The sequence below is a fragment of the Bombina bombina genome, chromosome 5, assembly GCF_027579735.1.
Source record: "Bombina bombina isolate aBomBom1 chromosome 5, aBomBom1.pri, whole genome shotgun sequence".
Classification (NCBI taxonomy): domain Eukaryota; kingdom Metazoa; phylum Chordata; class Amphibia; order Anura; family Bombinatoridae; genus Bombina; species Bombina bombina.
Genome location: NC_069503.1, coordinates 625,910,436 through 626,198,793, shown reverse-complemented (window position 1 = coordinate 626,198,793; position 288,358 = coordinate 625,910,436). Strand labels below are relative to the sequence as shown.

The 288,358-nt window shown below is 37.8% G+C and overlaps 1 pseudogene; it reads left to right on the top strand.

Moving 5' to 3' along the window:
* The first annotated feature begins 77,083 nt into the window (after window positions 1–77,083).
* Window positions 77,084–80,187, top strand: LOC128659455 (serum paraoxonase/arylesterase 2-like; annotated as a pseudogene).
* The last annotated feature ends 208,171 nt before the right edge of the window (window positions 80,188–288,358 follow it).

Genomic DNA, 288,358 nt, shown 5'->3' with positions numbered 1-288,358 from the left:
TTGTATTACGGGCTAGGGGATTACGAAAAGTTGATGTCACTATACTAGTATCCATAGCCTCTAATTTCAAGTCCAGAAAGTCAATACTGTTTTTATCAGACTGAAACATAAAAGCCAAATTAAAGGTATTATCATTCATAAACTCAATAAATTCCTCGACTGTATATAATGTGTCTTACTGCCAAATGATAATAATGTTGTCTATAAAGCGACCATATAAAATTATATTATGTCTAAAGGGGAATGTTTCTGAAAAGATGCGGGTATATTCAAGCCAACCCATATAAATGTTGGCATAGGCGGGGGCAAATTTTGCCCCCATTGCCGTACCGCATCTCTGCAGAAAGTATTATCCCTGGTACATCAAAAAATTATGGTTAAGCAGGAATTCGGTGACCTGGACCACACATAATATAAACTCATCACTATAATTTGAATGTCTGTGAAGCATATAGTTAATTGCTTCCAGGCCTTTTTTTATGTGGGATGTTAGAATAAAGTGATGATACATTAACAGTAATCCATTTGTAGGAAGGTTTCCAAATCATATCTGTTAGTTGTACATTCAGGTGAGCACTGTCCCTAATGTAGCCAGGTAGTGCTAACATAATGGGTTGTAGTATGTGGTCAAGCCAGCCTCCCAGTCTCTCTCATAGTGAGCCATTAACAGCTACTATTTGTCTTCCCGGCAGATTTAGGAGGCTTTTGTGAATTTTCAGCACTATGCAAAAGTATGGGGCGGTCAGCTCATCTACAATCAAAAAGTCTGCCACTTCTTTGTTCATAAAATTATACTCAACTGCATTGTCCAACAGGTGTGACAATTTGTTCTTGCAGGAGAGGGTAGGATTGAATGTAAGTTTAGTATATAAAGCGGTGTCTTTAAGTTGTGTTTCTACTTCAGGTGCATAATCAACTCTATTCAATAATACCACTGCTCCTCCCTTGTCAGCTTGAGTTATGACAATGTCCTCATTCCGCTGTAACTTTTTGAGGGCATATCTTTGTTTTCTAGTCAAATTATTTTTTATAGTTTTTGAATCTTTAGATAAAATGTTTTTGTGTAAGTTCGATAATTCTTTCTCTACTACTCTTTGGTATAGATCTAATAAGTGATGTCTTGAGTGAATCGGATAAAACTGAAAAGTGTTTTTAAAAGTTGGTGCAATTATCTCTTAAAGAAGCAGTATCCCTGACTGTCTCAGATTCCAACATGATAAGATTAGTGAGATCAAACAGATCTGTATACTTTAAGCCAACCGATGTGGGGGCAAACCTGGGTGCCCCAACATTGGTGGGTTCAGTATCTGGTAGGTGAAAAAAGTGTTTTTGTTAGAACAATTTTGCAAACAAATTTATTTGTATCTATAAGTGTGTTTATTAAATCATAATTGTGAGTAGGTGCATATAACAAACCTTTAAGTAAATCAGTTTCAAAATCAGTAAGTCTATATCTAGCGAGATTAATTACCCCTATTTCTTTGTGATTTTTCTAACCCTGCTGGGGTAACGAAAGGTTATTTCACCTTTTTTGGGGGTACTGGTCTGTTGAGGTTGTTTAACAAGGGTTTTCACATTCTTCCTATTTGTGTTTGGATCTATGTTAGTATTAGGTTCTGAAGTAGTTGGTACTGGTTCATCATCAGTAGTTTGAAGATTAGCTTTATCATGATTATCTGTCTCTATGCTCGAGAATGTAACCCGTCTAGGGGTATTACTTTTACTATTACCTTTCTTGTAATTTTTAGACTTATTGGCCTCTAGTTATCAAGCCGTCAACCTCAAATACGCTGGAATTCTGCAGTGTATTTGTGGCGAGGCTGATTCGCCTTAGTTATCAAGCCCTGCTGCCCGGCAAAAGTAGAATATCGTGATGTAAGCTTCAATCCGCCAGACACAGTCCGACACAGATCAATTCTTACGTCACTCCAGATGTCCCGAATGCAAGTTCGGCACAATCTGACTACTTTTGCTAGTTATCAAATGACTAGCAGGTATGCTCTGCACTTTTCCGGCCCAGCGTACCTGGTTTTCAATCCGCCGCCCTGGAGGCGGCGGATACCATAGGAATCAATGGGAGTCTGACAATAGCGAAAGTTCATGTTTGCTGCTGCCCGACATCCCATTGATTCCTATGGGAAATGTCTGCACCTAACACCCTAACATGTACTCCGAGTCTAAACACCCCTAATCTGTCCCCCCCTACACCGCCGCAACTAAATAAATGTATTACCCCCTAAACCGCCGCTCCCGGAGCCCACCGCCACTCTAATAAACTGATTAACCCTTAAACCGCCGCTCCCGGACCCCGTCGCCACTCTAATAAATATGTTAACCCCTAAACCGCTGCTCCTGGACCCCGCCGCCACTCTAATAAATATCTTAACCCCTAAACCGCCGCTCCCGCACCCCGCCGCCACTCTAATAAATATGTTAACCCCTAAACCGCCGCTCCCGGACCCCGCCGCCACTCTAATAAATATGTTAACCGCTAAACCGCCGCTCCCGGACCCGGCCGCCACTATAATAAATATGTTAAGCCCTAAACCGCCGCTCCCGGACCCCGCCGCAACTATAATAAAATTATTAACCCCTAAACCTAAGTCTAACCCTAACCCTAACACCCACCTAACTTAAATATTAATTAAATACATCTAAATAAATATTATTCTTATTAACTAAATTAATCCTATTTAAAACTAAATACTTACCTATAAAATAAACCCTAATATAGCTACAATATAACTAATAATTATATTGTAACTATTTTAGGATTTATTTTTATTTTACAGGCAAATTTCAATTTATTTTAACTAGGTACAGTAGCTATTAAATAGTTATTAACTATTTAATAGCTACATAGTTAAAATAAAGACAAATTTACCTGTAAAATAAATCCTAACCTAAGTTACAATTACACCTAACACTACACTATCATTAACTAAATTATTCCTATTTAAAACTAAATATTTACTGTAAAATAAACCCTAACGGCTAGATTTGGAGTTTGGCGGTAGATGGGCTGCTAACGCTACGCGTGGTTTATGTCTAACGCACTGCATTGTTTGACTCCGGTATTTAGAGTTCAAAAAAGACCATCTAACAATGCTCCTAACGCGTGTATTTCTCACGCGGAATCCTGCCCGCGTTAGACAGTCTCCCATAGAGATCAATGGAAAAGCAAAAAAAACCACTTTTTTCACCTAACACTCGATCTCGCGAGAAATACGCACAGCTCGGTCATATGACGCATACCACATCAGGCACAACAATAACACGCAGCAAATGTCACAACAACAATCACTCAACAAAGCACAGAAGCATTACACATTCACAAGCGGGGGGAATTTTAATAAAATTAAATACAGGGAATACGCATATACTTTCAGATGCGGAAATACGCAAAATAACAACAAGGAAAAAAATAATAATACATACACTAGCAAAATAATCGCATTCAATATCACTATATATTAGGACAAACATACATATACAACACTTCACTAATACCACACCATCACAAATTCACATTTAAACATAATACTATTGGACAATGTTAGAGAAAACGACCACTATGACATCATCGCATTCTACACATTCCACAAATACTAACTCCAAATGAGCATGCGCAAATTCACACACCTAATACACATTGCACAAACAATAAGTAAGAATAAAGAACACCTGAACACAATTTACAACGCAAACCGGTACATCATTAAACATTTACACAGGGTATATAAGCACCACACAAGCATGGCTTCTTTCACTGTGTTGCTGGTGGGTTTTTGGAGATTGGAGCTTAGAGATTTGGTGCATTATTGTGAGTTAGTGTTAGTGTGAGAGAGTCAGTTGTTAGTGTTATTGTGAGTGAGTTAGTGGGAGTGGGAGTTAGTGGGAGTAGGAGAGAGTCAGTTAGTGGGAGCGTGAGTGAGTTAGTGGTAGTGGGAGTTGTTAGTGAGTGGTAGTGTGATAGAGTCAGTTAGTGGGAGCGTGAGTTAGTGGTAGTGAGAGTTATTGAGAGTTAGTGGGAGTTATTGAGAGTTAGTGGTAGTGTGAGTTAGTGAGAATTAGTAGTAGTGTGAGTTAGTGAGAATTAGTAGTAGTGTGAGTTAGCGAGCGAGTGATTTTTCTCTACACTTAACACATTTACACGCAAACACATTCAATACATACATACACTTATCAATAACACTACATACACTCCATACCCCATACCCCCTCATACTACACTCCATACCCCATTCCCTGTAGTCCCATTCCCTTTCATCCCATTTACTCTTATCCCATACCCCATCCCATACCCATCCCCTAGTTACATTTAGTTTACATATCCTCCTTTTAGTCTTCTTCTTCTTTTTGTTTATTTAAATACTCCTTACCCTCTTTGTTTTTTTAGATCCCTCTCACACTTTCACCACTTATTTTGTCTTTTTAGTTCTTTATTTTGACCCCCTTTCATTTCATCACACTCACTTTTTGTTTGATTATTTGGGGTTTAGTTTAGGGAACAGATGGAGGGCAGGCAGGGGAGAGGTAGAGGGGGGAGGAGAGGGAGGGGGAGAGGAACAGGGCAAGAAGGGGGGCAGGAAGGGGGGCAGGAAGCGGGGGTGGAAGCGGTGGGTGGACCCAGCCACTTGGTTCAAGATGAACAAGTGGCTGGGCCCAGTGGCGGACAGAGTAGGGCTTCACAGTCCGGGAAACAGAGGGCATCGTCACAGGGGAAGGCCAAGGCGACTAGGGAGGCGAGGTTTTCGATGGAGGAGAAGGAGGCCCTCGTTGAGGCCTATATGGCCAGGTATAGGAGGCTGCAGCATCAGAAGACCACCCCGACTGAGAAGAGGAGGCTTTGGCATGAGATAAGGAATGCAGTCAATGCAGTGGGTGGACGGAATAGAGATATGGACTCTATAAAACATCGATACCGGGACTGCAAGATGGATCTCAAGAAAAAGTTAAGCCTGGAGGCCCGACATTCCGCAGGAACCAGTGGCGGCCCTGCACTGGAAATCGAGTACTGCCGATGGGAGGAAATGTTGCATCCCAGCATCTCCGAGGTGGATATAGTCGGTATCGGAGGAATTGATACCGGGAACCTGACATTCTCATCTGACAGTAAGCTCATTTAAGAATAAATTCACATACAAATGTATTTCAAGGGACACTATACGCAAACCTTTACTTTCATGATTAAGGTAGAGAATACAATTTGACAAAACATTCAAATTTACTTATTACCTAATTTGATTCATTCTTTAGATATACTTTAATGAAGAAATAGCCATGCACACGGTTAACCAATCACAGGAGGCAGCTATATTCAGCTAACAATCAGCAGCTTCTAAGCATATCTAGATATGCTTTTCAGCAAAGAATATCCAGAGAATGAAGCTAATTAGATAAGAAAAGTACATTAGAAAGTTGATTATAATTGTATGCTTCTAAATCATGAAAGATAAAACATTTGGTTTCATGTCCCTTTAAGGATCAGATTAATGCTATAACGTTGTTTACACGCATTCACAATTACTTTGCGGTTACATCAGTATCTAGGCTATAGGTTAGGTGTGCATTTAAACAGAATGAAAACATTCAGATAGACCAGAGATATCACAAACACGGTTTAGAAAATGCGGAAATCGTATTGATTGTTAGATTTCAAAGTGGATTCATGAGGCTGCATTTGTAATTGTATCGTAAGCTAAGTCATTTAAAGCTTTATTTGGAAATATGCTAATATATACATTTATTTCTTTTTCAAATATACAGAGTCTGGGGAGGAGGCAGCACAGCAAATACGGGCTCCTCCTGTTCCCCGGGATGAGAGTGGTGGGGATGAATCTCCACCTCGGAGGGAAGATGCCCCCCGTGACGAAGAGGCCACGGAAGCAGAGGAAGAGGCCCCGGAACCAGAGGAAGAGGCCGCGGAACCAGAGGCCCCTCAAGGACCCGCACCCCGCCGTGCACGGGCACCCCGCCGTGCACGGGCACCCCGCCAAGCACAACAAAAGGAATTAGTGGAGGTGCGGGTTCTACTAGACTACATAGACCAGATGCGTAACTCCCGGATACAAAATATAGAAGGCCGAACTCGAATTCTTGAAGGACAAAACAAAATAATTGAAGGCCAAAACCAAATAATAAACATACTTACTAGAACAGAAGAAGGGCAAAACAGAACCTTTGATCTACACCAAGAGATGTTAAATATTTTCCGGGAGGCGCATGCTGGTCTGCCTGCTGGTCCGCCTCCTCCTGGTCCGCCTCCTGCTGCTGGGCCTCCTGCTGCTGGGCCTCCTGCTGCCGGGCCTCCTGCTGCCGGGCCTCCTGCTGCCGGGCCATCTTCTCCTGCCGGGCCATCTTCTCCTGCCGGGCCATCTCCTCCTGCCGAGCCATCTCCTCCTCCTCACCTTGGTCGTCCCAGTACTCTTCCTTTCACTCTTCCCACAACGTATCCAATGAGAACTCGTCGGAGTCGGCAGTTGACCCTCCCAGAGCCTCAGCCCCGTGGGAAGAGGGGAAGGAAGAGGAAGTAAATATTTGTTTTCATGTTTAATGTTATTTTTATTTAATGCAGAGTGTGAGTTATAAGTTTGTGAAAACCACATCATCACATACCTATCCTTGTTCATGATATTGATTGGTTTCTGTGATGTGATGTCCAAACTGTTTCCCGAATCGCAAACAAAATTAACATTACAATTATCCATGATGGCATATTACTGTTTGAATGCCAATAACACAGCTTAAAGAAACAGTCAGAAAATTATTGATGACAAAGAAAACACTGTATTACGCATTATCAAGTTGGAAACAACAAAACATGGAGAAATACGTGTGACTTATGTGCTTACCCTTGTATCTATGACTATGAAAAATTACCACTTATTTGTTGTTCTGACATAACAACATTTTAGACATCAATGATCAATACATGGTAAATAATATGCTGTATGAGCACAAGGTTTTATATATACAAATGCTATCCAAATGCCCTCTAGTGGTCAAATTGCATAATGATTACATGCACTCTTCAAGCTCTAAGAAATGAGCACACAAACCTCATAGGTTTAGCTAGCAAATTAAAATAAACACAGACAAATGATTAATTGGTGAGAAACCTTTGATATCATTGATATTACAAAATTGACTTTTATAATAATGCAAAACAATATTTGTTTTCTAAACTGTCCCTTTAACAAAATTACATATGCTAACATATATTTGAAGATTGTTGGTATATCTACATGTACTAGTTCAAACAATAAATATTGAAATCAGATTTATATTGACGTGTTAAATAAAGTCTATTTTCTTAAAGAGACATTATTGTGTTAATTTATTTTTATAAAGACATTTGTTTTAACAATGAATATGGTTTAAAGTCCTTTTAGGAGTGGGGGGTGAAAATATGCTAACAATAATATATTTGGAGATTAACCAATGTGGAACTCATACATGATACAAAAATAAACATTTGCATTAAAGGGACAGTATACTATATTTTTAATATAACTGTATGTAATAGACACTACTAGAAACAACAAGATTAACATATACTGATATCAATATTACAAAGCTTTAAACACTTTCAAAGAAAATCGGGTTAGCTCTATTGAAAATATAGATGAACCCCCATTACAACCGTAAAACAAGACAATACACCATCATACACAAAACAGGAGAAAGCTGGAGATGGTACTCACATGAAACTTAGAGGCTTGGCGAGGAGTCTGAAAATTATTTACATTTTATTTGAACAGAAGAAAAATGAAACGTGTATTTGTTAAACAATGGACTATCTAACTAGAGACAAAATTAAAAATTTTGATTTATAATGTGAGTGTCTAATGAACCTTTAATAAAATATACGACGAAATTACATTTAGAAGAAGTCGGCATCATATATTTAGCATATGATAAAGATAAATGCATATTGATTACTTTATTCTAACACAATAGCGCATATTTATGAATTAGATATCTTTAACATTAAACACAACAGTCATTTTTCAGAAAAAGGAACATATTGTTGACAAACATATTAAACAACATGGACTATAGAGATTTGCACTTGCCTCGAAATATCATATGCATGAAAACATTTTGCTTTCGTTCGTTTATTCAACCAGACATCCAGCAAAAGAGAATGTGGTGGTCTTTATCAGCTATGGGTCAACAATGTAACATGATGCAAAAAATCCATATTCGCAAGGTTTTTAAAATTGGCTTCATTCACAAACGTGTTTAACGTGCACAAACAAATATTGCGGGACTACGTAATACAATCAGACGTTTTTTTACCTTTGCATGTGACGTCTTAATTAACATGGCGCTTCCTTGATCACGTAAGAACGCCATCCAATAAAAGGTACATTCTTGATCACGTAAGAACGCAAACAAAAAAAGGCGCATCCTTGATCGCGTCAAAACGCCATCCAATAAAAGGCACATTCTTGATCACGTTAGAACGCAAACCAAAAAAAGGCGCATCCTTGATCACGTCAAAACGCCATCCAATAAAAGGCACATTCTTGATCCCGTAAGAACGTCAGTCAATACAAGGAATCATTGGACAGCCTGGCAGGTGACATCTTAAGCAACATGGCGCATCCGAGATCGCTGAAAAACCGCAGCCAATACAAGGACTCAGTTGACAGCTTGGCATATCACTAAGAAACTTATTTATATTTTAGTAACTAGTATGTGTCTAGATTGCTATCTAGGAATGTCACGAAATCGTGAATCATCTTTTCGGACTTGACTGTCCCTTGAACTATAGCTATGGTGTATATCTTTAACATTTAAAAGATACACATGAGAAATACATATGCCATTGATGTTTTAAGATATGTTTAGATTGTTTTGGAATAACAATAATGACACATGTATTGATCAAACGTGTCATTTATTCAAGTTGAAATATGGTCAGCCTACCTATAGCCATATATGGGAGGAGAAGTATTTTTTTAACATATTTGGTAAAAAATATTCCTCATCTAAAATATGCGCATTACCCACAGAGATTGATTTGGTTACACTTTTACAATAAGATAGAATTGAAAATGAAATACATGTGCTGTCAACATTACAATAAGATTGTTTATTAATACGATTATATGTCCTTGTTCATGTAAAAAGGACAAAAACGCTTTAGAAATGGAAATACATTCATTAACAATTGTGCTCACCATCACTTAAAGGGACATGATTTTTTTTTTTAAAAAAGAGGATACACAGAGACAATACTATTTCAATAAAATGAACACTTTACAGGGATTATATAATTGTATCAATCCTCAGATCATTTGTTAAAGGTGCATCAATTCATGCAGAGTTTCTAAATACACACATGGATGTGAAAATTGAAATATACATATATACACAAATAACAATCTATCTATACATATATAAAAGAATTACTATGCTAATCATAATCATGCAATGATAAAGCTTTGAGAAAAATATATAAAGACAAATAATAAAATTACATTGGAGATGTTAATCTTAAAGTCATTTACAATTGTATTACATATATGATTCTGGAAAAAACATTATTTTTGGTAGGTCCCTTTAAGGATCAACCAGATAAACTAGAGCTTTCAATCAATAAAATGAATAAGGAGGACAAAGAATCGTGCAATGACATGTCTTTTATTAGTATGTCAGAAAACATCAACAATGTTTATAAATAATCTTTAAAAATAAGGAATATTTGAGCCATATGACAAGGTAACAGAGTGCATCACAGTCCATGAAGAGAGTTGCCAAGGGCCAGCATAGCCCCATTGGAGCCATATGACAAGGTAACAGAGTGCATCACAGTCCATGAAGAGAGTTGCCAAGGGCCACCATAGCCCCATTGGAGCCATATGACAAGGTAACAGAGTGCATCACAGTCCATGAAGAGAGTTGCCAAGGGCCAGCATAGCCCCATTGGAGCCATATGACAAGGTAACAGAGTGCATCACAGTCCATGAAGAGAGTTGCCAAGGGCCACCATAGCCCAATTGTAGATATATGACAAGGTAACAGAGTGCATCACAGTCCATGAAGAGAGTTGCCAAGGGCCAGCATAGCCCCATTGGAGCCATATGACAAGGTAACAGAGTGCATCACAGTCCATGAAGAGAGTTGCCAAGGGCCAGCATAGCCCCATTGGAGCCATATGACAAGGTAACAGAGTGCATCACAGTCCATGAAGAGAGTTGCCAAGGGCCAGCATAGCCCCATTGGAGCCATATGACAAGGTAACAGAGTGCATCACAGTCCATGAAGAGAGTTGCCAAGGGCCAGCATAGCCCCATTGGAGCCATATGAAAAGGTAACAGAGTGCATCACAGTCCATGAAGAGAGTTGCCAAGGGCCAGCATAGCCCCATTGGAGCCATATGACAAGGTAACAGAGTGCATCACAGTCCATGAAGAGAGTTGCCAAGGGCCACCATAGCCCCATTGTAGATATATGACAAGGTAACAGAGTGCATCACAGTCCATGAAGAGAGTTGCCAAGGGTCACCATAGCCCCATTGGAGCCATATGACAAGGTAAAAGAGTGCAACAGGCACAACAATAAACTGAAAAAAAGGCCAAATGGCAACAATAACAAAAACATTGACATGTGGACAGAGGATTCTTATCTGCGCCCTTGGAGCATCTCAAGATCCTCCACTTACTGGTCATCCTCTTCATCGTCCTGTGCATGTCCAGCTCCAGATTCAGGCCTTGAATTTAATTGCATGATTTGACGCAGAGTCAAATGCTGAACCCGGAGCTGGGACTGCATGGTGTCGTTCATCCCTCTCAGGACAGCTGCGTTCCTCAACACGGCCTGCTCTACTCGTGCTATACCTTCTAGCATGAGCCATGCTGAGTCACAGCCTAAAATAAAGAATAAATAAAATATTAAGGATAAATACACAACAGAAGAAAAAATAAGCAACGATACATTGTCATCATAAAGACAAATCATTCTTTACATCAATTTGTTGAAATTGATTCTTTACACATTAAATATGTTATTCAGACAGACCAAAATCATTAAAGGGACAGTTTACTCAAACATGTTGTCCCCTTTAATTGCTTTTCGATGATCCACTTATACAGCTTGAGTGTATAAAATCTTGTTAAAGGATTTACATTGTACTTACATTAGCAATTTAAATATTTTAATTATACTGTGGTAGGCACACCTATCCTTAAACATTTTGGCGTTGAGGACAAGCTGTGTAAACATAGCAACCTGAAGAAATTACATTCCCACTGGGTTAGACAAGAGATAATGTATCAACATTTGTACATAAATTGTTGGATCCAAGTAGTAGTGATTGGTATATGTAGTGATATCAAATTAAAGGGACACTGAACCTAAATATTTAATTGACTGATTCAGATAGAGCATGACATTACAAATAAGAAAACATTAAACATATTCTTTAAATGTTAGAATTCTCTAGCTAGATTTTGAATGCAAGAATGTAGGTTTTTAGGGCAGGCCATATTTGTTTATCAACTTTGGTTGTCCCTGCTGGTTGATGGATACATTCATCCAACAATAAAGAAATGATGTCCACAATTATTTTCTATTTAAAATTAATTCTAGGCATTTCTTTGTTTCAATAAAGATAGCAAGAGAATGAAGAATAATTCATAAGAGTAGTAAATTATAAATTTGATTAACATTGCATGCTCTATTTGAATCACAATAGAAACAATTTGCCTTCAGTGTACCTTTAAGTATCTTATAATGTGGATTTTGAATGATACTTACAGCTGTGCCTGGGAAGGACAATCCGACACCCAGGACAATGAAGGTTGAGACAGGGGGGAGGGATGGGATTGGGTTGGGGAGGGATGGGATTGGGTTGGGGAGGGATGAGCTGCTGCTCCGGGGTAGGCCGTACAGCTGGGGAGTGGTGAGTTGGGGTCTGGGCAGCTGGGGTAGCTGTACGGGCCATAATACGGGGAGAGCAGCAAAGGGGGGGGAAGGGGCGTTTTTTGGGAGGGACAGGGAAGGGGCATTTTTTGGGAGGGACAGGAAAGGACAAATGGGAAGGGCGGGCAGGGGTCTGGGCCTGGGCAGGGGTCTGGGCCTGGGCAGGAGTCTGGGCCTGGGCATCGGTCTGGGCCTGGGCAGGGGTCTGGGCCTGGGCAGGGGTCTGGGCCTGGGCAGGGGTCTGTGACTGGCCAGGGGACTGGGCAGGGGTGGAAAACAGATGACCAGAGGTGGAGGATCCATCTGAAATAAATAATACAAATATATTAGCATCTCATACATCATGAAATCAAATCAACGCATTTCAAATTGATTATGTTTTCAATATACTTAGAAGTGTGTTTGAATTTCTAAACAATTATGAAATGAGGATATGGTATGCATATAGGCACTCAGATGAATATCAATGACTGTCTGTACAATTATAACATTATTATTGTGGTTTGGCCTGGAATATGCATGTGATGGCATGAATTATAAATAAAATAAAAAAATAAACATCCAAGCATATTTTCATGCTGCCTGATATAGAAAGGGGGCAGTAGTGTATTTGAACAGATAAATAATATTCCTTTTTAAAGTGCAAAAGCTGTAGACTTTGAATGTCTTCAATAAAATGATTTCCAATAAAGCAACATGTTGGAAACATGATAGATATATTTCACATACCATCAGACTTCAAGGCATCCTCTTCCTCCTCCATCACACATGTTAAATCAATCTCTGTAAAACATAACATGTTGTGTACACGTTAAGATCAGATATTATAACATATGTTACTGTTGATCAAAGACACACATCAATGTTGCATTAAAGATATACACACCCAGAAGCGAGGTTTCTCACAATCCACCTAAAAGATCAGGGTCTGACCTACAGATGGGGATTTCCTTTCAGCATCAAAGTCATGAAAGACAACAGAATATATACGTATAGGACCCCAGATGATTTGGAACAGTTCTGTAAATCGTTGGACATCCCTCCTCCTTCGCTCCCCGCATTAGAACCCCCCAAAAACTCTACTCAAAGAAAAGATTCCACACAACCACAACCTCAAAGACATCACTGGCAGAAAATTTCTAAGAAGAGACCAAGAGAAACATTAACAGCACAGACTGCTTCAAATGATGAGCCGGAAATTGACTAATAGCAGAGAATATGAGTTCAAGGAACTTTGAAACCATTAACAACGTATCCCAGTATAAATGAGATATAACTGTATATGTCATGTCAGTTCCCAGAATAATCCCTATGCTTAATGTTCATAGCTAACAATGTTGTTGTTTTTTACAGCTAACGAGATATAAGTGTATATGACATGCCAGATTCCAGAGTAACTCCTCTGCTTAATGTTCATAATTAATAATGTGGACTTATAGTTAATGTTTTATGGTATTCCACTGCAGGACACTTGCTACTATTTCAAAAGTAAGAGGGCACCCCTAGGGTTGCCATCCAACCTAATTGGTTGAGTTATTTCCCCAACGACTCCCTCCTTCAGGACAGAGTCTAGTTATGGGATTATAAATCCCTGGTTTTGTATTGTTGTTTGGTTATTTGTTTTTTTTTTTTTTTTTGTGTTGATGTTAACCAAGTCTCTCATGCTTTTTTCTACTTTCCAATGCTCGAGGACCTACTGCACAGCGACTGGCATACTCACCAAATTGACAGCAGACATTCCTCTTTGGTATGAAGACGAACTCCACAGGGTAAGCAAAAGACACACATGCAAGGACCGCCTCACTGAGAACTGGGATAAAAATCAGCGCACACATAACTCTATAGAGTAATGGGGGCTACACACAGGGACATCTCCTTAATATCACAAAATTGTAAGGGTCTCAATTCCCCCACAAAACGATCTATAGCTCTTAACTGGTTCAAGAGAGAGGGAGCGAACATAGTATTTGTCCAGGAGACACACTTTCTCAAAGACAAAGAACCCACCTTTAAATCCAAAGAGTTCCCAACCTTCTTCCTTCACTCACACGATAAAAAGACGAATGGAGTGGGAATACTATTTAACAGAAATACTCCCTTTCAACTAACAGACAAATACACAGATAAGGAGGGCAGGTACATCATCCTAGTTGGAACCTTGTTCAATAATTGGGTTACCCTGGCCAACATTTATTCTCCTAATACGGGACAGGCACAATTCATTAAAAGAGTGGGAAATAAAATACTTGAAGTACAGAAAGGGATATTAATATTGGGAGGAGATCTTAATGTCGCATTATCACCTGCGGTTGATTGTTCTCAAGGTTCTAGCTCCACTACTAAAAGTGCTAGACACTCCATTAATAACGCTTTAAAACAACTTACACTGATTGACATATGGCGCTTCCTACACCCAACCACTCGCAACTACTCATTCTACTCCAACCCGGCAAAATCATACTCCAGAATTGATTATTGGTTCATAGAACATAAAAGCTTATCATTGATTAGGGATGCGAATATACAGACAATAGCCTGGTCCGATCATGCATCTATATCTGTGAGCCTGGAATGGCCATCTGCCCCAGTTCTACCCTACTTATGGAGACTAGATGAAACGCGTCTCATAGATCCCATCACTCATACACAAGTACTAAATGACATCACTGAATATTTCAGGACAAATTTAAACACTTCTAGTGGGATACCCTCGGTATGGTTGGCTCACAAAGCCTACATGAGAGGACAGTTTATAAGAGACAAAATCAATCATAGACGCAAGACAAACGCATATTATACACAACTGCTACAAAACCTCCAAACAATGGAAATAGCCCACAAAAATAACCCATCAGAGAGGGAATCTCTTATAGAGCTAAACAAGGCGAGAGACCTTCTAAAGGAATACTTACATAAAGAAGCGTGTAGAAAAGCGCTATACCTACAAAAACTATACTATCAGGGAGGGAATAAGGCAGGTACACTACTGGCCAGGGCCCTACGACGCAAATCCCTCCACAACCACATTTTTAATATAACAGATAACAAAGGAGCAGAAGTCGTAGAATCTGCATTAATAGCACAATCTTTTAAAGATTATTACAAAGACTTATACAACCTCCCTAAGCCCTCCATGACATCACAGAATAGTACATTAGATCAATACCTCCAGGAATCCGATCTGACTCAAATACAACCAGACGATAGAGAAGTCTTAGAAGGCCAAATCACCCTAAAAGAAATTTTTGAAGCGATAGATAGCCTACCATCCAATAAAAGCCCAGGACTGGATGGGTTTTCTAATAAATACTATAAACAATTTAGAGATCAATTAGCACCACACTTACTAGCCCTTTTTAAACAAATTGACGAATCTGGACAGCTCCCTAAAGAATGCATTGAAGCCCACATTACCGTCATACCTAAACCAGGCAAATCCCCTAAACTTACAAGTAATTATAGACCCATATCATTATTAAATACGGACCTAAAAATTTATACAAAAAGTCTAGCCAATCGTTTAAACAAAATTTTGCCCCAAATAATTCACACAGACCAGTTTGGTTTTGTCCCGGGAAGGGAGGCGAGGGACAACACTATTAGGGTACTCCAACTAATAGAATACGCTAAAACAACCAATACTGAAATGATTATAATTTCAACTGACGCGGAAAAGGCGTTTGATCGCCTAAACTGGAACTTTCTATTCGCCACGCTGGGTAAGATAGGGGTAGGAGAAAAGATGATTCGTAGGATAAAATGTTTATACCAATCCCCCACAGCAAAGGTACGTGTTAATGGTCTGGTTTCAGATCCATTTGAAATAAGTAATGGAACGAGACAAGGCTGCCCCCTATCTCCAATTTTGTTTATAATCAGTATGGAGGTACTAGCTCAGAGAGTCAGAAATAATCCGCTAATATCGGGAATTAAAATAGGTCCCTTAGACTTTAAAATATCGATGTATGCAGATGATGTCCTTTTCACTTTATCCTCCCCAGAACCCTCCACTTCCGCAGTATTGCAAGAATTAAAAAGATTTGGGGAATTTTCTAACTTTTCAGTAAATGAACAGAAATCTGAAATACTAAATATCTTCCTTCCTAAAATTAAGTTTAAATCCCTGCTAGAACACTGCCCATTTAAACATCAACCGAAAGCCATTAAATATTTAGGGATCTACTTAACCCAGAACCCTAAATCCCTTCTACAATTGAACTTTAAAAATCTTATCAACTCAATTTCACACGACCTACATACCTGGAAAGATCGCCCATTCTCATGGTGGGGACGAATTCAAATTTTGAAGATGAACATATTACCTAGAATACTTTATGCTATTCAAGCAATGCCTATAGCCTTACCACGCCACAAACCCAAAAAATCATGAATCAGTTTGTGTGGGGGAAAATAAAGCCCAGAATTAAAAAACTAACAATGTACAGAGCCGTGAGGGAGGGAGGGTTGGGATTGCCAAACATTGAAACATATTATCAAGCTACGAGCCTTCAAAGAATAATAGACTGGCACAGAAACAAAGATAGGAAGGTGTGGATCCCAATGGACTCCCACATCTTGCATACACCCAACCCGGGGCCTTGTGTTGGATAGAAAAACAGAATAGACCACCATGGCTAAAATACTATTCCCTACTTTCACATGTCTTCGATACATGGGATGGTATTATCAAAAAATACCCAGGCATCTCCACAATGATCTCCACTATGCTCCCCATTTCTCCAAACGCAGAATTGAAGGGAGGAATCAGATTTGACAAAACAAATTCAAACATGTGGGAGATGGGTTACACAACTTCACTTAGCACATTGGTTAGAGATGGGAAACTTAAACAAAGGCAGGAATTATCTGACATACTAGGTGGCGTTTTTACAAATTGGTTAAAATATAACCAAATACATCACCTCATACAAACACACCCACAGAAACAACTGCTGACCAGGCATCTAACTCCATTTGAAATGACCTGTTCAGTTGACCTCCCTGCACATCACACTTTATCACTAGCTAGGAAACTCCTGACCCAAGCCCAAAAAGGGGGACTACCTGACTATGTTGACCGTTGGCACAAAGACCTAGGTAGGGAACTAACAGAGACGGAGTGGGATCACATTTTTCAGGGTATCAGAAAGTCATCTTTCTCCACAAAATACTTGGAAACTAACTTTAAACTGTTAACAAGATGGTACCTCACCCCCTCAAGACTGAAGAGCATATTTCCCTCCTCATCTGAACTCTGTTGGAGAGGGTGCGGGTTGAAGGGAACCCTTCTCCACATCTGGTGGGAATGCCCAAAAATCAAGCCCTTCTGGGAAAAGATCCAGGAGCAGGTTAGAAACACACTGAACACAGACAGTCATTTTACCCTAGAACCAGAAGTAGCACTATTGAACCTCCCCACAAAATGTAAGTGTAGATTAAGAAGCAGACTAATCCAGCTGTCATTAAACACAGCCAGACTATTAATAGCCCGGGGGTGGAAAACTCAAACATGCCCATCATTTGGGGAGTGGTCGGCTCTCATGAAAGACACCCTGTCTATGGAAGAATATGGATACTTTAAATCTAACAAAATAGCTTTCTTCCATGACCTAAAATTTATATGGGACGAATTACAACATAAGATGCCTCTTAACACTAGGAAGTGTTCACAAGATACAAGTGTGACATGAAAAAGTATATTTGACTTATGACAGATTGAAACCACATAACAGAACTGACCTCTCCCACTTTTCCACGACCCGGAGGCTAGAGAGATAGGCAAACCGGTCTGGGGGATTTGACAGGGACTGGCTGTGCAGGGGGCCCTCGTAGTACGACATGGAACACGCACAAGAGAGACTTGGTAAGTTATACAGTTTGGTTATTGTTTTGTTTTTCTTAAAATCAATCCAAGAAGTGCATTAGTTGATTATGAAGCTATAAGTAATGTATATGAACTGCATTTATCAAGGTGAACTGCTTTTTTCATACGAGCGAACTGATGTACTATACTATATATAAAATTCAATAAAGACAATTAAATATAAAAAAAGATATACACACCCAAAGTTATGATTTACATCATTTTGATGGAGCATACAAATGACATTAGATTTGTTATTCTCAATGATTCAGATTTTCGATGTTAGTACATAGAACATTTAAGATTTCTCATGTATCACTTGATGACTGTTGTCAAAAATGAACATGGAAACAAACATATGCTATACATCTTCTGAATAACAAAGGAGTAGACTAAGAAAGTTTTAATTATGAATCTTTCAATATTCCAAGAAAATTAATATATAATCAGAGGAGTAAATTATATGTTTGTTTCAAATGTTATGCTTCATGAGAATCATGCTCATAATATTGATTACCAATACACCTTCAATGACATATAAATGAGTCAATGGACTTACCAGAAGACCGCAAAGGCGGCTCTGTGTCAGTGCTGGATTCCTCGGGGCTCCCCACACCAACTCTCTCTATGAATGATATAGATATATATTAGTGAACACATTTGGGATAGCACTAAATCACATCTGTAGCGATTTTTAAGAATAATCAACTTGAAAATGTGAAGAATAGAGCAGTCATTAGCCAAAAAAATGCTTGATTGAATCAAGGGGATTCTGTTAAAAATGATGTATTGAACATATGTTTAATTTCTGACTATATTAGACATCAAACTCATCTCATACGATGCTATTGCATATCTAAATATACCCATTGATCAATGTTCTTAAAAGAATACACACAAACCACATTTTGAATAACAGCTGTTGACAAATATAAACAAAGACATGTGGCACATCGAGCCATTTGTGCAATGTACAGTAATCTTGTTTAGGACACAACACATATTTATCACAATACAAAACCAAATTGATTAGTACAAATAAGTAATCATGGTGCTGTTAGAGTATGCTGATATCTATAAAGTAACTCCAACAGTGAATATGTGAATTATATATCAATATTGTCTAATCCAAAGAATGTAAAGATGAATGAATCTATTGTTTATTAAAGGGACACTGACAAGATTTATTTCAATCATTGATTTCACTGTTCAAACTGTTCCAAATGATTTAACATTGACTCCTATTATAATTGGAATGTTGCTACATTTTAATCTTAAAGGCAGATAAGCAATATTGGATTCAATAAATATTGTTTGTTGAAGGTATCCACCAATCATCAATCAAAACCCAGGTTGGTCAACCAAAATTGAGCTGCAGATAAACGTACATTCTTGATTTTAAAATACATTTAGCAATAGAATATTTCACATATGATTATAGTATTATATTTAAATGTTGATTAATATTGCATGCTCTATCTGAATGACAACATTAATAATTTTAGCTCAGTATCCCTATAATATAAAATTATATTGATTTTACAATGTTGGTGTTAATGAATTCTCTACTCCATATGTTGATGTAATGAATGGGATTGAGCATGCAATTCCAATCTAATATGTTATTTCAGGATATCCTAAGAATTATTTAATTTTCATCTATTAAAGGGACATGAAGCTCTAAATGTGTAATTGTATACTTTTTTAAACTATGTACTACTGTTATCTGAACACATGATTTTAACTTTTGTAAAAATGCCAATTTATGCATAAAAAAACAGCCGGATAATACCAGTAATGCATTGTTTAACCTAAACCAAAATCCATTTATTTTTTTAAGAACTAAAACAATAGACTGAACCAATGTAGCTCATAAAATGTTTAAACAAAACAATAAAATCACGTTTAAAAATCATTCTATGTAAAATTTAGTTGGCATGTCCCTTAAATGACGTGATCAATTTCAAAAATGGAATCTATATTTTTAAAATCTAAACATATGCAAAATTGTGTGTATTTTTTAAAAATGTATACAAATAAGATTAAGCAATACACAAGGGAAGAATATAAATTGGACATTCAAAGAATCTTACATTAAAATTAAGACATCCAGAATAGATGGGATATCTTAAATTCCAAACAAAATCAGAGTAGTCTTACAATGTAATCCTATTTTTTGGTTTTATTTATTCTTATTTGCAAAAAGTTTTAAAATCCATTTTGAAGATACATATAAATATTGAACAATGTGGATTTAGTATGTAATGTTCTGTCCATGTTTCTAAGACAAATGTCAATTAAAATGAGACATACAATACTGTGACAAGCCCTGCCTTGAGGATCCAGCACCAACATCCAGATCTGTAATATATTAAATGAGGATTGGATATCATTAATACAAATCATGCCATGTTTAAAATCTTTACATTATTAGCAAATCAATTAAAAACTATTAATCCATTGGTAGTCCCATGAGTTAATTGTTTCCTCAATTCAATTCATGATAAATATATCCTGTACTCTTATTTTCAATCAGTTGTGTTGTTTACTGTAGCTTAAATTATTTTTTTGTGTTATTTCATTCTCATCAATTGATGGGCATATGTTATAATTTTTTTGGATTCTTCTTTTTTCTTTTTTTATTATGTATAATATTGAAAATAAGAATACTGTATTCTTCACATATATAATAATTCACATTTCATTTTGACCAACATGTGTAAAGCAATGCCACTTACAGCAAACCCATGTTAACGTGTATGCGCAATTCCATTTTCGCGATCATTGCGCAATGATTCCAAGCGGAATTACGCATCCGTCATTTGACCAACATGTATAAAGCAATGCCACTTACAGCAAACCCATGTTAACGTGTATGCGCAATTCCATTTTCGCTCTGTGACGCATATTCTGTAGAGCGCAAGAAACATCATTCCTATTTCATGTGTCACTAATCTAAAATCAGATATCTAAACATCATATGTAGTGTATGTTGTGAGATCTGTATAGGTTTAGTATCTGACTATATACACATTTTTTAAAAATAAATCAAATATTAAGATATTATATGAAGTTGGATAGTTACCTGGTTCAGATTCTCCATCATCTCCTCCCAGGCCACCGGACGGAGAAGCAGCTGCCCTGGCCCCCGCGTCAGGACTTTCAGATCCCGCAGCTGGGAGGGAAGAAGAGGAGGCCGAGGATGGCGAGGATCTAAATCTTTTGGGGACCCGGAGATTGAGGAGCTCGCATAAAGTCACCTCATAAGGGAGTAGGTATAGTTTCCGCGGGGCCTTTCTTTGGCCCCCTCTTTTACGGGCTTGTACCCAGTCCCTTATGAGGTTGACTTTTTTTGTTAAGCGCAACCTCATATCTTCGAATCTCCTCATGATTTGATCCTGGCTCCTCTGGACGTCACACACCAATTTAACCGCATTGGTGATAGACTCCCAGAGGGCCTTCTTAACAGGCGCATCTGTCGACCTCCTCTTGTTCCCAAACAGCTGGGAATAAAAGTCCTTGACGGCGTGGACCAGTGCAGCGCTCTCCTGCTTGGTGAACCTGGGAGGTTTCATGCCTGCTGGGTTGTATAATAATAATAATAATATATATTGCCTGCAGGCATTAGAGAACTGACAAAGATGGCAACGTGTAATGGACTTTTATATGGTGAAGTAAACATGAGATGCACCATGGGACAAGTTATCTGTACATCTGATTGGATAAAAGTTTGAAATATTGTTAGAATGTCTGTGAGACCATCCTGACTCAAGTTGTGTTTGTGTGATGAACTCTGATTGGCCGTTCCTTAATGTTTCATATCTTAGTAACTTCCTTACACATACCTCCTGGTGGTGCTGTTACTTCATTTTTCATGTAGACTTATTTGTAACTCATGGGCCTGTCATGCGGATATGTGTGACGCAGATTTAATATCCGTGATCCGTTAAATATTAATTATTAAATTCTCTTTAAAATCTAATACTGTCACATTATTAAATGTTGTATACATTTTTCGGTTTAATAACGGTCTGCTTCTTTAATACAAATACACATTTAATATTGTATGTCTTTATTGTTCATAAAATCCATTTCTTGACTTATTGTGAAGTATTGATATTGCTCTATTAAATGTATTTCATAATGCACATTGATTGTGTGCTATTGCGTGACATTAGACTCTAATGTTTAAAGATGCTAATCTGGTGTTTCAAGATCCGTTTCCCACGCAATATTTCTGAATGTTCAAATTCAGGTTATAATGTCAGTAACTTGGATAATCTGTTTATAAATGTTAAACTACAGGTTTGTTTGTTATTAGTAAATAAACCTCGAGCTTGTATTTGTCTGAACTGCTCATATATGTTATTGTCCAATGGCGTCTTTATTTTTAAATAGACATTACAAACAAACAATTGTATCAAATGATCTGTAGAGATAGAAAATTGTTTAGACTTTAAAATGTAAATCAATTTATCTTAGTATTTAGATATCCTCAACAGAAGAAATTTAAATGCACATGGTTGAGCCAATCACATAAGGCATCTCTGTGCATCCACCAATCTTCATCTACTGAGCCTATCTCGATATGCTTTTCAAGCAAAGTATGTCAAGATAAGAAGAGAAGTAAATACACTCTTTAAATCTCTTACAGGGACACTGTCCAAACAAATTTAGCATTCGTGATTCAGATTGAGCATGAAATGTTAAGCAACTTTATAATTTAATCCGATTCTCAAATGTTAAGAATTATCTTGTTATCTTTCTTTGCAAATCAATAATGATATTTTAGATTACGGACAATTGTTGCCAAAAACCTGGGTTGTCCTTGATGATTGTTGGATAAATTAATCCAACCAAAAAAAACAAGTTCTGTCCAGAGTACTGAAGCAAATAAATTATCTATTTAATGCCTTATTTTTAAAGTAATGATAGCAACATAACGAGGAACATTCATAATATGAGACAATTTTTAAAGTTGCTTAAAATAGAATACTCATTCAGAATGTATAAATCATTAATTTTTTAACTGTCTCCCTTTAAGTATATTTTGAGTTCATGTCACTTTAAAGAAACATTTCACAATAATGCTTGAAAAATCAGAAACCTAAGCACCTTCCTTTTGCTAAATTAGTATAACATATGAGTAAAACAAATTTAGATTAACTTCTGGATTGTTTTACACACTGACTGAAATATATATTGTAAAGGAGGTATTTCGGAGTCTTCAGCTTAGAGGGACATTAAGCTATATGTTATGTATGCATTTTGGATAAGATTATAATATTTGAACAACTTAATATGTTTTGGTATTCAATCATTAGATTGTAATTATATATATTCTTGGATTAAATACATATCTACATAGGCTATTTTGATGCTGATTGTTGGTTGCACATAGATGCCTTATGTAATTGACTAAGATATGTGCATTGACGTATCTTTTTCAAAGTATATTTAAAGACTGAATGTAATTCTATAGTACTTTCTAAATATGTTTAAATTCTTTTATGAATTATTTAAAAATCAATACACAATATACTTTGTGAATGTCCCTTTAAGGACCAAAACATTTGGAATGTTGATTTAACATTGTCAAAATAAACTAAAGGGGAATGAAAATTATATATAGATATGTGATGTCTAACCCAAGAGGTAAGATTTTAAAAACTACATAATATTAATAACTATAGTTAAATGACTCCACTAGAAAATTAAATCTATTAACCTGGCATCCAATAACTAGCTTGTGAAAAATATGAAGTTAAATGACCTACCATTTATAAATGTAAATATTAAAAATATTTAGAAAATAATGTTTTGAGATACCTAAGGAAGATACAAGATCTTATAAAATTAATTTTACATTCAACAACACTGTCACTTTAATGTAATTGAACCACTTCCCCTTCTTAAAAGTGAAACAAAATAATTTATGTCAAATTTTGACTACATATCCGAAATTATTTTAACATCTAAGAATTTCAAAAGAAAAGCATCGATGGATCTCACTCCCCAATTAATTTAAAAAAGATAGTTTTATTTAATATTCTCTGAATCAGTGGATTTTCTACAATTAATGCATTATTTGATCATATGCATGTGCTTGTCAAATAGCCAACTACCAGTCATGGGAGTCAAATTGTTTTTTATTGACAGATTATATGGATATTTATTATAATCTGTTCAAAAGAGTGTATTTAATAATAAAATGTTTATTATTACCATTTAAAAAATTAAAAGTTTCTGAAACAAAAACAAAAAAATATTCCTGGAAGTCATCAGATGACAATCTGAAATTAAAAAACTAAATTTTAACAAAGTTAATTCACACGTTGTCAAATATTCATAAAATACATTTACAATCATCTTGTGTCTATGCTCTAACTTTGTTCAACATTTTATCAAGATATTTATTAATTAAATTTAAAAATAAATAAAATAAACATACACCATTATATTGTGTAATAAAAATTAAATTTAAATATCTGAATTTCTAATTATACATAATAATGTATATCACATTTCAATAATATATATGTATGCTGAACATAAATGTAATATTTCATGTCCATTCAAATACCTCTATATCAACTATAATATGTATTCCTTTTTCTGATTGTGATCCCTCAATATCTAATTATGAAATAAGTATGACTAATGTATGTAAGCTACTAATATTCAACATTCTTCCTGTGATTCTTAACTAGCATGCATTGGTACACCAACCTGGATAATGCATGGTCTTTGAAAGTCAATTCAGGGGTAAACAGTTGATCTTCAATAGGTGTCTTATTCATCAGTTCATAAAATAGAGGACTGTGAAATACCATCTAAAAAAGTAAAATCATCTAAGTGTCTGATTGTGATCCCTAAATATCTAATTATGAACTAAATATGACTAATGTATGTAAGCTACTAATATTCAACATTCTTCCTGTGATTCTTAACTAGCATGCATTGGTACACCAACCTGGATAATGCATGGTCTTTGAAAGTCAATTCAGGGGTAAACAGTTGATCTTCAATAGGTGTCTTATTCATCATTTCAAAAATAGCGGACTGTGAAATACCATCTAAAAATTAGAAAATAATCTAAGTGTCTCCAATAGGATGCCTCCACAGCCTTATTCTATCAAATAATTGGCACTTACCAAGTGAACATGTCTTTGTATGGTTTTCAAGGTCAGCAGATTGGAAAGATAATGCCAGACATGATCCCATTGGTATACTTCAATTTCAATCTTGGCTTTTTCCACTGTCAGTCTGGGCAATCTTCACTGTCAGGCTTCTAATTCTTCCCTTTCAGTCTTTAGATTAAGTCAGCTCCCTAATGGCAGAAAAAGTTTAATAAAAATTACTACAAGTGTGTGAATCAGTTCTGTACCCCTCTACCACCCCCCATTTCAGAATAAATTTCTGTCACTAGCTTACTAAGCGTGTGTAGCATCTTGTGTTATGTTCTATCAAGTGTGAAGATGAGTCATATTGGGCAGAATGAACCTCTAATGTGTGACATTGAACCATAGTCATGCTAGAGGATAGTTATGCTAGAGGATCCCTTTCTGAGTATTTACATTTTAAGTAATGTGTAAACTATATACTAGTTTAGAAAATGTATGCCATATGATGTATTTGTGTACAATTCATGCCAGCAACAGTCCATACATTTATACTTACCAGCTGATGTCCTCTTTAAAAACCAGGTGGCAAAGACTCGCTACAGGACCCAATGCCCAGAGCATAACCTATATTAATAAATTAAACACATTTTTAGCATTTGATGAACAATCCTAACATGTTTGCACAATTCCCTACTTGTCATTTCCCTAGAGTTCACATCTATTGACAATACTCCAGTCTAACTTCTATTATTTACCGTCTAAAGTGGCGGTTGATGATGTCTGCTCTGACATCGAGCCCCTCGTCCCGGAATGGCCCCTCTAGAACAGGATCATCCTCCTCATCTCTGAGGAGGTTTCGGTGCGCCGGGACGCCCTGCAGCATCCCAGCCCGCTGTGCAATATTATGCAGGACGCTACAGGTTACAACGATCTTAGCCACCTTCTTTGGGTTGTACTGGAGGGCTCCTCCCGACCTGTCCAGGCACCTGAACCTCATCTTCAGGAGCCCGAACATCCGTTCAACCACCGCCCTGGTTCTCTTATGAGCCCTATTGTAGCGCTCCTCAGACACATCAGTCGGGCTACGCAAGGGGGTAATGAGCCAAGGCCGGCTCATGTACCCAGAATCACCTATAAATTATGAACAGAACATAATTCAAACTGAATCCTCAAAATAGTATTTGGAGTCCAATAAAAAATTTTGTACACGATAATCCACTAACAAATGTTTATTTTTTAAAAGAATAATCTAGTTCAATATTATTCTCTATCTTCCCATTTCAGCTGAGACATGCTACATATGCGTAATTCTCCTAAACCAGACCTTGTGTAATATGGCAACGAAATGGTTACATTGCATTCTCTATCTGAGAATTTGAGGTAAGACATGCTACATATCTGCATTGCACTAAAACTAGACATTAGCGGAAAGAGACAATGACATGGTTAAATTGCATTAGCTAATATCTTCCCATTTCAGCTAAGACATGGTACATATGCGTATTTCTCCTAAACCAAACCTTGTGTAAAATGGAAACGAAATGGTTACATAGCATTCTCTATCTCAGCATTTAAGGTAAGACATGCTACATATCTGCATTGCACTAAAACTAGACATTAGCGGAAAGAGACAATGACATGGTTAAATTGCATTAGCTAATATCTTCCCATTTCAGCTAAGACATGCTACATATGTGTATTTCTCCTAAACCAAACCTTGTGTAAAATGCAAACTAAATGGTTACATTGCATTCTCTATCTGAGCATTTAAGGTAAGACATGCTACATATCTGCATTGCACTAAAACTAGACATTAGCGGAAAGAGACAATGACATGGTTAAATTGCATTAGCTAATATCTTCCCATTTCAGCTAAGACATGCTACATATGCGTATTTCTCCTAAACCAGACCTTGTGTAAAATGGAAACGAAATGGTTACATAGCATTCTCTATCTGAGCATTTAAGGTAAGACATGCTACATATCTGCATTGAACTAAAACTCGACATGTGCGGAAAGAGACAATGACATGGTTAAATTGCATTAGCTAATATCTTCCCATTTCAGCTAAGACATGCTACATATGCGTATTTCTCCTAAACCAGACCTTGTGTAAAATGGAAACAAAATGGTTGCATAGCATTCTCTATCTGAGCATTTAAGGTAAGCCATGCTACATATCTGCATTGAACTAAAACTAGACATTAGCGGAAAGAGACAATGACATGGTTAAATTGCATTAGCTAATATCTTCCCATTTCAGCTAAGACATGCTACATATGCGTATTTCTCCTAAACCAAACCTTGTGTAAAATGCAAACTAAATGGTTACATTGCATTCTCTATCTGAGCATTTAAGGTAAGACATGCTACATATCTGCATTGAACTAAAAGTAGACATTAGCGGGAAAATAAAATAAATGGTTAAATTGCATCCGATAGCTGAACATTACACTAACATTTTAAAACTACAGTGGCAATTGTCAAACTAATTAACCATGTTGTGCACAAATACTCACCAACGAAATAACCAGGGGGCATTTGTCTTTCCTCAAACGGTCTCCACAGGGACGACAGAGAGAGGATGCGGGCATCATGACTAGCCCCTCCAAAATTCGCACACACATGCATAATCCTCATCTGTGCGTCACAAACATACTGCACGTTGAGGCTATGAAAATGTTTGCGATTTCTGAAGGGCAAGTCATCAATTGGAGCACGCAGCGCAATGTGGGTACAATCTATGGCTCCCAAGACATTGGGCAATTGAGCAATATCAAAGAATTCCTGCTTCAGGCGCCTCCAATCACCATCATTCTGTGGGAATCCTATGTATTGCTTACTGATACGTACCATGGCGTCCAGAAAGTTATCAAACACCACAGAGAATGTACCTTGAGCCAGGCCATGCATGTACAGTTCTCCGGATTGAAAACTCCCAGAGGCCAGGAAGTATAGACAGCTTAGCATCTTACTCATGGCGGGAACAGCAGTCCTTATTCTTATACGTGGCTCCAAATGAGGTTTAAGAAGATCGTAAAGGCCAATGAGCTGTTCGCGATTGAGCCGATGCTTATCATAAACCTCAAAGTCGCTCATGTTTTCCAAGGTGGGTCTCACCCTGTAGACAGGAGGACCTCGAACCAGACGACCCCTTCGTCTCAGTCTGAGCCGCCGAGGCTGCCTGATTCGACCAACAGCTAGTTCGCCAATAGCAGCACCAGCAGCGTCTACCATGTCATCGTCATCCATCTTTCAAAACAGTGTAACAAGGTATGCACTTGATCTGATGTGGATCACAAGTGATGCTTTGGCCATGTTGTTTGGGGGATTTATAGTACAATTAGTCCAATGATAGTGAGTTTGTAATGATTGCTAATTGTATTCACTTGTTTGTATGTGAGCGGCGCGAATGCTTTCACAGTGGGCGTTTTTTTGGTGTTTGCTGAAATGTTGTTTTCCAACAATGAATCTCAATGTGAAAGTGTCAAATATCACACATACAGTGCATGTTTGTAATGTTTGATCATATGCGTAATCAATATTTCTTAAACGCGATCTTATAGTAACAAGCACACGTCCAGGCTAACATAAATGAAAGTGCATAGTTGTGTATAATGTGCATCGAATGTGATCGATCAATGTTGCTGCAATATTGTTTGTAAACGATAAAGTAACATCTGCCATCTGTAGTATTGTATATATAAGTGATTGCCGAGCTGTCAATATTGTATGCGTCCCTTTAAAATCGCAATAATAATTCAGAACTTCCCGTCTGCCATCTGTAGTATTGTATATATAAGTGATTGCCGAGCTGTCAATATTGTATGCGTCCCTTTAAAATCGGAATAATAATTCAGAACTTCCCGTCTGCCATCTGTAGTATTGTATATATAAGTGATTGCCGAGCTGTCAATATTGTATGCGTCCCTTTAAAATCGCACTAAGAATTCAGAACTTCCCGTCTGCCATCTGTAGTATTGTATAAATAAGTGATTGCCGAGCTGTCAATATTGTACTCGTCCATTTAAAATGGCACTAATACTGAATAACTTCCGGCTGTCATCTGTAGTATTGTATATATAAGTGATTGCCGAGCTGTCAATATTATATGCGTCCCTTTAAAATCGCAATAAGAATTCAGAACTTCCCGTCTGCCATCTGTAGTATTGTATATATAAGTGATTGCCGAGCTGTCAATATTGTATGCGTCCCTTTAAAATCGCAATAATAATTCAGAACTTCCCGTCTGCCATCTGTAGTATTGTATATATAAGTGATTGCCGAGCTGTCAATATTGTATGCGTCCCTTTAAAATCGCAATAAGAATTCAGAACTTCCCGTCTGCCATCTGTAGTATTGTGTATATAAGTGATTGCCGAGCTGTCAATATTGTATGCGTCCCATTCAAATCGCACTAATACTGAATAACTTCCGGCTGTCATCTGTATTATTGTATATATAAGTGATTGCCGAGCTGTCAATATTGTATGCGTCCCTTTCAAATCGCACTAATGCTGAATAACTTCCGGCTGTCATCTGTAGTATTATATATATAAGTGATTGCCGAGCTGTCAATATTGTATGCGTCCCTTTCAAATCGCACTAATGCTGAATAACTTCCGGCTGTCATCTGTAGTATTATATATATAAGTGATTGCCGAGATGTCAATATTGTATGCGTCCCTTTCAAATCGCACTAATACTGAATAACTTCCGGCTGTCATCTGTAGTATTATATATATAAGTGATTTGCGATCTGACAATATTTATTAATTGTCCCATTCAAATCTCCCTAATAATGCTGTTCCAAACTGTTATTTACGTATATGTTGTATTGTAGTATTGAGTGTTAAAGTTCAGAAAGGGGCGGTACAGTCGTGAATCTGTGATGTGTATGGTTGAATCTTCTAATGACGTCATGATATTATTAACCTGCCTATGTAGTTCTGAAATCCTCATTGTGTTGTTGTATTGTGCTACATTGTTATTGTGTGCTGAATAAAATATAAATGTGTGCTTTGTGGTTGCGTGATGGGTGATGCGTGTTATGTACATGTACGTATATATTGTGATTGTGTCCCACATATGCTGACTTCTATATAGCGGTCTGGCATTGTTGTTCCTTCCCATAAAGTGACATCTGTAATCTTGTGTAATGATGTTCTTGTTGTACGTAATTCCTAATGGTTTCTTGTGATGGAATCATGATGTTAAAAGTACAGTACAATCCATATGTTCTGTTTTGTGATTCCTAGAGAGAATGTAATGTGTTTTTCCCCCATCATTTGAATGCACATGTATGAGTGAATGGTAAAAGTAATGTATGTGCATCCATGACTGATCATGTGTTAAGCCTATGTAGATATGCTGTTGCTGCAAGCATATGAGTTGAATAAATGAAATGCAATAATAAAGGTAAATGAGAATTGTTTCCCATTGTGTACTGTGAATCCTGAAAAGTTAAAATTATTTTTGTGTCCGTTTAAATGTAATATTTTGATAAAAAAAAGTTTGTTACTAGTGATGTTGATTTGTAGTTGATGTAATATAAAAGTCAATTTAATGGTGTTGTGAATATTCATTAAGTACAATCCATAAGTCCACCATAGGGAAATAGTCATTTCTTGATCTATTTATCATAGCTGGGTCTAACGCATAAAAGCATGTATTTTCTAGCGCTGGTATTTGGAGTTTTTCGGTCTACTTTATTTGCGTGCGTTAGGGAAATGTGTGTTTCGCGTGCACGAGCACGTCTTCCCAATAGAAGTCAATGGAGGCTCTAAAATTTGGTAATTTTTTTTTTCAAAGACTGGTTTTCCTCGTAAAGTGAGTGACGTCATGAGCTTGTGAGAAAAAGTAAATAAATCGTGTTCATTTTTCAATAAATAACTTTTTTTGTGTGTCATGTGGTGTATATTGTTTGTATGCATCGATGAGTGTATGTTTGTGATAATCTTATTAGTTAGATGTAGCTATATGAGGGTCTTTTCCCGTGTGTCAATGTAAGTCAATGGGAAAATGGATTTGTGTTGTTTTTTTTCTAACACCCGAGATCTCGCAACTTTGATCCTTTGTATTTTGATGAAAAATTATTAAATCTGAAAAATAAATATAGTGTAGTGTTTGTATGCGTGTAAGTGTAGTTTGTGTAATATTTGTTTTGTGATTCGTGAATGTTTATTTTGTTGGTATATGTTAACTACTGGGTCTGAGCTGTCGGTAGAAATTTGAGCGTTGGGTGATTTTTGAGTGTCGGTAAATGAACTCTAAATACCGGAGTCCGTAAGAAACCAGCGTTAGGGGCCTCTAACGCTGGTTTTCACGGCTAACGCCAAACTCCAAATCTAGGCCTAAGATAGCTACAATGTAATTAATAATTACATTGTAGCTATTTTAGGATTTATATTTATTTTACAGGTAACTTTGTACTTATTTTAGCTAGTTAGAATAGTTATTAAATAGTTATTAACTATTTAATAACTACCTAGCTAAAAGAAATACAAAATTACCTGTAAAATAAATCCTAACCTAAGTTACAATTAAACCTAACACTAAACTATCATTAAATTAATTAAATAAATTAGCTACGAATAACTACAATTAAATATAATTAAATAAACTAACTAAAGTACAAAAAAATAAAAGAAACTAAGGCCTAGATTTGGAGTTCGGCGGTAGCCGTCAAAACCAGCGTTAGAGGCTCCTAACGCTGGTTTTGGCCGCCCGCTGGTATTTGGAGTCAGTGATTAAAGGGTCTAACGCTCACTTTTCAGCCGCGACTTTTCCATACCGCAGATCCCCCTACGCCATTTGCGTAGCCTATCTTTTCAATAGGATCTTTCTAACGCTGGTATTTAGAGTCGTTTCTGAAGTGAGCGTTAGAGCTCTAACGACAAAATTCCAGCCGCCTGAAAATAGCAGGAGTTAAGAGCTTTCTGGCTAACGCCGGTTCATAAAGCTCTTAACTACTGTACCCTAAAGTACACTAACACCCATAAACTACCTATGTACCCCTAAACCGAGGTCCCCCCACATCGCCGCCACTCTATTTAAATTTTTAACCCCTAATCTGCCGACCGCCACCTACGTTATACTTATGTACCCCTAATCTGCTGCCCCTAACCCCGCCGACCCCTATATTATATTTCTTAACCCCTAACTTGCCCCCCACAACGTCGCCGCAAGCTACTTAAAATAATTAACCCCTAATCTTCCGACCGCAAATCGCCGCCACCTACGTTATCCCTATGTACCCCTAATCTGCTACCCCTAACATCGCCGACCCCTATATTATATTTATTAACCCCTAATCTGCCCCCCTCAACGTCGCCGACACCTGCCTACACTTATTAACCCCTAATCTGCCGAGCGGACCTGATCGCTACTATAATAAAGTTATTAACCCCTAACCCGCCTCACTAACCCTATCATAAATAGTATTAACCCCTAATCTGCCCTCCCTAACATCGCCGACACCTACCTTCAATTATTAACCCCTAATCTGCCGACCGGAGCTCACCGCTATTCTAATAAATGTATTAACCCCTAAAGCTAAGTCCAACTTTGTAATTATTTTAACCATGTACAATAGCTATTAAATAGTTAAGAACTATTTAATAGTTACCTAGTTAAAATAATAACAAAATTACCTGTAAAATAAGTCCTAACCTAAGATATAATTAAACCTAACACTACCCTATCAATAAAATAATTAAATAAACTACCTACAATTACCTACAATTAACCTAACACTACACTATCAATAAATTAATTAAACACAATTCCTACAAATTAAATAAACTAGCTAAAGTACAAAAAATAAAAAAGATCTAAGTTACAGAAAATAAAAAAATATTTACAAACATAATAAAAATATTACAACAATTTTAAACTAATTACACCTACTCTAAGCCCCCTAATAAAATAACAAAGCCCCCCAAAATAAAAAATTCCCTACCCTATTCTAAATTAAAAAAGTTACAAGCTCTTTTACCTTACCAGCCCTGAACAGGGCCCTTTGCGGGGCATGCCCCAAGAATTTCAGCTCTTTTGCTGAAATTACAATACAATACCCCCCCCCCCAACATTACAACCCACCACCCACATACCCCTAATCTAACCCAAACCCCCCTTAAATAAACCTAACACTAAGCCCCTGAAGATCTTCCTACCTTGTCTTCACCATACCAGGTTCACCGATCCGTCCTGAAGAGCTCCTCCGATGTCCTGATCCAAGCCCAAGCGGGGGCTGAAGAGGTCCATGATCCGGTCAAAGTCTTCATCCAAGCGGGGCAGAAGAGGATCTTCCATCCGATTGAAGTCATCATCCAGGCGGCATCTTCGATCTTCTTCCATCCGGAGCGAAGCGGCAGGATCCTGAAGACATCCAGCGCGGAACATCCATCCGGACCGACGACTGAACGACGAATGACTGTTCCTTTAAGGGACGTCATCCAAGATGGCGTCCCTCGAATTCCGATTGGCTGATAGGATTCTATCAGCCAATCGGAATTAAGGTAGGAATTTTCTGATTGGCTGATGGAATCAGCCAATCAGAATCAAGTTCAATCCGATTGGCTGATCCAATCAGCCAATCAGATTGAGCTCGCATTCTATTGGCTGTTCCGATCAGCCAATAGAATGCGAGCTCAATCTGATTGGCTGATTGGATCGGCCAATCGGATTGAACTAGATTCTGATTGGCTGATTCCATCAGCCAATCAGAAAATTCATACCTTAATTCCGATTGGCTGATAGAATCCTATCAGCCAATCGGAATTCGAGGGACGCCATCTTGGATGACGTCCCTTAAAGGAACCGTCATTAGTCGGGAGACATCGGAAGAAGAGGATGGATCCGCGTCGCCTGCTTCAAGATGGACCCGCTCCGCACCGGATGGAAGAAGATCGAAGATGCCGCTTGGAGAAGATGTTTGCCGGTCCGGATGTCCTCTTCTTGCCGGATAGGAGGAAGACTTTGGAGCACCGGATTATGGATCGCCAACCCCCGCTTGGGTTGGATGAAGATCTTGGAGCCAGGACGGATCGGTGATACCTGGATGGTGAAGACAAGGTAGGAAGATCTTCAGGGGATTAGTGTTAGGTTTATTTAAGGGGGGTTTGGGTTAGATTAGGGGTATGTGGGTGGTGGGTTGTAATGTTGGGGGGGGGGGGGTATTGTATGTTTTTTTTTACAGGCAAAAGAGCTGAAATTCTTGGGGCATGCCCCGCAAAGGGCCCTGTTCAGGGCTGGTAAGGTAAAAGAGCTTGTAACTTTTTTAATTTAGAATAGGGTAGGGAATTTTTTATTTTGGGGGGCTTTGTTATTTTATTAGGGGGCTTAGAGTAGGTGTAATTAGTTTAAAATTGTTGTAATATTTTTTGTATGTTTGTAAATATTTTTTTATTTTCTGTAACTTAGTTCTTTTTTATTTTTTGTACTTTAGCTAGTTTATTTAATTGTATTTATTTGTAGCAATTGTGTTTAATTAATTTATTGATAGTTTAGTGTTAGGTTAATTGTAGGTAATTGTAGGTAGTTTATTTAATTATTTTATTGATAGGGTAGTGTTAGGTTTAATTATATCTTAGGTTAGGATTTATTTTACAGGTAAATTTGTTATTATTTTAACTAGGTAACTATTAAATAGTTCTTAACTATTTAATAGCTATTGTACCTGGTTAAAATAATTACAAAGTTGCCTGTAAAATAAATATTAATCCTAAAATAGCTATAATATAATTATAATTTATATTGTAGCTATATTAGGATTTATTTTACAGGTAAGTATTTAGCTTTAAATAGGAATAAGTTATTTAATAAGAGTTAATTTATTTCGTTAGATAAAAATTATATTTAACTTAGGGGGGTGTTAGTGTTAGGGTTAGACTTAGCTTTAGGGGTTAATACATTTATTAGAATAGCGGTGAGCTCCGATCGGAAGTTTAGGGGTTAATAATTGAAGGTAGGTGTCGGCGATGTTAGGGAGGGCAGATTAGGGGTTAATACTATTTATGATAGGGTTAGTGAGGCGGATTAGGGGTTAATAACTTTATTATAGTAGCGCTCAGGTCCGCTCGGCAGATTAGGGGTTAATAAGTGTAGGTAGGTGTCGGCGACGTTGTGGGGGGCAGATTAGGGGTTAATAAATATAACATAGGGGTCGGCGATGTTAGGGCAGCAGATTAGGGGTACATAGGGATAACGTAGGTGGCGGCGTTTTACGGAGCGGCAGATTAGGGGTTAAAAGTGTAATGCAGGGGTCAGCGATAGCGGGGGCGGCAGATTAGGGGTTAATAAGTGTAAGGGTAGGGGTGTTTAGACTCGGGGTACATGTTAGGGTGTTAGGTGCAGACGTAGGAAGTGTTTCCCCATAGGAAACAATGGGGCTGCGTTAGGAGCTGAACGCTGCTTTTTTGCAGGTGTTATTTTTTTTTTCAGCTCAAACAGCCCCATTGTTTCCTATGGGAGAATCGTGCACGAGCACGTTTTTGAGGCCGGCCGCGTCCGTAAGCAACTCTGGTATCGAGAGTTGCATTTGCGGTAAAAATGCTCTACGCTCCTTTTTTGGAGCCTAACGCAGCATTTGTTTTAACTCTCGATACCAGAGTTAAATTTATGGTGCGGCCAGAAAAAAGCCCGCGGAGCGTTAGCAGCCCTTTTACCGCCGAACTCCAAATCTAGGCCTATGTTACAAAAAATAAAAAATAAAAAGTTACAAACATTTAAAAAATATTACAACAATTTTAAGCTACTTACATCTAATCTAAGCCCCCTAATAAAATAACAAAGCCCCCCCCCCAAAAAAATGCCCTACCCTATTTTAAATTACGAAAGTTAACAGCTCTATTACCTTACCAGCCCTTAAAAGGGCCTTTTGCGGGGCATGCCCCAAAGTATTCAGCTCTTTTGCCTGTAAAAAAAAATACAACCCCCCCCAACATTAAAACCCACCACCCACACACCCCTACTCTAACCCAAACCCCCCTTAAATAAACCTAACACTACCCCCCTGAAGATAATCCTACCTTTAGCCTTCTTCAGCCAGCCGAACACCGATGGAACAGAAGAGGACATCCACAGCAGCCGAAGTCATCATCCAAGGGGCGCTGAAGAAGTCTTCCATCCGATTGAAGTCATCATCCAAGGGGCGCTGAAGAGGTCTTCCATCCGATTGAAGTCTTCATCCAGGCGGCGTCTTCAATCTTCATCCATCCGGAGTGGAGCGGAGCCATCTTCAGACGAGCCGACGCGGAGCCATCTTCTTCCACCGACGAATGACGGTTCCTTTAAGTGACGTCATCCAAGATCCCTCGAATTCCGATTGGCTGAAAGGATTCTATCAGCCAATCGGAATTAAGGCAGGAAAAATCTGATTGGCTGATTGAATCAGCCAATCAGATTGAAGTTCAATCCGATTGGCTGATCCAATCAGCCAATCAGATTGAGCTCGCATTCTATTGGCTGTTCTGATCAGACTTCAATCGGATGGAAGACCTCTTCAGCGCCCCTTGGAGGATGACTTCAATCGGATGGAAGACTTCTTCAGCGCCCCTTGGATGATGACTTCAGCCGCTGAGGATGTCCTCTTCTGTTCCATCGGTGGTCTGCTGGCTGAAGACGGCTAAAGGTAGGATGATCTTCAGGGGGGTAGTGTTAGGTTTTTTTAAGGGGGGTTTGGGTTAGAGTAGGGGTGTGTGGGTGGTGGATTTTAATGTTGGGGGGGTTGTATTTTTTTTTACAGGCAAAAGAGCTGAATACTTTGGGGCATGCCCCGCAAAAGGACCTTTTAAGGGCTGGTAAGGTAATAGAGCTGTTAACTTTCGTAATTTAGAATAGTGTAGGGCCTTTTTTTTATTTTGGGGGGCTTTGTTATTTTATTAGGGGGCTTAGATTAGGTGTAAGTAGCTTAAAATTGTTGTAATATTTTTTAAATGTTTGTAACTTTTTATTTTTTATTTTTTGTTACTTAGTTTTTTATTTTTTGTAATTTAGTTAGTTTATTTAATTGTATTTAATTGTAGTTATTTGTAGCTAATTTATTTCATTAATTTAATGATAGTGTAGTGTTAGGTTTAATTGTAACTTAGGTTAGGATTTATTTTACAGGTAATTTTGTATTTCTTTTAGCTAGGTAGTTATTAAATAGTTAATAACTATTTAATAACTATTCTAACTAGCTAAAATAAATACAAAGTTACCTGTAAAATAAATATAAATCCTAAAATAGCTACAATGTAATTATTAATTACATTGTAGATATCTTACGCCTAGATTTAGAGTTTTGTGCCCAAAGGGGTGCGTTAGCTACGCGTGTTTTTTTTCCCCAACACCTTTTAAACAGCGCTGGTATTTAGAGTTCTCAGAAGGGCTGCGTTAGGCTCCAAAAAGGGAGCGTACAGGCATATTTACCGCCACTGCAACTCTCAATACCAGCGTTGCTTACGGACACGGCCAGCTTAAAAAACGTGCTCGTGCACGATTCCCCCATAGGAAACAATGGGGCAGTTTGATCTTAAAAAAACCTAACACCTGCAAAAAAGCAGCATTCAGCTCCTAACGCAGCCCCATTGTTTCCTATGGGGAAACACTTCCTAAGTCTGCAACTAACACCCTAACATGTACCCCGAGTCTAAACACCCCTAACCTTACACTTATTAACTCCTAATCTGCCGCCCCCACTATCACTGACCCTCGCATATTATTATTAACCCCTAATCTGCCGCTCCGTACACCGCCGCAACCTACGTTATCCCTATGTACCCCTAATCTGCTGCCCCTAACACCGCCGACCCCTATATTATATTTATTAACCCTTAATCTGCCGCCCCCAACGTCGCCGCCACCTACCTACAATTATTAACCCCTAATCTACCGACCGGACCTCGCTGCTACTCTAATAAATGTATTAACCCCTAAAGCTAAGTGTAACCTTAACACTAACACCCCCCTAAGTTAAATATAATTTTATTCTAAGGAAATAAAATAATTCTTATTAAATAAATTATTCCTATTTAAAGCTAAATACTTACCTGTAAAATAAACCCTAATATAGCAACAATATAAATAATAATTATACTGTAGCTATTTTAGGATTTATATTTATTTTACAGGCAACTTTGTATTTATTTTAACCAGGTACAATAGCTATTAAATAGTTAATAACTATTTAATAGTTACCTAGTTAAAATAATTACAAAATTACCTATCTACAATTAAATCAACTAAACTAAATTACAAAAAAAAACACTAAATTACAAAAAAAACAAACACTAAATTACAAAAAATAAAAAAAGATTACAAGAATTTTAAACTAATTACACCTACTCTAAGCCCCCTAAAAAATAACAAAGCCCCCCAAAATAAAAAAATGCCCTACCCTATTCTAAAATAACAATTTTACAGCTCTTTTACCTTACCAGCCCTTAAAAGGGCCTTTTGCTGGGCATGCCCCAAAGAAAACAGCTCTTTTGCATTTAAATAAACATACAATACCCCCCCCCCAACATTACAACCCACCACCCACATACCCCTAATCTAACCCAAACCCCCCTTAAAAAAAATACACACTAAGCCCCTGAAGATCTTCCTACCTTATCTTCACCACGCCGGGTATCACTGATCCGTTCAGAAGAGGGTCCGAAGTCTTCATCCTATCCGGCAAGAAGAGGTCCAGAAGAGGGTCCGAAGTCTTCATACTATCCAGCAAGAAGAGGGCATGCGGACCGGTAGACATCTTCATCCAGGCGGCATCTTCTATCTTCTTCCATCCGGCGTGGAGCGGGAGCATCTTGAAGCAGCCGACGCGGATCCATCCTCTTCTAACGACGTCCTAAGTCCGAATGAAGGTTCCTTTAAATGACGTCATCCAAGATGGCGTACCTCGAATTCCGATGGGCCTATTTTTTTTAGGGGGCTTAGAGTAGGTGTAAGTAGTTTAAAATTCTTGTAATCTTTTTTTATTTTTTGTAATTTAGTGTTTGTTTTTTTGTAATTTAGTGTTTGTTTGTTTTTTGTAATTTAGTTTAGTTGATTTAATTGTAGATAATTGTAGATAGTTTATTTAATTAATTTATTGATAGTGTAGTGTTAGGTTTAATTGTAACTTAGGTTAGGATTTATTTTACAGGTAATTTTGTAATTATTTTAACTAGGTAGCTATTAAATAGTTATTAACTATTTAATAGCTATTGTACCTGGTTAAAATAAATACAAAGTTGCCTGTAAAATAAATATTAATCCTAAAATAGCTACAATATAATTATTATTGATATTGTAGCTATATTAGGGTTTATTTTACAGGTAAGTATTTAGCTTTAAATAGGAATAATTTATTTAATAATATTTATTTTATTTCGTTAGATTTAAATTATATTTAACCTAGGGGGGTGTTAGGGTTAGGGTTAGATTTAGCTTTAGGGGTTAATACATTTATTAGAGTAGCGGTGAGGTCCGGTTGGCAGATTAGGGGTTAATACTTGAAGTTAGGTGTTGGCGATGTTAGGGAGGGCAGATTAGGGGTTAATACTATTTATTATAGGGTTTTTGAGGCGGGAGTGAGGCGGATTATGGGTTAATACATTTATTATAGTAGCGGTGAGGTCCGGTCGGCAGATTAGGGGTTAATAATTGTAGGTAGGTAGCAGCGACGTTGGGAGGGGCAGATTAGGGGGTAATAAATATTATGTAGGGGTCGGCGGTGTTAGGGGCAGCAGATTAGGGGTACATAGGGATAATGTAGGTTGCGGCGGGGTGCGGTCGGCAGATTAGGGGTTAAAAAAATTTAATAGAGTGGCGGCGATGTGGGGGGGCCTCGGTTTAGGGGTACATAGGTAGTTTATGGGTGTTAGTGTACTTTAGAGCACAGTAGTTAAGAGCTTTATGAACCGGTGTTAGCCCAGAAAGCTCTTAACTCCTGGCTTTTTTCTGCGGCTGGAGTCTTGTCGTTAGATTTCTAATGCTCACTTCAGCCAAGACTCTAAATACCGGCGTTAGAAAGATCCCATTGAAAAGATAGGATACGCAATTGACGTAAGGGGATCTGAGGTATGGAAAAGTCGCGACTGGAAAGTGAGCGTTAGACCCTTTCCTGACTGACTCTAAATACCAGCGGGTGGCCAAAACCAGCGTTAAGACCCCCTAACGCTGGTTTTGACGGCTAACGCAGAACTCTAAATCTAGGCGTATGGATTTATTTTACAGGTAAGTATTTGGTTTTAAATAGGAATAATTTAGTTAATGATAGTGGAGTGTTAGGTGTAATTGTAACTTAGATTTATTTTACAGGTAAATTTGTCTTTATTTTTTACTAGGTAGCTATTAAATAGTTAATAACTATTTAATAACTATTGTACCTAGTTAAAATAAATTGAAATTTGCCTGTAAAATAAATATAAATCCTAAGATAGCTACAATATAATTATTAGTTATATTGTAGCTATAATAGGGTTTATTTTAAAGGTAAGTATTTAGTTTTAAATAGGATTAATTTAGTTAATAAGAGTTATAATATTTAGATGTATTTAATTAATATTTAAGTTAGGGGGGTGTTAGGGTTATGGTTAGACTTAGGATTAGGGGTTAATAATTTTATTATAGTGGCGACGGTGTAGGGGGGGCAGGATAGGGGTTAATAAATTTATTATAGGTGGCGACGGTGTAGGGGGGACAGGATAGGGGTTAATACATTTATTATAGGTGGCGACGGTGTAGGGGGGCAGATTAGGGGTTAATAAGTTTAATATAGTTGGTGGCGGGGTCCGGGAGCGGCGGTTTAGGGGTTAAACAATTTAATTAGTTGCGGAGGGGTCCGGGATCGGAAGGATAGGGGTTAATAAATGTATTTTACGTGGCGGCGGTATAGGGGGGGCAGGATAGGGGTTAAAAGGTATAATGTAGGTGGCGGCGGGGTCCGGGAGCGGCGGTTTAGGGGTTAATACATTTATTATAGTTGCGGCGGGGTCTAGGAGCGGTGGTTTAGGGGTTAATAACTTTATTTAATTGCGGGGGGCTCCGGGGGTGCCGGTATAGGGGGTAGAACAGTGTAGTTTAGTGTGGGTGCTTAGTGACAGGCTAGCAATAAAGCTGGGAAAAAGCCGAAGAGCAGCGAGATCGGATGAGTGATAACTATCACAGTCCGCTGCTCATCGCCCCTTACTTGGTGCGCGGCTTTTTGACAGCTTTATTGATAACTTTGGCGAGCGTATTTAGGTCCGCGGCGGCGATGGTAGGCGAGCTTAGGCGGGCTTATTGGGGCCGGCGATGGCAGGTAAGTAGACACATTGATAACTAGAGGCCATTGTGTCTAGGTGTACCTGGTAACCTATTTGGTTTAGAATTCTGCCAAGAATAGACAATATCCAATTCATTATCTTTCACATCTCTGTGTAATTCTGTACTTTCCTGTCTAAATTATTCATTGTCTCATCCAACTGTTTCTTATAATCTATAAACTTTGGAGTAAGTTCAAATGGTTGTAGGAGAGTACAGATTTTGTTGACTTCAGTTAGTATCATATCCCTCTCTTGTTTTTGTGACATAGTAACTGCTTCATTAAAATAATGGAGCAGTTAGTAAGATTTGTATTGCATTCTACCATGAACTCAGGTTTATTGAGAGCAAAAGAGGGATATTTTTTTCATATGAAGTCCTCTAGGGACCTTATTTTCTGAAATGTATAGTTCTAAGAACTCAATATCCCACCATAAATTTGTTTCTTTAAATTTAAGTTGTTCTAAATTAGAAAAAACATTAGTGACTTCATCCTTAACAAGTTTGAAAATCCCCCTTAAGAGCTGTTTCCTCTTAGTTTCATCTGTAACCCCAGTGGGTATACTACTTGTTGCCATAATTGAAAAGTTCTAATATTATAACAGTAAAGACTGTATAATATAATTATTGAGTAAATATGTTTAAATATAGTTGTATCAGGCTAGTTCAAATGAGCAAATAGCAATGGAACATTTCAAATGTTAATCAAAAATGTTTTTCTTTTTTTTTAAGTAACTTTAATAAGTGTATATGTACACGTATAACTTGTGTGATAGCATCCATTATAAAAAGAAGGATTTTTTTAGAAATAGTAGTAGCACGGAGACTTGGAGTCCTGATTTAATTGTTTGTATCTGATTGGATATCAGATATGCAGTTTTGACTGGCCAGGTCATCCTAAGTCCCCGTATTACTAGAATGTCTAAGCCTCTGATGAAGCGCATGTGAACATGCGCAAAACACGTCAGGCATTTGTTTGCATCCCCTTTTTCCACTTGGAAGGTACACCGCTTAAGCTAAGCCAAAGTCACAGTTCAACCATCCTGGATTGGTGCAGATTACTAGTGACGAATACTAGTGACGGATCTACCCTACCTCTTCAGCCTATCACAGACACGGATATCTGCTGATCATAGGATCTACAATGGAACGTTGCGAAAGCAGTGGAGGCTGAGCAGCAATTTCACCTGGGACTAACACACCTCCCTAGCCTATCACAGGCACGGATATTTGCTGATGACAGCGCTCTAGCCTAGCGTTCTAGAATCTACGACAGAATTCTGTGCCCACAGTGGCGCCGAGACGCAAGCCTACTTGGGACATTTCCTGCTGCTGAGACCTGAGGGCTTCCTCGCCTAACGGATTTCGCTGGCAGAAGTTGTTCCTTATTATACACCTACTTGCTCTATAGCCATATTTACTAACACCTTTAGTGGTCAAAATACTAATTGGTCTCTTTCTTTCAGTATATTAGCATATTTGTGTCTTTTTTATTAATAGTTATAAATATATACAGATATACATAGGAATATCTATTTATAAATACTTTAAACATATTCTGGTATGTGCAGAACATTGGAATGTGAAATATTTACAGTAAATAAATAGTTAAAACCTTTATTAAATATGAATATTGCCTAAATATGCTTTTACATGTTTTCATCTACTCATCTGCAAAGGGTTTCCAATGCACTTATATTTATATGTCTATATATGTGTACATATGGATTCAAGTGTTGATATGTGTTTATGTCTGTAAATACATATATAAACATATAAATACATAAATACATATCTAAACATATAAATACATAAATACCTATGTACACACATATATATATATATATATATATATATATATACTGTATAAATAAATAAATAAATATATATATATATATATATATATCACACAGAGAAAGTCCAGCACTCACTTACAAGCTCTCAGCTAAGATTAAAAGCAAAAATGGAAGAGTTAGCTACGGCATCTGGCCAAATGGGACAAGCCCAGGCACCACGTCAAGGTCTCTTCCAAAACCCCTAAACAGCCACACAATGCAAGCTCTCAATCCAACAAACTGGGAACAAGTGAAGGGTGCACAGGTTTATGTAATCACTCTAGACATATACAAAACACGGAAGGGGACTGCACTCTCAGACTGGACTTGGTACACATCCTATGACCCTGCAACATGCACAGCACTGGGTGCACAATAGCACTAAGAACGTAGCTGAGGGGTTTGTCTCCCAGTATGTGCCTGATTGGACAACCGTTTTTTTCACTCCAACCAATCCGGGTTTACATCACACCGCACTACAATGAGCATCACTCTTACTCCTTACTATTGGCTAAATAGGGGTTTGCCAAAATTAACGCTCAGGATTGGTGTTACAATTTCATGACAAGTTTAAAAAAGAGGCTGCAGAAAACATTTGGCTTGTCATTTTTGAACCATATTCACATTGAGAAAGGCCGTTTAACGGCCGAAACGCGTTTGTGTGGCTAGAATTGTTATCACCTCAGTTATCACCTTGGTAGCTGCGTGTACAGTAACACCTTGTGTTACCCCTGGCACCTGAAGCCGAGGAATCCTGTTATCAGCCAGGAATACAGGGGGGTGTCACTCTGTGTATTTATGCAGCTTCCTTGGTGTTTGGTGATTGTTTTTAGTTAGTTCTATTAGTGGATTGTGATTTAGTGATTTTTATCACAATTATTTAACTTTATAATTTTTAAATGCAGATATAAAGTTTATAAATTTTAATACCTACACATTTGCTTACACTTAGCTGTTTGGATACAGCTTTTTCCAATCATAGGAGTAAGAGTGCTATCAATCCCCTCTTAGTCCGTTCCTATCCCTCATCCTGTTTTATTTAGTTACTTAAAGGGGCAGCACCAAGGTTTAAAACATACCTCTATATCCTATTTTACATAGTGACACTGCCATTATTTGTCAATTTTGTTTAATCTTCAATAGTGGGAAAACCACACTTATAATATTTGAGCATGTGTCAATTTAGTGTTAGGTATTTAGATAGTGTACATTATGGTGACTTTTGATTTGGGTGCTGAAATGCTTAAATGGTCTGAAGACATTAAAAATCTAACGGTTGATTTGAAAAATAAAAACACCAAGGATAATGAAATAACTGGGGAGTGGTTAAAATCTCTTAAAGACCTTAAAAAAATAAGAAAAAAAACAAATTAAGAGACAATGGAACATAGGTATGTTTAATTTCTATACTGAGAATAATGTAATTCCTAGGGGCTTACGCCTCAAAATGTTTCCTACCTTCCAAAATTTAAAACCATAACAAAAAGTTAAATGGGAAGAGGCTTTAACTGAATATTCATTTAAACTAATTGGCTTCCTTATAGAACATGAAATGGAAAAATTCAAGAGATTACAGATCAAATCTCAAAAATAAGTGAAGAACTCAAACTATATGAAGCCAGAGAGGACTTTCAGAAATCCTATACTAAAATAAAAGGGGAGGTGGAAAGATTTGCTAAATATATATCAGATAAGAAAGAAAGAAAAATTGACAGAGATGTTAATGACTATGCCAATAATAATGTCTACCTATGGAACCAGAATAAGAATTCAGGGAGTGATTCTGAGATTTCTGACAGGGAAGGTGAAACAGACATAGACATCTCGGATGAAGAAGTGAGACCTAAACCTATACTGAGAAATAAAATAACTCCCCATGGTAATATAGAAAGTGTCCCTTTAGGAGGAGAACCCGTATAGGGAAGGGAAAAAGGGCCAAGAACAAGGAAACAAGTGAAATTCTATTCGAAACCCCAGAACAAGAAAACCAAATCAAACAACCAGAACTGAATATAAGTAATCTTACAGACAAAACATTAACTCACATGAAAATTTCAGTTCTTAAAAAAGGTCTAACATTTGTACCCACACCCACAATTGACAAGTTCGAAATTATTAAAGATGTTCATCTGTTCATACGAAAAATTTTGCTTAAGAAATACTTTGCTAGGAATACAGAAACTGAATCCTCAGACAAAGCAGATATGGCTGCTATTAATGATTTGATTTCTTTGATGGAGGATTCTAATATTACAAATACTGAGGTCACACAGGGGGGCACAGATTGGAGAAATGTGCTTAAATCTAAATCACACTTTGTACCGCCAAGCAGTATCACAATACAACTTCTTTTTTAGATTTGGTATGTAAAGATATTTTAAGTTTACCAGAAGATTAAGAGTTACATGTTAATAATTTAACTATAGAGGAGAAACATGCTCTTCAAGAACTAACACAGTGGTCAGATACTCAGATTAAACAAAGTGATAAAGGTGGTAACATTGTCCTGTGGCCTACACCTATGTACATAGAAGAAGCTAAAAGACAACTTAGCAACAATAAGAACTATGTAAACCTCTTTAGTAATCCTACAGAATGTTTTCTTAAACAATATAATAAACTTATTAGTTCAGCACTCTCTGAAGGTATTATTGACAATACAGAGTTTAAATTCCTGGAAACTAAACAACCTAAAATAGCAACTCTATACCTATTACCCAAGATTCACAAAAACTTGGCATATCCTCCAGGAAGACCAATTGTCTCTGGAATAGGGTCTTTAACAGAGAAGGCTAGCAAGTATATTGATGCCAGACTCCGTTATGTGGTTGAATCGTTGCCATCATACACTCGAGACACCATGCACGTATTAAATAAAATTGATAAAATCTCTATGACCCCCAATTCGATCTTGGTCACTTGTGATGTAGAATCACTTTACACCAGTATAGACACTGTATGGGGATGCAAGGCAGTATCACACTTCTTGTTAAAAAATGAGTCTATGTCCAATGAAACCAAAAACTTCATAATTGAACTATTGGAATTCATATTAAGACACAACTATTTTGTCTTTGATGAGAGATTTTATTTACAGACGTGCGGAACAGTGATGGGGACATCCTGTGCCCCAACGTATGCTAATATATACCTGGGCTGGTGGGAAGAAACCATAGTATTTCATATTACATTGAAACAGTCTACCCAACATATCTCCCACTGGTCCAGGTATATAGATGATATCTTCTTTGTATGGGAAGGCACGAACGAACTCTTACAGGAATTTATCTCTAATTTGAATACTAATCCTCTAGGATTATAACTCACTATGGCAACTGATAAACATAAGGTGGAATTTTTGGATTTAACTATCAGAAAATTTGATGATCATTTAGAAACTGACACATACAGAAAACCTACATCAACAAATAATATGCTAAGAGCTGATAGTTATCACCATCCAAATACCATACATTGTTTACCTGTAGGTGAATATTTGAGAATCCGTAGAAATTGTTCTACTGTGGAATCTTTCAAAATAGCTGCACAAGACCTCAAAGATAGATTACTTCAGAGAGGATATTCTAAAAAAGCTTTAGCTAGAGCCTATAACAAGGCTCTTAGCAGAAACAGATCTGAACTTTTAATGCCTAAAAGTACCCAATCGACTAATCCCTTAAGGTTTATTTCCACATATACAAGTCAAAGTCATTCAGTTTCTAACATTATCCAGAAACACTGGCATGTCTTGAAAGCTGATGATGTATTACAAACAGTTACTCCTGAGAAACCACTATTCACATACAGAAGGGCCAATAATCTTAGTGACTGCCTTACATCAAGCCACTTCAACAGGAATACCCATAAGATTCCATTATATAGGGTCTATTGCATGTGGTAACTGTAATGTGTGTACACATGTGATTAAAAAGAAGACCATATTGGATAGGTTTAACAAGAAGTGGATTATTAAGAACCACATAAACTGTAAGAGTACCAACGTGATCTACTGTGTTTCTTGTGAATGTAATTTAATCTACATAGGAATGACTACCAGATGCCTGGGTACTAGAATGACTGAGCACCTAAGTAACATCAGGTTAGCTAAAAGAGATGTTGAGAAAGGTAGGAAAATAACAAGTGTAGCGAGACACTTCCTACAAAACCATAATGGGAAAACTCAAAGTTTCAAATGCTGGGGCCTTGAGTCTATTAAACCAGGGATTAGAGGTGGTTAGACTGAACAGGCTCTATTAAAAAAGGAAGCCAGGTGGATTTTCAAATTAAATTCTGTAATGCCATTTGGTATGAATGAAAATAACAATTTTTGGGTATATCTTTAAATATGCTGACCATTGTATTAATGGGAATTTTCACACATAGTAAGGTTAAGATAATAGACTGAATTCATATCAAGTAAAATAGATATAGTTCTTTGAATTCTATGCCAACTATATTAAGCTGTTAGGGACCTACAATGAACAAACTGTGGGTTGTTTGGCCTAATTCAGCTTACAATTATTATTTCCTCAATTTTATAGATGTAGCAATATATTTTACTTAAGATATGCACCCCGAATATGGTGATCTTACTATATATCTACCAGGTTTCTATTACAAATGTGACTTAGTTGTGATCTAAATCCAAAACTGTTTGGAATCTGGAAATTATGTAAGACCCCGTGTCTGTGTTGGATATAGGTTTCATACCAAACACTATATCACAAATATACTGGCTATCTATTAAGATGTGAACAGTATTAATATGTGAATATGATTACCAATACACTACAGTTCTATTTGGGTGGTGCATGTCTTATAATAAATTGTGTGATTCGTTCCATGTATTCTTTCCTTTATTTTGTCCTTTATTTGCTGTTCTCATTACCCACTGTACCATAATTTCCTTTTGCATTAAATGTAAGCAACCTCTTGATTATATTGGTTTTATGTTAATAAATAACCATAATACATGTCACAGCAATAACGCTGTGATGACAGGCTAATCGGATGTAATAGCATCTGGTTTTTCCTTTATGTATGAGGAATTAAACAATACATAGTTAGAAGTTGATGCTGCATTGAAGTATAGACGTGTCATGTTAATATATTCTAAGAATGACAACTGACATCAGAATCAATCGCAGTAATATTTGTATAATCTGGAGATAATGAGTGTATTTGCTAAGAACGTCTCCCAGTACGTGCGTGATTGGACAACCGTTTCTTTCACTCCAACCAATCCGGGTTTACATCACACCGCACTACAATGAGCATCACTCTTACTCCTTACTATTGGCTAAAATAGGGGGTTGCCGAAATTAACGCTCAGGATTGGTGTTACAATTTCATGACAGGTTTAAAAAGAGACTGCAGCAAACATTCGGCTTGCCATTTTTTGAACCATATCCACATTGAGAAAGGCCGTATAACAGCCAAAACGCGTTTGAGTAGCTAGAATTTTTATCACCTCAGTTATCACCTTGGTAGCTGCGTGTACAGTAACACCTTGTGTTACCCCTGGCACCTGAAGCCGAGGAATCCTGTTATCGGCCAGGAATACAGGGGGGTGTCACTCTGTGTATTTATGCAGCTTCCTTGGTGTTTGGTGATTGTTTTTAGTTAGTTCTATTAGTGGATTGTGATTTAGTGATTTTTATCACAATTAGTTAACTTTTTAAGTTAAGCTGTGAGTGCTGGACTTTCTCTGTGTAATGTATTTATTTGTTTTGTAACTTTCCCTATGGGCCTTGCACCCAGACCTGTCTGGGGTTAACTGCCTGTGACTCTGGGGACAGTGCAGCTTCCTGAGAGTGCTATTGTGCACCCAGTGCTGTCCATGTTGCAGGGTCATGGGATGTGTACCCAGTCTGGTCTGAGAGTGCAGTCTCCTTCCATGTTTTGTACATGTCTAGTGTGATTACATAAGCCTTTGCACCCTTAACTTGTTCCCACTTTGTTGGATTGAGAGCTTGCATTGTGTGGCTGTTTAGGGACTCAGGTTTTGGAAGAGACCTTGACGTGGTGCCTGGGCTTGTCCCATTTGGCCAGATGTGGTAGCTAACTCTTCCATTTTTGCTTTTAATCTTAGCTGAGAGCTTGTAAGTGAGTGCTGGACTTTCTCTATGTGCTGTATTTATTTGTTTTGTAATTTTCCCTATGGACCTTGTACCCAGACCTGTCTGGGGTTAACTGCCTGTGACTCTGGGGACAGTGCAACTTCCTGAGAGTGCTATTGTGCACCCAGTGCTGTGCATGTTGCAGGATTATGGGATGTGTACCCAGTCCGGTCTGAGAGTGCAGTCCCCTTCCGTGTTTTGTATATGTCTAGGGTGATTACATAAGCCTGTGCCCCCTTCACTTGTTCCCAGTTTGTTGGATTGAGAGCTTGCATTGTGTGGCAGTTTAGGGACTAAGGTTTCGGAAGAGACCTTGACATGGTGCCTGGGCTTGTCCCATTTGGCCAGATGCTGTAGCTAACTCTTCCATTTTTGCTTTTAATCTTAGCTGAGAGCTTGTAAGTGAGTAATGGACTTTCTCTGCGTGCTGTATTTATTTGTTTTGTAATGTTCCCTATGGACCTTGCACCCAGACCTGTCTGGGGTTAACTGCCTGTGACTCTGGGGACAGTGCAGCTTCATGAGAGTGCTATTGTGCACCCAGTGCTATGCATGTTGCAGGGTTATGGGATGTGTACCCAGTCCGGTCTGAGAGTGCAGTCCCCTTCCATGTTTTGTATATATATATATATATATATATATATATATATATATATATATAAATCGAAGGGCAGGGTACAGCACTGTATATAACAAGATAAAATTTTCAAAGGGCACGTAGACCAAAAACAAAACAAGCAAAACAAGAAATCCATCTGACCATATTACAATTTAACTTTATTGAGGATTGTACTCTAACTATTTCTTGTTCCAAGATACGTATTACATACAGCGTAAAGGTACAGCTATAAGCTCCAATGTGGCCCCCTCATACGCCAATATTTTTGTCAGTGAATTTGAGAAGTGTGTTTACACTAATTTAAAGTACCAGGAGGATTGTAAAATTTGGCTCCGCTATATAGATGACATATTTGGAGTGGGGGGGGACACACATTGGAGTCCTTACATGAATTTATGGATGAGCTCAATGCATCAACCAACTGTCTGAGATTCACCTTAGACTTTTCTATAGAAAAGATCAGCTTCTTAGATACATCTGTATACAAACACATTTTTACATTTTCAGAGCTTTGATCCCCCTAGAGTGTTTAACTCAATCCTAAGAGCCAATTTAAAGACAAGGGATTACAAGAACTAAGATTAAAAGAAATGGCTGGGAAATTTCTAGCAAGAGGCAATCCAAATGATATTGTGACCAAATGTGAAATAGAAGCTAGGAGTAGACTATGTAATGGCACTGAAGGAAATAAAAGAGAACAGATTGATGTTTACTACTGAATACAGTGAATATGGCAATAGGATTTCATCTGCTCTGAGGAAGCATTGGTATATGCTCAATAAATCGTACCCCACTATAGAGAAATTTAAGAAACACCCTATTCAATCCTTTAAAAGGGTTAAAAATCTGATGGATAAATTGGTCAGGACTGATGTAGGCAGCATGAAGACTGGTCACATTAATTATCTTACCACCCCCAATAAGGTGATCCTATCTATGTTTGAATTGTGCCCAGTGTAATTCTCTGATCAGGGGTAAACATATAGCCCAGATAAATGATAATAAGAAAAAGGAGATAAATTGATAGTATACTTGTGACACTGAATTTGTTGTCTATCTTTTGAAATGTCCATGTGGGCGGGGCTATGCAGGGGAGACAATACGCCCCCTAAAGGACAGGATTAGTTCCCACAAGTAAAGTAAGAAATAAGGATATGACTCTTCCTGTATCAGTCCACTTTGCAAAAGCAGGACACACTCGGCTAGATTACGAGTCTTGCGTTAGCCTTAAAAAGCAGTGTTGAGAGGTCCCAACGCTGCTTTTTAATGCCCGCTGGTATTACGAGTCTGGCAGGAGAGGGTCTACCACTCACTTTTCTTCTGCGACTCAAGCTTAACGCAAATCCCCTTACGTATATTGCGTATTCTATCTTTTTAATGGGATTTGCCTAACGCCGGTATTACGAGTCTTGGAAGAAGTGAGCGATATACCCTCTCCTGTCAAGACTCCTACCACATTTAAAAGTCAGAAGTTAAGAGTTTTATGGGCTAACGCCGTAACATAAAACTCTTAATTAAAGTGCTACAAAGTACACTAACACTCATAAACTACCCATTAACCCCTAAACCGAGCCCCCCCCCCACATCGCAAACACTTAAATAAAGTTTTTAACCCCTAATCTGCCGACCAAACATCCCCGCCACTGTAATAAATATATTAACCCCTAAACCGCCGCACTCCCGCCTCGCAAACACTAGTTAAATTTTATTAACCCCTAATCTGCCGTCCCTAACATCGTCAACACCTATCTACATTTATTAACCCCTAATCTGCTGCCCCCAACGTCGCCGCTATTATATTAAATGTATTAACCCCTAAACCTAAGTCTAACCCTAACACTCCCTAACGTAAATATAATTTAAATATATCTAAATAAAATTACTACAATTAAATAAATTAATCCTATTTAAAACTAAATACTTAACTATAAAATAAACCATAAGATAGCTATAATATAACTAATAGTTATATTGTAGCTAGCTTAGAGTTTATATTTATTTTACAGGCAACTTTGTATTTATTTTAACTAGGTACAATAGTTATTTAATAGTTATTAACTATTTAATAACTACCTAGTTGGGGGAACTTCCGGGCGGCGGCCATGATAGGTCGTGTTGTTGTGAGCTGCTCCAGTATTCCCATATTATCTACAAATTATCTCTGGAACCAGCAGCCATCCAGGCTTTAATCAGCAGATATTTGTTTAAGGATATAAACAGCACCTAAATGATGTTCCTTTATTAGGGTTTGCTGCCTGCTTCAACAATCCGGAAGCTAACTTTGAGGTTAAGGCCTCATTCTAAACCCCCCAGTGGTATACCCTTGGGATACTGCTGTTGCGTAGGGCCTGAGTCCTCTACAATCACCTAAAATTCTGCACACTGCTGACTTCTTTTCAACAGTCACAACCAGCATGGAGGTACAGCTCTTCAAAGAACTTGAGAATCTCCTACACTATCATCTCACTCGAATTGACGATCATCTAAATGGCTATATGATCGAGGGCTCACACAAAGCCTCACACACCACTTCTGATCCGGCGGCACACGCAAGCGATCCTGGGGTGAAGCCAGCTGACTTACCTTCAAACCACTCACCACAGAGGACCCCTCTGAAAAAGGATTATCCAGTCTTGGACCCGATCGCTGAAAGTGAGAAGGAGACCATCCTCAGCCGCGATTCATCTGCAGCCGGTTCCAGCTTAGCAAGCTGTGAAAGAGAGAATCCACCCAATGACCCGATACCTACTATATGGGCTTCAGATGGGGAGCTCCATATGAATGGTGATTACCTAAGGTCTGGCACTCGCCACCTCCTACCTATTCTCATTGTGATATGATGGAAGCAGGCCAGCAAGCCTCCTGCAAATATCCACAGACTGCGGTCACATGCCGGACCTCCTCTGATCAGCCTGAGCAGTCCGTTTGTAATCCAGATTCAGTAACCCAGATTGCAGAGGTACAGCATAGGTATAACACGCTGTACACGGCTGGAGCCACACCACCCCTTAAGGAGAGTAAAGCGGACAAACAGGCCCTGATCTTACAGATTGCTACAGAATTTGCCCATCGCCCTGTTAAAGGTACAGCAAGGAACTCAGGAGCCATTCTCATACCGGGTCGCACTGAACAGGTATGGGGTCTATCCCCATTAAAGTACTGCAGGGTAGAAACCCAAATCCGGGACAATAAGCATTCTCTCATATCAACCCTAGCAGCCCCCGCCGCACCAACTACCCACCAGCGGGCAACGGTATTTATAAATGCACAAAGGGAGCAGGTTCCAATCCTACATGACAGGCAGCTGAGGCATGGACACGCTTATTCACAAATGGAGCATTCTTTAGTAAAGGCTGGTGTCGGCTAAATTACTTGTTTTTATGTCGTCTAATCTGGCTATCATACTAGCCGGTTGATGTTCTGGGACATGTAATTTTCAATTCTTGCTCTACTTGCTTGCACGTAAAGTTAACCTCTTGCATACTGGCATACTAACCAACAGTGAGTGCCATTGTGTGCAACATTTAACTTGGTTACTTGCTGTGGTGGGACTGTTTAGATGACTGTTACATGCGGAGCGTTATTTCAGCACTGTTTTTATGTAGTTGTTTTTGTCTTTTGAACAACCCCACTTAGCACGAGTACTGTTCATATAATAGTTGGGTACCAATGTTTTGTTTGTCCCCTTAGAGGTCTCTTTCAAACCCTTTCCCACTGTATAATATAACATTGTCCTATGGTCATGCTTTGCCTTCCAATATGTTATACAAGTTTGATAACAGGTATGTAATGACGATAACAGACTGATAGGATATTTCTCTAGAGATTTTATATAATACTTATTTGAAGCTTAGCTATATCCTGAATTAGTAAATTAGAACACTTATGCCACCTGCAGTATATTACTTAGATGCTTATAACCTACGCCCTTAGTTAACAATATACTGGCGAGCATTAGTTTCAGGCACTTATAGTGTAATCTATATGAGCTCCGCGGCAACTGTGTATTAAGCCCTAATCCTTATTATTTGTTAACCCATTTAACTGCTCGTTACCTCTGGGGAGTACAGTATGCCACTTATATTGGCATCCATTTCCTATTGCATGTTTGGAAGACTGGTCTCAAGGGTGTTGGATAATTTCATCTCCATGCCACTTCTATATGGTTACCCTAGAAATGTGAAATGTGTTTTTTGTTTTGTTTTGTTTTTCGTGTTTGTTTGTTTGTTTTTTGCTATAATGTTCTATACTTCAAGCCCAAAAGTGACTAGAGATTCAATTTTCTTGCCTCCATTGTATAGGTATATTATTCCATGGTCCAAGAGTGACCTATTAATTCTAAAAGAGGCTTATATAATCATAAACATGAGGTTATAGCTATCCTTGCCACTTGTTAATTATTATTTCTTTTGGAATCTGTATATCACTGATCGTGGACTTTTTATGACTGTGCATTATATTCCAATGTTATACTTTTCCAGTTTTGGCAATTCTGCCTATACTGTACATGTATTTAATAACCTCAATAAAAATTAAAAATTAAAAAAAAAAATAACTACCTAGTTAAAATAAGTACAAATTTACCTGTAAAATAAATCCTAACCTAAGTTACAATTACACCTAACACTACACTATCATTAAATTAATTTACTAAATTACCTACAATTAAATACAATTAAATTAAATAAACTAAAGTACAAAAAACAACAAACACTAAATTACAGAAAATAAAAAATATAATTAAAATTTTTTAAAACTAGTTACACCTACTCTAATCCCCCTAATAAAATAAAAAAAACCCGAAATAATAAAATTCCCTACCCTATACTAAATTACAAATAACCCTTAAAAGGGCCTTTTGCGGGGCATTGCCCCAAAGTAATCAGCTCTTTTACCTGTAAAAAAAAAATACAATACCCCACCCACACACCCATCCCTACTCTAAAACCCACCCAATCCCCCCTTAATAAAACCTAACGCTACCCCCTTGAAGATCACCCTACCTTGAGCCGTCTTCACCCAGCCGGGCACAAGTGGTCCTCCAGAGGGGCAGAAGTCTTCATCCGATCCGGCCAGAAGAGGACCTCCAGATGAGCAGAAGTCTTCTTCCAGGCGGCATCTTCTATCTTCATCCATCCGGAGCGGAGCAGGTCCATCTTCAATCCAGCCGACGCGGAGCATCCTCTTCAAACGAAGTCCAATCTAAGAATGAAGGTTCTATTAATTGACGTCATCCAAGATGGTGTCCCTTGAATTCTGATTGGCTGATAGGATTCTATCAATCGGAATTAAGGTAGGAAAAATCCTATTGGCTGATTCAATCAGCCAATAGGATTGGGCTAGCATTCTATTGGCTGTTCCAATCAGCCAATAGAATGCAAGCTCAATTCTATTGGCAGATTGCATCAGCCAATAGGATTTTTCCTACCTTAATTCCTATTGGCTGAAAGAATCCTATCAGCCAATCAGAATTCAAGGGACGCCATCTTGGATGACGTCATTTAAAAGAACCTTCATTCTTCGCTTGGACTTCGTTTGAAGAGGATGCTCCGTGTCAGCCCAATTGAAGATGGACCCACGCTGCTCCGGATGGATGAAGATAGAAGATGCCATCTGGATGAAGACTTCTGCCCATCTGGAGGTCCTTTTCTGCCCAGATCGGATGAAGACTTCTGCCCCTGTGGAGGACCACTTGTGCCCGGCTGGATGAAGACGGCTCAAGGTAGGGTGATCTTCAAGGGGGTAGTGTTAGGTTTTATTAAGGGGGGATTGGGTGGGTTTTAGAGTAGGGTTGGATGTGTGGGTGGTGGGTTTTAATGTGGGGGGGTATTGTATTTTTTTTTTACAGGTAAAAGAGCTGATTACTTTGGGGCAATGCCCTTCAAAAGGCCCTTTTAAGGTCTATTTGTAATTTAGTATAAATTAGGGATTTTTATTATTTTGGGGGGCTTTTTTATTTTATTAGGGGGATTAGAGTAGGTGTAATTAGTTTTAAAAAATTGTAATTATTTTTTTATTTTCTGTAATTTAGTGTTTGTTGTTTTTCGTACTTTAGTTTATTTAATTTAATTTAATTGTATTTAATTGTAGCAGGTAATTTAGTAAATTAATTTAATGATAGTATAGTGTTAGGTGTAATTGTAACTTAGGTTAGGATTTATTTTACAGGTAAATTTGTACTTATTTTAACTAGGCAGTTATTAAATAGTTAATAACTATTTAATAACTATTGTACCTAGTTAAAATAAATACAAAGTTGCCTGTAGAATAAATATAAACCCTAAGCTAGCTACAATGTAACTATTAGTTATATTGTAGCTATCTTATGGTTTATTTTACAGGTAAGTATTTAGTTTTAAATAGGAATAATTTATTTAATTGTAGTTATTTTATTTAGATTTATTTAAATTCTATTTAAGTTAGGGGGTGTTAGACTTAGGTTTAGACTTAGGTTTAGACTTAGGTTTAGGGGTTAATAAATTTAATATAGTAGCAACGACGTTGGGGGTGGCAGATTAGGGGTTAATAAGTGTAGTTAGGTTGTGGCGATGTTGGGGGGGTAGATTAGGGGTTAATAAATATAATGTATGTGGCGGCGATGTTGGGGGCAGCAGATTAGGGGTTCATAGGGATAATGTAGATGGCGGCGGTGTCCGGAGCGGCAGATTAGGGGTTAATAATATCATGCAGGTGTCGGCGATGTCGGGGACGGCAGATTAGGGGTTAATAAGTGTAAGATTAGGGGTGTTTAGACTCGGGGTTCATGTTAGGGTGTTAGGTGTAGACGTAAAAAGTATTTCCCCATAGGAATCAATGGGGCTGGGTTAGGAGCTGAACACTGATTTTTTGCAGGTGTTAGGTTTTTTCCAGCTGAATCTGCCCCATTGTTTCCTATGGGGAAATCGTGCACGAGCACGTTTAGCCAGTTTACCGCTACCGTAAGCAACGCTGGTATTGAGGTGAGATGTGGAGCTAAATTTTTCTCTACGCTCACCTTTTTGCGGCTAATGCCAGGTTTAAAAAACCTGTAATACCAGCGTTGTCTTAAGGGAGCGTTAGAAAAAAAAAGGCTCTTTAGCAACGCACCCCTGTTACCGCAAAACCCGTAATCTAGGTGACTGTGAGCCAACTTTGCTTCCAAGTCATAGACAATATCCCCAAATTAATATGAGGAGGTGATAGAAAGTTAATGCTAAAAAGAGAGAGGTTTGGTGGATCAAAAATGTAGGGACTCTACATCCAGTAGGTTTAAATGAGGATTATGATTTACATTTATTTATTTAAACCAGTTTGTTTTAAACAGTGAGGTCCAATTATTAATTGGATGAATATATCATGAAATTGTTTATTTTTAACTATGATGATGTTTTTAACTTTCTTTTAAATATGTAAACATAATCTGAGAGGTATATATGAAATTTAAAAGGATTTTGTTACTGTGTTCACTAGGTGGTGCTCTTTTCACACTAATGGTGTTGTATAATGAACTAAGGAGTTAATTAATTAGTTACACATGTGCTATAAAAGGATGTTGTTACCTATATACTTTAGCATGAGTAAGGGCTATGTAGGCCCGAAATGTCGCTGCTGTTTGCCTCCTTTTTTTTAAACCAATAAAGAAGTATTTTGAATAAAACAATGCTGGGACCCCTTCTATGCTTTTGATGTATATATATATATATATATATATATATTTAAGGGGTCAACTGATTATCAGAGTGGCCCATTATTAGTGCCGATATTCAGAATTTCTGAAATAATTGGTATCGGCCAGAAACTTGCCGATATTACCGATATTGCCGATATTACCGATATGGGTCAAATCTAAAGTAATTTAGCTCTGTATACTTCAACTAAACAATGTAGTTTTAAGTGACACAAATCATCACACAAATCTTCTATAGCACATATAAGCTGGACATAGCATAGCATCTAATAATAAATAGCACTGATAACAGAGTCCATGCACAGGTGTTCCTGGGAGCTCAGTTACCAACTACCATACCCCCAATGGCAGGCCTGTAGATGGACTTGCATAAACAAACATATATGATTTGTGAAATGGAAAATGTGATCTTTAAGTGGCATTTAAAGCTACATAGTTTTCCCTGAAGTACACAGAGCTAAAATCCATTTGATTTGTTCATAGGGGTAAGCAATACATAAAATCAATCTGCTTGCTAATTGCTGTCAGAAATAGAACATTATTTATTCCATTCTGATTAATTTTACACATTTGCAAAACATGTAACTAAAGCTGCTATATTTGATGATTGTTTAATTAAAATATTTTATTTTCTCCTTTGATGGGCATAAAAAAATACATTTAAAAAACTATAGTTCAGGCACATCAATTTAACCTTGATTAGAAAGATATGCAGTATAGGAGACTAGTATCAATATTCTCTAGCAGTGGATAACAATGCTCTGACTATTAGGTGGTGCTGTGACAAATGTATAAAACTGCATAATAGAGAAATGTATAGTCCACTCAACAGTACCAAGGAAGGTATTTAAAATCCACAAAATATATGAGCATATTAAAAATTAAAGCAAATAAATCTAGCACTGATATTTCAGCATGTCCTTTCTTTCCCTGTCAAGTGGCAGTATATATATATTTACTTTACATTTAACCCTTATCTGTAAAGTGTACCAAGTGAGTGTGTTTTTAGTGAAGTGGCAACAATATATGAAAAATACAGAAGCCGTTTAACAGGAGAACATGCTGAAATGTTATGCTTTCTGCACTTTAACGTTTTTTTACTTAACTGGGAGTATTGAAGAAATTGTGTAGTGTCTAGCTTTGCAGTAGTGACTTCAATTTAATTTTATATCAGTGTGCGGTTTAAAGGTATTTATGCCATTTTTCTATTTTTCAGGAAGTCATTTAATATGTTAATTTTCAAGCACTTTATTTTTCCCAGTTGTTTACTTTTAATGTTTAAAATTTTAATAAGCATGTTCAGTTTATACCAGATTTGTGTAGAAACTTTGTTGATGTTTCCTAATTTTAAATGTACAGAATATTGGCCCCTGTTATCGGTTATTGGCCTGAAAGGTGGCCAATAATCGGTATCGGTATTGGCCCTGAAAAACGATATTGGTCTATCCCATATATATATATATATATATATATATATATATATATATATATATATATATATATATATATATACATACATACAAATACATGTAACTCTATTTTGGTACATGAATAGAGTCCCTGTCAATTTGCAAACTATTCACTGCACTCTGCTGTTTATCCTCTCCTATAATTCTCTTTTGGTACTTGAATAGAGTCCCTGTCAATCTGAAAACTATTCACTGTACTCTGGTGTTTTTCCTCTCCTGTAACTCTCTTTTGGCACGTGTATATGCATATTGAGCAAAGGATTTTGGGTTGTTGGTTTAGTCCTGCATTTGTTGTACTGTTATCCAATGTCTTACTAATAATGTTTTGTTAATTGCAATGTGATCAATCTTTATCAATACTTAAATATCTTAAACTTATAGCTGTTTTATGCCATAGTTTCAACCTCCTCCAAATTTTACTGTCTGTTTACTTAACTTATCTCACCCTGACCAGATCAGAATTTAACGTTCAAATTGGCCCTTCATCTGTCGTTGATTTAGCAATCAAGTAATTTAGTGGACACAGCTGACTTCCCTGCCTATATATTTAACATTAGCTTGGGCTGTACATTGCACTGGGCTGTGCATTGCACTGAGCAGTGTGCATTGCTACAACAACATATGTTCACATTTTTGAAGTGAACATTTTATAAGTGAGGCATTAAGAAATAATTATAGAAGAATTCAACAAGGATTGGGCAAGGGGCAAGACAAAAGGCAAGTACTTTTGTAATATTACGTTCTATGCATCTCATTGTTTCCTTATGCAATTGCTGCTGTAATACTGTGTCTTATGTGTTTAATTGGTTGTAAAAATGCTCAATATATTTAAAATCCTTTTTGCTACCTCTTGTCTCTATAACAAACTACATTATTCAATTACTCCTTCTCCCTCCCCACTTGCACTGTTCATTAATCATTAACCCATCTCTCTTAAACTCACCTTACTTTTGTACTCACAAACTTTACCTATTCCTAATCACTCTCTCTCGCCCCTGCACCTCGTCTCATTACTGCAAATCTTTATCTCATCTCATGTCACTCTCCCTTTTGCTTTTACTAACTTTTAACAACTGCCTAGCTGTGCACATCCATGTGTACCATCCAACAGACTCAGAAAACAAAACTGTGCCAACCTTATTCACATTCCTCTTGCATCTAAAGCCACTACCCCTTTCACTTGTGGACTCTGGAACTCTCGCTCTTTTTGTAACATGCTCACTTCTATATATGACCTCTGCATCTCCTGCTCCCTTAACCTTCTGGCCCTAACAGAAACCTGGCTCTCTCCCCTAGACAGAGTATCCACTGCTGCACTGTTACATGGGGGTCTCCACTTCAGCTACACTCCTAGGTCTGGTAATAGACAAGGAGGTGGTATAGGTATCTTACTTTCCTTTCGTTGCAACTTTCAACAAATACAGCCCATCTCTTCCCTCACATTTTCCTCATTCGAAACACACATGATTTGCTTATTCTCTCCCCTCTCTATACGTGTTGCAGTAATTAATATACTGGCCCCCTGGCATCTCAACTCAATTTCTAGATCAATTGGCTGCCTGGCTCCCTTATTTCCTTTCCTCAGACACCCCTGCCCTCATTATTGGTGACTTCAACATCCCTCTCGACAATCCCACTGCCTCCTCTGCAAAACAACTTCTTCCACTCACAAAGACGGTCACTCCCTTGACCTGATCTTTAGCTATCGATGCACTATCTCAAACTTCAAAAACTCCCCTTTTCCTCTTTCTGACCACCATCTCCTCACTTGCAACATATCATCCCTCCCTACAACTCTCCCTCCTCCTACTCCTCACACCAAACTTCACAGAAACATTATGTCATTAGATCAGCAACAGCTTGCTAATTCCCTCAAACCTCTCCTTTCATCCTTCTCCTCCTTTTCCTGCCCTGACCAATCTATCTGCCACTATAACTCCACCCTTACATCTGTCTTTGACAATCTGGACCCTCTTACCATAGCTTGGAAATCACACACTCATCCTCAGCCCTGGCATACTCCTCTGACACGGTACCTACGCAGATGTTCCTGTACTGCTGAGCAGCACTGGAGAAAATCTCGGAGTTTAGCTGATTTTCTTCATTACAAATTCATCTTGAACTTCTACTATTCTGCCCTTAATCTCTAAAAGCAACATTACTTTTCTACTCTTATATCTAATCTTTCTTCAAACCCAAAACATCTATTCTCCTCTTTCAATACTGTTCTCCGCCCACCCCCACCTCCTAATACAACTTCTCTGTTAGCTCAAGACTTTGCTAGCCACTTCAATAACAAAATTGACTCCATCAGAAATGAAATCAGCTCTCAACATAATTCCATTCTCTCACCCCCTCAAACGCTTGCAACCAACCACAACCCACATAGCCATAAACTACAGAGGAAGAAGTTTCGGCACTTATACTGCGCTCTCACCTCACTACCTGTCTTCTTGACCCTATCCCCTCACAGCTACTTCCCTCCCTTTCTTCTACCCTTACCCCTATACTTGATCCAACCTCAGCATCCAACTACCGCCCTATTTCCCTCCTCCCTCTTGCCTCAAAGCTTCTCGAAAAACTAGTATATGCATGCCTATCCCAATTCCTTACATTAAACTCCCTCCTTGACCCACTGCAATCTGGATTTCATTCCCATCACTCCACAGAGACAGCAATCATTAAGGTTACCAATTACCTACTTACAGCAAAATCAAAAGGTCACTTCTCTATGCTTATCCTCCTTGATCTGTCCGCAGCCTTTGATACTGTTGACCACCCTCTTTTGCTCCAAACCCTCCAATCCTTTGGCATCTGTGACACAGCCCTTTTGTGGTTCTCTCCCTACCTGTCAAACCGTACCTTTAGTGTAGCCTTCTCTCGGTCTTCCTCTGCCCCATCACCACTTTCTGTCAGGGTACCGCAAGGCTCTGTCCTTGGTCCCCTTCTCTTCTCAATCTACACGTCATCATTAGGTTCCCTAATAAAGTCCCGCAGTTTCCAATATCATTTGTATGCCGATGACACCCAAATCTACTTCTTTGCACCAGACCTATCTCTTTCCTTGCTAACCCGTGTCACTAACAGTCTTGCTCACATCTCTTCCTGGATGTCCTCTCACTACCTCAAGCTAAATCTCTTCAAAACTGAGCTCCTTATTTCCCCCTTCTTCCAAAATCTCCACCCCCAATCTCTCTATAACTGTTGACAGCTCCATCATTACCCCACATGCCCGATGTTTTGGGGTCACATTTGACTCAGATCTTTCTTTCACTCCTCACATTCAATCCTTGGCTAAAGCCTGCCGTTCCCACCTTAAAAACATCTCTAAAATTAGACATTTCGTTACACAAGACACAACTAAGATTTTAATCCACTCTCTCATCCTTTCCCGCCTCGATTATTGCAACTCTGTCCTCTCTGGTCTCCCCATCTGCCGCCTAGCTCCTTTACAATCCATAATGAATGCCTCTGCCAGGCTCATCTTCTTTACACATCGCTCTTCATCTGCTGCACCTCTCTGCCAATCCCTTCACTGGCTTCCTCTTGCCTCTAGGATTAAACACAAAATTCTCACTCTGACATACAAAGCCCTAAACTGCACTGCTCCCCCCTATATCTCAGACCTTGTCTCCAGATACTCTCCCTCCCGTCCCCTTCGCTCTGCTCATGACCTCCTACTCTCCTCCTCTCTTGTTACCTCATCACACTCCCATTTGCAGGACTTCTCCAGACTGGCTCCCATCTTGTGGAACTCTCTGCCTCGATCCACAAGACTTTCCCCTAGTTTTGAAAGCTTCAAGCTCTCCCTAAAGAATCTACTGTTCAGGGATGCATACAACCTACACTAACCTTTCTTTATACCAGTTCCTCTCCTCCATTGCTATCCCCTGAACCCCCTTAGCATGTAAGCCTTAGAGTCCAGCTGTTTGAAGATCACCTTCTTAATAGCTGACTACAACAGAGTGACTCTTGGTAGGGCCCTCTACCCATGTGATCCCTATAATTGTTTTGTTGTACTCTGCCTTTGTTTATAGCACTGCGGAATCTGTTGGCGCTCTACAAATAACCGATAATAATAATAATAATAAAATATATTTTTAGACATGTATGTATCTCAATGTTAAAGCCCCTTGTCTGTCTTTTTTTCTAACACCTGAGATCCCATATATTTAAACCCTTATAAATTTTGTGTGCAATTTTTTTTTTAAATTATTTTTATTAGACAGTGTTATAATAAATGTGAGTGTACCTTGTAATGTATTTTGTTGTGTTTTGTGACACTTTTTATTTTCGGAAACCAGTTAACCACAGCTCTGAGATAAGGATTCTAGCGTAACTTGTAATATGAGCACAATTTAAAGCACAAACAATCATGGAAACCCTCACAAAATTGTTTGTGCTCCACTTGTAATCTAGCCCTTAGACTTTTATGTCAGGTAGAAGTTAGTGAAGGAAACATTGAGAAGGAGGAGTTCTAAGTTTAGTTGAGCAGAAGAAAATTAAAGACAAAACATAAAATCAACAAACCAAAGAATGACCAAAATAGTGCAAGAGTAGGGTAGACAGCAAAGACTTAAGGTCACTAATATAAGCAAAAATGCCCATTAAATAGAGAAGCAGACATAAAAAGTAATAGCAAGTAGAAATTAACAAGCCAGGGTAAAAGTAAAACAGACCAGTAGTTGGAATAAAAATAAATTGAAGCTATTAGTTTCACTGTTAATGCCAAAGAGCACAGAACTAACAATATGACCGTGAATATCCACAATATCCATAAAGACATTTGTAATACAGAAGAACACGCTGCACTCAACTACATGAATTACTGGATATCTAGATGGATCAATGGAAAGCGTTCTACAGACCTGTGTGTGATGACAAATGATTAATATAAGAGAACTTCAAATGGACTTATAGTATAAAAACGTTGGCAGTAAATGGAACAGACTTAACACAAATGTTTGTATGTACCCTGACAGCAACAAATGTAGCTTGTAAAGGAAATCTGCAGAAAATTTGGAAAAATGCCATGTACATAAATACTGATGATACTGTAGAGTTACAATAGGATTTTAAAAGGCTTAAAGATTCTACTTTTGAAAACATGTTAGTGAGGAATGTTTTGAGGTCTTTAATAATAAAAAAAGTATTTAGCAGCTGATTATCAATATATGATTGTGACAATTATTTAAATGAACCATGGAATGTGATGTATAGTAATGTTTTGATATCCTCAGCAATGAAAGCTTTAATTTTGGACTTTGAGTCTTTGATACTAAATGAGTTTGTGAGTAGATAAGCGAAAGTTAACTTATCTTTTGCAAACTATCTTCTAAATAGGTTCAGAAAACAAATGCTGCAGAAACAGATTAGCAAATTTGCCAAGAATTACTTTTCCAGATTTTCTTTCTATAATTGCAATCCGAACTGTCTATGTACAAAATCTTACTATGTACAATGCACTAAGATCATTGAATTTCTATTGCTTTAAATATAATACTGTCAGTATCTTAAATTACCACTTGGAGATATTCTACACTGGCCTTTAAGTAACCTGCTTTTCTGTCTGATCTTCATATGCATTGATTGAGATTATTAAAAAAAAAAGCTTTTTATATTTTCTCAATAATGATTTATTTTAAAGAGTTTTTAAACTTTCTGTAGCTAATATTTCTTTGTGATTACTACTCACCTTGTGAAGGCTATCGTAAAGTCTAATTTCGTATCCCCACTCACTCTGTATTCACAATGTTCTAATAGGTTTTGCACAGAGCATCAAACTTCTGAAGCTTTCATCTTTTTTTTTTTCTCTTGCAGCTACAATCTCCGTTCCTATGCTAAATAGACAAGTGGCTTGATCTTAGATGTTACCATCATTAGAAAATATTCTTTTGATGCTGTGCATGGGTTATAACGAATGAGGAAAAATATGAAATTGGATTGACTTGTTCAAGCAGGCCCAATTTCACGGAATGATAAAATATCTTGAAAGAACTGCATTATGTGCTTGTGCAAGACCTTTTCTACAAAAGTGTTTGATATGGAATATCTATTACCATTTTCTATATCTGAGCAGAAATATATATCACATTCATATCTTGTCGGCCCAGATTTCATACTTTTGTTACATTTCATCATGAAGTTGAAAGAGGCCAACTTAGAATCTATTTACCATTCTGTGAAGTTGTAGTGTTCTTGTTATTATTAATAAGATGCCATATTAAGAGCTTAAATTATATTTAATATATGAACTAATGAATGCTATTGCAATGTGGGCAAGGAGAATATAGGGTTCCTGTAATAAACATTGTGCTTTAAAACAAAATTGCTTTAGTTTGGTTAGAGCTATCACTGCATGATACACTTTCAAATGTAGTAAGGCTTAGGTAAGCTGGTTGCTATTGTGGTATGGAATACTGTATGATGAAATGTACTAAATTTGCATGCTATGCATACAGTCTCTCAACCTTTTGAATGTGTTGCACATTTATAAGATTAATTTTAAAGAAATCTGTATAATTATTTTGACAAATTTACAAATTTATCCATATTTGATAAAGTCACAAAATGACTTTATATTCAATTATACTGATTGTATCTTACACTTAAAGATCATTTTCCAGATTACCATTTTGGATTTTATTTTTCTGTGTTAGAGCTGCCTGATGCTGTGTAATGATTCCTGTTCCCTGAGCGTCCCTTTGAAGTCTGGCTACCTGTTTTGATGTTTTCCTATGACTGTACTAGTTTAAAGAGCCCATTCCATGTGTGCAGAAATCTCCTATGGGACAGAATGTAATTCCCCTTCTAGAGGAAACTGACTGTATTTTGGCATCACTTCCTCCTAACTACTTGAATTACTGTGATTGATTATCTTTCCATGTTCTATTTTACTTTTTCTGTATATACAGTATATATATATATATATATATACATATATATATATATATATATATATATATATATATATATACATATATATATATATATATATATATATATATATATACACACACTCTGATTTTCCCAAATAAAACCAGATGTTTTTTTCCCCTCCTAAACCAAGAACTCGTTTCTGTGGGTGTGGAAAACTTGAGGTATCCCCAAGGGTAGATTGCATTAAAATCAATAAGCTTCAGTTTTCTAAGGACTACCAGGTGCATACCGACAAGGGTCTGCTGCTGCACCAAGCCTTTCACCTGCTTAATGAGGAGAAGGATGACATATATAGCTACCTCTGAGTTTCTGAGAGACTATGAGTGCTTTATTAGAAAGAGGGCCTGGACCAAGTGTAGGTCCTGGCCAGTAAATTCATGGAGAGAGCCCTGGAGGTTTACAGAGCATACCTGAAGAGTATGCTAAAAACTACCAAGAGCTAACGCAGGTGATGATCTTCCATAATGCCTTAACCCTAGAGGCTTATCATAGGAAGTTCTGAGAGTTGAGGTTTTAGCCCCAAAATACATATCTAGAGTAAGCCAACAAAATTGACAAGGGCTGCACCAGTTGGGTTTAGGACAATAGTGCCACCAATACAACAATCAACTGGTCCTCCTTGAACAATTTCTCCTGCACAATGCCCCAAGTGTGTGTCACCGGGTGCAAAACCTAAGCTGCACAGAACAGATGGCGATCACTTTGTTAAGCCTCAAATGCCAGGCAAGACCACCACACCCAAGCCATCCAGGGCTCAACTTGAACCCAGATTGTCCTGTGCCCCACCAGTCCCAGCTCAGGTGAAGTCAGATATCATGCTCAAGTTACTATTTCTGTCCGCCAAAGGTTCCAAGCTTCCCATCCAGCAGGGTTAGCCCGCTGCTATGTTTGCAAAAGACCAGGCCAATTGGCAAGTGAATCTAGGTATACACAGCCCTGGTCCCCACCTGTTCTACTTGCTACTTCTAACAGTTGGCATGTCTTTTGAAGGGAACAGCTTGACAATGATGATCTACATTTATGCCAGGACCATGTGGAAGGGGGAGTCTATAATATCTAGAGATGTAAAATTTCCAGAAATATAGAAGCCATGGAAAAAAAGTTTTTTTCCCTGTTTTTTTTCCCCGCAAAAATGGAAATTTTCTGAAAAATTTAAAAATAATGCAGCATGGAGTAATTTTACAAATTGAAATTAATTTTGTTACACTGGGAACATGAAATGCAGTGTATATACAAATATGCTTGAAATAAAAGTACAGCTTAATCAGTAAATAAATTAAACGCTTTTTAAATTTTTTTTTTTTTTTTTTACAAATGTAAAATGGGGCCTATTTATCAAGCTCTGTATGGAGGCTCGCCAGAAACACAAATTATAAAGCAGCAGTCTAAAGACCGCTGATCCATCCATAACCTGTCCGCCTGCTCTGTGACAGCGGACAGACATCGCTGAAAATCAACCCGATCCAATACGATCGGGTTCATTGACACCCCCTGCTGATGGCCGAGAATCTGCAGGGGGCGGCGTTGCACCAGCAGTTCATACCACCTTTCGGCATTTATTGATGTACGGTGGACATGATCCGCAATATTGGATCATGTCCACTCGCACATTAATAAATATGCCACTATATGTTAAGAACATTTCAACTATACATGAGAACAGGTAGCCACCCCCTTTCCCTCAAAAACAACAAAAAAGCAAGAAACCATCCACATTAAAAATAAAATTCAAATTTGCCCCATAGCACCAATTGCAAATAAAAAGGTAGGTAACTGGCATTATTTGTGTCAGTAAGATATGGACTTTGGGGGGTGTAAGGACCACCTCAATATCTAAGCTCCATAGCGAGGTTTAACTTTGTAGTGCTTTACTACTTCACAAGAACTGCTGGTGCAATGATAAATGCCGACAGCATATGCTGTTGGCATTTATTGATGGGCAGCGATGTGCAGCGGACATGATACGTTACTTTGTATCATGTCTGCTCACAAATTGCTAAATATGCCCCTTAATATTGGCTTTACAGTTTATAGAAAGTTTATAGAAAAATGATCTGTTGAAGCACAGCACCTGAAGAATAGTCCATATTTCTTAAGAAGCTTCATGCGTTCTCTCAAAGGTCTTTCTTTAAAACTATGACATTTCTTGAGAGGGAGAGACTTCTTGTGCAATGGGCATTGCTGAATTGAATTCTTTCACTTCTCACATTGCACTCCCTGACTGGAAGGTGCAACATCTGTCTTTTGTACAAACACTAATTTCTTCAAATTCTTGAACCTTGAAGTGTTTCATGTTCTGGAGAAGTTGCTGCCCACTGGTTTAATATGGTTAATGAGAAGCTTGGATCATTTCTTGTCATTGCTATGTTTTGAATGAACTTACTGACAAAGGGAAAAGGAGGGAACATTACTTTATTCTCTTGTTTGTATCTTTATCCCTGTGTTGCCCATTTATCTTGAAGAGCATGGGGTAGCTTTTTCACAATTGGATTCACACCTTGAGCAGTATAAAGATAACTCAATACTGATAGACATGGATCTGCTTTAGCTGCTTCTATTTCCAAGTGAGATCACTTAACTCTTGCAGCTTGCAATTGTCCCTAACTGTGACTTATAGGGGCATTTTCAATTACGTCTGGGCTATCATAGGTCAGATCCAAACATTACCAAATCATTTTTAAACCTGCAACTGGATTGTCTACATGGACAGCTCTGAGCCTCTTTTGGCACTCTCTGCAGATTTAGCATCTAACCACTTTAACAGCAGATTAGAAAGAGGGCCTGGACCAAGTGTAGGTCCTGGCCAGTAAATTCATGGAGAGAGCCCTGGAGGTTTACAGAGCATACCTGAAGAGTATGCTAAAAACTACCAAGAGCTAATGCAGGTGATGATCTTCCATAATGCCTTAACCCTAGAGGCTTATCATAGGAAGTTCTGAGAGTTGAGGTTTTAGCCCCAAAATACATATCTAGAGTAAGCCAACAAAATTGACAAGGGCTGCACCAGTTGGGTTTAGGACAATAGTGCCACCAATACAACAATCAACTGGTCCTCCTTGAACAATTCCTCCTGCACAATGCCCCAAGTGTGTGTCACCGGGTGCAAAACCTAAGCTGCACAGAACAGATGGCGATCACTTTGTTAAGCCTCAAATGCCAGGCAAGACCACCACACCCAAGCCATCCAGGGCTCAACTTGAACCCAGATTGTCCTGTGCCCCACCAGTCCCAGCTCAGGTGAAGTCAGATATCATGCTCAAGTTACTATTTCTGTCCGCCAAAGGTTCCAAGCTTCCCATCCAGCAGGGTTAGCCCGCTGCTATGTTTGCAAAAGACCAGGCCAATTGGCAAGTGAATCTAGGTATACACAGCCCTGGTCCCCACCTGTTCTACTTGCTACTTCTAACAGTTGGCATGTCTTTTGAAGGGAACAGCTTGACAATGATGATCTACATTTATGCCAGGACCATGTGGAAGGGGGAGTCTATAATATCTAGAGATGTAAAATTTCCAGAAATATAGAAGCCATGGAAAAAAAGTTTTTTTCCCTGTTTTTTTTCCCCGCAAAAATGGAAATTTTCTGAAAAATTTAAAAATAATGCAGCATGGAGTAATTTTACAAATTGAAATTAATTTTGTTACACTGGGAACATGAAATGCAGTGTATATACAAATATGCTTGAAATAAAAGTACAGCTTAATCAGTAAATAAATTAAACGCTTTTTAATTTTTTTTTTTTTTTTTTTACAAATGTAAAATGGGGCCTATTTATCAAGCTCTGTATGGAGGCTCGCCAGAAACACAAATTATAAAGCAGCAGTCTAAAGACCGCTGATCCATCCATAACCTGTCCGCCTGCTCTGTGACAGCGGACAGACATCGCTGAAAATCAACCCGATCCAATACGATCGGGTTCATTGACACCCCCTGCTGATGGCCGAGAATCTGCAGGGGGCGGCGTTGCACCAGCAGTTCATACCACCTTTCGGCATTTATTGATGTACGGTGGACATGATCCGCAATATTGGATCATGTCCACTCGCACATTAATAAATATGCCACTATATGTTAAGAACATTTCAACTATACATGAGAACAGGTAGCCACCCCCTTTCCCTCAAAAACAACAAAAAAGCAAGAAACCATCCACATTAAAAATAAAATTCAAATTTGCCCCATAGCACCAATTGCAAATAAAAAGGTAGGTAACTGGCATTATTTGTGTCAGTAAGATATGGACTTTGGGGGGTGTAAGGACCACCTCAATATCTAAGCTCCATAGCGAGGTTTAACTTTGTAGTGCTTTACTACTTCACAAGAACTGCTGGTGCAATGATAAATGCCGACAGCATATGCTGTTGGCATTTATTGATGGGCAGCGATGTGCAGCGGACATGATACGTTACTTTGTATCATGTCTGCTCACAAATTGCTAAATATGCCCCTTAATATTGGCTTTACAGTTTATAGAAAGTTTATAGAAAAATGATCTGTTGAAGCACAGCACCTGAAGAATAGTCCATATTTCTTAAGAAGCTTCATGCGTTCTCTCAAAGGTCTTTCTTTAAAACTATGACATTTCTTGAGAGGGAGAGACTTCTTGTGCAATGGGCATTGCTGAATTGAATTCTTTCACTTTTCACATTGCACTCCCTGACTGGAAGGTGCAACATCTGTCTTTTGTACAAACACTAATTTCTTCAAATTCTTGAACCTTGAAGTGTTTCATGTTCTGGAGAAGTTGCTGCCCACTGGTTTAATATGGTTAATGAGAAGCTTGGATCATTTCTTGTCATTGCTATGTTTTGAATGAACTTACTGACAAAGGGAAAAGGAGGGAACATTACTTTATTCTCTTGTTTGTATCTTTATCCCTGTGTTGCCCATTTATCTTGAAGAGCATGGGGTAGCTTTTTCACAATTGGATTCACACCTTGAGCAGTATAAAGATAACTCAATACTGATAGACATGGATCTGCTTTAGCTGCTTCTATTTCCAAGTGAGATCACTTAACTCTTGCAGCTTGCAATTGTCCCTAACTGTGACTTATAGGGGCATTTTCAATTACGTCTGGGCTATCATAGGTCAGATCCAAACATTACCAAATCATTTTTAAACCTGCAACTGGATTGTCTACATGGACAGCTCTGAGCCTCTTGACACTCTCTGCAGATTTAGCATCTAACCACTTTAACAGCAGATTAGAATGTAGACTTCCAAGATCTATAGTTCTTTGGCAGGTCATCACATTTTATAAGATATGTATTGGTAAGCTCACGTTGAATCGAATCATATAGCTTGCAATCTCGGTCATCTCTAACTTCTCAGTCTTTGTTACTGGAGGTGCCTGAAGATCACTTGGGTAATAGGAATTGATTCAATCTGATTGGCTGATTGGATCAGCCAATCCGATTGAACTTTAATCTGATTGGCTGATTCAATCAGCCAATCAGATTTTTCCTACCTTAATTCCGATTGGCTGATAGAATCCTATCAGCCAATCGGAATTCGAGGGACGCCATCTTGGATGACGTCATTTAAAGGAACCTTCATTCGTCGTTAGTCCGTCGGTGAGGAAGGATGGCTCTGCGTCGGCTGCTTCAAGATGGAACCGCTCCGCTCTGGATGGAAGAAGATAGAAATGCCGCCTGGATGAAGACTTCGGACCCTCTGGAGGACCTCTTCTGGCCGGATAGGATGAAGACTTCAGACCCTCTGGAGGACCTCTTCTGGCCGGATAGGATGAAGACTTCGGACCCTCTTCTGGACGGATCGGTGATACCCGGCTGGGTGAATACAAGGTAGGGAGATCTTCAGGGGTTTAGTGTTAGGTTTTTTAAGGGGGGTTTGGGTGGGTTAGAGTAGGGGTATGTGGGTGGTGGGTTGTAATGTTGGGGGGGTTATTGTATGTTTTTTTACAGGCAAAAGAGCTGATTTCTTTGGGGCATGGGGCATAAGGTAATAGAGCTGTTAACTTTTTATTTTAGAATAGGGTAGGGCATTTTTTTATTTTGGGGGGCTTTGTTATTTTTTTAGGGGGCTTAGAGTAGGTGTAATTAGTTTAAAATTCTTGTAATCTTTTTTTTTTGTAATTTAGTGGTTTTTTTTGTAATTTAGTTTAGTTGATTTAATTGTAGGTAATTGTAGTTAATTTATTTAATTTATTTATTGATAGTGTAGTGTTAGGTTTAATTGTAACTTAGGTTAGGATTTATTTTACAGGTAAAATAAATATAAATACTAAAATAGCTACAATATAATTATTATTTATATTGTAGCTATATTAGGGTTTATTTTACAGGTAAGTATTTAGCTTTAAATAGGATTAATTTATTTAATAAGAAATAATTTATTTCATTAGATTAAAATTATATTTAACTTAGGGGGTGTTAGGGTTAGGGTTAGACTTAGTTTTAGGGGTTAATACATTTATTAGAGTAGCGGCGAGGTCGGGTCGGCATATTAGGGGTTAATAATTGTAGGTAGGTGGCGGCGACGTTGGGGGGGGGCAGATTAGGGGTTAAAACATTTATTATAGGGGTCAGCGATGTTAGGGGCAGCAGATTAGGGGTACATAGGTATAATGTAGGTAGCGGTGGTGTACGGAGTGGCAGATTAGGGGTTAATAATAATATGCAGGGGTCAGCAATAGCGGGGGCAGCAGATTAGGGGTTAATAAGTGTAAGGTTAGGGGTGTTTAGACTCGGGGTTCATGTTAGGGTGTTAGGTGCAGACTTAAGAAGTGTTAACGCTGCTTTTTTGCAGGTGTTAGGGTTTTTTGCAGCTCAAACTGCCCCATTGTTTCCTATGGGGGAATCGTGCACAAGCACGTTTTTCAAGCTGGCCACTACCGTAAGCAACGCTGGTATTGAGAGTTGAAGTGGCGGTAAATTATGCTCTACGCTCCCTTTTTGGAGCCTAACGCAGCCCTTCAGACAACAGTTACCCTAACTGAAAGAGATTGAGAGCTTAGAGTCTTATTGTCATGTCTATATACCACTGTTTCTTTAAATCATTCTCTAATCACCTTGGATAATGTCAAGCTACAGCATATTGTGCTGTGAATTCATTTAGCAATTTTTTTGCTTCAGCTCCTGATACTAACCTGTTAAACCCCAGGCTGCTAGTGACTGCAGCAACTTTAAAGTTTTTTTCCAGCACTCATTCTTATCCGGATCAGCTGCCACTTCAAACCATCCTTGTGTACAGCAACTACCATTCATCCACAGCCAGATCTACTACCAGTCCACAGTATTCCAATCTCCTGCCTGGGACAAGCACAGAGTGTCTATATTATAATTACTCTGGACTGCTTAATACTGCAAAGGTTCTTCCATTAATCAGTTTAAGTCTGTGTGGTGTTAATACTGCCTATACAACATTTCAACCATATTAAAGACTGCACATTCTCTCTAGTTCTCTGCTCAGTGTTTCAGTTACTCCTCAGCCTGTTCTAATACTACTGCCTAACAACTGCTCTGGTTTTCTATAAGCTGCATGATTAACATTCAGTAATTCCTGTTATAACAAGCTTTTGAATCCGTTAGTAGAATTGGTTCAGTAAATCTATCTCTCTTTTGTATTATATCTTTCCTAAGTTTATGTGATTATATTTTTCACTATCACCTAAATTACAAGTTTTGCGGTACGGCTATACAGCTGAAAAATTGGCCTTTGCAAGCAGAATAGTCAGGTCACCCGTATTACAAGTCGCAGCGATGCGGTTATACCACAAGCGTTTTAGCCTATACCGCAACTCTCCATTCCGCACTCAAAAAATGGCTTTTGAGTGTGGAATTTTCAAGTCACATGCATTACCAGTTGTTTGGTCAGGCAATTCCGCTATAGCCTGATCCGTTACGCTAAAAAAGACCAGTAATTATGGATTTTTCGAAACAAAAATGTTTCACAAAACTCATAACAACATTATTACAAAGTACACTAATGCCCATAAACTAACTATTAACCCCTAAACCGCCATACCCGGCATCTCAAATACTATAATAAACCTATTAGCCCCTAATCTGCCGCCCACCCACATCGCACACTAAAATAAAGTATTAACCCCTAATCCGCTTATCCCTCCACATCACCACCACTAAATAAACCTATTACCCCCTAAACGGCCGACCCCCCACTTTGCTACTACTAAAATAAATGTATTAACCACTAAACTGCCGACCCCCCACATTGCTTATACTAAAATAAACCTATTAACCCCTAATCTGTTTACCCTCCCACATCACCACCACTAAATAAACCTATTAATCCCTAAACCTAACACCCCCTAACTTTAAATTAAAGTTACAATATAACTACCAACTTCAAAATTAAGAAGTGTTCAATAATATACAAAAAGCGACACTCTATAATACTGCATTTTACATTATTCAGTAGCATGGCTACATGCCTACATAGGTCAAAACAACAGTTATTTAGATTAAACAATCTTCAGAGTCATAACAGGCTTCTTCATAACCATGATTTGGACATTTTTAAACCATATTCTTAATCCATAATCCATAATCCCCTCCCCCATTGAACTAAACCAAGCATAATATACCTCTTCGTATTATTAACTGGCCTCTAACATGATATGTCATATGATGGAGTCATAGCTTGACAGAAAAAAAGGGGAATTAATATTGATGAGAAAGTGAAATAGCTATAAGGGGGTAATTTCCCAGACCTCCCCTCTCTCTTCTCTTCCCCCTGCATCAGCCTAGCTACTCTGTAACTACAAAGTGCTGTATGGCGAAAATCACATAGGTTACCAAATTCCTAGAAGTACTATCTCAGAGTTCCTAAAGGGATAGATCAATTGGTGAATTTCACCAGAGGATAGAGATTTGATAAATGGAGCTCATTTTTTAAAAATAAGATTAAATCTTGATCTGAATTCATATCTGTATCAAATTGTTCAATAATACATTGTTTCTATAAATAATTCTTGATTTCCATCAAATTTGGGACTTCTTTATCTTTCCATTTTTTTATATATATTATATTTCTTCTTTATCTTTCCATTCCATATTCTGAGAATACCTCTAGAATTTCTTTCGGAGAGTTAACAATCTTATTTGACTCCTTTAATATATCAATCAAGGTAGATTTTTTACTATTCCTGACTAAATTAGCTAGTAGCCTTCCTGCTTTGTTACCATGTCTGTAGAATTTTGCCTGTACCCTAAGGTCTTTTTGGGATGAAATCTGTAGCAAGAACGTGTCTCGCTCTCTTTTAGCTCTAGTATACCTGTCCCAATTTACCTTTAATGATTATATGCTTTAACCAGGGCATTTAAGATTTCTTTTTCTTTAATTATCGGCTAGATTACAAGTTTTTTCCAGCGCTCACTTTAAACAACGCTGGTATTACAAGTTTTCTGAATGGCTGCCTCAGAAAAGTGAGCGTTGAGCAAATTTAGCGCCACTTCTACCTGTAATACCAGTGTTGCTTACAGTAGTGGTAAGCTGGCAAAACGTGCTCGTGCACGATTTCCCCATATGAAACAATGGGGCAGAAACGGCTGAAAAAAAACGTAACACCTGCAAAAAAGCACAGTTCAGCTCCTAACGCAGCCCCATTGTTTCCTATGGGAAAACACTTTCTAAATCTACACCTAACACCATAACATGAACCCAGAGTCTAAACACCCCTAATCTTACACTTATTAACCCCTAATCTTCCGCCCCCGACATTGCCGACACCTACATTATATTATTAACCCCTAATCTGCCACTCCAGACACCGCCACCACCTACATTATACTTATTAACCCCTAATCTGCTGCCCCCAACATCGCCGACACCTGCATAATATTATTAACCCCTAATCTGCCGCTCCGTAAACCGCCGCCACCTACGTTATACTTATGAACCTCTAATCTGCAGCCCCCAACATCGCCGACACCTACATTATAGTTATTAACCCCTAATCCGCCGCCCCCAACGTCACCGCTACCTAACTACAATTATTAACCCCTAATCTGCCAACCGGATATCGCCGCCACTATAATAAATGTATTAACCCCTAAACCTAAGTCTAACCCTAACCCTAACACCCCCCTAACTTAAATCTATTTTTAATAAATCTAAATAAAATTACTATAATTAAATAAATTATTCCTATTTAAAAATAAATACTTACCTATAAAATAAACCATAAGATAGCTACAATATAACTAATAATTACATTGTAGCTATTTTAGGATTTATATTTATTTTACAGGCAACTTTGTATTTATTTTAACTAGGTACAATAGCTATTAAATAGCTAATAACTATTTAATAGCTACCTAGTTAAAATAATTACAAAATTAATTAAATAAATTAACTACAATTATCTAAAATAAAATACAATTAAATAAACTAAACTATAGTACAAAAACAAACACTAAATTACAAAAAATAAAAAAATATTACAAGGTTTAATCTAATTACACCAAATCTAATCCCCCTAATAAAATAAAAAAGTCCCCCAAAATAATAAAATTCCCTATCCTAAACTAAATTACAAATAGCCCTTAAAAGGGCCTTTTGCAGGGCATTGCCCCAAAGTAACCAGCTCTTTTACCAGCCCTTAAAAGGGCTTTTTGCGGGGCATTTCCCCAAAGTAATCAGCTCTTTTACCTGTAAAAAAAGAAATACAATAGCCCCCCCCCCAATATTACAACCCACCACCCACACACCCCTACTCTAAAACCCACCCGATCCCCCTTAAAAAAACCTAACATTACCCCATTGAAGATCACCCTACCTTGAGCCGTCTTCAGCCAGCCGGGCACCGATGGGGCAGAAGAGGACATCCGGACCGGCACAAGTCTTCATCCGATCCGGCCAGAAGTCTTAATCCAATCGGGGCAGAAGAGGTCCTCCATCCAGCAGAACTCTTCATCCAAGCGGCATCTTCTATCTTCATCCTTCCGTCGATGAGCAGCTCCATCTTGAAGACCTCCCACACGGAACATCCTTCTCGGCCGACGAATGGCTGGTCCTTTAAATGACGTCATCCAAGATGGCGTCCCTCAAATTCCGATAGGCTGATAGGATTCTATCAGCCAATCGGAATTAAGGTAGGAAAAATCCGATTTTTTTATTTAATCAGCCAATCGGATTGAAGTTCAATCCGATTGGCTGATTGGATCAGCCAATAGAATGCGAGGTCAATTCTATTGGCTGATCCAATCGGTTGAAGTTCAATCCGATTGGCTGATTGGATCAGCCAATAGAATGCGAGGTCAATGGTTGGCATTGTGATTGCATTTATAACTGAAAGGATAGTGAGATTAAGTGATCGGCTTCATTTTTATCTGGAGGTTCAGCAAATAGATCTTCCTCATTGCCATCTCTTAAAAGGAATTGAATTTGGATCTGAAGATATTGATATACTTCCAAATGGTCTAGCTTTCATAAGTTCTGGTCTGAAATATCCAGGTCTAATTTCCTTTGCACCTGAAAAACCAGGAGAAATATTTCTATTGGACCTTAATGATGAAGAACTACGTCCAATTTCATTAGGTTTCAGCAGGGATTTTGAGTTGGCTTCATTTAATCCCCATGAAATCAGCACATACATTGAGGACAAAGATGATACAGTATACAGGGAGTGCAGAATTATTAGGCAAGTTGTATTTTTGAGGATTAATTTTATTATTGAACAACAACCATGTTCTCAATGAACCCCAAAAACTCATTAATATCAAAGCTGAATAGTTTTGGAAGTAGTTTTTAGTTTGTTTTTAGTTATAGCTATTTTAAGGGGATATCTGTGTGTGCAGGTGACTATTACTGTGCATAATTATTAGGCAACTTAACAAAAACAAATATATACCCATTTCAATTATTTATTTTTACCAGTGAAACCAATATAACATCTCAACATTCACAAATATACATTTCTGACATTCAAAAACAAAACCAAAACAAATCAGTGACCAATATAGCCACCTTTATTTGCAAGGACACTCAAAAGCCTGCCATCCATGGATTCTGTCAGTGTTTTGCTCTGTTCACCATCAACATTGCGTGCAGCAGCAACCACAGCCTCCCAGACACTGTTCAGAGAGGTGTACTGTTTTCCCTCCTTGTAAATCTCACATTTGATGATGGACCACAGGTTCTCAATGGGGTTCAGATCAGGTGAACAAGGAGGCCATGTCATTAGATTTTCTTCTTTTATACCCTTTCTTGCCAGCCACGCTGTGGAGTACTTGGACGCGTGTGATGGAGCATTGTCCTGCATGAAAATCATGTTTTTCTTGAAGGATACAGACTTCTTCCTGTACCACTGCTTGAAGAAGGTGTCTTCCAGAAACTGGCAGTAGGACTGGGAGTTGAGCTTGACTCCATCCTCAACCCGAAAAGGCCCCACAAGCTCATCTTTGATGATACCAGCCCAAACCAATACTCCACCTCCACCTTGCTGGCATCTGAGTCGGACTGGAGCTCTCTGCCCTTTACCAATCCAGCCACGGGCCCATCCATCTGGCCCATCAAGACTCACTCTCATTTCATCAGTCCATAAAACCTTAGAAAAATCAGTCTTGAGATATTTCTTGGCCCAGTCTTGACGTTTCAGCTTGTGTGTCTTGTTCAGTGGTGGTCGTCTTTCAGCCTTTCTTACCTTGGCCATGTCTCTGAGTATTGCACACCTTGTGCTTTTGGGCACTCCAGTGATGTTGCAGCTCTGAAATATGGCCAAACTGGTGGCAAGTGGCATCTTGGCAGCTGCACGTTTGACTTTTCTCAGTTCATGGGCAGTTATTTTGTGCCTTGGTTTTTCCACACGCTTCTTGCGACCCTGTTGACTATTTTGAATGAAACGCTTGATTGTTTGATGATCACGCTTCAGAAGCTTTGCAATTTTAAGAGTGCTGCATCCCTCTGCAAGATATCTCACTATTTTTTACTTTTCTGAGCCTGTCAAGTCCTTCTTTTGACCCATTTTGCCAAAGGAAAGGAAGTTGCCTAATAATTATGCACACCTGATATAGGGTGTTGATGTCATTAGACCACACCCCTTCTCATTACAGAGATGCACATCACCTAATATGCTTAATTGGTAGTAGGCTTTCGAGCCTATACAGCTTGGAGTAAGACAGCATGCATAAAGAGGATGATGTGGTCAAAATACTAATTTGCCTAATAATTCTGCACTCCCTGTATCTGTTTGTTGTAAATCACCCTCATTATAAGAGCACTGTTGAGATATTTAAGTTCCTGGAAGAAGATAATGTTGTTATGCACCTGAAGACAATTAAGCATGCGCTTCTACAAAGCATGATTGATATAATAGCTGTTTGACCTGAAAGCTTTTACACCACCAATGATTATTACTTTACTGATTATACCATGAGACATGTGGAGATGGTACTGGGATTAGCATGGTCAAATGTGGTATATTATAATCCTGGTGAAGTTAAACAAGTGGCATCTGGATTTTATTATGCTAACGGGATCAAATGGTCACCTGAAGAGAAGTATGTCTATGTTGCTGATTCTATGGATCATAAAATTCATGTCCTGGAAAAACATGCAAACTGGTCCCTCACACCAGTAAAGGAGCTGGAGGTAGAAGCAGGTTTAGACAACCTATCGGTTGACCCACATCCCGGGGATATTTGGACAGGAGCACACCCTTATTTATGGAAGTTGTTTCATTACAATAAAGAAAATCTTCCTTGATCAGAGGTTATTCATATTCAGAACATACTTTCATATGACCCTATAGTTACTCAAGTGTATGTGAACAATGGTTCTGTTATCCAAGGATCTTCATCAGCATCTGTCTTTGAGGGGAAGCTTCTTGTGGGCACTGTGTTCCACAAAGCTTTATACTGTGAGCTAGACTAACTGTGAGCACTATACATGCTAGAGCACTGTACATACTAGAGCACTATACATACTAGAGAACTGTACATTCTAGAGCACTGTACATACTAGAGCACTATACATACTAGAGCACTGTACATACTAGAGCATTATACATGACTGCTTGACAGATGTGCACTATGCAGTAAACAGAACTCACTAACCAATGCCAACATTTTCTTGTGCATTTGACCCAATAGAATTAGGTTTTGCTGTCAGGCAAACAAATGTAACTAAAATGCATTTGACATTTTAACTTGGTTTCTATCATTTTTACATTATTTGGTTAATGCAAGAGGGTGATTGCATAAACTGGTTTATGTTTTCTTGACTAATAACAGATACACCTGCATATGGTGTTATCACCAAATTTGAACCCAAGTAAGAAAATGCTGTAACTGTAAGTGAAAAAACCATTAGACATTTTGTGTGTCTACTTAAAGGGACATGGCACCCACGTTTTTGCTTTCATGATTCAGATAGATCATGCCGTATTGAACGGCTTTCCAATTTGCTTCTATTATCTACTTTGTTTCGTTCTCTTGGTATCCTTTGCTGAAGAAGCAGTAACTACTGGGAGCTAACAAGAGGCATATATGCGCAGCAACCAATCAACAGCTTCTGAGCCTACCTAGGTATGCTTTTCAACGTGGGATACAGAGAGAATGAAACTGATTGGATTGGAGGTACATTGGAAAGTTGTTTGGGGTGGCATGCTGTATCTGAATCATATAAGAAAAGAGGGTGGGTTACATGTCCCTTTAAGCAAGTGATTCATTGATAGACACACACTCTCTTGATGTTTATTAGATTCCTCTCATGTAGCTTGGTCTCTCTTCCAGGGATATAACTACTCCAGGCTCATCCTGCCCCCTCCTGGTCAGCTTTGGAAGCTCCCACAGTTAAAGTAACACCAGTCACATGACATATCTCTAGACTGTGCCCACCCTCTGATTACCTAACCCAAGGCCTTCTCCGGTGACAGTTCAGCACTGTTACAAGAGAGTGGGTGCTGTAAATGGGTTTATGATTGAGAGATGGAGCTAGGCTGTTCCATACTCAGGGCTTTAATACCACCAGCAATACCACTTCACTAAACCTTATTTAGCACTAATTACTTTGGGGAATGTTCAGGTTAATGTCATCTGTACATTATCCGTTACCATTTTTATCCTTAGCCTATATTATTTGAAAGAGATAGTATATGTTAACAAATGAAAACATAATCATTTCTTTTTTTAAGGTAAATTAGCAACATGTGAAATTATTAAATGGTTGTCATACTGAAAAAAAAAGAAAAAAAAAGAGAAAAAAGAAAAAGGAAGAATGCGAGGTCAATTCTATTGGCTGATCCAATCAACCAATCGGATTGAACTTCAATCCGATTGGCTGATTAAATCTACCAATAGGGATTTTTCCTACCTTAATTCCGATTGGCTGATAGAATCGGAATTCGAGGAACGCCATCTTGGATGACGTCATTTAAAGGACCAGCCATTCGTCGGGTAGTCATCAGCCAAGAAGGAGGTTCCGCGCCGGAGGTCTTCAAGATGGAGCCGCTCATTGACGGAAGGATGAAGATAGAAGATGCCCCTTGGATGAAGACTTCTGCTGGATGGAGGATATCTTCTGCCCCGATCAGATGAAGACTTCTGGCCGGATCGGATGAAGACTTGTGCCGGTCCGGATGTCCTCTTCTGCCCCATCGGTGCCTGGCTGGCTGAAGATGGCTCAAGGTAGGGTGATCTTCAATGGGGTAGTGTTAGGTTTTTTTAAGGGGGAATCGGGTGGGTTTTAGAGTAGGGGTGTGTGGGTGGTGGGTTGTAATTTTGGGGGGGTATTGTATTTCTTTTTTTTACAGGTAAAAGAGCTGATTACTTTGGGGAAATGCCCCACAAAAAGCCCTTTTAAGGGCTGTTAAAAGAGCTGGTTACTTTTGCAAAAGGCCCTTTTAAGGGCTATTTGTAATTTAGTTTAGGATAGGGAATTTTATTATTTTGGTGGGCTTTTTTATTTTATTAGGGGGATTAGATTAGGTGTAATTGGATTAAACTTCTTGTAATATTTTTTTATTTTTTGTAATTTAGTGTTTGTTTTTTTGTACTATAGTTTAGTTTATTTAATTGTATTTTATTTTAGATAATTGTAGTTAATTTATTTAATTTATTGATAGTGAAATGTTAGGTGTATTTGTAACTTAGGTTAGGATTTATTTTACAGGTAATTTTGTAATTATTTTAACCATTTAATGGCTATTGTACCTAGTTAAAATAAATACAAAGTTGCCTGTAAAATAAATATAAATCCTAAAATAGCTACAATGTAATTATTAGTTATATTGTAGCTATCTTATGGTTTATTTTATAGGTAAGTATTTATTTTTAAATAGGAATAAATTATGTAATTATAGTAATTTTATTTAGATTTATTAAAAATAGATTTAAGTTAGGGGGGTGTTAGGGTTAGACTTAGGTTTAGGGGTTAATACATTTATTAAAGTTGCGGCGATGTCCGGTCGGCAGATTAGGGGTTAATAATTGTAGTTAGGTGGCGGCAACATTGGGGGCGGAAGATTAGAGGTTAATAAATATAATGTAGGTATCGGCAATGTTAGGGGCAGCAGATTAGGGGTTCATAGGTATAATGTAGGTGGCGGCGATGTCCGTTCGGCAGATTAGGGGTTAAATAATTTTATTATAATGTTTGCGATGTGGGGGGGCCTTGGTTTAGGGGTTAATAGGTAGTTTATGGGTGTTAGTGTACTTTTTAGCACTTTAGTTAAGAGCTTTATGTTCCGGCATTAGCCCATAAAACTCTTAACTACTGACTTTTAAATGCGGTAGGAGTCTTGGAGGTAGAGGCTGTACCGCTCACTTCTTCCAAGACTTGTAATACCAGCGTTAGCCAAATCCCATTAAAAAGATAGGATACGCAATTGACGTAAGGGGATTCGCGGTATGGAAAAGTCGTGGAAGAAAATTGAGCGGTACACCTGTACCTGCCAGACTTGTAATACCAGCGGACGTTAAAAAGCAGCGTTAGGACCCCTTAATGCTGCTTTTTAAAGCTAACGCCAAACTCGTAATCTAGCCGTCTGTGTTTCTTCTTTAGATTTACTATATAAGCTATAGTATCCCCTCTTAGTACTGCTTTTGCAGCCTCCCAAAATATTGAGGGGTTATCTACTGATCGTAGATTAAGACCAGTATATTCAGTCATTCTTTCATTTAACCAGTTTTTAAATTTAATGTTAGTTACCAAATATTTTGATAAAAAGAAACGGAAAGGTAAAGAGGAGTCATTGTGTGTCTGAATTTCTAGTAGAATTGTTATGTGGTCAGAGATACAAAGTGGTGCAATACCTGCTTTAACCCCATTTTTGATCAGACTCTCATCGACCAAGAACAGGTCTATTCTAGACAAAGATTTAAAGGCCTTTGAAATACAAGTAAATTCCTGTGAGACTGGGTTTTGTGTTCTCCAAATATCTCTAACTGCTAAGTTTCGAAAAATGTTTCTGAACAATTTACTTTCTAGAGCATCTCATTATGTTTTATTTTTTGGGAGCCTTTTCTAAGCCTATCAATTGGGTATTGGGGCGACATATTAAAGTCACCAGCCATAATAAGAAATCCCTCTTTTTGCTGCAAGATTTTGGATTGAAGTGAATTGCAAAAATTCGGGTTATACACATTGGGTGCATAAAGATTGCATAGTGTATATAGGAAATTTTCACTGGGGGAATACAACGCCTTATCTCATCAGGGTGCTATATTTTAAGCCTTAAATTAAAAAGCTATCCGCATTAAGATATAAATATCTCTGCCTCTTTTTTTTTGGCCATTTATAATAATTCTTAATATAGCTGGATACAGAATCGTGGCCTAAAAACCTGCCTTGATCAAGTTGCTACAGATTGGAGAAAGATCCCTCCTTTTCAGAGATGTTTTGTATGAAAAATATTGAAATAATAATATTTTAGCATTGTCTATAAAAATAGGTTATTTATTCTGATGTTGTTCCTTCTGGAAAGGTTCTCAAGATCTTCAGTTTTATTCTGTAGTTTGATTATACAAATTTTATTGCTATCCAATTTAGTCTCATGTGATTCAGTTAGGTTCAGTTAGATCTTCAAGATTATAAATTCTTTGTTCGGCTTCCTGAATCCTCTTAGAGAATTGTCTAACCTCACTAGTTAGGTTTGAAATGCCATGTTTAATTTCAGTTTTAAGCAGGAGTAAGAGCTTCTAAAATATTATTAACCAGAACTTTAATGTCTGTGGTTTCACTCGGACGTGTGGAATTACCTGATTCAGGATGAATGTCCACCAGGGTTTTTACTGAATTTTTATTCTTTCTTTCTCTGTGTTTTGAAGCCATAACTGGAGTTTAGGTAATTTATCCTTATCCATACACAGTGCAGGAGATGTGAGGTTTTTTTATGTAATGGTAATTTTTTTTATTTTTGTAACTTAGGGGGTGTTAAGTTAGGGGTGTTAGGGGGGGGTAACTGTTAGGAAGTTAGTGGGTACTTTGCAATGGGGATTGTGGCAGTTTAGGGGGTTTAATGGCTACTTTGCAATGGAAGTTGTGGTGATTTAGGTGGGTTAGCTGCTAGGAGGTTAGTGGGTACCTTGTGATGGGAGTTGTGATGGTTTAGGGGTTAATAGTGTAGCAGAGTAGTTTGTGATGGGGTTGTGGTGGTTTAGGGGTTAATAGTGTAGTGGGGTAGTTTGTGATGTGGGGGTGTGATGGTTTAGAGATTAATATTAAAGTTTAGTGCAACTTCTTCCTCTGGCCAAACTCTTTATGCAAACTTTCAAGTCTCGTAAAAAGTTTAAAGGGTAAAATGCAATTGCATTTGAGTGATCACATTTACTTTTAACTTGTAATATGAACGCACATTGCCGCCCTTTGAAAATATAATGAGCTTAAATTACCGCAAGTTCGTGCAAAAGAATTTGCAATAATTTAAACAAATATGGATTAGAGTGAAAAAAAAACACTGCAATCTCGCAATCTTGTTTGCGCTACTCGCACTAACAATAGTGCTCCACTCATATCTGGCCCTTAGTATGATATTATGATGTCAAATTTTAAAAAATAATACATTCAAATAATCAACAATATCTAAGAGTCCCTTCCAAACACAAAATCACCAATAACATGTTTACGCAAAATATTGTTAAATATTGGACCTTACCCTTATTCTTTAAGGATTGTTTCCATTTGGTTGCAATCTTAATTGTAGTGGCACAAAGCATAACTATAAAAAATAAATATAAGAATGGCAATAGTGATCACAATGATAATAATAATGAATAATGATGATAATAATAATGATTTTTTGATCCTACTTTACAACCTTTTAATGGTGTAGTCAGATAGTTTTGATGACTTCAGATGAAATCTGTGTAAAACAACTACATTAAAAAGCCTTGATTAGCGCACTTGCCAATAGTTGTACAAAAAGTAACATTTCAAGTAAGGTTTCACAACAGTTTTCAGAGACTTTCGTGGAAGCAAAACCTATGAGGCAAGAGTACTTTCACTCTTGCCTCATAGGTTTTGCTTCCACGAAAGTCTCTGAAATACATGACAGATATTTATTTAATCTCAGATTATTATTGATAATCTATTTAACAAAATATATTATGCTTTTTTTATTGTCATGTTTTGTTTAGGTTTACATAAAGTAATTTTTTATTATTTGATAACCAAATTGGTCTTGTGTTCCAAATAGGGAGAACAGATGGAGATGTTGTCCGGGAACCAAGAAACCAGACGTAAACAGAAAGTGCATGTTTAAAAATAAATTTATTGAAAATAATACACAAAATAATAAACAACAGGGAAATCCAGGACCAAGCCAGAGGTCAGATGCTAAAGTGTGTAGTCAGCCAAGCCGGGTCCGGGAACTGTTCAGATCTTTCAGATATTTTGCTATCAAACCAATCCTGGCCGGTAGTTTTGTTATCCCGGCATAAAGTGAAGTGAGATTGAAAAAATAGAGTATATGCTGAGCACCAGGAGGAAAGCCAGGTGTGATTAACCAGGAAATGACCGGAAAGGTCAAGGCAGAGTTGACAGGGAAGAGGTCAAACCAAACGGTTACAAGAAACATAATCAAGGTCCAAAAGCTTAGTCAGGGAAATCCAAGGTCAAAACCAATCGGGCAAGAAACAGAGTGAAATCAGCAGGCAGAAGAATGGTCAAATGAGGTCCGAGTCACAAGCCAAAAATGATATCCAATATATTAGTATAAGGCACACCCACAAGTTTAACTCAATACTAGCGCAATGAGAAAGAGAATCTGAATGGCATTTAAAGGAAAAAGGGTGCAAAAGATGACGCAAGAACGATGCGTCACAAACTAAGCAACAAGTGAAACCAGAGTCAAATTTGAAGTGAGACGTGGTTACCTGGAGTAATAGTAACCTGGCATTATAGCAACCGGCATCAAGGAAACCTGGGGTCATAACAGAAACACAGAGAGCAAGAACAACAGGAACAATAGCCAGAGTCAGGAACCAGGAAATCAGTCAGCAAAAGCCAGGTTCATACACAGAGAGTATAAAAGGTATGCACTTGGTAGGTCTGGACTCATGCACGGGTGGAGACAGAGTGGACTGGGTGATGGTTATATAGTAAACTGGCATTAGATCATCACTGAGAGACAGGAAGTTGCCAGTAGTTGCAGAGTGATGATGTTCACAAGTTTGCCCATTAAGATGGTGTGTGAGAGGAATGCACAGTGTCAGAAACACTGCAAGAGAAGTAAAAAACAGGCCTGCACTCCAAATAAAACAAGGAAGGTTGAGTGACCCTGAAAGTACTCCTCCCTCAATGAGCTGTCCCCTGAGGGAGGACAAAAGGCTTAAGGGGGTAACAAGCATGAAAGGAACGGAGGAGGGAGGGAGCATGAATATCAGAGGAGGGTTCCCAAGATCGTTCTTCCGGACCATATCTTTTCCAGTGGACCAGGTACTGGACGTGACCCCTGAAAACACAGGAGTTGAGGAGGCTGTGTATTTTGTACTCCTCATGATTGCCAACTGGAATGGGAATAGGATGAGGTGGAACGGTAGTGTAACGATTGCAAACTAGCAGTTTAAGGAGTGATACATTGTTGGAGATAGGCATGCTAGAAGGAAGATTAAAGGCATAGGGTTAACCTTATGGAGAATACGGAAAGGCCCAATGTAACATGGTGCCAGTTCTGAGGTTGAGGTTAAGGGATGACAATAACACCCTCTTCCCGACCTGGTAGAAAGGAGCAGGTAGATTCCTTCGGTCCACCTGGAGCTTTTGTCGCTGTATACAGTCATTAAGGGAATTCTGAATCTGAACCCATGAGGAGCGGAGCACCTGAAGATGATCCTCCAAAGCCAGAATGTTCTGGGTCATAAACTAATCAGGTAACACAGATGGCTGAAGCACGTAGTTGGCCATGAACAGGGACATTTGGGCAGATGAGTTGATACTACTGTTCCTAGCAAACTCCACCCAGGGTAGCAGATCAGCCCAATTGTTGTGGTGGTCCAAGACATAGCAGCATAGGAACTGCTCCAGGGCTTGGTTGGACTGCTCAGCAGCACCATTAGACTGTGGATGGTAGGCAGAGGAGAAGGAGAGTCAAATTCCCAACTGAGTGCAAAAGGCCCACCAGAACCTAGAGACAAACTTGCTACCCATTACCGAAACTATCTCCTTAGGCATACCGTGTAAATGGAAGGCATCCAAAACACTGAGGTGAGCTTCTGAGCTGTGGGCAGATTTTTTTAATTGTATGCAACTTTTTGGAAAAACAATCGACAACCATGAGGATTACGGTATAACCATGAGACACAGGAAGGTCAACGATAAAGTCCATGGCTAGGTGGGACCAGGGACATTCCCCATTAGGGATAGGTTGTAGTAGGCCCACTGGAAAGTGCCAAGGGGACTTTCTTTGGGCACAAATGGAACAGGCAGCCACTTAATCAGTGACATCAGTGCAGAGAGTCGGCCAACAGAATTGGTGAGAAAGTCATCTGATTTTTACCAGATTGACCGGCAGTTTTGGAGTTATGGTAGGTTTGCAAAAGTCTGATGCGCAAATTCTCAGGTACAAAACATTTATTGGATGGTTTCTCTGGAGAATTCATAGATTGAGTCCCAAAGGAAAGGTTAAGTTGGTGCTAATAGTTGCCAGGATATGATCTGGAGAAATAACCGGAGTAGCCACAAAGTCTTCCTTGGACATCCTGGAAAATTGGCGAGCCAACGCATGGGCTTTCAAATTGTTTGAGCCATGCAAAAATGAGGTTACATAATTGAATTGTGAAAGAAACATGGTCCATCTGGCTTGGCGTGCAAGAGCCTCTTGGCCTCAGAGAGATAGGTCAAGTTTTTATGATCTGTTAGAATAAAAACATGAACCATAGTACCTTCAAGCAGATGTCTCCACTCTTTGAGTGCTAGGATTATGGCCAATAATTCTCTATCTCTGATCTCATAATTGCACTCTGCTGGAGAGAGCTTTTTGGAATAGAACCCGCAAGGGTGTAGGGGTCCATGTGGCGTAGGACGTTGAGACAGAAGGTTGCCTACTCTTGTCTCAGACGCATCAACCTCAAGGATTAAAGGTAAGGCAGGGTTGTGGTGTGACACAAATGGAGTGGTAGCAAAAGCAAACTTAGGGGCTTCAAAAGCCTTAATGGCAGCGGCAAACCAATAGTCTTTCTTATTCAGGTCAGAGATAGGTTTTACCAGGTTTTACCAGAGTGGAAACATTTTTGATAAATTTTCAATAATAGTTGGCAAAACTAAGAAAATGTTGGATGAAGCAAGGGCCAACAGGACTAGGCCATTGTAAAACAGTGGACACCTCCTGGGGATCCATGTAGAACCCCTTTGAAGAAATAACGTAGCCCAAAAAGGTGACCTGGGACTGGTGAAATTTACATTTTTCAAGCATACAGAAAAGCCCATTCTAGCGTAAACATTGCAGAACTCATCCAATGTCCAGACGGTGCGACTAGAGAGAGAAGGAGTGAATTAAAATATTGTCAAAATAGACTATCACGCATTGTTGTAACATGTCATGGAGGACATCATTGATGAACTCCTGGAAGACAGCAGGAGCGATTCACAATTGAAAGGGCATTGCCAGATACTCATAATTTCAGTTCCTTGTGTTAAATGCTGTCTTTCACTAGTGGCCCTCCTTGATCCTCACAAGATTATACACACACCTTAGATCGAACTTGGTAAAGACTGTTGCTCCCTTGAGGCAGTCAAATAATTCAGTGATTAAAGGAATTGGGTAGGCATTCTTGATTGTGATGCAATTGAGACCACTGTAATTAATACAAGGTCTCAACTGGTTAATGGAGTGGTTCGAAGCAACAAAGGAATGGAATTCTCTAAGGCAAATGTGCTGTCAATGAATTAGCCAGCAGCATAGGGATCTACTAGGGCCTGAGTGACAGCAGAGGAGAACAACCGTAATTAATGTCTCTTTGGAGAACCTGGGATGAGGAAAGTTCACCCAAGGTCTCCCCCAACAGGACCTTAGGTGCAAGCATTTCTTGAATGTGTTGGACACGTTTTTAGAAGATGCCCACTGAGACCACAGTAAAGAAAATTTCCTCCCTCCTCCTAAAGGACCACCCAGCTTCAGAGAGGCAAGTGGACCCCATCTGCATTGGTTTACTGCCTAATACATGATCCCCTGGAGGTGTGGGAAGTGAGGAAGGAAAGGGTGGGGAAGTAAACGTAGGAACCAGTTTGGTAGGAAGCCTCCGTAGGTGCTTCTTAAAAGATGGTCTCTCCCTGAACCTGGTATTGATCAGGATCAGGAAAGATATGAGAGCCTCAAGCTCACTCGGCAGGTCTCTGGCTGCAATCTCGACTTTTAGGGTATCAGAGAGTCCATGCGAGAAAGCGGCCAGCAGAGCCTTGTTATTCCAGCCCACCTCTGCCGCCAGGGTACGAAATTCAATGGCATACTGGGCAAGGGTACGTGTACACTGTTGGATTGACATGAGCTGCTTGGCAGTAGAGGTGGAAAAAGCCTGTATATTGAACACCCTACGAAATGAGGCAACAAATTCAGGGTAATCATATATCCCTTGTTTATTGTTCTCCCATATAGGATTCACCCAGGCCAAACCCTTATCTGAGAACAACGAAATCAGGAAGCCCACCTTTGACCAATAGAAAGGAAATGCCTGGGGAACCATTTCGAAGTAAAAGCCCACTTGGTTAAGGGAGCCACGACATTGACTCGGGTCACCCATTAATGCTGAGGGAGGGGGGCTGAACCAGTCATATCTTAGCGACTGCTGTTACAGCTACAACCGAAGGAGCAGCAACAGGGAAAACCACCAGCCTAGAAACACCTGGATCAAGATATGCAGATGCCAAAGCAGGAAGTCAGCCAAGCCGGAACAACAGGAACAATGGCCGGAGTCAGAAATCAGTCAGCAAAAGCCAGGGTTGTACACGGAGAACAGAAACAAAATACAGGTGTGCGCTTTGTAGGTATGGACTCACACAAGGGTTGAGATAGAGTGGACTGGGTGATGGTTATATAGTAAACTGGAATAAAATCATCACTGAGAGACAGGAAGTTGTCAGTAGTTGCAGAGTGATGTTGTTTACAAGTTTGCCCATAAGAGCGCGTGTGAGAGGAACGCACAGTGTCAAAAACACTGCAAGAGAAGCCAGAAACAGGCCTCCACTCCAAGTGAAACTAGGAAGGGTGAGTAACCCTGACAGATTTCTATAACCATTTTTAGTGAATACATATTTAATTTGATGTTTGTTAATGAATCAAGGTATTTTTTTTTTATCTTACTACTAATTTTGATCCTTTTTCCCCTTATTGAGAACAAATAAGAAGTGTTTAAGATATTTACTCTGCAAGTCTGTCAAATGAACTGAAATAAGGCGTCAGTCTGTAGAGACTTAGATACAAGGTTATCACAGAGGTAAAAAGAATATTAATATAACCTTAGACGGTCCCTTTAATTATGGGAGAAGACTGTCCCTTTAATTATGTGAGCAATTAATAATTAAATATCATTTTGATTCATTTTCTTATTAAGCATGTTTAAACCTCCAAACATTTTGTTGCAATTTTAAAGAACATTTATATTATATTATTTTATTTGTGTACAATTTCGTTATGAATAAAAAAACAAATCAGGTATTTTAACACGTGGGCTAAGCATGCATGAGAACTTTAAAATGTATCCAAAACAAATGCTGATTGGAACAGGCAAAATTTACTTTTAATAGATCCAAATGTAAGTATTTGAAAAGTTTAAAAAAAATGAGCTTACTGAGTCAAAAAAATTGTTTACTATTCGATTGCAATTGCAGTAGGAGAATTGTCTCTATGCAAGTTATTTGAGGAGTTTAATCTTCATGCTACAAATGCATTTCAAGAAGTTTAGATAAATACATTACCATGGAGTTTTCCAATATTTTAAATTGATTCACAATGGAATACTATTTAAAACCTATGCAATGCAATTCGCAAGGAAATTCTGATTGGAATGGAGCAAATATTTCTTTTTTAGGGGACATTTTATTTTATTTTTTATGAAAGAAAATAATTGTTTACAATAACACTCCAGCATATCTGATTCAAGTGTGATGTCATTCCTTTAAATTATTGTTTACATTCATGTTATTAAAGTTAATGCTATTGAGAAAATATTGTATACCCTTTTAAAATTATGAAAGGGACATGATACCTAAATGTTGAAGTACTTGAAAGTGATGCAGCATAGAAAATATCACCTGAACATCTCTATGCAAAAAATGTAAGATATTTACAACATTTTTTAAGTATTCACACCTGACTGTACCTTAGTCCCAGGACTTGCAAGGTATGGATGGGCGAATGTTTTGAAACATTCAAAATTTAAAAGAATTTTGATACATTTGTGTATTCTAATCAAATATGAAATGTTTATATAACATTCAAACATCCTTTTTTCAAATTTTTGTTTTAGAATTTTCAATAACTTTTGAAAATATTTGTTAGAATAATAGTATGTTTAACAAAGTATTTTACATCACATTCGATTTCAAATTAGTTTTATCCAATTTTAATTTTTAATATTCAATTTTGTTTTCTAAATAGTATTTCTAATCCACAATTATATTTTTTAAATGTAATATTCAAATTTGAATTTGAAATAGTATTTCTAGTCTACAACTGTGTTTTATAAATGTAATATTCTAATTCGAAATAGTATTTCTAGTCTACAACTATGTTTTATAAATGTAATGTTTGAATTTGAATGTTCATAATAAATCGAATATAAACAATATGTGTATATTCAATCTAATATGTACATTCAAAATTGAAAGTGACATTTAAAATCGAAAGTGACATTGGAAATCAAAAGTGACATTCGAAAACTGTAAATAACATTCAATTATAGAATTATCAACATTCGATTATGCAAATCAAATTTCTACAATAATATTAATTCTAACATTAAAATTAGAAAATAAACACATTTGCCCATCCCTATTGCAAGGGAGTATGCCTCTAGCATGTGCAGGCACAGTCATGTTATTTTTCTATTTGGTTTAAGGAAGTTTACTGTGAAATTTAATGAGATTTAAGTGAAATCTCATGAGATCACAGGAAAGCAATGCAAGACCTCAGCACTGCTAATGCAGATTGGCTATTGTGTTGTTGTTTTTTTAACTTGTAGCTTTACAGCAGCTCTAACTGTTCACAGAGCACTTACTCTGGTGAGCTGAAGAAATGTTGAAGTAAAATACCTTCCCTTTTTACAAAGAGAGGCTCAGGTGATTATTTTCATGTCAGCGTTTTACAGTTATGCTGCATCACTTTTGAGTGAATATAGGTATTATGTCCCTTTAACTATATCTCAATTGAATAATACATTTCTAATTATCTAAACATTTGAATACATATCTAATAATATAAGCATTAGTGGTCTATTTTTCTTATTCATTTAAGAGGTAATATACAATACAGAGCAAGGAAACAATTCTCAATAACAAGCAATTTGTGGTTTAGTTTAGGATTTAATTATTTAAGATGAGGAATTTGATAGCAAGATAATTGGTAAAAAATGTCCATAAATTGTATACTTCCTTTAGAAACAGGGGGTAAAACCTGCTGAACAAACGGAGCCACAGCTGCTATCTCACTGCAATAAATCCTAATCTAATTCCTCTGCAACTCCCACTTGTAAACCTTCTTTAACTTTAAACTTTTTGTTTTCTCTGCCCATATCAGTAAACAAACCCCTAAACAACCAGAACTGGACCCATCAGGATGTTGCAGTGGCTACCATTGAAATAAAAAAAAAAATGCCTTAATTTTTTCAGGAATTGTAACTAAACTCATATTTCAGCTTCAAAGTGATCTGACTTTGAAGCTTACTTTTTAATCTCTTTCATTGCCTAATTGCTTGAGGTCTCCTGATTAGTTAACTAGCAAACAAAATAAAATCTTATTATCTACATTTAATCCAGGAATCACACTGTTATTTATAATAGCTAATGAAAATGATTCAATTATTATTGCAAAGAGAAGTGGAGAGAAAGGGCATTCCTGTCAGGTACAAGGATTTTCCAATGAGAGAGGAATTATACACATGAGATCATGGTAACTTCTTCTCCCCATAGCTTTCAATGGATTGAGCAATTTAAAAAAACAACACCTATCTCTCCCACGCTAACCAGACACCACATTAGACCTATGGTGTTAGCCCGAAAGTGAATAATAAATATTTTACATTCCTGTGTTCTTCACATAGGAGAAAATGTTCTTTTTATTTATAAATATTTATTTCTATATATAAATATATATATATTTTTTTGTAAAATATATATCTATACCTAATATGTATAGATATATACAGATATATATACTGTGTATATATATATATATATATATATATATATATATATATATATATATATATATATATATATATATATATATATATACATATTTAGAAATACAAATAAATCTTTCTTCTAAGTGAAGAACATTGGAATATAAAAGAATCACAGTAAAACCCACAATTCATATAAATGATTTATCTATTTTTCATGTATTTGAGAGGAAAGGGCTCCAAAAGTATACATTTGTATTTATATATTTGTGTTTCTGTATGTGTGGGTGTGGGTGGGTGTTTTTATGTGTATATATATGTAACTTTCTAAATATTTATTACTAGAGGGTCTGCACCATAAGATGTGACTACATCAATAGTAATTTGGTACCATGAAATGGTGAAATAATTAATCTCTCCCCATCATAACATTTTGTATTTATACTTCCAGTTAAAGGAAAAATTGTTGAGGATTCACACCCCCCCCTTTATTTCTGGGTGATTGAGATAAATAATTAAGCTATAGTCTGACTCTTGTGGGTGGTAAATGATGCCCTAAGAGGTAAATATTTGTTTCAGAGTTAGGTCTATATCTGGCGTGATTCAGTTTGTCCTGTTTGTGGGCAGAATGGCGTTCACCATGTCAGATGAAGTGTGGGAAGCAGAATTAAATGAATCACTTTCCCAAAGTAATAGTATAGAAACAGGAGATACGAACAATGAATCTCTAAATGTGTTTTCGTCTTTTAAAAAATACAGACAGTGTGTAACCAGACAAATAAAAATAAGAGCGGAAAATTCTAGTCTCAATAATTATGTCAAAAATAAAATAATACCCAGAGGCCTACGGCTCCTACTGGATCCAGGCGCAAGGACAAAGGAAGATGAGGAAGGGGAGTCATTCCTAGCAGAATGGAATGGGAAACTATCCACACTCTCATTGGATCTAATGGGTATGATGATATCTAGGAATGATAAGAGACTAGAGAAAGTAAAAATAGAGGTAGATCAAGCATTAGCAAATGTGAATCTTTTTGAAAAAGATAAGAATTTTGAAAAATTAAATGAAGAAATGAAAAACAGTATATCTAGACTACAGGCAGATATAAAATTAAGGAAGTGTCGTAAATTAATAAGAGACCAAGATGACTATAAAAAAGATAGAGTGTATGTATACAAATCTCAGAAAGAATCATACGATTCAGGCACAGATGCCTCAGATGTAGAAACAGAGAATCGGTCAAAAAAACAATCAGGCCCCTATTAAAAAGATGGAGAAGAAGGGGCGGGAGAAAGAGGAAGAGAACAGAGCAATATCTCTACCAGAGAGAGGAGATATCCGATGAGGCAAACAAGAGGGAGAAGGGACTATTACAACCAAGAGAGAATGCAGGAAAGGGGGAGATCAAGGAGAGGCAGGTTCAGGGACTATTAAATAGTCATGACAAAGATGAGATGCAAATAGTGAACCTTTCAAAATTTCCACTTAATCTTGCACATATAAGTCTCCTAAAAAAAGGTTTATCCTTTAGCCCTGTAGCAAAACTGAATAAGTTTGAGGTTACAAAAGATCTTAACCTTTTCGCTAGAAAAATTGTCCTGTCTCAATTAATGAGTAAAGATAACGTAAGAAATAGAACATTAACAACAAGTGACCAAACAGCGCTTGATACTTTAAACTGCTTAATTGAAGAAAGTGAAACAGTGAATGTTGATGAAAGTGATCCCTTAATCAAAACTGACTTTAAACCTAAGTCAAACTTTATGCCATCACTAGCATCTGTACCCTCTGTAAACTTCTTTTTAAAACTAGTGGAGAAAGACATTGAAAAATTACCTGACAATGTGATGATTAATGATAATTTAACTAAAAATGAAAGGAAGGCCCTTAATGATCTCGTCTTGGCCCCCAACATCGTGATGAAGCCTGCAGATAAGGGCGGAAATTTTGTCATAATGGATGAGGCCATGTATGTCCGGGAAGTTAAAAGACAACTCAGTGTTGGGGACCAATACGAGAAACTTGGAACCAACCCACTAAAAGAGGTACAGAATAACCTGTTTAAGTTACTCTATGATGTGAAACAGAGAGGGTTAATCACATCTAATGAATTCTCTTTTCTCTACCCCCAATACCCCATCTTGCCAGTTTTTTATGTAATACCAAAATTACATAAGAACCTACAATGTCCCCCAGGACGTCCCATTGTATCCGGGATTGGGAGTATCACAGAAGGAATTGGTAACTATGTTGATCATTTTTTGAGACCATTCCTGAATACTCTCCCGTCATACATAAAAGATACTGGGGACCTTTTGAAAAAACTGGATGGGGTTAAGGTTAATACAGAAACCCTCCTAGTCTCTTTAGACGTGGAAGGTTTATATTCGTCTATCCCACACAGGGAAGGTTTAAAAGCTGCTGAACACTATTTGGACTCAAGAGGTCCTAAGTACAGAGAGCATACGGCTTTCGTAATATCTCTACTTAAATTTATTCTTCATAATAACATATTTATGTTTGATAACATGATGTACAGGCAAAAAAGAGGTACAGCAATGGGGGCGGTTTGCGCCCCCACATATGCTTGCCTACATCTTGGAGCATGGGAGATGGAAATCTATGAAAAATATAGCAATATATTTGAGGAAAACATCACTTTATGGATCCGCTATGTGGATGATGTCCTTATGTTATGGGAGGGTCCGTTAAAAGTACTTGAAAAGTTCATTAGTGATTTGAATAATAATGAAAAAAACATTCTGCTCACCTATCAGATTAATGAAAAAAGTCTTCCTTTCCTAGACATACTAATAAGTAAAGAAGGTAACTCTATAGTCACTGAAAATTATAGGAAGTCAACAGCGACCAATAGCATCCTACAGGCAGAAAGTAGTCACCCAGAGCATCTAAAAAGAGGGATCCCCTTTGGGCAACTACTTAGATTAAAAAGGAACTGCTCCTCCAAAAATAAATATGTTAAACATGCAAATTTGATGGAAGCAAGATTCTTAGACAGAGGATACTCTAAAACATGTATCAACAGGGCAGCTTCAAAAGTCAATAGACTGGATAGAGATGAAGTGCTCTATAAAACAAAAGTGGAACCAATTAAAAAAGAAAGCATAAGATTTATCTCAGGTTACAACTGCCAGTGGAGTACTATTAAATCAATTTTGCAGAAACACTGGCATCTCCTAACCTATGAGGAGAAAATAAAAGATAAAGTAGGGACATTTCCCCTAATGGTAGCACGAAAGTCACCAAATTTAAAAGACCATCTAGTAAGAAGCATGTATAGTAAGAGTCCATCTAGTGCTGACTGGCTCAGAAAAGATAGAGGAGTTAAAGGTAACTATCCATGTGGTCAATGTGTGTATTGCCCGTACATGGAGAAAGCTAAGACATTCTCAGCAGGCAACAGTAAAAATTATGATGTGAAATATTTTTTTAATTGCAATTCTGTTGGGGTAGTCTATCTAATACACTGTTCATGCCCAAAATTCTATGTAGGAAAAACAAAAAGATTCCTAAAAGATAGGATTCAAGAACACAGAGACGATATTTCACACAATAGAGACACCACAATAGCAAGACACTTCACTCAGTTTCATCAATCAAATGCAGCACATTTAAAAATAATGGCAATTGATAAGGGAATAGTGAATAACAGAGGAGGTGATAATGACACAGTATTACTACAGAAGGAAACTCGTTGGATCTATGTTTTAAAAACAAGATATCCAAGAGGTCTGAATGAAAGACTAGAGTTTGCTTCATTTCTTTAGAAATACTGTGCAAGAGAAATAAAATGACATGGTGAACGCCGTTTCCTGGGCTTCAGGATTGCATTAAAAGAATGCTAATATGTTTTATATGTTTAAGGAATTTGATATATAATAACTTTAAATGTAGAGCAGTTTTAAATAAGAAAAGACCTCTTTGCTATACGCCCCCATGATGTAATGAATGGAGGCGGGGTTTAGGGTACTAAAAAGAGCACCTGTACCTGAATAATTTAGCCCTGAGGAAGCCCCGATATGTTTGGAGCAACAAGGGGTGAAACGTACGTTGGCAAGCTCCCAAAGAAGTCACACTGACTGACCCTAATAAGCAGTCCCCAAGTAAAGTTGCACCATTTCAGTGAAGCACCGCAACTAAGGAGTATCAGTTTACCTGCATGAGTCGGTTCCTGATTAGAAACAAGATACAGCTGACAACCTCAAAGCTGGTAGAAGCAAGGGAGGAGTGAGCAGTGATTTACAAGCACCTTGGAGGTATCCCTGAGAAATAGGGAGGCAAGACACCACAGATCGGAAACAAAAAGCAAAAAGCTAACCGGAGTAAAAGTGGAAGTCTGAAAGCTATCCCGGATGCAGTGCACGGCCTGGTTCTGTGCATATCTGTTTCTAATTGTTTGCCTTGGATGGTATACAGCCCAGGAGAGGTGAGGAGATGCTGAGTTAAGCGTGGCTGTTGGAATACAAATTCGCATAAGGTCTGACAACAACAATCCGTCACTTTGGAGCACTAAAGCCCATATCGGTAAGGAGAGTAATACCGACTGACGGACATTGCCGTGGAAATGGTAAAGTGAACTTTAAATTTCTTTGTCGTCATTCTGATGAACTGGTACATCCATATAATGGTGCAATATTATTAGATGGAATTATGACTATGCTAGCACAGTTTCACTATGCATAATTTCACCTCTATATCTACTAAGGGGACTGTTATAATGTTGCAACATATGTTTGTTACACTTTTTGCTACATTGCTATAATCTGTTGGATAACATTTTCTCTGCAGTATGTAATACTGTTTGTTGTGTATATTTGTGGTTGTATATATCTATTTACCACATTACCAATAGATTATAGTTCCAGACTGGCCAGTCAAATGTGATTTTCTGCATCCTTTTTTATGTATGTCTATGTTGTGTAGGTATGCTGCCCATTGATAGGGCTGGATTCTGCCATTTTTTAGATTTTGATTCTGAAATAAATTCATATTAGACTATTTTCAAAAAGAGTGCTGCAATCCCTTTTCTTTATACTTAATTTGTCGAAATTTTGTATACTCTATCTATCTTTAAAACTTTCTAAATATATATATATATATATATATATATACACATGTGTACACATATATACATACACATATTTAGACATGTATGTATATATATATATATATATATATATATATATATATATATATATATAAAAACATACATATACACATACAGCCATTATATTTGTTGTTTTAGCAATGGTATAATGACTATATAATTATTTCTCAGTCTTTTTATTAGAATACAACCAGAAAATACAGGATAGTTGTATGCATTATTAAAAAAAAGAAAAAAAAATCAGAAATAATGCTTCTATAGGCTAAAGTGGCAAGTATTTAGTGTGACCTCCCTTACATTTGAGCAATAGCAGGAACCTAGCTCTCGTAAACCTAAATGGAATGGAACCCTAGTTAATGTCTTTGCTAACACCTGTATTTGCAATTTCATGTCAAAATGACTACTGTGGTATGAGTTTAAAGTTACAGTAAACTCAAAAAGTTTTGTTTAGAAAGATAGATAATCCCTTTATTACCCATTTCCCAGTTTTGCACAGCCAACATGTTTATATTAATATACTTTTAACCTCTGTGATTACCTTGTATCTAAGCTTCTTTTGACCTCCCCCTGATCACATAACTTTTATTAATTATCTATTGACTTGCATTTTAGCTGTGTTAAGCTGTGCTTAACCCACGGGTGTGAACACACTGTTATCTATATGGCCCAAATGAACTAGCTGTCTGCTGTTGTGAAAAGCAAATCAAATGTGATTGAGAGGCTGTCTATAGTGGCTTAGAAACAGGCAGAAATTTTGAGGTTGGAATGTTGTAAAGTATATTAATATAACAATGTATGTAGTGCAAAGCTGGGGAATGGGTAGTAAATGCGTTATCTAACTTTTTAAACAATAACAATTTTAGTGTTGACTGTCCTGTTAATTCATTGGAAACTTGCTAATAAGACCAACTTTTAATCAACCCATCATTCCATTCAAAATGCCAAAGATCACAGAATTTGACAGACATAAAATCATACTTTTGCATCAGCATCCAGCAGCTTCATCGGGATGCCAATTTGACACTTCAGTCCGAAAAAGGTTGATCAGGAATGGTCTTTGTGGAAGTGTAGCAGCCAAGAAGCCACTTCTTTGGAAGGGGAACAGGGTGAAAAGACTAAGATGGGGGGGCGGAGCCAGCAGCTTTCAGAGCTTCAGCTCTAACCGTTTTAAAATATGACTGAAAACTAGATGTAGATTTCAATGAAGACTTCTACCATTAAGGGATTACTTGTTTAACTTCTAATCAGCACCTGGTGGACGCTAACTTTTGTAGCTAATACTGTAGTTTCACACTGAAACTGGAGACCTGTTTTGCAACTGTAAAGATGGCAGCCATCTTGCCACTCTCATGGGAATATTATTATCATGGAGAATGCTTGCCAGTTGTTACTTGAACTCAGCAAACTTCTAACCTCCTACCAACTTGACTTCAGCAAATCGCTAAACAAAGCTTGGTCCCATAGAGGACATTGGGACCCCGACAGATGTTTATCTAAACCCAACTGATGTAAACTCTATTAGCATGGGATGCTCTGGGGTCCCAGCATTAACAGCACACTCCTCATATTGTGACAGTTGAGGATGTGATGTACCATGAGGCCGATGGGATACTCAGTGAATCTCCCTTACCACGTGTGGTTACCGTGAGTCTAAAGGGACAGCATTGTATCCAAATGGATCATCTAGGAAAGCTTGTGAGTCTAGGTCCTCAAACACTCTCAGTGGGGTCAAATACTGATGGTGCTAATTATCAACTAGATGACCACAACATTAATCTAATGGGCTTAGAAACAATGACAACAACGGAACAAATCTCCTTTCAACAAAGACAATCTTACCTGATCCAGGCAAACCGGTACAAGATCTTTGAGGCATCTGATGAAAAGTTACGCCCCAAGCCTGCGATAAAATTATGGAGGACAGGCATAGTATAGGAAACAATGCTTTCTCATTTATGCTGTGTGTTTGGCGGCAACATGGTACACCGGGAGAGAACTCTATAATTTTCCTCACACTGGACTTTTTGATGAGTATAGTGTATATTTTTTTATATATATATATTGTTGCCCAAGCTTGCTGTATTAGAGATGACTTTGGTTATTAACAGTTATACATGATATTAAGCTAAACTACACTCAACGGTTCCTCATGGACCTGCTTCATTCCTCACTGTAATTTGGATGCTAATAGTTCTCTCTATGTTTCATAGTATTTAAATAGCTTAATGGCTTTATTGGGAACACGTGAATATCATGGTTTTCTACTTCTGGTGCTTTAATGTGTACCATATATTATAGCCTTATTCCCTTGAGATGAAGACATCTTTGTAATGGATACCGGCTACCACGACTGGGTAGCTCCACCAAGGGGTTCTGCTTTCTCCCCTGAGCCTGCAGCTATATAGCTGGAAAGTGATTATAGCTAGAGCCCACCCAAATAACCAGACAAGACCAGTATTTAGGTGAAACAAGAACATACTTTATTGTGAAACACACACTGCTCATATACACATTCAGAGCCTTATCTGATTCCAAGATCTCCTGCCATTCCAGCCCATCCAGACAGTCTGGCGCCTCCATAGGAGCCACAGTCCAAAAGAGTCCTCACAGTATTAGGTCGCGGTTTTGGTGTGATCCCGGGGAGCAACAGCACTTCCAGGGTGTCATTGGAAAGCGGCATGATCCGTTACTGGGGACCAAAGTTTTACAGCCTGGGAAAGATATGGAGGTGGTGGTGTCCAAAACCCCCAGTTCCCAAGGGAGCTCCCTTCCGGCAATCACCCCACCTCTGGTCCTCCTTAGTGGCTACCAATACCCAAAAGAGCGGAGCTCTGGGGCAAATGGTAGCTGGGGCTACCTGGGTTAAAGGTTAGCAGGTGTCCAGGGTGATGCGGCCGACCAGCAGTTCCAGGAGCCCGGCCAGCCGAAGAGGGGTTAGGTGGTCAAAGATCTGCTTGCAGCCAGCCAGCATTTCCAGGAACCTGGCCAGCCGAGAAGGGTTTTCCCAGTCAGGGATCAGCTCTTTTGTGAGGAGGTGCAAACAACAAAACAGGCAATATGAAAAGTTTGGGAGATTGTGTGAGCCATGAAAAGGACAAATATAATATAATAATTGCTGTGTTAGTAAGTAGGGGGTCTGGGGGTAGCCTTGGCAGTCTGGTATCTGTGACATTGCCCCCCTAGTCTGGCAGACCCGGCTAAACCCCAATGGGTTGGCTTGTGGCTGTCCGGTGGTGGCTCTCTAATTGTAGGTTTCGAGGAGAGGTAATTCCACCCCCACTGGGAAAGTGGCAGCACTGTTGCAAACTGCTAGCATTTATCCCCCTGGGGTGCAGGGATAGCCACATAAGGCCAAGTCTTGTCACTCATTCCCCAAAACAGGGTTCCAGCCAGAACTGGTGTCCACCCACAAGCAATACTAACAGAGTGGACTCCTGACTTTCCCATGAAAGGCATCACTGCTGGAGAGAAGACAGGGTAGCTGGGGCTGATGCAGCCCAAGGTTGGGGACCAGGGCAAATTGCCCTGCATTCCAGGGGTTCACAGGTGGGGGCTGTAGTCTCACCTCCCCCCTACTGTAAAATGCTCCTGGATGGGGAGAGGGCAGTTATTAGCACCCACCTGCCCGGTTGCCAGATCCACTGCTGGGTGAACACAGGGGGACACCTCAACCTCCTCCAGGACAAAAGGGACAAACTCCGGCCCTGCAGTATCCACTACTCCTCTAGAATAATCCAGTGGTGGTAGTAGAGGGCAGTGATCAATCTCCTTCTCAGGGCTCAGCTCCAGGCTTTCTGCTGTGGGGATGTCAGGAGCACCCTTGGTTGCCTCCCCAGCCACTGGATCCCTAATTCTGCACCAGGGCCCTCCACCTCCAAGAGTCTCTGGGAACTCGGGGAAACAGGGCAACCCAGACTCCAGGGCAAATGCCCTAAACACATTCACGGGGCACCCACCTCCCAAAAGACAGAATCCTTTCAAGTTCCAGGGTCCATAGTCAGTGGGGAGGATGCTGGCCTGCGTTCCTCTCTGAAAGTAACAGAGGCTTCTGTTACATCTCCACCACTGGTATGGCTTTAAGTTAGCCGGATGGTCCAGCCCCAAAGTCCCTTCCACTTTGGTGGATGGCCTTTGCTGGCTGTCTCCTCTTCCTGGAAGGTTGGCTACCTCCGCTCCCTTGGATTGGCTCTGCTGCTGAGGAGAGAGACTGGCTGTCTACTTTCCCTGAATCTGGCTCTGCTGCTTGGGAGAGAGACCGGCTGTCTCCTCTCCCTGGAAGGTGTTCTGTCACAGGGGTTGGAGGTTAGCTACCTCCGATCCCTTGGAATGGCTCTGCTGCTGGGGAGGGAGACCGGCTGTCTCTGCTCCCTGGAAGGAGTTCTGTTGCTGGGGAGGGAGGTCGGGTTGCTGGGGAGGGAGGTCGGCTACCTCCGCTCCCTGGGGATGGCTCTGCCGCTGGGGAGAGGGACCGGCTGTCTCCTCTCCTTGGAACTGACTCTGCTGCTGGGGAGAGAGACCATCTGTCTCCGCTCTCTGGAAGGGGTTCTATCGCTGGGGAGGGAGACCAGCTGTCTCCTCTCCCTGTAAATGACTCTGCCGCTAGGGAAAGAGACCGGCTGTCTCCTCTCCAGGGAAGGGGTTCTGTTGCTGGGGAGGGAGGGAGGTCGGCTACCTCCGCTCCCTGGGGATGGCTCTGCTGCTGAGAAGAGACCGGCTTTCTCCTCCTTCTGGAACTGGCTCTGCCACTAGGGAGAGAGAGACCAGTTGTCTCCTCTCACGGGAAGGGGTTCTATCTCTGGGGAGGGAGGTCAGCTAATCTCTGCTCCCTGGGGATAGCTCTGCTGCAGGGGAGAGAGGCTGGCTATCTCCTCACCCTGGAACTGGCTCTGGTGCTAGGGAGAGAGTACGGTTGTCTCCTCTCCCTTGTTTACCAGAAATGCTGCAGGTGCTGGGCAGAGGCCAGCAATGCTCTGCCCTGTTACCCTCTCTTCGGCTGGAGGCTCCCCCATCTGTCCCTCCTCAGAGGAAAAGTCAATTAAATCCACAATATCTGGGTCCTGGGTCTGGGGAGAGAGGACGACTACCTCCTCTCCCTGGGACTCCAGAGATGTCACAGGTGTAGGGAAGAAGTCAGCAGCTCTCTGCCCTGTTGCCAGCGCTTCTGCTGGGGTAGCTCCCTTGTCCAAGACCATAAGTTTGGGGCCAGACTGCTGATCGAGGTCTTGCAGCTCTTGGTAGCTCATTCCTGGTGGCCACTCCTCTGAGGAAAAGTCCAATACATCCCTGATCGTTTCACCATAGCTCCCTGGAAAAATGAGTTCTTGCAGCCTTCAATGAAACATGGTAGAGGGTCTTTCCTGGTTTGAGGCTGCATTCCTTCTAGTTGTATTGGTGATATTGTCCGAATGATGGGATCATGAATGCTGAAAAGTACAGACAGGTTTTTTTTTTATTTTTTAAATAATTTTTATTGAGTTTTTCAAATAGAACCACATAAAGAATAATTTACAAATGATATTATTACATAGCATATATGTTTTAAAGAGTACAAGTAGTACACCATATGGGAATAATGAATGAAACACCATAATATCTCAAGTTATAGAGAAATGCATAAAGGCGTACATCTCACTGCGACATATTAGTTAGCTTCAGACTAAATGGTATCTTTGTCAATATATGAACAGATACAATAGCATATCAATGTATAAAGAAATGTATAAAGCATACATATAGCTTGAAAATATTAATTAACTTCAGACTGAATTGCATATATGCCAAAATCTAAGTAATCAGTGTAAAAAAGTGCTTAAAATTTATGTCTATACATTTTCCTCCCGTGAGAATGATGAGTAAGACACCATAACATTTCAAGATATAAAGAAATGCGTACATATTGCTTTAAAATATCAGTTAACAAATTAAATAGCATATATACCAATACATAAATAGTCAGTGTAAAGTATATGTCTCATATAGGAATAATAAGTGAAACACTATAGTATCTCAAGTATAAAGGAATGCTTAGAAGCGTAGACGTTGTTTAAAAATATTAATAAGCTTCAGGTTATATTTTCCAATATATGAATAAACCCTTTAGCATATCAAGGTGTATAGGAATGCATAGAAATGTACATAATGTTTGAAAGTATTAATTAACTTCAGGCTGAATAGTATATATGTCAGTATATGAATAATCAGTGTGAAAGCACTAAAAGAACATGCCCATATATTTTCCTGTAGACCTCACTAAGGGTTCAAGTCATATAAATAAATAATTAATGTAGCTGTCAACCATAAGGTTCTGAATTAGGAACCCACTTTAGTATAAAACAAGGTAGAATATATAGAAAATGCTTTGAGAATAATTATTTTTGGTGCGTTTTCGAGGGACACCGCATTAAAAGTCTCTGGGTTAAATAGAGAGACCCCGAGTACTGTAATATGGAAGGCGGTGGAGTGTCCTGGGGATTGATAAGCTAGGAGCATTATTCTTTCTTATTAGCAAGAGGATTCCTCTTAATATTGTGGTTTTGGGCCATAGCAGTATAACTGTTACTAATTAGGTCAGCAGTAGGTATGGTATAAATGTAAGCTGACTCACTAATACCGTCTATACTCTGGGAGAGTACAAATATTTCAGGGACTTACTTTTAGATAGTTGGTTAGATCAGTATGGTCAATATTATATATAATTTTTTAAGTTTTAACTGTATGAAATCTGTAAATATAATACAAACTTAAACACCTACCCTCAAGCGTACTACAATATAATGGCATTAAATATTTCTGATTGGATCTATCAGTACATTACATCAGATCTTGCTATGTAGAAATGGGAAATATTTAAGGACCAATCAACACAGTAAATTTGCATAATCAACAAATGCAAGATAACAAGACAATGCAATAGCACTTAATCTGAACTTCAAATGAGTAGTAGCTTTTTTTTCTTACAATTTTAAAAGTTTTCCACTCCCCCTGTACCATGTGACAGCCATCAGCCATTCACAAATGCATACAAACTTATTCTTGCACATGCTCAGTAGGAGTGTGACTAAAAAAGTTTAGACTGTGCACATTTAGTTAATGGAAGTAAGTTGGAAAGTTGTTTAAAATGGCATGCTCTATCTAAATAATGAAAGTTTAATCTTGATTGAGTGTCCCTTTAAAGAACAGCATCAGCAATGAGTGTATAGTGGAGATATTTTCTAATATGCGCCAGGGTTGGGCACACAGATAGTGGATCATTTGTGAAAGTTCTTATAATAATATTTATAAATGGGGTAAATTATATTAGTAGTTTATCCCATTAGATACATTATTATGCTCCATGTTAGGGGAGTGTTAGGTGTTGTTTTCAGAGGGGGAGAGTGTCATTCAGGGCTTGGCCTGGAACACACCATATCAGCTGGAAATGAAGGGGTTATTTGATAGGATATCCCAGAGAACAGAAATCAGACCACGCAGCAATGAGTCTAAAAACTATTCTGTTTATTGAAAGATGAAAAGCACATCTTATAGGCGACAGTTACAGCATATAGGGTTAACATGATGACAGGTTATGACCGCGTCATTTTACACAGTGTTTGTCAGGAAAAATATAAGCCCATTATTATAATTAGGTAAAGCAGAGTTATGAAAAGCAGTGTTTCTATAACCATAATAAAAGGAACGTCTGAGCCCAAAGCAAGGCCTTGTGAGCATCTTATAGAGATAACAGCTTCCAGGCGCATCACCAGGAAAATTTGCAAGGCCAACCTAGCTCTACAAAAATACATAACATCTATAACCTTCCACTACATAATAATTGCTGTAATAAAATGTTTCTTAGACACGATGGATGCCTAAGACAAAATGGCAACTAGAAACAAAATCGTGTCGGTATAGCTAACAATTCCTAACATACCACCCTTTTATTCTAACAGAATAACATAAAAACAAAAAAGCACAGAAAATTAGTAAATCATTTTAAAAAACAATATAAGCCTAATACTTCTGTAACATGAATCTATGTGAGAGAATAATGTAGAGAAATGTATTCACATGTAGTGCTATAATTTTATAGGCCAATAGGGCAGAATTTGTCACTGCACATAGGTGCGGCCTCTCCAATACTCTCCGTCCACCTCCCAGCATCCTCAAACTACTTGTCTATCTGCACAAAGACCCAACTAGCCCCCTATCTACCCCCAAACAATGCTGCATCTTTATTTCTCCACCTGCATTGCTAGCACCCCCCCCCCCAATATTTCCAACAGTTTCTTGCTCTGTACATTCTCCACAGTAAAGCATGACATGGGAACAGCACAAGTGTCTCTAGGGGGCCTCTGATCACTTTAAGAACAATCTTTGTCCTCTAAGAGCGCTCCACCTTCCTCAGACACTCTGCTTTAATACCATAGTCCATTTGCAATAGGGGGGCTTATACAGTGTTCTTCTGCAGGTAGATGCTGGAAGTCCGATGGTTTGTTCATGGGGTAGACAAGGAAAGCCAGTGGATCCTCATAGCAAGCAGACACTCGAGTCAGAAGGAGTCTAAGAGGGAAACAAAACAGCACAAGATGAGCACACACCCCAATACAGTCACAATTATGTCCAAATAAAACTTCTTTCACCTTTTTTTGTAAGCATCACCATTCCTTTAGCTTAACTTATCCTATTTCATTTAAAACCAGAAAAACATTGTGGATATATAATACAAACTAAATACATTGAAACTTTTACAGAGAATAACTCACAGCTTCTCTATACAATTTAAATGATACTTCTTGAATACTGAGCAAGTGAAAACTGCTAGACTTCATCAAGAGGCTGAATGGCTATACTAAGTAACTTATGTTAAGGCCTGCCCTGCAACAAAAATGAAAAATAAAACAGTCAATAAAAATATTTTCTTTAAAATGAATTTCTTCACACTTCCTCTTGGAACTACCAAAAGTAAAAGAACCTAGTGTTGCTTTATTCTGCAAAGCTACTATCTGTAATGTTTATAATTCTCCAACTATGATCTTAATAGTCAGCAGTCTCATCTGATATAAACACTACTAGTTTACTAATTATTTTATGCAACCAAAATTCTCTCACATTCCTGTATGAGGAAACAATACAATCATAACATTATTTAAAACTACAAAAGTTTTAAAGGTAAACACATCTTTATGGTAAGATAATTCCTTTCATTGACAAACATCTGGAATTACAAAATTCAAATTGCAGATACCATACCAATTAATAAAAGGGAAAAATACATTTGCTTTCATAACACAGCTTCAATAAGAGCCATGGTAGGTAGAAAATATGCCATCAATATAACTATAATTATGCTACTCCCTAAACAAATATTTATCTGTATAATTAATATAAATTTCTAGCTGAGACGTGTCCTCACTGTGTTCCACAAGGGTGAAGAGTCTAAAATATTCTGATATATTGCAGCATTTTCTTTTAACTATAAAGGTGCAGACATATTTTCTATACTCAGTGGGCCATTCAATAGGTTACAATACTGCAAGGTTTAGAGTTACACTTATCTAGAGGGTTACTTTGTTAAGTACATAAACTACAATGTGCACTAATACCAATAAGGCATACTTTTCTGCAGACAAAGCTATATTACTTCTTATAACTAATATGATCAACAAAAAATAACACAAATACAAGAGAATACAAACAAGCAATATAAGTAAACAAGTTAAAACAATACTCCCCTAATTTAACTGTGGTAGACTCTGTAACAGCGTAACAGGTCCTCAATTCCAACAAGTAAGGCACAGTCCAGAGAAGGATAGTCTTCATGTTCTGAAGACACACATCATAGCATAGAAAACAGTCATACATTACCCAGAGTCCAGGTCTGGGGCTGGTACCAGCATGCAAAGCAGAGAATGGATCCAAAGATAGTTCAGCAACTTTTACTGCAGTATGGTGGTTAACTCAAACTTGACAAAAGGTCTTTTATCTTCATTTTTTTTTCTTCACCTAGGCACCAGGCATTTCTTTTGTTTAAAAGGTTTACTTGCATTCAATCTTCAATCTTTTGGAGAGTGCACTTATGCAATTTTATCTGTACATATTTTACCTAAATATGAAAAACTCAAAAATAATTTAGTTAGTGTTTTTACTCTCTGGATACAGCTTCATGATCTCATCCTGCAAATACAAATATTGTGTTAATAACAAAAAAAAAACAATTTTAGGTTCATTTTCTTACTTAAAACAATCACCCAAATCACATAAAGATACTCAGCAATACTCATCAATACTTCCCCCTTTGTTCGCGTGAAACACCCCATGTGTCATGCAAACACAATATAACAGCAAACTAAAAGACAATTCATGCACTCCACTCATGCATGTAGTATACTATTCTTAACATCAGGCAAAATCAAATACACCTCAATATTCAATATTCCATCCGTACCGCACCCTTCCACACGCATTAACTAAAAATAAAAACACAACATTCTCTTAGAAAACACTTAAAACCATCTGTCCATTCCACAAAACAAAACATTAACAGCCGACACAAACTTTTAACAACCAGAATTAACCTGAAATTCAACACATATACTTACATTCACTGAAACACAGCACTCGCAAAATACTACAAATAATTAAAATCCTATAACAACCGTCTATGCCCTGGTTCTGCAAATTCTACCATGCACAATACTATGAGATCACACTAATAATGCAATCACTTCAGAAGATCAATAAACTCCAGTTGCATATTTACAAATAAAATCCCTAACCATAAATTTACAAAGGAACACACAAACAGCTAAGTACTATATTTTGGGAAAGATCAGATAATAATAGTACAGCCACTGTTCTATATAGCCCCTGTTTGCATGCACAGTGCAAATCCACTGTTAAATAAATCATGTTTGGCACAAATAATTTGTGAAAAGCTCTAGAATCCAGTCTATACTTTTACATAACCAAAATTTTAATAAATACACAATTATTTGATTTAACTTTTTTTTATATAATTTGATATTCACCATACCATTTGCAGCTCTCTAGCTTAATATATCAATTGTATATAACAAAAAATGAGTTTTCTACAAAAGAATAATAAGAATGTACACTAATAGATTAAAAAGACAGTTTGTCTAAAAAAAAATCCCCTTTGGCTTGTTCTCAATGATCCACTGTCCTCACTTATAATAAAAAATGTATACTGACGTCCATTGGATAGCCTAAGCAAACACAGCCAGTATATAAAAAAACACACTCACAGTGGGGTGCAGGATAGTTAAAGGGACATGTTACCCAAATTAAAAAATATCTTTAATTGAAACTTCTGAGATAGTTAAATATACTAGTGTTTGGCTTACAATAAATCTCATTTTCTTTCTCTGTAAATATTTCTTTAAAATTTCAGATTTTATATCAGTTTGCCTGTACCCCTTTAAATATTTTCTCTCCTTTTTTTTTTTTTGAGTTACACTGCGTAAATGTCTGCTATCTAAACGGCAGATTTGATATACAATACAAGGAAAGGTCTCAAAAAATATATTTTGCAAACTACTACAATTATGTTTTATCTCCTTTACTTGTTAATATAGTGTCATTGCTGCTCATGAACTCCTTTCTCATGAGTGAACTGGTCCTTTAAGTAATAAAATGACAATTTTCCATTGCTCTGTCTAAGCCCTGAGCTACGGTTTTACAGACAAATATAAGATAAGGAAAACAATGAGATATGCTTATTATCCAAAATTCAACTCATTGCAATAAACTGTGTTTTGAAAGCCTAAAACCAGCTACTTCATGTATACAAATAAACTCACAAATGCAATTTCTCCTACATTTTATACTATTCAGCTTGTATAACAAGTCATTGAAAATACATTAATATAAAAACAATTTTACAGTGTACTGTCCCCATAAGGGCTGACCATTTATCATGTATATTACATATGTATACCCTAGCCATGATTAGGAAACTTGTATTATTTACCATAAAAATTCTACTTCTTTACTGTATCATGACCTGCATATTTAAATGAGAGCCATCACAGCATAAATAATACCCATTTATATTAAAACTTCTACGGCTAGATTTAGAGTTCTGCGGCCAAAGGGGTGCATTAGCTACACGTGTTTTTCCCCCCCCCCCACCTTTTAAAAACCGCTGGTATTTAGAGTTCACAGAAGGGCTGCGTTAGGCTCCAAAAACGGAGCGTAGAGCATTATTTACTGCCACTGCAACTCTAAATACCAGCGGTGTTTACGGACGCAGCCAGCTTCAAAAACGTGCTCGTGCACGATTCCCCCATAGGAAACAATGGGGCCGTTTAAACTGGAAAAAAACTATTAATTCCATTAATTCCTGACTGTTTGAAATACACTTTTGCAAATTAATGGCTAGATTAAGAGTTTCGCGGCCAAAGGGATGCGTTAGCTACGCATGTTTTTTTTCCCCCGCACCTTTTAAATAACGCTGGTATTTAGAGTTGTCTGAAGGGCTGCGTTAGGCTCCAAAAAGGGAGCGTAGAGCATAATTTACCGCCACTTCAACTCTCAATACCAGCGTTGCTTACGGTAGTGGCCAGCTTGAAAAACGTGCTTGTGCACGATTCCCCCATAGGAAACAATGGGGCAGTTTGAGCTGCAAAAAAACCTAACACCTGCAAAAAAGCAGCGTTAAGCTCCTAACGCAGCCCCATTGTTTCCTATGGGGAAACACTTCCTAAGTCTGCACCTAACACCCTAACATGCACCCCGTCTAAACACCCCTAACCTTACACTTATTAACCTCTAATCTGCCGCCCCCGCTATCGCTGACCCCTGCATATTATTATTAACCCTTAATCTGCCGCTCCGTACACCGCCGCAACCTACATTATCCCTATGTATACGAATGAGGAAAAAGGAACGCTGAGTCTTGGAGTGGATGAAATGAGGTTTTATTTAGGAGCAGGCTTCATCAGACACATGGTAAGCTCCTATCTTATTATCCCTATGTACCCATAATCTGCTGTCCCTAACACCGCCTACCCCTATATTATATTTATTAACCCCTAATCTGCCGCCCCCAACGTTGCTGCCACCTACCTACAATTATTAACCCCTAATCTGCCGACCGGACCTCACCACTACTATAATAAAGTTATTAACCCCTAATCCGCCTCACTCCTGCCTCAATTACCCTATAATTATTTAGGAGCAGGCTTCATCAGACACATGGTAAGCTCCTATCTTATTATCCCTATGTACCCATAATCTGCTGCCCCTAACACCGCCTACCCCTATATTATATTTATTAACCCCTAATCTGCCGCCCCCCCAACGTTGCCGCCACCTACCTACAATTATTAACCCCTAATCTGCTGACCGGACCTCACCGCTACTCTATTAAATTTATTAACCCCTAAAGCTAAGTCTAACCCTAACACTAACACCCCCCTAAGTTAAATATAATTTTTATCTAACGAAATAAATTAACTCTTATTAAATAAATTATTCCTATTTAAAGCTAAATACTTACCTGTAAAATAAACCCTAATATAGCTACAATATAAATTATAATTATATTGTAGCTATTTTAGGATTATTATTTATTTTACAGGTAACTTTTTATTTATTTTAACCAGGTACCTAGTTAAAATAATTAAAAAATTACCTGTAAAATAAATCCTAACCTAAGTTACAATTAAACCTAACACTACACTATTAATTAAATAAAATACCTACAATTATCTACAATTAAACCTAACACTACACTATCAATAAATTAATTACATACAAATACCTACAATTAAATACAAATACATACACTAACTAAAGTACAAAAAAATAAAAAAAGAACTAAGTTACAAAAATAAAAAAGCTAATTACACCTACTCTAAGCCCCCTAATAAAATAACAAAGCCCCCCAAAATAAAAAAATGCCCTACCCTATTCTAAAATAAAAATAGAAAAGCTCTTTTACCTTACCAGCCCTTAAAAGGGCCTTTTGCGGGGCATGCCCCAAAGAATTCTGCTCTTTTGTCTGTAAAAAAAAACATACAATACCCCCCCAACATTACAACCCACCACCCACATACCCCTAATCTAACCCAAACCCCCCTTAAATAAACCTAACACTAAGCCCCTGAAGATCTCCCTACCCTATCTTCACCACGCCGGATATCACCGATCCGTCCAGAAGAGACTCCGAAATCACATCCAAGCCCAAGCGGGGGCTGAAGAGGTCCATCATCGGGCTGAAGAGGTCCATCACCGGGCTGAAGAGGTCCATCATCTGGCTGAAGAGGTCCATCATCAGGCTGAAATCTTGATCCAAGCGGGGGCTGAAGAGATCCATCATCCGGCTGAAGTCTTCTATCAAGCGGCATCTTCAATCTTCTTTCTTCTGGATCCATCTTCATCCCGCTGACGCGGAACATCCATCCTGGCCGACGACTTCCTGACGGTTCCTTTAAATTACGTCATCCAAGATGGCGTCCCTCGAATTCCGATTGGCTGATAGGATTCTATCAGCCAATCGGAATTAAGGTAGGAAAATTTATTGGCTGTTCCGATCAGCCAATAAAATGCGAGCTCAATCTGATTGGCTGATTGGATCAGCCAATCGGATTGAACTTGAATCTGATTGGCTGATTCCATCAGCCTATCAGAATTTTCCTACCTTAATTCCGATTGGCTGATAGAATCCTATCAGCCAATCCGAATTCGAGGGACGCCATCTTGGATGATGTCATTTAAAGGAACCGTCATTCGTCGGGAAGTCATCGGCCAGGATGGATGTTCCGCGTCGGCGGGATGAAGATGGATCTGGAAGAAAGAAGATTGAAGATGCCGCTTGATAAAAGACTTCAGCCGGATGATGGATCTCTTCAGCCCCCGCTTGGATCAAGACTTCAGCCAGATGATGGACCTCTTCAGCCGGATGACGGACCTCTTCAGCCGGATGATGGACCTCTTCAGCCGGATGATGGACCTCTTCAGCCCAATGATGGACCTCTTCAGCCCCCGCTTGGGCTTGGATGAAGATTTTGGAGCCTCTTCTGGATGGGTCGGTGAAACCCGGTGTGGTGAAGATAAGGTAGGAAGATCTTCAGGGTCTTAGTGTTAGGTTTATTTAAGGGGGGTTTGGGTTAGATTAGGGGTATGTGGGTGGTGGGTTGTAATGTTGGGGAGGTATTGAATGTTTTTTTTTACAGACAAAAGAGCAGAATTCTTTGGGGCATGCCCCGCAAAAGGCCCTTTTAAGGGCTGGTAAGGTAAAAGAGCTTTTCTATTTTTATTTTAGAATGGGGTAGGGCATTTTTTTATTTTGGGGGCTTTGTTATTTTATTAGGGGGCTTAGAGTAGGTGTAATTAGCTTAAAATTGTTGTAATATTTTTATAATGTTTGTAAATTATTTTTTTATTTTTTGTAACAGTTCTTTTTTTATTTTTTGTACTTTAGTTAGTTTATTTAATTGTATTTATTTGTAGGTATTTGTATGTAATTAATTTATTGATAGTGTAGTGTTAGGTTTGATTGTAGATAATTGTAGGTATTTTATTTAATTAATTTATTGATAGTGTAGTGTTAGGTTTAATTGTAACTTAGGTTAGTATTTATTTTACAGGTAATTTTGTAATTATTTTAACTAGGTAGCTATTAAATAGTTATTAACTATTTAATAGCTATTGTACCTGGTTAAAATAAATACAAAGTTACCTGTAAAATAAATATTAATCCTAAAATAGCTACAATATAATTATAATTTATATTGTAGCTATATTAGGGTTTATTTTACAGGTAAGTATTTAGATTTAAATAGGAATAATTTATTTAATAAGAGTTATTTTATTTCGTTAGCTAAAAATTTGTTAGATAAAAATTATATTTAACTTAGGGGGGTGTTAGTGTTAGACTTAGCTTTAGGGGTTCATAAATGTGTTAGAGTAGCAGTGAGGTCTGGTTGGCAGATTAGGGGTTAATACTTGAAGTTAGGTGTCAGTGATGTTAGGGAGGGCAGATTAGGGGTTAATACTATTTGTTATAGGGTTATTGAGGCGGGAGTGAGGTGGATTAGGGGTTAATATCTTTATTATAGTAGCGGTGAGGTCCGGTCGGCATATTAGGGGTTAATAATTGTAGGTAGGTGGCGGCGATGTTGGGGGGGGGGGGCAGATTAGGGGGCAGATTAGGGGTTAAAAAATATTATGTAGGGGTCGGCAGTGTTAGGGGCAGCAGATTAGGGGTACATAGGGATAATGTAGGTTGCAGCGGTGTGCGTTCGGCAGATTAGGGGTTAAAATTTTTTAGTATAGTGGCGGCGATGTGGGGGGGGGGGGACTCGGTTTAGGGGTGCATAGGTAGTTTATGGGTGTTAGTGTACTTTAGAGCACAGTAGTTAAGAGCTTTATGAACCGGCGTTAGCCCAGAAAGCTCTTAACTCCTGGCTTTTCTCTGCGGCTGGAGTCTTGTCATTAGGTTTCTAACACTCACTTCAGCTAAGACTCTAAGTACCCTCTAAGATCCCATTGAAAAGATAAGATACGCAAATGGCGTAGGGGGATCTGCGGTATGGGAAAGTCGTGGCTGGAAAGTGAGCGTTAGACCCTTTCCTGACTGACTCTAAATACCAGCAGGCAGCCAAAACCAGCGTTAGGAGCCCCTAACGCTGGTTTTGACGGCTAACGCAGAACTCTAAATCTAGGCGCTACTGAATTAATTTACTTGCAACAGAAACAGATCCAAATACTTTAGTTATATTCAATGATATACAGCTTATAACCTTATTTTATCTTTTCCACTAACTCCTTGCACAAATCTTGCAAATACAACATACTTGAATCAACCTGTTAACTTTTTTCCATCTACCAGAACGTGACCGAAAGTAACACAATCATCCGCACATTCACAAATCCCTTAAATAGTTCACTTGCAAAAACAATATATTTATATGCCGCAACAGGTGGACAGTCTTTATTTGCATACAACAAATATCACTTAAAACTAAAAACTGCTATTAATAACACACATAATTAAGAACATACATATGACTTTAAAATAAAGTTACAACAATAAAACTTCAAAATACCTCATTACAACATCTGATTTCTTAGCTAAGAAACTAGCCTGAATAATTACCATTCCGAAAGAAAAATGCACCAAGGTCATTTTTACAGCGATACACACACAAGCTCATATCAACTTGCATACAATAAATTCACTCCCAACATTTATTCTAGAGCAATTTCTACATACATTAAACTTTTAGTGACACAGAAAACACATTAACAGTCTCTTTCTTTCAGGAAAACATATATTTCATAACATACCAAAGACACAAGGAATACAATAAGATTAACTTTCCAACAAATTTAAAATGTATTTTAAAGTGTCCGAATTTGCAAGGAATGGACATTTTCCCAACAGATTGAGACAAACAAATTTTAAACAGGATAATACATCCTCTTTTGGTTTAGAGTAAATCTTTTACACGTCATACAAGACACAGTGAGAACCAACAGACCAACACTCATTACACAGCACTGCCCCCCCTTTTTCTACTCATAACTTTTCTGAATGCAGGAGAAAACTTCAGCATGCACAGCTCCCTGCCTTGAAATGAAACTGTTAACCCCTTTGTAGACATTAAAAATGCAATAACATTCTCCTCTTCTCTATGCATTATTATCAATATTTTGCTATGAGCAGACCCCGTTTTTTAACAACACAATAATAGCAGCAAAATAACAGCAGCAATGATAAAATGCTCAGTCACTTAATATATTCTAAGCACAGCACAGCACAATTATATGGCAACAAAAGCAAGCAAGCAAGCAAAAGCAGCACAAAATACCAATTCAAATCCAGTGATAGGTAACAAAAACTCTACCATAGGAATGTATAGGGACAACTTCAACACAGATGAGACTCAAACTCACCACAACACAGCGATGCCAACTTGCCATGGGGACTTAAACCGCCCATCAAATGCATGCTAACTTTTTATCTCTTGTGCGCTTCACCAGACAGGACTGCACACCTGTCTACACTAGCACAGGACTTTAACCTGTCTAGAGGGGTTAATACAAATGCCGGCAGGACTGGAACCTCCGGAAAAAAACCCTGCTCCTTTACTGCAGGAACCCCTTAACCCTTTATATATATATATATCTAACACCTATTATAAAAAATGTAGGTTCAGATTCACAGAGGGAAAAGTAGAGTAAAAAACGCTCATCTACTTACCCAGTGTGAATCCTACGAGCTGACACCAGAAATGCTAGGTGTTGTTTTCAGAGGGGGAGAGTGTCAGTCGGAGCTTGGCCTGGAACACACCGTATCATTCAGGAAATGAAGGGGTTATTTGATAGGATATCCCAGAGAACAGACATCAGACCATGCAATGAGTCTAAAAACTATTCTGTTTATTGAAAGATGAAAAGCACATCTTATAGGCAACAGTTACAGCATATAGGGTTAACATGATGACACGTTATGACCGCGTCATTTTACACAGTGTTTGTCAGTAAAAATATAAGCCCATTATTATAATTAGGTAAAGCAGAGTTGTGAAAAACAGTGTTTCTATAACCATAATAAAAGGTACGTCTGGGCCAAAGCAAGGCCGTATGAGCATCTTATAGAGATAACATCTTCTAGGCGCATCGCCAGGAACATTTGCAAGACCAACCTAGCTCTACAAAAATACATAACATCTATATCCTTCCACTAAATAATAATTGCTATAAAAAAATGTTTCTTAGACAAGATGGATGACTAAGACAAAATGACAACTAGAAACAAAATGGCGTCGGTAAAGCTAACAAGTTCTGACAGGGAGTTATATAAGATGTCCTACTACCTTGGTCGCTGACAGCAGGACAGAAACATCAAGCATAATATAGTGATTTAAGATATGGAGCTATAGGATATACTAATATTCATTGAGTCTCTTATTATGTGGGGAATATATAGACAGATACTGTAGATGTAAATTAAACTAATGGAGTGTCTGTGTGCTCCACAAGGAACCCTAACAACATAATCAATGCATTAGAAGCAGGCTAGAGAAACGTTAGTTGTATGAAGTTTATACAGATCTCATATGGAAATTATATATATATATATATATATATACATATATATATATATAAAAAACAAGAGGACAAAGAGATTGCGGTAAGAAACCATGTCTCTAGGACTGCGCTAGGGTATTACCACTGTTTGTAAGTCTTAATACAACAGATTGCGTATAGCTAATCTCTGCAGCTGGGTCAAAAGCGGAAAGATTATCCCAAAATATCTTTCCAAGGGAATTAATAGACATGAAAGGAAAAAATTACCCAAGCGCACAAGGGTTCACTATATATATAAGAAAATATATTAAAATATACTCCGTCAGTAACAAAATAATAACTGTACATACAAGAAATTTTATACCTCAATGTGGTAGCTGTATCGTAATGTACATGCTTTATAAGTGGGTATATATTGTGATAGATATAACGGATTAACGCTATATTAAGTATGTAACGCTATATTAAGTATGTGACCTGTTATCTCCTGATGAGTTAATAAAATCAATATCTACAATGCGACTATATTTGAAACAAAAGTTATCACTGGAATGTCAAAAAATACTCAAATAAAGTTACAAACCGAGTAGGATAAAACACCTATGTCAAGATACTACATAATATAGAATGCTACAAACCAAGTAGAGTGAATATAAAATCAACAGGTTAACAACAAAAATAAACAGATAATGAATGAATAGAAAGAAACGGAGCAACTGTCAGTCGTGTTCGTATATTATATCATCGGATTAGTTGCAGTTCAATAAAATTAAATGTAAGCGTATCACAGGTCGTGAGGATAAATGGCAAAAACGTATACACTTATCCTTGGCTATGGCTGAAAATTCGGTGCTCAACGACCATTATCTCAATCATATGAGGTAAGTAAAATGCTCTACAAGGATCTCTTTATTTCCGCTGATCCCAAGCATGTCGGCTGTAATTCAATCCACCTAAAGACTTGTATAGGCTTATCGCTTGTATTTCCTATTACTTTATCCCAATAGTAATTGTATTCTACCATCCAACGGCAGTTCTCACGTTGATGTATAGAGATATATACAGGGAGTGCAGAATTATTAGGCAAATGAGTATTTTGACCACATCATCCTCTTTATGCATGTTGTCTTACTCCAAGCTGTATAGGCTCGAAAGCCTACTACCAATTAAGCATATTAGGTGATGTGCATCTCTGTAATGAGAAGGGGTGTGGTCTAATGACATCAACACCCTATATCAGGTGTGCATAATTATTAGGCAACTTCCTTTCCTTTGGCAAAATGGGTCAAAAGAAGGACTTGACAGGCTCAGAAAAGTCAAAAATAGTGAGATATCTTGCAGAGGGATGCAGCACTCTTAAAATTGCAAAGCTTCTGAAGCGTAATCATCGAACAATCAAGCGTTTCATTCAAAATAGTCAACAGGGTCGAAAGAAGCGTGTGGAAAAACCAAGGCGCAAAATAACTGCCCATGAACTGAGAAAAGTCAAGCGTGCAGCTGCCAAGATGCCACTTGCCACCAGTTTGGCCATATTTCAGAGCTGCAACATCACTGGAGTGCCCAAAAGCACAAGGTGTGCAATACTCAGAGACATGGCCAAGGTAAGAAAGGCTGAAAGACGACCACCACTGAACAAGACACACAAGCTGAAACGTCAAGACTGGGCCAAGAAATATCTCAAGACTGATTTTTGTAAGGTTTTATGGACTGATGAAATGAGAGTGAGTCTTGATGAGCCAGATGGATGGGCCCGTGGCTGGATTGGTAAAGGGCAGAGAGCTCCAGTCCGACTCAGACGCCAGCAAGGTGGAGGTGGAGTACTGGTTTGGGCTGGTATGATCAAAGATGAGCTTGTGGGGCCTTTTCAGGTTGAGGATGGAGTCAAGCTCAACTCCCAGTCCTACTGCCAGTTTCTGGAAGACACCTTCTTCAAGCAGTGGTACAGGAAGAAGTCTGCATCCTTCAAGAAAAACATGATTTTCATGCAGGACAATGCTCCATCACACGCATCCAAGTACTCCACAGCGTGGCTGGAAAGAAATGGTATAAAAGAAGAAAATCTAATGACATGGCCTCCTTGTTCACCTGATCTGAACCCCATTGAGAACCTGTGGTCCATCATCAAATGTGAGATTTACAAGGAGGGAAAACAGTACACCTCTCTGAACAGTGTCTGGGAGGCTGTGGTTGCTGCTGCACGCAATGTTGATGGTGAACAGATCAAAACACTGACAGAATCCATGGATGGCAATCTTTTGAGTGTCCTTGCAAAGAAAGGTGGCTATATTGGTCACTGATTTGTTTTTGTTTTGTTTTTGAATGTCAGAAATGTATATTTGTGAATGTTGAAATGTTATATTGGTTTCACTGGTAAAAATAAATAATTGAAATGGGTATATATTTGTTTTTTGTTAAGTTGCCTAATAATTATGCACAGTAATAGTCACCTGCACACACAGATATCCCCCTAAAATAGCTAAAACTAAAAACAAACTAAAAACTACTTCCAAAAATATTCAGCTTTGATATTAATGAGTTTTTTGGGTTCATTGAGAACATGGTTGTTGTTCAATAATAAAATTAATCCTCAAAAATACAACTTGCCTAATAATTCTGCACTCCCTGTAGAGGGGGAGACAAACTTGTAATAGTGTAATACTGTTTTTTCAGAGGTAAAAATACATAGCATACATTGTGATTATGCTTACAGAAGCAACCCTAAACAAATGAGGTATGTAAAGGCACCAGATGGCAATCAAAATGTGTATAGCAGCGATGTCAAGTATTTTAGTTTATTGACCTCTCAAAGGCGTCTACCAGGACTGAGTCTCCCTCTGTACCATACCTCTCTCTCTCTCTCTCTCTCTCTCTCTCTCTCTCTCTCACTATCTATCTATCTATCTATCTATCTATCTATCTATCTATATATATATACAGGCATATCTACATACCCATGCACGTAATAGGAATCTATTTGAATATGTAAGGGTTATAAAATTGTTGTCAACTATAGCCAGAGCTAAACATTGGCCAAATTGAAAATTTATAGTATGAATATATGTCCAGTTGGTTTATAGGCGTTGACTGAATGGCTAAGTCTCAGATCTACTAGTGAATATTGGTGTAAATATTACAATTTGTGTGATCTCTACTTATCTTTGATTTGGGAACTATGACCCCTAGGGATCTTAATATACACCTGGACTGGCATTGCTGCCTATAGTGTCCCTATACTGATATTGGTACTACATGGAACCCCTGATGCGAATGTACATCTCCGGTTAATTATTATTCCAAATTATTGTGTAGGATACATGCTATGTGGGCCATGCATCTATATATAGCCTACTATTTTTATCTTTAAATATCTCACCGTGTATCTTAATAGGGCACAGTATCCACAAACCTGTTTTTTTTGTGATACTTGGTTTATATTGTACATCCCAAATGAAGCTAACATTGTTTTAACATGTCTGAATCGGTTTAACCTTACTTGAGACATTGTGACATCATTAGCTTTATTCACTACATACATTACAAGAGGCCTCTATTTTGTATCATTACCCTTCATTCTATTGTTAGTGGCCATGGTTAATTTGTATACTCTATCCTAGTATTTCCATATACAAGTGGCATCACCTGTACTAATCAATCCATTTAATTAGGTATCCCCCATCCAACATCACACGGCATTAATTTATGACTGTTTTATATCTAATTTATGTCTATAACACAGGCTTGCCATAACATTATAACATAGTACGGTGTAATAACGGGCTGATTCCACACTAATATGCTATTTATACTGTTTTGTTTATATTGCATGCTTGTTTCCATATACTCTGTCATTTATGATTGCAGTGTTAATCTGTTTCATTTCTACTCGTTTGATTCTTTACTATGACCATGTTGTGTATTGTTTATATTGTTCACAGCGAGATGCTGTCTCATGGATTGCTGATTGATCCTATGTATTAGCAAGATGTCTTATGACATGTAGATTCTTGAATCTTAATAGGTTGCACCAGGCACTACTACAGAATATGTTACAGCTGTTGTTTTTAACTTCACACTAGGCACTTGCGACTTCGGTTGCGTTCAGTTGCCATGGTGTTAGATTAGCAGGGGTATATAGGAGAGTAAGTCTCTGTAAATTTGTATGCTTATTTTGAAAATGGGGGTGACCCCAAAATGTCAATAAATACATTGTTATATTGGATACCCTGTGAGTGACTCCTTCTTCAACTGCACTATATATATATATATATATATATATATATATATATATATATATATATATATATATATATATATATATATATATAATAACCCTTTCCATTGAAACACATTGTCATATAACAGGAAGCCGTATAATTTTAACCAGTATAATTTTTATTTAATTAATATTAATTTGAATAGCCTTTATTATATAGAGTATATATGAATGTAGAACTTTATTTTAATAGATTTATGTTGTGTTTGGTGCAACTTTTTATTTAGCCCTAACCCTTTACACAAGGACTTTGTCACAGTTGTGTTCACTTTCAACTTGTAATACGTGCGCAAGTTAATGTGGACACCATATTGCTAACGATAGCGTGCCACTTGCAATCTAGCCCTAAGTATCTTGTAAAAGTAATATAAATCTTGAGGTACTGTTAAAAGTAGGAATTTGACCCACCTCACCTACTGGGGATGATAGCATCTGAACTCCCCACTCTGAAGGATCTATCTTCCCTGTATCAGGAACCCAACCCACACCTGCACTGCAAAAAACACTGGTGTTGCTAGATATTCAGAAACATCCAATCATTAAACTACAGGATATTTTAGATTCATTGAAGAAAAAAAAGGAACTAGTGAAAATAAGGAAAATTCAAAGACATGTCTTTAGGCAGCAGCGAAAGAACAACCAGAGATAGAGGTAAGGGGAAGGGACAACAGGAAAAGGTTATTAGCCAAGATCTAACCCTACTATTTCCTGGTATGTTGGGGGCATTATCAGAACCCCCCCCCCCCCCCCCCCCCACCAAAGGGATTAAATGTCAATTCCCTAGGAAGCCATGATGATAGAAGAAACCTGACTACCAGGAGCATTACACCCATGGTCAACCAACCCCACCACTCTACTACTGATAACCACATGATGGCAGCTAATTCCAAGATTCCATACCAAGCCCTCAAAGTGAAATATCTCCTATTTTTACATTGGGGAAAAATGTTACTGAGATTGAGACTTATCCTATTTTGAACTTTCTGGGGTTGGCAGTGATTGGAGGAAGATTCTAGCTAGAGCTAACAATATGACTCATCCTATTATCCTCAGTTTTAAGAGGTGGGGGCCTTTGGATGATTCACTATATGGTGAAGGACAACAGAAATAATAATTTCTAACATGGTCTTTGCCTTTACAACCTAATCAGGTATGAGCTTATATTTTCAGGTAGTGACACCTTCAGGAGGAAGCTTGCATTGTACTCCACTACTAACAGCTGGCAAGAAGCCACCCAACCATACTCCAATATGGAAAACCACCTTCTATTTAACATGAGGGGTAAATGCTGTTACATTTTTATAATTATTTTTTATGGAGGGAATGCTAGCAGTTATGGAGAAAGATAACTTCTGTTTCTTCCCAAAATCATAATAGCTAAAGTTTACAAACCCACTAGTGTGACACACTTATCTCCCCATGAATAGGGTGAACGCTTGAGGGGAGGGCTAGTTTAATCATTTTTCATGAAAAAAGGAAACAAATGTACTGCTGCTGCTACTGTAAGGGATTCTTTGACCCTTGCCTTGCTCAATTAGGAGCAATAAAAAGATTTTATCAAACAACCCTGTTGAACAACCACTGTTTTTAAAGACATTGTTTATCTTTTTATTTCAACCATAGATTTTTAACTACAGCTTATCTTTATGATTTATTGGTTATTGATAGAACATCTGATTCCCCTGTACTACTTTTAAATTGCTTCTTAACTTCCTTAGGGAGGTTTGTAAATAGCCATTTTCATGCAAAATATCTACTATTAGTTTTCTCTGTGTTGGTTCTGGGAATATAAGCATTGTGCTTCTCTGTCTTTTTATTAAAAGATAGCATTATTGGTTTAGGCAATCTTACAGTCTTTCCCTGAGGTGCTATGATTTAATCTAATTCCTGCAATTGATGATGCATTTATAATAGAAATAAATTGTGATGACACACTTACTACAATTCCAAATCGTATTTATCCATGCAGAAGGTCAAACAGCATATTTCTAATGTGCATACATAGTTCTATTGACTATTTATTTAAGCATGAAATATAAGATGCTTATTTTCTATTTATTTCTTTAACTTTATTGCTCCAAATCCCAAAGAAGATTAAAAAAAAAAAGCAAATTATTTGTCTTAATAAAAACTTGTAATTATATTCATAGCAGAAATGTTTTTTTTTTTTTTTTTAATACACACAGTATAATTCTGAGCACACACAATGTAATAGACTGAATGGACTACATTTATGAATCTGCAGAAGCAACTTCGGAGCCCAAGCTTTTTAGATTCACACAAGCGAGCCTGAAAAGCTAGTTAAGTACTGCTTAAGACCGCTGCTACTTAAGTTCTCCGCCACCTCAAGGGTGTCAGAGTTAAATCACCCTGATCCAATTACATTAGAGCAGGGGATGTGTCTGCACAAGCATTTGGTGGGCAGGCAGGTTCCCAGGAGCGAACCTTGCCCATCTGGCATTTCGTAAATGGGGACAAATGTCTGTATGAAAAGAACACTGTAAATTATAGCTATTAATGGTAAACGGTACACAATGTTTAATTTGCTCCTAATAGACAAAATTTCAAAATGTAGAACAATTTGAAAAATAAGAATGTACCTTTGCTTAAAAAATGATTTCACATATTTATGGAGGATTGAACCTGCCCGCTAATACAGTTGTAAAAGTTGATACAATAAATCAAATACCTAGGTATCCATCTTTTATTTATTCTGACTAGTTGACTTACACACTACTTTGCGCTGTATATTGAAATACAAACACCAAAGGCACTACTTGTATATAATTATAGACAGACTCTATGGGGTATATTTATTAATGTGCGAGCGGACATGATACGATGTAGCATATCATGTCCGACGCACATCGATAAATGCCAACAGCATACGCTGTCGGCATTTATCATTACACCAGCAGTTTTTGTGGACTGCTGGTGCAATGCCGCCCCCTGCAGATTCACGACCAATTGGCCACTAGCAGGGGGTGTCAATCAACCCAATCGTATTCGATCGGGTTGATTTCTGTCCGCAGCCTCAGAGCAGGCGGACAAGTTATGGAGCAGCGGTCTTTAGAATTCAAGGGACATCAAGCTCCATTCAGAGCTTGATAAATCGGCCCCTATACCTCTTTATAAACCCTTTAAATTGGTATATGATAGGGTGTCGGTGCTGTGTATTATAACTTCAACAGAGGATTTAGAGGGTTATAGGCCCCCTTAAAAGAATACAACTAATAGCACTCTAGCGTCAACTAGGTAATTTATATTGAAGTAATAAGGAATATACTATTTACTCCTGTGTAGGGGATGAGTACCAAGAAATTCAAACGTAACCTTAATTCAATAAGATACAACCAATAAAAAATGGGAAATAATTTAAAAACACTCACTGGAGGAACATGATTGTATAATCCAACAAATTACAGCTCAATAGAGGAAGGATTCAGTGAGAATTTGATGTGTATAGGAATACCTATATTGAGAGTATGGGATCAGCACACTATTGAATTAATTACATTATGTACATTATATAAGTTTGGGCTATAGGGGCAATTGGTGATACCTAGGATAGTATGAAACTGAAGTAACTTGATGTTTATATAAACCATAAATGAATTGTCCCAAACACATTAAACGCATTAAATGAATGCGTTAGTTTAAGAAATCATTGTTGTTAAATTATATAGATAAATATTTAGCTCTGCATTAAAATACAATTAGAAAGCAAGGAGAGAATAATATGTTATATGCCGTTTAACATAAGATCTATATCGATCATATTGCCATCATTTACTATCATATGTTGAGGCATATACTTGGACATATTATACACATTTTTGATGCTCATTTAACGATGATTTCTTAAACTACGCATTAATTTAATGTGTTTGGGACAATTCATTTATGGTTTATATAAACATCAAGTTACTTCAGTTTCAAACTATCCTAGGTATCACCAATTGCCCATATAGTTCAAACTTATATTATGCTCAAGCTGTTATGGTGGCCTTCCTTAGGAGCGAATGTTCTGTGCATTCACTACTCATTTCTTAAGTACTCTAAGTTAAATATTTAGGGCTAGATTACGAGTGGTGCGGTAGTTTGTGCTTGAATTAACATCACTAGAAGTCATTTTTTTTGCGCTCTGAGTTTTGCGCTTGTATTATGAGTTGTAAGTAAAATGTTTGCACTCTCGCATTCTCCCATAATCTTCAATGGAGCCAAAAATGTTTAAAAAAAAATACCCAGAGTTCCACAAACACAGTCATGGTTATTTAAACGCGCAACATAAGAAGATAATATTGCATGTTTCATAATCCAATGTTCTGCACAAAGCAGAATATGTTATATTTATTCTTTATTAAATATTTTAATATATATCTGATGGATTTTTACACAAACATATATTTCTCTCTCTCTCGCTCTCTCTCTCTCTCTCTCTCTCTCTCTCTCTCTCTCACTCTCTCTCACTCTCTCTCTCTCTCTATATATATATGCAGATATATATATAGGAATGTAAGACAGTACTTACTCCAGCTGTTCTTATGTATTACACTTTGTTTTAAGTGTTTTAGATGTTTCCAAATAAACCTTGTTTTATCCAATTTGGTGCCTAGAGACTCACCAGGTTTTTTGTACATATATATATATATATACAGGTAGCCCTCAGTTTACGCCGGGGTTAGGTTCCAGAAGGAATGGTTGTAAATCGAAACCGTTGTAAATTGAAACCCAGTTTATAATGTAAGTCATTGGGAAGTGAGGGAGATAGGTTCCAGGCCCCTCTCAAAATTGTCATAAGTAACACCTAATACATTATTTTTAAAGCTTTGAAAGACTTTAAATGCTAAACAGCATTATAAACATAATAAAATAATCACACAACACAGAATATATAATTAAACTAAGTTAAATTAACAAAAACATTTGCTAAACAACATTATAAACCTAATAAAATAATCACACAACACAGACTTCACTTGCATGTTTCTGCAAACAGTTCTTTCTATGCATTCCAATCTGGACTGATTTATAGACAGGAAGATCTTGTTCCTTTGAAATCTGCTTGATAGCTCAGGTCTGGTTAAACTGCTTAATTTCAGCTTGCTTGGCTTTGCTGCAACACAAGCGGACAGCTCCACCTACTGGCTATTTTAATAAATGCACTGCTTCTCAATGCTTTTCAATAGCAGTCACATGACTGGAGAAAAAGGTTGTTATTCTGAAACGGTGTAAATTGAACCGTTGTAAAACGAGGGCCACCTGTATATATATATATATATATATATATATATATATATATATATATATATATATATATATATATATACATATATATATATATATATAGGAATGTCTATTTAATAATGCATAGAACATGCAGAATCTTGGTATGTCAAATATTTTCAGTAAATACACAGTATAACACTTTATTAAATATAAATACTGCATAAATATGCTTTGACATCTACTTGACTGCAAAGGGCTCCAATGCATACATACAGTATATATACAGTATATATATATATATATATATATATATATATATACATGTGTGTACATTTGTATTTATGTGTTTATATGTGTATATATGTCTGTAAATATTAGGACATGCGTATGTATGTATTTCTATGGGAAAGCCCTTTGCAGTCCATTTTTTCTAACACCTTAAACCTTCTAACTTTGAGCCCATATAACTTGTAAATGCAATTTCTTTAAGAAATCATTTTGATCAGATAGTGTTATTATGAGTATAACTGTACTTTTTAATGTGTTTTGCGCAACAGATAACCGCTAACCAGAGCTCTCAAGTCACGGTAATCATTCTAGTGTAAATCACGATTGCGCTCATGTGTACACATTTACTTTTAACTTGTAATACGAGCGGAATTTAATTTGCGAGCAAAGGCCTTGAAAACCCAATATTGCTTGTGCACAAACGATAATGCGCCACTCGTAATATGGCCCTTAAATGGAGAATTAATTTGTAGTAATCACAGCACTTTTTACTGACTAGACCACATTATTTTATTTTATTTTTTTATGAGCTCTTCATGGGGACTTATGTCTGTATCTCTATGCTACATGTCTAGCATATGTATTGTATAGGGATTTCCTTAATTTGCAACATCCTTTAAGATGACCTAGTACTTAATGAGCATTTAATTATTTATAAACAATTAACTGCCACTAAGACAGACATGTCAATATGGATATCAAACACTGAGTATAGGCATTTTCCTTTTTTTTTTAAATAAATAACCCAAAAAAAAATATAACAATAAAAAAATAATAATTCTGTGACTGTTTAAAGAACAAATTCAAAGATCTTTGTATATAGATCCATGCAATGATTCATGAGCATTTAAGAATGTGCCTGCTTACTCCACTTATTGAGATTCTGCAATGAATTTTGTCTGAATGTATATAAGATGTTGTTTTTCCTGTGAAACTGAAATACATAAAATGTTCTCCCTTCTCTATAAAGTTTGGTTTAATTTTAAGTTTTGTCAAATGATGCTTCCTCCCCAGTAAGATAGTAACATAAACAAATACCTTAAACTATTACCCAGAGGCTAGTAGGTTGGTCCTTGCGATCTCGGGACAGAGTCATGGTAAATCATGGTCATGCCACATTAAGGACAGAGTTGGGTTTAGTTGGCTTGGAGTTGTATAGAGCTTGGCAAGGAGTGAGTGAATCAGGGCATGGCTAGGCATGGCTAGGCAATTCTTTTGCAACCCTGCACATGATCTGGGGAATTGTGGGAATAAATGTGGCAGAGCTTGAAAAAAGTGAAAATCCTGCAGAATTAGAGACAGGAATTCATTAGAACGGAAGACATGATTCAGCTACAACATTTTCTTTCTTGTTTAACTATGCTTAGAAAGTTTCTTTTTAGTCTAACAAGGTTATGCCTGCTGTTAATTCTAAATCTCCAGGAGCTCCTTAGCTGCAACACATTTGCAATGGAAGAATCCCATAGAGACATGTTAACAGGTTAAGCGCTTGTTGTGCTATTTTGGATAAGACTGCTTTGTGAATGAGAATTATACAGAGCTGACTTTTACTGATATCAAAGCTGATATCCCCTCCCTTACAGGGAACGGTATTCACTGTATGTGCAGTCAAAAGATCTGACTATCAGAGCACTGCAAGTATTTCAGCTGTTTTTGTACTGACTTCCATAATTGATTGAAGTGTTGATAACATGTTGATTATTAAACTATTTGGTACTGCTGCTAGTTTATGCCATCAAATTATACACATTGGGACTGCTATCATGGTTGGTGGCTCTGTATTAAAAAGTGGGAGTCATTCATTGGAATGGAGATTGGAAGATTTTTTTTAATGATAAAAGTAAATTGGAAAGTTTTTTAAAATTACATGCCCTATCTGACTCAGGAAAGTTTAATTTTGACTTTACTGTCAGTTTAATTAAGGCCTTTATTTACAATCCTTTACTAGGGGAATGCTGCACTCTCTGGTAATGTGTTTTCTTACAGTGATGTTTTAATGATTTGTTAATAATTGGTATTTTGCTTTTTTTACCTAACCATTGTCAGTTGACAATAATTAAATTTGCATAATTTCCTTAATTGTATAATTAACATGTTTAAGCTTTCAGACACTACATTGCAATTATTAATGAACAGTCTAATGATCATATTTATTTTTTGTTTGTTTCATAATTTAAAATTGTTTGATTTAAACTAAAAAAATATCGGCTAGATTTAGAGATTTGTCGGTAAGGACCCGCGTATCTAACGCTGGCTTTTTTCTGGCCGCACCTTTAAAATAACTCTGGTATTGAGAGTCCACAGAATGGCTGTGTTAGGCTCCAAAAAAGGAGCGTAGAGCATATTTAACGCCACTGCAACTCTCGATACCAGAGTTGCTTACGGACGCGGCCAGCCTCAAAAACGTGCTCGTGCACGATTCCCCCATAGGAAACAATGGGGCTGTTTGAGCTGAAAAAAACCTAACATCTGCAAAAAAGCCGCGTTCAGCTCCTAACGCAGCCCCATTGTTTCCTATGGGGAAACACTTCCTACGTCTGCACCTAACACTCTAACATGTACCCCGAGTCTAAACACCCCTAACCTTACACTTATTAACCCCTATTCTGCCGCCCCCGCTATCGCTGACCACTGTATATTATTTTTAACCCCTAATCTGCCGCTCCGAAAACCGCCGCTACTTACATTATCCCTATGTACCCCTAATCTGCTGCCCCTAACACCGCCGACCCCTATATTATATTTATTAACCCCTAATCTGCCCCCCACAACGTCGCCTCCACCTGCCTACACTTATTAACCCCTAATTTGCCGAGCGGACCTGAGCGCTACTATAATAAAGTTATTAACCCCTAATCCGCCTCACTAACCCTATAATAAGTAGTATTAACCCCTAATCTGCCCTCCCTTACATCGCCGACACCTAACTTCAATTATTAACCCCTAATCTGCCGACTGGAGCTCACCGCTATTCTAATAAATGGATTAACCCCTAAAGCTAAGTCTAACCCTAACACTAACACCCCCCTAAGTTAAATATAATTTTATTCTAACAAAATTAATTAACTCTTATTAAATAAATTATTCCTATTTAAAGATAAATACTTACCTGTAAAATAAATCCTAATATAGCTACAATATAAATTATAATTATATTATAGCTATTTTAGGATTAATATTTATTTTACAGGTAACTTTGTAATTATTTTAACCAGGTACAATAGCTATTAAATAGTTAAGAACTATTTAATAGCTAAAATAGTTAAAATAATTACAAATTTACCTGTAAAATAAATCTTAACCTAAGTTACAATTAAACCTAACACTACACTATCAATAAATTAATTAAATAAAATGCCTATAATTATCTACAATTAAACCTAACACTACACTATCAATAAATAAATTAAATACAATATCTACAAATAAATACAATGAAATAAACTAACTAAAGTACAAAAAATAAAAAAATATTTACAAACATTAGAAATATATTACAACAATTTTAAACTAATTACACCTAGTCTAAGCCCCCTAATAAAATAACAAAGCCCCCCAAAATAAAAAAATGCCCTACCCTATTCTAAATTACTAAAGTTCAAAGCTCTTTTACCTTACCAGCCCTGAACAGGGCCCTTTGCGGGGCATGCCCCAAGAAGTTCAGCTCTTTTGCCTGTAAAAAAAAACATACAATACCCCCCCCCCAACATTACAACCCACCACCCACATACCCCTAATCTAACCCAAACCCCCCTTAAATAAACCTAACACTAAGCCCCTGAAGATCTCCCTACCTTGAGTCGTCTTCACCCAGCCGAGCCAAATTCTTTATCCAAGCGGAGCAAGAAGAGGTCCTCCATCCGGTAGAAGTCTTCATCCAAGCGGGGCAGAAGAGGTCTTCCATCCGATTGAAGTCTTCATCCAAGAGGCATCTTCTATCGTCATCCATCCGGAGTGGAGCGGCAGCATCCTGAAGACCTCCGACGTGGAACATCCATCCTGGCCGACGACTGAACGACGAATGACGGTTCCTTTAAATGACGTTGGCATCCCTCGAATTCCGATTGGCTGACAGGATTCTATCAGCTAATCGGAATTAAGGTAGGAAAAATCTGATTGGCTGATTGAACCAGCCAATCAGATTGAGCTTGCATTCTATTGGCTGATCAGAACAGATCTGATTGGCTGATTGGATCAGCTAATCGGATTGAACTTGATTCTGATTGGCTGATTCCATCAGCCAATCAGAATATTCCTACCTTAATTCCGATTGGCTGATAGAATCCTACCAGCCAATCGGAATTCGAGGGACGCCATCTTGGATGACATCATTTAAAGGAACCGTCATTCGTCGTTCAGTCGTCGGCCAGGATGGATGTTCCGCGTCGGAGGTCTTCAGGATGCTGCAGCTCCACTCCGGATGGATGACGATAGAAGATGCCTCTTGGATGAAGACTTCAATTGGATGGAAGACCTCTTCTGCCCCGCTTGGATGAAGACTTCTACCGGATGGAGGACCTCTTCTTGCTCCGCTTGGATGAAGAATTTGGCTCGGCTGGGTGAAGACGACTCAAAGTAGGGAGATCTTCAGGGGCTTAGTGTTAGGTTTATTTAAGGGGGGTTTGGGTTAGATTAGGGGTATGTGGGTGGTGGGTTGTAATGTTGAGGGGGGTATTGTATGGTTTTTTTTACAGGCAAAAGAGCTGAACTTCTTGGGGCATGCCCCGCAAAGGGCCCTGTTCAGGGCTGGTAAGGTAAAAGAGCTTTTAACTTTAGTAATTTAGAATAGGGTAGGGCATTTTTTTATTTTGGGGGGCTTTGTTATTTTATTAGGGGGCTTAGAGTAGGTGTAATTAGTTTAAAATTGTTGTAATATATTTCTAATGTTTGTAAATATTTTTTTATTTTTTGTAACTTAGTTCTTTTTTATTTTTTGTACTTTAGTTAGTTTATTTCATTGTATTTATTTGTAGGAATTGTATTTAATTTATTTATTGATAGTGTAGTGTTAGGTTTAATTGTAGATAATTATAGGTATTTTATTTAATTAATTTATTGATAGTGTAGTGTTAGGTTTAATTGTAACTTAGGTTAGGATTTATTTTACAGGTATATTTGTAATTATTTTAACTATTTTAGCTATTAAATAGTTCTTAACTATTTAATAGCTATTGTACCTGGTTAAAATAATTACAAAGTTACCTGTAAAATAAATATTAATCCTAAAATAGCTATAATCTAATTATAATTTATATTGTTGCTATATTAGGGTTTATTTTACAGGTAAGTATTTATCTTTAAATAGGAATAATTTATTTAATAAGAGTTAATTAATTTCGTTAGATTAAAATTATATTTTATTTAGGGGGGTGTTAGTGTTAGGGTTAGACTTAGCTTTAGGGGTTAATCCATTTATTAGAATAGCGGTGAGCTCCAGTTGGCAGATTAGGGGTTAATAATTGAAGTTAGGTGTCAGCGATGTTAGGGAGGGCAGATTAGGGGTTAATACTATTTATTATAGGGTTAGTGAGGCGGATTAGGGGTTAATAACTTTATTATAGTAGCGCTCAGGTCCGCTCGGCAGATTAGGGGTTAATAAGTGTAGGCAGGTGGAGGCGACGTTGAGGGGGGCAGATTAGGGGTTAATAAATATAATATAGGGGTCGGCGGTGTTAGGGGCAGCAGATTAGGGGTACATAGCTATAATGTAGGTGGCGGCTCTTTGCGGTCGGCAGATTAGGGGTTAATTATTGTAGGTAGCTGGCTGCAACGTTGTGGGGGGCAGGTTAGGGGTTAATAAATATAATACAGGGGTCGGCGGTGTTAGGGGCAGCAGATTAGGGGTACATAAGTATAACGTAGGTGGCGGTCGGCAGATTAGGGGTTAAAAAAATGTAATCAAGTGGCAGCGATGTGGGGGGGACCTCGGTTTAGGGGTACATAGGTAGTTTATGGATGTTAGTGTACTTTAGAGTACAGTAGTTAAGAGCTTTATGAACCGGCGTTAGCCCAGAAAGCTCTTAACTACTGACTTTTTTCTGCGGCTGGAGTTTTGTCGTTAGATTTCTAACGCTCACTTCAGACACGACTCTAAATACCGGAGTTAGAAAGATCCCATTGAAAAGATAGGATACGCAAATGACGTAAGGGGATCTGCGGTATGGAAAAGTCGCGGCTGAAAAGTGAGCGTTAGACCCTTTTTTGAGTGACTCCAAATACCGGCGATAGCCTAAAACCAGCGTTAGGAGCCTCTAACGCTGGTTTTCACGGCTACCGCCAAACTCCAAATCTAGGCCTATGTAAAGAAAACAAAGGGGTATATGTTACATACAAAGTATAAATGAAGAAATAAAGATGCCACCTAAATTCTTCTTCATACCTGAGTCTCTAAAACTATAGCTTTACATTCTAGCTTTGCACAAAATATACTGAAATGCAAAAAAGGTGTGTTGCAGCTGTTTGTAATCTTTTGTATACATATACAAAATATGGAGTTGTACTACACTCAAAAACTGGAGTGTGCACAGTCACACATCCCATGCCACTGGCAAAACTCACAGCTCTGATCCTCACATGAAACTCTCAGAAACGTTGGGTTTACATCCAGTGAATTAAAGGAACATGAAACTAATTTTTTTTTTCCTTTCATTATTTAGAAAGAGCATGCAATTTTAAACAACTTTCCAATTTACTTCTATTAGCTAATTTCTTTCATTCTCTTGATATGATTAGTTGAAAAGCATATCTAAAAAGACTCGGTAGCTGCTGATTGGTGGCTGCACATAGATCTCTTGTGTGATTGGCTCAGCCATGTGCATTGCTATTTCTTCTACAAAGGATTTCTGAAGAATTAGTCAAGTTAGACACTAGAAGTAATTTGGGATGTTGTTTAAAATTGTATTCTGTATCTAAAGAAAAAAGAAGTTAACCCATGACAAGCTTGCATGCAAAGTCCAATAGGTAAAGGGTCACATATAAATATCAAACACAAAACACAGGATATCTAGAACTCACTCCAATGCATATTATTAGCACTCTCCATGGCTTGACTCAAAACCTGGACATTTTGGCCAAATGCTATCATTATATCTGTTTTTTTAAAACATTTTGTTTGGTTTCCGACTTTCCGCCTGCTTGCTACACATATCACATGGTTGACTCGTGATTGATACCTAGTGGTTCACAGATCATCTTAACTTATTGGTGCAGCTCAGTGGGAACTGAAACTATTTCCTTAGGAGGCTTTGGCGGCACATTGTCTCCTGACTGCACGTGTAGTCTCCGCAGACGACTCGTGACTGCATGTGTAATCAGTGAGTGGGGCGGAAGTCAGAAGTGAAAGTGTTGCTGAGCAGAAGTCAGAAGTTTAAGTGTAGGCTTTTTGCAGCTAGCTCCCAGTAATGCATTGCTGCTCCTGCTCTTGATATATGGATAGGAAGTGGAAGCTTAAAAATTCTTGATGATGAAATGTGAGTGTCTTTATCTAATATTCCACTAAATATTCAGAAACTGTTCATCCCATCAACCTCATACATTCCATTAAAATAGTAAGTAGCTATTGGTGTTATTAAACTTTTTTTAATTCTTGCACATACATACTGTTACTTGTAAATACATTTCGTTATTATATAATTTATGTATGTGTCCGTATCTCTTAAAACAAGTTAGTTTAACCTCCTGTTTGCTGGTACAACTGAATTACTGTATTACGAAATTATGTATGTTTAAAAAGTGTGCCACCAACATGAAAAGTTTAGAAAGCTCTGCTCTAGTGACAAATATAATATACATACACTGAAAACTGAAAATGTATTCTGCTATGTTTTTGGACTGGCTCCAAAATTGTAAACAAAATAATGCAACAATGACTTATGTATTAAATAATGAACAGATGCAATATTTATATTTCAAATACTGTTTGCTCCTTACACATTTATTTTTATTCCAGCAATATTTATTTATTATATCTGTATGTACTATGTATATATAAGACTAACATAGTATATCAACTAATTTTATAACTTAAAAATAAATAATTCTTTTTGCAGAACACATATGTAAAGGGACATGAAACACTAAGGGCTAGTTCGCAAATGGCGCCCTAACAGTGTGCGCGATAAAAGAATATTGTGGGTGCATTCATTTGCACTCTTATTACAAGTGGAAAGTAAACACAAACACGAGAGCGCAACGCCAACATAAGTACATTCAAATATACTGTTACACTTATATGAACACTATCTGATAAAACATTCACATAAATATTAATAAAAATATTAATAAGGGTTCAAAGGTATATGGTATATGGCCATGTTATTATTAGTGCTATACCTAATATATAGCTTTGTTGCAAAACTGCTGCCACATACTGCTGCAGAAACGTGCATGCTCCTGAACTCATCTTCCTGTTTTTCAACAAAGGAAAATTAACAAAATTTGATAATAGAAGTAAATTGGAAAGTTGCTTAAAATTTGATGTTCTATCTGAATCATGAAAAAAATATTTGGGTTTTATGTCCATTTAAAAAAGGCTGTGTTAAGACATTGGAGATTACTTTATAAGAAGTAACTAGTTGAATTCAGTACAGTAACATTGGGAAGGTTATCATTTTAAGTACATATATTCATACCGAGAGAGTGGGAGGGACTGAGGCCTTTTTGTATTTTTTAAATGACTTATTACAGGCATTATGATTTAATTATACTAGAGATATATAATATAGAATGCTTCTCAGAGTACTTTGCCCTCAAATCTTCACTAATAATTTGCTATTATCCTAATGATTGGAACTCAATTTATCATTGTTGTAAGGATGAAAGGCTGAGCTGGATTTTTACTAAGATTTGAACCTGTGATACAGAGGCTTGAATAAGTATGATAGGAACTGCAGTAAAGCACTCAGGCATCTGACCAGTTAACAGAGTATGTAGTGACTTTCTAAAACTGGAAGATAACCGAAAGTTTAGTTGGATCCTTACACATCACATTTTGTATTTATCTATCGGCTAGATTACGAGATTTGCGGTAAGAGCTGCTCGGTAAAAACTTGCAAATTATTGCACCGCTAACTTCCCTACAGCGCTGGTATTACAGGTTTACAAAAACCCGGCGTTATCAGGCAAGAAGTGAGCGTAAAGAAAAATTGAGCTCCATACCGCACTCCAATACCAGCGCTGCTGAAAGCCGTGGTGAGCTGGTTTTACGTGCTCGAGCACGATTTCCCCATAGACATCAAAGGGGAGAGCCGGCTGAAAAAAAGTCTAACACCTGCAACAAAACAGCGTAAAGCTCTGTAACGCAGCCCCATTGATTCCTATGGGGAAACTAAATTTATGTTTAAACCTAACACCCTAACATGAACCCCGATTCTAAACACCCCTAATCTTACACTTATTAACCCTTAATCTGCCGCCCCTGACATCGCCGACACCTACATTATACCCATTAACCCCTAATCTGCCGCTCCGGACATCGCCGCCACTATAATAAACATATTAACCCCTAAACTGCCACACTCCCGCATCACAAACACTAGTTAAATAATATTAACCCCTAATCTGCTGCCCCTTACATCGCCGCCACCTACCTACATTTATTAACCCCTAATCTGCCGCCCCCAACGTCGCCGCCACTATACTAAATTTATTAACCCCTAAACCTAAGTCTAACCCTAACCCTAAAACCCCCTAACTTAAATATAATTAAAAGAAATCTAAATAAAACCTACTATCATTATCTAAATAATTCCTATTTAAGACTAAATACTTACCTGTAAAATAAACCCTAAGCTAGCTACAATATAACTAATAGTTACATTGTAGCTAGCTTAGGTTTTATTTTTATTTCACAGGCAAGTTTGTATTTATTTTAACTAGGTAGAATAGTTACTAAATTTTAAGTTATTAACTATTTACTAACTACCTAGCTAAAATAAATACAAATTTACCAGTAAAATAAAACCTAACCTGGCTTACACTAACACCTAACCTTACAGTACAATTAAATAAATTACATTAATTAAATACAATTAACTAAATTACAAAAAAAACACTAAATTACACAAAATAAAAAAAGAAATTATCAGATATTTAAACTAATTACACCTAATCTAACAGCCCTATCAAAATAAAAAAGCCCCTCCAAAATAAAAAAACCCTAGCCTAAACTAAACTACCAATAGCCCTTAAAAGGGCTTTTTGCAGGGCATTGCCCCAAAGAAATCAGCTCTTTTACCTGTAAAAAAAAAATACAAACAACACCCCAACAGTAAAATCCACCACCCACACAACCAACCCCCCAAATAAAATCCTAACTAAAAAAAACTAAGCTCCCCATTGCCCTGAAAAGGGCATTTGGATGGGCATTGCCCTTAAAAGGGCATTTAGCTCTTTTTCAAGTGCCCAACCCCAAATCTAAAAATAAAACCCACCAAATAAACCCTTAAAAAACCTAACACTAACCCCTGAAGCTTCCACTTACAGTTTTGAAGACCGGACATCCATCCTCAACGAAGCCGGGAGAAGTCTTCATCCAAGCAGCAAGAAGTCATCAAAAAAAACGGGAAAAGTCTTCATCCAAGCCAGCAGAAGTGGTCCTCCAGAAGGGCAGAAGTCTTCATCCAGACTGCATCTTCTATCTTGAAAAAGAGCTAAATGCCCTTTTAAGGGCAATGTCCATACAAATGCCCTTTTCAGGGCAATGGGGAGCTTAGGTTTTTTAGATTAGGATTTTATTTGGGGGGTGGGTTGTGTGGGTGGTGGGTTTTACTGTTGGGGGGTTGTTTGTATTTTTTTTACAGGTAAAAAAGCTGATTTCTTTGGGGCAATGCCCCAAAAAATGCCCTTTAAAGGGCTATTGGCAGTTTAGGCTAGGGTTTTTTTTTATTTTGGGGAGCTTTTTTATTTTTATAGGGTTGTTAGATTAGGTGTAATTAGTTGAAATATCTGATCATTTATTTTTTTATTTTGTGCAATTTAGTGGGGTTTTTTGTAATGTATTTAATTGTATTTAATTAATTTAATTTATTTAATTGTAGTGTAAGGTTAGGTGTTAGTGTAAGACATGTTAAGTTTTATTTTACAGGTAACTTTGTATTTATTTTAGCTAGGTAGTTAGTAAATAGTTAATAACTATTTACTAACTTTTCTACCTAGTTAAAATAAATACAAACATGCCTGTAAAATAAAAATAAAACCTAAGCTGGCTACAATGTAACTATTAGTTATATTGTAGCTAGCTTAAGGTTTATTTTACAGGTAAGTATTTAGTTTTAAATAGGAATTATTTAGTTAATGATAGGAATTTTTAATTTGATTTATTTTAATTATATTAAAGTTAGTGGGTGTTAGGGTTAGACTTAGGGTTAGGTTTAGGGGTTAATAACTTTAGTATAGTGGCGGCGATGTTGGAGCGGCAGATTAGGGGTTAATAACTGTAATGTAGGTAGCGGCGATGTTAGGGACAGCAGATTAGGGGTTAATAATATTTAACTAGTGTTTACAATGCGGGAGTACGGCGGTTTAGGGGTTAATATGTTTATTCTAGTGGCGGCAATGTCTGGAGCGGCAGATTAGGGGTTAATAATTTTATTTTAGTGTTTGCGGGAGGGCCTTGGTTTAGGGGTTAATAGGTAGTTTATGGGTGTTAGTGTACTTTTTAACACTTTAGTTATAAGTTTTATGTTACAGCTTTGTAGTGTAAAACCCATAACTACTGACTTTCAGTTTACGGTATGAATCTTGACGGTATTGGCTGCACCGCTCACTTTTTTGGCCTCCCAGGCAGACTCGTAATACCGTCACAAAGGAAGTCCCATTGAAAAAGGGTAATTATGTTGCGTTACGGTCAAAAAAGTGTGCGTTGTAGCTAAACCTGCAAGACTTGTAATACCAGCGGTAGTGAAAAAGAGTCTTAACGCTGCTTTTTCACTCATACTGCAAAACTTGTAATCTAGCCGTATATTAGTATTAATCTTTTTATTACAAACACAGTTTAAATAAGCACTAATGTAGATTTCACAGGAGAACAAGTCTAGTTCCTGTATGCTGGAGAAAACCCCATTTAAAGATGGTGTAAAGCACTGGGAGTCACATTTCAGTGCTGATGTGTAAAATGTAAAACTCCCCCCACACTCACACTGAACAATTTCTTCCCCTTTAATTCATTAACCATTCTCTTTCTGCGTTGTTCGTTTTCCATTGCTTTCTTTGTAAAACATGAGTCTTATAATTACATTGGTGTCTATGTAAATATTTAAACAGTTATTAGTTAATGTGGTGGGCGTTCTTTTTGGTATGGAGCATTATGGGTAATTAATACCTTTGGTTTAGCTGTGTTAATTAGAGGTAAAAGATGTGCCAGTGGTAGGACAAAGTTAATCTGGTGAGTAGATTTCAAGGATACATTTTAATATGGTTGTAAGGTCTTGTGTGTATAACGTTTATGCAGTTAGAGTAGGGAGGGATCTGTTATTCTGGGTCATTGCAGCAAGGGGTAATGCAGCAGAGGGTTATCAGACTTACTTTTCTAAATCATTATTTTGTGCAGCTCAAAGGAACAGGTGTTTTCAACACTATCACATTTACCAATAAATAAATTGCTATATTGTTAACAGCTATTATTATTATTTTTAGTGTGGTTTTTTTATTTTATTTATATCTGTCCCTAACTAGCTACAGCAGAGAAGATAATATAAACTGTACTTAAAAGGCCTTTTATTTTCAAGGTGATCTTTTGCAATACGGTGTCAGTTCATGATATACTAAGTATATACAGTATATATATATATATATATATATATATAGTAGAGAAGAAAACAGCACTCTCTGGACTTAACTTAAACAGATAGTTTAATCGGTAACGTTTTGGGGAATGCTCCCCTTCATCAGACCCCTTCTCAAAAAAAATTATTTAATATCATCTGCAGGCCAGTTTCAGCGCATTACAGTATGCCCCGTATACAGCATATATTTAGTGGTGCGCATGCGTATCGCGCCGGGACGGACCGCCCCCGATATGCCCCAACAGTGTTTCCATTGGTTCTAATGGACAAGCCCCCACAAGTATCAATGTAAATTAATAACCAACGGGTATTGTCTATAAAAATTATAACATAAGAGGCCAATATTAGTACAGCATCTGTGCTCACATAAGGTATACACACATACGTGCAAGAGTAAACTAAATATAGGTAGTCAGGGACACGACAATCAGCCATTTGCCAAATAGGCAAGTTAGTACTTCAGATTACTAAGTGACAATGCCCGTGTTGAACAAAGGCCCCCATATAGGATCAGAGACACACGTAACGCTCAGCCATGGGATCAACCTTTTCATTGGTCCTAGTGGGACAAGGCCCACCACATCCCAGTGTAGTATCATAAATTATAAGGAAGGCACCCACAGAGTTATGGCAACAGGGAAACCTAGAACCTGAGTCAGATCAAATCTTGCTCCAAGCGTTTGCACAAGCAATCAAAGTAAATATGATCAGTAAAAAATACAAATGAAAAATACAAAATTGTGTTATATCACATAATCCCCAAACCCATCATAAAGAGATATCACACATTCCTCCAGGCCAGATACTAGTAATACAGCCAGCTCCAAGAAGTGCATGATATGTTCATTAATAGGAGGGGGTTTCAGGGTTACGTGGAGGAAGTATATAACATAAAATAACCCATCTGCGACTCTAGTTAGTCAAATGTCACTAATGGCAGCAGGGAGAGTCCTCCCAAAGTCCTCCATACGTAGGGTAAGCTAGGATAGGGCATATGTATCAGAGAAGAGTACAATATATTAGTGCAAATGCTGCAGTTAAATATTGAGCAATCATAAAAAATCATAAAAAACAGTGCCAGTCTATTCCCATATTCAAACCTCTGGGGTGTATGGTGTCCAATTTAAAGATCCACTCCGCTTCTTTTTGTAGGAGACGAGTGTCCCTATCACCGCCCCTAGGAAGTGGGGGTACGTGGTCAATAAGATTAAATCTAAGGTCAGCGACAGAGTGACCCTCCTCCATGAAATGTCTGGCCACCGGCTGGTCACTCTTCCCTTTTTCAATTGCTGTCCGAATTGCACTCCTGTGGTTGGCCATCCTTTTCTTGATGTCGTCAGAGGTTTTACCGATGTAAAACAGTCCACAGCTGCAATTCAATATATATACGACAAATTTCGTAGTGCACGTAAGGTAGTGCTTAATCTTGTAACTTGTATTGTTGTGTGGGTGTCTGAATTGTTTGCATTGCAACATGGAGTTGCACGTCACACAACTGGGGCATTTGTAGGAACCTCTTTTAGTAATTGGTGTGACTTTACTATAGCAGTCAATGGGGTCTGTTTTCATCAGAATATCTTTAAGGTTCCTTCCCCTCTTGTACCCAATCCTGAGTGGACCATGATGTCGGTAAGGTAGTGATGGGTCTGTCTGGATAATCTCCCATTTTTCTTTTAGAGTAACCCCCAGTGTTCTTGTGCTGGGAGTGTATGCTGTGACAAAATTCATTCTCTTCTGGTGATCCCTCTTAATGGTCTCCAAATACACCTGAGACCTTGCTTCCTTTACAATGTCGCTTTTATATCCTCTGTTGTAGAATCTTGTTTCCATTTCATTCAATTGTATCTCCTTTTTCTCATCAGAAGTATTGTTGCAGCAGACTCTCAGCATCTGTGCCCTGGGGATCACCTTAATGAGTGATCTGGGATGGTAGCTGGAGGCGTGTAGCAATGTATTTCTATCGGTAGTCTTTTTAAATAAAGTAGTTCCAAGTCTGTTGTTAACTTTAAAGATTCTTAGATCTAGGAAGTCCACTTCATTGTAGCTGGAAACCTCTTTAAGTTGTACCTGTCCACCTACTTCATTCAAGGATATGACCCATTCACCAAAGGACTCAATCGTTCCTCGCCAGATTACCACAATATCGTCAATGTACCGCTTGTAAAAATGTACCTGTTGGTTGTCATATACCTTAAATATACTTTCTTCAACATACTCCATAAAGAGATTTGCAAACGCAGGTGCCATATTCGAGCCCATGGTCGTCCCCATGAGCTGCAGGTAAAATCTCCTCTCAAATTTAAAATAGTTCAATTTGAGGCATAAGGATAAAAGTTCAACAATAAAACTGGTTGCTGGTCCCACATATGGGCATCTCTCAAGGCAGTTGGTGATTATCTCCATCCCCATTTCATGCGGTATAATGGTGTACAAGCTTGTGACATCGAGGCTGGCCAGCACATCACCTGGTTGAAAATAAAGGGGAGCATTCCCCGAAACGTTACCGATTAAACTATCTGTTTAAGTTAAGTCCAGAGAGTGCTGTTTTCTTCTCTACTACATTTCACCTACTCTAGCACCTTGGCCCTTGGAAAATTGTTTGTGAGAGTGCAACTGATTCATTTTTGTATATATATATATATATATATATATATATATATATATATATATATATATATATATATATATATATATAAATAAAACTGAATATCCATTTAAGAATCTTGTTGGTTGAAGTACAACACACTGCCAAACACAATCCAGTAGTTAAACGGACATGAAATCTAAATGTTTTTTCTTTCATGAATCAGAAAGAGAATACAATTTTAAACAACTTTCCAATGTAATTTTATTATTAAATTTGCTTTTTTCTTTCAGTATCCTTTGTTGAAAATCATACCTAGATAGGCTCAGGAGCTAGGAGCTAGCTGCTGATTGGTGGCTGCACTTATACGCCTCTTGTGATTGGCTTACTGATGTCTTAAGCTATCTCCCAGTAGTGTATTGCTGCTTCTTTAAGAAAGGATAAATGAACAATAAGTGGATTGTGGACATTTTAAAGAAAAAGACACTCATAAAAATCTAAACTTTATTGTAACCATATTAAAATTCCTTTGTACAAAGGAAAAGGTGCAAACATATATTCCTTCCTGTATTCTGTACAAAGGGTATATATATATATATATATATATATATATATATATATATATATATATATATATATATATATATATATATATATATATATATATATATACACATGTGCAATAGTTAATATTTTGTTGCTGTAAATACATAGGAGTGCATATGTTTTATAAACGATACCAAGAGTATAAAGCAAAATTGATAATAGAAGTAAATTGAAACGTTGTTTACATCTGTATGCTATATATGAATAATGAAAGAAGATTTTTGAGTTGTGTTCTTGAAAGTTTACAGTCAAGTTAATAAATGTAAGTATGAGTATTCACCCTCTTGGCATTTTTCCTATTACATTACAACCTGGAATTCAAATTGATTTTTTGGGGGTTTGTATCATTTGATTTACACAAAATGTCTACCACTTTGAAGATGCAAAATATTTTTTATTGTGATATAAACAAGAAATAAGACAAAAAAACTGAAAACTTGAGCGTATATAGCTATTCACCCCCCAAAGTCAATACCTTGTAGAGCCACCTTTTGCATCAATTACAGCTGCAAGACTCTTGAGGTACATTTCTATAAACTTGGCACATCTAGCCACTTGAATTTTTACCCATTTTTCAAGGCAAAACTGCTCCAGCTCTTTCAAGTTTGATGGGTTCCGCTGGTGTACAGCAATCTTTTGGATTGGGGTCTGGGCTTTGGCTAGGCCATTCCAAGACAATTAAATGTTTCCCCTTAAACCAATGGAGTGTTGCTTTAGCAGTATGCTTAGGGTCACCCCCGTCCAAGTATCAAATCTCTGGGAGACTGAAACAGATTTCCCTCAAGAATTTCTCTGTATTTAGTGCCATCCATCATTCCTTGAATTCTGACCAGTTTCCCAGTCCCTGCCGATGAAAAACATCCCCACAGCATGATGCTTCCACCACCACGCTTCACTGGGGTTGGTGTTCTCGGCGTGATGAGAGTGTTGGGTTTGTGCCAGACATAGGGTTTACCTTGATGGTGAAAAAGCTCAATTTTAGTCTCATGTGACCAGAGTACCTTCTTCCATATATGTTTGGTAGGATTAGACTGTCTAGCTGGTGGGGAATCTAGCACACCTGAAGTAAACTTTATCCCAAAGTTTAAAGAGTTATAGTTAGTTGTGGTAGGTGGCGCAAACCAAGTTGCTATTCCCAATGTGTCTTACTGTAAATATGTGTGATAATATGTGGGCTCAATATATGTTAATGTTTTGATGAGTACTATTTTATATTCTCTTATGGAAAAAATTGGATGTCGAAACTTTTTTTTAAAAATATACATTATACTTTATTTGATTCCGGTAAATTTTCCCAATAATAGTGATGCTAAAAGTACAATTAAACAAATATTATTACAAATTCCTTCAAAGTTTAAAAAATGATATCAAACAGATACACTTCAAGGTACTAATTTGTATACTTGTATCACAGTGTGATAAAAATCGCACCAACATACCTCTACATTTGATATATAGTTACCTAAGATAAGATCTCAATTTCACAGCTGAACTTGAAACAAAGTATCCTATATGAACTATACAGCAACTATTGTCTTATCCACTATTAAATTGTATTTACAAACATTTTGTTAGAAATTACAACTTGTGATAAACCTATAACTGTATAAATTGCAAGATTTCAACGATATTATTTTAATTTAATTTTTATATATTCATATATTTTTATATATTTTTATATATTTATATATATATATATATTTATATATTTTTATATATTACGTATATTTTATACATAGATACATAGAGACACCGGTGTCATTTTTTAAACTTTGAAGGAATTTGTAATAATATTTGTTTAATTGTACTTTTAGCATCACTATTATTGGGTAAATTTACCGGAATCAAATAAAGTATAATATATATTTTTTTAAAAAAGTTTCGACATCCAATTTTTTCCATAAGAGAATATAAAATAGTACTCATCAAAACATTAACATATATTGAGCCCACATATTATCACACATATTTACAGTAAGACACATTGGGAATAGCAACTTGGTTTGCGCCACCTACCACAACTAACTATACCTTCTTCCATATGTTTGGGGAGTCTCCCACATGCCTTTTGGAGAACAGCAAATGTGTTTGCTTATTTTTTTCTTTAAGCAATGGCTTTTTTCCGTCCACTCTTCCATGAAGCCCAGCTCTGTGGAGTGTATGGCTTAAAGTGGTCCTATAGACAAAATACTCCAATCTCCCCTGTGGAGCTTTGCAGCTCCCTTAAGGTTATCTTTGGTCTCTATGTTGCCTCTCTGATTAATAGGTTGGTTGTGGTGCCATATTCTTTTCATTTTTTAATAAGGGTTTTAATGGTGCTCCATGGGATATTCGGAGAGCTCCTTGGTCTTCATGGTGCCGCTTGCTCAGTGATGTTGCAGACACTGGGGCCTTTCAGAACAGGTGTATATATACTGAGATAATGTGACAGCTCATGTGCACACAGGGGGACTTTATTTAACTAATTATGTGACTTCTGAAGGTAATTGGTTTCACCAAATCTTATTTAGGTGCTTCAAAGCAAAGGGAGTGAATGCATATGCACACATCACCTTTCAGTTTATATTTTTTAAACAAGTTATTTTCTTAATTTCACTTCACCATTTTGGACTATTTTGTGTATGTCTATTACATGTAATTTAAATAAAAATCCATTTTAATTCCAGGTTGTAATGCAACAAAATAGGAAAAAGCCTAGACCCAGCGTGCATATGCTGTTTATAAACATGCACATTGTTTGTTTGTTTTTAAACCTATTAGTAGGAAGTAAAAAACCTTAGAGTGTCATGCTGTAAAATAGGCAAAAGCAGCAAATAGCCAGAGGCTACAGTTGTTACCAAGATTCTTTCATCATTCATTTGAGTATTCCCTTGAAAGGCAGACCAGCAATTAGGCCAGTATGATTGATAGCTATAGCAACCTGAAAGGAAAACAGCAGAATGTCTAATCTTCTGAATAGACTGTATAGCGATATATACTGAATAGACGTTTCATCATATGGTATGTATATGGCAGCAAAACTTATGCTCCACTTGTGCTATAGAAATCAAACAATCTTTGAACAGGAACCGGTCAGTAGCAAATAGGATTCACACATACTAATAAAATATGCATGGAATATTTGATCTTCAGGTCAAAATACTTTCATTTTCTGATCCCTCTGGCAGAGGAAACAAGAAAATTCACAATCGCTGTAGAATCATCAAAATTAGCTATCCATCAAAGTGTATCCTAGGTGGAAAACAGCGCTCATCAATATATTGAACTGGAATTTCATCCATCTTCTAATAATAAAATAATAGATTTTAGGAATAATAAGTGGTATTGCCTTAAACCTATTTCACCTTATTAAAAGTGTAAATCTCAATGCTTTCACATTTGTTTTTCTTCCAAGGGACTATTTGGGGGTTTGACCTCAGATTTGTTCAAATTGCCAAGTAAATATCAATATATTAGTAATGATTGTATTTCAGATCTATTATCATTTTGCATTTATGATACAGCTTTTTTTACAATATCAGAAGACTAATTCTATTATAATTGTAATTATATTATGTAGTAGAATTAGAATTCATTTTATAGCTACAGTGATACAAATATTGTTTTCTAAGAAAAAAAACATTTAGTGGCTTTAGTGTCTAAAAGCAAAAGGCTAAGAAATTATTAATTTATTACATTGATTATGGTTCTGATATTGGCCTAGAGAAAAATCTCTTTTTGCATTTTGGTGAGCTTTCCTTATAAAGCCAAGTAGAAGTTGCAACTTATTTCGTTTTCTATAAAAGGATTTTAGCAGTTCTGATACTATAAATCAAGAAACTTCTTAGTGAAGAGGTTAAAAATATCGACAAAAATGCCAAACCTTATTGTACAGAACAAGGTTTTTCTTTTCTAAAAAGCTATTACTGTAAGAAGATGGCAACACAAGGTTCTAGATATTGTAAATTGCAATTATTCAAAATAATTTTTGGGACATCTTTTTACTGTAAAAACCAGTGCACACTATCTTGTTTGCCAATAAACAAGAAGGAACAGTATATGGTTAAATCCCAGTCATGAAGATGCAATTCCATTTAAGAAGATACAACTACTATAACTTACAATCTTAAAAACATAAAATGAAATATAAAGAAACTGAGTTGCTAAACACCATTTCTAGATGTTATGGTCATGCTTTTTGTTTTATTGTGTTTCCTACAGCCTCCTTAGCTGTACCAGATACCATGTATATGTCTATTAAACATATATACATAAGCTCATTTCTAGCCTTCCTGCTACCCAAGGGTAATTAAAGGGGAAATACTACTTAGTCCCAAATGTCTTAAATAAAAGTCCCAGATGTAAAGGGTCAATGATTGTTCTTTAAAGGGATAGTCTAGTCAAAATAAAACTTTCATGATTCAGATACAGCATGCAATTTTAAGCAACTTTCTTATTGACTCCTATTATCAATTTTTCTTTGTTCTCTTGGTATCTTTATTTGAAAAAGCAAGAATGTAAGCTTATGAGCCAGCCCATTTTGATTCAGCACCTGGGTAGAGCTTGCTGATTGGTGGTTAAATGTAATATGGGATTTCATATAGTCAACACAACATACAGATGGATTAGTCATTTTATATGCCAAACTATGTTGAATAATATGGGTATTTCTATTCATGGTACTAGATAATTCGGAGAACATTTTTAATGAAATGTACCAGTGCACAGTGCAAACAAAACATTCTAGATTGAAGTTCATTATTTTAGTTTCAGTAAGAGTTGGTCCCAAATAGTTGTTTAAACATAGCCTTAAAGGGACACTGAACCCAATTTTTTTCTTTCATGATTCAAACAGAGCATGCAGTTTTAAGCAATTTTCTAATTTACTCCTATTATCAATTTTCTTTGTTCTTTTGGTATCTTTATTTTAAAAAGCTGGAATATAAGCTTATGAGCTGGCCCATCTTTGGTTCAGCACCTGGGTAGCGCTTGCTAATTGTAATGTAGCCATCAATCAGCAATCACTATCCAGGGTTGTGAACCAAAAAGGGCTGGCTACTATGCTTACATTATTGCTTTTTCAAATAAAGATATAAAGTGAATGAAGAAAATTAGATTATAGCAGTACATTGTAAAGTTGCATGCTCTATCTGAATCATGAAAGAAATTTGAGTTCATTAACCCTTTAAGTGTAATTCTATTTACTGTTAAACAAAACATAACATATTTATTCCTCTACTACACTTTACATATGTGCATTCTGACATCAATGGTTCAGAAAAATATGCACTAGGTAATGGATGAATAATAATAGCACTTGGGTCTTTTATATATATATATATATATATATATATATATATATATATATATATATATATATATATATATATATATATATATATATACAGTATCTCACAAAAGTGAGTACACACCTCACATTTTTGTAAATATTTTATTATATCTTTTCATGTGACAACACTGAAGAAATGACACTTTGCTACAATGTAAAGTAGTGAGTGTACAACCTGTATAACCTGCATACAAAGAGAGAAGCGCTCTACCAGGAACGAACAACAGCTCAGTGGCTTGTTCTATGGCGATTTACCACCCGGAAGCAGCCTCTTTTAGACCAGTGTGCTTTTCACAGAAGAAAACTTTCCTGAAGTATATCAGTCTGATCCCGCCAAGTAAGGTCAGTCCAGCCCCGAAATACCAGGCAATTCTCCTCTGAACAAGGAACATGACAACCCCAGACAATCGTTTCGGCCTCGTCAGTGAGGTGCAGCCACATTCCTCTAAGCACACTGAGCAAGGAGTCCACGTCTGGTTTCCCCCATCACCCATAGGGAGACTTCCCCAGAGTCATAATAATTTGCATACAAAGAGAGAAGCGCTCTACCAGGAACGAACAACAGCTCAGTGGCTTGTTCTATGGCGATTTACCACCCGGAAGCAGCCTCTTTTAGACCAGTGTGCTTTTCACAGAAGAAAACTTTCCTGAAGTATATCAGTCTGACCACGCCAAGTAAGGTCAGTCCAGCCCCGAAACACCAGGCAATTCTCCTCTGAACAAGGAACATGACCACCCCAGATGATCGTTTCGGCCTCCTATGGGCCTCGTCAGTGAGGTGCAGCCACATTCCTCTAAGCACACTGAGCAAGGAGTCCACGTCTGGTTTCCCCCATCACCCATAGGGAGACTTCCCCAGGGTCATAATAATTTGCATACAAAGAGAGAAGCGCTCTACCAGGAACGAACAACAGCTCAGTGGCTAGTTCTATGGTGATTTACCACCCGGAAGCAGCTTCTTTTAGACCAGTGTGCTTTTCACAGAAGAAAACTATCATGAAGTATATCAGTCTGATCCCGCCAAGTAAGGTCAGTCCAGCCCCGAAATACCAGGCAATTCTCCTCTGAACAAGGAACATGACAACCCCAGACGATCGTTTCAGCCTCCTATGGGCCTCGTCAGTGAGGTGCAGCCACATTCCTCTAAGCACACTGAGCAAGGAGTCCACGTCTGGTTTCCCCCATCACCCATAGGGAGACTTCCCCAGGGTCATAATAATTTGCATACAAAGAGAGAAGCGCTCTACCAGGAACGAACAACAGCTCAGTGGCTTGTTCTATGGCGATTTACCACCCGGAAGCAGCCTCTTTTAGACCAGTGTGCTTTTCACAGAAGAAAACTGTCCTGAAATATATCAGTCTGATCCCGCCAAGTAAGGTCAGTCCAGCCCCGAAATACCAGGCAATTCTCCTCTGAACAAGGAACATGACAACCCCAGACGATCGTTTCTGCCTCCTATAGGCCTCGTCAGTGAGGTGCAGCCACATTCCTCTAAGCACACTGAGCAAGGAGTCCACGTCTGGTTTCCCCCATCACCCATAGGGAGACTTCCCCAGGGTCATAATAATTTGCATACAAAGAGAGAAGCACTCTACCAGGAACGAACAACAGCTCAGTGGCTTGTTCTATGGCGATTTACCACCCGGAAGCAGCCTCTTTTAGACCAGTGTGCTTTTCACAGAAGAAAACTTACCTGAAGTATATCAGTCTGATCCCGCCAAGTAAGGTCAGTCCAGCCCCGAAATACCAGGCAATTCTCCTCTGAACAAGGAACATGACAACCCCAGATGATCGTTTCGGCCTCCTATGGGCCTCGTCAGTGAGGTGCAGCCACATTCCTCTAAGCACACTGAGCAAGGAGTCCACGTCTGGTTTCCCCCATCACCCTATGGGCCTCACTGACGAGGCCCATAGGAGGCCGAAACGATCGTCTGGGGTTGTCATGTTCCTTGTTCAGTGGAGAATTGCCTGGTATTTCGGGGCTGGACTGACCTTAATTGGCAGGATCAGACTGATATACTTCAAGAAAGTTTTCTTCTGTGAAAAGCACACTGGTCTAAAAGAGGCTGCTTCCGGGTGGTAAATCGCCATAGAACAAGCCACTGAGCTGTTATTCGTTCCTGGTAGAGCGCTTCTCTCTTCGTATGCAAATTATTATGACCCTGGGGAAGTCTCCCGATGGGGGAAACCAGACGTGGACTCCTTGCCCAGTGTGCTTAGAGGAATGTGGCTGCACCTCACTGACGAGGCCCATAGGAGGCCGAAACAATCGTCTGGGGTTGTCATGTTCCTTGTTCAGTGGAGAATTGCCTGGTATTTCGGGGCTGGACTGACCTTAATTGGCAGGATCAGACTGATATACTTCAGGAAAGTTTTCTTCTGTGAAAAGCACACTGATCTAAAAGAGGCTGCTTCCGGGTGGTAAATCGCCATAGAACAAGCCACTGAGTTGTTGTTCGTTCCTGGTAGAGCGCTTCTCTCTTCGTATGCAAATTATTATGACCCTGGGGAAGTCTCCCTATGGGTGATGGGGGAAACCAGACGTGGACTCCTTGCCCAGTGTGCTTAGAGGAATGTGGCTGCACCTCACTGACAAGGCCCATAGGAGGCCAAAACGATCGTCTGGGGTTGTCATGTTCCTTGTTCAGTGGAGAATTGCCTGGTATTTCGGGGCTGGACTGACCTTAATTGGCAGGATCAGACTGATATACTTCAGGAAAGCTTTCTTCTGTGAAAAGCACACTGGTCTAAAAGAGGCTGCTTCCGGGTGGTAAATCGCCATAGAACAAGCCACTGAGCTGTTGTTCGTTCCTGGTAGAGCGCTTCTCTCTTCGTATGCAAATTATTATGACCCTGGAGAAGTCTCCCTATGGGTGATGGGGGAATCCAGACGTTGACGCCTTGCCCAGTGTGCTTAGAGGAATGTGGCTGCACCTCACTGACGAGGCCCATAGGAAGCCGAAACGATCGTCTGGGGTTGTCATGTTCCTTGTTCAGTGGAGAATTGCCTGGTATTTCGGGGCTGGACTGACCTTAATTGGCAGGATCAGACTGATATACTTCAGGAAAGTTTTCTTCTGTGAAAAGCACACTGGTCTAAAAGAGGCTGCTTCCGGGTGGTAAATCGCCATAGAACAAGCCACTGAGCTGTTGTTCGTTCCTGGTAGAGCGCTTCTCTCTTCGTATGCAAATTATTATGACCCTGGGGAAGTCTCCCTATGGGAGATGGGGGAAACCAGACGTGGAGTCCTTGCCCAGTGTGCTTAGAGGAATGTGGCTGCACCTCACTGACGAGGCCCATAGGAGGCCGAAACGATTGTCTGGGGTTGTCATGTTCCTTGTTCAGTGGAGAATTGCCTGGTATTTCGGGGCTGGACTGACCTTAATTGGCAGGATCAGACTGATATACTTCAGGAAAGTTTTCTTCTGTGAAAAGCACACTGGTCTAAAAGAGGCTGCTTCCGGGTGGTAAATCGCCATAGAACAAGCCACTGAGCTGTTGTTCATTCCTGGTAGAGCGCTTCTCTCTTCGTATGCAAAACCTGTATAACCTGTTTGCTGTCCCCTCAAAATAACTTAACACACAGCCATTAATGTCTAAACTGTTGGCAACAAAAGTGAGTATACCCCAAAGTGGAAATGTCCAAATTGGGCTCAAAGTGTCAATATTTTGTGTGGCCACCAATATTTTCCAGCACTGCCTTAACCCTCTTGGGCATGGAGTTCACCAGAGCTTCACATATTGCCACTGGAGTCCTCTTCCACTCCTCCATGCTGACATCACAGAGCTGGTGGATATTAGAGACCTTGCGCTCCCTCACCTTCCGATTGAGGATTCCCCAAAGATGCTCAATAGGGTTTAGGTCTGGAGACATGCTTGCCCAGTCTATCACCTTTACTCTCAGCTTCTTTAGCAAGGCAGTGGTCATCTTGGAGGTGTTTTTGGGGTCATTATCATGTTGTAATACTGCCCTGCGGCCCAGTCTCCAAAGTGAGGAATCATGCTCTGCTTCAGTATGTCATAGTACATTTTGGCATTCATGGTTACCTCAATGAACTGTAGCTCCCCAGTGCCAGCAGCAGTCATGAAGACCCAGACCATGACACTCCCACCACCATGCTTGACTGTATGCAAGACACACTTGTCTTTGTACTCCTCACCTGGCTGCTGCCACACACGCTTGACACCATCTGAACCAAATATGTTTATCTTGGTCTCATCGGACCACAGGACATGGTTCCAGTAATCAATGTTCTTAGTCTGCTTGTCTTCAGCAAACTGTTTATGGGCTTTCTTGTGCATCATCTTTAGAAGAGGCTTCCTTCTAGGATGACAGCCATGCTGACCAATTTGATGCAGTGTGCGGCACATGGTCTGAGCACTGACAGACTGACCCCCCACCCCTTCAACCTCTGCAGCAATAATGGCAGCACTCATACGTCTATTTCCCAAAGACAACCTCTGGATATGACGCTGAGCACGTGCACTCAACTTCTTTGGTCGATCATGACAAAGGCCTGTTCTGAGTGGAACCTGTCCTATAAAACCACTGTATGGTCTTGCCCACCATGCTGCAGCTCAGTTTCAGAGTCTGGGCAATCTTCTTATAGCCTAGGCCATCTTTATGTAGAGCAACAATTCTTTTTCTCATATCCTCAGAGTTCTTCGCCATGAGGTGCCATGTTGAACTTCCAGTGACCAGCATGAGAGAGTGTGGGAGCGATAATACCAAATTTAACACACCTGCTCCCCATTCCCACCTGAGACCTAATGAGTCACATGACACTGGGTAGGGAAAATGGCTAATTGGTTAGAAAGAAAAGGAGAAGCGCTAAAGGAAATAGGACCCTGCTAGACTAGTGTGTTCCCCTCAAAGAAGACAGTATTGGCAATGTTGTAAATATAGTCTAGCGCTAAAAGCACGGGTGAGGAATTATGTATATATATATATACAGGGAGTGCAGAATTATTAGGCAAATGAGTATTTTGACCACATCATCCTCTTTATGCATGTTGTCTTACTCCAAGCTGTATAGGTGATGTGCATCTCTGTAATGAGAAGGGGTGTGGTCTAATGACATCAACACCCTATATCAGGTGTGCATAATTATTAGGCAACTTCCTTTCCTTTGGCAAAATCGGTCAAAAGAAGGACTTGACAGGCTCAGACAAGTCAAAAATAGTGAGATATCTTGCAGAGGGATGCAGCACTCTTAAAATTGCAAAGCTTCTGAAGCGTTATCATCGAACAATCAAGCGTTTCATTCAAAATAGTCAACAGGGTCGCAAGAAGCGTGTGGAAAAACCAAGGCGCAAAATAACTGCCCATGAACTGAGAAAAGTCAAGCGTGCAGCTGCCAAGATGCCACTTGCCACCAGTTTGGCCATATTTCAGACATCACTGCAACATCACTGGAGTGCCCAAAAGCACAAGGTGTGCAATACTCAGACACATGGCCAAGGTAAGAAAGGCTGAAAGACGACCACCACTGAACAAGACACACAAGCTGAAACGTCAAGACTGGGCCAAGAAATATCTCAAGACTGATTTTTCTAAGGTTTTATGGACTGATGAAATGAGAGTGAGTCTTGATGGGCCAGATGGATGGGCCCGTGGCTGGATTGGTAAAGGGCGGAGAGCTCCAGTCCGACTCAGACGCCAGCAAGGTGGAGGTGGAGTACTGGTTTGGGCTGGTATCATCAAAGATGAGCTTGTGGGGCCTTTTGAGTTGAGGATGGAGTCACGCTCAACTCCCAGTCCTACTGCCAGTTTCTGGAAGACACCTTCTTCAAGCAGTGGTACAGGAAGAAGTCTGCATCCTTCAAGAAAAACATGATTTTCATGCAGGACAATGCTCCATCACACGCGTCCAAGTACTCCACAGCGTGGCTGGCAAGAAAGGGTATAAAAGAAGAAAATCTAATGACATGGCCTCCTTGTTCACCTGATCTGAACCCCATTGAGAACCTGTGGTCCATCATCAAATTATCACATACTCTTTTATATTCAGTAAACACAGTTCATATCTCTTACACATGTGAGTGCATTACATGGTAATCCTTGTAACATTTGTTACAATTCCTTCGCATAGGTCCATTAGCATACCATTGTTACATAGTTATTTTTTAGGCACATTAAATGAACACTGTGTTCAATTTAAAGGGACAGTCTACACCTTAGTCATTTTAAAGTCTTACCTTAGATTAAAGTGAAGGTCAATTTCGATAAATTAGTGCCCAGTTTTCAACAATCCGATTAAAAACAAGGGCACTTTAATTCATCAAAATTTACATTTCATTCGTTTTCTTCAAAAACTTACCTTTTAATCCTGACAGCCACTCCAGCGGCTCCCCCGGCCGTCGGAAGTCTCTTCATAGTCAGAAATGACGAATCCGGCTTTCTCCATTTTGGACCCACGAAGAGGGCTTGCGACGGGCGGAGGCAGTGGCTGACAGGATTAAAAGATAAGTTTTTGAAGAAAACGAGTGAAATGTCAATTTTGATGAATTAAAGTGCCCTCGTTTTTAATAGGTTTGTTAAAATTAACGAATTAATCGAAATTGACCTTTACTTTAAGTTGAAAACAAAGAGGGTGTCCACAGCTCTCCAATGATAAAAATAATCTTTATTAGGACATATAAGGTATTGCTACCTTATATGTCCTAATAAAGATTATTTTTATCATTGGAGAGCTGTGGACACCCTCTTTGTTTTGGATTATTACTTGGTGAAAGGGCAGTTCACCTGTCTACACGGGCACTCCACTCCTTTAGTGCTGTTCTACTCCTGTTTGTTTGTATTTACTTTAAGTTGCAAATATCCTCCTGCACCCTTTCTTTATCATGCAGCAGGAACAGTAAAAAAGTTATTTTAAACTGAATATTGTTTCTGGCAACTTTGAAATGACTGCCAAGCTCAGCCCACGGATGACATTGTGATCTGGGCTGCATCTAAACACTCTGCTGAATAGCATTGACAGTCTGTTGAATCCAACTAGTGAGTCTTTTGTGATTGGATGCTATATGCAGCCTAGATCACAATGTCATTGGTGGGCTGAGCTTGGCAGACATTTCAAAGAGGCCAAAAACAATATTCTTTTTAAAATAACTTTTTTTATCATTCTTGCTGCATGATATTAAAAATGTGCAGGAGGCTATTTGCAGCATAATCTAAGGTAAGACTTTAAAATTACCAAGCTGTAGGCTGCCCCTTTAAGCTTTCTAATAGATATTTGTTACAGAGTCCTTATAATATGTTAGGACACTTACTTTGGTTTATATTCAAACATTTTCAAATGCAGCAATTCAGCTGCTCTCCCCTTGTCTCAGCATCTCCATGTTGCTTCACTAACCTGCCTCCTAAGCGAGGCTATATGCACCTTTACATAGTTAAAGGGGCATTTGCTAGAGTAGCTGACATGGCATTTGCAGTAAGGCTTATGATTCAAAATATAATTTCAATTATTCCAATTAGTAAGGGCCGGATTGGGCCACCGGAATACCTGGAAAAATCCCGGTGGGCCGGCATCCCGGTGGGCCGGCATCCCGGTGGGCCGGGGGAGGCACTGCACTGGCAGCTGCACAGTCTCAGAGAGAGCAGAAGGAGCTCAAGCAGCTCAGCCGCAGATGCGGACGCTCCGCTCCATTAAGCAAGCTTTTCCGGCATTGTTTACTTGTTAGCTGACTCCGCTGAGGAGGTGAGGGAGGGTGTCCTTAGCCAGAGGGAGGTGGACTGAGCCTGAGCCAGTGAAGGAGGCTAGGAGCGGAGTGGACGCCGACTTGCATGAGGACTGAGGAGGCGAGGGTCTATCTAAATAAGCCAGGGGGAGAGCACACTCTTGCTCTCACTGTTCAGATGCAGAGGGACTATCCTGAGTGCTAGGGGAGAGCTCTGCTGATTGCTCTAGTGAGAGAGAGGGAGGGCACAGTGAGGGGGGAAGCATTATCAGGGGAGAGCTCTGCTCTAGTGAGACAGAGGGAGGACACAGAGAGGGGGGGAAGCATTATCTTAGAGAAATGAGAACGGCGTGAATGAAGCTGCCTCTACACACTCTTTACATGTGGATGAAGGCAAGCAAGCATCAACCAGGAGTGTGGGAGAGAAAAGCAACATAAACCTGCCCACTGCAGCAAGGGAGCGAGGACATGGTACCTAAACTTGGATTTACACAGTTTGTGACAGCAGCTCCCCCGGAGGGGGGGCGAGACTGAGCCGGAGGGGGCGTGACTAACATGGAGGGGGCGGAGCTGACCCGGAGGGGGCAGGTCTGGGCCATATAAATTTCCAGGGCCGGTCTGAATTCTCAGTCCGTCCCTGCAATTAGTCAAGTTAATGCATGTTATATGTATAGTCACAACAGTGCATTACATGTAAGTTAAAGGGGCATTTGCTGAAGTAGCTGATATAACATTTGCAATAAGGTCCATGATTCAAAATATAACTTCAATTACTCCAATTAGTCTAGTTAGTGCCATTTTATCTGCATTACATGTTAATTAAAGGGACATTTGTTAAGTGGCTCATATAACATTTGCAGTAAGGCTCAATATTTAAATATTACTTTAATTACTCCAGTTAATCATCACAATCTGATAAGATTGAGATTAGCAAACAATAGATTACAAAATCAGTTCCTAGTTACTAGTAAACTGCATACACAATAGTTGTCATAAAAGTTTACCAAATTGGTAATTAGAAATACATAGAAATAGACTAGTGGGCCGGCATAACCATAATATTATATATTTATTCATAGTGGAAAGGGAATAATATCATTATAGGAGCCTATATGTTTAAATTCATATAGATACAGTATATAGATATAAAGTGGGTATTGAAAAAAATTGCCACCCTTGAAAATAATTCCTTTGCAGCCTGAAATAAAGACAGACACTGTTTTTGTTTATCCAGTTGTAATTACTCAGTGCAACTTATAACATCCAAGTGAAAGATATAACACCAACATGTCAGGTAAAAATAAAGACAATTTAAAAACAGAATCACTGAGTTCGAAAAAGGATCACCCCCTCCTAAAATTACTGGTCTAGCTAATCACCTTCTCAACAACACACACAAAGCCATTTGACCTTCAACTGTGTTTAGCTGTGGGCATATTGATTAGCTCAGCATGAAAAGAGTTTCCCTGGAGCATCTCAGTCCCTTGTAGTGCAACTGAAGCAAACAATCAACTATGGGTGGCAAAGCATTGTCAAAAGATCTCACACACATCAGGAGATGGATACAAGAAAATATCAAAAGCTTTATCAATGCCTAGAAGCACAGTGAAGTCTATTTTTAAGAATTTAAAAATTTGGTACAACACAGAGCTTCTCTGGATCAGGACATTGCTCCATACTGGATGAAAAAGCCAGGAAGAAACTGGTCAGAGGAGCTACCAAGAGGCCCACAGCAACTCTGAAGCATTTGCAGGAATTTATGACAAAGAGTGGTTATTGTGTGCATGTGACAACAATATCACAAACGCTCCACAAATGTGGCTTGTTTGGGAGGGTTGCAAGAAAAAAAACACTCCTCAAGAAAGGCCACATGCAGTCACGGCTGAGCTTTGCCATAACACACCTAGGAGATTCTGAGGCCACATGGAAAAAGGCGTTATGGTCTGGAGGAAATCCAATACAGCTCACCATCCAAATAACACCAAACCTACAGTAAAGCATGGAAGTGGCAAAATCCTGTTATGTGTGTGTTTCTCTGCAGCAGGCACTGAAGCACTTTTTAGGATAGAAGGAATAATGGATGGGGCAAAATACCGTCAAATTCTTTAGGAAAATCTGCTGCCCTCTGCCAGGAAGTTGTCAATGGGAAGAAGGTTTACTTTCCAGCATGACAATGACCCAAACACACAGCAAAATGAACACACAGTGGTTGAAGGAGAAAAATGTGAATGTCCTTGCTTGGCCTAGTCAGAGCCCAGACTTAAAGGGACAGTCTACACCAGAATTTTTATTGTTTTAAAAGTTAGATAATCCCTTTATTACCCATTTCCCAGTTTTGCATAACCAACACAGTTATAATAATATACTTTTAACCTCTGGGATTATCTTGTATCTAAGCCTCTGCAAACTGCCCCTTTTTCAGTTCTTTTGATAGACTTGCAGTCTAGCCAATCAGTGCCTGCTCCCAGATAACTTCTGGTGCACGAGCACAGTGTTATCAATATGAAATACGTGAACTAACACCCTCTAGTGGTGAAAAACTGTTAAAATGCAATCTGAAAGAGGTGGGCTTCAAGGTCTAAGAAATTAGCATATGAACCTCCTAGGTTAAGCTTTCAACTAAGAATACCAAGAGAACAAAGCAAAATTGGTGATAAAAGTAAATTGGAAAATTGTTTAAAATTACATGCTCTATCTGAATCATGAAAGTTTATTTTGGCCTAGACTGTCCCTTTAAACCCCATTGAATATCTGTGGCATGACTTTAAGACTGCAGTCCACAAACGGTCATCATCAAATGTAATGGAACTGGAGCAGTTCTGCAAAGAAGAGTGGGCAAATAAAGCACAGTCTATATGTGCAAAGTTAGTAGAGACATATCCCAACAGACTAAATGATGTATTTAAAGCAAAATGTGGTTCATCAAAATACGGACACAAGGGGATGATCCTTTTTCCAACTCAGTGATTCTGTTTTTTTAATTGTCTTTATTTTTGCCTGAGATGTTGGTGTTATATCTTTCACTTGGATGTTATAAGTTGCACTGAGTAATTACTACTGGATAAACAAAAACTGTGTCTGTCTTCAGGCTACAAAGCAACAAAATGTAATTATTTTCAAGGAGGGTGGATCTTTTCAATACCAACTAGACATGTGCGATTCGTTTCGGTTTGATTCGGAAATTCGGCAAATTCGGCAAATTCGGCAATTCGGATCGAACCGAATTTCCGAATTAAAATTCTGCTGAATTTTCCGAATCTTACCGAATCTTACCGAATCGATTCGTAAATTCGGATTGCCATTGGGATTACACTAGTATTGTACAGTATGTTAGGTTAACACCTAATATACAGTATAATACTAGTCTAATCCCACTTAACACTTACCGAAATGCCGAATTTACGAACCGAATCGAACTGAATCGAACCGAATCCAGCCATATTTCTTTGAATCCGAATGAATCCAAAACGAATCCGAAACGAATCGATTCAGAATTTTCCGAATTTGAATCGATCCGAACCGAACTTCGAAAAATTCCGAATCGATCGGAACCGAACCGAATTTTTTCGCCATGCACATGTCTAATACCAACTGTAGATATATATTTTAAAAAAAAATTCAGAAATATAAAAATATTTGTTTAAAAATAAAAAGAACATTTTCTTCTATGTGAAGAACATAGGAATGTAAAGAATTCCTAACATACCTTCGGCTTTAACATAGCTGAAACTAGCGCAGTGCCAGATTAGTGCGTGAGCGATGACTAGTAGGCATTTCTTCAGCGTGCCCCATAGAAACCTCATTATATCCGAAGTCCTGAAGTAAGCACGCCTGTGTCTTTTGCTTGCGTGCTAACTTGTTACTTTTAATTTGTAATACGTACTCCAATGTGGGAGCACTAAATTTAACACTCCACTTCTAATCTGGCCCAATATCAGCAGCAGACGATAATGAAACCAAATATCCAGATTGTAAACAAAGTTACACTTAACGTGTGTCTATTACAAAGTATCTGCCAGACCCGACCCTACACACTGCAATGCATGGAGCTGATCCTCCACCCCTCCTGGTGAAGCACCTTCTGATATACCTTTCCCCATGTGATGTGGCTTTTTTAAGGATAAAGTATTCTCATCCTCCTGATTGGCAAGACTGGAGGGCCTCCTGGAAATGACCCCCCCTTGGTGTAATTTCTAGAGATTTCAAGGTCATTTTAATGCAGTTATTTTCAACCTTTTTTTGCCACGGTACATTTTTTTACATTACAAAATCCGTGGCACACCACTATCCCAAAATGTTACAAAATCACACATTGTAGCCTAATACAGTATATATATATATATAAACAATTTAGTCAATTCAATTCAATTAAGCTTTATTAGCAAGACAGTCACTACAACTGTATTGCCAAAGCTAGAGGCACAATGATTACAATCAAAAGTTCCACATATTGAGGTTGCTAGGGGGTACCAGTGATGAAAATAAATTCTTAGGTGATATGCAATAGTCCCATGCAAGTAAACGTTCTGCTTGATAGTGCAGTACGCAGTGCACAAATATTGAGCCCAAAAGCAGAAACTACTGGGGCCTAAGTGATCCTACTGTTAAAGTCCCTAAGGCTTGGGGGCACCAGTATAAGAGTTTCACAATCAGTGTAGGATAAGCATAAATATGGGGCCCACAAAAGAGCATCAGGGCTTGGCAATCAGGCAATAATGAGAGTAAACTGAAAAATTACAAAAGTTAAGCCAGGAGGGCAAATGGCATACAATGCATATGATGGTAAACAGAAAGGTCTCACCCAGTTAAAGCAGATGTCTTCTTCTCTATACTCTAACAATATAATTAATATCCAGGGCAATTCTCTCTGAGCTTGAGAATCCAGGAAGGGGAGTTAAGTGGATCTTTAAAACTGCAACTGTCGGAGTGTGTAGGCCACAATTTATCAAAAGACCTCCGCAGACACGCAGAAAATGGCGGACGTTCCCGCCACTTTGTCCCACTCTCCTCTATTCTTCAAGGCGAATATCAATCCGGACTCCGCTAAGTAACACGAACCTCCTGGCCAGTTAACCCATTCGGAAGCTGGGGAACAAGTGAATGTAGTCTCCTAGGCCTCAGAGTAGGCCGCAGTGATATGTGAGCTGTCGACCCCCGGCACTAATAGGCCCCTGCAACAGGGGAGGGAGAAGATAAAATGACTGCAGCTGTTTGCTTGACCTCCGAAAGGACTGGAGCTGTTTGCTTGACCTCCGGAGCGGAGCCCCGACCCTTCAGAGTGTTGTATATCTTTATTAGATCTCTCAGTAGTCCTTGTGGCTATCGTAGCAGATAGCAGATGCCTTCAAATACATGAGCTGCCACTGGCTTGACGGGTCTTCTCTTGCTCAGATCTCCTTGATAGAAACTTTTGTAATGCAGCTAAGGCAAGTGAATTCTCCAGTGAGGAGCCCCGACCCCCCGGAGAACTGTGTGGGAGTTGAGAGAGTCCCTGCGTGTCCGAAAGAGTGCATAGGGTAGCAGAAGCTACCAGCTTCTGTTCCGCTTCAGGAGTGCGAGAAAAGACCAATTCACGGTGGCACACCTGACGATCTTTCACAGCACACTAGTATGCCGCGGCACAGTTGTTGGAAATCACTGCTTTAATGAGTTAACTGTGTTCTAACAGAAATAATTTCTGTTTCAAATATATTGTTTTACAAATAATTATAACTAGGGGTATGGAAAAGTTACTATATGAGTATCCAAACTAGTTAGACATTGAAGAAATAAACCAACAGAAGTATTGAATTAAAATAAAAATGGTTTATTTTATATACTGTTATTTCCATATTTCAGCATTTGAGCTACTTTTATCCTCAAATGCTTATTATACACAAGACACCTTATTTGAAAAAATAGTTCACCCTCTAAAATGACAGCCCTGATAACACTGTACTATATACTATAGAGTAGGTAACTACAATTGACATGGCAATAATGTTTCCTTTAAAACAAGTTTTGGGAAGCAAAGCTGTAGAAACTGAGGTCTAAACCCCAGTTAGAGTTTAGGGGATCACAGTTACATAAATAAAACATATACCAAGGCCTCTTTATATTGGTGTTGACAAACTTGTTCATTTATATATCTCTTCATAAGCAGGAGGATTCATAGCATATATTGAGATAACTCCAACTTTCCCATATATGTGATATATTTATTACTTTTTTTCTATGCCATATCATAGTGAAAAAGGCTTTGAGAGTTTCAACCTCATTTAGGAAACTTGAAATGGATGTTTCTGATTGTTATTTTGCTTGCTATGTTAAATAGCTTTGAAAACATTTGTTTAATAAGATGGTTTATCAGCAGTTAGAAACGTTGGGTCAGGAACCTTCCTGTAGAGCTACTTTTGATTTAAGTGTTGCACCTATATTGAATTCTTGGTCTGTTTAAGGCATCTGTTCAGCAGATGTACAGATTATCAGATACATCCTCTGTTGTCCTCTCTTGCAAATATTATCTGCAAAACTCTCTCATACTCATACCTTATTCATTAACGGCTAGATTTAGAGTTTTGTCGGTAACGACCCGCGTATCTAACGCTGGCTTTTTTCTGGCCGCACCTTTAAAATAACTCTGGTATTGAGCGTCCACAGAATGGCTGCGTTAGGCTTCAAAAAAGGAGCGTAGAGCATATTTAACGCAACTTCAACTCTCGATACCAGAGTTGCTTACGGACGCGGCCAGCCTCAAAAACTTGCTTGTGCACGATTCCCCCATAGGAAACAATGGGGCTGTTTAAGCTGAAAAAAAACCTAACACCTGCAAAAAAGCCGCGTCCAGCTCCTAACGCAGCCCCATTGTTTCCTATGGGGAAACACTTCCTACGTCTGCACCTAACACTCTAATATGTACCCCGAATCTAAACACCCCTAACCTTACACTTATTAACCCCTATCCTCCCCCCCCGCTATCGCTGACCTATGCATATTATTATTAACCCCTAATCTGCTGCTCCGTAAACCATCACTACTTACATTATCCCTATGTACCCCTAATCTGCTGCCCCTAACACCGCTGACCCCTATATTATATTTATTAACCCCTAATCTGCCCCCCACAACGTCGCCTCCACCTGCCTACACTTATTAACCCCTAATCTGCCGAGCGGACCGCACCGCTATTATTATAAAGTTATTAACCCCTAATCCGCCTCACTAACCCTATAATAAATAGTATTAACCCCTAATCTGCTCTCCCTAACATCGCCGACACCTAACTTCAATTATTAACCCCTAATCTGCCGACTGGAGCTCACCGCTATTCTAATAAATGTATTAACCCCTAAAGCTAAGTCTAACCCTAACACTAACACCCCCCTAAGTTAAATATAATTTTAATCTAACTAAATTAATTAACTCTTATTAAATAAATTATTCCTATTTAAAGCTAAATACATACCTGTAAAATAAATCCTAATATAGCTACAATATAAATTATAATTATATTATAGCTATTTTAGGATTAATATTTATTTTACAGGTAACTTTGTATTTATTTTAACCAGGTACAATAGCTATTAAATAGTTAAGAACTATTTAATAGCTAAAATAGTTAAAATAATTACAAATTTACCTGTAAAATAAATCCTAACCTAAGTTACAATTAAACCTAACACTACACTATCAATAAATTAATTGAATAAAATACCTATAATTATCTACAATTAAACCTAACACTACACTATCAATAAATAAATTAAATACAATTCCTACAAATAAATACAATGAAATAAACTAACTAAAGTACAAAAAATTAAAAAGAACTAAGTTACAAAAAATAAAAAAATATTTACAAGCATTAGAAATATATTACAACAATTTTAAACTAATTACACCTACTCTAAGCCCCCTAATAAAATAACAAAGCCCCCCAAAATAAAAAAATGCCCTACCCTATTCTAAATTACTAAAGTTCAAAGCTCTTTTACCTTACCAGCCCTTAACAGGGCCCTTTGCGGGGCATGCCCCAAGAAGTTCAGCTCTTTTGACTGTAAAAAAACACATACAATACCCCCCCCAACATTACAACCCACCACCCACATACCCCTAATCTAACCCAAACCCCCCTTAAATAAACCTAACACTAAGCCCCTGAAGATCTCCCTACCTTGAGTCGTCTTCACCCAGCCGAGCCAAATTCTTCATCCAAGCGGAGCAAGAAGAGGTCCTCCATCCGGTAGAAGTCTTCATCCAAGCGGGGCAGAAGAGGTCTTCCATCCGATTGAAGTCTTCATCCAAGAGGCATCTTCTATCGTCATCCATCCGGAGCGGAGCAGCAGCATCCTGAAGACCTCCGACGCGGAACATCCATCCTGGCCGACGACTGAACGACGAATGACGGTTCCTTTAAATGACGTCTTCCAAGATGGCGTCCCTCAAATTCCGATTGGCTGATAGGATTCTATCGGCCAATCGGAATTAAGGTAGGAATATTCTGATTGGTTGATGGAATCAGCCAATCAGAATCAAGTTCAATCCGATTGGCTGATCCAATCAGCCAATCAGATTGAGCTCGCATTCTATTGGCTAATCGGAACAGCCAATAGAATGCGAGCTCAATCTGATTGGCTGATTGGATCATCCAATCGGATTGAACTTGATTCTGATTGGCTGATTCCATCAGCCAATCAGAATATTCCTACCTTAATTCCGATTGGCTGATAGAATCCTATCAGCCAATCGGAATTCGAGGGACACCATCTTGGATGACGTCATTTAAAGGATCCGTCATTCGTCGTTCAGTCGTCGGCCAGGATGGATGTTCCGCGTCGGAGGTCTTCAGGATGCTGCCGCTCCGCTCCGGATGGATGACGATAGAAGATGCCTCTTGGATAAAGACTTCAATCGGATGGAAGACCTCTTTTGCCCTGCTTGGATGAAGACTTCTACCTGATGGAGGACCTCTTCTTGCTCCGCTTGGATGAAGAATTTGGCTCGGCTGGGTGAAGACGACTCAAGGTAGGGAGATCTTCAGGGGCTTAGTGTTAGGTTTATTTAAGGGGGGTTTGGGTTAGATTAGGGGTATGTGGGTGGTGGGTTGTAATGTTGGGGGGGGTATTGTATGGTTTTTTTTACAGGCAAAAGAGCTGAACTTCTTGGGGCATGCCCCGCAAAGGGCCCTGTTCAGGGCTGGTAAGGTAAAAGAGCTTTGAACTTTAGTAATTTAGAATAGGGTAGGGCATTTTTTTATTTTGGGGGGCTTTGTTATTTTATTAGGGGGCTTAGAGTAGGTGTAATTAGTTTAAAATTGTTGTAATATATTTCTAATGTTTGTAAATATTTTTTTATTTTTTGTAACTTAGTTCTTTTTTATTTTTAGTACTTTAGTTAGTTTATTTCATTGTATTTATTTGTAGGAATTGTATTTAATTTATTTATTGATAGTGTAGTGTTAGGTTTAATTGTAGATAATTATAGGTATTTTATTTAATTAATTTATTGATAGTGTAGTGTTTAATTGTAACTTAGGTTAGGATTTATTTTACAGGTAAATTTTTTATTATTTTAACTATTTTAGCTATTAAATAGTTCTTAACTATTTAATAGCTATTGTAACTGGTTAAAATAAATACAAAGTTACCTGTAAAATAAATATTAATCCTAAAATAGCTATAATATAAATATAATTTATATTGTAGCTATATTAGGATTTATTTTACAGGTAAGTATTTAGCTTTAAATAGGAATAATGTATTTAATAAGAGTTAATTAATTTCGTTAGATTAAAATTATATTTAACTTAGGGGGGTGTTACTGTTAGGCTTAGCTTTAGGGGTTAATACATTTATTAGAATAGCGGTGAGCTCCAGTCGGCAGATTAGGGGTTAATAATTGAAGTTAGGTGTCGGCGATGTAAGGGAGGGCAGATTAGGGGTTAATACTATTTATTATACGGTTAGTGAGGCGGATTAGGGGTTAATAACTTTATTATAGTAGCGGTGCGGTCCGCTCGGCAGATTAGGGGTTAATAAGTGTAGGCAGGTGGAGGCGACGTTGAGGGGGGCAAATTAGGGGTTAATAAATATAATATAGGGGTCGGCGGTGTTAGGGGCAGCAGATTAGGGGTACATAGCTATAATGTAGGTGGCGGCTCTTTGCGGTCGGCAGATTAGGGGTTAATTATTGTAGGTAGCTGGCTGTGACGTTGTGGGGGGCAGTTTAGGGGTTAATAAATATAATATAGGGGTCGGCGGTGTTAGGGGCAGCAGATTAGGGGTACATAAGTATAACGTAGGTGGCGGTCGGCAGATTAGGGGTTAAAAAAAATTAATCGAGTGTCGGTGATGTGGGGGGACCTCGGTTTAGGGGTACATAGGTAGTTTATGGGTGTTAGTGTACTTTAGAGCACAGTAGTTAAGAGCTTTATAAACCGGCGTTAGCCCAGAAAGCTCTTAACTACTGACTTTTTTCTGCGGCTGGAGTTTTGTCGTTAGATTTCTAACGCTCACTTCAGACACGACTCTAAATACCGGAGTTAGAAAGATCCCATTGAAAACATAGGATACACAATTGACGTAAGGGGATCTGCGGTATGGAAAAGTCGCGGCTGAAAAGTGAGCGTTAGACCCTTTTTTGAATGACTCCAAATACCGGCGGTAGCCTAAAACCAGCGTTAGGAGCCTCTAACGCTGGTTTTCACGGCTACCGCCAAACTCCAAATCTAGGCCTAAATGCATTAACACTACATAGAAAGGAAGGGTTATTGTAAATGACCAACCTAACAATTATTGCTTATTTATCTCATTTTCAATCAAGCAGTCTCATGAAATTTGATTTCTTCATCACTAATGTCTAAAGTAATAGGCACTGGGTGGTTTGACTTAAAAGCTAGTGCTAATCACAAAACCAATTAACAAAATCAATATGTTTTTTTGAATTTTTAATAAATAAATAAAATTACATGCATTTTTCCTGATATATTTCTTTGCAAAGCACAATACCCAATAAACATGTAATGTTCCTCTGACATTCACAAATACAAAAAAATTTACAATTTGATCTGGAATAAATGATGAAATAAGAAATGTGGTAGGACAGATAATAAAATTATTACTTTCTAAAAGAAACTGTAAAAGTAAATGCCACAAAAACAAACAAACAATAAGAAACAAACAAACAAAAATGATAGAGGGTTTGGATAAAGAAAGATAGTACAGTAATCAAATCAGGGCCTCCATTACATATGCAGCGTCGCCCGCAAAATCCGCCGCCGCCAGATTTTACATGATTTTGGTAATTTGGTAATTTATTATTGAGTTGGGTGGTAGGCTTCCCTGAACAGAAAAGTCTTCAGGGAGCATTTAAAGGAAGAAAGATTAGGGCAAAGCCTGACAGCACGAGGGAAAATGTGTGCAATATGTAAAAATATGTGTAAGTGTACAAGCTTAATCAAACAACAATGTGACCTAAGTAACTCCTCTGTTTGCGCCTCTCTCTATACTCTGACTAATCCTCCACTCCAGTGTAGTGTGCTGTAGCTCAAAGAACAATCGCATTTATATTTGTTATATTTGAAATTGCGGTTCATTTTTACGAGTGTTAGCCTAATTTGCATAAAACTACTCTTTATTGACACTTTCCATGGAGAAAATACTGGCGTAAATGTATTTGCGCACATTTCAGAAGATCGCCAGTTTGTCCTACTTACGCCAGTTTAGCATCTAATGGCGCAGTATATGTAATACACTGATGTGCGAGGTGATATTACAGACGGCGCGGGTTCCCATGCTTGTGCCGAAACCTGCGCCGTATATTTGATCGCACCCCAGAAACATAATTGTTGTTTTAAATACATATAGACTATTATTTGTATTTAAGAACAAAAAAAAACCTATAAACAAACCAAAGACATAGGAAGAGAAGATTGTGACTTACAGGCAGAAAAAAAGTAATTGTAGATAAATTTTTTTATTTTTTTTTTAAATTCCAGATTTGGGGATTTGTACCTGTATATTCTTTTCAAAACCACAAAGTACATCTTTATTAACATAAAGCAAAACATAACATATACAAGGTAATTTTCATATATAAAAAAACCCCCATATCTTTATTACTAAACTAGAATTAAACAAAGTTGTAATATTAGTTTTATTTGGGGCCTAAAGAAAAGGGAGAGTGAAATATAAGGTTAGCCCAATCATGTATCCAGATAAGCTTTTGGAGTGCACTTTTGTATGAAGAGTAAGACCAAAAGAAGATAAACAGTTTGAGGCAAATTTATCCGATTCCCTAGCATTACTCTTGCAGACCACCAATCTGTTTAGATTTTTGCAGGACAGTCCCTAATTTTGAGCTCTGTTCTGCTGTCCTATTGACGTCTGCAACTTCGGCCATGTTAATCTGGACCATTATCAGTTACACATGTTGCAGGTTTGTGCAGGAGGAACATTTGTTGTTCCTCTGGATAGCACATGAATAGTGATGCTAAACAGCACTAGTCGTCATATTCCTCCCTACACACACTGCAGCATGTGTAACCCATAACTGTCCAGATAAACATGGCCATTGTGGCAATCCTAGTCCTGCTGAGACAACCATATATCCTGAATTAAATGATTTCCGCAGCTGTTTTAGGGAACTATATTAGTCCTGCCTATTGACCACCCAGGCACACCCAATGACCACCAAGACACACACATTATTCCACACACTATCCACTAATGACTCCGCCCCCTCTCAACATGACCCCACCCACAAAATAGCAATGGGCTCTTTTAAATCTCCTAAGTCCCAGAGAGCCAGCCACAAATGTTGGGAGATGTGCTCTTGGAATAATTAGCTACAGCTTTATTTTCACTTTAATGGCAATTTAAGATAAAACATTCTAAATATACTTTAAAATCGGAAGGGGCTAAATTGTGCATTTTATGTTTCATGGCTTTGTTTTTTCAGATCAGCTATGTTTTAAGTATAAATTATAACAACTTTCCAATAAAAAGCTAGCTTCAAGCAGTATATTGCTGCTTCTGAGCCTACCTCAGTCTTCTCTTCAACAAAGATAGCAAGAGAACAAAGTAAATTGGAAAGTACTTTAAAATTGCATGCTCTATCTCAATCATGAAATTTTAATTTTGATGGTACTGTCCCTTTAAGACAGGCAATACAGTATTTTATGATTGTGCTTCCAATTTCTCTTCTCTTAGCTCTGATCCTGCAAAAGCAAAACCAACATTCTCAACACAATGTTTAACAGTTCTTTAAAATACTTAATGAAAATATGTTGACTATAATAACCTTGTAGCAGTTATTTCATATTGTATAATTGACTATGACTTAAAGAGCATTTAAAACTTGCTGCCTATTATATTGAGGGATCTTTTTACTTAAATTGCTTTTCATACTTCATGCTATTTTTTATTTGCATTTATAAAGGTTATTCAAAATTATTTTTTCTTTCAATAAATGTTCCATGTTTTTTTGAAACTTTTTTTTATTTTATTTTTTTTCATTCTTTCTTTTTTAAAGTAAATTTAATGGTTTCTTACATATTCAAACAAAGACTTTTAAGTACTACATTTTTTTATTATTTTTTATTTTTAAACTTTTTAATTAAGTGTTTAATGCTAATTTTATTTTTCATTAATACTTGCAATGTCATATTAACTAAAAGAATTAACTTTATATATGTTTGTTCATCAGTTCATTAATTAATTAAATGCTGAATGTTTTGTCTTTCTTGCCATGATAAAGTGTGAGCATGCAAATGAAGAATACCACTGTGAGTAGCAAAATAATTCATTTTTATTGCTTAAGATTGCAAATAAATTATAACCTTTTTTTTAATTTGAGGAAACTACTCATTGTTAAAGGGACACTCAAGTCCAAATTAAACTTTCATGATTCAGATAAAGCATGCAATTGTAAACAACTTTCCAATTTACTTCCATTAACAAAATGTGCACAGTCTTTTTATATTTACACTTTTTGAGTCACCAGCTCCTACTGAGCATGTACAAGAATTCACAGAATACAGTATACATATATGCATTTGTGATTGGCTGATGACTGTCACATGATACAGGGGGAGTGGTAATAGACAGAACTGTAATTTGTCAGAAAAAAATCTACTACTAGTTTGAAGTGCAGGCTAAGTGCTATTACATTGTCTTTTAATCATGCATTTGGTGATTATGCAAATCGACTGTATTTACTGGTCCTTTAAGTATATCCAAATTCTTTCAAGAAATTTTGTGTGCTCAGAATAAAATATAGAATTTAAAAAAACATAAATAAATCACATTTGGTTCCATGATAACACAAACAGAAAAAGTATTAACCCCACTAACAAAATATGGGCTAGATTATGAGTCGAGCGCTAACAGTTACGTGCGAGCGATAAGGGGTTTATTGTGGGTGTTTGCACGAGTCAGGTTTTTTGTTCGTATTACAAGTTGAAAGTTAATTGTTTGAGTGCAATTGAAGTTAACGCACGTTGGTTTAGCGTGACCTCAGAGCTATGTTTGCAAAACAAAAAAAAGTTTCACAAAACACATCAAAAACTACATAACAAAGTACTATTACACTCATAACAACACATCTAATAAAAATATTCCAAAAAAATATTTCACAAAAAGGGCTCAATGATATGAGGTCTCAGGTGTTAGAAAAAAAGGCAGACAAAGGACTTTAACATCAGGATACGTACATATACAGTTAGAATAACAATTATTGTTACAATGAACAAATCAAACAAAAGCAATTTCCCCAAATTCAACTGAAAATGACACTTTTAATGAATTCTGCAGTCTCAGAATTATTCAACCCCCTGAATAGAATCCCTCACAACAGCACAAATATGCAAAACAGGTGTTGTCTCAAGCACACCTGATACAACTAATCAAGGGCTTCATTAGATGCACCAGGTGTGCTTGAGGTAGAACACATGAAATACCTGAACTGGCTAAGGGTTTGTTGAGTGTCACGTTTGACTGAATATTAGAAATATGGCTAAGTCAAAAGAATGGTCCAAAAATTAAGACAGGAGATCATCACCTTTCACGTTCCTAGAGACACCGTTGGAAGCATAGTTCACAAGTTCAAAGTTAATGGTGGTTACAATACATTGACAGGGCAGAAAAAGGAAGCTATCAATGGCTGCAACCAGATTTCTGAGAAGGCAGGTTGAGAAAAACCCTTGAGTGACTGCAAAAGACCTGTAGCAAGACTTGGTGGCAACAGGCTCTGAGGTTTCATTTTGCACAGTAAGGGGCGTACTAAACGCAGCAGGTTTCCATGCCAGAACTAGAAGACGTACACCACTACTGACCCAAAAGCACAAGAAAAGTTGTGTCCAATATGCTCATATAAATAAGCCACAAATGTTTTGGGATTCTGTTCTTCGGAGCAATGAAACAAAACTGGAACTTTTTGGCCCGATGGATCAGCGTTATGTCTTGGAAGAAGAAGAATGAAGCATATGCTCTGCCTAAGGTTAAAAATGGTGGTGGTTCAGTGATGCTCTGGGGCTGCTTTGCATCCTCTGGCACTGGAAATCTGTAGCATGGGGAAGGCAGGATGAATTAATTGAAGTATCAGGAAATCCTAGTAAAAAAAATGTCATGCCGTCTGTGAGGAAACTGAAGCTTGGGCTTCATTGAACCTTCCAACAGTAAAATGATGCCAAGCATACGTCAAATTCCACCAAGGCTTGGTTGCAGAAGAAGTCCTAGATTCTACAGTGACGATCACAGTCACCTGACTTGAACCCCTTAGAAAATCTCTGTTGGGATTTGAAGAAGGCAGTTGCAACATACAAACCCAAGAATATTACTGAACTGGAGGCCATTGTTCATGAGGAATGAGCTTAGATTCTTAGCCACATAGAATACAAACAGAGCAAAGCAAATTTGATAATATAAGTAACTTTGAAAGTTGTTTAAAATTGCATGCTCTATTGGAATTATGAAAGTTTAATTTTGACTAGACAGTCCCTTTAATGTATATGTCTAGACCACTGCTTTATTTTCATTACAGAAATTGTATGCACTGATTGAGCTCTTTTGATTTTTTTTTTTTATAATTTTTATTGAAAGTTTAAAAGTTACAACATCTTTTGTAAAACAATAATTAACATTAGAAACAATGAACACATTTCCGTAGTCAAAAAATATTGAGTCCGTTGCCTCAGTACATAGAGATGAGAATATACTTTAATTGCTAACTTTTGTCTATGCAATCCGCAGAAAAAAATAAAAACAATAGAATTAGAAATGATCACTGAATTAATAGCATGTTGAAGATTGGTGGTAAATGGGGACTTCTGAATGAGTTGAGCCCCGTGATTTGTAGAAGCTATCTTTGTTGTTTGAAATATGATGAGGGTCAAAATAGAAAGGTAAAGGAAAAAAGCATAGGAAAGAGAGAGAGAGAAAGAAGAAAAAAAAGGGGGGGAGAAGGGGGAGGGGAATAAGGAAATAGTATGATGGGTCATAAGTGTAATATTATGGGCCTATACTCATATGTTGGTAGATGACGCCAACACACCGGCGAAGGTGCTCAAGAGCGAATTTGCAGTAAGAGCTAGTGCAAAAGGAAAAATGTATGTCTTCATGAGAGGGAGTATGTATAGCACAGGAATGTCTACAGTTGAATTGTTTGTGAGTCTCCTGACAGTGTGTGAATGTCAGATATAATTTGGGGTTTGTGTCGGTCCCAAGTTTCAGTCAATAGTTGATGCAGGTCTAAATTATTTATTTTCATAAAGTGGTTTCGCTCCAAGGTTAGGAGGTCTGTCATCTGGGTGTACCAGTCATTGATAGTTGGAGGAGTCACTGATTTCCAATGCCTAGGTATGAGTTTTTTAGCTCCATTAATCATCATCAAAAGTAGAAGTCTTGTAGCTTTATTTTGGAGATTGGGAAGATTTTGGAAATTAATACTTGCACTTGGGGTGTTAGGTCAATTTCAATTATCTCTGATATGGCAGTGAACACAGTCTCCCAATAAGTAGCTATCACTGGGCAAGTCCACCAGATGTGATACATTGTTCCCTTTTGGCCGCAACCCCTCCAGCATGAGTCTGTGATTTGAGAGTTTGTTCTATGTAATCTGGTGGGGGTGAGGTACCACCTACTCATGAATTTAAAGCACATTTCCTGAATGTTGGCAGATGATGATGCCTTGCTTGCTATCTGGAATGCCCTCCTCCACTCAGATATGTGTGTATCAGAGTTTATTTCTCTATCCCATGCTGGCGTATAGGTAGGGAGTATATGTTCGTCACTTTTCAGAAGCAACTTATAAAGAAGAGATATAGAGTGTCTCGGGGGGGTCTGCTGTACACATAAGTGTTCAAAGGGAGTGAGTTCTCTATTCATTGTGCTTTTGTGTTTGTGCATAACAACAAAATGTTTAATTTGTGAACGCGTGAACCAGGACGAAAACAGGTCCCCATCCCACTGCTGGAAGAATTCCAATGGTGCAATGTCACCCCTGTCTATTGCAAAGTGCAAGACCCCATCCCTCAGAAAATTGAGAAGGAAGCTCACAGAACATCGGCACTAATACAATTCCCAACAGACATTTGTAAGGTACCTTACAGCTTGCTTTAATCCCAAGGTGGCATTTTTTGTTTATCAAGTCATATTCAGAGACCATATATTGTCAAGTCACTCGACTTACTGAGAAGAAACACATAGGGAGACGTCCCTTGTTTTATTTGCTTTTATTTGTTTTATTTGCCTGTATATTTTTAGTTTATTCTAAAGTTTTATTGTTGACAGTATATTTAGTTTAATAAAACAGTTTTAACACTTCTACAACTTTCTATATTATTTGGATATAGTTATATCCATTTCTAAACACTGCTAATAGGATTGTCAATAGCTTCACTTACACTTATTTACTCTTCATAACCTATTCACGAACACTATCCACCTCATCTGTAATTACAGATTAGTAATATTAATATTTTTTACAACATAAAATATTAAGAGAATATTGTATACCAGTTAACACATAGGATTTAAATCCTAAATATCCGCTGTCGGAGACACTTAGACACTATTGTTTTTTCACCTGATAAAAATCAGCATCACTTAGAATATCTCACTTAGATAAGTTACACATATAATGGTAGCATAAATCCTAGCTTAATATATAAGCGCCAGTGGAAATCCAAACTCCTAACTTTGTTCTCTACCCAAACTACTGAGGAGGAGTAGTTTCCCCCATCCACCAGGCATACAGGATTTTTAGTAAGCGCCAACCCTCTATCCACTCTATCACTACTATCCTAATGTTTGTCAACGGGATCTCGGGATGTTCTCTCAGTGGGAGAAGTGGGGAGTATTGTATAGAGATGTTGTTGGTAATGGAGATTGTCTTATCCCATTCTCTGAGTGTTTCTTGTGTGATAGAATAAAACTTCAGAATTGTAGGTCTGTGGCGTGGTTCGATCCAAGCCAGGGTAGCTGTGTTACCCTTAGAGAAGATTTGATTGTCTAATTGGACCCAAGCTTTCTGCACTGTATTATGACTCCAGTCTACTATGCAGTGTAACATTATTGCTCTGCGATATACTTTAAAATTGGGAAGTCCCAACCCACCTCTATGTTTGGGTAAATGCATTGTTTGTCTATTTATCCTGCTCCTCTTCCCCCGCCATATATAGTTATCGATAATTTTTTGTAATTGGGTAAGGTAAGTGGAAGGCAGAGGGATAGGAAGGGCCTAAAAGAGGTACAGAGCTCGTGGAAGAATATTCATTTTAATGATACCTAACTTGCCTAACCAGGATATTGGTTTATTGCTCCATAATTGGAGATCTCTTGCTATTTCATCCCTAAGTGTTTGGTAGTTATACATAAAGAGGTCATTGCTGTTGTTTGCCAAATTGATCCCTAGGTATTTCATTTTCTTTCTTGCTATGCGGATATGGAGGGTTTTCTCTATGTGAGAGATGATTTGAGAAGGGGCAGATATGTTGAGGAGTTCGGATTTTGTGACATTAAGGTGGAAATTGGAAACATGGCCATATCTTTTTAGTTCTAAGATGTTTGGAAGGGTGGTTTCTGTGTTAGAGATAGTAAATAGTATGTTGTCTGCATACATAATCATTTTATGGTCCCTATCTCCCACCGTGACACCAGATATGTTTTGATTAAGCCGTATAGAGACAGCGAGTGCTTCAATAGAGGGCACGAAAAGTAGTGGGGAAAGGGGACACCCCTGGCGCGTACCATTAGAGATGGTGAATGTATCTGATAGTGTGCCATTGGTCCTAATTTTTGCGTTTGGAGAAGAATATAAGGAAAATACAAGATTGAGGAAGGGTGTGCCAAAATTCATCTTTAGCATTACCTCTCTAAGGAATTGCCAATCCACCCTGTCGAACGCCTTTTCGGCGTCCAATGAAAATAGGGTTAGTGGTATGAATTTGTGCTTAGCGTAGCTGATTAATTGGAGGACCCTCAGGGTGTTATCCATGGCCTCACGGCCTGGCACAAACCCTGCCTGATCAGTGGATATTAAGTCTGGGAGAAATTTATTGAGTCTGGTTGCTAATACTTTTGCCAAAATGTTAACATCTGTATTTAAAAGTGAAATGGGCCTAAAATTTTCCGGTTTGTTTGGTGTTTTGCCTGGTTTTGGCAGAACGGTTATATGGGCCTCAAGCATTGATGGAGGAAGTGTTTTGGTTATTGAAAGCTCATTGAATAAAGCTTGGATATGGGGGACCAGTGTTTCTTTAAAGGTTTTGTAATATTTTGGTGTAAGGCCGTCTGGGCCTGGACTCTTTCCCGAGGGAAGGTCTTTTATAGCTTTATCAATTTCTTCTGAGGTGATGGGGGAGTCCAGGGAGCTATAATCCTCTGGCATGAGTCATGTTAGTGGCAGATTTGATTGGTAAGCAGTAGTGAGCAGGTCTTTTGTGGATAGATTTCCCTGAATAGTTGGTGCTTGTTTTGGGGGATCTAAGTTGTATAGGTTACTATAATAATTCCGTAATATATTTGCTATTCCCCTGATATCCTGTGCTGTCGCACCACTAGAATCTGTTAGGGTATGGATGAAGGTTTTAAGTCTTTTGCGCTTTATTGACCTTGTCAAGAGCTTACCAGGTTTATTCCCCTGGTTATAGTACATTTGTCTCAGGTACAAGGCTTGTTTTTTGGCAGTCAGAAGGTCTCCGAGGTCTTTCTTGGCCTGTTGTAGGTTGTGTGAGACATTAGGGTCTTGGGGGTTCGTTTTATGTGCGCTCTCTAATTTGAGTATAGTGGAATGTACCTGTTCATATCTAATCTGCTTCTCTTTCAGTTTTTTGGCTTTTAGTTTTAAAAATTTGCCTCTAACCACGCACTTGTGCGCTTCCCAATTTGTAGAGAGGGAAGTGTCAGTATGGGAGTTAAAAGTAAAGTACTCTGTCAATGTGGTATCAATTGATGTCACAGTTGTTGGGTCTAACATTAGTTGATCGTCGAGCCTCCATATGTAGTCAGTCAGGGGGGGCTACTGGCCAAACGATATCACAAACAACAGGATCATGGTCAGTCCATGTAATTGGACCTATGTGGCAGGAGCTCACGACAGGCAGACTAATAGAGTCTGTGAACCAGTAGTCGATGCGGGAGTATTTGTGGAAGACATTAGAAAGATAGGTATAGTCCCTAATTGTGGGGTGTAATGTTCTCCATACGTCATGGAGGTTTAGGTCTGTCAGCGTCGTTTTGATTAATTTCAATATTGTTTTGGGGACACTGGATCCAGAGTTGGAGGTGTCAAGTGCAGGGTACAGTGGTACATTGAAATCACCACCTAACAACACTGTTCCCTTTGTGTGGTTTAGAAGCAGCCTAGCAACTTTTTTAAAAAATCGATGCTGCTGTGTGTTTGGGGCATATATATTAAGGAGTGTGATTTGTCTCCCAAACAGGAGGCCCACTAACAGTAAATACCTGCCGTCTAAATCCTTGTGTATTGACAATAACTGAAAGGCCGTGGAGTTGTGCATTAAAATGCCGACTCCATTCTTTTTTGGGGGGGCCGGACGCAAAAAAGGCAGTGGGGTATTTCTGATTAAGCCATTTTGGTTCCTTGCCTCTTTGAAAATGTGTCTCCTGCAAGAAGACAATAGAGCTATGGTGCTTAGACATATCTTGTAACATGATGGAGCGCTTCCCGGGGCTATTCAGGCCATGTACATTAATTGTTGTTAGTGTCAGAGTGTGGTCCGATTTACGGGAATAGGGAGTGTTCATTTTGTAGGGGATGGGTCTATTAGGGAGGGAGAAAAAAAAGAGAGACGGAGAGAGATAGAGAAAATTAGGTTTGATTCTAGTCCTGCTGATTATTAAAAGAATTTGTTGTTTGGTTTGACTAAAAACTCAGTCAGACCAGGATAGAGATTTTAGGAGAATAGTAGTGCAATAGAGAAAAAAGATATCTCCTTGCAAGAGTGTACGTTAAAAAGGTGGTACACTGATGGGGATGTGTCCCGGCGACGGTATAGGGTCGCAATATGGAATGTTTCTCTTATAAGGGCGAGTGACTCTTGCATTCGTCCCTAATATATTTATTATATGTAATTTGATTTAATTCGTTTACGAGGTCTTTCAGCGGGGTAAAATATGATGTGACTGGTATCTTGTCTGTGGGTGAGTATGTTGTGGTGTTGGCAATACCAGATAATTGTGAAGAAATTGTTAGGTGTAATTGAAAGCGTCTGTCTCCCATGTTCAATGAGAGACACAACATCTGAAGAGAAGAAAACAAAGTCATATAATAATATATCAGACATTATGCATTATATAATATAGAGGTGGAACAGTAAGTCAGTCTAAACAGTATAGGAAGTAACATGTAAAACAATACATCTAGAACATTTATAACTTTCTCATATAACTAGTCTCTCACTTATCATGTCTATTGATTAGAAAACAATCTAAGCTGCCATGTGCGGTGCTCTATATAATTGGTCAACTTAACTGGTTACATAAGTAAAGGATAACTCACTGCAAAGAAGCCTATGCCCTCCACTCTAAGAAAGGATAAGTGGCATGAAGGTATAACCATATTCCTATGCTCAGTGTCTTAAAGCTTTGGTTAGTGATCTAAATTACACATATCTATTAACACATTTCACGGATACTTGCACCTCCATTGTAATGCTGGGATTATTGCAAGGGTAGTCCTTAGTTGTGCTTATAAGTTTTTGAGCTTTCAGCCATTTTCAATCTCCAGTGTCTCTGGTGATACTTGTATCCCTAGTGTCGGGGCCAGTTCCTTTTTGCTCTATACCCTGTGTGCTGTGTGTTGTTTCCTCGTCCGGTCGCGGAGGGGTGGGTACATCTATGGAGAGCTGAGAGCAAAACCGATTAATATCATCTTCTGCTTTATAAATTGCAGTTTTGTTGTCCTTAGTTGCGATTATGGATACTGGGAACCCCCATCTATAAGGTATTTTGTGTGTCTGTAGAACAGACGTGAGGAATGATAATGATCTGCGTTTTTATAGGGTAATGGGGCTGATGTCGCGGAATATTTGAATATTTATCCCTGCATGGCGAATCGGCTGTTTTGCTCTAGAATTTCTCAGGATATCCTCCTTGTCCGGGAAGTGGAGCAGTTTTACAACAATGTCCCTGGGGGGGGGCTTTAGGCGGAGGTTTGGCCCTAAGCGCCCTGTGAGCTCTTTCGATAGGGATATCAGGAGCACCGGGTTTCCCTTTAATCATCTGAAATAGGTCTTGTAGATATCCTGTGATCGCAGAAGGGGCCACTGACTCTGGTGCCCCCCTGATCCGCAAGTTGTTACGGCGGCTGCGGTTTTCCAAGTCTTCAATTTTTTCATTCAGTGCCTCAACAGAACTCTCCTGTGATGTGACTTTAGTAGTGAGCTGTTTTAATCCAGATTCAAATGAAGAACCTTGGTTCTCCACTGAGTCGATTCTGTTTTTGAGTGAGGATACATCTTTATGTAGATCTTTATACAGGGCTCTTACCTCGTGCATAGCCACTTTAATATCTTCTTTGGACGACAATAGACTCAGATCAGCCTTGGTAACATAGTCTGTGGGTATTTGGTCAGATGTATATACTTCAGCTGCCGTTATCATTTGCCTATCTTCTGTAATGTCAGGTTGTGCAGACAGACAGAGTCTGATCAACTGGTTTCAAATAATGTCCCATTGTTTTAGTGGAAGTGCCCTTCTCCATTTTTTTATGTTTCATATGTGGCATAACTGTGTGGAAGACACCCTTTTTATACTATATAAGAAGTGGCTCAAAGAGATCAGGGAGGACCTGTTTCGTTTGTAGAGGTGCTTATAGTGACAGTAAAGAAAAGGGGGAGATTTAATAGCAGTCTTTGCTTGGCAATAACTTCATTCCCCAGGATGCAGCCCCTGTTGTTAACTCTGTTAGGCCTTGGCACCTGATAATTTGGTCGGGTATATATATATGCCAAAGATTTGTGTTAGCCCCTCAGCCCACACAGTCCAGTAATACCCCGGAGTGTAAAATAAACAGAGCTCTATCTGTGCTCACATTTCACCTGATGCAGTCTAATCTGAGTTGTCCCGTTGTTCCAGGGTATGTTGCTTGTAATTGCCCTTATCGTCTTGAGCTTATGCCTGCACTCGGCAGTTGGAACACTCCCGCAAGGCCCCTTACTCGTGTCACACTCTTTTTGGGCTGTTAGTTTGTCTTGTTTGCGGCCACATGGGATGCCGATATCGGCAGCAGGCTCCGATTATTTAGGGCCATTCCCCTCACCTCTCCTTTTCACTCAGGGATTCCAGGAGCAGCCCCCTGTGTCCTGTTGGCACCAGCTCTGATTTAGTGACCTCGGCTGATTTTTAGATGGTAATTACATGCTGTGTATAGCCCCCTAAGATCGCCGGGCCTAAGAGCTCTAACTTTGTGCAGCCATTCAGCTCCGTGGCTAGGCTCCGCCCCGATTTCTAATTTTTAATAAACTTCTATCAATCTAGAAACACATTTTTTAGTAATACTCCTTGACCCCTGACTTTTAATTAAAAAAAACAAAAGATATTTTCCATTTTTTCTTTAGATTCACTTATTCAAAGGAAGGGATGTATATATAGAAATATATACAAAAAACTACCGGCCCCTAAGAGGATAAATGCTATGTGTAATGATATGTATGCTTCCTTATAATGATATGTATTATTTCTTTAATCATATCTTACAGTTTTACTGTTCCTTTAAATATGGGCTGGCTTTTGCTCATCACACAAACTATTTAGTCTCCAAACTTCGATTCAATCTTTGCTTGGTAATTTGTTGCTATTCATGTTTCCTTGCCTGCTGTTCCTCAGCATTTGTTCGATTGCTGAACTGAACTTCCTACTCCTGTCATCTGGTGCTGCAGCACCCACAGTCCTACTCTGCAGCATTCCGTGGTGACGACATCCTGCACACGTGGACTCCATCTCAGATGCACTCGACCTATATTCCGGTTACACAGCTCCTATGTGACCCGGTTGTTTTGCCTCTGCTCTTCAGGAATCCTCACTACGATTTCAGCGTAATACTTACCCGGGTAAGGGGACTTTTATTCTTTACCGCATTTCTAATACTGCTAGCCATTATAGTAGATAGATCCAAAAGGTACTTCTGGGCTTCACAGGAATAAATTAACACTAAGCAGCAAAAAATGTTCAATGTAAAAGGAAAAAGTCACCAGCCACAGTAAAAATAAAAAGTTGTAACTTTATTGGGTCACACGGTAAAAACAAAAAGGAGTCTGAACTTTATTAGCTTGAGGTCAGGGTCACAGCAAAAAAGACCGCAGACATGTTTCGCGTGGAACTCCATGCTTGATCACTGTTGTCTGAACGCTGTGCATCTGGCCTCTATTTAAAGAGACATCAAACAATTAAAAACAAGATTATTTAACCCTTACCAGCTTAGACAGAATACTTCAAGTACACACAATTATGTTCAGAGATAAGTAAAGACCCCTATCCTAAGTGTAAAACTGTGTAGTATACCTGGTATATAACTGGTGTCGAGCAAGTCATAAATATAGAACCACAAACTACAATAAGGATGAGCTCTCCTTTAATGAACAATGTCTGGTTTTAGGCCTCACCACTATGATAGATGATAACTCAGACATAGAGACACAAAGTACAGTGCCAACTTTTAGACCCAGCATGCAAAAAAAGTGCCTTTTACCCTATACGAAGTAGAAGCAAAAGTATTGATGTCTTTCAACATACAGTGGAGCACAAACTAAAAATCTTAGCAGAGAGTCTAGGTACAAAAAAGACACAGGCATATCAGTATACCCAGGACTTGACATTAGAACAAAACAAAGCTTTAAAAATGTTAAAAACTGATATCGTGATTAAGGAGTCCGATAAGGGTGGGAATGTCATCATCATGGACCAAGATTATTATACCTTGGAAGCTTTGAGGCAAGTAAATGATGACAAGGTATATTCCAAACTCACCTTCAATCCTAACCAAAAATTAAAAGCTAAACTTAAACTAAGCTAAAACAAGCAGGACCTTTTAAAGAAACCTACTTTGATACTTTGTTACCTGCAGCACCCCTCACACCTGTCTTTTACTTTGTTCCCAAGCTGCATAAAGACAACACACCCCACCCCCCAGGTAGGCCCATTATATCAGAGGTAGGCTCTCTCCTTGAACCCCTGTCCGAATTAGTCGACGCATCTCTTCAGTCATTGGTTGGTAACCTAATGAGCTACATTAAGGACTCTACACAGGTTCTTAATAATATGAAGAAAATTAAATGGCAAGAATCATACCGCTTTGTGACAATTGATGTTACATCACTCTACACCTCCATTCCACACCACCTGGGCCTGGCGGCTGTGGCCTATTTATTTAATACATTTTCAAACTACAGTAAGGATATTGTATGTTGTTTTAACAGCAATAGAATTCTTCCTTGAACATAACTTTTTTATGTTTGGAGGGAGTTGCTATCTCCAGAGGAGTGGTACGGCTATGGGGGCAAAATTTGCCCCCTCCTATGCCAACATATTCATGGGTTGGGGGAAAATTTGCCAAGTCTATGGAGATGACAACCATCAAAAACAACACATTGCCTATTATGGCAGATATATTGATGATGACCTGCTGGTGGTGTGAAATGGAGATGAAACTACCGTAGAAAACTTCTTGGAAACCATCAATTGCAATAACATGAACTTAAAATTTACAGCAGAACAACATAAAACTACCATAACGTTTTTGGATTTGGAATTGATGGTGGATCCAAGAACCAACATGATAAATACTACAGTATACAGGAAACCCACATGAGGCAACACAATCTTAAACTTTAGATTGTGCCATTCTGGACACATCAAAAAAGCAATTCCAAAAGGGCAATTTATAAGAACCAGACGTATTTGCTCAGACACAGAAACCTATGAAGAACAATGTAAGGTACTTGAGGAAAGAGTGCTGGACAGGGGTTACCCAGATACTTTATAAAAAAAAAAACACTAAAAAAGAGGTAGATCTGATACCTAGAAAGAACTTTTTAAAGTACAAGAAAAGAGATATGAGACACAAAGGAAAATTTGAGAATAGTAGTATTTAGTACCCCATTTAGCTTGGAATATAATAAGATTTGCAATATTATAAGGCAGAGTTTACCTATTATAGCAGTTGATTCTTGCCTAGAGAAAGTGGCCATGGAAGGTTGCAAATTTGTAGCCAGAAAGGGCAACATTTGGTAACTTGGTAGCACCCTCTGACCTACCTACTTTAAATACTAGAACATGGCTACCTATCAGATTAGGCTTTTTCAAATGTAAAGCACAGCGGTGTAAAACCTGCAATTATGTCACAGAGGGTTAAAATTTTAAATCGACAGTCACAGAACGTGAATATGACATTAGATTTCCATTAAATTGCAAATCTACACATGTCATCTATCTTTTGACCTGTAGGGGGTGCCAGATCCAATACGTAGGTAGAACCAAATGTCTACTCAAGGGCCCTAGAACATGTAAGGGACATAGAAGATCCAGGTACATATACACCAGTGTCAAAACACTTCAAATCTATGCATTAGGGAGACGCCTCACTCCTCTTTATCCAAGCTATAGATCATGTTCCCCAGCACAAACGGGGTGGGGACAGGGAGTATAAACTCAGTTACAGGAATCACAATGGATCTTCCTATTAAACACCAGACACCCTAAAGGAATAAACAAAGAAAGTGATGTTAATTTGTTTATCTAAGGTTACTCTATGTCTATATCCCTGATTCATTTATGTATTTTTACATTTATCTATATAAACATACGTTTCTGTATAGTATTCCTAAAAATATCCTATGTCTTATGTATACTACACAGTTTATCTTATACATATTGTTTTACACTTAGGATAGGGGATTTACTTATCCCTGAACATAATTGTGTGTACTTGAAATATTCTATCTAAGCTGGTAAGGGTTAACTAATCTTGTTTTTAATTGTTTGATGTCTCTTTAAATAGAGGCCAGATGCACAGCGTTTCACGCGAAACATGTCTGCGGTCTTTTTTGCTGTGACCCTGACCTCAAGCTAGTAGAGTTTAGACTCATTTTTATTTTTACCGTGTGCCTTAATAAAGTTACAACTTTTTATTTTTACTGCGGCTGGTGACTTTTTCCTTTTACATTGAACATTTTTTGCTGCTTGGCGTTAATTTATTCCTGTGAAGCCAGAAGTACCTTTTTGATCTATCTGTCTGCAGTGTGCGCCGGAAACGGAGGCGCATCTACAGGGCTCCAGGAATAACAGCCAGATCCTTTAGTGAAGTGCCTACGCTGAAGAGAATGCAGCTTGCAAAGCACGGACCCCCATAATTGGTAAGCACCACCTCTCCTTTGTTGTTTGTAGCCATTATAGTACTCTGATTGGTTTAGGGTTTTACGCTTTACCTGTCACTCCTCTCATCTGATGTTATACACATTGGTATCTTATATTATCCACAATCATTCATATTATATTGTTGATACCCAATTGATTTAATTACCTACAGTACTGTATAACTAGATCTCTCCATTAAAGAGATACAGTTATATCCTTTATTATGGAGATATTATCTAGGCATATTAAACCTGATAATTAGCACTGCTCATACTAAGCAGTGTATGTGCAGTTTACCACTCAGCTACAACCTCCTAACTCAAACGTTATTAATAGTCTTTATCTGGACATCTAATTTAACTATAATAAGATATTATTTAATATCTATTTTACAGTTGAATAACAAAGGGATCTTACATATTACCAAGCCTGAAAACAAGCAGTGGTGTAACAAACTATTATGGATCCATCCACGGATTTACCTAGCCATGTATTATATATACACCAGTGCCTTGAAAATCTTAATAAAGCAGTTATAGATCTGCAAAAATCTACATATATACATTAAGGAGGAAAACAATCCCTAAACTCAATCTCTTAGATTCTTCTCCGGAACCTCAAGTCGGTCCTCCAGATAAGTTTTCTGGCGATAGAGCTCACTTAGGGAGTTTCATAACTCTTGCAATCTAATGTTTGCACTAAAACCCAGGACCTATACTATTGACAAGCAGAAGGTACAAACTGTAATATCCTATCTTCACAACGAACCCAAGGCTTGGGCAAGTACATTCTTTGAGACCAATGACCCAATCCTTGATTTACTAGAGTCATTCTTCCAGGCCATGGCACCCTTATACAAGGATCCCACTACACACCTAACTGCAGAAAATGCCCTTAGAGCCCTTAAACAGGGCAAACACCCGGTAGAAGATTACGTAGCCGAATTCAAAATTTGGGCCAAAGATAGCCTTTGGAAGGACATTTCACTGCTCAACCAGTTTCTCTTGGGTCTTACCAAAGCGTTAAAGAAGGAATTAGCTAGGGTACAGATACCTACCACTTTAGATGGTCTCATTTCCCTTGCTACCACCTTAGATAGATGCCTGAGAGAGAGACGCCAAGAAAAGGCCACTTCTGATAACATCCCAAAGAAACAGCCTCAGTTGCCAACTCCTCTTAATGTCTCTTATACCCATACTGAATCTATGGAAATATAATTTATTAAAGGTAAATTAAAGCTTGAAGAGAAACTTAGGCGTAGGGCTTACAACCTCTGCATGTATTGTGCTGCTAAAGACCATGACGTTAAGATTTGTCCCTTACTTGCCCGCCAAAAGAAAGGTACTTATGCCACACAAATACTCTGCTCACCTTAACCAATTCTTATTGTACCCTTCTCCTCTCTTTGCAGTGGGATTACACATGAATCAGCCTTGAAGGAATAGTTGATTTAGGGGCATCTAGTATTTTCATTGATAAAAACACTGTTATGTTAAATAAAGTTCCCTTGGTTAAGAAAAATGTACCTGTCTCCATAAGGGTTATTGATGGTTCACTGATATCCTCAGGTCCTATTACACATCAGACTATACCCATTTTAGTATCCACTTCCGAGGGATACATAGAGTATGTTTCTTTTGATGTTATTCAATCTCCCTTATATCCTATAGTATTAGGACTACAATGGTTGAAATTATATCAGTCTTCTATTAACTGGAATAGCCGCACAATTGAACTTTACTCCCAATATTGGGCGCGATCCGATAAACGGCGTAGTTTGCGGCGCAAGCGAGGGAACCCGCGTCGCTCGCAGTTTCAGCTCGCAACTCGAGCTATCCCATATACGGCGCCGTCAGATGCTAACGTGCCGTAAGTCTGATAAACCAGCGATGTCCAGAAATCTGCGCAAGTACAAATTTCTGGCGTCGCCAGTGACTTACGGCACGTTACAAACGCCTACAAAACCTGACTAAAGTCTAAATCACCCGCACTGTCTAACACGCCTCCCTAACATAGCCCGACACGTCTAACACGCCTCCCTAACATAGCCCGACACGTCTAACCCTCTATCCGCTATCCCCCCTCACTATCCTAACAATAAAATATGTATTAACCCCTAAACCGTCGCTCCCGGAGCCCGCTGATACCTAATAAAGTTATTAACCCCTAAACCGCCGCCAGCTATATTAAATCTATAACCCCCTAAAGTGAGCCCCTAATAACGCCGCCATCTACCTTACCTACCCCCTAAAGTGAGCCCCTACCCCGCCACTATCTATTTTAAAATGATTAACCCCTAATCTAAACCCCTACCCCGCCGCCATCTATATTAAATTATTTAACCCCTAAAATACTAAACTATCCCTACCACTAAACCTAAGTCTAACCCTACAAATAGCCCTGAAAAGGGCTTTTTGCGTGGCATTGCCCCAAAGTCACAGCTCTTTTGCCAGCCCTTAAAAGGGCTTTTTGCGGGGCATGCCCCAAATAATTCAGCTCTTTTGCCAGCCCTTAAAAGGGCTTTTGGCGGGGCTTTGTCACAAAGTAAACTGCTCTTTTGCCTACAATCTACATCCCCCTACACCGCGGCCACCTATAAAAATAAATGTATTAACACCTAATCTAATCCCCCTACACCGTCGCCAGCTATATTAACTATATTAACCCTAATTATATTAGGGTTAATATAGTTAATATAGTTATTATATTATATATATTAACTATATTAACCCTAATTATATTAGGGTTAATATCGTTATTATAATATATATATATATATATATATATATATATATATATATATATATATATATATATTAAGTATAATAACCCTATCTAACTCTAACATCCCAACTAAACTCTTATTAAGATAAATCTAATATTATTAATTAAAATATTCCTATTTAAATCTAAATACTTACCTATAAAATAAACCCTAAGACCTAGATTTGGAGTTTGGCGTTAGCCGTGAAAACCAGCGTTAGAGGCTCCTAACGCTGGTTTTAAGCTACCGCCGGTATTTGGAGTCACTCAAAATAGGGTCTAACGCTCACTTTTCAGCCGCGACTTTTCCATACCGCAGATCCCCTTACGTAAATTGCGTATCCTATCTTTTCAATGGGATCTTTCTAACTCCGGTATTTAGAGTCGTTTCTGAAGTGAGCGTTAGACATCTAACGACAAAACTCCAGCCGCAGGAAAAAAGTCAGTAGTTAAGAGCTTTCTGGGCTAACGCCGGTTTATAAAGCTCTTAACTACTTTACTCTAAAGTACACTAACACCCATAAACTACCTATGTACCCCTAAACCGAGACCCCCCCACATCGCCGACACTCGAATAAATTTTTTTAACCCCTAATCTGCCGACCGCCACCTACGTTATCCTTATGTACCCCTAATCTGCTGCCCCTAACACCGCCGACCCCTGTATTATATTTATTAACCCCTAATCTGCCCCCCTCAACGTCGCCTCCACCTACCTACACTTATTAACCCCTAATCTGCCGACCGCAAAGCGTCGCCACCTACGTTATCCTTATGTACCCCTAATCTGCTGCCCCTAACACCGCCGACCCCTGTATTATATTTATTAACCCCTAATCTGCCCCCCTCAAAGTCGCCTCCACCTGCCTACACTTATTAACCCCTAATCTGCCGAGCGGACCTGAGCGCTACTATAATAAAGTTATTAAACCCTAATCCGCCTCACTAACCCTATAATAAATAGTATTAACCCCTAATCTGCCCTCCCTAACATCGCCGACACCTAACTTCAATTATTAACCCCTAATCTGCCGACCCAATCTCGCCGCTATTCTAATAAATGTATTAACCCCTAAAGCTAAGTCTAACCCTAACACTAACACCCCCCTAAATTAAATATAATTTAAATCTAACGAAATGAATTATCTCTTATTAAATAAATTATTCCTATTTAAAGCTAAATACTTACCTGTAAAATAAATCCTAATATAGCTACAATATAAATTATAATTATATTATAGCTATTTTAGGATTAATATTTATTTTACAGGTAACTTTGTATTTATTTTTACCAGGTACAATAGCTATTAAATAGTTAAGAACTATTTAATAGCTAAAATAGTTAAAATAATTACAAATTTACCTGTAAAAGAAATCCTAACCTAAGTTACAATTAAACCTAACACTATACTATCAATAAATTAATTAAATAAACTACCTACAATTACCTACAATTAACCTAACACTACACTATCAATAAATTAATTAAATACAATTCCTACAAATAAATACAATTAAATAAACTTGCTAAAGTACAAAAAATAAAAAAGAACTAAGTTACAAAAAATAAAAAAATATTTACAAACATAAGAAAAATATTACAACAATTTTAAACTAATTACACCTACTCTAAGCCCCCTAATAAAATAACAAAGCCCCCCAAAATAAAAAAATGCCCTACCCTATTCTAAATAACTAAAGTTCAAAGCTCTTTTACCTTACCAGCCCTGAACAGGGCCCTTTGCGGGGCATGCCCCAAGAAGTTCAGCTCTTTTGCCTGTAAAAGAAAAAATACAATACCCAAGCCCCCCAACATTACAACCCACCACCCACATACCCCTAATCTAACCCAAACCCCCCTTAAATAAACCTAACACTAAGCCCCTGAAGATCTTCCTACCTTATCTTCACCTCACCGGGTTCAACGATCTGTCCAGAAGAGCTCCTCCGATGTCCTGATCCAAGCCCAAGCGGGGGGCTGAAGAGGTCCATGATCCGGATGAAGTCTTCATCCAAGCGGGAGTTGAAGAGGTCCATGATCCGGATGAAGTCTTCTATCAACGGCATCTTCAATCTTCTTTCTTCCGGATCCATCTTGCAGACTTCCGACGCGGAACATCCTGCTGGCCCGACGGACTAACGACGAATGACGGTTCCTTTAAGGTGAGGTGAAGATAAGGTAGGAAGATCTTCAGGGGCTTAGTGTTAGGTTTATTTAAGGGGGGTTTGGGTTAGATTAGGGGTATGTGGGTGGTGGGTTGTAATGTTGGGGGGCTTGGGTATTGTATTTTTTCTTTTACAGGCAAAAGAGCTGAACTTCTTGGGGCATGCCCCGCAAAGGGCCCTGTTCAGGGCTGGTAAGGTAAAAGAGCTTTGAATTTAGAATAGGGTAGGGCATTTTTTTATTTTGGGGGGCTTTGTTATTTTATTAGGGGGCTTAGAGTAGGTGTAATTAGTTTAAAATTGTTGTAATATTTTTCTTATGTTTGTAAATATTTTTTTATTTTTTGTAACTTAGTTCTTTTTTATTTTTTGTACTTTAGCAAGTTTATTTAATTGTATTTATTTGTAGGAATTGTATTTAATTAATTTATTGATAGTGTAGTGTTAGGTTAATTGTAGGTAATTGTAGGTAGTTTATTTAATTAATTTATTGATAGTATAGTGTTAGGTTTAATTGTAACTTAGGTTAGGATTTCTTTTACAGGTAAATTTGTAATTATTTTAACTATTTTAGCTATTAAATAGTTCTTAACTATTTAATAGCTATTGTACCTGGTTAAAATAAATACAAAGTTACCTGTAAAATAAATATTAATCCTAAAATAGCTATAATATAATTATAATTTATATTGTAGCTATATTAGGATTTATTTTACAGGTAAGTATTTAGCTTTAAATAGGAATAATTTATTTAATAAGAGATAATTAATTTCGCTAGATTTAAATTATATTTAATTTAGGGGGTGTTAGTGTTAGTGTTAGACTTAGCTTTAGGGGTTAATACATTTATTAGAATAGCGGCGAGATTGGGTCGGCAGATTAGGGGTTAATAATTGAAGTTAGGTGTCGGCGATGTTAGGGAGAGCAGATTAGGGGTTAATACTATTTATTATAGGGTTAGTGAGGCGGATTAGGGGTTAAAACCTTTATTATAGTAGCGGTGCGGTCCGGTCGGCAGATTAGGGGTTAATAAGTGTAGGCAGGTGGAGGCGACGTTGTGGGGGGCAGATTAGGGGTTAATAAATATAATATAGGGGTCAGCGATGTTAGGGCAGCAGATTAGGGGTACATAGGGATAATGTAAGTAGCTGCGGTTTACGGAGCGGCAGATTAGGGGTTAATAATAATATGCAGGGGTCAGCGATAGCTGGGGCGGCAGATTAGGGGTTAATAAGTGTAAGGCTAGGGGTGTTTAGACTCGGGGTACATGTTAGGGTGTTAGGTGCAGACGTAGAAGTGTTTCCCCATAGCAAACAATGGGGCTTCGTTAAGAGCTGAACGCGGCTTTTTTGCAGGTGTTAGGTTTTTTTTCAGCTCAAACAGCCCCATTGTTTCCTATGGGGGAATCGTGCACGAGCACGTTTTTGAGGCTGGCCGCTTGCGTAAGCAACTCTGGTATCGAGAGTTGAAGCTGCGTTAAAAATGCTCTACGCTCCTTTTTTGGAGCCTAACGCAGCCTTTTTGTGGACTCTCAATACCAGAGTTATTTTTATGGTGCGGCCAGAAAAAAGCCGGCGTTAGTTTTTCGGGTCGTTACCGACAAAACTCCAAATCTAGCCGTAAGATAGCTACTTTATAATTAATAATTAAATTGTAGCTATGTTAGGGTTTATATTTATTTTACAGGTAAATTGTTAATTATTTTAACTAGGTATAATAGCTATTAAATAGTTATGAACTATTTAATAGCTACCTAGTTAAAATAATTACCCAATTACCTGTAAAATAAATCCTAACCTAAGTTACAAATACACCTACACTATCAATAAATTAAATAAACTACAAATATCTATCTAAAAATACAATTAAATAAACTAAACTAAATTACAAAAAAAACAAACACTAAATTACAAAAAAAAAAAAAAAAAGATTACAACATTTTTAAGCTAATTACACCTATTCTAAGCCCCCTAATAAAATAATAAAGCCCTCCAAAATAAAAAAAATCCCTACCCTATTCTAAATTAAAAAAAGTTCAAAGCTCTTTTACCTTACCAGCCCTTAAAAGGGCCTTTTGTGGGGGCATGCCCCAAAGAAAACTGCTCTTTTGCCTGAAAAAAACCCACAATACCACCCCCCAACATTTACAACCCACCACCCACATACCCCTAATCTAACCCAAACCCCCCTTAAATAAACCTAACACTACCCCCCTGAAGATCTCCCTACCTTATCTTCACCACGCCAGGCCGAACTCCTCATCCGATCCGGGCGATGTCTATCCAAGCGGCAAAGAAGAGGTCTTCATCCCAGCGATGTTTTTATCCAAGCGGCAGCAAAGTCTTCTTCCATCGGGCAGCATCTTCCATCAAGCGGCATCTTGAATCTTCTCTCCACCGACGCGGAGCATCCATCCCGGCCGACGACTGAACGACGAATGAGGTACCTTTAAATGACGTCATCCAAGATGGCGTCCGTCGAATTCTGATTGGCTGATAGGATTCTATCAGCCAATCGGAATTAAGGTAGAAAAATCTGATTGAATCAGCCAATCAGATTCAAGTTCAATCCGATTGGCTGAACCAATCAGCCAATCAGATTGAGCTCGCATTTTATTGGCTGATCGGAACAGCCAATAGAACGCGGGCTCAATCTGGATGATTGATTGGCTGATAGAATCCTATCAGCCAATCGGAATTCGACGGACGCCATCTTGGATTACTTCATTTAAAGGTACCTCATTCGTCGGCCGGGATGGATGCTCCGCGTCGGTGGAGAGAAGATTTAAGATGCCACTTGATGGAAGATGCTGCCCGATGGAAGAAGACTTTGCTGCCGCTTGGATAAAGACATCGCTGGGATGAAGACCTCTTCTTTGCCGCTTGGATAGACATCGCCCGGATCAGATGAGGAGTTCGGCCTGGCGTGGCGAAGATAAGGTAGGGAGATCTTCAGGGGGGTAGTGTTAGGTTTATTTAAGGGGGGTTTGGGTTAGATTAGGGGTATGTGGGTGGTGGGTTGTAATGTTGGGGGGTGGTTTTGTGTTTTTTTTTTCAGGCAAAAGAGCAGTTTTCTTTGGGGCATGCCCCCACAAAAGGCCCTTTTAAGGGCTGGTAAGGTAAAAGAGCTTCAAACTTTTTTTAATTTAGAATAGGGTAGGGAATTTTTTTTATTTTGGGGGGCTTTATTATTTTATTAGGGGGCTTAGAATAGGTGTAATTAGCTTAAAAATCTTGTAATCTTTTTTTTGTTTTTTTGTAATTTAGTGTTTGTTTTTTTTTGTAATTTAGTTTAGTTTATTTAATTGTATTTTTAGATAGATATTTGTAGTTTATTTAATTTATTGATAGTGTAGGTGTATTTGTAACTTAGGTTAGGATTTATTTTACAGGTAATTGGGTAATTATTTTAACTAGGTAGCTATTAAATAGTTCATAACTATTTAATAGCTATTATACCTAGTTAAAGTAATTAACAATTTACCTGTAAAATAAATATAAACCCTAACATAGCTACAATGTAATTATTAATTATATTGTAGCTATCTTAGGGTTTATTTTATAGGTAAGTATTTAGATTTAAATAGGAATATTTTAGTTTATAATATGAATTAGATTTATTTAATAAGAGTTAGGGGTGTTAGGGTTAGATAGAGTTAATATAGTTAATATAAATACTATAGTAACTATATTAACTATATTAACCCTAATATAATTAGGGTTAATATAGTTAATATATATAATGTAATAACTATATTAACTATAATATACTTAGGGTTAATATAGATAATATAGCTGGCGGTGGGGTAGGTAGATTAAATTAGGGGTTAATAATTTTAATATAGCTGGCGGCGGTATAGGGGGATTAGATTATGGAGTTAATAATTTTTATATAGGTGGCGGCGGTGTAAGGGGTCAGATTAAGGGATAGATAAGGTAGATGGCGGCGGTGTAAGGGGTTCACATTAGGGGATAGATCAGTTATATGGTGGCGGTTTTAGGGGTTCACATTTGATGATAGATCAGTTAGATGGTGGCGGTTTTATGGGTTCACAGTAGGGGATAGATCAGTTAGATTGTGGCGGTTTTAGGGGCTCACAGTAGGGGGTTAGTTTATGTAGATGGCGGCGGTTTAGGGGTTAAATACTTTATTAGGGATTGCGGCGGGGGATCGCGGTTGACAGGGAGATAGACATTGCGCATGCGTTAGGTGTTAGGTTTTATTTAGCAGATCGTGGTTGACAGGGAGATAGACATTGCGCATGCGTTAGGTGTTAGGTTTATTTAGCAGCCAGTTTAGGGAGTTACGGGGCTCCAATAGTCAGCGTAAGGCTTCTTACGGCTGCTTTTTGTGACGAGGTGAAAATGGAGTAAGATTTCTCCATTTTCGCCACGTAAGTCCTTACGCTGTATATTGGATACCAAACTGCGCGGGTTTGGTATACCTGCCTATGGCCCAAAAAACTACGGGCGACGGCAGAAATATACGTGCGTAACTTCTAAGTTACGCCGTATATAGGATACCAAACCTGCGCAAATATTGGCGTTGCCAGCTTTTGCGGGCGACGATTTTTATCGGATCGACCCCATTGTATCAACACTTGTTACAACACTCAAACCTTACTACATACCACTGACAACAGTAAGACAAAAGAAACATTCTTTCCCTCCTGTTATTCAGAATTCTATGATGTATTCGATAAAAAAGAGGCAGAATCATTACCACCACATAGAATTTATGTGTCCTATATAACTAATCCCTCAGTCTAAGCCCCCTTTTGGTCACATATATCCTCTTTCTCTACCTGAACTGCAACACTTAAAAGAATACATAGAGGAAAATTTAAAAAAAGGTTTTATCAGGCCTTCTACTTCCTCAGCAGCTTCTGCTATTTTCTTTGTTAGGAATAATGATGATAGCTTTAGACCCATTATAGAGAGTTAAATAAATGTACTAAAAAAAACAGGTATCCCTTGCCACTAATACCTGAATTAATTGAAAGATTACAGGGAGCTAAAATTTTCACCAAACTAGATCTACGTGGTGCCTACTTAAAACGTATCCAAGAAGGTGATGTGAGTGGCTTACAGCTTTTCGAACTAGATATGGTTTGTTTGAATACACTGTTATGCCTTTTGGCCTTTGTAATGTACCTGCTACTTTTCCAATATTTTATTAATTACATTACATTTAGGGATTTGTTTGCGTAGTCATCTATCTAGATGACATAATTATCTACTCCACTAATCTCACTGACCATATCAAACATGTCAGATGGGTTCTTTCATGATTAAGAACTCATAGGCTGTTTGCTTAACTTGAAAAATGTTTGTTCCACTCTGATAACATTCTAAGGTTACCGCATTACTGCAAATGGTATTCAAATGGAGCATAATAAGATTAAGGCCAATACCTCCTGGCCTACTCCCACCAATCCTAAGGATATTCAGAAATGTCTAGGCTTTGCTAGTTTTAACGGTAAGTTTATCAAAGGGTTCGCTCAAATATTTAAGCCTCTCACTGAACTCACAAAAAAAAATTAGCCGGTTTACTTGGAATCCCAGGGCCCAACTTGCATTTGACACACTTAAGTCAAAATTTACTACAGCACCCATTTTACACTTCCCCAACCCAGATTTGCAGTATGTCCTAGATGTTGATGCCTCTGATTATGCTATAGGCACCATTTTATCACAAAAAGTCTCATCTACTGAAAAAAACCCTCCATCCTGTTGCCTTCTATTCACGCTTACTTAATCAAGCTGAGATCAGTTAACCTATTGGATAGAAAGAATTGCTTGCCATTAAATGCTCTCTAGGGAACTGGATACATCTATTAGAAGGAACATCTATGCCTATCCTTATTTTCTCTGACCATAGAAATCTTCAATACCTAAAAAGTAGCAGAACTCTTTCATCACGACAGGTTCGGTGGAACCTATACTTTGCTAGGTTTAATTTTCTGAAAACTTATAGACCAGGTTATAAAAATGGGAAAGCAGATGCTTTATCCAGAAAGGATCCCAAACCACACTATATTGACACATTACAACCTGTCCTACATCAGAATGTTTCCAAGGACTTACAACTAGTTTCCATAAAGAACTCAGAAAAGCTCAAACCAATGACAAGCTTTGTACTGACTTACCATTACTTTATTCTTCAGATAAAATGTACTATCACAAAGACTGTCTATACATCCCTAAGCTACTTCAAAACACTATCCATTCCGATGTTCACTGTTCCCCCTTATCCGGTCATCTTGGAATACGTGGGACTCTTGATTTGATTAAACGCATGTATTGGTGGCCTAACATGGCAACTACAGTCACTAATTTTGTCAATTCTTGTATTACCTGTCAACAATGTAAACATCAAAAGAAGAAACCATATGGGTTGCTTATGTCTCTCCCTATTCCTGACAGACCATGGGAACACATTACCATGGACTTTATTGTCCAATTACCCTCCTCCTCAAAGAATACCACTATATTCTTGGTAGCTGACAGACTCACAAAAAAGGCACATTTTATACCTTGCCGTTCTATCCCTTCAGCATCTCAAACGTCACAACTTTTTCTTGACTACATAGTGAGATACCATGGTCTTCCAACGACTTGTACTTCTGACCGTAGTTCACAATTCACTTCCAAATTTTTGAGAGAATTATGTACTGTTTTAGGAATTACTCACTCATATAGCACCGCCTCCCATCCCCAAACTAACAGTCAGACTGAAAGGGCGAATCAGTCTATTGAACAGTATCTCAGGTGCCATTGTTCTCAACAATAAGAAAATTGGTCAACCCTTTTACCGTTAGTCGAATTTGCGTATAATAATTCCAACAACTCCTCCACTAAATTATCTCCTTTCTATGCCAATTATGGTTTTCACCCTACATCCCATTACTTTACTCACGCCACCACTGCATGTCCAACTATCAATGATACCACCAACACAATGACCCAGACTTTTGATTTATTGCAGAGCAACATGCAGAATGCACAGGCTTATCAGAAATTGTACTATGATAAGAAACGCAGGGCTCCTCCTGCTTATGTTACAGGTGACAAAGTTTGGTTATCTACAAAAAAAACATCAGGCTCAATATGTCATCCAAGAAGCTTAGCCCCCTCTTCATTGATCCTTATACCATCTCAGCTGTTGTCAATCCTAATGCTGTCACTTTGTCTCTTCCCTCCACCTTTAAGATTCATTCCACTTTTCATGTTTCTCTTCTCAAACTTTTTCACCCTCCAAGGGATGTGCTCATTCAACCTTCTCTGCCTGCTATTCCTGTTGACTCTCAGGAAGAATTCAAGGTGCATTCTATCATTGACTCCAGGTACCTTTGCGATGTTCTACTGTATCTGGTCCATTGGAAGGGTTATCCCCTGAGGTAGATTCATGGGAACCTGCTACAAATCTGTCAGCTCCTTGCTTGGTTTCCCTCTTTCATTTTCAACATCCTGACCGCCCTCATCCTTGAACCCCTGAGGGGTTCTCTTTGAGGGGGGTCATGTAATGATATGTATGCTTCCTTATAATAATGATATGTATAATTTCTTTTATCATATATTACAGTTTTACTGTTCCTTTAAATATGGGCTGGCTTTTGTTCATCATACAAACTATTTAGTCTCCAAACTTCCATTCAATCATTGCTTGGTAATTTGTTGCTATTCATGTTTCCTTGCCTGCTGTTCCTCAGCGTTTGTTCAATTGCTGAACTGAACTTCCAACTCCTGTAGCTGGTGCTGCGGCACTCACAGTCCTACTATGCAGCATTCCGTGGTGACGACATCCTGCACACGTGGACTCCATCTCAGACACTCTCAACCTGTATTCAGGTACACACGCTGGTTACACAGCTCCTATGTGACCCGGTTGTTTTGCCTCCGCTCTTCAGGAATCCTCACTACGATTTCAGCTTAATACTTACCCGGGTAAGGGGACTTTTATTCTTTACCGCATTTCAAATACGGCTAACCATTATAGTACTCTGATTGTTTTAGGGTTTTACGCTTTACCATATTATATTGTTGATGCCCAATTGATTCAGTTACCTACAGTACTGTATACCTAGATCTCTCAATTAATGAGATACCACAGCACCCAGGATTCAAAAGAAGAAATTTATTTAGGTACAAACTATGACCCCTATGGGTTTAAATAGGGAGCTTGATCTAGCAGTGTTTCTGTAATAATGAATTTAAAATAAATTATAACCTATTAAGTATAACTCATAATATCCTCTGTTTAAGTTTTGTTTTTAATGAGATTAACAGGTTGAAATACATATTTTTAATTATAAGGCACACTATTGTGTAATTTTCACTAGATGGCGCTATTTCTAACATAAGGTGTTTAATATATGGTGTTAAGAAATGTGAAGGGTTAAAATGTTCCCTATATAAGCTTTGTTATCACCTGTTGATGCTATGCATGATTAAGGGAATTATTCCCGAAACGTTGCTACTGTTTGTACCTAAATAAATTTCTTCTTTTGAATCCTGGGTGCTGTGGAACTTCATTATACTGACATATGAGAGAGGATTGCAGTTCCCTCTGTACCACCGGTCACCAGTGTTATGAGCTGCTTATTATATTTTCATTATTTTATATGTTTAACCAAACTTTTCCTTTTCTTTTACTGAACTCTTCTCTGAAACTGCAGATATATTACTTCTGTATTTTCTAATAAGTGATGTATCTTTAACAACTTACTTTTAGCCTAATAAGTATGTATCAGTACATCTTAAAGTTATGGCTTCTCCCATACCAAGTTTTCTAAATATCTGAAACTCAAGGTAAAATCCAAGGCTTCTCTGTACAGTATCAACTTCTCAATCCAATTAGCCAACTAGCCTCTGGTCATATTCCAAGAAAACATATCTCTCAAATTTTAACATAGAGGACCTGTTTTTTTTTCCCCCTTTCCTAGTAACCACTAATCACGTGAGATTTATTGGCCAATCATTATCAGCCAATTAGCTCTCTGCTTTGTAAGGAACTGTAATAGTATAAAAATGCATGTATATGAAAATGTGTTAGTCTTGCGTTGCTGTTTTTTGTTCTGGGACACTGTTGCAACAGTGTAATAAAGATTACCTCTCCTGAGGTGAGCCATTGTTTGATAAATATCTGGTCTGGACCTCTTTATTACTGCACCTGAGACGAGCTCACTCACGACAGTAACTTGGCGACTCTGGTGGGACATGCTTCAGGTCGACCTTTCCGTGCCTCCCTGGCTGGGAACCAACATCTGCGCGCACCCATCTGATTCAGGTCTATAGCTTACCTGTGGGAGGTTTTGTCTTGTTGGCCAGGGAGTCCCGGGGGGCGATAAGGGAGTACGTCCTGAGGAACAGACCACAAACAACGGACACAATCTACCCCTTGGACCAGTCTGTGAGTGTCTTCTTGTCTTTTGTGTTCATGTACGTGTAATATATGTTGTGGGTCTTTTACCCTGTTTTTGTTTTATATACTGGATCACTATTAAATTCAGTGGGACATCTGTCTGGCAGTTAAACACCATTAGGGTGCCAGCCCACTATAAAATAAAGTTTCAGGTGGTAGGGATTTTACAGAGGCAGAAATAGTGATCCAAGACATATTGTGACTTGAGACTATAGTGCTAATCTCTCCCGCTAAGCAGGGACGTTGAGGTAGTGTCCGTCCGGTAACTGCAGGGACTTGATTGACTATAGTGCTAATCTCTCCCGCTAGGCAGGGACGTTGAGGAAGTGTCCGTCCGGTAACTGCAGGGACTTGATTAGGGATTAAGGTGAGGTGTGGATTTTGAGGAGTTAAAGTGCCCCTGTTTTTGGTCTAATTTTTGTAGACTAGGCACTTTGTCATCAAAATTTACATTCACTTTAAGGAACAGGGATATAATAATGGGATCCCAGTTGTCTAAAGTAGACAAAGACTCTCCCCTTGTTAAAGTATATGCAAATTAGGGAAAACTCAGTACTGCTTGGTTATAAAAAAAAATAGACTTTATACTTTGTGCACAGAGCTCTGAGTTTCCTATACTCTCAGCCTTGATCCTGAATTAAGGTGGCCGAGATTTGGGTCCTTTGAGCTCCCTAAATTAATTGCCCTCCGCAATCTTCTGGTTGATATATGCCCTGACCAGATGGACTACTATTATCTGTTTGAGAATAGTAGGGTTGCGGACGTCAAAACCCAAATGAAAATGTGTTTTCTGTATTACTAAAAGTTTCATGTATGTTAACATTGCTTTAGAATAAATGCTGGGAGTGAAATATTTGAGGTATGCGAGTTGATAAGAATTTTTGTGTACAATCGCTGCAAAAGAAAGCTGGCCTTGATGTTTGATGCAGGCTGGAGCTGTGTGTGTGTATCAGGGATTCTTAGCTAAGAAATTTGATGACGTAATGATTTGCTTGTAATTACTGTAACTTGGTTTTAAAGTCATATGTATGTTTTGTGCGCCAATAATAGAATTTGTTTTAGTTTTAAGTGATATTTGTTTTATGTATGGGCTGATAAGAGATTTAATGTGTTTCCATCTGTTTGAGGCATATAAAATATATCTGCAAGTGAAGTAGCTAAGGACTTTGAAAGTGCGATGGTGTGTGTCATTTTTGTCACGCTCTAGTAAATATGAGAGTTTTTCTTGTATATGATTAATGGGTTAAGTATGTTTGTGGAAAAGATAATAAGGTAAAAAAACTTGTCTTGTTTGCCATTGGAGTTCTGCTTCTTTGCTGTATTATGGACTGTGTGTCATTAGATGTATGTATTTGGGTCTGTTTCTGTGGGGAGGTGGAGTTTTGATGGTAAATAAGACAATAAGGTTGAATATGTAATATGATAAATGGTCAGCCCTTATGGGGACAGTACACTGTAAAATTGTTTTTATATTAATGTATTTTCAATGACTTGTTATACAAGCTGCATAGAATAAAAAATAATCGGCAGCTAACAATATAAATTTAAATATCACTCCCCACACTTTACATTTAAAGGGACACTCAGGTTTTATAAAATTTTCATGATTCAGATACAGCATGTAATTTTAAACAACTTTCCAATTTACTTCCATTAAAAATAATGTGCACAGTCTTTTATATTTACTTTTTTTTTTTTGAGTCACCAGCTCCTACTGAGCATGTGCAAGAACTCAGACTATACGTATATGCATTTGTGATTGGCTGATTGCTATCACATAGTTCAGGGGGAGTGGAAATATACATAACTTAGAAATGTGTTAGAAAAGAATCTACTACTCATTTGAAATTCAGACTAAATGCTATTGTATTGTCTTGTTATCTTGCATTTGTTGATTATGCAAATCTGCTGTGTTTACTGGTCCTGTCTCTGGGAGCATAATAATTGCATAAGACCTGGATGATTTTCTATATTTTTACTTTAGTTTGTTTTACAATAGTTTGCTTACATAATCACCTTGTGCAGACCTTTCCTTGTATATATATATATTCAGTATAATATAAAATATGTGAGACTAGCAGTGAAAAAAAAAAAGAGTTACATTTGCTTTCCAGCTGATTGAGGCTTCATGCCGATGTGGATTTGACTTCTGAGTTGAATACATACAGGTCTGTGTAAAAGTCTGTTCTAATACAGGAGTGGAATTGCATGATGCAAACATTTTCTTTTTCTCTTCAAATAAGTTGCAAACTGAGAGATATCACAGACCTGAATGTATTCAAGCTTTAAAAAAAAAACTGCTCACTGCTCAACACCGAGTCAGGGGGGTGGAGCAAGTGCTATGCACAGAAGGCAGGAAAAAAAATATATATTTAAAGGGGTATAGGCAAACTGATATAAAATCTGAGATTTCAAAAAATATTTACAGAGAAAGAAAATGAAGTTTATTGCATTCTCAGCACTAGTATATTTAACTATGTCAAGCAGTTTCAATTAAAAATTATTCTTAATTTGAGTAAACTGTCCCTTTAACTATCCTGCACCCCTGTGAGTGTGGTTTCTTATTACTGGCTTGTTTACTTAGGCTGATTGATAGATGAGACTCCAGTATAAAACTTTTACTATAGGTGGGTATACCACAGACTAAATCAGCTATTTCAAATGTCAAAATAGAGGAAAGGAGCTTGTACAGGGACATTCTTTACACATTTATGTGCCACACGCAGTACACCCCTTACTCAGTCAGACAAATACACAACATTTTTTTTTTTTTAAACCAACATCTCACTAGGTATGAGACATTGCTTCTTGTACCTTCTAATATCACTATCATCCACTGTACCTCTCTCAACCCAGCAACTTTGTTACCTCTACCTGATGATGGTACCCCACACTATGACTGTTTATCTGTATCTCTCTTTTCCTCCAAACCAAGGGATGACCTCTCTGATGTGCCTCTACCTAACCTGGATTGGACACTGTTCTGTGATGGAAGTTTGAGGATGGTGAATGTTTCTGCTGTAGTCATGACAGATTCTGTTATAGAGGCCGAGCCCCTCCCATCTCACTACAGTGCCCAAGCGGCTGAGCTACATGCACTCACACTTGCTTGTCAGCTCTCAAAGGACAGGTCAGTAAACATTTACACTGATAGTAAATATGCTTTAGGGATTGTATATGCCACTGGTCAATTATGGAAATTAAGGGGTTTTCTAACTTCTGCTGGTACCCAAATTGCCAATGCACCACAAGCTTCTGCATTCCTTGACTCAATCCATTTACCCACTTCCATCTCTGTCATGCATTGCAAAGCACACACCCACTCACAGGAACCCATTTCACTTTGTAATAGTTATGCTGATCAAATTGCTTAGCATGCAGCTTCTCTGCCATTTACACTACATTGTCTCTCTTTACACTTCTCTTCCTGAACAAACTGTTCACCTCTGGACTATTCTTGGTGTTACCTGTGACTTTTGGTATCTGGTCCACTCCAGATGGATGCCCTGCTCTACCTCAATCGCGCCTCTATCTTATGCTATCCTTTCTGCATAACGAAACACACTGAGGTACCACACAACTTTGCCCCCCCCATCAAGCTGCAAAATGGGTTGTATTGAATTGTGAGACGTGCTCAATTCAATCCAAGGGGGGAACCTAAAGGCCCACCAGGCGGATGCCCATGGGCATTTGAAACTTTTGAATGTTTACAAATTGACTTTTCTGACATACCTCCCTGTAGGGGTTTCAAACATTTACTTGTGATAGTGGACCAACTTACTGGATGGGTCGAGGCCTTTCCTATAAGAACTGTGAAAGTCCAAGAAGTTGCCAAGTGAATGCTAAAATAACTCATACCCAGGTTTGGCCTCCCCAGAGTAATTGAATCTAACAGAGGAACACATTTCACAAGTAATATTATTCGCCAACTGACATTAGCCTTAGGCTTTACTTGGCATCTCCATACCCCTTGGCATCCAGAAAAGCTCAGGCCAAGTGGAAAGAAAGAACCAGACCCTAAAACAGACTATTGCAAAAATTTGTTCTCAAGTAAGCCTTAAATGGGTAGATGCTTTGCCCCTAGCACTGTTTGGGACTCACACAAACCATAGGGGGACCCTCAAGCTCTCACCATATGAACTATTGTTTGGTAGGCCACCTCCTTTGTATAGTGCCAACACCTTACACCTGCCTGACCTTGCAGTAGGTGATGTATAACTAACTGCTTATCTTTTGCAACTGCAGACATTCTCTCCACAGACATGTCTCTCTCTCTCAGTCTTTGCCATTGGACATGACTGCACATCCCTTCCAGTCAGGTGACTTCATTTTAGTCCAGACCTATCAAAAAAAGCCACTGCAGACTCTCTGGAAAGGTCCCTTCCTGGTTTTGCTGACTACTCCAACAGCTATCAAAGTTGCTGAGGTCGACTCTTGGATCCACTACTCCAGGTGTAAAAGATACAGCCCAGACAAAGAAGCAGCCTGCAACAAGCCAAAGAAAGAAGAAGCTGGGGCAACCAAGGCCTCTGAAGAAGGGGTAACCAAGACCCCTGACGACGATTGGTTAATTCAGACCCTTCTGGGTTTGAAACTCAGACTAACCAGAAATAGTGAAATCTCACTAGCTGAATGAGTGAAACTGAAAGATCTGTCTTTCTCTTATTTTCATTGTTTCACTCCTCTGTTGATATCTTGAGTAACATCCCTCAATATGTCTCATTTGTTTTGTGTCACACTTTTGACCATGCTCTCTTACTCTATTTCCCAATATGTGTCTTCTGGTCAGTGTGTTTGTCCTAACCCCTTTACTAAATACTCTTGTTCTGGTAACCTTGTATCTGTGGCAGTTTTTCCTCCTACTACTAGCTGCACTCAACAAGTAATTATACTCAAAGTTCGTATTTAAAGGTCCTAAGGGGTCTGTTATCCAGTCTATTTGCATAGCCCCACTAGTGAATGTGGTTTGAAAATTATGAAGTGGGTAGCTGAGAAATGAAAGTCACCCCTTCTTGCTTGACGTTCCCCTGTAACTACAATTGCCACAACCCCTATTTACCCCCATGATTCTTTCCCCCATAATGATAATTTACCTAATGCCCAATTGTCCACAGAGAACTATTCTTTAGGTGAATGGGGACTAAACTCACACGTTGTCCTACTCCAAACTATAGCCAATCACACCGAGGGGAATTGTTATATTTTTGCTCGCATTCCCACTCATCATAAGGGGGGTATTCCTCTTATGGGTATTAATGTTGATTTGTTTACCTTTGATTTGTCTACTTTTATTCCTCCAGGTACACCATTGTTCAACCTATCAGGTAATTTTATCTCTTTGGGAGGCACCTCATATGGTACTATCTTCAGGGAAATTGGCCAAGGTACGGTGCGGTTGGGTGCCTCCCTATGTGAGTATGTAATCTCCAGTAATGGCACTCATTTCCGGCTGGTAAATTCCTCTGGTATGATCCTAACTGTGAATTATAATCTCACTGCACTTTTTTGTTTCCTCCAGGGCCCCAATTGTACTTTTGTTTCCCCATCCCTTGTACAATCTTTCCTCAGCAGACCACCCCCTGGGTTGTATTGGATATGTGGACAGACAGCGGTGTCAGTCCTCCCTGGTAGCTATACAGCCATCTGCTTCCTGGGTGTGGTAAGCCCAGCCATCAGTGTTGTCCCCACGCTGCCCTTGGGCCCAATTCGCAATAAACGTGAATCTGGAAGCTCGCTGCACCCCCCTTGTCCAACAGTATGCTGGAGATTCAACTGGTCGAGCTATCCTCCCGGCCGTTGGTGTCTACCTGAATCATTAGGACATCATCATGTTATCTGTGATACTACAGACCTTCATGAATGAGAGTGCAGGAGTTGTTCAGAGTGTGGCCCAAGAGTTGAAGCAGCTTAGACAACTAGCATTGCAGAATAGGATGGCCCTTGATTACCTCCTGGCAACCCAGGGAGGGGAGGGGGGTGTAGTCTTGTGAGCAAAGAATGTTGTACCTATGTTACTGATCAATCACTTAATTTGAGTCACCATCTCACAGTTATTAGGTCCCTATCCCAGGATGTCCAAGATGTGATTGATGACAAATTTGGCCTTGGAGGTATTTTTAACCATCTCTTTGATTGGCTACCTAATTTGGGATGGTTATACTCCCTTTTTCTATATGGCATTGTTATTATAGTATGCCTTATCCTGATGTGTTGCTGTATACAATGTGTACCTGGTCTAATCTCTACATGCAAGAATGTTTTCACTGTGTCTCATTCTTCTCCCAAATACTTGTTTCCCTCTATCTGTTTTGAATCTCCCCACCATGTTGAGATCTCTCTTGACCCTGATTTCTTCTGAGTTCACATACTTCTCTCCTACTCTATGTCTCTTTTGACCTCTTGATCTTACAATGTTATTGCCTACCCACCAGCTGTGCCCTAAAATTCCCTGTCTTATCCCTATGCAGGATGCACTACGTCCCTAGGATCGTCTAGAACTTTCCTACATTGGGAAACTGGCCACGGAGAGACCATGGACCATCATCTACCTTGATGGCCACCCCGGTCGTAGCCTGTATACCCATAACCCACTCCTTTTTCCCTCCCTGGTGGTTTCTATTTCTTCATTGTCTTTCTGTATTGTTTTATTTTGATTTCATATTGCATTACCTTATACTTACACTCTCTATATTTCCTTCACAGGTGCAGAATTCCTTCACCTCCCAAACATGCCATGATACTGCCTGACAACCCACTATTCGCCATCAACTCTGCAAGAATGATGGGGATTGTTAATTGTTGTTAATAAATCTGGGAGGGGATGTTTCTGCACTATGTCATGCCACACACATATGTCATGCCACACACACATATACAGCATAGGAATGTTTAGGTAGTTGTCTACTCCACCCGATGGCGACTAGCGTCCGGTAATAGCGGAATTGCCTACTACCTAATAACTTCACTCCTACCGTGTTTTTGCTAACCCTCTTGTAATCCTGTGAACCATCTTGGATGCGAGCACCCATGTACTAATAGCATTGTGATTGTCAAACCGCCATGAGTCGCATTTACTTTTTGTGATCGCGGCACTTTGACGTTTGCGATCAAAGGGGGGAATGTTATGAGCTGCTTATTATATTTTCATTATTTTATATGTTTAACCAAACTTTTCCTTTTCTTTTACTGAACTCTTCTCTGAAACTGCAGATATATTACTTCTGTATTTTCTAATAAGTGATGTATCTTTAACAACTTACTTTTAGCCTAATAAGTATGTATCAGTACATCTTAAAGTTATGGCTTCTCCCATACCAAGTTTTCTAAATATCTGAAACTCAAGGTAAAATCCAAGGCTTCTCTGTACAGTATGAACTTCTCAATCCAATTAGCCAACTAGCCTCTGGTCATATTCCAAGAAAACATATCTCTCAAATTTTAACATAGAGGACCTGTTTTTTTTTTCCCTTTCCTAGTAACCACTAATCACGTGAGATTTATTGGCCAATCATTATCAGCCAATTAGCTCTCTGCTTTGTAAGGAACTGTAATAGTATAAAAATGCATGTATATGAAAATGTGTTAGTCTTGCGTTGCTGTTTTTTGTTCTGGGACACTGTTGCAACAGTGTAATAAAGATTACCTCTCCTGAGGTGAGCCCTTGTTTGATAAATATCTGGTCTGGACCTCTTTATTACTGCACCTGAGACGAGCTCACTCACGACACCAGGGAACCCTATTAAGGGCACAAGGATACTAAGGTGCTGTTTGAGCATTGTTTGTTGCTATCTTGCGTTATTGGACTGCAGCACTTACTTGCACCTACATCTATTTAAAGTAAGAAATAATGGATAAATTACCAAAACTGATGGTACAAAGACTTTTACTTATACAGAGGTAGATGCTGCTGGAATTACCACACTGATCAGAGGATCCAGAGATTTTTTAAAAGAGGCCCCTGTGGAAAAAAGTACCAATTATTATGAAAAGCTGAGCAGAAAGAATATGGCATGGGAATGACATGCCATTACACTAGCTGAATACTTTCGAGTGAAGCGGATTCCAAGAGGCCTCCGGATGAGTACAAGACCTACATTGTTAAAGGACCATAAAGAATATTGCAGCAAGTTTGAAGCTATACTTAATAAATGTTCATATGATTTGATCATTCTAACAGTGGACACTCATCAACAGGAAATAGAAAAACAACAAGCCCTGATCGATCAGGGTAAGGAAGAGTTAAAACAAATCTTACCGGCAGATGACTTCGATAAGAAAATCAAGGATATTGATGAGAAGATAGCCATTCAGAAGAAAGAGATCCAGGAACGTAAAAAATCTAAATTCCTAAGGGATGAACAGGATTACCAGCAAGGTAGAGTGTACAGATGGCAATCTGAGGGATCCGATTGGCCACAGAGGTAAGCTGGTTACAGAGGTCGGAGACAGGGTCGCGGACGAGGACGTCATTCACAGGCGACAGGAGGAGATGCACATGGTTCCGACTCATCAAATGGATCAAGTTTTTTAGAGTCAAGCGACGAAGCTGTGACGTCATCAGGCGAGGCCACAGGGGGGGCCCGCAAACATCGGAAAAGCAAAAGCACGCCGCAGACAACCAGCCAGGGAGACCAACAAGAAGAAGATACCATAAAGCAAGTAAATAACGTTATTAACGTATCTGACTTTACATTGACTGAAAGTGAACTTGCTTTATTGAATAAGGGACTTACATTCTGCCCTGTTAAAAATATTGACCTATTTGAGCTTGAAAAAGATATGTTCAAATTCTTTAGGAGTTTAAAATTGAAAGCTTTCTTCTCTAATAAAAATCCTATGCATGCAAAAAATTCCTCTATTGATAAAGCTAGTAATATACTAAAACTTAAGGGCACTGGTCTGTTTAAAAAGAGTACTTTTATCCCACCAGAGGTAAATGGCAGCGTTGAAACCTTTGTAAAATTGGTAAATACTGACCTAGAAAAATTGAAAGAACAAGTAAAATACAGGTCAAAAATATGTAAATCCAATTTGCCAAGGGATCAACGGGCTGCCATTGAGGGTTTGAAAACCAAAGATGTTACAATTCGTAGAGCTGATAAGGGTGGTGCTACTGTTCTTTTTAAAAATGATTTGTACATAACAGAAATAAAGGGTCAGCTTAAAGATAATACCACTTATAGGCCTAGATTTAGAGTTCGGCGGTAGCCGTCAAAACCAGCGTTAGAGGCTCCTAACGCTGGTTTTAGGCTACCGCCGGTATTTGGAGTCAGTGATTAAAGGGTCTAACGCTCACTTTACAGCCGCGACTTTTCCATACCGCAGATCCCCCTACGCCATTTGCGTAGCCTATCTTTTCAATGGGATCTTTCTAACGCTGGTATTTAGAGTCGTTTCTGCAGTGAGCGTTAGAGCTCTAACGACAAGATTCCAGCCGCCTGAAAAAAGCAGGAGTTAAGAGCTTTCTGGCTAACGCCGGTTTATAAAGCTCTTAACTACTGTACCCTAAACTACACTAACACCCATAAACTACCTATGTACCCCTAAACCGAGCTCCCCCCACATCGCCGCCACTCGATTAAAATTTTTAACCCCTAATCTGCCGACCGCCACCTACGTTATACTTATGTACCCCTAATCTGCTGCCCCTAACCCCGCCGACCCCTATATTATATTTATTAACCCCTAACTTGCCCCACACAACGTCGCCGCAAGCTACTTAAAATAATTAACCCCTAATCTTCCGACCGCAAATCGCCGCCACCTACGTTATCCCTATGTACCCCTAATCTTCTGCCCCTAACATCGCCGACCCCTATGTTATATTTATTAACCCCTAATCTGCCCCCCACAACGTCGCCGACACCTGCCTACACTTATTAACCCCTAATCTGCCGAGCGGACCTGAGCGCTACTATAATAAAGTTATTAACCCCTAATCCGCCTCACTAACCCTATCATAAATAGTATTAACCCCTAATCTGCCCTCCCTAACATCGCCGACACCTACCTTCAATTATTAACCCCTAATCTGCCGACCGGAGCTCACCGCTATTCTAATAAATGTATTAACCCCTAAAGCTAAGTCTAACCCTAACACTAACACCCCCCTAAGTTAAATATAATTTTTATCTAACGAAATAAATTAACTCTTATTAAATAAATGATTCCTATTTAAAGCTAAATACTTACCTGTAAAATAAATCCTAATATAGCTACAATATAAATTACATTTATATTATAGCTATTTTAGGATTAATATTTATTTTACAGGTAACTTTGTATTTATTTTAACCAGGTACAATAGCTATTAAATAGTTAAGAACTATTTAATAGTTACCTAGTTAAAATAATTACAAATTTACCTGTAAAATAAATCCTAACCTAAGATATAATTAAACCTAACACTACCCTATCAATAAAATAATTAAATAAACTACCTACAATTACCTACAATTAACCTAACACTACACTATCAATAAATTAATTAAACACAATTGCTACAAATAAATACAATTAAATAAACTATCTAAAGTACAAAAAATAAAAAAGAACTAAGTTACAGAAAATAAAAAAATATTTACAAACATAAGAAAAATATTACAACAATTTTAAACTAATTACACCTACTCTAAGCCCCCTAATAAAATAACAAAGACCCCCAAAATAAAAAATTCCTTACCCTATTCTAAATTTAAAAAGTTACAAGCTCTTTTACCTTACCAGCCCTGAACAGGGCCCTTTGCGGGGCATGCCCCAAGAATTTCAGCTCTTTTGCCTGTAAAAAAAAACATACAATACCCCCCCCCCAACATTACAACCCACCACCCACATACCCCTAATCTAACCCAAACCCCCCTTAAATAAACCTAACACTAAGCCCCTGATGATCTTCCTACCTTGTCTTCACCATGCCAGGTTCACCGATCCGTCCTGGCTCCAAGATCTTCATCCAACCCAAGCAGGGGCTAGACATCCACTGAAGAAGTCCAGAAGAGGGTCCAAAGTCTTCCTCCTATCCGGCAAGAAGAGGACATCCGGACCGGCAAACATCTTCTCCAAGCGGCATCTTCTATGTTCTTCCATCCGATGACGACCGGCTCCATCTTGAAGACCTCCAGCGCGGATCCATCCTCTTCTTCCGACGACTAGACGACGAATGACGGTTCCTTTAAGGGACGTCATCCAAGATGGCGTCCCTCGAATTCCGATTGGCTGATAGGATTCTATCAGCCAATCGGAATTAAGGTAGGAATTTTCTGATTGGCTGATGGAATCAGCCAATCAGAATCAAGATCAATCCGATTGGCTGATCCAATCAGCCAATCAGATTGAGCTCGCATTCTATTGGCTGTTCCGATCAGCCAATAGAATGCGAGCTCAATCTGATTGGCTGATTGGATCAGCCAATCGGATTGATCTTGATTCTGATTGGCTGATTCCATCAGCCAATCAGAAAATTCCTACCTTAATTCCGATTGGCTGATAGAATCCTATCAGCCAATCGGAATTCGAGGGACGCCATCTTGGATGACGTCCCTTAAAGGAACCGTCATTCGTCGTCTAGTCGTCGGAAGAAGAGGATGGATCCGCGCTGGAGGTCTTCAAGATGGAGCCGGTCGTCATCGGATGGAAGAACATAGAAGATGCCGCTTGGAGAAGATGTTTGCCGGTCCGGATGTCCTCTTCTTGCCGGATAGGAGGAAGACTTTGGACCCTCTTCTGGACTTCTTCAGTGGATGTCTAGCCCCTGCTTGGGTTGGATGAAGATCTTGGAGCCAGGACGGATCGGTGAACCTGGCATGGTGAAGACAAGGTAGGAAGATCATCAGGGGCTTAGTGTTAGGTTTATTTAAGGGGGGTTTGGGTTAGATTAGGGGTATGTGGGTGGTGGGTTGTAATGTTGGGGGGGGGGTATTGTATGTTTTTTTTTACAGGCAAAAGAGCTGAAATTCTTGGGGCATGCCCCGCAAAGGGCCCTGTTCAGGGCCGGTAAGGTAAAAGAGCTTGTAACTTTTTAAATTTAGAATAGGGTAAGGAATTTTTTATTTTGGGGGTCTTTGTTATTTTATTAGGGGGCTTAGAGTAGGTGTAATTAGTTTAAAATTGTTGTAATATTTTTCTTATGTTTGTAAATATTTTTTTATTTTCTGTAACTTAGTTCTTTTTTATTTTTTGTACTTTAGATAGTTTATTTAATTGTATTTATTTGTAGCAATTGTGTTTAATTAATTTATTGATAGTGTAGTGTTAGGTTAATTGTAGGTAATTGTAGGTAGTTTATTTAATTATTTTATTGATAGGGTAGTGTTAGGTTTAATTATATCTTAGGTTAGGATTTATTTTACAGGTAAATTTGTAATTATTTTAACTAGGTAACTATTAAATAGTTCTTAACTATTTAATAGCTATTGTACCTGGTTAAAATAAATACAAAGTTACCTGTAAAATAAATATTAATCCTAAAATAGCTATAATATAAATGTAATTTATATTGTAGCTATATTAGGATTTATTTTACAGGTAAGTATTTAGCTTTAAATAGGAATCATTTATTTAATAAGAGTTAATTTATTTCGTTAGATAAAAATTATATTTAACTTAGGGGGGTGTTAGTGTTAGGGTTAGACTTAGCTTTAGGGGTTAATACATTTATTAGAATAGCGGTGAGCTCCGGTCGGCAGATTAGGGGTTAATAATTGAAGGTAGGTGTCGGCGATGTTAGGGAGGGCAGATTAGGGGTTAATACTATTTATGATAGGGTTAGTGAGGCGGATTAGGGGTTAATAACTTTATTATAGTAGCGCTCAGGTCCGGTCGGCAGATTAGGGGTTAATAAGTGTAGGTAGGTGTCGGCGACGTTGTGGGGGGCAGATTAGGGGTTAATAAATATAACATAGGGGTCGGCGATGTTAGGGCAGCAGATTAGGGGTACATAAGGATAACGTAGGTGGCGGCGGTTTACGGAGCGGCAGATTAGGGGTTAAAAGTGTAATGCAGGGGTCAGCGATAGCGGGGGCGGCAGAATAGGGGTTAATAAGTGTAAGGTTAGGGGTGTTTAGACTCGGGGTACATGTTAGAGTGTTAAGTGCAGACGTAGGAAGGGTTACCGCATAGCAAACAATGGGGCTGCGTTAGGAGCTGAACGCTGCTTTTTTGCAGGTGTTAGGTTTTTTTTTCAGCTCAAACAGCCCCATTGTTTCCTATGGGAGAATCGTGCACGAGCACGTTTTTGAGGCCGGCCGCGTCCGTAAGCAACTCTGGTATCGAGAGTTGCATTTGCGGTAAAAATGCTCTACGCTCCTTTTTTGGAGCCTAACGCAGCATTTGTTTGAACTCTCGATACCAGAGTTAAATTTATGGTGCGGCCAGAAAAAAACCCGCGGAGCGTTAACAGCCCTTTTACCGCCGAACTCTAAATCTAGGCCCCAGAAAGCTAAATACTAATCCTGTGTTTAACATTCAAAAGGAAATCAAATCTGTTATAAATAGAGCGTTGGCAAGAAACATAATTGATAAATCTTTGTATACATATTTATTCATTGAATGGCCAAAAACTCCCATTCTGTACACAGTACCTAAGGTACATAAAAATATTGAAAGACCTCCAGGTCGCCCCATAGTGGCAGGAGTCAACTCTGTATTTACTAACATTGCCACTTATTTAGACAAAATACTGCAGCCTGAGGTATTAAAGTTGACCTCATATATCAGAGATACTAGTGATTTCTTAATTAAACTTAAAAACCTATCTGTACAGAATACAAAGTACATATTATTTACTTTAGACGTATGTAGTTTATACACAGTTATAAACCATGAAAGTGGAATTAAATCAAGTATGTATACTGTTAAACACACAGGTATGTACACTATGCCACAATTAGCATTTCTAGACGAATTATTAAGGATTGTGTTATATCACAATTACTTTTTGTTTGCAGACCAATGGTATGAACAGGTGAGAGGGACAGCCATGGGTTCCAATGTCGCCCCATCATACGCCAACCTCTTTATGGGACAAATAGAAGAGAAATTTGTCTATGAGAATTTACTTTCTAAACAATATGGAGCAGCCTGGTGGCGCTTCATAGATGATGTGTTTGGCGTGTGGTGGGGTGACATTGGAACCCTCCTCTCCTTTGTTGAATAGCTGAACAATGCAGTTAATGGTGTTAAATTCACTTTATCCTTCAGTGAGGAAAGTATAGTCTTCCTTGATACTGTGGTTTACAGAAACATGGATGGTCTTCTGAATGTGGACATTCATAAAAAACCAACAGACAGAAACACAGTATTGGCTTTTGACAGCTATCACCCTAACAGATTAAAACATTCTCTCCCACGTAGCCAAATGCTAAGAGTAAAAAGAATAGTGACTGACACACAGGTGGCTGAACAGAGACTTGATGAAATGGCAGTCCGGTTTAAAGAAAGGGGGTATCCGGATCCTTTAATCAATAAAGAAAGGGAGAGGATCCTGGAAGAGAAACCAATTACTATTGGAAAAGAGAAAAACTCACAGCGTATGGTCTGTGTGACTCAATTTAACCCCTATAGCAAGGATATCTCCAAGATCATCTGTAAGCATTGGAATGTATTAAGAAATTGTAACCCTGATATTGATGCCTTTAGGGAGCCCCCAATGATGGCTTATAAAAGGGTACCTAACCTGAGAGATAAGCTAGTAAGAAATGATGTAGGGCCCAGGAAGACAATGAACCAAAGGTATATAACAACTAAGGAAACTGGCACATACCCTTGTCTTGGGTGTGCTAGCTGTAATGCTGTAATTAAAGGCGAGTTTTTTGTACATCCCCTAACAGGCAAGAAATTCATGATCAGGGATTTTTACACGTGTGACTCATCCTATGTCATTTACCTTATTAAGTGTCCGTGTTCCAGGATTTACCTGGGTGAAACTACTAGAAAGGTGAAAGATAGGATGAGCCAACACAAATCGAATATCAGATGTGGAGATACCGATGCTCCTGTGTCTAGTCACTTTTTAGAGGCTGGACACAGTATCAGCCAGCTAAGATGGCAGGTCATTGACAGTGTAGGCAAGCTGCGTAGAGGAGGCAATAGGGAACTACTGCTAAAACAAAAGGAATCCTTTTGGATCCACAAATTGAATACAATGACCCCTATGGGTTTAAATAGGGAGCTTGATCTAGCAGTGTTTCTGTAATAATGAATTTAAAATAAATTATAACCTATTAAGTATAACTCATAATATCCTCTGTTTAAGTTTTGTTTTTAATGAGATTAACAGGTTGAAATACATATTTTTAATTATAAGGCACACTATTGTGTAATTTTCACTAGATAGCGCTATTTCTAACATAAGGTGTTTAATATATGGTGTTAAGAAATGTGAAGGGTTAAAATGTTCCCTATATAAGCTCTGTTATCACCTGTTGATGCTATGCATGATTAAGGGAATTATTCCCGAAACGTTGCTACTGTTTGTACCTAAATAAATTTCTTCTTTTGAATCCTGGGTGCTGTGGAACTTCATTATACTGACATATGAGAGAGGATTGCAGTTCCCTCTGTACCACCGGTCACCAGGGAACCCTATTAAGGGCACAAGGATACTAAGGTGCTGTTTGAGCATTGTTTGTTTCAATTAATGAGATACAGTTATATCCCTTATTATGGAGATATCATATAGGCATATTAAACTTGATAATTACCACTGCTCATACTAAGCAGTGTATGTGCAGTTTACCACTCAGCTACAACCTCCCAACTCAAACTTTCTTAATAGTCTTTATCTGGACATCTCATTTAACTATAATAAGATATTATTTAATATCTATTTTACAGTTGGATAACTAAGGGATCTTACACTATGTGTGAATAAAAATATGTGTATACCTATATAAATGAACAATAAATGTCTAACTCAGAGTGAGTGCCAGACTAACAAAAGCCACTATGTTTAAAAAAATATAATAAAGATTTAATAATGTAACTTTAAGATCCAACAAGTGTATCAAAATATCAGTGTAGAGCAAAACAAATGCAAAAGATACAATTAACTGAGAAATAAGTGGTCTAAAATAGCTAAAAGTATATCAACAAAAGGTTCAGCATAATATCAAACGTAGTCCGTAAGTCTAATCCGTTCTCCAAGATTGCGTCCTGGCAGTGGTAGATCTGTAAAGTACAAGGAGATATTCCTGGTGAAGTAAGTTTGGGCAAAACAGCCAAGACCCGCACACATGAAACTAATCACAGGATAGATGGTCTTTGAAGCATTGAGGGCACTACTGGCTCTAACGGTGTGGATATCCGGAGTAGCGGTCTGAATGCTCCTCAGAGGCACAATAAAATAAACAAATATATATTTACATGTGAACAACAGTCCACTTGAAAACTATGCATAACAAAATGTAACTCCTAGATATTTAAAAGAGTATATAATGGAAAATAAAAGAGATAAGTAATTATATTCAAAAATATACTGTATGTATGATCCCTGTTCACTGACATTAGAAATGTAGCACACCTACACATTTCAACGTGTTTAACTTTCAAGCTGAAAATGTTAGACATTCAAGACAAATAGATATTCTATTAAAACAATGTTTTAAGAAACAATTATGAGGCAGAATTGAGTGTCCATGTAGCAACTTAACGCTTAGGTGGGTGAGAATATTAGGTGTAGATCGTAAGTATGGTAGCTACAGCTTTAGGAAGGTGTGTGTGAGAATGTTGAGTCACTGGACATTGGTTCTTTAAATAAGGGTGTTAAAAGCATTTGGAAGCAATTATTATATTCTTGCATTAAGGTTATTGAGTGTGGGACTCAGATGTGGAAGGTGCTGTTGTGTAGTACCGGATAGACTTTTCAGCATTCAATCACTAAATGGATGTCAAAAATCTCCATGGTCTGCGGTATTCAGCTTTTTTTAGCAACAGATATATTTATTTTATATACACAAATATCTGGATTTACAGATATTTGTATATTGCACATTTTACAATTATGGGATAGATTAAAAGTGAAACGCTATTTATCACTCCAGCCCATTCTCTAATTTCTTTTGACTTCAGCTTTATGCACGTGTTGGATACCGCACGTATTGCAAGTTTAAAGTAAAATGTTTTTGCTCATACTCTAACCCGACGCAGGCATTCTCCTATACACTTCAGCACCCAACAAGTCACACGAACCCGGTTTCATTTCCTCAAGTGCACTAATCCGACTTTAAATATGAATATTTCACATTCCAATGTTCTTCACATAGCTGAATGCATTCTATCTATTCTTAAAGGGGCAGTCTAGTCAAAATTAAATGTCATGAATCAGATTGGACATGCAATTTTAAACAACTTTCCAATTTACTTTTATCATCAAATGTGCTTTGTTCTTTTGGTATTCTTTGTTGAAATCTAGACCTAAGCCCTTGACGGCTGCCTATTATCTCAGTGCATTTTGACAGTTTGTTACAGCTAGACAGCGCAAGTTCATATGTGCCATATTGATAACATTGTGCTCACTCCCGTAATATTACTTAGGAGTCAGCACTGACTGGCTAAAAATGCAAGTCTGTCAAAAGAACTGAAATAAGGGGGAAGTCTGCAGAGGCTTAGATACAGGTTAATCACGAAGGGATTATCTATCTTTTTAAACAATAAGCAATCTGGAGTAGACTGTCCCTTTAAATTAATAAATATTACCCTTTCTAAGGGGGCGGAGCTGACAGAGGCTAAGATGGCTGCTTAACTAAAGCACTCCGTGAAAGTGGCCAAAACCTTTCAAAAAATAAGATGTGCCATCATTAATACAGCAAAAGCACTCACCACTAATAAGCTGCACAATACACTAGCATTCAGGAGAACCCTCGTTCATGAGGAACGGACTGCGTTAACCACCTAAGCTGGCGGACTACTGAATCCGTTCACAGAACTAACAGGCCTATAGACCAGAGGGAAGGGACGATGTCGCAAAGCTAAGTAAAAGGTAGACCTAGGACCTCGAATCGCTTATTAGCGACTAACATAACGGAACTGTAGGGAATCCAGAGTGGGGTTGGAAGAGATCGCAACGACCCTCAAAATCCAATCCCTGGCATGGACCTAGAAAAAGCTACTGCATAGGTGCGCAACCCTCTCTGCCTTCCGTGACAAAGCACACGCAGGCAACATTAGGTAATATAAAGGGGACAACATTAATGAAGCACACTGAAAACAGATACTGGTAAAAAGGGAATACGCTCATAAAGGTTAAATATATACCATCTATAATGCAAACCTTAGCATGAGCACGATCTGTCAAATACACAGTGGATCATACAGCAGATCTGCTAAGAAAACCAGCTATCTTATCAAAGCTATTGAGAAGTGCAGCAAGTCTTTCATATAGACGGGAAGCACATACAGTATAAACCTACTTAGTGTATATCCCATACTTCAACATGGCCTCTAAAGGATCCCAAGAACTAGACAAAACCAGCAAACTCCAAACTAATCAAGGCCACATGGTGACTTCTTATTTAATGGTGACTGACCATTCTGCTTCACTAACCAGTAGCCCTTCAAATGAGCCACAAAACTCTTCACCTAATATCCAAGACAACACTCAAGAAACATTACAAGTGCCTGCAAGTGTATTAGCATCCATTCCCTCAACAAAGGATATAACAAACATTGTTCGCACTTGTGTTGATACAGATTCAATGAAAGAAGAATTTATTGAACAGCAGCAACAACTGGACTTCTGCAAAAGCTCTTTGGATTTACTTGCTGACAAGGTTGAAGACCTTGAAAATAGAAGCCGAAGACAAAAATATATGCATCAGAGGGGTAATAGAATCTATTCTACCTAAGGAGCTACCTACAAATCTACCAGCATTATTCTCTCACCTAAAAGGTATCTAGATTACAAGTTTTGCAAAATAGAGGGTGCAAAATGAACGCAACAAAAGTTGCGTTATTTCACCCTCCATAGCGCTGCCATTATGAGTTTTGAAAAGGCCGCCTTGTGCGTGCGATATGATTGCATTGAGCTCTATACCGCACAAAATACAAGCTCTGCTTTAACGTGCTTGTGCACTCTTTCCCCTTAGCCATCAATGGGGTCAGCGTGTTAGAAAGAAACCTAACACCTGCGATCGCGGAATGAAAAGCTCCGTAACGCAACCCCATTGATGTCTATGGGGGGAAAAAAACATTTAAACCTAACACCCTAACATAAACCCCACGTCTAAACATCCCTAATCTGCTGCCCCCGACATCAAAATAAACTTATTAACCCCTAATCTGCCTCCCCCGACATCACCGCCGCCAAAATAAATCTATTAACGCCTAATCTGCCGCTCCCGATATCTACGCCACTATGCTAAAGTTATTAATCCCTATTCCCCCGCACCCCAACATCGCCCCCACACTATAATAAAGATATTAACCCTTATTCCGCCGCTCCCCAACATTGCCACCACTAAATAAAGTTATTAACCCCTAAACATCTGGCCTCCCACATCACTACCACTAAATAAATCTATTAACCCCTAAACCACCAGCCCCCCACATTGCAACAACCTAAATTAAACTAACCCCTAAACTTAACCCTAACCATAACCCTAACACTAAACCTAACACCCCCTAACTTTAACATAATTAAAATAGACCTAAATTAAAGTTACAATTATTAACTAAATAATACCTATTTAAAAATAAATACAAACTTACCTGTGAAATAAAAATAAAACCTAAGCTAGCTACAATATAACTAATAGTTATATTGTAAAAAAACTACCATTACAAAAAATACCAAAGAAATTATCCAAAACAATAAAAATTATTCCTATTCTAATACCCAGTTTAAAAAAAAAAACACCCCAAAATAAAAAACCCTAATCTATAATAAACTACGAGGGGCCCATTAAAAGGGCATTTTGAAGGCCCTTAAAAGGGCCTTTTGTAGGGCATTGCCCTAAAGAAATCAGCTCTTTTCTAAAAAATAAAAACAAACACCCCCTAACATTACAAACCCCCACCCCCCAAACCCACAAAATAAAAAAACTTACTAAAAAAAAATAATCTACCCATTGCCCTGAAAAGGGTATTTGTATGGGCATTGCCCTTAAAAGGGCATTCAGCTCTTTTACTTCTCTTAAAAGGGCATTCAGCTCTTTTAAGATTGCCCAATAGCCATAATCTAAAAAAAAAACCCACCCCAAAAACCTTAAAAAACCCTAAAACACTAACCCCTCTTTAGGTACTCACAGTTGCTGAAGTCCAGCTTGAACGATCTTCATCCCAGCGGCTCCATCTTCATCCAGGTGAATCCATCTTCATTCATCGAGGGACCAGCATCTTCTTCATCCCTGCGGAGGTTGAGTGGTCGATGTGCGGAGGCAGAGGTCCAGGCGGAGATCCAAGGTGGAGGTCCAGGCGGAGGTCTTCATGCGATCGTCTGCCGCACAGTGAGGTTTTAAATGCAAGGTACCCCTTTTATACTGGGGGTACCATTGAATTCCTATTGGCTGAAAAATGTAAATCAGCCAATAGGAATTAGGGCTGCTAAAATCCTATTGGCTGTTCAAATCAGCCAATAGGATTTAAACAGCTCTCATTCCTATTGGCTGATTCGAATCAACTGTGCAACTCAGCAGCTGTGAGTACCTAAAGAGGGGTTAGTGTTAGGTTTTTTTAAGGTTTTTTAGGGTGTGTTTTTTTTTAGATTAGGACTATTGGGCAATCTTAAAAGAGCTAAATGCCCTTTTAAGGGCAGTGAAAGAGCTGAATGCCCTTTTAATGGCAATGCCTATACAAATGCCCTTGTCAGAGTTAGAATTACAGGGAGTGCAGAATTATTAGGCAAGTTGTATTTTTGAGGATTAATTTTATTATTGAACAACAACCATGTTCTCAATGAACCCAAAAAACTCATTAATATCAAAGCTGAATAGTTTTGGAACTAGTTTTTAGTTTGTTTTTAGTTATAGCTATTTTAGGGCGATATGTGTGTGCAGGTGACTATTACTGTGCATAATTATTAGGCAACTTAACAAAAAAAAAATATATACCCATTTCAATTATTTATTTTTACCAGTGAAACCAATATAACATCTCAACATTCACAAATATACATTTCTGACATTCAAAAACAAAACAAAAACAAATCAGTGACCAATATAGCCACCTTTCTTTGCAAGGACACTCAAAAGCCTGCCATCCATGGATTCTGTCAGTGTTTTGATCTGTTCACCATCAACATTGCGTGCAGCAGCAACCACAGCCTCCCAGACACTGTTCAGAGAGGTGTACTGTTTTCCCTCCTTGTAAATCTCACATTTGATGATGGACCACAGGTTCTCAATGGGTTTCAGATCAGGTGAACAAGGAGGCCATGTCATTAGATTTTCTTCTTTTATACCCTTTCTTGCCAGCCACGCTGTGGAGTACTTGGACGTGTGTGATGGAGCATTGTCCTGCATGAAAATCATGTTTTTCTTGAAGGATGCAGACTTCTTCCTGTACGACTGCTTGAAGAAGGTGTCTTCCAGAAACTGGCAGTAGGACTGGGAGTTGAGCTTGACTCCATCCTCAACCCAAAAAGGCCCCACAAGCTCATCTTTGATGATACCAGCCCAAACCAGTACTCCACCTCCACCTTGCTGGCGTCTGAGTCGGACTGGAGCTCTCTGCCCTTTACCAATCCAGCCACGGGCCCATCCATCTGGCCCATCAAGACTCACTCTCATTTCATCAGTCCATAAAACCTTAGAAAAATCAGTCTTGAGATATTTCTTGGCCCAGTCTTGACGTTTCAGCTTGTGTGTCTTGTTCAGTGGTGGTCGTCTTTCAGCCTTTCTTACCTTGGCCATGTCTCTGAGTATTGCACACCTTGTGCTTTTGGGCACTCCAGTGATGTTGCAGCTCTGAAATATGGCCAAACTGGTGGCAAGTGGCATCTTGGCAGCTGCACGCTTGACTTTTCTCAGTTCATGGGCAGTTATTTTGCGCCTTGGTTTTTCCACACGCTTCTTGCGACCCTGTTGACTATTTTGAATGAAACGCTTGATTGTTCGATGATCACGCTTCAGAAGCTTTGCAATTTTAAGAGTGCTGCATCCCTCTGCAAGATATCTCACTATTTTTGACTTTTCTGAGCCTGTCAAGTCCTTCTTTTGACCCATTTTGCCAAAGGAAAGGAAGTTGCCTAATAATTATGCACACCTGATATAGGGTGTTGATGTCATTAGACCACACCCCTTCTGATTACAGAGATGCACATCACCTAATATGCTTAATTGGTAGTAGGCTTTCGAGCCTATACAGCTTGGAGTAAGACAACATGCATAAAGAGGATGATGTGGTCAAAATACTCATTTGCCTAATAATTCTGCACTCCCTGTAGATTTTTCATTTTGGGGGGATGGTTGGGTGGTGGGTTTTACTGTTGTATTTTTTTTTCAGAAAAAAGAGCTGATTTCCTCTTTGTTCAGAAATAGCAGACTTATATGGCTTTGGCGTTGCTTTTTGGTAATTTGAAGGCTGCTAAATGCCACTGCGCACCACACGTGTTTTATGCCCAGCAGTGAAGGGGTTAATTAGGGAGCATGTAGGGAGCTTGTAGAGTTAATTTTAGCTTAAGTGTAGTGTAGTAGACAACCCAAAGTATTGATCTAGGCCCATTTTGGTATATTTCATGCCACCATTTCACCGCCAAATGCGATCAAATAAAAAAAAATTGTTCACTTTTTCACAAACTTTAGGTTTCTCACAAAAATTATTTACAAACAACTTATGCAATTATGGCATAAATGGTTGTAAATGCTTCTCTGGGATCCCCTTTGTTCAGAAATAGCAGACTTATATGGCTTTGGCGTTGCTTTTTGGTAATTAGAAGGCTGCTAAATGTCACTGCGCACCACACGTGTTTTATGCCCAGCAGTGAAGGGGTTAATTAGGGAGCATGTAGGGAGCTTGTAGTTAATTTTAGCTTAAGTGTAGTGTACTAGACAACCCAAAGTATTGATCTAGGCCCGTTTTGGTACATTTAATGCCACCATTTCACCGCCAAATGCAATCAAATTTAAAAAAAAAAAAAAAATGTTCGCAATTTTAGGTTTCTCACTGAAATTATTTACAAACAGCTTGTGCAATTATGGCACAAATGGTTGTAAATGCTTCTCTGGGATCCCCTTTTTTCAGAAATAGCAGACATATATGACTTTGGCATTGCTTTCTGGTAATTAGAAGGCCGCTGAATGCTGCTGCGCATCACACGTGTATTATGGCTAGCAGTGAAGGGGTTAATTAGGTAGTTTGTAGGGAGCTTGCAGGGTTAATTTTAGCTTTAGTGTAGAGATCAACCTCCCACCTGACACATCAGACCCCCTGATCCCTCCCAAACAGCTCCATTCCCTCCCCCACCCCACAAGTCTGCCAGTACTAAAATAAAAGGTTTTTAAATGTTTTTAATTTTTTAAGCATATTTACATATGCTGTGGTGTAGCATCCCCCCTTAGCCCCCAACCTCCCTGATATCCCCCAAAACAGTTCTCTAACCCTCCCCATCTGCCTTATTGTCGGCCATCTTGGGTACTGGCAGCTGTCTGCTATTATTTCACAGTCAAAAAAGTGTTGGTTTTTTTTAATGTACACTACTGTTACACCAGATATGAGTGGTGGCACTGGGAGAGTGGGCACAGTATAAGCTGTGAGGCTGACACACACGCTGGCAGGCAGACAACTGCAATTAGATTACACAGGAAAAAAAAAAAAAGCAGACTGATGTTCTAGCCCTAAAAAGGGCTTTTTGGGGTGCTGTCCTTACAACAGAAATCAGATGAGTCCTTCAGGACTGAAGTGGACACTGAATGCACTAGCCTAGCTATCGATTTCCCTATTAAATCAGCAGCAGCTACACTGTCCCTCCTCTCACTAAGAATGCAGCTTCCGAATGAATCTAAAATGGATGTTGTCCAGGAGGTGGGAGGGTCTGGGAGGGAGGGTCTGTCGCTGATTGGCTGGAATGTGTCTGCTGACTCTGAGGTACAGGGTCAAAGTTTACTCAATGATGACGAATAGGGGGCGGACCGAACATTGCATATGTTCACCTGCCGCGGCAAACGCGAACATGCTATGTTCGCCGGGAACTATTCGCCGGCGAACTATTCGCGACATCACTAATGAGTAATTTAGTTTATTTAATTTGTAGTTATTTTAATTTTAGTATAATAGTTATGTTAGGTTAATTTATAGTTTAAACTTAGGTTTTTTTAATTTCACAGGAAAGTTTTTAATTTAAGATAGGGATCTTGTAATTTTAATATAAAGTTAGGGGGTTTAGAGGTTAATAGTTTAATTTGTTTTTTTGCGATGTGGGGGGCTGGTGGTTTAGGGGTTAATAGGTTTATTTAGTGGTAGTGATGTGGGAGGCCAGAGGTTTAGGGGTTAATAACTTTATTTAGTGACGGTGATGTCGGGGAGCGGCGGAATAGGGGTTAATATCTTTATTATAGTGTTGGCAATGTTGGGGTGTTGGGGAATAGGGGTAAACAACTTTAGTATAGTGGCAACAATGTCGGGGAGCGGCGGAATAGGGGTTAATGATTGTTATTAGTGGCGGCGATGTCAGGAGCGGCAGATTAGGGTTTAATAACTTTATTATAGTGTTTGTGATGCGGGAGGGCCTTGGTTTAGGGGTTAATAGGTAGTTTATGGGTGTTAGTTAGTTATGGGTTTTGTGTAATAGTTTTGTTGCGTAAAACTCATAACTACTGGTCTCAGATTGCGTAACGGATCGTGTCAGTATAGGCTGTAACGCAAGTTTTTTAGCCTCACCGCAAAACTCGTAATTTTTTCGAGTGTGTGACTGACTTACAGGCTAAAAGACATGCGGTAAGCAATGCAGGACTAAGTACTTAAAGACATTTTTGCAGTCCTGTTTCCATATTTTAAGGACAATGATATAGAACCAATTATTGTATTATATACACCTAGGATATGCATAATTTAAAGATGCTTTGGTTTATATATATATATATATATATATATATATATATATACAGGGAGTGCAGAATTATTAGGCAAATGAGTATTTTGACCACATCATCCTCTTTATGCATGTTGTCTTACTCCAAGCTGTATAGGCTCCAAAGCCTACTACCAATTAAGCATATTAGGTGATGTGTATCTCTGTAATGAGAAGGGGTGTGGTCTAATGACATCAACACCCTATATCAGGTGTGCATAATTATTAGGCAACTTCCTTTCCTTTGGCAAAATGGGTCAAAAGAAGGACTTGACAGGCTCAGAAAAGTCAAAAATAGTGAGATATCTTGCAGAGGGATGCAGCACTCTTAAAATTGCAAAGCTTCTGAAGCGTGATCATCGAACAATCAAGCGTTTCATTCAAAATAGTCAACAGGGTCACAAGAAGCGTGTGGAAAAACCAAGGCGCAAAATAACTGCCCATGAACTGAGAAAAGTCAAGCGTGCAGCTGCCAAGATGCCACTTGCCACCAGTTTGGCCATATTTCAGAGCTGCAACATCACTGGAGTGCCCAAAAGCACAAGCAGGACCGTCTTTAACACAGGGCAAAAGGGGCAGCTGCCCAGGGCCCAGTTTCTGTTGAGGGGCCCAAGAGTCCTAAAAAAAAAAAAATTTTTTTTTTTTTTTTTTTTTTTTTAATGGTTCATACCAGACTGCTGATGTGACATGGGGAACACACACATTCTATCCTAATACTGTCACAGTCAAAAGTACTCTGTATATATATATATATATATATATATATATATATATTTTTTTTTTTTTTTTTAAACTGTGCCAGACCGTGCTGGTGTCATGTGACATGCCAAGCTATTGCCATGTGCTGTTTTAGATGTGCACTGTGCAGCACTGAATGCTAAGCCCTAACTCGGCATCCAGCCATTCCCACTGCATAATAAAAGGTCCTACTGGGGTTACAACTGTTACCAGGTCACTGCTCTAGTTGTGGGAATTGTTTCTGGGTAGGGCTGACTGTAGGCGCATGCAGCAGAAAGCTGGAGCGGCAAGCACGTGAGGATTTGAGCATCTGTGCAGCTGCACACACTGCTCTCTTCAGTCTTGAGGCTGTGCAACTCATCTCACACTGTATCCATGCAGCCTTGGACAGACAGCATCCAGTCTGCTGGTCCCCTTAGCCCTGCTCTTTCTGCTGTGGTCCTAAGATCAACTAACTGAAGTTTGTTAGGGGAACAGTGCTTTGTAGAAAGGTGTCAGTGGGAAGAATAAGTGAGTGCACACACACCCCTCCCCATGCAGCATTGTCTAGTGCAAGGTTAGAGGTAACTTGTTCCTAGCAAAGAAGTGACATGTGCTGCTGTGGCTGATAGTGTCATGCTGATACTTCACACATTAATGTAAGGTTTATTTTTATAGTTTTTGTTTTCTCTCTGTCTCAGATTTTACAGCTTACCATAGTAGTTCTGCTGTTCCAGTCAGTAAACTTATACTGCACCTCCATGCTTCCTCCTTTACCTTGCTTTGCTCCTGTTGGCTGCCCTAAATCTCTTTAACCAACTAACCTCACACCAGAATCACATTCAAAAGAATATTAAATGAATCCACAGTGGAGGAATTTATATATTTATTTACTTATTAGTACTGCTTAGGTCCAGTTTCACATATTGCAATTTATTTCATTTTTTTAAATGATTAGCTCAGTAGTGGATAATCCACTGCTGGGCTAATAATTAAAAAAAAAATGATTTAGTTGTTTTTTGGGATGTTGGGGTGGAGAGCGAAATTGCATGGGGGGGGCAAGAAAATTTTCGCCCAGGGTCCAGTCAATATTAAAGATGGCCCTGAGCACAAGGTGTGCAATACTCAGAGACATGGCCAAGGTAAGAAAGGCTGAAAGACGACCACCACTGAACAAGACACACAAGCTGAAACATCGAGACTGGGCCAAGAAATATCTCAAGACTGATTTTTCTAAGGTTTTATGGACTGATGAAATGAGAGTGAGTCTTGATGGGCCAGATGGATGGGCCCGTGGCTGGATTGGTAAAGGGCAGAGAGCTCCAGTCCGACTCAGACACCAGCAAGGTGGAGGTGGAGTACTGGTTTGGGCTGGTATCATCAAAGATGAGCTTGTGGGGTCTTTTCAGGTTGAGGATGGAGTCAAGCTCAACTCCCAGTCCTACTGCCAGTTTCTGGAAGACACCCTCTTCAAGCAGTGGTACAGGAAGAAGTCTGCATCCTTCAAGAAAAACATGATTTTCATGCAGGACAATGCTCCATCACACGCGTCCAAGTACTCCACAGCGTGGCTGGCAAGAAAGGGTATAAAAGAAGAAAATCTAATGACATGGCCTCCTTGTTCACCTGATCTGTACCCCATTGAGAACCTGTGGTCCATCATCAAATGTGAGATTTACAAGGAGGGAAAACAGTACACCTCTCTGAACAGTGTCTGGGAGGCTGTGGTTGCTGCTGCACGCAATGTTGATGGTGAACAGATCAAAACACTGACAGAATCCATGGATGGCAGGCTTTTGAGTGTCCTTGCAAAGAAAGGTGGCTATATTGGGCACTGATTTGTTTTTGTTTTGTTTTTGAATGTCAGAAATGTATATTTGTGAATGTTGAGATGTTATATTGGTTTCACTGGTAAAAATAAATAATTGAAATGGGTATATATTTGTTTTTTGTTAAGTTGCCTAATAATTATGCACAGTACTAGTCACCTGCACACACAGATATCCCCCTAAAATAGCTAAAACTAAAAACAAACTAAAAACTACTTCCAAAACTATTCAGCTTTGATATTGAGTTTTTTGGGTTCATTGAGAACATGGTTGTTGTTCAATAATAAAATTAATCCTCAAAAATATAACTTGCCTAATAATTCTGAACTCCCTATATATATATATATATATATATATATATATATATATATATATATATATATATATATATATATATATATATATATATATATATATATATATATATATATATATATATATATATATAGTTTCATTGTCTTCTGTTCTTTTCACTGAATGTTAAGATAGCTAAATACGCTAATCAACACCAGCATAGAATTATAGAGGTTAATTCAGCTACAGTTTTCAAACGCCACTAGGCGAAAATTAGAAACCTGTAATGTTGGAGCACTATTATGTGATGTGCACACAACCTGTGTATGCTTCAATGTATAAACCACCTATTCTCATACACATAGCATAGCCCACTTAACCACATAAAACAAACTTTATAAGAATAGCATAGTCCACTTAATTCACCCTAGTATTTTTCTCAGTATAGGCGATTCAGTGTGCAGCCAAGTACCCACTTGAGGATGGATGTGCATTGTATTGCTTCTGGCAATTATGCCAGGTTCTGTTCTTGTTACTGTTTATTTTACTAATGTTTATTTTGGTTACACTAATCTTTATTTTTGCAGTGGATGTTATACTTGATTACAAAAAACAGACCCATTACGAGGTATTATACAGATTGGCATTGGTAAAATATATATATAAAAAAACTCTTCCTTTTTTAGACATGGAAACTCAAAACTTTAAAAACATTTGCATAATTACCCAAAACGTTAAGGGATTTAATTCCCAAGGTAAAAGGGCTAAAGCTTTAAAAGAGGGGCAGATGTTCTCTTCTTACAAGAGATGCACTTTAAACACCTCAAAGAACCGAAATATCTAGGTACCCACTTCACTTAACATTTTCACAGTTCAGCTGATGTTAAAAAAAAATCCATACTTTTTGAATCCAAACACATAACAAAAACACCTACCTATTGAAAGCTCTCAGGGTTCACAATCTTTATGATGTCTGGAGGTTCTTGCACCCAACCACCAAAGATTATACATTTTATTCACACCCCTCTTCCACCTATAGCATTATTGATTATCTCCTAACAAACCAGAGAGGCCTTACAACTATGACTAAATCCTCTATAACACCCACCTCTTGGGAGACACTCCCTTTGGACCATATAATTGGAGACTAGACAACACTCTCAAAAAGTAATCCTTCCCATCTTGAAAAGATAGATACTGCTATATGTGAGCATTTTCAATTAAATGTAAACACTGTGTCAGATCCATTTACATTATGGGAAGCACACAAGTGTAGAATCTGGGGTTAACGTGTAGACTCAAAAACTAAGTTAACAGACTTTCAGAGAATTAACTACCAAACTGACCCAATTAGAATATCAACATAAACTAAACTCACTAAGTAATGCAATCTACACAGAGTTATTATCAATTTCAAACCAACTTAATGACTATTTGTCAATAGAGTATCAAAAACCTCACTTAGGGGGGTCATGTCCAGGCAGTGGCCATGTCTGGTCGCATAAACTAGAAGCTCTGTTCCAGAGACAGATAATCTGTCAATTATCTGATACTATTGCAAGAATTATCTTCTATAAATGTCAGATACATAAGTCAGAACTAATTCAACAATGAAAGATATATTTTCTAATGACTTATCCCTAAGACGGAGCCCTAGACTGGACTGTTAGATGTCGAAGTGGCGGCCTGGTCTTTTAGACTTCTAACACCCCCCTCCCTCGGTCATCCGGGTAGAGCAGTTAAAAATACACTGCTTATACTGTACCGCCCTATTATACTACCACTACAACTACACTCACCTTCAGCAATGACTGCCCGATCAATTGATGGAGCTAGTCCTTCCATTGCGGAGTCTGTGGAGGCCTGGAGGGCCAAAATTCAGTAGCTAATAAATGCGCACTCCAGGTGCCTTGAAAGACAACTGAATGCAGTGATTACCCAGGTTTAACAGACAACCAGCAGACCTAGACCCTACAGTGGGGAGCATGCAGAGAAGAAGACTACACATGTGGATGTTGTATCTGTACAAGATAACGCCGCACCACCACCTCAGACAAATCAACCCTGACGGCCAGAAAGAGAGTGCATTATCTGTTCACACGAGGTAAACAGCGACATAAGTTAGTCGCTAAAGGAACCTACAGCGTGAAATCAGTTTGGAGGAAATCATCCAAATGGAAATTCCAGAGTAAACATGAGGCAGCATCTAAACCGCAGTTATCAATTCAGGGTAAACATTGTGGAGGCTGGATTAGTCTTCCCTGGAGACGAGTTAGCCACACATTACATGGAAGAAGCTTGCTAAAAGTAAAATGAACCCTACATACATCAGATGGACCTGGACATTATGAGGATACTAATTCTAAAAAGTTGTTCTTATATGTAGCAGTTTTTATGTGCTTTTTTGATTTCCAGGCACCCAGGAACACTTTTGACTTTCAAGACACCCAGGATATCATGCATCCCATTTGTTCTGGAATTGGCTAGAACTCATGCAGCACTCTACATTGATACTGTTGAACTATAGTGGTTTATCACCTAACTTAAATTGCACCCTTTATTCCTTATTTCCACTAGTGTATAAGTGTATCTTGTCACTTTTTCTGTTAAGCTAAGTTAGATTTCGTTGACCCAATTTTAGTTTCAGTTTGTCTAATGTTCACACAGCAGTAAGGGTATCTCCTGTAATATAAAGAATGACATAATGGTCATTGAGCATCCATAGAGTACTATATAAGTAGAGTACATTTCATAACTAACTCACATAATGTTCTGCCTAATAATTTTATCTTTTTTCATAGCAATCTTGCAATACCTGAAATTAGGGAAGATTGTATTTATTTATTTATTTTTATTTGTTTATTTTTTTCCATTTTTCATACTACAAACATCTATCCTGATTCCTGGTCTAATATATTCTCATCCCTAGCTACATCCCCAAGGTCCTGTTGCCCGACCGCCTCATTGTCAGCGGCCGAGATGGTGAGGTGCGTTGAGTTATGGAATGCCTAACCATGCTAGTAAACTATTGATTAGACCTTAGAAATTATATTACTAGAACCTCAGACATTAATATACTGTACACTAGTTGTTCTCCAATAAATAGATGGTTCAGAGCTATGTAGTAAACAAAGGGAGGGTAACTAGTACAAGTTTATGCCCCCCCCTAATCTCAGGCTTAAAGGGACAGTCTACACCAGAATTTTTATTGTTTTAAAAGATAGATAATCCCTTTATTACCCATTCCCCAGTTTTGCATAACCAACATGGTTATATTAATATACTTTTAACCTCTGTGATTATCTTGTATCTAAGCCTCTGCAGACTGCCCCTTTATTTCAGTTCTTTTGACAGATTTGCAGTTTAGCCAATCAGTGCCTGCTCCCAGATAACTTCACGTGCACGAGCACAGTGTTATCTATATGAAATACGTGAACTAACATCCTCTAGTGGTGAAAAACTGTTAAAATGCATTCTGAAAAGAGGTGGCCTTCAAGGTCTAAGAAATTAGGCATATGAACCTCCTAGGTTAAGCTTTCAACTAAGAATACCAAGAGAACAAAGCAAAATTGGTGATAAAAGTAAATTGGAAAATTGTTTAAAATTACATGCTTTATCTGAATCATGAAAGTTTATTTTGGCCTAGACTGTCCCTTTAAGTTAGTAGAATATTAGCAACAATGCCCCTAATACGCTGGTACCCCTCATCGCTTTACAGACACATGGACCCTATTTTAGGTTGCAATTCCGATTTTATTATCTCTAGCAGAAAGTTTTATTTGCTCTATACTATGCTTATCCACACATCACAATATTTAGTGCTTATTTGACTTAAGCTCCCTGGCTAAGCGGTGTAGAATTGCTCAAAGTCTTACATTTCATTATAACAGAAGCTAAATGTACTAACTGATTGGTAGTCCCTATTTTTATTACTGTGACACAGTACCGTATCTTTTCTTCCTCCTATCCCACTAAATATTTTGAGCGAGGGTCCAAAAGTTGCCCTATACTACAGTCGTCCTCACACTGTTTTATTTGTCATTGCACTTTGAATTTCAAAAGTGACCATATTTTTAAAGAGGTTTATGTTTCAAGATTTGGAGATATATATTTTATATTTAATGTTCTCACTATAGTTAAAAAATAAAAAAGAGAGGTTTGTTATTTGAGAGTCAAGAGTGGTTTTCTTAGTTTCAAATAATCTTCCGTAGCTTTACAATGCCTTATTCTTTGAAGTCCAAGAGTGGCCTTTTGTGTCAGTTGGAAGGTTTATAGATGGCATTGTATTATCTTATGTGAATTTTTCAGTGCCTCATTTGGTTGTTTGTATTCTTGACATCACCTCATGTGCTCTGTAACTTATTCTTAAAATGTTGTATGTCTCAAATTGAAACTCAATAAAAAAACACAGAAAAAAACACTTAGGACTCACCAAAAATTTCACTTTAAAGGAAATAAAGCAGGAATATTACTAGCTAGAGCTCTAAAACGCAAAAAAATAAAATCCTTTATACACAAACTTAAAGGGACAGTCAAGTCCAAAAAAACTTTCATTTTTCAAATAGGGCATGTAATTTTAAACTACTTTCCAATTTACTTTTATCAACAATTTTGCTTTGTTCTCTTGGTATTCTAGTTGAAAGCAAACCTAGGAAGGCACATATGATAATTTATAAGCCCTTGAATGCCGCCTCTATTTTATTTACTTTTCACAGCAGGGGAGAGCTAGCTCTTGTAGGCCATATAGATAGCATTGTGATCACGCCTGTGGCTAGTGGCAGACACTGCACTAATTGGCTAAAATGCAAGTCAATAGATAATAACTAAAAGTCATGTGATTAGGGGCGGTCAGAAGATGCTTAGATACAAGTTAGTCACAGAAGTAAAACGTGTATTAATATAACAGTGTTGGTTTTGCAAAACTGGGGAATGGGTAATAAAGGGATTATCTATCTTTTTAAACAACAAAACATCAGACATTCTGAACCAATTCATTGACTACTACTCAAGCTTATATAATATTCTCAGTCCAGAAAACATAGAAACCTTTCCCACTTCCCAATTTTGCTACACTTTAAGACCACATTCAAGTCCGTATCCCAAGATGACCCTTTCCCTCCTTCCATGCTGGAGGCACATGTGACAATACTGCCAAAACCAGGCAAATAGCCTCATACCCCATCTCAATTACGTTTAATATTGCTGTTAAATGTGGATATAAAGATATTGGCCAAATTCCTTGCATTCAGAATTAATAAAATACTCCCACAACTCATCCAAACAAACCAGGCAGGATTCACACCCCACAGAGAGACCAGAGATAATACTATAAAAATAATCAATTTTAAGGAATATTTGGAAAGGCTCAATCTCCCATCCATATTTGTGTCTATAGATGCGGAGAAAGCTTTTGACAGGCACAATTGGACTTTTTTACATAAAACATTAGAAAAATTTGGATTCAGAGACACCTTTATACATAAAATGTTCACACTATATAAAAAGCTGAGTGTAAAAGTTTAACTGAATGACTCACTTTCACCCCATTCACAAAATAGAATGGTACAAGACAGGGATGCCCACTGTCTCCTCTACTTTTTGTACTGGCGATGGAGATCCTAGCAACATGAATCAGACAAAAAAACATCATAAAAGGGGATACCATAGGACAGATTGAATATAAGACTGCTCTATATGCTATATGAGTTTTCCTCACTTTGACAAACCCAGTAACATCACTAACAGCACTAAGAAAAGAACTAGACCAATATTGAATGTTTTCAAATTTTAAAGTGAATGCAACTAAACCTGATTTTCTAGGGGTAGCAGTCTCAACAGATTGTATAAACCAAATAGAGAAGACGCATGAGTTTGCTTACCGAAAAGACTATATAAAGTACCTAGGAGTTAGTCTCTCTCCAGATCCTAATCTTTTATACACCCTTAACTACCCTCCGACATTACAAGCTATTCAGCGAGACTTACACTCATGGCACAGTAAAACTTTATCATGGATTGGAAGAATCAATTTGATAAAAATGTCCATCTTACCTAAGATTCTTTATCTATTTCAGACAGTACCAATCTCACTCCCAGACTCTTTTATCATTAACTTGAAAAATACCTTAAACTCATTCATATGCAACATAAACGACCAAGAAAAGCAAAAGCGACAATGTATTACTAAAAAAAACAGGGAGGACTATGTATTCCAAATGTAAAATATTTACAGGTTTGCAACCTTTATAACTTGAATAATAGACTGGTGCAAAATCTCGACCATAAGGAATGGATTACCCTAGAACAAACTCTGGCAGAATCCACTCAATTGGGTGGACAAAACTGGCTGGCACCCTTACAGAGAACACAGGGACCTTGCACAGCATCCATCACAATAGGACACTATAAAACATGGGATAAACACATACTACAATTTACAAATATCTCTACTATCCCCTCACCCCTAACACCACTACTTTTTAACCCGAACCTACCGATTGATATACTACCAACTGTTAATACATTGTCACATGTTATACCATGTTGCCAAGTCATCCAAGAGGGTTTGATGAAATGCAAACTGTGGAAGGTTCAATTTTCAACCACTAGTATAGGTACCTACAATTATCATACTTCTTAACTGACCATACACAGAAAAAATATTTTACCAGATCTCTCACAGCATGGGAAGTACTCTGTAATTCTGACATACATGTAAAAGGTACACTCTCACTCTCCCATAAACGCCAAATAGCGCACCACTCAAGAAATATCCCCTCATACACTAAGAAATTGGAAGAAGAATTAAAAAAAAAACAATATCTGATAGGCTATTATTTGTAAAAATATGAGAAAAACCAACTCCACCATCAGAATTAAAGAGATGAATATGAAACTAATGTGACAATGGTACTTAACACCTTCAAGGTTAGCTACAATATACCAAGGCACCTCTGCTGAATGCTGGAGAAATTGTGGGGAAAAGGGAGATTATATCCACATTTGGTGGTCATGTGCAGAAATTCACTCATTCTGGGTTAGGATACTAACAGAAATAGAACAAATTATAGGAATTCAGAGTCACTCCCTGTGGTAGTACTTTTTAACAAATTCCCCAAAATACAATGTAAATTTAGGAGGTACTTATTGTTTACTCTAATCAATAATGTGAAACACCTAATTCCAAAATACTGGAAACACCCCATAATACCCACTTTATAAGAATGACGAAACTCTGTCACCTCTAAACTCTGTCTAGATAAATAACATTTTATCCTTAATAAACAGACAGATGACCACCAGTCTATATCGTTTCTATGGGAAGAATATATCTCTCACATCTAAGTATATTAATTTACATTGATGGTCAATGAGCACTTTCTTAGTATACTATATACCGCTTGACAATACGCCCCTCCTAATGTAATCTATGTAACTGTGAATACCATTGTAGGAATATATCTAGATACCTGTAATAATGTACATGAAAGTATTCTGTACACTGTTTCCTTTGTTTTGAAACCAAGCTCATCTGTAATGTTTTGTTTATCTTCACTGCATTTTTCTTTGTAATGATTTGAAATACTCAATAAATCCAATTTAAAACAAACAAAAAAAAAAATATTACCCTTTGTATTTATATAACCAGCTCTGGTTTTGGTTATAATGGTGTGTAGTTTTATTAATCTTGAATATTTTTAATTCATTTTATGAAGATGATGGTGTTATAAATACATTTATTACATTATTGTTTACAACTATAGCTTAATTAATTTGATTGCTACTTCAGGTTTTTGGTGTAAGTTTGATTATATCTACCTTTTGGGAGTAGAGGTAATTGAAGTTTTAGCAGATTAAGGTAATTTGTTTTTATAATCAGACTATGCTTTTTGTGTTTTTAACATTTAACCCCATGCTTGGAATTGTGTGATGAAAACCATTATATAACAATACTTTGTAGCCTGCTCTGACAGCCAAGGGTTAAACTAATGTATCATCTATTTGCTGGGCTTAAACCAAAGACACACTACTTCCGTTTTCTTAAATATTATATAAAGGATTAATGGAGTTTCTGGGTACTACTGTCAGCAGTTTTAGTGGAATGTGTGTGGCACCCAGTGGTGGTTCCAGCAACTTATTAATAGGGAGATGCCTATGTTGGTGGAGCATGTGTGGTGGCATTGTCTGGTTGTCCTGTGGGTGGGTCGAGTGGTTCAGACACTTCCTGGTTAGGAGTGCGTCTAGGTCATCTGGAGGAAGCAGCTATGTGGAAAGAAACAGAAGCAAGAATGGCCTTTTTCTCCTTTTATTCAGCACAATTGAAGGGCAACCTGACCAATTTTGGTGGTTTAGCAGCCATGTATACTCCTGTAAAACCACTACTAGTCTAGTGGCACCTCTTCATGCCCTGCAGGTTTACATTTTTTGAGGCAGGGGTCTTATGCAGGTGTATGCACAACATATGTTTTGGTATCAATCAACATATGTGATTGTTATCATTTATCTATGTGTGTTAACCCATCATTACCAGGACTTTCAGAGAAGAACTTGCCCAAAACGCCCCAAAAAAAATATTTTTAGCAGTTTTGCTATGACTTAATTTAAACAATAATAGAGCCTTGCTTTTTTATTTACTTGTCAAAACTATATATTTTTTTTAAATAGACAACCCAAAGTATGATCTAGGCCAATTTTGGTATGTTTCATTCAATCATTTTGCAGCCAAATGTGATCATATAAAAAAAAAAATTATTACCTTTGAACAAACTTTTGGTTTCTTAAATGATTTACATACCGCTTGTGCAGTCATGACACAAATGATTGTAAAATCTTCTCTGGGATCCCCTTTGTTCAGAAATAGCAGACATATATGGCTTTGCCATTGCTTTTTGGTAATTGAAATGCTGCTAATTCCAGCTGCGCACCATACTTCTATTATGCCCGGCAGTGAAGGGTTAAACAGGTAGCTTGTAAGGTTAATTTTTCCCCCCCCACTTCCTGATCCCTCTCAAACAGTTCTCTTCCCTCCCTCACACTCTACTGGTCACAACCACGTTAGGTACTGGTAGACAGTCTGCCAGTATGCAGTTTATTTTTATTTTTTATTATTATTATTATATTTTATATCTTTTTTTTCCTGCAGTGTAGTGATCAGCATCAGCCTCTGTAATGATCAGGCATCTGACTTCATACGGAACCGGAGCACCGATCATGCTCCAGTTCCATATATAGACAGATGCCTGGAACTCAGGAACTCCAGCTCTTGGCTTTAACTTTACAGCTGAGACTGCTGGAGCTTCCTGCAGCTCGGACGTATATATACTTCATTCGGTACAATAGGCAGAGTATCACATGACGTTTATATACGTCCTATTTGGTTAAGAGGGTACATGTTTCTATTTCCTATCCCATTGCTGCCTTTCTCTTCAGTGTGTTTGCACAGATCTACAGATATTTTAATACAAAGGAGCAACATACCAGTAAGTAAATTGCTACATTATTGGGCTAGATTACAAGTGAGTCACAAACGGTTTTGCCAATGTGATATCTTCTTTTCACAAGTATTTTTAATCGTGCTGATATTACAAGTTGAGCAAAATCGTGATTGTGCTAGCGCAATCCAGATTTACGCTTCAATCCTTTCCACAATCTCAGAGCTGTGGTTAACTGTTTTCCGAAACAAAAAGTGTCACAAAACACAATACAAAGTACAGTGATACTCATAATAACACTGTCTAATAAGAATGATTAAACAAAATGTTCCACTAAGAAATTAATATGGTTCAAAGATATGAGATCTCGGGTGTTAGAAAAAACCCCACCAAAATACGTTAACATAGAGATACATACAAATACATTGCTAACAATGTATTTGTATGTATATAGATATGTTTAACTATGTATTTACTGTAAATAATTCACATTCCAATGTTCTGCACATAGCAGAATATGTTCTTAGTTTTTATAAATTGATATTCCTATATATATCTGTATATATATATATATATATACCTATATATAATTATCTCTATATATAGGTTATAAATATATATTTGTTTAACAAACAATCAGATATATGTAGAAATATTTATTTATGAATAAATAAAATATTCTGTTATGTTAAGAACATTGGAATATGAAATATTTATATTTTCATGTCGAGTTATCGCAATTGCGAAAATGCTATAGTGTTTGCGCAAGAGAGTCATTCTTAGGGTTTTTTTCCACTTATTTTTCTCCATTCAACTTTAAGCATGATTTGGGTTATTGCGATCACAAAATAAGTTTCTTTGAAACTTGTAATATGAACGCAACCCAACTAGTGCAAAAAGCTTAAAGGGACATTGAACCCAAAAAAAATATTTTGTGATTCAGATAGAGCATGAAATTTTACGGAACTTTCTAATTTACTCCTATTATCAAATTATCTTCATTCTCTTGGTATCTTTATTTGAAATGCAAGAATGTAAATTTAGATGCCGGACCATTTTTGGTGAACAACCTGGGTTGGTCTTGCTAATTGGTGGATAAATTCATCTACCAATAAAAAAGTGCTATCCAGAGTTCTGAACCAAAAAAAAAAAAGCTTAGATGCCTTCTTTTTCAAATAAAGATAGCAAGAGAACAAAGAAAAATTGATAATAGGAGTAAATTAGAAAATCGCTTAAAAGTGCATGCTCTATCTGAATCATGAAAGAAAAAATATGGGTTCAGTGTCCCTTTAACTCTAGCTGATTTTTTGCGATTGTGAAAAAAAAAACACGCCACTTGTAATCTAGCCCATTATATTTATATTATTTAGAGCACTACCTAACGTACAATAGGAAATCTGCTCAGCCTTTTGCAGTAAAAATATATATCATAACATCTTTAACACAATTCAGAGTTTTGTTAAAAAAAAAAAAAGACTTTTAGATTTTCTGCAAAATGAAATACAGCACAACAATACCTAGCTTACTAAGAACATGAAAGGAAGAAATCTATTTACAGGATAATAAGTACAGGCTTTATTTTAATGAAGGAGACAAAGAGTACATTTAATATTTATGAGGCATAGAGACATCTTCAAAATTCAGACATCAATTTCAGATACATAGCAGGTGAAAAAACAAACCATAAGAAAAATAAGACATTTTAGAATTAAGGGACAGTCAGATATAAAAACGTGTGTTCTGACAATGCTGCACTGTTTGGGGTTCCTGGGTACGACTTTGAATGTGTTTAACTACAGGTATGTATGATCAGTGATGCAAAAATTACATGCTCTAACAAATTAGAATATTGCTTTTTTAATCAGAGTATCTCTTTAAATGTTCAGGGAAATTGTGACAAACTCCACATTTTTACTCTTGTATGTACATGAAATTATTGCAAACAAATTTAAAGTTTCTGTTTGTAACAGAACATACTTGTCATTTTTCTTAAAAGGACGCTATAGTCGAAAATGTAAATCTTATGCAAGATAGAACAGCATCTAAACGTGAAAGTTTTTCAGGAAAAAATTTGAGTAAAAGCTTTTAAAATTTAACTTAATGCATTAAGTATCAGTTAAATGTCTGCTTGGGTGATATGCACTTCCTGCTAATGTTTATTGGCTGTTAGGCACTAGTTACTACTAATGCTTATTGGCTAATACACACTTCCTACGATTGCTTATTGACTAATAAGCCCTTCCAAGAATGAATATTGGCTGATTTGTACTTCCTACTAATGCATAATTGGCTAATAGACACTGTATACTAATGCTTATTAGCTGATAAGCACTTCCTACAAATGTTCTTTGACTTATAGGTACTTCCTACTAATGCTTATTGGCTAACAGGGACTTCTTACTAATGCTTATTGGCTAACAGAAACTTCCTCCTAGGTTTAGCTTTCAACTAAGAATACCAAGAGGACAAAGCAAAATTGGTGATAAAAGTGCCCTGTTTGAATTGTGAAAGTTTTTTTTTTTTTTGGACTTGACTGTCCCTTTAAAAATAAAGATAAAGCCCAGCAAATTAGAAGATGCAAATTCAATACTATTGAATTCTCCCAAATAGTATTCCAGTCAGACACACCATTTTTCAAATTAGTTTTGAATTTATCAATAGACATGACCTCCTGAAACCCATTTTTTGTAAAACATATATTGGCTGTTTGCATGACTTCTTTTTATGATGTTTATGCATGTTCAATTTACATGTTAATGAACACATTTATTGGTGTTATAAAAAGTTAAAATTGTATCATACTTTTAAGTAATGTAATCATACATTTAAGCTATGAAATTTGTACTCAACTAAAATATTATCATCATAATATTAATTTATTTACTGTAAATATTTCACATTCCAATGTTCTGTACATAGTAGAATATGTTCTAAGTATTTATAAATGTGTATATATATATATATATATATATATATATATATATTTATATATATATATGTAAATATCTTTACCAATATATAATCATGTTTTTTTTCCACTGTTATCTTTCCATTGACTTCTATGGGGGAATATGTGAATACGCACGTCATATCCTAACTAGCCTTTTGCGCTCTTCTTGTTAGCATTCGAGTGAAAACAGTTTACTTTCAACTCATAATATAAGCACAACCTGACGAGCACAAAAAGCTTACTTCTAGTGCAGTTAACGCTTGAGCGGGTTGTTAATTAGCGCGCCACTTGAAATCTGGTCCTTAATTAGCCCAATTAACTTTTTTTTGTGTGTCATTACTTCCAACTACAAATCAAAAGGAAATAGGAAGGCATATATAACTAAAGACAAAATGAAGACCTTCAACAGAACGTTTTCAGAATGCAACCCTCTAAAACCCACCTGTTCTCATGCACTGTCACATATTTTTAAATTAAAGGACATTTAAATCTCAGAAAACCTGTTTTTAATGGTTTCTCATAACTTCACATTGTGAAAACCTTGGGATTATTTCATTCTTTAGTTCCTTAAAAATCACTTTTTTACTCAAAAATCATTGGTTCTTTAGAATTATTACAACCCTGCATAGATATTCCCTTGCCCGCAAACACTATGGTCTGAATCCGGAACCTCATCCAAATGTCTGTTCTGTTGTGCATGATTGTGCAAGCAACAACAAACCAAGATGAAGAAAAAACTGTGTAACCCTCAGAAGATTGTCAAGATGCCAAAACCATTCTGTTGGATCTGGATTATAAATAGCGGATGTGAGCAACCATACTCCAAAACATCTATCTTTTAAAAACTTCTGTACAAGGTTTAAAAAAATAAACCATACTGTATACACACATTAAAATCACAGGCAACTTGCATATTGACTTTTACTTTTACTATATAGTGCGCCTTGATTTTAGAGTGACCAGGGAACTACATGCATGCCCTGATTCTCTCACCCATTTACCTCCCCCCACCCCAGAGTGTTTCTCATAGGCTGATACTAACTCACTCTCCCTCTTTTCCACTTATTCTCTTTATCAATCAGTTATTACATAGTAACATAAGAACATAGTGGATGTGGTTTAAAGATGACAAATGTTTATTTAGTTCAACCAACACAGATCCTCCCTGATTACAAGATGCCAATTGAATTTATGCTAATATAATTTGAAGCTAGCATATAACACAAGCAGTCATAATCCTGGATTCTATTTCTAGCCCGAAATTTATCTAAGATATTATTTTTTAAATGTATCTAAGGTATTGGAATTCACTACCTCCAAAAGGCAATGAGTTCCACAATTTGATTGCTCTTACAGTAAAAAAGTTTACACTGCTGAAGATTAAATCTCCTTTCCTCTAATCTTAAATTGTGACCTCTTGTCACAAAGAATTGCCTTGGAATAAACAGATCTATTCACCAACTTTGAAAATGGGCCTTAAATATGTTTGAATAAAGTAATCAAATCTTTAATCTGATTATAGTATACTTTGATGCACTATTCTAAATTTTTCTATTGTGTTTGTTTGTATTGTATCTTGAACCTTAGTTTATAACATAGATACTGAATCCACGGATAGAATGTTCCACATCCTTGTTTTTATAGGTAGGGGGATTCTAATATTGTAATGAGGCATAATGCTATCTGGTATATCCTCTTTAAAAATAGAAGCATGTTGTGTTCTCCTTCTCCCTCAGCCGGCGAGGGGTGGTTGGGAACCTATAGCAGCTAGCAGCAATATTCATTAGTTCTATCTACCCCTACCAATATATTATATAATAACTAATATTACATCAATGTTAGATATATGTGTATGCTTTAGTCAGATATACAGCGCAATAATCCATGCACAAACACAAATCCAATCATATTTCCTTGTGGGTATTGTCCATATAGTACCTTAGAAGAGATATTCCAAATATGCTGGAATCTATAGTGAGAATGAACGTCTTCCTGAATTATACCTTTTAGCAAATAGCTACTCGAAATAAGTAAGTGGCAAAAGCCATAGTACTTTATAATGAGTACACGTCCTCACCTTACAAAATGTAGACTATATTTTGACATATACTCATTTTCCCTAACACACCTAGAAATTATTATTTTACATTGTAGCGACGTTGGCCTGCTGTTAAAATTTCTAAGAGTCATTCAACCCCACGGGGCCACTGATGTGACTATCATCTATCATTCATCCTCCCTAGCCAAATGGCCCATAAGCGGTCATCTAAATAGTCGCTAACAAAATGCTATCACTATGATAAAGCAGAGGTTTCAGAAGTCCATATTTTGTCATTTATTCTCCTTCATCCATATACTATTGTTTGTTGTTCATTTAAAATGGTGTCATCACTGTTCTATGTCATGTGTTGTATGATGTATTTACTGCAAAACCTCAATAAAAGAATATAAAAGGAAAAAAAGGAATCAAATATCCTCCCAAGTTGATTTTTTGTCTAGAGAAAATAGACCCAATCTAGCTAACCTCTCCCTCATGGTCTAAATCCTTTTTCTAATTCTGCAATTTTCCTTTTTAAAACCGGTTCCCAGAACAGAATTATGCTTTCCTCCTTTGCATCAATGCCTCTTTTAACACATTCTAGTATCTTATTAGAAGATACTGCCTTACATAACACACTCATTCTTAGCTTATTATTAATAAGTACACCTAAATCCCTTCCCTCCTCTGTTTTGCTAACTGTCAGGATATCTGTGAGTGTCATTTAATCTACACACACACACACACACACACACACACACACAGATATATATATATATATATATATATATATATATATATATATATATATATATATATATATATATATATATATATATATATATATATATATAAAAGAACTCAGAAATGGAGGGCACTCTCAGGATTTGTGTAAATTGCATATCAGCAAATAAAAATTTGTTTATTGTTCATAGTAACAACATAGTTAGGTCGTAGGTCTGTTTTCCCCGGTGTGTTGAACACGGCTCTATATGCCGATGTGAGTTTTCACTTGTCTTCATGAAGGCTTCTATGTAAGCCGAAACGTCGACCTACGACCTAACTGTGTTGTTACTATGAACAATAAACAAATTTTTATTTGCTGATATGCAATTTACACAAACCCTGAGAGTGCCCTCCATTTCTGAGTTATTATCTACATTACTATAGAGGATCGCACCCAGGTCCTGAACTAACTACCAAAGTTGGAGTTCTGGAACATGTGCTATTGGGGGTATATATATATATATATATATATATATATATATATATATATATACATATGATAAGACCAAAGAATTATATGAAGCTGTATCAGTTTTATTACGGTAAGTTGCAGTTCTCTCTGTCAGATGGTCTGGGCTGGGTAACACAACCCCCTCCCTTCCTTTGTCAAGGACGCATTGCCAACTTTTCTTCCAATTCATCAAAGGGACAATCATTTGTGTAGATAAAAAGATAGGTCTCTTCAAAGTAATTTTATCACATGGCACCCTCAGATCTGAACGCCCATATATGGGTTTCCTGTCTAAAAAGCTGAATTCACTACAGACCACCTGTGAAGACAACAGTCGCTCAGTCTGAAGTGATCTTTGAAGCTAGCTGAATCTCAGGGGATGTAGAAATTGACACTTGTATGACAGACAATTGTTGGGTTCCTCTGAAAATGTAATACACAAAATGTCTGAAAGAGACACTGGCAATGTAAATCTTGTTTTTTTAAAGGAGAAGTTAGAATTTCATATAAAATGAAATTGTGTAATTTTCAAATGTTTCATTTATACTCAGATCATATTAAAAATATCTATATATATGTATTGATCTAACAATATACCATATTGGATGAATGTCTGCTATATTAAATAGGTGACCCCATGTTTGGCATAATAACCAACTGTATTACCTTATTTTAAAATATATACCATATATAACATCTTCTTTGTTTTTCTAGGAGTCTAATAAACATTACAGGGAAGAACATGATGTGAAGATGAGGTTTCTAAATAAGATACTATAAGTTAACATATAAATGCATCCTAGATTTTGAGCCCATGTCTTAAACACTGTTGAGACATGTATTCATAAATAACTATAATGCTCATCTATATATGATATAAGATGGTGACTAGGAAATTAAATATATATATTTTATTGATTCATACTACTAGCCCACTCATAAAATGTGACTTTAAAATGCATCTTTTAAAATATTATAAGTGAAATACCTCATATTTAGTCTTGAAATTCTCAGATTAAATAATATTAAATGATCCGATACATATTGGACATATTTATTTGCTGATGCAAGAAATAGTGAGTATATTAAATATACATTTAATAATATATGAGAATGTCTGCATTTTTGTAGCGAGTATTGATAATGAGACTGTTTTTCTATGTCTGCTGCCCCCCAATGGAATAAAACTGGTATTGTAGCTAAGGTATTTGGTTGTTCAGAGAGGTGTTTCCAAATAACCAATCATAGGGAAAAGTACCTATAGGCTGTAGCCAAATTCTTGCTGGAATGATTAGAAAAGAAGGAGGGGTTATATCTTTGATAAAACACCCACACACTAGAGTCAAAGGAAAGACTCACAGAGACACTCACTTTGACTGAGAGAGAAACACACATATTTGTGCTAGTATCTTCTCTTCATCTTTGTTGGAACACTTTCTTAGGATAAGAAAGATAATAATTGAGGCCTGTATCCTTGTATCCTTACAAATAGTGGAATAAATCCTTCTTATATGACCTACAAGAAGCCCCAAAAAGCTGAAACTTCAAATTGGTATTGTAACGTATAAAGGGATTTTATATTTTAATAGATTTTAGCAAAGACATTCTGTATAGCATAGTTATACAGCAGCTGTGAGCTAAAAAGAAATGTATTCTTATATTAAATATTAATTAGACCAAGGGTAGTAAATATATTGGTGTTAAATATTAATATTTAGAAATATTTTTTTTGGATTTTAATGTCATAAGTTAATTGCAGTTATTGTGATATATTTGAGAATATGTTTTATTGTGGCTAAATAAGAGTTTTTTCAGGCTAGATTAGAAATTGCATATAAATTGATTGTTGCATTAATGTTTTAATTGACGTTATATAGAACCATTTGTGGGCTAAATAGTTTAATTATACTTTTCTGGAAGTTATCTTAAATTTATTGAGATTTACCGAAAACAATTAGGATATGTAAAGGATTTAAGGGCTTAAAGCCCAGTGTAGAATTATACACTAATAATTATAAAATAGTAAGTTTAAAAAATAACACTTTATTGAAAAAGAACAACAACAACATTCATCTATTGCTGGGTACAAAGAGTGGGAATATCATATCCAATCCTTCTATTCAATATGAACCCAATACAAATTAAAAACAAGAACAAGGGCCTAGTGGCTAATGGGGAGTGTGAATAAATTGTATTAAATATGGGGTTAACTAGATTCAACTAGTATTCAATTGGCAATTGTAGACTCTAGAGAGCATTATCCTGCCTACAAACTCTGTGAGTGTTCTCCAATAAGCCGATTATGATTAAAACCCCATATATATATCAACAGCAGATCTTAAATACACATAGAGTACTTGTTCATTAAGGGCCATAGTCATGTCCTATTGTAGTGGGGACTAGCTGTCATTCTCTTTTAAGTTGAATCAATATATCTATTGCATCAATAGAAGTTATCATCAATCAAAAAGCCAACTGTATTAGGTTTAGTAATTTTCTTCATATGCTGTTACCACAGTACAATATGACTATCACATCAACAGTAGTATGGGTTGTCTGTTAGGAATTAACAGCTAAGTCTCTAGTAACAATATAGGGTGTGAATATTCTCGGTGCGTATTGAAAATTATAGGGTTAACAACAGTTAGGCAAACATTCCACACAGGCGTTCCTATGCGCTCAAAGGCTTCCTCCTGCCTGCAAACTTCATGGGGGTTACCCAGTCAGCCGATTTATTGAGATTTAGTAAGATTTGTTTGAAGTATCTTGTTATATTGTTTAACTAAGCACTGTGAAGTTAGCGGTCCATATTCTGGTATTTGCATTGTGATATTTTAACAAGTGATTCATTGTGAGTAAGGTTAATTTTTAGAGGTGCATTTTATTATCTGTTTTCTATAGAATAATTGTAACGGAATACGTGTGTATAATTGATTCATAATCTAGTTTTTACATAAATATAATTCAAGGTGTCTATAAAGATAACTAATCAAGAACAAAAGGATTAAATATTAATTTTAATAATAATATTGTTGTCAAATCTTTAGATATCTATATAGTGATATTTTGGAGTATACCAAAGAGATCTCACTGAAGTGTATTGACAACATTTCTGCTATATTAATTAATACATTTTGATTATATTGAAGTATGAAATATGTTGCTGGTAAGTTGCTACACATATTGGGGAATAAAATAGTTTGTGAGATGAATGACATATGTATATATTTTTCGTATTGAGTGTATAAGTATGGACAAAACAGTATTGGTTTTTTATGGGTTAACAATCTATGTAAGAGTTAACATAAGATGATGAGTATAACCCAGAACACCTGTGTAAAGAGGAGTGCTCAATAAGCATCAGATTTGATTGGAGGTCTTTTTGTATAAAGCTCAGTGCTCTCAGTTAGGAAATATATGCCTTATGAAAGAGCGTGTAAGCTGAGAAACGCGTTGCAACTTTTAAATCCCATAGAGGTTACCGTTGTACCCTATGTTTTTATAGAATTGTATTTTATTAAAACCTATTCATTTACATCAACTTTTTTGAGAGCCTGGGTTTTGATTATCACCCTTGGGGAGACGCCTAGAGTAGAGGTGTGCAGGAACCGAGGAACAGTGAGCTGGGACTGAAAGATCCCAGTAGGTGTTACTAAGCTCAAGTGGGTGCTGCTACCATTGTGAGTACGATTCTTAAAATTTCATAAGAGCACTTTGGTGTAAACTGTATTACACTAGGAGGCGCCCTTCTTTCTTGTGTCTCTTCACAGAATTTGCCAAACGTTAATTGTAGATAACGCTGACAATAGTTTTATATTGCTATTAATTATTAATATTCATAATTATAAAGATATACAACATTTTACTGGAGGTTAATACTGAAATAATGATAAGTAATAATTTTGTAACCTAGTATATACTAACATAACTCTGCATATTTTTTATCTCCAATATGTAGAACCTTACATTTACTGTTAGGAAATCTCATTTGTCATTTACCAGCCCATTCTTCCATTTTTTTGTAAATCCCCTTGCAAAGCAATTGCATCCTGCTCTGACCTAATCAGCTTACACAACTTTGTATCATATTCAAACATTGTAATGTTCCTATTTAATCCTTCCTCCAAGTAATTTATAAAAGTATTAAAAAGATTGGACCAGTACTGTTCTTTGGGGAACCTCACTAACTACTTTTGTCCAATCAGAGAATGATCTATTTACTACTACCTTTTGCTTCATGTCTTTTATCCATTTATTTATCCATGATCTACATTTTCAGCTATTCCCAGTCCTTTAATTTTGTACAAAAATCCCTGATGTGGTAATGTATCAAACTCCAGGTATATCACATCAATCGATTCCCCCTTATCTATATTCTTACTTCCTCATATAATTAGTTTGACATAATCTGTTTCTCATAAAACCAAGCTGATTGGAATATAATCCCTTATAATTCCTTCCAGTGCCTTCCCCACTACTAATGTCAGGCTTACTGGTCTATAGCTTCATGGATCACCCCATAGTAGTGGCATAGTAGTGGCACCAGAACAGCTTTACACCAGTTCTGGGGTATTATGTCAGACCATCCACAATGGCACCATGATATAATCCATTACCTGAAGACTGGTTAAAGTTGTTCTACACCAAATATTTATCAAAAATGTATTTATGATACATTATTCAAAGAACAAAGTGTATTGCTAAAATCCAGCTAAATATTAATATTATTATATGTATGTCATTTTTCATTCAAACACAGTTTGTTTTTTATTCTCCACTTGAACGTGTTAGAAACATAGCAGGAAGGTTGGGTATTTGAGCACACATCTATAGAGCATGCTCAAGAGCTTAGCAAGATGGCTCCATGCATTTGTTAAGCTATTTGGAACTATCTGATCATTAGGAATGGCACTGAATAGGAAATCACAAGGGGACTCAATCTTTTAAGCTGTCTAAAACAAATTGGAATCTTCCCCATGGCCAGATTTAGTAGATGTATGTTTGGCTAAGATCCTTAAAGATAAGCAAATTCTATGCCAGTTACATTGGCAATGGTGTCATAGGGTCAGATAAAATAAAGTAGGAGTCTTTAAGTGATTTTGTGCTGTTAAAAAACAGATTGTAGACATGCCTCAAAGTATCATACCAAATTATTTAGATTATTTTTATGCCCTTACAGCACATAAAAAAAGCTGTATACAAAAATGTATGACCTTTGCAGACTGAGCTGTCATATTGAAGTATGTTAGAAGCATCAAGTAAAGAACTGTTCTCAGTTTAAAATAAACATGCCAGATGAGGCCTGTAATCAAAGATAACCATCCCTGAGGCAAATGGAGTTACTTATGTCTTATAGGTTGTTGCAAAACAAACTTATATTGGAGTGTCAATGTAAATGGCACTAAAACCCTAAATTAAATGAAGAAAAAAAAATATATATAGGGTATTATATAACAACAACAGAACTTACATTTTAAGGCTTATAATAAAGTATAGAACAACTAATAAATATTTTCAAAAGGAAATGGACTTCTAGCAAAAAAAAAGTTTAAAGCAGCTATTTGCTTTGAAGTGGTTTTTGTAACTGAGCTTCCTATCAAATAATGTACAAGATTTATCAGCTAAGACATTGATGAGTATTAAAGTTGTCAACGTCAGATGTCATCTTTGGTTAGAATCTTTAGGAAGAAAAATACCAGCAACTGTTCACAGTAAAGGATATTGACTTCCAAATGTAACTTAAATGTAACGCTGCTATTACAAGTCTTGTAGGTATAGGTGTAGTGCACACCTTTTTGGCCGTCACTTAACGTCAGTACCGCACTTCTTAAAAAGTTAGTTTTCAATGGTACTTCCATAGCGCCGGCATTATGAGTTTGCCTGGGAGGCCAAAAAGTGAGCGGTGCACTCTATAACCACAAGATCCGTACAGCCATCTAAAGTCAGTAGTTATGAGTTTTATGTTACAAAGCTGTAGCATAAAACTCATAACTCAAGTGTTAAAAAGTACACTAACACCCATAAACTACCTATTAACCTCTAAACTGAGGCCCTCCCACATCGCAAACACTATAATAAATTAATTAACCCCTAATCTGCCGCTCCGGACATCACCGCCACTTAAAAAATGTATTAACCCCTATTCCACTGCTCCCCGACATCGTCGCCACTATAATAAACTTATTAACCCCTAAACAGCTGCCCTCCCGCCTTAACTACATAAATATATTAACCCCTAAACCTAACCCTAACGTAACCCTAAGCCTAAGTCTAACCCTATCCCTAACATAACCCTAACCCCCCCTAACTTAAATATAATTAAAAAATAAAACTTACAATTATTACCTAAATAACCTATTTAAAACTAAATACAAACTTACCTGTAAAATAAAACCTAAGCTATCTACAAAATAACTAATAGTTACATTGTAGCTAGCTTAGGTTTTATTTTTATTTCACAGTTAAGTTTGTATTTATTTTAACTAGGTAGACTAGTTAGTAAATAGTTATTACCTATTTACTAACTACCTATTTAAAATAAAAAGTTACCTGTAAAATAAAACCTAACCTGCCTTACATTAAAAGCTAACATTACAATAAAATAAAAAAATTAAATTAATCAAATACAATTATCTAAATTACAACAAAAAACCCCACTAAATTACACAAAATATAAAACAAAATTATCAAAAATAAAAACGAATTACTCCTAATCTAATAGCCCTATCAAAATAAAAAAGCCCCCCCAAAATAAAAAAACCCTAGCCTACACTAAACTGCCAATAGCCCTTAAAAGGGCCTTTTGCGGGGCATTACCCCAATTAAATCAGCTATTTTACCTGTAAATAAAATACAAACACCCCCAACAGTAAAACCCACCACCCACACAACCAACCCCCCCAAATAAAAACCTATCTAAAAAGACCTAAGCTAACCATTGCTAAAAGGGCATTTAGCTCTTTTACATAGCCCAAAACCCTACTCTAAAAATAAAACCCACCCAATAAACCCTTAAAAAAACCTAACACTAACCCCCGATGATCCACTTACAGTTTTTGAAGACCGGACATCCATCCTCATCCCGGAGGCAGAAGTCTTCATCCAAGCAGGAAGAAGTCCTTAATCGAAGCCTTGAGAAGTCTTCATCCAAGTGGGCAGAAGTCTTCATCCAGACGGCATCTTCTATCTTCATCCATCCGGCGCGGAGCGGGTCCATCTTCATGACATCCGGCGCAGAGCATCCTCTTTTTCTGATCACCGCTGTAGAATGAAGTTTCCCTTTAAGTTACGTCATCCAAGAAGGCGTCAGTTACATTCCGATCAGCCAATAGGATTGAGCTCGCATTCTATTGGCTATTCCAATCAATATTAGTTTTTAGTGTAATAAAGGTTAGGTTTTATTTTACAAGTAACTTTGTATTTATTTTAACTAGGTAGTAAGTAAATAGTTAATAACTATTTACTAACTAGTCTACCTAGTTAAAATAAATACAAACTTACCTGTGAAATACAAATAAAACCTAAGCTAGCTACAATGTAACTATTAGTTATTTTGTAGCTAGCTTAGGTTTTATTTCACTGGTAAGTATGTATTTAGTTTTAAATAGGTTATTTAGGTAATAATAATAATAAAGTTTTATTTAGATTTATTTTAATTATATTTAAGTTAGGGGGTGTTAGGGTTAGGTTCAGGGTTATGTTAGGGTTAGACTTATGCTTAGGGTTACGTTAGGGTTAGGTTAAGGGGTTAATATTTTTATGTAGTGTTAGTGATGTGGGAGGCCAGAGGTTTAGGGGTTAATAACTTTAGTATAGTGGCATCGACATTAGGGGCGGCAGATGAGGGGCTAATAAGTGTAGGTAGTTGGCGGCGATGTTCGGGCCAGCAGATTAAGGGTTAATAACTGTAATGTAGGTGGCGGCGATGCTAAGGGCAGCAGATTAGGGGTTAATAAGTGTATTTAGGTGGCGGCGATGTTAGGGGCAGCAGATTAGGGGTTAATAACATTATGTAGGTTGCGGCGATGTTGGGGGCGGCAGATTAGGGGTGTTTAGACATGGTTTATATGTTAGGGTGCTAGCTTTAAACATAACTTTTTCTTTCCCCATAGACATCAATGGGGCTGCGTTTCCGCGATCACATGTGCTAGGCTTTTATTTTAGCCGATTCTCCCCATTGATGTTTATGGGGAAATCATGTACGAGCATGTCAAAATACTGCTTGTATTTGGGTGCGGTATGGAGCTCAACGCAACCATATCGCCCGCACAAGCCGGGCTTTTCAAAACCTGTGATAGCAGCGCTATAGGGGGGTGAAATACCGCTGCTTTTGTGGCAGTCGTTAATTTCCCTATAGAGCTCAAAACTCGTAATCTAGCTGTAAGTTATTTATAAGGTCAGCATACATGTAGGGATGGGATGGTCTTATCTTCTGATGCTTATTTAAACATTTACGAAGATTGTGGTTTGACTTACTGTGTATATTAATATACTGTATAAACACATTTGTTTGTTACTGAAATACATCAATGAAATAGATTTAGTATTATCACGTTTAATTATATTGATTTATTTTTGTTGTTTAATCAACACCTGTTTGTGCTCTGGTGCAAATTTTTAAAGAAATGCATTAAACAGGACATATAATAACACAGTATACACAAACAAATATGCTAGATTGCACGTTAGTTTACCACCTAATACTGAGTCATAAGCTTTTTATTTAACACTGATCTTGAAAGTCCCTTATGAATGCTTGAACATTTTCAAACATAAATTCCTTATTGACAGAGAAAATGGGTTATACAAAGCTGAAGATGAATTACTCTGATGCTTTTACTTTGCTACTTGCACAAGGAGCGTACATGCTTTTACTCAGATTATCAATAATGGCTTGTAATGCATTAAAAGGATAGTTCACTTGTTATTCTTAGTTGAACGCTAAACCTAGGAGGTTCATATGCTAATTTCTTAGACCTTGAAGACTGCCTCTAATCTGAATGCATTTTGACCACTAGAGGGCGTTAGTTCATGTGTGTCATATAGATAACATTGAGCTCACGCACGTGAAGTGACCTAGGAGTGAGCACTGATTGGCTAAAATGCAAGTCTGTCAAAAGAACTGAAATAAGGGGGCAGTTTGCAGAGGCTTATATACAAGGTAATTACAGAGGTAAAACATATTATTATAACTGTGCTGGTTATGCAAAACTAGGGAATGGGTAATAAAAGGATTATCTTTCTTTTTAAACAACAACAATTCTGGTTTTGACTGTCCCTTTAATGATGATGCAAATTCAGTACATACTGACATGGGCCCCATGTACTTTACGGTGGACAGACAAGGTTCCTGACTTGGGAACCTAACCACTGCCTTTATGGTGAATGGGCAGTGGACACTACACATTTGCTGCCCGGATGTACTAATGCACATGTAATTCCTTGTACAACACTGCCCCTTGAAGTTGCATGACCAGCATCCACTGTTTAATACATGAAGCCCACTGGCTTTAAGGAGCATATGTACATTTGATAGATTTTACTAGAACCATTTTCCCTAATACTGCAAAATAGCTTCTTATCAAGATTTAAAGTTCTCATGTGCATTTTAATTTTTACTATTTTGGATTTGAAGTTAGTAAGGTTTAAACATTAGTTTTAAAAAAACCAATATTTAGAGAAAAAAAAATGGAAAATATATTTGAACCTTTAGAAAGGCATTCTTTTGATAGAGATTGCATTGATGTTTAAAAATATTATGTTATAAGTCATTGGCCCAAAATGTGTTTTGCTGACTAGGAATAGTGAATGTTAGATTTGAGTAATAAATTGCTTTATTTAAGCACACTCTATATCAGACACATACATTTCAGATGCAAGTTCTCTCATCGGCTGCCATCTTTAAAATCTCTTAATCTCCTTGCCACTGCTTACATTAACCATGGCCTCCTCCAGTCCCAATGAACATAATAAATGGTCTGCTCACTATTAGTACTATGCTAACCAGTGACGTGCGGTAAAGACAGAGGCTGGTGAGGCACTCGCTATGATACATCCTGAGATTGCTGTGATTCAATACATTGCTTACTGTGAGTCCACCCCTTAACCCTAAACCACCTCAATACCACAATCTCCCAATCAGTATTGCTACAAAATCTTCCTTATGACAAGCCTTCCACTAAATATAAGCCCCTGCACAATAGTAACAAAGATAACCCTTACCCCTCTACATTATTTTTTTCAGTCTTCAAAAATGTTCCCCATTAAATTTAAACCCCACATTCATTATCTACATTGGTTACTCTGGAATACGCAATCCTCTACCATTCTCATGTTTATTTCTTTTGTGTGTATTGGTATGACACAAAAAGTGGAGATAAAAAAAGCTAAATCTGATACATTCCACACAATACTCCAAAAATAGACTGGACAAAATTATTCACACCTTCTCAAAATTTTAAGAAATAATCTCATTCCAAGTTGATGATGCTCCTGTAATTTGTAATTAAGCTCAACTATTTCAATTAACAGTTGCTGACAATATATAGAAACCAAACCGGCAACCAGTTAAAATAGTGAAAAACTGACTTAACCTTTCTGTTGCATGTCTATATGTGCAACACTGAGCTTGGAGAAGAGAAAGAGCAGCAAAGAAATGTCTGAGGACTTGAGAACAAAAATTGTGGAAAAGCATGGACAATCTCAAGGTTACAAGTCCATCTCCAGAGATCTTAATGTTCCTGTGTCCACTGTGCCCAACATTGTCAAGTTTACAGCCCATGGCACTGTAGCTAATCTCCCTGGATGTAGGCAAAAGAGAAAAAAATATCAATGATTGCAATGAGGGATTGTTTGAATGGTGGATAAAGAACCTCAATCAACTTTCAGGCAAAGTCAAGCTGATCTTCCGGCACAGGGTACAAATGTGTCAGCTCGCACTATATGTCACCATCTGAATGAAAAGGTATGCTATGGTAAGAGACCCAGGAGGACCCTACTGTTGATACAGAAACGTAGAAAAGCCAGAATGGAATTTGCCAAAAATTACCTGAGGAAGCCAAAATTAGTTTGGGAGAATGTGCTGTGGACAGACGAAACAAAAATACAGCTTTTTGGTAAAGTCCATCATTCTACTGTTTTCAGAAAAAGAAATGAGGCTTTTAAAGAAAAGAATACAGTGCCTACAGTCAAACATGGTGGAGGATCACTGATGTTTTGGGGTTGCTTTGCTGCTTCAGGCACTTGATGTCTAGACTGTGTGCATGGCATTATGAAATCTGAAGGCTACCAAAGAATTCTGTGGTGCAATGTAGAGCCTAGTGAAAGTTGGGTCTCCGTTAGAGGTCAAGGGTCTTACAGCAGGACAATGACCCAAAGCACAAGTCAGAAAGCACCAAGAAATGGTTTAAGACAAAGTGCTGGAGAGTACTGAACTGGCCAGCAATGGGTCCAGATCTCAATCCTATAGAGTATCTGTGGAGAGATCTCAAAACAGCAGTTGAGAAAAGAAACCCTTCCAATCTGAGAGACCTGGAGCAGTTGGTGAAAGAAGAGTGGTCCAAAATTCCAGTAGAGATTTCAGTTATTTTTTCCCAGGGATGTGCTACCAAATATTAAAATTGAGAGTGCCAATAATTTTGTCCAGTACATTTTTGGAGTTTTGCATGGAATGTGTCAGATTTGCCTTTTTTTCTCCACTTTTTTGGTTCATACCAATACAAACAAAATAAATAAAGAGGAGAATGCCTTCACATTTTTAATTGCAAAATATTTCTGGACGAAGTGTTTCATTATATGACAGCAATGCATGGGTGCCAATATTTTTGGCCATGACTGTATGTGTGGCATTATGATATTCTTTAAATAATAGGCGTCGAGTTAAGCTGCCATTTTTAATTTTGCCATTAACCTATATCTCTTATGTATTCTTTCATACTGTTCATGTAGGTATTACTTAGGCTACTTAAATAATTCCCACACTATTACATATTATAATACCTTTATTCTGTGTTTGCAGCCCCTAGCATCCAACACCATGTTTCCTTTAATAATGTTTTTGCACATAATACATTTACCACATGCAAAACACCCCCTCTCTGGTTTGACTTTTTCTAACCAATTTTACTTTCTTATATCTAATATAATAACTATGTATTATTCTTTAAGGATGGTGCTCTTTAAGCAGAAGTTAATAAACAATAACCAACTGTTTGTGCAGTCTCATAATCCACAGTCAATATATGCCAATGCTTACATAATATTGCTCTATTTTTTTATCTATGATGGAATGTTGGTATAAATCTCACTTTTTTTATCCTGTTGTATCTGTATACAGTAAGGACTCCCTAGCCACACTCCTTAGTGTTTTGTAACCCTTCCTAAGAATATTCTCTGAACCCCCTCTACTTCTAAACCTCTTTCATTAATTTTTTGCATACACCTTACATTTACCAAGTGATGAACAGTTTCTGCAGTGGCATAGAAATTGATCCACTGGGGTAGATTTTAACTGAATTTCAGGGTAATGGCTCCTTGCTTCAAGCAAAACAGTGGGCTTACAGAATGCAATTATGGAAGTAAATTAACCCTTCTTGTCCTTAGCAATTAACAATTCAAGGAAGGTGATGGACTCAATACTGTAATAAAATGTAAATGTATATATTTTAACAAAAATATCAGGATTGAGTATGGACAGCCTAACTGTTAAAATTCAGCCAGCCCACTCATCTGGTTATATGCGGTGGGGGACGTCACAGATTTAATGGCGGATAAAGTCAATGTCGCTTTGGGAAACTTTAACAGTTGACATTAGGATTAATTGCATCTTGGCAGACCAGCACATATATGGTTAACTGTTGAGAGCTAGCAGTTAAGGTTAAAGGGTTGCACAACATAAGTATCAGAGTTTTACTGGTTGGAGTTGGAAACTCCCTGGGGCTTGAATTTTACTTTGATATGTGAGCTTATATGCTTTGGACAAATATGGTACTAAAAATTCCCTTTTTCATATAAATGGTTAGATGATGTTTGTGTATTAAATGCAACTTGCATTATGTGCTTGCATTCTCTTAAAGGGACATTGATGTGAAGTTTTATTTGTGCATCAGAAATTAATCACTGTATTGCCAAAGATCTGCATACATTTTCTTTGTAAAATTTGTGCTTTTTTGCAGTCCAGAGTCATACCCTTTGAAAAGCTACTCTAGTATATCTCTATTGCTATGACAAATTGAGGAAAGATATAATCACTGTATAGCATGTGTGAAGGCCATAATTCTGAATTCTATAGAATACACTTCTGCCTCATTGGAGACACAGAAAAAAATACAACTTTCAGATTAATTTTCAGACATAATAATTATTTAAGGGACGCGAAACACCACATTTTTCCTTCATGATTCAGTTAGAGTAGGCAGTTTTGCTTCAATTTCTTCTTATCCTTTGCTGAAAGAGCAGCAATGTGCTACTGGCAGCTATCTGAGCATATCTAGTGAGCTGATCACAAGAAATTCCAGTAGTGTAGGATATGTACATATTCCTTTTCAACAATGTATACAAAGTACATTTGAATGTTAAAGTGAATTTAACGTTGTATTAAAATTGCAATGTATTTTTCCATAAAATGGCTAATTATGCACAGGAAAAAAAAATAGCTTAAAAGGATGGGAAAGTCCAAATTAAACTTTCATAATTCAGATAGAATTATGAATTATGAAAGTTTAATTTGGACTTTCCAATCCTTTTAAGCAATTTTTTTTCCTGTGCATAATTAGCCATTTTGTGGAAAAATACATTTTGATATTAATTTCTAAAACTAAACACTTCTAAGGGGAATTAAGACGTTCTCTAGTAAATGATAATGTCAAAACTTTCAAAACCATATTTCAAATAAATAGCAAACCTTTGGGGTTTTCAGGACAGTCTGTTAATTAATCTTTGCAGTCCCAAAAATAAGCAACCATATGTATTTAGTACTTCTCATTGTAAAACATTCTTGCCTAATAAAAAACGTATATAATAAGCTTAAAGTATTTCCATTCTATATTCCATTATATTCAATAAAAATAGCCCAATGAAGCTTGAATTATTGCCATGTAACATAGACTTAGTGCAGGAAATATGTTAAATACTGTAATTAACCCAAAAACATTCAAGTTAACTCATGAAACAAATAATACAGTTAAATGATGCTCCATTCAGTTCACAAAATATGTAATCAACAAAATAAAAGTCCATATACAGTCCATTTATTTCAGAGGGCAAAAAAAAAGAAAAGAAAAAACAACATATTAAAGCTTTAAGGGTCATTAAACACTTTAAGATTGTAATATAAAATGATAAATCATATATATAAAAAAACTCTGCAATATACTTTCATTATTTATTTTGTCCCATTTTACTGTAATTCCATTCTGAAATTGTGAGCTCTCCAGTTCCTGTTAGAAATGGAAGTGCAGAACACCGTTATATTCCAAACAGCCATTTGCAGCACAGTCTAGTTCTCAGGAGAAAGAGGTGATAGATTTGCGCTAGAAAAAGAGGGTATGGCTAGTGAGTTTAGAAGGGATTTCCTCTAAAGATCCCAAAAAAGAGAGATAGCATGCAAGGGGAAAACCACACCAGCGCCTAAAATAGGCTGTTATACCCAAGAACCACAGAGTCAGTATAAGGAAAAGTATTTCTTACTAGATTATTATAGGACAAGGAATACAATTATAAAAAAATCCTCACTCAATCTAAACTAAAATAAGTGCAGGTTGGCCAACCTAGAATACTAATATTTAAATAGATAGAAATGTCTATAAGTGTAAAACATACGTTAAAATTGTATCTTAAAATATATGAAACATGTGAGAGTTAAATATAAAATGAGCACATATGTGAGAATTAAATATAGAATGAACACTTAAAAGCGAATAGTCTTATGCAACACACAGCGATATACCGTATATAACATATGGCAAATAAAAAACTTGCTGATAAATCAATTCTGAGCACTAAACACTAACAGACCTATTAGGAGTACTGATAGTAACAACCACTTCTGATCTTGGATTAGTGACCGATGAGAGTCTATAAGTCTATAAGACTGTATTGTCAGTAATTCAAGTAGTAGAATACTTCAGTAAATGAAGAACGGATTAAACCTATATGGTTTTTGTTAGTCCGTATAAAGAGCAGCTGAATGGTACCTTTTATGTTGTCTATCCAGTTATGGCAACAATGTGTGTCTTCTCATAGATGCTGTGTCAGGATAATATTTCCAATATCTCCGAAAATAGCTGATCGTGAAGCCGGTTAGATCCTCTTGGCGTTCTCCCGCTGTGCACCTACAGAGTGCGCGCCTTATCCTGAAGGGGCTTAATTATGAAGATGGATGAAATTTAAAGCTCCATACTTTCATGTTTCAGACTGCTACTATGCATATTACTAGCTGTTATTGGTCTGGCAAATACAGGGTGTAAGGCTATCAAGTGTCCACAACAGATTACTGGACAGTCTGTCCAGTAATCTGTTGTGGACACTTGATAGCCTTACACCCTGTATTTGCCAGACCAATAACAGCTAGTAATATGCATAGTAGCAGTCTGAAACATGAAAGTATGGAGCTTTAAATTTCATCCATCTTCATAATTAAGCCCCTTCAGGATAAGGCGCGCACTCTGTAGGTGCACAGCGGGAGAACGCCAAGAGGATCTAACCGGCTTCACGATTGGCTATTTTCGGAGATATTGGAAATATTATCCTGACACAGCATCTATGAGAAGACACACATTGTTGCCATAACTGGATAGACAACATAAAAGGTACCATTCAGCTGCTCTTTATATGGACTAACAAAAACCATATAGGTTTAATCCGTTCTTCATTTACTGAAGTATTCTACTACTTGAATTACTGACAATACAGTCTTATAGACTTATAGACTCTCATCGGTCACTAATCCAAGATCAGAAGTGGTTGTTACTATCAGTACTCCTAATTGGTCTGTTAGTGTTTAGTGCTCAGAATTGATTTATCAGCAAGTTTTTTATTTGCCATATGTTATATACGGTATATCGCTGTGTGTTGCATAAGACTATTCGCTTTTAAGTGTTCATGCTATATTTAATTCTCACATATGTGCTCATTTTATATTTAACTCTCACATATGTTTCATATATTTTTAGATACAATTTTAACGTATGTTTTACACTTATAGACATTTCTATCTATTTAAATATTAGTATTCTAGGTTGGCCAACCTGCACTTATTTTAGTTTAGATTGAGTGAGGATTTTTTTATAATTGTATTCCTTGTCCTATAATAATCTAGTAATAAATACTTTTCCTTATACTGACTCTGTAGTTCTTGGGTATAACAGCCTATTTTAGGCGCTGGTGTGGTTTTCCCCTTGCATGCTGCACAGTCTAGTTACCTATTTATAACTGTCCCTAATTGGCCACAGCAGAGAAGGTAACCTAAGTTACAACATGGCAGCTCCTATTGTTTTATAGACACTAAAACTTTAAACTTATTTTATCAATATTTAAACAGCTAATTAAACTTTAAAAATATATCTTCATGTTATTTTCAGACTAATCTTTTCTTTGAATGCATCATTCTATCTAACATTTGTTTAGTGTTTAATGTCCCTTTAATAAAAAGGTAAACCTATCAATGTGGCAGTTATTGGTACCCTACAAAATAAATAAAATTGAAATATCAATAAACAGAATTATGATCATAATAGATAATTAATCCTTATTATAACATACATTTTTTAAATTATTAATATCCAAACATGTTTGCAATTTATCACAATATATACGTCCCTAAGTTATGAAATGCAAAATATAAAAAAATACTAATTTGAAAATATACTTTAATTAATATATGTATATTTCATGGGTCTTTGTTAAAACTGTTATACAATTTGTGAAAAAAACACATCAGGAATATAGAGGAGGGTGCTCATCTAATTTCCAAAGTAATTCACATAAAGAACTACATGTACTCCAATTAGTTCCCAGCAGAAATTAAAAAAAGGAGGCAAAGACTATATTTAATCCACTAGGTGATTCATAAATAAAAGTGTACACCATTTAATTGAACAAGTAATTCATTGATGTAAAACTCTCTTTGTAATTTGGAAATTAATTCATAAATATAACAGAGGACACACAATTTAATTCACATAGTAATTCATATATGAGTACACTACAGTTAGTTTTTAGGGGGGAGAGAGATAAAATATCCAATTAATTTAAAAAATATTCCATGGCATGCAAATTCCATTTTATTAACTAATCGTTAGTGTTACTAAAGGCATGATTATCCCTCTAAAGAAAATTGGTAATTTAGATGTAGTGGCCAATTTATGACAAATATTATTGTCTGGTAAAAACATATTCACAATCATCTATTTTAAATGATTTTGTTCCCATTTCATAGTCTAAATTCCTGATTATCTTTTACTTCATTAAAATAAGCATTAAAGGGTCATTAAAATGAAACTCCTTCTAATTGCATTTTAGGCCATTTTTAAACTTTGGTTTCACTGCAGTTATCTGAAGGAAAGTTGCTGGACATATGCAAACACATTAGCACTGGAATGCAGTTAAAGCTATATTTCAAAATAGTGGCACCCATGACTAGATGAAGACATAGAATAACATCAATTCTATGCTTATTAAATGTATTTAGAGTTTAATGTTGGTTTAATATAAAAATCCTTTAGAAAAAGTATAATAATACTTTATTTTGGTATCTAGCTGTAATGCTCGTTGGATATTTCTCTATCAGACCAAACTTGGTCAGTAGTCTTCTTATCCCGGTGTGAAATTTAAGGAAATATCCCAGAACAAAGTGAGTGTAAGAAATGAGGTAAGCAGTACTCACAGTAGACAGGGTAGTCCTTCACGGCAATAAGATTAAGGCACAGAATAGTCAAAAACAGGCAGAGTTTGGCAACAGAAAGGCAATCCAGCAGTATAGCAGTTCAGGGGTAAACCAATAGAGTGGTCAAGAACAGGCAGAGGTCAGCAACAAAAGATAATCCAGCAGTTTAGCAGTTCAGGGGTAAACCAATAGAGTGGTCAGGAACAGGCAGAGGTCAGCAACAAAAGATAATCCAGCAGTTTAGCAGTTCAGGTGTAAACCAGACAGAGTTCAGCAATTATAAGGCAATCCAGCAATTCAAGGGTTAAACAGGCAGAGTAGTCAGACAAGCAGAGTTCAGCAATATTTAGGCAATCCAGCAATTCAAGGGTTAAACAGGCAAAGTAATTAGACAAGCAGAGTCCAGTAATATTAAGGCAATCCAGCAATTCAAGGGTTAAACAGGCAGTGTAGTCAGACAAGCAGAGTTCAGTAATATTAAGGCAATCTGGCAATAAAAAGAAATAAAGCACCTAGGAGCACACACAGTAACATATATACTTGGGCAGTTAATGTAAGTTATGCAGGTACTTACATAGGCTTCCAGATCCTGATTGGTTAGTCTGCCCGTTAGTCTGGGAGTTATAACCAGAGGACAAAGAAACAGTGGTTCCAAGCAACTTGCAAAAGCTTCACCAAAAGGTCGAAATAAATTTAGGTCCTCTGTTAGAGATATGGGTATACCATGTAATAGTACCACGTGTGACAGAAAAAGAGTGGACAATTCTTGGGCTGTAGGTAACTTCGTTAAAGGTACAAAATGAGTAAGTTTTGAGAACCGATCTACCACCACCCATATGACTGTATGATGGTCAGAAGGAGGAAGGTCTACAACACAATCCATAGCTATGTGTGTTCATGGATGTTTAGGTATGGACAATGGTTGAAGTAGGCCATGTGGTAGGGAATGGGGAGTCTTATTAACAGCACAAGTCTGACAAGCTTTGACATAATCCTGAGAGTCCGACTTCAGGGTAGGCCACCACACATGTTCAGAAAGGAGTTTATAGGTTCTTGTCAAACCAGGATGACCTGACAGCTTGCTGTCATGATCCCAGGATAATACAGGAGAATGACGGTTTGGAGGAACATAAAGGATCTCAGGAGCCGCAGAGACTTCAGAAGGTTTTCTTGACTGGGCTTGTTGCAGTCTTTGAAGAAGAGAGGTGTTGAGCTGAGCAACCACACAGGAGGGGGGTATGATGTGTTCGATAGGGGTTTTAGAGGAGTCACTAGACTAAGGAAACTGATGGGAAAGGGCATCAGCCTTTTCATTCTTGGTCCCAGGAAGGTAATAGATTATAAAGATAAAATGAGAAAAAAATAGGGCCCACCTGGCCTGTCAAGGATTGAGTCGATGAGCAGTCTCTAGGTACGTCAGATTCTTGTGGCAAGTGACAATCTGAATGGGGTTAGGGGTACCCTCTAGCCAATGATGTAATTTAGTCAGGGCCATCTTAATGGCTAAGGGTTAATGATTGCCCACATCATAATTCCTTTCTGCAGGAGTAAAGCATTTGGAGAAAAAGGCTACCAGGTGCAACTTGGAGGTTAAAGGGTCAATTTTGGTTAAGACTGCATCAGCTCCTATCTCTGAGGCATTAACCTCTAAAGTGGAACTGCAGGTCAGGATCAGGATGGCGGAGCACAGGAGCAGAGCAAAATACTTTTTTCAAATGAGAGAAAGCATTCACAGCCACAGGAGGTCATTCTTGCATTCTCTGTTTCCTTTAGTCAACTCATTGAGTGGAGCATTGATTTGGGAAAAGTACTTTATGAACTTGCAATAATAGTTGGAGAACCCCAAGAATTTCTGTAGTTCCTTTAAAGAGATGGGTTGAGGCCATTCCAGAACTTCGGTTAGCTTTGAAGGATCCATGGCAAAACCTTCCCTCAAGATGACATAGCCAAGGAACTGGATCTGAACTTGAACAAACTCACATTTCTCCAGTTTGGCTACCAGATAATTGTTTCTAAGGTGAAGAAGTACATGTTTTACATGCTCATGATGCTCCTCAAGGGTGGAGGAGAATATGAGAATGTCATCCAAATAGACGATAACAGTGCAATTTAGGAGGTCACGGAAGATATAATTGACAAATGCTTGGAAGACAGCAGGGGCATTACAGAGCCCAAAAGGCATTAAGAGATATTTGTAATGCCCTGATCTAGTGTTGAAAGCAGTCTTCCATTCATGTTCTGGGAAGATATGACTTAGAGTGTACGCTTCATGTAGGTCCATCTTTGTAAAGTAGCGATCATCTTGGAGTGAATCATATAGTTTGTGATCAAAGGAAAAGGAATATGATAACAATTCTTGATAGTAATGTTGTTTAGGGCTCTGTAATCGATACAGGGTCTGAGACTACCATCCTTTTTACTTACAAAAATGAAGTCAGCCCCGGCAGGAAAGGACAAAGTGTGAATAAAGCCTTTAGCTAGGTTTTCTTGGATGTATTCCTCCATGGCCTTGGTTTCATTTCTGGAGAGTGGATAAGTCCTCCCTTTAGGAAGTGGGGCTCCAGGAAACAGGTCAATTTTGCAGTCGTAAGGGCGATGAGGTAGCAACACATCAGCTGCTTTCTTTTCAAAAACATCTGTAAATTATACATATACTGAGGGGAGATTAGAAGGGGTCTGGAGGCTGGCTATAGGGACGTGATGCAGCGGAGTAACCTTAGCCAGGCAGGAGTGAAAACAGGATTTATCCCAGGAGGCCACCTGTCCCTCAGTCCAGTCGAACTAAGGATTTTGAATACGTAACCAAGGAAGACCAAGAATAACTGGTCAGGGCCGCCACTAGAAATTTTGGTGCCCCTGACTTAACCATTGATCAGCCCCCCCCCCTCCTTTGACATGTGCAATTTTTGACCAAGTGACTAAAATGTATATGCACTTTATTCTTAAGTGTCTATTTAAACTTGGAAATGTTGTAAAGGTAGTAACATACAAACACACAGACACACCCATACACTGAAACACACACACACTCACACATAAGGATTCATATATAGACACTCTAGCAGACACGCAACGAAACATACTCAGACACAGACACCCAAACAGACACTTAGCACTTGTTTACATTGACCTGACCTGACAAGTAAAATACAGTTTTGTAAAAAAAAAAAAGGAGATTTAGAAAACAAAATATGGAGTTCTGATTATCTTTTTGTAAAGGAAGATGCCAACTAAATGATGACAACAGCATGCAGTGGCTGAAAGGAAGGGCCCTGAACTGCTTAAACAATAATTTAAAGGTTAAATGGTAGATTGGTGACTTCCAGAAAGGTCTCATTAGTCTCCAAGTCTGTAGAATGATGTGAATAATCAGAAGTATGGTCAAAATGTCCTAAAAAGGAACAGACAATGGACACACAAACTCAAACTTGCACATACACCCAAGGAAACACCGACAGAGACAGCCTCAGAAAACACACAAAGACATACACACAGATACACCCACAGAAAACACACAAAGACATACACATACAGAGAGACAACCACATAAAACACAGAAAGACATACATACACACAACACAGAGACATCGACAGAAAACACACAAAGACATACACACACCCTCACAGAGACACCCACAGAAAACACACACCCTCACAGCGACATCCACAGAAAACACATACATAAATACATGCCTACACACACACACACACGCCCTCACAGAGACATCCACAGAAAACCCAGACATACACACCCACCCTCACAGAGGCATCCAGAGAAAATACACAAAGACAAACATACACACACCCTCAAAGAGACACCCATAGAAAAAGCACAATGACATATGCACACACCCTCACAGACATCCACAGAAAATGCACAAAGATATACACACCCACCCTCACAGAGAGACCCACAGAAAAAAAATACATACACACTCAGAGACACAAACCAAAGCACAAAGACATAAACACAGACACCACAGAAACACTCACAGGAGGAAACATGTATGCACCTTGCATTCCCTAAATCAACAGTGTGTGACATGCATGATAAAACAAATTTCAGAAATTAAGAAATCACTTTTTAAATAATCATATTTGTAAATGTGCAAACAAAAATAATTCTGTGAATTCAAAATTGTTTGTTTGATTTTTCCCCATTTTCCCCAACTAAGAGCACCACTTCAAATATAGTGTATAAATGTTCCCATTTGTCAGCTGTACTTATGGATTTTGAAAATGCTGTACTCTATATGGTCTTGGTGGAATTATAAGCTGTGGTACTTATGCCACAGTTTTAAGTTAACCTGTCTCATTTCAAACACTGATATATAGTAGTAGTGGTATTCTAGCGCTAAGAGTGCCCTAAGCTGTGACCAAAAAATGGGGTCTAACCTACCCCAGAAGAAAGGGTTTACTGAGACAAAGGAATCAGTCCAGCGCCAAAAAAGGCCAAGGGACAAATATACAAAACTGCCAATACTTTAAAATGTAAATTTATTACAATCAAATACAGCGATATACAGTAAAATAGGAGTAAAAACAAATCAATGGCAATTGATGCCGAGCATATATTTAAAAAATGCAATAAAAGAAAATCAGTTTAAAACAATAAAATTGCTAGCAAAACCAAAATCAAGAAATCGATATCAGCCTAACAAACTGGTTATCAACATAGAAGTCTTGGGTACGTATTGGGTAAACCAAGCTATCTAAGCATACAGAGCGTAAGAGGCTGTGGGTTGTGGTTGTCTGTTATGGATCCATAGTGTGGTGTGCACCGTGGTAAAATAAGGGAGATTCGTGTAGCGTGATGTGTAGCGTGATGTGAATGATCCAATGAAAGATCAGACCTGGGTGTGGATGCTTACAAATTACAACAACAATAAAAACAAAAATACAAAAATACAATGTGGCAAGTTACAACACAATAGAAATTTGTATAATGATGAAAAAAACATATAATTATGAAAAAAACATCATGAAAAAACCACAAAAAATGGTGCTGAGTGGAGACTAAGACTCCAATACAAAAAGGTAGTGATCGATCCTGAAAACAAGTGAAAAGTGAAAAGTCAATCAAAAAAGGCAAATAAACAGTCAATTAGAAGATCAGAAGAAATTCAGAAAAAAAAATTTCAACAAAGGATGGTGGAGAACAAAGTTGATGTAAAAAACAGTACAAAAATTTTCCAAAATCCAAAAAATTTTTAAAAAATTCCGAAAGTTCAAAACAATGAATAAAAAAGGTAAAAAAAGGGGGGTAGCAGAAGAATTAGTTCAATAAAAACGTGGCCAATCCAAATAAAGGCACAGTGGTGTGCTAAAAAACAAAGTCAAACCACGACAAAGTAGAGTGAGGAAATAGGAATGTAGAAATTGTGAAAAATGTAAAAATGTAAAAATATATAAAGGTGTGACAGGATAAATTCCAAGGATCCCAAAAAACTTTAGGCAATCAGCGGCTCTTAATGTCGTCCCTAGTAGATACCTGTAACCCAAAATAGCAACATAGCGTGATACAGTATAAATTATAGTAATAATCAAATGGAAAGATGCTTACCAAAGGGTCTACGCGTTTCGGTCCTCAATAGACCTTTTTCAAGACTGATCCAGTGGTAAGCAAAGCATCTTTAAATAGGGGTTTGCTGGATTACCCGGATGTGGCTTGCAAAACATTCCACTTCCGGTTCCGCTTAGTATTTTGAAATTAAAGTTCCTTATTTCTGAAATATAGGGATGATCTATGGGCATCATTAGTGTTATATATGGTTTACTTCCATGGCCGTACTATCGGCAATAATAACTGCATATTTTTAAATCTATCTGAGGTGGAAATCGAAAAGCCGTGACTTCACTTCCGGTTTAGGTACCGGATCGGCCCACCTCTGTGTTCAGTACATCAAGATAGATTAGAGTCTTGCAGTATGCAAACCAATTAGCAATGGTCAACTTCAAAACTCCTGACATTTGGGTATTTCCCAAAAATGGCTAATAAAATCTAATACAATATTGTGTGCATCCATTCGTGTATATATGTGTTTTGTACCATTTCTGGAAATCAAAGTTGCTGGGAGTAAAATATTGTGGAGAGCATAATCAGTGTTTAGAACGCCTCTATATATAAATATTTCTATTAGTGAACTCGGCTAGTTTTGATATGTCTTCATAAGTATGTACGGTATATGTCATTATCGTTACACCATAGCCCATTTGTTATAGGCGGGGTGTGTATAGCAATCTCTATCATAGTCAAAAAAGATCTAGGTAGCTGTTTTTGATAAGTTTGATAAATGTGAATTTGTCTATAGGTATATTTTAGCCCTTATTGGTTCTTTTTGGGCTATACTAACCGTCAAGAGGCGGTTATTTAGAGAAATGAGGGCAAATTGAACATTTTAGGTCAGAGTTGAGGGCAGACTGAACATTTTAGGTCCAAGTCTTCTCTATTGTTTTGAGGTTATCCTATACTTTAGTATGAGGTGATAGATTGATTTTTAGAGGTGGAGCAAGATATCGGATGTGATTTACATATAAAGAGACCAGGTGAATGTATAAAAACAGGGATTGATGAACTTATCGGGTTTGTATCAAACCCATAAATGGTTTATGTGTAAATAGCAATTTTATTATGTGGTCCTAAGGTAATATACCATTGATCCTTATGTATGAGTTCCTTTAAGAGAGAAGAGATTTCTATTTATCTTTATTCCTGACTACCTATCTTAAGAGTCGGATGAGTTATAGTTGGAAATTTTCATATGTGTGGGAAGAGAGCGGGCCTAACAGATAATTTAAGTCATGAATGGGCATAGGAGTAGATTCTCATTACTAGTTGAAGAGGTGGGCTAAGTCCTCTCTATTGTTTAGACCTTTTGGGTGTAGGCAGTCCAAAAGGAAAATCCATTTCGATTCTGCCCTGAGAAGGATTTTTTCGAAGTCCCCTCCCCTCCAGTTTTTAATTATTTTTTGTATCCCCATGGACCTCATCTCCTGTATTTTGCCATTATGTTTATCTGCAAAATGTTTGTAGAGTATGGTGTCCTTATTTTGTTTTTCGATCAGCAGTGTGTGCTCTCTCAGCCTATCTCTGAGACTTCTTGAAGTCTGACCAACATACTGGAGGCCACAGGAGCATTCGATGAGATAGATGACCCCTGTGTCTTTGCATCTGATAAGATCTTTAATTGTAAATTCTTCTCCAGTTTGGAATGAATGGAATTGTTTGGTCTTGATCCCTCTCTTGCAAGCTTTGCAAGAGTGGCATGGGAAATAGCCTTTCAATGGTTTTCCCTGTAGGTCATGTGTTTTTGTTTTTTTCTTTCGGAGGAGGCTTGGAGCTAATACGTTTTTGAGGTTGCTTGTTTTTTTATATACAAAATTTGGTCGATCAGGGAGTAGGTTCCCAATGATCTCATCGTCTTTTAGCAGATGCCAGTGTTTTTTGAAGATTTTTTCCCATAATATATCGGTTACTGCTGTACTCTGTGATCATTGGTACATTAAGTCTTCCTTCTGTCCCATATCTTTTCTTTTCTTTGTATTTTGTTAGGTCTTTCCTTTCCACCTTTCTTACTTCCTCTATCTTGAGGTTCAGATCTTCTTCCTTGTAGCCTCGTTCTACAAACTTTTCTTTTAGACGGGTCACTTGTTTCTCCCATATCTGGATATTCGAGCAATTTTTTCGGACTCTTAGAAATTGACTTTTGGGGATGTTGTTTATCCATTTTTCATGGTGGCAACTATTGTAATGCACATAGTTGTTACTATCAACTGTTTTAAAGTGTGTTGACGTTTCCCATTTGTTATTAAGGACTTCTATTTTTAAGTCCAAGAAAACTATTTCTTTTTGGCTCCAAGTGTGGGTAAACTTTAGATTTAGAACATTTTTGTTCATAATCTCAATTGTGTATATAAGGTCTTGTATTGGACCTTTCCAGATGATGAGAATATTGTCGATATATCTGCGGTAGAGGACCAGGTCCGCGCTCGCTGGGCAGGAGTCCCAGAATATACTCTCCCATTTACCCATATATAAGTTGGCATAGCTGGGCGCGAACCTGGTCCCCATTGCTGTACCGCAGATTTGTTGGTAGTATCTTCCTTCATTGCAAAAGTAGTTGTGCTGTAGAATATGTTGGATGCTGTTCAAAATAAATTTCGCCTGTTCTTCCAACATCAGGGGATCCTTATCCAAGAACCATTTTATTGCTTCAAGTCCCTCTTTGTGGGGTATGCTGGTGTATAAGGCGGCTACATCGCAGGTGGCCATGATGTAGCCTTCTTCCCACGGGATCTCTTCCAGGATATTTAGAACCTGTGTGGAATCTTTTAAGTATGATGGGAGAGCCTTTACGTATTTCTGAAGATGTTGATCAACGTATTCTGACAAGTTGCTTGTAAGTGACCCGATTCCAGAAATTATTGGACGTCCGGGAGGGTTTGTCAGAGTTTTGTGTATCTTGGGTAGATGGTATATTATAGGTGTCACTGGGTGTTTTATATCTAGATATCTATGCTCTTTTTCGTTCAAAATGCCAGAAGTTTTGGCTGTTTTGAGAAGTTCCTTGAGTTCCTCTTGATATTGTTTCACAGGGTTATTCCTAAGATGTAGATATGTTTTTTGGTCGTCAAGGAGACGTTGGTTCTCCGCATTGTATTTCTCCCTGTCGAGAATGACGATGCCTCCACCTTTGTCGGCTGGCTTAATCGTTAATTGGTTGTTTGCTTCGAGTTTCCTGATGGTCTCTATATGTTGTCTGGATAGGTTGTTTTTGATCCTTTTCAAACTCCTTTGTTTGACATCTCTGATGTCTTTGGTGACCATAATTTCAAATGCATCAATAGCATTTCCTTTAGCATGGGTAGGATAGAAGCTGGACTTTGGTTTAAGTCCCGTGTGAATGTATGGATCTTCAGCATCAGCTGAAGTGTAGCTCCTGGGTATCGTTGTATCAAGAGCAGTTTTTAGGAAGTACCTTTTTAAGGTTAATTTCCTTATAAAATCTTTGGTATTCATAAATGTTTGGAATTTATCCATACTTCTAGCCGGAGCAAAAGAGAGGCCATATTTCAGAACTTCCTTCTCTTCTTTCTTTATTTCATATGAGCTAAGGTTGAAGATTCCATCTCCAGTGGTCCTCTTTTCGGATCCACGAGATGATGTAGGCGTTTGTATGCGATCCTTATTATCAATTTCCCCATCGCTTGTTTTTGGGGTCTTATTTCTCTTTGTTTTAGCGCCCCCACGTTTCCCTCTTATCTTCTTTTTTTGTCTCGTTGGTGGTTCAAGGGTCTCTTCCCCTAATTTGTTCTCTTGTCCTTTACTGCTGGTTGGTTCATTTTTAAAAAATGTGAGGATGAGGCGATTTGGTTTAGAGTTGTCCCTGAGTTACCATCAGGATTTGGCAAACTTCTGTTGGGATGTTCGTTCTGCCGGCCAGACATATCAGTTTTTCTGTAGTTCGTCATATCGTGTGATTTATAAGAACTTTTTTCATATTCTCCGTGTGCTCCATCTCTTCTTGGCATGTCAGAATATTCCCAACTCTCATGCCTCAAACTAGTGGTGTAATTGTTGTTTTGTTCTCCTCCGTGTTTTTGGTCCTCATAATAATTTTGGGGATAATTTCCCCTATCATCTCTATAGTGGCGTCTTGGGGCTCTTCTAAAGTTCCATGATGGATAGTTTGCATGACCGTAGTGTTCTCTATCTCTGTAATTGTGTCTGGAGGCTTTCTGATATGGAGCCCTTTCCCAAGGCCTTCGGGGGCTTTCATAGTGCTTATAATATGGTTCGGATCTGTAATGTTGTGATCCCCAGTACATCTGTTCCTCCCTTCTATAATTAGATTTATCTCTATGGTCTATTCTTTTCCATTCTGGTCTGTTGGGGCTGTATTCTGAATGCAGCCTATCTTTCTGAAATCTACTCATATGTGTTTTTTGTGGGCGAAACCTATTCTGCCCTGGTTGCTGAATATTCTGATTTGTAACTTCTGGTTGTCTGTCATATGCCCTATTATCATCAGGTTTTGCTGATGTGCTCCCTACCATATGGTCACTATTCTGTGTGAGGTCTGTGGTTTCAATTAATTCATTATCACTAGCTCTTTTTTCGTCTAATTCTCTCTTTAATTTTTTGGTCTTTTTTGTAATTACATCCTCTCTTATTTTAGTTACTTTTTTGACTAGGTTTAGTTTCTTTTCTGAAATGTCAATACCAGAGCTCTCTAAGTTCATCAATATCTGCTCATCCTCCTTGATTTCCATGTCAGTATCATGTAATAATTCATCCCTGTAATCTATTATGATACTCATTAGGGTGACTGAGGCAGTGGCTAAAGCCTCTGTCCATCTAGAGGAATATTTGGGTTTATGTATAGGAAAGGCGCAGTCTTTAATGACCATTAGGCCTTTAGGTATGATTTTAAGTTCAATGCATTTTCGTAAGAATGATATATCTGCCTTATACTTCACCTCTGATACTAATAGTTTCTCTAGATTCTTAAAGATAGTCTGGACATCTAAACAATCATCTTCTACTTTTTCTAGATACGATGTGTCAAAATCAATTTCTTGTCTAATTAGCAATAAAGTATCCATAGTATTGACAGTGAGTATATTCAAAGCTGCTAGAGTACCGGTTAGAAAAAATGAGTCAATATATAGTAGTAGTGGTATTCTAGCGCTAAGAGTGCCCTAAGCTGTGACCAAAAAATGGGGTCTAACCTACCCCAGAAGAAAGGGTTTACTGAGACAAAGGAATCAGTCCAGCGCCAAAAAAGGCCAAGGGACAAATATACAAAACTGCCAATACTTTAAAATGTAAATTTATTACAATCAAATACAGCGATATACAGTAAAATAGGAGTAAAAACAAATCAATGGCAATTGATGCCGAGCATATATTTAAAAAATGCAATAAAAGAAAATCAGTTTAAAACAATAAAATTGCTAGCAAAACCAAAATCAAGAAATCGATATCAGCCTAACAAACTGGTTATCAACATAGAAGTCTTGGGTACGTATTGGGTAAACCAAGCTATCTAAGCATACAGAGCGTAAGAGGCTGTGGGTTGTGGTTGTCTGTTATGGATCCATAGTGTGGTGTGCACCGTGGTAGAATAAGGGAGATTCGTGTAGCGTGATGTGTAGCGTGATGTGAATGATCCAATGAAAGATCAGACCTGGGTGTGGATGCTTACAAATTACAACAACAATAAAAACAAAAATACAAAAATACAATGTGGCAAGTTACAACACAATAGAAATTTGTATAATGATGAAAAAAACATATAATTATGAAAAAAACATCATGAAAAAACCACAAAAAATGGTGCTGAGTGGAGACTAAGACTCCAATACAAAAAGGTAGTGATCGATCCTGAAAACAAGTGAAAAGTGAAAAGTCAATCAAAAAAGGCAAATAAACAGTCAATTAGAAGATCAGAAGAAATTCAGAAAAAAAATTTTCAACAAAGGATGGTGGAGAACAAAGTTGATGTAAAAAACAGTACAAAAATTTTCCAAAATCCAAAAAATTTTTAAAAAATTCCGAAAGTTCAAAACAATGAATAAAAAAGGTAAAAAAGGGGGGTAGCAGAAGAATTAGTTCAATAAAAATGTGGCCAATCCAAATAAAGGCACAGTGGTGTGCTAAAAAACAAAGTCAAACCACGACAAAGTAGAGTGAGGAAATAGGAATGTAGAAATTGTGAAAAATGTAAAAATGTAAAAATATATAAAGGTGTGACAGGATAAATTCCAAGGATCCCAAAAAACTTTAGGCAATCAGCGGCTCTTAATGTCGTCCCTAGTAGATACCTGTAACCCAAAATAGCAACATAGCGTGATACAGTATAAATTATAGTAATAATCAAATGGAAAGATGCTTACCAAAGGGTCTACGCGTTTCGGTCCTCAATAGACCTTTTTCAAGACTGATCCAGTGGTAAGCAAAGCATCTTTAAATAGGGGTTTGCTGGATTACCCGGATGTGGCTTGCAAAACATTCCACTTCCGGTTCCGCTTAGTATTTTGAAATTAAAGTTCCTTATTTCTGAAATATAGGGATGATCTATGGGCATCATTAGTGTTATATATGGTTTACTTCCATGGCCGTACTATCGGCAATAATAACTGCATATTTTTAAATCTATCTGAGGTGGAAATCGAAAAGCCGTGACTTCACTTCCGGTTTAGGTACCGGATCGGCCCACCTCTGTGTTCAGTACATCAAGATAGATTAGAGTCTTGCAGTATGCAAACCAATTAGCAATGGTCAACTTCAAAACTCCTGACATTTGGGTATTTCCCAAAAATGGCTAATAAAATCTAATACAATATTGTGTGCATCCATTCGTGTATATATGTGTTTTGTACCATTTCTGGAAATCAAAGTTGCTGGGAGTAAAATATTGTGGAGAGCATAATCAGTGTTTAGAACGCCTCTATATATAAATATTTCTATTAGTGAACTCGGCTAGTTTTGATATGTCTTCATAAGTATGTACGGTATATGTCATTATCGTTACACCATAGCCCATTTGTTATAGGCGGGGTGTGTATAGCAATCTCTATCATAGTCAAAAAAGATCTAGGTAGCTGTTTTTGATAAGTTTGATAAATGTGAATTTGTCTATAGGTATATTTTAGCCCTTATTGGTTCTTTTTGGGCTATACTAACCGTCAAGAGGCGGTTATTTAGAGAAATGAGGGCAAATTGAACATTTTAGGTCAGAGTTGAGGGCAGACTGAACATTTTAGGTCCAAGTCTTCTCTATTGTTTTGAGGTTATCCTATACTTTAGTATGAGGTGATAGATTGATTTTTAGAGGTGGAGCAAGATATCGGATGTGATTTACATATAAAGAGACCAGGTGAATGTATAAAAACAGGGATTGATGAACTTATCGGGTTTGTATCAAACCCATAAATGGTTTATGTGTAAATAGCAATTTTATTATGTGGTCCTAAGGTAATATACCATTGATCCTTATGTATGAGTTCCTTTAAGAGAGAAGAGATTTCTATTTATCTTTATTCCTGACTACCTATCTTAAGAGTCGGATGAGTTATAGTTGGAAATTTTCATATGTGTGGGAAGAGAGCGGGCCTAACAGATAATTTAAGTCATGAATGGGCATAGGAGTAGATTCTCATTACTAGTTGAAGAGGTGGGCTAAGTCCTCTCTATTGTTTAGACCTTTTGGGTGTAGGCAGTCCAAAAGGAAAATCCATTTCGATTCTGCCCTGAGAAGGATTTTTTCGAAGTCCCCTCCCCTCCAGTTTTTAATTATTTTTTGTATCCCCATGGACCTCATCTCCTGTATTTTGCCATTATGTTTATCTGCAAAATGTTTGTAGAGTATGGTGTCCTTATTTTGTTTTTCGATCAGCAGTGTGTGCTCTCTCAGCCTATCTCTGAGACTTCTTGAAGTCTGACCAACATACTGGAGGCCACAGGAGCATTCGATGAGATAGATGACCCCTGTGTCTTTGCATCTGATAAGATCTTTAATTGTAAATTCTTCTCCAGTTTGGAATGAATGGAATTGTTTGGTCTTGATCCCTCTCTTGCAAGCTTTGCAAGAGTGGCATGGGAAATAGCCTTTCAATGGTTTTCCCTGTAGGTCATGTGTTTTTGTTTTTTTCTTTCGGAGGAGGCTTGGAGCTAATACGTTTTTGAGGTTGCTTGTTTTTTTATATACAAAATTTGGTCGATCAGGGAGTAGGTTCCCAATGATCTCATCGTCTTTTAGCAGATGCCAGTGTTTTTTGAAGATTTTTTCCATAATATATCGGTTACTGCTGTACTCTGTGATCATTGGTACATTAAGTCTTCCTTCTGTCCCATATCTTTTCTTTTCTTTGTATTTTGTTAGGTCTTTCCTTTCCACCTTTCTTACTTCCTCTATCTTGAGGTTCAGATCTTCTTCCTTGTAGCCTCGTTCTACAAACTTTTCTTTTAGACGGGTCACTTGTTTCTCCCATATCTGGATATTCAAGCAATTTTTTCGGACTCTTAGAAATTGACTTTTGGGGATGTTGTTTATCCATTTTTCATGGTGGCAACTATTGTAATGCACATAGTTGTTACTATCAACTGTTTTAAAGTGTGTTGACGTTTCCCATTTGTTATTAAGGACTTCTATTTTTAAGTCCAAGAAAACTATTTCTTTTTGGCTCCAAGTGTGGGTAAACTTTAGATTTAGAACATTTTTGTTCATAATCTCAATTGTGTATATAAGGTCTTGTATTGGACCTTTCCAGATGATGAGAATATCGTCGATATATCTGCGGTAGAGGACCAGGTCCGCGCTCGCTGGGCAGGAGTCCCAGAATATACTCTCCCATTTACCCATATATAAGTTGGCATAGCTGGGCGCGAACCTGGTCCCCATTGCTGTACCGCAGATTTGTTGGTAGTATCTTCCTTCATTGCAAAAGTAGTTGTGCTGTAGAATATGTTGGATGCTGTTCAAAATAAATTTCGCCTGTTCTTCCAACATCAGGGGATCCTTATCCAAGAACCATTTTATTGCTTCAAGTCCCTCTTTGTGGGGTATGCTGGTGTATAAGGCGGCTACATCGCAGGTGGCCATGATGTAGCCTTCTTCCCACGGGATCTCTTCCAGGATATTTAGAACCTGTGTGGAATCTTTTAAGTATGATGGGAGAGCCTTTACGTATTTCTGAAGATGTTGATCAACGTATTCTGACAAGTTGCTTGTAAGTGACCCGATTCCAGAAATTATTGGACGTCCGGGAGGGTTTGTCAGAGTTTTGTGTATCTTGGGTAGATGGTATATTATAGGTGTCACTGGGTGTTTTATATCTAGATATCTATGCTCTTTTTCGTTCAAAATGCCAGAAGTTTTGGCTGTTTTGAGAAGTTCCTTGAGTTCCTCTTGATATTGTTTCACAGGGTTATTCCTAAGATGTAGATATGTTTTTTGGTCGTCAAGGAGACGTTGGTTCTCCGCATTGTATTTCTCCCTGTCGAGAATGACGATGCCTCCACCTTTGTCGGCTGGCTTAATCGTTAATTGGTTGTTTGCTTCGAGTTTCCTGATGGTCTCTATATGTTGTCTGCATAGGTTGTTTTTGATCCTTTTCAAACTCCTTTGTTTGACATCTCTGATGTCTTTGGTGACCATAATTTCAAATGCATCAATAGCATTTCCTTTAGCATGGGTAGGATAGAAGCTGGACTTTGGTTTAAGTCCCGTGTGAATGTATGGATCTTCAGCATCAGCTGAAGTGTAGCTCCTGGGTATCGTTGTATCAAGAGCAGTTTTTAGGAAGTACCTTTTTAAGGTTAATTTCCTTATAAAATCTTTGGTATTCATAAATGTTTGGAATGTAGTCAGGAATAAAGATAAATAGAAATCTCTTCTCTCTTAAAGGAACTCATACATAAGGATCAATGGTATATTACCTTAGGACCACATAATAAAATTGCTATTTACACATAAACCATTTATGGGTTTGATACAAACCCGATAAGTTCATCAATCCCTGTTTTTATACATTCACCTGGTCTCTTTATATGTAAATCACATCCGATATCTTGCTCCACCTCTAAAAATCAATCTATCACCTCATACTAAAGTATAGGATAACCTCAAAACAATAGAGAAGACTTGGACCTAAAATGTTCAGTCTGCCCTCAACTCTGACCTAAAATGTTCAATTTGCCCTCATTTCTCTAAATAACCGCCTCTTGGCGGTTAGTATAGCCCAAAAAGAACCAATAAGGGCTAAAATATACCTATAGACAAATTCACATTTATCAAACTTATCAAAAACAGCTACCTAGATCTTTTTTGACTATGATAGAGATTGCTATACACACCCCGCCTATAACAAATGGGCTATGGTGTAACGATAATGACATATACCGTACATACTTATGAAGACATATCAAAACTAGCCGAGTTCACTAATAGAAATATTTATATATAGAGGCGTTCTAAACACTGATTATGCTCTCCACAATATTTTACTCCCAGCAACTTTGATTTCCAGAAATGGTACAAAACACATATATACACGAATGGATGCACACAATATTGTATTAGATTTTATTAGCCATTTTTGGGAAATACCCAAATGTCAGGAGTTTTGAAGTTGACCATTGCTAATTGGTTTGCATACTGCAAGACTCTAATCTATCTTGATGTACTGAACACAGAGGTGGGCCGATCCGGTACCTAAACCGGAAGTGAAGTCACGGCTTTTCGATTTCCACCTCAGATAGATTTAAAAATATGCAGTTATTATTGCCGATAGTACGGCCATGGAAGTAAACCATATATAACACTAATGATGCCCATAGATCATCCCTATATTTCAGAAATAAGGAACTTTAATTTCAAAATACTAAGCGGAACCGGAAGTGGAATGTTTTGCAAGCCACATCCGGGTAATCCAGCAAACCCCTATTTAAAGATGCTTTGCTTACCACTGGATCAGTCTTGAAAAAGGTCTATTGAGGACCGAAACGCGTAGACCCTTTGGTAAGCATCTTTCCATTTGATTATTACTATAATTTATACTGTATCACGCTATGTTGCTATTTTGGGTTACAGGTATCTACTAGGGACGACATTAAGAGCCGCTGATTGCCTAAAGTTTTTTGGGATCCTTGGAATTTATCCTGTCACACCTTTATATATTTTTACATTTTTACATTTTTCACAATTTCTACATTCCTATTTCCTCACTCTACTTTGTCGTGGTTTGACTTTGTTTTTTAGCACACCACTGTGCCTTTATTTGGATTGGCCACATTTTTATTGAACTAATTCTTCTGCTACCCCCCTTTTTTACCTTTTTTATTCATTGTTTTGAACTTTCGGAATTTTTTAAAAAATTTTTGGATTTTGGAAAATTTTTGTACTGTTTTTTACATCAACTTTGTTCTCCACCATCCTTTGTTGAAAAATTTTTTTCTGAATTTCTTCTGATCTTCTAATTGACTGTTTATTTGCCTTTTTTGATTGACTTTTCACTTTTCACTTGTTTTCAGGATCGATCACTACCTTTTTGTATTGGAGTCTTAGTCTCCACTCAGCACCATTTTTTGTGGTTTTTTCATGATGTTTTTTTCATAATTATATGTTTTTTTCATCATTATACAAATTTCTATTGTGTTGTAACTTGCCACATTGTATTTTTGTATTTTTGTTTTTATTGTTGTTGTAATTTGTAAGCATCCACACCCAGGTCTGATCTTTCATTGGATCATTCACATCACGCTACACATCACGCTACACGAATCTCCCTTATTTTACCACGGTGCACACCACACTATGGATCCATAACAGACAACCACAACCCACAGCCTCTTACGCTCTGTATGCTTAGATAGCTTGGTTTACCCAATACGTACCCAAGACTTCTATGTTGATAACCAGTTTGTTAGGCTGATATCGATTTCTTGATTTTGGTTTTGCTAGCAATTTTATTGTTTTAAACTGATTTTCTTTTATTGCATTTTTTAAATACATGCTCGGCATCAATTGCCATTGATTTGTTTTTACTCCTATTTTACTGTATATCGCTGTATTTGATTGTAATAAATTTACATTTTAAAGTATTGGCAGTTTTGTATATTTGTCCCTTGGCCTTTTTTGGCGCTGGACTGATTCCTTTGTCTCATTTCAAACACTGAGCAATCTTAGTCTGAGAGTATAACATGTTAGGCAGATGTAAAAAGCTTAGATAAATAAATGGGCAGAAAACTGGAATGTAATATATTATATTTAAAAAAAATGCATATCTGCCAAAAGGGCAACTGCCATTTGTGTTTTGAGGAGGAAACATTTCTGCATGGTTTTAAATATAGAATTTCGACAGCATTGTCAAATAATCATAAATACACTGCTGCTAAAAAAAATGCGTTTTTATGGGCCCCTGGCCCCACCATACAACTACTACCACACTGAAGTTACAATCCAAAATTGCACAAAGAAATAAAAAACATTTGCTAAGTAAGTCCTACCTACTCTGCAAATGAAAGTGATCTGCCATCTGACTCAGGCACACACTGTACAAACAAAGTGCCAAGTCTGTCTCACACTGTGCATAGTGGTTTAGTGCACACTCAGAAATCCTCTCAAATGCTAATACTTTACTCCTTGTAATAACATTTTCCATGCTCAATTATCACTCTGCTGTAGTACCCACTGGTGGCTGCCAACATTTAAAAAAAAAAAAAATTTTTTTTTTTAGTTCTTGCCTCATGGGGCCCTTCGGGCCCATTAGGCCCCTGACAGGAGTCACCCCTGTCACCCCCTGATGGTGGCCCTGTAACTGGTTGTGCAGGAAAATGAATAAAATCGAACTGCAATTGTTCGGTATGTAGGACTCCCACAGTCAAGGTTAGTGGTGCTGATTTAAAATGGATTAAACCTGATCCAAGGGGAGTGCCATTCAGAGAAGTTATTTTAATAATAATAATAACTAGTATTTATATAGCGCCATTCTCCTAGTGGGACTCAAAGCACTTTTTCAGCGCTCGCTCTCGGAATTCACCAAATCGTCAGCTGAATAGTAATAGTTGTTATTATTACCCAATTTAATGGTACTCATTTTATCGACCTCGGAAGGATGAAGGGCTGAGTGAGCCCTGCCGGGATTTGAACCTGTGACCTTGGATCTTTTAAACAGGCTTTTGTTGTAGTCAGGGCATTTACCAACTGAGCTACCCCAGCATGAGTCATGAAACTGTTATCCAGAAAATTTCCAGCTGCCCTTAAATCAATAAAGGCTTGAGCGTGGACAGAATTCTGAAGAAAGGTAAGGCTAACATGTAACAGGATCTGAGAAGAGTGAGGGGATTGTGGATTTAGTAGTGGCTATGTTTAGAGGTACCCCACTTTTATCCTCTAAGAGTTGGCTTTTCCCGGCAGTATATCACAGTTCTTGAGTTGGTCTGAATTAGAACCACAATAGAAACACAGTCTCAACCTCCTTCTTCTCTGCCTTTCAGACTCAGAGGGCTTAAGGGAAGAGAGATCCATGGGTTCCTCTTCAGAGATAACTGGAGGTGCTGAAGGGGTAGATGATAGTCTAGAGACTGGATGAGTAGGAGGACCAGAGGGAAAAATTCTGCGAGTTCTTTCTCTCTCAGCTTGTCTCTCCTGAAAGCGAGAATCCAGACTGATACAAAGTGTTATGAAGTCATCCAAGGAAGATGGAACATCACGATAAGTGAGCTCATCCTTGATATGCTCATGCAGGCCTCTCCTGAAGGCCGCTTTAAGAGCACTGCCATCCCAACTGGTCTCAAATGCCAAGGTGCAAAACTTGATGGAGTATTTTGCTACAGATATATTGCTCTGATGGAGATCCAAGAGAGAGTACTCTGCAGCAGCAGTGCGGCCGGAGATGCCAAATACGGAAGATAATGCAGAAATGAAGGCATCAGCATCATTCAGGAGTTGAGCACTCTGTTCCAAAAGGGGAGAGACCCAGGCTAGGGCTTTATCTTTCAATAGAGAAATTATAAAAGTGACCTATGGCTGATGAGACTGGAAGGTGAGAGGATCATTACGGAAGTGTAGTCTGCACTGGTTGAGAAAACCCCTACAGTTGGTAGTACCATTGTACTTGTCAGGCAACGGTATCTGGTGTATACTTCCAGTAACAGGGGGGGGGGGGGTTGCAGCACTTGTAGCAGGGCCCGGCTGTGTAACAACAGGAACAGCATTCTGTTCTTCAACCAGTGAGGAGAGAATAGTGGATATAGCCTCACGTTTAGAATCCACATTCTGCAAGTGTATGGTGTGGGTTCCCAGGGTCTGTCCCTGAAGAGAGACTGCTCTTACTACCTCATTTGGGTCCATGGCCCAAGTATAATGTAATGCTTATGGGATATTTCCCTATCAGGCCAAACTTGGCTAGTGGAAGGATAAGGAAATATCCCAGAACAAAGTGAGTGCAAGAAATGAGGTAAGCAGTACTCACGGTAGACAGGGTAGTCCTTCACGGCAATAAGATTAATACAGAGAATGGTCAGAGACAGGCAGAGTTCGGCAATAGAAAGGCAATCCAGCAGTATTGCAGTTCAGGGGTAAACCAATAGAGTGATCATGAACAGGCAGAGGTCAGCAACAAAAGATAATCCAGCAGTTTAACAGTTCAGGGGTGAACCAATAGAGTGGTCAGGAACAGGCAGAGGTCAGCAACAAAAGATAATCCAGCAGTTTAGCAGTTCAGGGGTAAACCAGGCAGAGTAGTCAGACAGACAGACAGAGTTCAGCAATGATAAGGCAATCCGGCAATTCAAGAGTTAAACAGGCAGAGTAGTCAGACAAGCAGAGTTCAGTAATGTTAAGGCAATCCAGCAATTAAAGGGTTAAACAGGCAGAGTAGTCAGACAAGCAGAGTTCAATAATATTAAGGCAATCCGGCAATTCAAGAAATAAAGCACCTAGGAGCACACACAGTAACACCTATACTTGGGCAGTGAATGTAAGTTATGCAGGTACTTACATAGGAGCCAATTTTTTCAAAGGATCTGGCTTGAGAGGGGAATAGACGTGCGGTGATGACATCATCGCCGCACGCTCACAGGAACTGCCACGTCCCTGGCAACAGCCAGAGCGGCTTAAGGGAGCAGCGTGATACTAGCCTTCAGTATCAACATCCTCTTAAAGTCTATTTGAATTATAGTGAGAACATATTGCAACTTCAATGGGGTTTTTTTCAATGCCACTCTAATCCACCCAAATTGCCTCTGAATTTAAATAAAAAAATGTCCACAATATTTCCAGATTGTTTTTGTGGTTTTTGATATGTTAAAGTAATTATGTTCTTTGTGTTGATCAGTGTTTTTGCAGCTCTTCACAGTGGAACGTAAGAACCAACCAATTAAAAACTACTGTATTATCAAAATAAATATATATAGGGTCTTGAATGTTAATGACATTAATTTAAGCTGAACACTTACAACTTGGAGGAGAGAGACATCTAGGCTACTGAAAAAAAGAAACCAGGTGCAGTTTTTTCTTTTTTTTTTGGCTTCACAAGAATGAGTGATGAAATGCGGATCAGCTTGCTCATGTGTACTGTAGCACAACAAAAGTGTAGATGTGAGGTGTTGCTTGTTTGTGAAATTGCAGCATCTGTCTGGACACCAGTTACAGAATACCCCTGTGATCAACCTTGAAATAACAGCATGATGAACAAATTTGGTGCATGAGAAAACACGTAGTTACTTACATGACTGCAGCCAGTCATAAAAAGATAAATTTTCTCTTCCCAAAGTAGCACAAATTGCAAAATACTATTTGTGCTGTGCAGTATGGAAAGGAACATAGAGACAGAGGGGCCAATTTATCACATTGCGAGCGGAAATTATACAATTTAGTATATTGTGTCCGCCGCACATCGATAAATGCCGACAGCATACGCTGTTGTCATTTATTATTACACAAGCAGTTCTTGTGAACTGCTTGTGCAATGATGCCTCCTGCAGATTCACGGCCATTTGTATTCGATCAGGTTGATTTCTGTCCGCGGCCTCAGAGCAGGTGGACAAAATTATGGAGCAGCGGTCTTTAGACCGCTAATTCATAACTTCGATTTCCGGCAAGCCTGAAGGCTCGCGCGGAAACAGGGGCATCAAGCTCCATATGGAGCTTGATAAATCATCCCCAGACTGTGTGTTGTGTTGTCCAAGCTTTTTACTATATGGTAGCAGGATACTCCAGGATCAAGTGTGGGACACCACTGCCAAGCTAACCATCTCCTATATGCTGAAAGGTTGGAAAAAAAGTTGATTGTATTTTAAAACATTGCAGGTATCTTATATTATAATGCTACATAGACAAATGGAATCCACAGCACCATGGTGCTGTGGATTCCATTTGTCTATGTTGCTGTAAGGGTGGCAGTAACCCTTTCTCCACGGGCATCATACAGAACTAAAACCTGCTTTAAGGAACCAACAGGTGCTGTACTCATTTACTACTTTTATATTATAATGCTGCTCATTCTATCTGTCTTAAAATGTAAAGCTTGGTATCCTTGCTTGTAATGATTGCATGTAAAAAAGGCCATCTGCTCAACAAGGTGTGGGACAATCTGTGATTGCTGAGGGTTGAAAATATTGCTGGTCACAAAGAAAACTATCACTTTGGATGATGCTAGATGGAAATTAAATCAGTGCTTAGGCAAGTAAAAGACAGGCCTAGCAGTGTTTTTTTTATAATCCTAATAGAATGTGGGGTGAGAAGTAGAAGGCTATGGGGGTTCAGCAAAGTAGGATTTTACAATCTCATAGGCACAACTAGGCTTCTTGGATATAATGGTCTTGACCAAAGATAAAATGCTACTAATATGGTCTGTCAGGTCTTACCACATCTCTATGAACATGAGCTGCAGATGATTAGGAACACAGAGGCATGGAGCTACTCTGACTGCTGCAATAAGCTTCTTTATATATCAGATTCCTGTGCTTTTTTACTCCCTTAACATGCCCGTTTTCACCCATATTCTTTTCATACGTTTCTTCCTTTTTTGTATATAATAATATTTGTATATTATTTTTATATGCATTTCTATATGAATCAGATAGTCTTGCAAAATGACAATTATTCAGGCATTTGGGCTTTTATTTATACTATTGACTTTACAGCTCATTATCCTTAAATAGCTTATAGAAAGCAAGGAGAATTGGAAAGGTCAAATTATATTTCCCCCTATTTCCACATCCCCCAGACCCTGAAACTCATTGCTTTAACACAGTGCACTGGGCCTTATATTCCTATCATCAGCCTGACTGGGTAATATTCCAGAAAATATAACTCTTTTGTGGCCATCTAACTTTTTATTTTGAAATCCTACTTCAGGAGAATAGAGATGAAATATAAAATGGTGATAGGTGGGAATTTTAAAAGGTTAATAGCTACAAATGCAAGCAATAGGGAGAATGAGCAGATAATGGGCTAATAAAAAGTCAAATAGTTGGGGAAAAAGAGAAAGGAAACAACTGAGGATGCATAAATAGAAAAAAGTTTAAGAAATAAACAGAAGGTGGGAATGTCTATGGAAGAAGGATGAGAAATTGATAGCCGAAGAAAGGAAATCAATTGCTAAAAAAAATTGACAAAAGAGTTGTGAATGGATGAGAGATAGAATCGAAAAATAAATATGTTCATACATTTCCTGGTCAGAGCCTTTATTTTGGTTGAGCCTATTATACAAAGTGTATAATCACAAATAGCAATTGTTAGAAAGGCCTTGTAGATGGCATTTCCTAAGTAAAGTTTTTTTTTCTCCTTAACATTTATATTGACCCACCAGTATTTTATATGAAACTGTCAAATATTAGAAAATCATATTTATTTACTTAGTAGCACATTCTTATTCATATGAAGGCCTACCTAGATTACCAAATAGATTGTAGCTTTGATGTTTAGGATCTGAAGTCAGCTGAAACGTTTTTATATCTAACTAATGAGGAACATTTTGAAGACTTCTGTAAAGTTTCTAACTACTTCAGGGTGGGACTGTATATTTGTCTATACATCTAAAATGACATTTCATAATGTATTGTATAGGATTATGCAAAATTACGGACAGTTTTGCTCTTTATAAACATCCTTTGTTGAATTCTATATTTTGTTGTTAATATAAAGAGCAAATCTATTGGTCGGGTAAATAGTGATTGCCAAATAGTGTCTGTGCATCATATGGGTGACTTTTCCGCTAACTGCACGCATCCAATCTGAACTCTACAGAAATATTATTATTTCCGTTATAATTGCTCCAAACTTAAAAACACACATTAAGTGCTGAAAAACAGTAGATAAACAGAAATGAAATATTAGAATAGACCCCATCTATAGGAGTAATTACATTAATTTTCCTAGGAAGACAATAAAAATAATTTGTAGCGTCTCCAGACTGCAAAACAATACAAACAACATTAAAAAACAAACAAATTCAAATGCTTTTAAAACATTTATATTGTAAGCAGATTTATTTTGCAATGCAGTGACTCATGTCTGATACATATACACCATCCTTTTAAGTCATAGGGGTCAATTTATCAAATGCCTGGTGGACAAGGGTGGACATCTCTGAACCTGTCCACCCTGCATCATGGCTAGTGGTCAGCAATACGCTGCCCTCATTTATCACTGCTTGAGCCTTTGCTTGTTCAATGCTGCCCCCTGCTCATGTGCAACCATTAATCACCCCAATTGGATAAGCCGTTCAGTTAGCGTATAGGTTAAGAAGCCGCTGTTTAATGACCGCTACTTCTTAATTATCAGCTGCAGGCTCACTTTCTTATTCACAGATTTTTAAATGGAGCCCATAGCATGAAATATGAAGACATGGAAAAAAACAAATGATTGAAATATCACTTATATAAAACGCAAATTACCATAAAATCAGTTATGAATTTTAAAGCCCATGATCAGTTAGTTGCACTATAACATTTTGTAAATCACTCCAGTAAAGAGCAGTGATTCTCAACAATATTATAGGGAGTTTATAAACCACATTCCACACCTGCTGAGCATTAATTCTGTTGACAACATTATTGTAAATTTAGATTAGTATGAGAAAACTTCTCATTGTTTTTTTGGTTGATGTAAGTTAATACATTTTTTACAATAATTATTTCAAAATTGAGGATACAGTTTAAATGATGTGGAAGGGCAGTACAATGCAAATATTTTGTTGTTCTAATACAAACAAAGAAAACATTTTCAAAATAGATTATGAATAGATTAAGTGAATGGTGAGACCTGTCAATATTTTATTTATGAAATGGTCTACTGCTAGATTTTGTTAATTGCTTTTTTTTTTTTTTTTTCATTTACAGAACACTTAACATTAAAGTGGAGTGTTTTTTTTAGAATTATTTGGATATAATAATAATTAAAGATTGTTATGGATTTACATATTTTGGAAGCAAACAGAAAGGTTTTATAAACTCTTTTCACAGTGTTTATATCTTGCTAATTTGTAATGTCCTTGTTAATTTCACAGTTTCACTTGTTAAATGTGTTACTTCCAAAAAAAGTAAGTGCAATCTGGTTTTCATTTAATAAATCAAGATTTTTAAAATGTACTTAGTGTTACAACTAAGCATTATGGTTTAATAATTGTATTGTATTGCTACACTCATATTACAAATTAGTGTGTGAGTGAAAGACCAATGCATGCTAATTTCAGTACTATAAATAAAAAGGAAAAGAGGAATTTCAAGTATTTCTATTAAACACACATTAAAAAAGATTAAAAATGAATAACAATGATATTACATGTTTCAAGGTGACTGGGAAGTTTTCATTCTATTGGCTTATTTGAAATTGAAAATAAGCCATTAGAATTGCAAGGGCCCCCTTATATAAAGGGGGTACCAGGTATTCAAAATTCAGTGGGCGGCAGGTGACCACATGAAAAGGACATTAGAAGATAAGAAGATGGATGAAGATAGAAAACCACCACCTAGATGAAAATGTAGGGCCGTCAGGATGAAGATGGAACACAGCTGCCACCTAGGACTCGGATTTAACTCTGGTGAGTACCATCTGTGGGGTTTTGTGAAAGGATATTTTTGGTGTTTTTTTTTTTTTTTAATAGGTTGTTGATTTTTGGACAGCAAAAGAGCTAAATGCCCTTCTAATGGCAATGACCAGCTAGATGCCCTTTTTAGGGCAATTTTTAGAGTAGATTTTTTTTACATAGTCTTTTTTTGGGGGGGTCAGGGAGGTACATGTAGATTAGTGTAGTGTTTTGTTTATTTTTTTTTTAAAAAAGAGCTAAATAATTTTAGGGCAGGGCCCTACCAAAAGCCCTTTTATGGGTTATTGCTATAGTTTCGTGTTAATATAGGTTTTATTTTGGGGTGTTTTTTTTAAGTGGTAGTAGTTTTATAATAGGTATAACAGTTTTTTTTTATGTTTGGTAATTTATTTGTTTCTGTAATGGTAGATTTTTAAATTTTCTGTAAGGTTAGGGTTTTTTCATGTAATGTTAGGTTTTGTTTTTTTTTCAGATAAGGTTAGTTTTTTTTTTCAGGTAAGGTTAGGTTTATTTGGGGGGAGCATAGGCTAGAGGGGCTAGGTGGTTTAGATTATAGTAGGCATTTTGCAGTGGAGCTGTGGTAGGTTAGGGGCTAATAGTGTAGTGAGGTAGTTTGTGATGTTGGGGCGTGGCAGGTTAAGAGTTAATAGTGTAGTTGGGTAGTTTGCGAAATGGGGGTGTGGTCAGCTAAGGGTTAATAGTGTAGTGGGAACTTTGCGGTAGGCTATGTAGCGGGTTAAGGGTTAGTAGAGTAGGGGGCTTATGGCGATTCAGGTTAGTGCATGAATATGGGTGTAAATAGCAGAAATCAAGCGGAGTTAGCATAAGAGCGGGAGCGGTAATTACCACTCCACTAGCCACTCCACTAGTAATCTAGTCCTGTATTGGTACAATCAGATTTAATTAATAAGCAATAAGTATTGGATTATACTATATTACACACATTATATATATATATATATATATATATATATATATATATACATACAGTATTTATATTTATTTATTTATAGCAGAGAAGAGCACTCTCACTTAGTCCAACGGTTGCCAGGGTGCTAGTAGGGATATAAGTACAACAAACAAAACTTGCACTCTGGTCTTTTCCAAACAACATTTACTGTGAAAAGTAAGTGACGTTTCGAGACAAAGTATCCCCTTCCTCAGACACAGTGTATACAAATTCAAAACAATATATAGCTACTAACAAGCAAACCCCACCACCAATTAGGACAAAAAAATGCCAAATGGTAGTCATGGTAACAACCTGATCACATAGTAAACATCAGTGGATGATCTAATATAACCATATTAGTCTGAGTTTCAATATTCAACAATCAGTGATGATATGACAGTGCAGTGATGATATGTGACAGAATAAATGCAACCAGCAACACAGATAATTAATGTAAGCACACATTTATATATGCAAAATATGCAGGTCATGTCATAACTTTGACCATAATTTTAACAATACTTCATTATAAACATACCTTATGGACACTGTCACAGACTATTGTGCGACCGGGTCAGGACCGGATCATAATACCCCTTAGGTCTCGCCAACACAGCCGTGGCACCCACCAAGAGCAAACAATACACACTTCCTTGTTAGTGGTGTGGTCACGTGTCAGGGAGAACCAAACGGCTACAGGCATCGTGATTGCTATGGCAACACTACGTGTAGTGTTACAGTCATACAAGGAGTGTAACGCCAACCAATCAGGATAAGGAACAAACTGCAGATTCATACACTGAGATGATGCGTGTACACAGCAATAAACTACAGACATCTGCATAGGTGCAGGTAACATTATAATACAGATAATGATGAAACACTAATAGCTACAGCTATACCGAGTAGATCAATAGCTATGCAAAAACACATTATGCATACAAGATTGATACTAGATGAAAATAGGGGAGAAACAGTACCTGTCTGAGAAGAGTAACAAGTGGGCAGTAAGGAATCTATGCTAAAAACCAGTACTTTTATTATACTTAAAATCAGTGAACCAAATTATGGCCCTACATTTACAATAATTACTACAACTACCACAGGCACACTGTCTATAAGCACCTATGCCAGGATAGGACTTATCAATTTATTGGTACAATTTAGCAAAAATCTATAATCTGAAGTACATACAAGATCTCAAAAAAGATCAAACAACATATAGGCACCTATGTCAAATGAGAAAATGGACCAACCACCAGCCCCAATTATCCAGCAACCCTTTAATAGGGTGCATGGTAATGACGTTAAAAGGACAGATAGTGTTTTAGGGATAATATACTATGGGAAACCCATACATGGATCATAGGCCTCCATTAACTTAAACTGTGCAGGCACTAAAGCTATAAGAAGCAATGCCAGTCAATGATAGATTTTAGTCCATTGAGCTGTAGAGTGTTCAAACAGTGAATTTACCTTGCTTCTACTTGTAGGAGTACCTTGTTCCTAACACCCCCACATTTCAAGGGGGGGATATGATCAATCAAGACAAACCGAAGATCATTGACTGTGTGGCCAGCCTCCGGAAAGTGCCTTGCCACTGACTGGTCACTCTTCTTATTTTTAATGGCATTCCTGATAGATGATCTGTGGTTGGCAGACAGCACTCTAACATCATCTGAGGTTTTGGCAACATAAAACCTCCCACAGCTGCAGTTCAACAAATATACTACATGAGTAGTGGTGCAA